This window comes from Xenopus laevis, chromosome 5L, assembly GCF_017654675.1.
Source record: "Xenopus laevis strain J_2021 chromosome 5L, Xenopus_laevis_v10.1, whole genome shotgun sequence".
Lineage (NCBI taxonomy): Eukaryota > Metazoa > Chordata > Amphibia > Anura > Pipidae > Xenopus > Xenopus laevis.
This window is the reverse complement of record NC_054379.1, coordinates 100725432-101013789: the sequence shown is the minus strand read 5'-3', so window position 1 is coordinate 101013789 and position 288358 is coordinate 100725432. Positions and strand designations below refer to the sequence as shown.

The 288358-nt window shown below is 36.7% G+C and overlaps 1 protein-coding gene across 1 annotated transcript; it reads left to right on the top strand.

The window, feature by feature from the left end:
* The first annotated feature begins 69231 nt into the window (after positions 1–69231).
* mlip.L (muscular LMNA-interacting protein L homeolog) lies at positions 69232–191336 on the top strand. The gene is made up of 13 exons (XM_041563191.1): positions 69232–69391; positions 116378–116461; positions 126949–127095; positions 131865–132245; positions 137459–138853; positions 147046–147117; positions 149897–149965; positions 150040–150123; positions 150342–150407; positions 152484–152528; positions 159207–159251; positions 161417–161539; positions 189980–191336. Exons 1-13 carry the CDS (start codon positions 69389–69391, stop codon positions 190019–190021), a joined length of 2556 nt encoding a protein of 851 aa, XP_041419125.1. The 5' UTR covers positions 69232–69388; the 3' UTR covers positions 190022–191336.
* The last annotated feature ends 97022 nt before the right edge of the window (positions 191337–288358 follow it).

Below are 288358 nucleotides of genomic sequence, written 5' to 3'. Positions count from 1 at the left end.
AATAAATCTGTTTAATGGTTAAGTTATAAGAACCACTCGCGCCCCATTTATTTGCACCCTGAATACAGTTACAGTTGCACTACACCCCGCCTCCACACTGCTGCGAGGGCTTACTCCCTAAGATTTTAAGGTCTCATCCGGAGCACATTTATTGGGAGTGGAGCTTATAGTAGAGTAAGGTGCACTCAATTTACTATTCTGTTTGCATAAACAAAGTCTGTTTATTGTGGTGCAATACTAATCATAACAGAGTATTCCTGCATTGTGAAGTACATTTACCGGTATACAGTGCTTGCAGTTTCTTAGTTTATATTGGGGAAGGTGCCTACAGAGTGCTCCATAAACCTCATTTATAGTTGCACATGCACTGTGCATAGAGCATAATTGGATGCAAAACTTAGTTAAAGTTAATTTTATCACATTAGTCAAACAATATAAACTTTAACTACAGTATATAAATTATTTGAATCTTGTTTCCTTTGGTCTGGGAATTCATAATTATAGCAAGGAGGATGGAGCCATTTTGTAGACACTGTTATTAAGGCAAGCCTTTCATCTTATGAAAACCATGTTTGTGCACCAGAATGGGGGAGCTGATGTCCATCTTCATGCACTGGTTACACAATTAAATGGTAAAGAGAGAGGGGGCTGTGGGGAGAGCAGTGACATCTAGTAAGTGCTGAATGGAAAGTGAAAGTAATTGCCTGCTCCGCCTGGCATAGATTGGATTTTGATTGACAGATTGGATTTTTAAATGAGTTTACAACTATGAATGCTTTAATAAAAAAGGAATTTGGATTTCATGTTAAATTTGAAAAGGGCAATTATTATGCAGCTTTTTATGTCTGGGTGACAGGTCGGGCCACTGTCTGATGTACTACTGGATAATTACAAAAAGGCATGTTCCTCCATGTGAGCAGGTAGCCAGCTGTTACAGAACAAGAACTGCATACAAGCTTGTCTGAAGCTAATTCTTTTTCTATTACAGCTGGAGCACAATCTAGTTACATCAGAAGGTGACTCTCCAGTTAATTACAAATTTGCTTAATGTAAGGTTACAGGCAGGCCCAGATTTGTGGCGAGGCCACAAAGGTCCAGGCCTAGGGCGGCAGAATAGTAGGGACAGCATGCCGTCCAGCCAATTGCTGAGGAGCACTTGGGACACGCAGCCCCCCAGTGCTCCACATGTGCTCTTGCCGGGAGAGGTGTGTGGGCGGCGGGCGCTAGGACCGTGCGGCCATGGTCAGGTGCTAGAACTGCGTGGCCTAGGGGCGCCCACGCTGCAAATCCGGCCCTGGTTACAGGTAGTTCTTGCTGGCAGTAGGTGGGCCACACCTAAGCTACTGCTTTAATAAAGACTTATATGTAAATAAAAGTGATGGGATAAATTGTAATTTCTGATAATGGAAGACAGCTGAACTTTAGGTTCAGAGTTAACCTGCAGCTTCTCTATCTGAAATAAGTGGAGAGACTGCGACACAGATTCATCAAGAAAAGCAGAGGTACCATTAAGTTAGGGTGAGAAGGGTGAAAAGGATGGTGTCGAGGGTGTGGCTGGTTTGTTATCTGCCTGGAAGGTGACTATTTTATTCCACTGTCTACATCAAACACTTTCACTATAGGGAGGCAGGGAGCAGAGTTTCATAGGGGAACACTTAGTCAGCCTGGGAGCAGACAGACACAGGGCAGGACTGGTAGTCGAGAGACATAGGTGAGGGATTCTGCTTGTCACACATTTTCAGGAGAGGTGAGCAGAAGCAAAAGGGGCAGTGCAGAGATAACTTTTTCCCTTCAAGGATGTGTTCTGTTAAAGGAACTGCATATCCTTTTTTGTATAACACTAAGGGGCACATTTACTTAGCTCGAGTGAAGGATTAGAATGAAAAATACTTAGAATTTTGAAGTATTTTTTTGGCTATTTCGACCATCGAATTTGTCCTTTGTCCTTTGTCCTTCGACTATGATTTCGAATCGAACGATTCGAACTAAAAATCGTTCGACTATGCGACCATTTGATAGTCGAAGTACTGTCTCTTTAAATAAAACTTTGACCACCTACTTCGCCACCTAAAACCTACCGAGCACCAATATTAGCCTATGGGGAAGGTCCCCATATGGGGGTCCCCAGGGCCCTCCGGGAAGGTCTCGGAGGGCCCTGGATCAATGGCTCTTTTGCCCCATTAGTTAAGTTACCCTGAGAATCAGCTGAGTTTAAAAGTGACAGAAAAATATACAACAAATAAACAATTAATAACACAACTGTTAAATGTTAATTGTGTATGGAGATTCATCATATCCGGTGACTTGCAAACGCTAAACACTGTATCTGGATCAGAGAGAACACTCCAAGTGCCAATGGAGGATGTTACACTCTGCAGTCAAAATGGTGTAGTGACCAGCTGATTGTAGCTAAAACTTTTCATGGGGCAGATTTATCAAAATGTGAGGTAAGAGTTTACCACAGAAAAACTAACTTTCTAATCATTCCTATGGGATTTTAGAAGTGTAGTTATCAAACAGTTCACCCTCTGATAAGTCAATTTCTAAAAATCCCATTGGAATGAATAGAAAGTGGGTGAGTTTTTCTAATTTCACATTCTGATAAATCTTCCGCTGAGTAGGGTTGCCACCTTTTCTGGCAAAAAATATCAGCCTTCCTATATATTTATCTTTTTTCCCTATTAATAACATTGGGATCAAGCATCATTTTTACTGGCCAGGCCAGTAAAATCCCGGCAAGGTGGCAACCCTACCCCTGAGTGTATCAGGAGGACATCTTTGTTGCTGGGGATGAAATATAGCATAATTTAAAAGATTTACAAAATGACGTTAGCTATAAACTAAGCATAAGACACTAAACTAAGGAAAGACAAGTTTGGTCTTAAGGGAAATTATTTTTGTTAAAACTATTTTTAAAGGAAAAACAGCCAGAGTTACTTAAAAGGACGTTGTTTGATAAAAGCTTATCACTCTCACCAAAACTAACTGAAACTACATACAGTATGTGAGTAATAAATAATACCATGGATTTATCTTGTGTCTGTGCAGGACTTGACAAACAGGAATTATCTGAAGTGACTACTGAAAACGCATACATTTTGATTGAATTCATGAACTATAAAAGTGGAACCTGGAGACTCCAATACATTTGACAAGATGTGCCTTATTTATTTGTCTCCAGCTTTTATCCGCTCCACATAATATTTCATTGTACAAAGCACCTTTCCTCAGCCTTTTATTATGTCTGACATGGGGTGTTAGGAATATATGATGAGATATTCTATTTGCTTAACGTGGGATCCATGCCAGGCATGCTGGATACAAATTTAAATGTGCAATATTACAAATAAATTGCATATTTTGACCACATAAAAATGTGAAGGAATAAAAAGAATAGATTCCATTATAAAAAAAAGTGCATGGAAAATACTCGTTTATTCCTTATCTAACTAAACTGCTTTAGGTAAAAGTATTTTCAAGGATATATAATATTATGAACCAATTGTTCGATATTTTTTTATATATCTGGGAAAACTAACCAGGTTGCTGTTAGTTATACAGCTACGGGATCCGTTATCCAGAAAGCTGTTAACCAGAAAGCTCAGAATTACGGGAAGGCCATCTCCCATAGACTCCATTTTATTCAAATAATCCAGATTAGACTGAAATGTTAGTTTAATTAAACGGTAACTCCGGCTTCCAAACCAAAATTTGATAAAGAGACCCACATAACACAGAAACCCCTAATATATTCATCACAGTTACCTGTTTCTTCAAAAAGTATGAATAAATGCCATTTTCTATGCTGAAATCCAGCTGTTTAACAGTTCATCTCTTTCTGCGTCATTTGAAATCCTTGCAGGGAAGGAGGGACTAAACACTGATGTTACAAATTGTAACAACTTCTCCACAGCTTACAGACAGTATGCAGGAACTACATAACCCACAATGCATTGCACTATGGTGTTCTGTTTCTTATTGAAATCACGTGTGCAGGGAATTGTGGGGTTTGGAGGATGCAGGATGAGGACAGCTGGATGTTGATATAAAGTAACAGTAGACAGACAGCTCAGCAAAGTAGTCAGAGTTACATTAGAGGAATTTTCATCTGAACATATCATATTTATTTCACTGATGTAATGTAATTTGTAAAATAAGCTATGGAAATATTATATTATTATATATAAGTATTATAATATATAAAGGATGACATTAGAAAAATGTTAGTTTACTGTACTTTGTATGCCTTTGGAATAAAATATTATCAATTACATGTTAGTCAATGAATGCAGAGTGAAAACACTCCCATGTCCCTTCTTCTTTTAGGACCCGCACTCCCGGTCTGTGAGACTTCTTTATAGTGTATTATTTTATCTTTATTCTAGGATCAAACATACTTTAAAACATTTCTGTAATGAAAACCACAGTCCTTTGAAAGCATTATATTTCGCTTATTAGACTTCAAAAAATCCTCCACTTCCTCTTCTCTTCCTCTATCAGATCATTGTAATACTTGCATTCCATAGTCTAATAGCAATGTCAAATTTTTGTCCTTCTCCAGTTTTGTCCTTCTTTTTGACTATACGAATATTTAAAGACTTTATAGTTTCTGTACTTTAAACTGTCTACTTCTTCAGTGTCCTGGGATTACACTAGTAAGAGTTGGTTTTTGCAAAATGATGTTCAGTAAGTCTCACATCATATTGTTCTGCTGCTTATGAAATAACTAACCTCAAACACTCGTGCCAATACTCTTGAATTGAATGGCCAACTCTTTATTTATTTTTCTTATTTTACTTAGAAGCCCAATTATATACTATGGGTTTAAATACATTCCTTATGTTCCAAATCGTTATATGCCTCACTGGTACTTAGCTAATGGTCATTCTAATTGCCAAATAACCTAGAACAAACATGCCAAAAGCTGATGAAGGTAGGAAAGATACATTTTTGATTACATGTGAACGAATGGTGAAATAGAAGTATACAGCTCTGCTATCATTTATGCCCTTGTCCTTTTTCCTCCATCAACTTTCTTTGTCTTTATAAAGAGTTATAATGGGTCTCTATCTGCGGAGTCAGGCATGGCAAAGCCCTGATTACAGGTATTAGTTGTGCTTCTGGGAAAATCTCTAGGGTTCATTAACTAGAAATTAGATTTTAACAAAAAAAAAAAAGGAAAAACCTGATTGATTGCTTTAAATCAGTCTTACAATTTAGAATCTAACCACAAGGGAGTGCCCTGTATAGTATAGGAACAGTATTTACAGTAACTTTATTTGAAGTTATGTTACAGTTGGTATTCAATGAGAAGTAGACCTCTTCTCTATTAATCAATTACACAATTTTGGAGCACACAATTACAACTCCTGGGTATCTGCTACACTAACTACAATTTTATGTTGCAAGGGTTTAAGCTTGAGTGTCCACAATTATTAATGGTTACATATCTTACACTACACACTTTCACCCACTACACACTTAATAAGATTTGTGGTGCATTTTTCAGAGTTTAAATAAACTTCTTTATATGATTCCACTGACTGAAAGACATAATCAAGGTGAAATCAATATTATACATCAAAGCTGAGCTTGACATGGAAAGTGTACTTTTCTCTGAAACAGATCTTCTGCCTCAATGACTTTAATATTATTTTTGTTCCACTGGCACTCCAAGACCAGTAATTGATTTATTGATTATTGAACAACCTGCTCTGTTTGGAGTTTAAATTAATAGGTAAAATTAAGCCTTAAATATGATTTGCTGAGTAATATTTTATAGTGATAATATAGGATTTTACCAAAATTATATTTGGTAGCTGTCACCATGGTTTAATTCATTGGGCACTTGCTCTTTTCTCTAGATTTATACAATTCATATAAGAAATTTTTTTTCGTACCTTAGCCTTGTAAAGGCAAAATATACAATATACAGTTCATTGTTGCAATGCGGTTTCAGTGCCATAAAAAACAAAACATAATTACACAAATAAAAAATAAAAGACTATCCATTGGTGTTTAAAAAATTAGGCACACAAATGGGCAAAACCAGTGGTGTAACTAGATGTTACTTGGCCCCACAGCAAGTTAATTAATTTAAGGGCCCCCAACATATCCAGAGATTGCCCTGGGTCCCCCTGCAGCCGCAGGGTCTGCTTCCTCTATAGTTACATCCCTGGGCAAAACCAGATATTTTGTACTTCTGTCACATATTGAATGGACACCTTGACTTTTTAAAGACTGCATTTTTAAATAATACATACAGTTTATCCATCATAGTCAATGTGATATTAATGGATAGGGTCTGTCAGACTAACTTCTAACCTTAAACTTGTACCTTATAAATTAAACAGTTTTGCCAACTGTTGATTTGTGTTGCTTAAGTGGATTCACTTTTAAAGGGATCCTGTCATGATTTTTATGGTGTAGTTTTTATTACTAAATTACACTTGTACATTGCATGTAATTCAGTCTACCATTTAGAATTGTATTCTTGAACCAAAAATGTATTAGTAGTTGTAATATTGGTATGTAGGCAGTTATCTCAGGTCATTTTTACTGATGCTGTGCTTACATAAAGAGCCTGTACTTCACAATGGAACTGTTTTCAGATGAGCTATTGTTTCCCCTACTCAATGTAACGTAAGGAGTCAAGACTTGGTGAGCTGGACTTGGATTTTTACTATTGAGTGCTGCTCTCATATCTACCACTAGGTGGGGCATGGGAGCATCTTTAGTAATGCAGGTGTCAGGGAGCTGTTATCTGGTTACCTTCCCATTGTTCTGCTGATGGGCTGCTGTAGCAGTAAAGAGTGACTGAAGCACAAGTCACATGACTGAGGGCACCTGGGAAACTGAAAACAAGTCTAGCCCCATGCCAGGAGTGCTATTAGCTGATTCATTCTGTAAAAATTCCCTTGACTGAATCCCTTTAAACAAACCCTTTCCCTAGACAATGAAACAGCGCTTAACCATGAAATACAGATTAAATACAGTTAAAAAAAAAGTTACCCTTAATAACCTCATTCATACCTACTATAACCTCATGTTCTGCATCATGAAAGTCACATTTCTCTAATGATTATTGTTGTGCAGCCTGTAATCCTCCCAATTTTTAGTTTTGATATCATCATATCATACTGTAACTGCAATTCTGTATTAAAATATTTCTTCTGAGGCTACACTAGAGGAACATAAGATAACCTGCGCTAACCTGAAAATTATATTATGTGAATAAAACTATAGCCCAATAACTTTCAAACCCCTGGTTTGCAAGAGTAATCTGCAATTCAGATTTGGCTGTTGACTGGAATTTGATGACATGTACAAATAAATATAATAAATTGAGCTATATTTAATTTACACAGTACATTCTGACTTCTCTCTTCTATTTAATATTTAACTGCTACTTCTACCTGGATAAATTCCTTCCCAAAATAATATTGTTATGGACTGTTCTGGTTTTGAAACAAGCACAATCTGAGACTTATGCACTAATAAACATGCCATGTTTCATTTGTGTTCCAATCCAACCAATCTCAAAGCCATTCCTACTACAAGTTTCTTTAGCACCAGGGACAGGTAGATGCTTGTGCAATGAATTCTAGCATGTCTGGAGCATTTTAGATTTATAGCATTGTAGAAATGTACCCTTTATAACCCTCTTATAATTTTGTGTTGTTACTGATTTACAATAGCTAAAGGTGTAGGAGTTAAGCCACTCTTGACCAGAAGACAGTGTGCCCATAAGTGATGTGTGGTTTGACCCAAAACCTGTGGTGCCCTGCAGTTTGACCACCAGTTGGGCAGGTTCGGGTTGAAATTTGGCAAACTATTGTGGGTAAGGGTTGGGTGTGGGTCAGACTGGGGAAGTACAATCCTCTGCTGATCATAAAGATACCCTGTCTTGGAACCAGAGGCATACACAGAAGTAGTGTAGAGAGTGAGAAGATATGGGTACGGGTTGGGTGGGGGTCCTACAATGGCAACATTTTACCAGTTAGGGTTGGTTGCTAGTTGCCATGTATAGACAAAATGTTGCCCTCCCCATTTGATATATATCTTGTTATATAATATATATGTAATAATCAGCTGAAGCCTACACTGGATCACTGATGCGGCCCATGATACAATGAACAATGTTCAGATCACCCTGAAATAGCCCAACACTTGAGTGGCCATAATGGGCAAAGCTTCTTTCATTTGGCAGCCTATCTGCTGGATATAAAAGGATTCCCCATGCAGAATAAGTTATGCCAATAGTCCATGTAAATAAGGGGACCAACACTGGCAGCCTTTGCCCTTTTTTAAATTGTCTGCTTTTGTTCCGTTGATAGTTTTAGAAAATGAAAAGGCTTAGGGGAAACGAAAATAAACGTAATAGTCAATACAAGGGTCAATGGTTCCTTTTATCAGCATCACGGGCAACCTTTAGTCTATATACACCACCACCCTCATATGAAATGTTCAGCTGGTGCTTGTTAATCTCATTTCCACATTTAGTATTCAGAGAGCACAGCATAAACAGATGTTTTCTTACCTAGACATTGCTGTTAATGGAACTGTTCAGAATATTAATTTTTTTTGCCTGTGAAAATTGTTTGTATGTTATTTGTATTGGACCATTTTATCTGAAACCTTTTTTCATGCTCAACCAGTAGCACATTTTATGTCAAGTGTTGCTGAGCAACTGCAAATTGTTTTTCTGCCAGAGCTGCACAACAGTGGCAGCCACTCCAAATCTCGCTGCAACCTTTAACATTTGCTTTAGCTGCCACTTCAGGTCAAGCAACAAATGTTATGATCCCATTTTGTTCATGCTATTAAATAATTCACAATACAATTCTTTTCTGAACTGTTAAATAGCTAAATGTTCAGTAGACATGTTTGTAGCTAAAGGGAGGCTGATACAAAATAGCAAAATAAGTATAGGAAAAGTGTGTGGGGGGGGGGCGGAAAAAGAGGGATGATGAGATCTTTCCAAAATAGGATTTTGGAGGGGTTCAAAACTTGCAAGTGGTAAGGTAAAGCGTCTATTTGCCAGTCTGAGAGTACATGTTCCAGAGTTTTCAGCAATTCATAATATTTCTTCACCATGTTGCCTGCAATGCATTCCTATGTGACATTGTCAATGTAAACCTACTTCTTTATTATTGATGAGCCTCTAGTCCTTCATACTCTAACCTTGGATGTTTGAGCTGTTAATAAGGTGTATATTTACAGTATCATTCCTGGCAGATTGTTGGTTGTGTGCAGTACAGAAAACAAAAAAATAATTTAGGCCTTTCCATTCAGCGGGGAAATGCCTGAAACTATCATAGTCTTAAACAGAAATATGTAAGTGTTGGATTTGCTGTTGGCTTTTCCCTGTAGGATATTGGTTGAAGCATCCATTTGTATATATATTACAGAAGAAATACATAATGCTAATAAATTCCATTGAGTGTTAAATTGCATCCTATTATATCCCATTATAATAGACCAAGCGTCGGTTCGGTAGTTCCTTTATTCTAGTCTAATTTAATTTAACCTGTTGCTTCAGATGTTTAATTAATTGCTGATTTCATACTTAAGGATCTGAGCGGCAAGGAGACCTATTTTGCAGTGAAGGGAATAATTTGATTATTCATCTCAATGTGTTCAGTTTTCTGAACAGTAATTCTCTGTTGTTTTATTAAAATTCTCTGTGCTTGGGTACAGCACAAACCCACTCCCATAGATACAGACTCGTTGAAGTGGCTGCTTTGAGCAATCTTATTTTGATATATTATTTTCTTCATAGTTATACCCATCAAGAGTATAGGGAAACTGAATTTAGCAATAAATGCACTGTGTCGGACTAAAGTTCATACACAACGGCATAATTCTTTTTTTTCAAAAACCATGTATCATGAAAGATCCATTCAGTTTTTTTTCAAGTACAAATGCGTGTTGCTAATATAAATTTCTCAATTTTCTTCCTGGCAAAAAATACTTGTCTTCTCATTTTTTATTCTGTGCTCAGAATCTGTGTGACCGTCTCCTGGCAAGATCAACAATCATTTATCTGAAAAACGAACGCTTCCTATTATTTAGTGTGTTTTGCTATTGTTGATGCGTACATTTTTTTTAGTACTGGTTGGAGAAGGCTAAATGTATTTCAGGAGCATCATTGGAAAGAAAATGACTATTAGATAACTATTGAACTTTTTAAATACACACATAAATATAAATAATGTCTGACAGCATATAAAAGAGAAGGCATTGATCAGTGCACATTCCCTGGTCCCTTTTTTCACTAATAAGTTACTATTTGCGCAAGTGCATATCATGTCAAGAAATAGGGGTTTTAATTACAAAATTATGGTCATAAAATTGACAAACCTCATACCATGTCAGTAAACTTCTTGGGGCAGATTTGCTAAAGGGTGAATTGTCGCCAACAGAAGTCCAGGGAACCTTAACAAAGACAATACAGTTATTCTAATGCCCTACACATGAGCCCACTGTAAAATTAATGTTCCATATGTTTGCAAATGTATGGGGAAAACCGGTTCCCCAAAAAATGTTTAAGTCAGGTCTTTTGCAGGCAATCAGGCTGAAAAAAGGAAAAGACGCCAGCGTTTTTTGGACTTCTCTTTCGCTAGCGAATTGGCACCTACACCCGTTAGCAAATCGGTGATGTCCCTGCGGGCGGTAACGCTAGAGAATTGTCGCTAGCAATAGCCACTTTGCCTTTTAGTAAATCTGCCCCCATATGTTTGTCGCTAACTTTTTATTCATTGTTATTTTTCATAGGCTGCCTCTATGCAGTTTATTGGGATGTAAACTGACATGGGTATTAGGCTGATCCTCCCCCACTGCAGTGGAGTGGGATACAGAGGAGGGATCTCCAAGATCAACACCCATTTTTAAAAAGGCAATCGGCCATTAGTTTTCATTTTTTTATTTTTTGTGGTCTTTGAGTTATTTAGTTTTTTATTTAGCTTGTGACTTCACAAGCTTGTCTAATATTTATTATATCGTTTTCATTTCTATCCGCTTCTTCCATTTGCATCACCCTTGTAAACACAGTCAAGGGCCTGAACAATAATTACAATTTCAAAATAACTAAATTTGACCAATTTGAATTAGAATTATTTTAAGGCATGAAAATAGAATTATGGGCTTTTGTTATAATAGTAGTATTTTAGTTTCATTTTTATTCTTATGTATAACTATTTAGTCTTCTATTGGTATTTAAATTTTCTTAAAGCCTTAAAGGCAATTCTATTTCCTCACAAACCATTGCAATGCTCTTGAACGAAAACTTCAATGGCAAGTCATATATAAAAGTTGTTTACCACTGCTAAAAGTCAATACTACAGTTATTATGGAAAGCACCCCTCTCACACACTCCTAACTATCTAAAAGATGAATAAGCAAATCCAAGGAATGAGTACACCCAGGTGAAAGAACTACACTTAGGGGCAGATGTATTAAGGGTCGAATATCGAGGGTTAATTAACCCTCGATATTCGACTGGCGAATTAAAATCCTTCGATTTAGAATATCGAAGTCGAAGGATTTTGCACAATTCGTTCGATCAAACGATTAAATCTTTCGAATCGAACGATTCGAAGGATTTTAATCCATCGATCAAAGGATTATCCTTCGACCAAAAAAAGATAGCCAAGCCTATGGGGACCTTCCCCATAGGCTAACATTGACTTCGGTAGCTTTTAGGAGGCGAACTAGGGGGTCGAAGTTTTTTTTAAAGAGACAGTACTTCAACTATCGAATAGTCGAACGATTTTTAGTTCGAATCGTTCGTATCGAAGTTGTAGTCGAAGGTCGAAGTAGCCCATTCGATGGTCGAAGTAGCCAAAAAAACACTTCGAAGTATATTTTCTTCTATTCCTTCACTCGAACTTAGTGAATGGGCCCCTTATTCTGCATATTAGCTTGTTAGACTCAAATTGTTTTTGACCACAAATAAATACCATTTTGCAATTAAAATTGCAATTAAAATGCCTTTTCTTTACTGAAGAACCTTGCTTTTATAATATTTTTATTTCTCTTGTTGCAAGAAAAAAAGGCCTAGTGTTTTTTTTCGTGTACTGCAGTAAAATGTTACATAATCTTTAAACTTCCTCTATTGTCCCTTACATACTGTAGTAGAAATCATAGGACGTGACAAGAATCCAGCGAGGATAGAATGTAAGTGCTTAAAGTTGCCGATGTACAAGACAGCAGATGCTGCAGTGCTTATCATTCAAACTCTTCTGGCTACACAAGCAACTGAAAAGGGAGACATATTCCATTTTCAATAGATATATATTGTGTATTGTGTTGATTTTAAATTCAGTCATTTCAGCATCTTTGTACAGATCATTTATTTTATATAGCTGTCCTCAAAAGAAGATGAAATAAAGACAATTTATTGATAGCAGTGACACTCATACTGTATATCAAACTAGTAGGAAAAAATGTGTTAATGATACAGACAGGAAACATATTTGAAGTTAGCATTTCCTGGAAGTAAGTCATTATCACTTCCTGGCACTTGATTAACTATGGAAATCAAATAAGCCATTTCAATGATTCTGAAAATATGAAAAAAACATTTATTGAACAGGGTACAGTACAGGCACGGAACAAAAAAGCCACAATCGCTGTAAGTGCTTACTAAATATGTGGTGGACTGAAGCAGATCTGGGCGACATTACATAATTCTATTTCCTAGTAATATATATGTCCTCTAATGTACTTGTAAAGAGTAATCATGTCCCCTGGCAAAGGGAACACAATCCCAACATTGCTTGGGAGTGCATGCAGACAAAATCCACTTGAGGGCTGGGTGATAGCTCTATCCAAAACATCCAAACAGCCCACTCTGGTCACGTTGGTAAAGCAAATACTGAAACTGGAGGCGCATAAGTTCCAAATGAGCAGAGCAGGGGAGTACATGGCTCAGCGCGTTTCGTGACTACAACGGTCACCGTTGTAGTCACGAAATGCGTTGAGCCATGTACTCCCCTGCTCTGCTCATTTGGATTTTTGTGTGCTTTTAAAGAAGATTTAATAAAAAAAAATTTTTATTATACAATTGTTCCATATAAACTTTTCTAACCAAACTAGCACCAAACTTATGCGCCTACAATCCCAACATTGACAGTCAACCCTCGTAGTTTAAAATTGTATCCCTTTTTTCAAGTTTAGGTGAATGTCTCTGCACTCTCCCCATCTTATTAATATCCTTCTTAGGGCAGGGACAAACATGTATTTTTACGCCGTGGTAACGGCACAGCATTTAAAAAACTGACTGCCGCGTAAATACAGTAGCCTAGTGTGCCATTGCCCAAGCTTGTAACCGCCTAGTGAATCACACTGTAAAAACACATGTGTGTTCATGCCCTCATGGTCTGGAACCCAGAAGTACACTGCATACTCCAGGTGAAGCCTGACTAGGGACCTATAAGAAGACAAAATTATGTTTTCATCCCTTGAGTTATTAATACACTTAACACTGAAAAAGATGCTGCAACTTTTTGATCCCATTTTCCCTTCTTCACTACTACTGTTATTGCTCTTTTTTATGAAAAACAGTATGGGATCCGTTATCCAGAAATCTCCGAATTACAAAAAGGTCTTCTCCCATAGACTCCATTATAATCAAATAATTTACATTTTTAAAAACAATATAAGATATATTTATTGGAAGCAAAACCAGGCTATTGGGTTTATTTAATGTTTACATGATTTTCTAGTAGACTTAAAGGAATTGTTCAGTATAAAAATAAAAACTAGGTAAATAGATAGGCTGTGCAAAATAAAAATGTTTCTAATATAGTTAGGCAAAAATTGAAAAATCTGTTTGCTCTTTTGAGAAATGGATTTCAATGCAGAATTCTGCTGGAGCAGCACTAATAAAAGATGCATTTAAAAAAAAAAAAAAAAAAGTTTTCCCATGACAGTATCCCTTTTACTTATGAAGATCCAAATTACGGAAAGATCCATTATCTGGGAAAACCCCAGGTCGTGAGCAGTCTGGATAACAGGTTCTATAACTGTATTAAGTAAGTCTATACTTCCAGCTTGGCAGGGTTAATACACAGAACAGAGGCTGCAAGTAGAATTTATCAGCACAGCAAGGTGCAATGCTGTGGTTATGGAAGTGATTGGTTTCTCACACAGAGGTCAGATAAAAGTCTGTCTGCCTGATAGAAAAAAAAACCTGTCTAGCACATTATACCGACAGAGACTGCTCTGATGCCAAAAGAGAATATTTTAAATTTTATTTTGTTTACCTTCCATTAAAGGGACAATTTAACCTCTAATGAAAAGTGCATAAAAGGGAAATCCTTCTGGATGCTATTTCAGTTCAGTCACTAAATAGAAACTGGCCTGCGCACTTAGAGTGTCTATCATTAGTTGCCTTTAAAAGAAGCAGATTTTAGGCTAGGATAGATTTATCAGAAGAAATATAGCTGTCGAAATATTGCAAAGTTGCCAAAGGTCCAACTAAACAATCCTTTTTAATGCTGAGTGAAACTCATTGCTAAATGAAGTTCTACACAATTTCATGTAAGTAAACATTAGACAATAAGCAATCCTAGGCACAGTAGTTATGTGGTGCAGAATTAAAATATTTTTAGTATCTGGCACAAATGAGCTAGAATTATCATAAAGAATGTTGCATTGTTGATAAAAATCTAGCAAACGATGGCAAATGTTATACTATGTACCTAGCCAGGTTCTTAAAGATGTGGTTCACCTTTAAGTAAACTTTTAGTATGTTACAGAATTGCCAATTCTAAGCAACTTTTCAATTTGTCTTCGTTATTTCTTTTCTTTTTTTTAATTAGTTATCTTCTTCTCATTCTGGCTCTTTCCAGCTTTCAAATAGAGGTCACTGACCACATCTAAAAATCAAATGCTTTGTAAGGCTTCACATATATTGTTATTATAATTTTATTACTTCTCTTTCTATTCAGGTCCCCTACTATTAATATTCCAGTCTCTTATTTAAATAAATGCATGGTTGCTAGGGTCATTTGGATCCAGCACAAAGCTGTTCTTTCTATCTTTCCTCTCTATCATACTCTCCTAGAGAGCCTATAACAAAGATTATCCTGTCTCTAGCTGGCCTTGTTCACTGGGTTCCTACTCCCTGACTCATACACTAGAGGTACTGGTCCCTATAGGGCTTAAGGGCTTTACTGGGCCTTGGTGTACCCAGGCTCAGTGGGAACATCCAGTTGGTAAGGACACCAGAAGCCAAAGAGGAAGATCCACCCCTTTCCATACACTATATTAAAGTGTGTCAGGAAGTGGTCATTATACCTCTTGGCCAATAACTAAGATAGGTGAAAGTAAACTAGATACATGGGGGCAAATTCACAATGCGCCGAAGCGCCTAACGCTAGCATCAATTCGCTAGCGTTGGTCATTTTCGTTACTTCGCAAATTCACTAACGGACGCTGGCGTAACTTCACTAGCGTAACTTCGCACTCTTACGCCTGACGAATTTGCGCAACGGACGTAACTACGCAAATTCACTAACGCGCGCATTGTTCTGAACGCTACCTTTTACACTAGACTTCCTTCGCCACCTCAGACCAGGCGAAGGGCAATAGAGTAGATAGGGATTTCTTCAAAAAAAGCTAAATTTTTTCCCAAAAAACGCTGGCGTTTTTTCTATATTATGGGTTATAGGCTGAAAAAGATCGAAGTTTTTTTTGGGGCTCCCCTCCTTCCCCCCTACATTTCCTAACTAATGGCAACTTAGCTATACAGTGGGCACATGTGTAGGGCAAAATAAAAAATTTATTTGATGTTTTGAAGGTTTCCCAGGCATTTGTAGTGATTGTACGTATTCCTCCATTGAAATTTGAATTTGGTGCCGTATGCAAATTAACCATCGCTAGCGTAACTTCGCTTCGCTTAGCCAATCAGCGCTAGCGCAACTTCGCAACCTTACGCTACCCGTGAGTGCAACTTCGGATTTTAGTGAATTTGCGAAGCGCTGGCGAAACTACGCCTGGTGAAGTGCGGCGAAGTTACGCTTGGCGCAACTTCGAATCTTAGTGAATTTGCCCCATGGGCTTTTGCCCAGCAACTAGGGAAAAGGAGGAAGGGTTAAAGCCATAGGGGTATATTAACCCTATGGGTCCCTACACCTGTAGGAATATTCCAATTGGCTTCTTTACAATTATGTGCTACAAAATGACACAGAATTGTGCCCCCTTAGATTTACATCCATTACAGTGCTTGCCCCTATAGAAGTGCCTCTATGCTCTTGCGTTTATTTACCAGTTTGAGGCATAAGGGCACACAGTGCAATTTCTGTGCATCCAAAGCATGTTTGTGATACAAGTTTAAGCTTGTAAATCAACAACAAACAGATAGGACAATGATAAAGGAAAATCAGAACCATTCATTAACAGACATTCATAAGAGATTCTGATAATATTGAAAGCTATGATGACGTGCAATCATAATATTACTTCAATCCATATAAACTTATCTGAGGCCTTCAAGAGCCTTAAACTGAATGTGATATGGTCTCCCCCTCTATGTCTTTTCCCACTGTCTTTTCTTTTTTTCCCCCTATCTTTTAGAACTATCAAGGCAGTATCTATATTATGCACTTTCTCATTAATGCTCTTGATTAGTCTTTAGTATCTTTAGTCTATTTAAAATTGCATAATAACTGCAATAAAGTTTGGGAAAAATAATGTTTATAACAGCTGTCTTTAAATGACATCTGCAAGAAAATCCAGGTGCTGTAAGTTGCATTGTAATGTGGAAAAAACTTTACCATGTACCTTAAAGGATTTATTCATCCAAAAATGAACTTTTAGAATGTGTAGATACTTGTATGCATGTTATGTAAGGGTTTAAACTGTAATTTCCAATTGATACCAACACCCAATGAAACAGTGTTCAATCAGCCCCTTTTATTTATAAAACACTTACTACTTACGTTGTAATGTGATTTTTCTTGGAGGGTGCAATAGTCCCATTAGCTCTCCAATCATGAAGGTCCCTGGGTGGGCCCCACAGCAAATAATTTTTCAGCCCCCCAAAATGTCTATAGGTTTATCTGTTTTACCAATATTTAGTGAAATTATATATGAATCAGGACCTCCTTGGCCACAGGGTCGGCTTTATCTGTAGTTACACTCATGGTTGGAATATTGGCCATTAGGCTCCATGCAGCCTGCTCCATTGCAGCCCCGGGAAAACCATCCACAAAACTCAGGGGGAAGGGACCCTCCCTGTGTCCTAGCTGTGATGTGAAAAGGGTCTGAAGACCTTTGCCTCCACAGGTCTTCTGGCTGGTGCTTGGGGAGGAAGGGATTCTCCCTTACATATGGGTATCACTAGCAGGGGGCAGTGGAATGAGAGGAGGGTGAAATGTAACCTGTTATCCTGCAGCTCCACAAGGTTTAACCTAAATTGTAAGTGTCTATTTATATTTGTTTGCTAATATGCAGGTGGAATTCACTGTCTCTGTTGCATGGGATCTACACTGTATTTGTTATAAACTTATATTTAACTGCAACTGAGAACAGGTGAACCTGCTACATGTAGAAGTAATTTTAACCATTTTATAATAAAATAATCATTTAAATTATTACATTTTAATATTTAATGATTTACTTAATTGGGACACATTCTATAAAATGCAGCTTGTACACGGATTCTTCCTAGATTCAGTGCTATGTCTCTTATGACCTTTCTTTACAACTTTGCTAACTGGCATTTTTGGGCAAAATCCTCTCCACATGCCAACACAACCTTTAGCAGAAGCTCATGTGAGCTCATGTGAGCATGCTTGTGTCCTGGGCCCTGGTATGTTGGCAGAATCAAACCTAAATGTGAATATGTCAGGAGAGTAGTTTATAGCTATATTTTTGATGACTTCTTTAATCTCCAGATTTACAGTTTACAAACAAATTGGAAAGTATGCATATGGAGTTCTGTATATTTCTATCTAATTTTAACAATAACACTCAGGACTGTAAATGTAGCTTTAAATTTATATATAACAATTTGCTGTTTTTCAAAACATTAAGCACCTGGAAAATGTTAAGGTTAAGCTCTTTCCTAGGTTAAGAAAAGCTAAAAGGCTGTAATATTAAGGACCTGTAACTAAGTTACTGATATTGTTGCACCCCATTCATATATACTTCAGACATTGCTATCTGGAAGATTAAAGTAATTGCCGTGCTGTTTAGGAACAGGAAATGATTGTATGTGTTTCTATAAACATAAGTGACAATTTTATTCTGCTTAATTCCTCTTTTCCATGTTATAACAGGGAAAGAAAAAGCACTGATCCATTATATATTACCACAGGGATACCAAATATTCATCATGCAACAGCCCTTTGTCATACTGAGGCATAGAAGTTCAAAAGAAATGTTTTCGTACTATTATTCACGTGTGCATTGAGATTTGCACTAATCATTGCAGGAACATGCAAAGAAGGCAGCATTATCTGCTTTGTAGGATACTAAGTCTAGAAGCCACTAGGGGCCAGTGTGATCTAATTATTAGCTGAATATAAGGGATGATTCATAGTAACTGATATATAGATCCTATGGAGACCTAGACAACATGAATGAATTGAATAGTTGACAATAAGCAAGCAGGACATGTATAGCAAAGGCTACATTCCCTTAAAAAATGTTGCACTGGGGGTTAGTACTAATGAAATAAGGTTTGCAGACACCCCTTACAGTCAGGCGATCTGGTGGGGGGGGGTACCAACTCGAGGTGGCTTTTCCCATGCTGCCTCACATGTCCCCCACACATAACTTTTCAGTGTCAATAGTAACTAACATGCCCAATAGCGACCTTGGTGGTCATCCAAGAAAAACTTACATCTGGAGCCATGCTGTACTCTATAATTTCCTAACTTGTTCATTTGAATGAAGCACAAGTAAGGGGATGTGTAGGGGCACAGTGATGCTGAATACAAAGTGCAAAAAACAGGGCAGCTTGTGCCTGTTTTTTGCAGTCTGCACCCTGCCCCACTGTCAGTAAACAATACATAATGTATTCTGATCAAGAAACTCTTTTAGGGGCTGATTAGATACAGGTATATACTGAATGTGCAGAAGTTAATAGTAATCAATCAGGAAATCATTTGATCAACTATGAGTTAGAAAATAAAAGCAAATACCAGGGTCATGCAGAATTCAGTGCCCCCTTAAGCTAGCCATAGACTTGCAGATTTTACACTTATGTCCGACAGACGATCATGCAACTAACCATTCAGATTAAATAAAGTAGTAAAAGAACGAATCAGACAATTTTCTGGCTGTGACAGCAATCATACGAATTATGTCCAACAAATGGTAGTGACAGTCACCCATTGATATGGTCAGATAGGCAATACATGCAGACAAGTGTCCAAAAATTGTCCAAATCCATGACCATATAAAAATGCGAGGCCGAAGGCTGAGTGTTTTATACAGGTCATGGAACCCCCGAGGTGACTTCTAACAGGGGTACTTTATGTATTATAATACAGTGATTCATGTGACAGAAATGACATCACTAAGCTCCAATTATAACCAATGACATCATTAAAGTGGACCTGTCATCCAGACACAAAAATCTGTATAATAAAAGTCCTTTTCAAATTAAACATGAAATACAATTTCTATTTTTTTATTAAAGCATTCATAGCTGTTGTAAGCTCATTTAAAAATCTCAGCTGTCAATCAAATATTGTCTGCCCCTCCTCTATGCCAGTGGCATAGAGGCGGGGCAGATAATTACTTTCACTTTCCATTCAGCACTTCCTAGATATCACTGCTCTCCACACCTTCCCCCTTCTCTTTACCGTTTAATTGTGTAGCCAGGGCAAGGAAATGGACATCAAGTCCCCCATTCTGGTGCACGAACAAGATTCTGAGATGATGCAAGGCTTGCCTTAATGACAGTGTCCACAAAATGGCTGCTTCCTGCTTGTTATAATTATGAATTCCCAGACTGAAGGAAACAAGATTCAAATAATTTATATAGTGTAATTAAAGTTCATTTTGCTTGACTAATGTGATAAAATAGGATTTGGAATGTTTTTTTTTTTGGTGACGGGTCCCCTTTAAGCACTGTTTATAAGGATATAATTTACAGAATATTCAGGGCTCTTGTGTATTACATATATATATCTATATATATCTATATATATATATATATATATATATATATATATATATATATATATATATATATATATATATATATATATATATATATATATATCTATATATATATATATATACAGATATCAAAAAAGGTCCGCACACACAGGACTTAGGTGAAAAAGAAAAAATGTCGTTATTCAACGTTCCTGAGGACGGCTCAAGTGACTGGGCCGAAACGTTGAATAAACAACATTTTTTCTTTTTCACCTAAGTCCTGTGTGTGCGGACATTTTTTGATATCTGTATATGATTGTTTTCTATGTTCCAGCACCGAGGCATCCATTTTGTGCTCTGGGTGCACCGACCCCATGCTGTTTATATATATATATATATATATATATATATATATATATATATATATATATATATATAAGCATTCACAAAGTACCTGCACTCCTTCCTTGTTGTTCAAATGTGGGTGCTTGGTCAATCAGCGTATACAATGTTCAAAGTGGACCAGCACACCGAAGTTTTCAATCAAAAGAGTTTTATTTTAACATCACTCATGTGTCCAACGTTTCGGCCCACATTAGGGCCTTTATCAAGGATGATAAAGGCCCTAATGTGGGCCGAAACGTTGGACACATGAGTGATGTTAAAATAAAACTCTTTTGATTGAAAACTTCGGTGTGCTGGTCCACTTTGAACATTATATATATATATATATATATATATATATATATATATATATATATATATATATATATATACAGTGTCGGACTGGCCCACCTGGATACCAGGAAAATTCGCGATGGGCCCAGGTGTCAGTGGGCCTCTTGCTTCTAACCATTTGGTCTATTTCATTATCATTCCCTATTCCTTTATGGTAAAAAAGAGGCTTAATAATGGAAGTATAGTAAAGTAATAATAATAAAGTATAGTAAGTATATATAAAAGACTAGGAGAATAAAGAGGTTAACTACAGAGAGGGGGAATAAAGGAATAATCGTTTGTTCACCGTTTACCGATGGGCCCACCATCTAAAGTTTTCTGGCAGGCCCCTGGCATTCCAGTCCGACACTGTGTGTGTATGTACAGTATATATATATATATAATACACAAAAGCCATGAATATCTTGTAAATTATATCCTTATAAACGGTGAGTAGTGATGTCATCAGTTATAAACGGTGAGTAGTGATGTAATTTCTGTCACATGACTCACTAAAATTTGTGTATTATAATTAATAAAGTACCCCCAGTTGTAAAATATGAGGATATTATAAGTTACCTCGGAGTTCCATGACCTGTATAAAAACACTCGGCCTTCGGCCTCGTGTTTTTATATGGTCATGAAACTCCTCGGTAACTTATAATATCCTTATATTTTACAAGAGGGGGTACTTTATTCACTATATATATATATATATATAAAACCCTGTGAGTGCCGCAATCCTTTTTCACTATATATATATATATATATATATATATATATATATATATATATATAGCTGATTGTACTACATACATAATAATTGTTTCAGCTTTTACTGAACACTTAAAAGGAAATGTCCGAAAGAAAGAAAAATACTTTCACCATTTCAATATATGAAACAATTTTTGTACCTTGAAAAAAATTATTTAAAAATCAATGAACTATTTTAAGCAACTGGAGAAGCAATTGTTTATTGCACACCTCCACCTCGGAACGGTTCATCTGAAGTCCTGTCTTTGGCATTCCATCCATGCTTTCTCAGTAGGGAGCATGTGAGCAGAAACTGTTAGCAAAGCAGAATCCTCATGGAACTCATTTTATTATGCTTAAATAACTCATCTGAATGTGCTTTTATATCTTTCTTCATCTGCAATTTAAAAATGCACATATGGGACAGTGGTGTCAGATGTAATATTATAAGATGGACTGCTGAATATAAGAAATGATCAGCGAATATGTAAGTGTTATGGCTAACCTGGATGTGTCTGTATCTTTAAACCCTTTCTTATTGTGGAGGTATAGATACTCTAACAAGTCATTTAAAACACAGTAAGATAAAAGGCAGACTTGTCCTTAGGATTGCCACCTGCCCAAAACTGCCTACCCCCCCGTAACTTCACTCTACCACCAGTAAGTGTTCTCATCCGGCATCCGTTCCACCCCCAGCACCATCAGCACCACCCTGTCATTACTTCCTTGTCCTCCTTCTGGCCTTTCAACCACACCATGGTACCAACCCCATCTGTCCCTCCTAAATGGTTTAATAACCCTAATGCAGTTGCTTGAATATGATTTTGCACATTTTGCATTTATTTCACTTTTTAGAAATAGAGATAATGACATAAAAACATCCTCCATTTGTTATTAGCCCAACATAAATATGCTATGCGTAAATCCCCCCCACCCATTGCCTTCTAAGTGGATTGCCTGCATATGCTCTTTTAAAGTCAACTTTTAGAAAGGTTTTTGCATGGCTAATTCTAAGTAACTTTTCAATTGGCCTTCATTTTTTCTTTGTTATAGTTTTTCTGAATTATTTGCGTTCTTCTGCTGACACTTCCCTGCTTTCAAATGGGGGTCACTGACCCCATCTAAAAACAAATGCCCTGTAAAGCTACAAATGTATTGTTATTGCTACTTTTTATTACTCATCTTTCTATTTAGACCCTCTCCTATTCATATTCCTGTCTCTTATTCAAATCAATTCATGGTTGCTATGGAAACTAGGACCCTAGCAACCAGACTGCTAAAATGTTATGGTAAAGAGCTGCTGAATAAAAAGCTAAATAACTCAAACTTAAAAGTTAACTATAAGTCCCCTTTAAGTTCTTGTCAAGAAATTGTTGCCTGTAAATGCTCAGTGGTCTTGCAGGTAATGGGGCAGTGGGTGGTAATTTATTTTGCACAAGGTGTTACGGTATATAACTTGGCATATTTTATAATTAATTGCATTATATTTTATAACAACCAATATAATTTGTAAGAAGTTGAAATATGATTTAATTGTGAATAGTTATTTGTAGTTCTAACTGCCCCTTCATATAACGCTACTTATGTACAAAGCACTGTACAGTAAAACAATAAATTAACAAGGGTCTTACAATAATAAATGCAAATAAATCCAGGGGCTGATTTATCAATGGTTGAATATTAAAGTTTTTTTTAACCTCGATTGAACTGGAATGGTATCTTATTTAAGAAAAAACTCGAAAGGAAAAAACTTGATTCTGCGAGTTCGAGTCCCACAACCCACAACTGATTGCATTTTTGGCAGAAAAAAATTTAATCGGTTGATCAAGCAGGCTGTTAACCTCTTCTAGGGATGCACCGAATCCAGGATTTGGCTAGGATTCTGCCTTTTTCAGCAGGATTCAGATTAGGCCAAATCCTTTGGCCCGGCCAACCCGAATCCGAATCCTATTTTGCATATGCAAATTAGTGACAGGCGGAAATCACATGACTTTTTGGCAGAAAACAAGGAAGTAAAAATTTCTTTCCTCTTCCCACCCCTAATTTGCATATGCAAATTAGGATTCAGATTCGGTTCGGTATTCGGATTCGGGGGTTGGGCCGAATCCAAAATAGTGGATTCAGTGCATCCCTAACCTCTTCAAATGGTTTCAGGGACCTCTGCCATTGACTTCTACAGAACCTCGATAGATTTAAGGTGTATTTTCGGATTCAAGCTATTTCCAGGGCCGATGTATAATAAATCTGAAATATTCAAGTTTAAAAAAAAAACTCTATCGTTTGGAAGTTTTTTTAACCCGAAAATTAGTTTTGACCATAAAATAAAAAAATATTAAAATTTTTGTGGAGAAAACAACTCGAACCTTAATAATTCCGCCCCACAAATTACAATTGCATTAAAGGTTAGAAGGTAAGTGTTAATGATACAAGAGGAAGGAGGTCCTGCCCCATCGTGTGGGAGGGTACTCCCACTCGATGGGGCAGTGGGAGTTACTGTTCCTTTAAGTTGCTTCCTGAAACTTTGATGTAATCCATTTTAACTGGAAACAACCTAATTTGATTCTATGGTTCTTAGAAATAACATATGTGTCTGTATATAATTATGTGTCTGTATATAATGTGTGTGTAGTGCAACGGCTAGGCCATGTATTTCTTGTTTCAAGGTGCCTGTCATTGTCCTTTAAACTGAGGCATTTCCAGTGGCGGAACTACCGGGGGAGCAGGGGGTGCAATTGGGCCAGGGCCCGCACCCCCTCAGGGCCCCCCAGCAGCTTGCGCACTGCCGATTTCCGGCCGCATCGGCTGATTTCGGGTTAAAAAATCTGGTATGGAGGGGTACGGAGGGGTCCGGGGGCCCGGCGGCACGTCCCGCACCAGGGCCCGCCCCCCTCCAGTTACGTTACTGGGCATTTCTGAGTATTAAAATAATAAACCGAAGAGGCAATTTTTAAAACTAAGCATAGTTCAGTAAAAAATAGTAATTAGTCGTAAATTTGTCCCCAAGTGTGACATTTCAAACCCAACACAATAAATGTGCTATTTCATATCCATTTGACTTCAGTGCGGATGCAGAGTTTGTACAAGGATAGGAGTCAGTGCTTGGACGTGTGGAAGTGAAATGTGATGTGATTAAGACAAACATGTTTAGAGCAGAGATGCTTGGTTAGCAAAATATTGCAAATTAAACATGACCTTTAAATGCTCTGAATAAGCAGTCACTTTTCCAAATATTACATTTTCTTTGTAACTTCTCTGTGCTCATTTGAAGGGCTATCACCGCCGTCCCAATAGCAATTGCAATCTTGAAACTCCAGAGTCTACAGGGCTCTCAAGACTGAAAAAGAATTCTACCTTAATAAAGAAAAAGTGTGCAGGTAATACTTTGGAAAAGTGACTTTTTAAATTTCAAGTGCCGTGTAGTCTCTGGAGTTTCTAGTTCAACAATGTTCATAACATTCTACATTTTTATATTTTATTGGTTTAGATGGAGAACCTGCATGAATGTCACCTTTGAATCCCTTAATGATGAGCTTTAAGCGTGTTAGGAAGTTTAGATATTAACCCAAAATGGTGTGAAAAGAATATACAGTACTTCTGCTGCACCCTGTAACCACAGGAGATTTGCTAAAGATAAATCTGAGAGACATTTCACAAGTAACATATGACAATATCACTGTAGCAACTGAGTAGTACTTACTAGACAGCACTCACATAACACTTGGCTCAGTCCTGTTTATTATAATGCTGTGAAAACCACTGTAATATTCTCTTACAGTGTATTTTGTTTGTAAGTTATCCACCCACTTAGATTGTAAACTCTATGGGGCAGAGACCTCCTTCCACTTATCTCTTTAACATTTAGCACTTAATCTTATATTTATTATTGTATTAACCCTTTTCTGTTCTATTAATGTAATGTAGGGACCTATAGGTTCTGCTAGTCCCTATAGAGTTAATCCCCTACCTTTCCTTGTAGTTTCCTTTATCCTTTGTTATTGGGCAAAGCCCTTGCAAGTGTTAAGTGTAACAGCTACATCTATTGGTCAAAGGGTGCAATGACACTCCCCTGCCACACTGCTATGTAGTGTTGTGCAGGGAGTGGCCTCTTCCTCTTTGGCTCCTGGTGTCTGTGCTGCTAGGTGTTTCCCATTGAGCCTGGGATCACCAAGGCCCCAGTAAAGCCATTTACCCCAATGGGACCTGTACCTTTGGTGCTGAAGTCAGGAACCAGGCAATCCCGTGAATGAGGTTAGATATCATTAGGGCAGACCTGTAATAGTTTCTCTAGGAGAGAGAGAGAGAGATAGTCAGTGTTGTGTAGCATGAGCAGCTGTGTGCTCCATCAAGGATAATAGCAGGGAGTAGCTTCCCAAAGGCTTCTTGTTTGCCTTTAGAGCAGGGAACTCAGTTGATAGGCATCTAGGTTAGCAAAGGACTGCCTGTATCCTACCTGATTGATCCCGATCCCCTCACTGGTATATCGGCCTTTGGGACAGAGGTATTCTCCTTGACTATTTGACTATGGGAGTGGCAGTCTCTATCATGCTGCATCATCATCATGCTATCCTTCCTCCTCTGTGATATGCTATACCTGCTACAACTCCTGCGTGAGTAAACCTGTGGTCACTTGCATTTGCATATTTGTACAATAAATACAACTCTTTTGTTTCACTAAGAACCTCCTGGCGTCCAATTCATTTTGCACTAATTAGCCTGTGGGTTTTAGTTTTACAACATCTTAAAGGGGAAGCTTCCATTTGGCGAAGGTGTAGATTCACATATAACCCATGCTCACTCCACTAGCTGGACACCCTTAACTCCTCATTGGCAGGATAGCCCAAGAAAGTGTTACAGTAATGTTCTGCTGTAGCGCTCTCCATGCACAAGTACCACTAAATAAATAGAAATATACATACATACATTATTGGGGTTATTTACTAAAATCCAAATCTCATTGTCCCCATAAAAAAGTTTGACCAAACTCCCATGCCTGATTGGATTTATTAATAAATGAACTAGATTTTATCGGACAGGTAAAAAATTAAAAAAATTCCAGCAGAAACCCAAATCGTACAATCTTTTCGGGCTCTTCTCCTGTAAAGCTCGATTTTTTTTTTTAGTTTTTGTCTGAAAAACACAGAAAAAGTCAGATTTTCGAGCTAAACCCAGAGCAGACCACAATAACTTCAAAGTCTGGTTTTTGCAGCATCGGGCTATAATAAATGTTATGCTTTTTTTCCACAAAAAATATTTTTTTTTCCCCAAAAAGCCTGACCAGATAAATTTGAGGTTTAGTAAATAACCCCTATGTATCCAGATAATGGTGACCTACAGAAGATCAGTTTTGTCCATATCTTATTTCACAAGGTAAATTAATCAGTTCAGTGACTACAGATTGCTTGCTGGTGGAGTAACACAGTTCAGCATTTAAGAAGCTGTTTGTTAAAAATGTAGATATATAAAGAGAACACAACGAGTAAGCAATGTCAACTACCATTCTCTGCAGATTAGTAAGCAATGTAACCATTACAATTCACTGGTTTATAGGGAAATTAACAGTTTGACCTTGCCAGTGACTAATTGTAGCCGGCTATAAGAGCCTGGGCCTCATAAACTAATATATACATAAATGCTAGGTGCAGACCCAGGTTAAAGCACCCTTCTGTGTGTGATTGCACCCTAAGGGGGAAATGTAATAAAATTTGCAAAGAGCAAAACTGTACAAATAATAATTCGCCTGTCACAATGTAAAATTCTTCGTCAGGCTTTTATTGCACTGCGAATCTTAATTTCGCATTGCGAACCGTTAACACCTGGTCTGGAGTTTCGTTAACTATTTTGTCGCAAAAACGCTTTGCAAACGTTCGCAAAAGCAGTTTGGTCACAAACTGTGCAAGGAAGTCATTGAGGTCTTAATCAGTCAAAAATGGTGCAAACATGGTCACTAATGTTTTCCGCTAACAAAAGCATATTACATTCCACCTTAATTGTCTTGCATGTTTAGCACATATTTATGCAAATAATGTACAAGACCACTGACTAGGCATAATATATTGGGGTTCCCTTTGTGCCAATATGTGATATTACAGGTACAGGATCATTTAACCAAAAAGCCATTATCCTGAAAGCTCTGAATTACAGGAAAGCTGCATATATATACTGCATTTAATACAAATAATCAATTTTTTCCCTTTGCTCTGTAATAAAAAAAAACAGTACCTTGTACTTGATCCTAACTAAGATATAATTAATCCTTTTTGGAAGCAAAAACATCTAATTGGGTTTATTTAATGGGTACATGATTTTCTAGTAGACCTAAGGTATGAAGATCCAAAGTACTGAAAGATTTTGAGACCAAATTAATGCCAGTGGCCCTCTATCCACTGAAATGGACAGGGTCATGGCTGAGTCATATGAATAATTCTTAAAATGAATGTGATTGTCATACTCAACTTTTCATTTCATTTTCTTAAGATCCCAAGGATCATCTTGACACATCCCTCTACTTCTGATGATGATGTGGAACAGCTCACACAAGACCACGAGGACTTTGATCTTGAGGAAGCAGATTTGGCAGAAGATCAGCTGTTCCTGGATGGTGAAAACAATGGCCTTTAAAATTTCCGACACAAAACACAATGCTTTTTAAGAAAGAAAATGTTGTAAAATTTAAAGATCTTGTTCAAAAATGTCCATCTTTTCAAAAAGATGAGATGTGAGATGTTAGTTATGAGAAAATCTGACCTGGAAATTTGCAAAAATCAATGGCGTTTTTTTGGCAATGGACGTTGTTTAAGCAAAATGCATTGAAGTTAATGGAGGTTTTTTTCATGCAAAATACATTGAATTCTATTGTTTTTTTGGTGCAAAATACAATGACATCAAATGCATTTTTTTGCCTTTTTTTCTGCAGCAAATGTTGCCCTCAGTTTATCAGATGAATTTGCCTATGGCAGAATGCAGAAACTCTGCAAATCCATGCCTGACAAAATTTTTCTCGCTTCACTTATTGTCTTTAATTAAATTAAATGGTGTTGTAAAATTCTTGGTATTACATTTGTCCTGGGTTGGGAAACTTTTAGATCAGTCTGTCAGAGGTAAAGATTTCTCTTTTACACTGTCAGAAGGACAACAAGACATTAGGGGTTATTAGGAAGGCTGAGTGCAAAGTGAAAAATATGGCCCAATTGTTTTGCAGTTTGCACAGTGTTTTTTCACATTGCTGCAGGTCTTTGCACTCTGTTTCAGACCACCTAGACCTGCAGGTACTTCCTTGAATACAGAGATTACTGAGTAGATGTCCCCTACAAAATGTGCAGAGTGGTAAAGGAACACGTTAGAACGGAGCCTGGTCCTTACTGTCTGCTGATAGGGCTGCCGGCACATTCTCACACTGCACTATGGACCCTGTGCCAGAGAGGTGCAAAGTGCAGCCATGTCCCTGACAATAGAGCTCTGTGCATGACCACTAAGGGCCTGAGTCCTTGTTCAGTGCCCCTCTGTAAGTTGGACAGGGACCTCTGTCTCTATGTCTTTGTTCCACTGTTTCTAATTGTTTGTTCCTGCCATCTCCCAATTCAGTGTACAGCATTTTCGATGATGGTGCTTTATAAATAAACCATAATAATAATGCTGCTACCTGTCTGCCAGAGCAGAGTGCTGCTCACAATCATCTCTCCAGACAAAGCTCCACTCCAGACACAGGTGCAGGTAAATGTGGAGAATCAAATGCTTCTGTTGATTTTGACAAATCATCATCTTTTTAAGGTTTAAATCACAAAGAAAAGAAAAATTAGAGGCTATCTTTTCCATCTTCTTTATTATTATCTTCTGTCACTGCAAACTATCAAGTGACACACAAAGGGGACAGGCCACTTGAGGCTTTTCCTTGTCTCATACAGTTTTTGGGTGGAGACTCTTGATAGGTGCACAGAGCTCCCAATGACTACAGCCAGGTGCTGACTGGCGCACTTCTTCAGAAACCCTCATTTGTTGCTGTAAAATAGGAGCTGCCACAATATTATGCTGTCCACTGGCCATAACAATGCCATTTTCTAGAGTAATCTATAACACTGTATCCTGGTGATGGATAATTATTTTGTCTGGTCTGCCATCACATCCTCTAGCCAACATGCTCACCATGGGTGTCTGAAGGATTTTATTTCTGAATGAGGAAACAGTAATATTTTATTTGTATGATGCATTATCTGTGCCCTCCTTCCCTTCTCAGTCAAGGCAATATTTGAACTAAGGTAGGACTTCCAAGTGGCCTGATGTAACAGGGATACTTGACCATTTAATTCTAAATTATGTTTTTTGAGAAAAGTCTTGCTAGTTATACCCAGTTTCCAGAATATTGTACTCTGCTTTGATCCTCATTGCAGCAAATTACATTGCTCTGTTGGGTTGGTGATTGGGTTGTTGTGTGTCCAATTCAATATAAAAGAAAGAATGGTAAATTGCAGGACAAATGCAAGGCAGTAATCTTCAACTACAAATACAGGGTATTTAAGCATTCAATGACCTTTCATCTCTCTCAGTGGATTGTGGGTGAGTCTTAAAGTGATAACAAGTGAACTGGTTCTCAGTGATTGTTGATTGTTATTGAATTACATCAAAAAACACCCCTTGACCAACATTACTAAAATTCATTTAGTCCTTTTCTGGATAATACAGTATATCCATGTGTTAAAAATATCCATGTACAGGAAACCGTCAAGTTTTTGTCCATCATAAAGTCCATAATCTCCATCCAAATATAACATCAGGCCACTGCTTCCATTAGCCATAACTGCAATTAAGTCATTTCAATATACTCAAATAACTTAAACAAATTCATACCAATGTTTTAAGGCATGGTACAGCAATGATTTCCAAACAAGTGCAACAGATAATTTAGCTTTTGCTGAGCTGCACCTACCTCACTGCACAATCATTTCAAAACTGCACATTTAAGGACATTTTGCACTGAAATAACACTCCTGTCTGATTGGTCGGTATAATGTAACCTTTGGCAAGCTATAGTAAGTCAGCAAGTGGTAAGAAGATTATATTTGGGAGCCTCTGTTGGATCACACTGTATATTTTCTCTTCTCTTGGTAACTGACTCTGCAAATATATGTACATATTTCTGAATGCTACAACATGCTCCTATTTATAAATGAAGATGTTTTTTATGTCAGTGTTAAAATAAGAATCTGAATATAGAAGCTTAACATTTTGTTTTGTTTATTTCGTTTGTTCAGTACTTGAACCATATTGCCTTATTTCTAGATTGAGAGAAAACACTGTATAATCTGCATTGTGCGATCTCAGTATTGGCAATTTAAAATACATTTTTATAGTACAATAATGTACATATATCCCAAGCCAATAGTTGTAGAAATGTCTGCTTCTTCCATATAAATATTAAAAGTTATCCTTGGTCTGTGGTCTTATTTTCCATAAAAATGAATCAGCCAAGCAACACTGAAGTGCAAAAAATAGATGGGAACGGAAATGGATTAAATCAAGACTAATTCATTACGTATGCAGTATACAGCAACTGCTATGATTCATTTTGTATTGCTGAACAATAATCACAGGGTACTTGCAGTCAGTTGCAAGTGGTTCAATGGCATTTCCTGTTATCTGATCCCTTTAATTACAATGATGATTCTAATGTAGCTAAATGATCATAACTGATTATTTTCAAGTAAGGAATGGTGAGACACATTTGGGGTACATTTGATGTGTACTGTGTTCATGACATATGACTAAATACAAAGACATCTAGGGGCAGATGTATGAAGGGTCGAATATCGAGGGTTAATTAACCCTCGATATTCGACTAGGAACTAAAATCGTTCGACTTCGAATATCGAAGTCGAACGATTTAGCGCAAATCCTGCGATCGAACGATCGAAGGATTATTCCTTCGATCGAACGATTAAATCCTTCGAATCGACCGATTCGAAGGATTTTAATACAACGATCGAAGGAATATCCTTCGATCAAAAAATCTCAGGCAAGCCTATGGGGACCTTCCCCATAGGCTAACATTGACTTCGGTAGCTTTTAGCTGCCGAAGTAGGGGGTCGAAGTTTTTCTTAAAGAGACAGTACTTCGACTATCGAATGGTCGAATAGTCGAATAGTCGAATGATTTTTAGTTCGAATCGTTCGATTCGAAGTCGAAGTAGTAGTCGAAGGTCGAAGTAGCCCATTCGATGGTCGAAGTAGCCCAAAAAACAGTTCGAAATTCGAAGTTTTTTTAATTCGAATCCTTCACTCGAGCTTTGTAAATGTGCCCCATGGTATTCTCTAGAAATCTAAAGAAGGCTCAATAGAAAACTTTCCAACTGTTTTTATTGCCTTGTTGCAGGGCCAGCGTTCGTTTTTGGGTAAAAAAGGGTTTTTTTTTGGACAGCCACACGGGAAGCCTCATTTACTATTAGCAAAGTCCAAAAAGTATGTTGCTCACCAAAGATCTGCTCTATCCATGTCTCCCAAAGCTCCAGCAAACAACAAATACTGATAAACATTTGAGTTGTCTGGTTAACACTGCAGAGCCAACATCTTAGATTTTCTCAGGAAGCACTTCATTTTGACTAATGATATTCAAAGTAACTCAGGGAGGAAAAAGTACTGAAAAAGAAGCATGACCAATGCCTGTACAGCAGCGATGCTGAGCCTCCCATGTGACCTGCACACCTCTTGCAAAGCATACATGATCATTTGTGCACAAATTTCAATTATTTAACAAGAAATCCAGCTTTTTTGTGCAGCTGTGCTCTTTACATTAGCTATATTTTGTTGGGTGGACCGACTTATCTGCCATGCCTATTAATTGTCCATGCAGGCAGCAATTTCTTTCCTTTGAACATTGTGCATACATCAAATCCCATATATATATATATATACAGATGAAGCCACTTGGATTTGTGAGTTAAATGCGTCATGACTCAGGGTTAATTGAAGAAACTGGGTTATCTAAAGTCATCTTAACTCATTTAATGCATTTAACCTTTTCATTAGCATACCAAAGCACCATTGTTCACAATGGTGAATGCTTTAATTAGATGGGATGTTGTGACACAGTTTTCTGTGTTAAATGAGATAAATGGGATATCTGTGTTTAGTTATTCTGTGTCAAACAGACAAACCAAAGTGGCTGCATCTGTATATATATATATATATATATATATATATATACAGATGAAGCCACTTGGATTTGTGAGTTAAATGCGTCATGATTTGGGATTAACTGAAGAAACTGTGTTATCTAAAGTCATCTTAACTCATTTAATGCATTTAAACTTATCATTAGCATACCAAAGCACCATTGTTCACAACGGTGAATTCTTTAAATAGATGGGATGCTGTGACGCAATTTTCTGTGTTAAATGGGATAAGTGGGATATTTGGGTTTAGTTATTCTGTGTCAAACACACAAACCAAAGTGGCTTCATCTGTATATATATATATATATATATATATATATATATATATATATATATATATATATATATATATAGTGAATAAAGTACCCCCTCTTGTAAATTATAAGGATATTATAAGTTACCGAGGAGTTTCATGGAACCCCGAGGTAACTTCTAATATCTTCATATTTTGCAACTGGGGGTACTTTATTTATTATAATACACAAGTTTCAGTGAGTCATGTGACAGAAATGACATCAGAACTCACTGTTTATAACTGATTACATCAGAACTCACCGTTTATAAGGATATAATTTAAAAGATTTATGGCTTTTGTGTATTTTATATATATATAGAGAGAGAGAGAGAGAGAGAGAGAGAGAGAGAGAGAGACAGAGAGAGAGAGAGAGAGAGAGAGAGAGAGAGAGAGTGAGTGAGAGAGACAGAGTGAGAGAGAAATCTTCAGCACACCACTTACTACATGCAGGTGCATTCCACCTCTCAACTACTTCCAAACTAGCCAACATGTTCAATTTCCAACAGCGAGGAAGCATACCAATTTAGCAATGCCTTTAAAACATTGAACACATTGGCACATGAAATCCCATGTACTGGAAGGTTCTGTAATTATACATCCATGCGCCTGCTCTTGCGATGTGCATAATTGAAGGGTCATTTGACTAACATTTACAAAAAGCCACAATAAGTTTTGTACCCATGATACAGCAAGGTCTGTAGGAATAAAATGTGCCAATTTGGTGGGGGTGCAATTCGGCTGTAAAAAGTTGCATTGTGGGTAACCACAACAAATTGCAATGATTTATGTGCATGGCACTTTTGTTAAGAAAACAAACCCTCTGACCTCATGACGAGATAATGTTCTTAGATTGAACTGTATTGCAATAAATTTGAGATTTTCAGCCAAATCTGCAAATCAAATCTATAACACTGCAGTTGTTGTTAAACTACAACCTCAACCCAATGGGAACTGCTGGTTTCTGTAGTTCATGAATAGCTGGAAGACAGTTGCACTTGTTTTTCTTCTAGGAAAATTTCCATAGCCTTGGTATCTTAGCTCTGTCCCTGCATTTTTTTGTAGGAATTAAATTAAAAATGCACATCACAGAGCTCAAGTACCAAAATTCCGAATACAGCCTCGACAACATCACTTTATCAAGTGGACACTTGTAATTTAATCAGAACTTGCTTGTTTACTTAGACAGAGTTGTAAAAGTGCACTGTCATTTTGCCATGTGCTTGATTCATTATTTCAGGAGACACAGAAGGGCACAGGACAGCTATTCATTTTAAGTAGGATGCACTTCATTTCTGTCCCTCTGCGAAAATAAGCTTTGAACAGCTCTGTTTGTTTTACAATAATTTGGTGATTTGACTTCTTGTCAGAGGTTGATTGGGATTGAAATACAACAACTGAAATATGTATTTGCTTTTGGAGGATACTTTTCAATTATTAATTTTCATTATGCTAGTAAGTGGGACGAAAATGAGGATTTAGAAATTATTTTTATCTATGTCTTTCTATAATAGGGTTTTGATGTTACTGAATTACAACCTATAGATTAGTTAGGGGCTAAAATAATACAAATGGCTAATTTTGAATCATGTCTAATAACTCACAGCAACAAAATGTGTTTTTTAATTAGATGACCATTAAATGCTTTTTGCATAGCTTTATGTTAATAGATCAGATGAAAACTTTGCAGCTTTTTTTTTTTTATATTACCCTTAACAGTCCTCTGCTGTCAACTCCGTGTGGTTTTATGTATCTATAAAATGAGTTTAACTTGGCAATATTACAGCAGAAATAATTTGATTAGTGGATGGAAGTGGTGGCATTTCTTCTAAGTATTCATCAGGGATATATATTATACAAAATCTGGTTTTGAATTACTATACCTCATTAGTGTGCTGGATTGCAGCTGAAAACCAACCAAGCAACAAAGCATTTGGATTTATCCTACCGCATGACTTCTGTGAATTAAATACAGTAGCCAATGTGTATTAGAAAGTATAATTGCTGCGACTCTTTTATGAACATTCCTAAAATTGGTCAGTATGAGAGTAAAAAAAAGAAAATGTATAATTAGATTTTTAATGGGAATGTTCTTTATTATGGGATACTATGGATATTCCCACCCATGTATTTCTGTATACTGTATACCCTATAATGATAAAAGTTTGTGATATATATGTTTTTGCTTGTACCAGCAAACCTCAGGATGGAATCATCTAATAGCATAATTACAATTAGACGAATAAGACGGTGATTACTAAGGTATACAAGATTCATAAATCTTAAAATGCCCTGTAAAATGTGGCCTTGTCAGAAGAAGGTCATTACACTTCTGGAAATGAGGATTTGTATTCCTGACATTATGGGGGTTATTTACTTAACTCTGAATGCAAAAATCACGAAAAGTTTGTGATTTTTTTTTTAAAATAATATCAGACTTTTAAAAAATCACGAATTATTCAGAATTTATTAAACCCTGAGGATGGAAAAGTCTGAATCAGAAAATCCGGCATCTCCGACCTGTCAACGTTGCATATAAGTCATCAGAAGAAGTCACAATGATTTTTTTTATGTGCGCTGGGTTTTGTGCAATACCCCAAAGTTTTCAGGTGAAAATTCGGAGGAAAAATATCTGAAAAATCGTGAAAATCTGATTTTTTTCCGCATAGCACAAATTTTGGGAAAATGTAATAATAAATAAGCGTAAAAAACCAGAGCGGATTTGATCTGAGTTTGTAGCAGAAAATTTGGAGATAAATTCGGACTATATATATATTATGTTTATATTTTAATAAATTTATAATCTTAAATATTATATAGTTTCTGTTTTCTCTTATGAAATCCTGATACTGACGGACAAAACAAAGAAGTTTGATAATTCTATTCTTAAATCTATAACAGTGCGCTGCATATATTTTATCAATAAATTACAGTATTTGTAGGGAATTGTTCTATTATGTTCTATTGCAATTAAATGTATCTACGTATGTGAAACTCATTTTCACTATACACTTGTGTGTATATATATACAAAATTAAATATAATTTATAAGATATAATTTCTGACTACCATGGAGATCAAGTGTGTCAGATGGCTTAATCAGCTACTGACATACATATAACCAAGCATGTATTTACAGATTTTAAATTTTTTTTGTCTACGATTAGTACGGCATGCACAACAGAGTTATACATCTCCTACCTCCTGTTAAGTGTTAGTGGCTCTCCTTTTCTATGTTCAACACAATCTCATTTAATAATCCTAATATATTCAGGTTGAAAAAGCATTGACACTAGAGATTAATGGGTAAGTGATTTTTTCCTTTATTTTACATGGAAATTACATGGTATGTCCCTGGGTGGGCTATGTTGATTTGATATTTCTGTTGAATCCTAACCTGTTTCTGGCTACTCTCAGTGCTGTTTGGCATGACCTGTGGCTGAAATTTGATTATGGATTAGTTTACCTCTTTCAATGCCTAATATTCTGTGCTTGATTTGCCTATTCCCCATTGTCAACTTCCTCCTTGGTCCCTGAGTCTGATGGCCTTATGAGACTGAAGTACAATCTGGCCATGGACAGCCCAGAGGAAGCAATGTCTGAACTGGGGAAAATTCTGCAAGTGCTGGTAATACCGATCAATCCCAGCAAAACCATTTAGAACAGTTTGTGAAAAACCATGGCCTTACACTTGTCAGTTGCCACTTAGGAATTATTCAGTGTAAAAATAAAAACTGGGTAAATAAATAGGCTGTGCAAAATAAACAATGTTTCTAATATAGTTAGTTAGCCAAAAATGTAATATAAAGGCTGGAGTGACTGGATGTCTAACATAATAGCTAGAACAGCTAGATGTCTTGGTTTACACTGACTGGTTACCCTGGTTACCAGGCAGTAACCAATCCGAGACTTGAGGGGGGGGCACATGGGTCATATCTGTTGATTTGAATCTGAGCTGACGTGCAACGGTTTTGACACGGGCAACTTTTCTGACTCGCTGTTCAAAATATTTTGATGTCTGCAAATTTTCGTTGATTAATTTTCGCAAATTTATTCTCCGGTGGCAAATTTGCCAGGCGCAGAATTCACGCCTGGCAAATTTTTTCGCCTATCACTACTTACAAAAGCAGAAACGATCAATGTAAACTATATGTAACGTTTAATGTAGATTACTATTTTGAAAGAAAATTTTTAGTGTCAGTATCATTTTAATGTAGGTAATCACCTTTTTTCCACTTCTACCACCAGACCTGAGATCTCAAACCCCACCTGTCTCGCTCTAGCAATCTAACACTTTGTTCTAGAGTTTCTCTTTCTCAAGCCTCCTGTCAAGGTCACCCCACAGTGCCCCTTTGTTCTCGTAAAAGGAATTTTTCTTCTCTGTGGAAGTTGGCTTAAAGGCTTCACTATCCCTGCACTCTCTCCTTGTCCCTAACTGACAGGGTATCTGTCGGGAACTATTCCCTCTACGTTCGAGCAACAACGGCCTATTCTAGCTACCCTATCTGTCTTATACTCCTAGCACATGCTGGTACCTTTTTACCCTAGTCTGACTATTTCCATACCTGGAACCCAGACTGGATCCAACTCACCTCTTGCTGATAGATGTTGCTCCCGGCCATGCCCTCCAGTCTAGACCCTGGGAGCAAGTAGTGCAGACATTTTATACTCTGCTCTCACTTATACAAACACACAGGTACATCGATCGTTCACATTTCCAAGCCCCTTACAAGCTGCACTCCATAATATCACTCATTCTGACACACACACACCGATCTACCCATGTCTGTTGCTTCACTGTCATCTGTGCTACATCATACAACAGTTGAATGGTATTCCTTGTTCCAGAGGAAATACCCCAAAATATCAGTCATTTGAGCAATCATATGTATCCTTTAGAACAGTTGTCTGAAACCAGACTTCTGAATCACACTCCAAACAAGAATTAATCTCATTTTGTTAATATTTAGACATACTGTACCTGTACAATAGTAATTAAATTAAAGTCCTTTGATCTTTTCCCCTGAAGAGAGCTGTTTTGAAGAATCTCTATAAGCATAACAGATTTGCTCAAAGGGAAGTTTTAAACTATGGTGATTGGTGCTTAAGTGATCATCAGGTTTACATGCAGGTGTCAGACCCTAAAGATCCATTTGAGGCACACATTAAGGAATTAGTCAGGAAAGCCATTGTACAGCAATCACATCCTTATGTGCAGTCATCCTGCAGCTGTCAAATCAAATGACAAAGCGACTATTTGTCAGCAACTTTACTTTTGCTGTTTGTGTCAAAAGTAACTTCAAGTTTAAAGTGACTTAGGAGCATGTCATCTTATTTGTATAAGTTTTTATGATTAAAGGATATTCCTTCGATTGTTGGATTAAAATCCTTCGAATTGAACGATTCGAAGGATTTAATCGTTCGATCGAAGGAATAATCCTGCGATCGTTCGATCGTACTATCTGCGCTAAATCCTTCGACTTCGATATTCGAAGTCGAAGGATTTTAATTCCCAGTCGAATATCGAGGGTTAATTAACCCTCGATATTCGACCCTTTGTGAATCGGCCCCTTAATATTTATGAATTGGCTTGGGAATTAATTGATTTGGGAAGTGATTGGTTTTTATATAATATTGTTGATGAACTAAATGAGTATGCACGCACTGCACTTTAATTTAAGTTAATCACCTTTCTTATTGGGAGGGATTTAATCTATCACTAGATACTAATTAATTGTTACAGACGGGGTATCTTTCTATTCTTAATTTTTTTTGAGCACTGATCTTCTGATGGTCGTCAGCCCCCGTTTGTGACCTTTGAGATCTTGTTATTTGTTGTGTTCTTTTTATTTTTATTTTGTTCAAGTACATTTGGGTCTTGTCTTGTCATATGGTTTTTTATACACTGCTTTAGGGTTGTACAAATGAAGTTGTCCAAGTGCTGCCTTATAGGTGTTGGAGTAGGGGCAGTATACCCACTTGTTAAACATGTCTTCGATCAACTTACAAGATTTAAGAGGGGCTTGGATGATTTAATGATTTAATAATCTTAATAATCAAGGTTATTTGGTTCTTAAGATCTACAGCTATTAGTATAGGTATTAGCATATATGTGTTATATATATATACGAGGGCTTGTTCTCAATTTAAATCTTTTCTATTGTGTTAATGACAAAAATGCTATGGTTTTTGTTATTTCTTGGGCAAATGATGAAGTGTAAGCTATTCCATGTTTTTGATAAAACTCCTTCATCATTTGTTGTGACTGTTTTGTTTGCAAGAGTCCATTATTTATAATCAGTACTCTGGTAATCTAATTATCTACCATGCAAGGACCAAACATGAAGTGGCTTCAATTTTCATGTTTGCCCTGTTTAAAGGGGTAGTTCACCTTCCAAATACCTTTTTTCAGTTCAGTTGTTTTCAGATTGTTACCCAGAAATAAAGACTTTTTTCAATTACTTTCCATTATTTATTTTTGAATGTTGAATGTTCGTGTCTCTGGAGTTTGAGTGTGGCAGCTCAGTAATTCAGGTGCAGACTCTAAACTGTTACAATTTTGCATCAATTAGTTGATACATTTCTCAGCAGCATTTCTGGAAAATTAGAAATTATTGTATCAATTCTAACAGCCGCCTTTAATGAAACTCAGGGATTGTGCTCAGCAGGGACAAAGATAAGAAATGTATCAACTAAAAGTATCAATTTAGAACAGTTTACAGGGTCGGCGACCCCCCCTCCCTGTGCTGCTTTAGAAAAAAGACACTTTACACTACAATATTGGAAAAACAGTGACACCTAGAAAATAGAAAGTAATTGGAAAAAGTCGTTATTTCTGGTGATCTATCAGAAAACTAGTTGTTTGAAGCTGAATAACCCCCCCCTTTCACTAATGAAAAAAATACTTTCAAGGTTTCCCTTAGTATGGTAGAAGATGTGCTGTAAAGTTGCTTTCCAAAGCTTTATATTTTTATGACAAATTAAGATTTTATGATCTTGATACAGTCTGTATTTTCATCATCTGTTTTTATATCTATCCTCGGGGATACATTTCATTTTAATAAAGCTGTATTTTATATTTCAGTGAATTTCCATACTACTCTTTTAGAGAGCAGCGAAAACATATTGTTAATCATGATTGCAAATGAATGAAAACCAAATTATTGCAACTTCAGACAATCAAGGAATGTAAATGTGCTCATTTCCCCAAAATATGCACCGTGAATATAATTATATTGGAACAGTGAATGTTTTCTAAAGAAAGAATGCCTCCTTCCAAAGTCAACAGAGCATGAAGCAAGCCTCACATCCTCATCTCAATTCACTGAAATGCATTAAACTTTCATTTAGTGTGGATCAAAAACATTATAAAAAGTATTTCTGTATTTACTGAGAACAGCCATCAAAGCCTACAAACTATGCACATGAATGAGTTTTATAGGAAAATATATCCTGTTTATAAACAATCTTTATAACAACATTGTTTTCCATAAATGTTTAAATACACATATAGGTGTTGTCTTTTTCTGCACATAAACTTTATTTATTTGAATATTTGCCATTATTCGTGTTCATGGAAATTGTCATACTGTTTGTAGTAACCATGGGGCAAATTCACTAAGGCGCGAAGCACCGAACGCTAGCGTTAATTCGCTAGCGTTTGGCATTTTCGCTACTGCGCAAATTCACTAACGAACGCTGGCGTAGTTTCGCTAGTGTTACTTCGCAACCTTACGCCAGGCGAATCTTCGCTAGCGACGAAACTACACAAATTCACTAACTCGCGCAGTGTACTGAACGCTACCTTTTACGCTAGACTTCCTTCGCCACCTCAGACCTGGCGAAGCGCAATAGAGTAGATAGGGATTGTTTAAAAAAAAGTCAAAATTTTTTCTAAGTCCCAAAAAACGCTGGCGTGTTTTCTATATTATGGGTGATAGGCTGAAAAAGATTGAAAATTTTTTGGGGCTCCCCTTCCTCCCCCCTACATTTCCTGACTCATGGCAACTTACCTAGACATTGGGCACATGTGTAGGGCAAATAAAATTTGCAGATTTGAAGGTTTTCTAGGCATTTGTAGTGCAGATACGTGTTCCTCCATTGAAATTTGAATTTCGCGCCGTATGCAAATTAGCCTTCGCTAGCGCAACTTCGCTTTATATAGCGAATCAACGCTAGCGCAACTTCGCAACCTTACGCTACCCCTGTGCGCAACTTCGGATTTTAGTGAATTTACGGAGCCCTGGCTAAACTATGCCTGGCGAAGTGTGGCGAAGTGTGGCAAAGAGCGGCGAAGTTGCGCCTGGCGCAACTTCGCATCTTAGTGAATTTGCCCCATGTATCTAAGATATATGTCCCGTGACTTTTAATCAGTTAAAAATCCAAGATTTATTCAAATAGCATATTAAAAATAGTACATACTGACCACGTATGACCCACCTTATGCATTTTGTACCATTCGGTACCATAGTATATTTAATCCTGTTCTTCATAGCAACTAATGAAGATCTTTAAATCAGGGGCATATGATGTAACGCAGAGAAAGGGGTACATTTACTTAGTTCGAGTGAATGAATAGAATAAAAAATACTTCGAATTTCGAACGTTTTTTTTGGCTACTTCGACCATCGAATTGGCTACTTCGACTTCGAATCGAACGATTCGAACTAAAAATCGTTAGACTATTCGACCATTTGATAGTCGAAGTACTGTCTCTTTAAAAAAAACTTCGGCCCCCTACTTCGCCAACTAAAACCTACCGAACATCAATGTTACCTTATGAGGAAGGCTCATATAGGCTTTCCTGTCAATTTGGGATCGAAGGAAAATCGATCGATCAAACTAATGAAATGCGGTAAATCCTTCGACTTCGATATTCGAAGTCGAAGGATTTTACTTCGATGGTCGAATATCGAGGGTTAATTAACCCTCGATATTCGACCCATAGTAAATGTGCCCAAAAGTGTTAGTGAGAGTAGGTCAGTATAAGGGAAAACTATACACCCAAACAATGTAGGCATCGATAAATATATCACAAAAAAACCCTATGTAAAACCCTGCTTCATCTAAATAAACCATTTCCATAAAAATATACTTTTTTAGTAGTATGTGCCATTGGGTAATCCATTGGCAACTTGGTAAAGTCATAAGAGCTGCCCCCTGGGATTGTATTATTCACAGTGCAAACAAACAAACAAACCAAGGGCACACATATATGTTAGGTCACATGAGCCAATCAATGGACAAAGTTCTGTCTAATACTCTCACACTGCTTTCTGTTACTGTTAGAGCTGCAGTATTTCTGGTCAGGTGATCTCTGAGGGAGCACAGAGAATATCACAAAATAGGGGCTCACTGGAAAAGATGTAAAAGGTCAATATTTACTGATATCTATGTTCCAGTGTGTTCAGATTCTTTCATAGGACAGGGCCAGATTCATGGACAAGACAATTTGAGATGCATTTCAATTCAGAAAAACCTTTCTCACGGTTTATTGCATGAAAATTCTATTGAAGAATTCTTTTGAAGTCTATGGGAAAAAACTGGAACTGAATTAGAGTAAAAGGTTTTTTTCTCCTTGAATCTCGTCCATGACTTTTCACGTGATAAACTCTGAAATAACTTTTTCTCTCTGAATTGAATCTGGCCCCTAATATGATATAAACTATTTCTTGGTTGAGTATTCATTCTAGTATGGTTGTTAGAAAAAATAACCCTTTTCTAGTAGTTATTTTACAAAAGCCCTCAACCTAAATATACCCTATTAAATTATTGACCCTACTACAACAAAACGTGCTTGATTTATTTAGCACTTCACAGAAAAATTCATCCCATAAACCATATACTATGCAGCAATTAGTTGTGTCAACACACGACACGTTTGATTAACCTTTTAAATGCCACAGATCGTAGAATCTACGTTCTGTGGCAAAGGTACTTGAAATGCCACAGAACGTAGATTCTACGTTCTGCAGCATTTCCTGGTTCAGGAGCGGAGGAGCGGCTGTTAGAGCCGTTCGCTCCGTTCCTGCTCGATCCCCTGCCCCTAGGCAACGAGCAGAGCAGGGGATCGAGTGGCCCCTGGGGCGCGATCGCCCAGGGGCCCAAAAACAGCAGCAGGCACGTGTTACTTACGTGTCCTGCTGCTGCAGCCTGCACCGGATCGACGATCTCCGCCCCCACAGCACACAGACAGGAACCACGAGGCAGATGTCTTCCAGAGGCTCTTCCTGATCGCCTGCAACAGTCTCCAGCGACTTTTTCAGGTTAGTGCAACAATTACACACACAAACACACCAACACACACTTATTACAGTAATACACACTTAGATTCACACTTACACACACTTACACATACATTTTTGGGGATTGGGGGGGTCACTTACACTCACTGCACTTACACACACGTGCACACGCACACACGCGCACATAACATGTAATTTACCATTTGTACACACGCACACGCACATACATGGCATTGTGGCTTTTTTTTTTTTTTCTTATCGCATCGTTTCTTTTTTTGGCTGAAAAAAATGTTTTATTGCCATTACGCATAGCGTATTCGCTAACCGTACTGTGCAATACCTTTTGTATGTTATTTCGGTGATTATATTGCAATTTTGGGTATTTTGGTGCATTTTTAGCCATTTTATTGAATTTTTAGCCATTTTATTGCATTTTCAGCTCTGCATATGTTGTGTTCACTTGTTTCTAGCCGTAGAACCTGTTTGGCCCATCTAAAATATTCAAACTGTGATTCTGACGGCCGATAACACTAGTCTGGAAAAAAAACATTGATTTTTGTGGTTTTATTGGATTTTTTTGCATTTCACCCTTTACTGCCTTATTTTGTTTTGCCTTGTAAATTTTATCTACTATATATCCATTTGGGGGTCTCTGTGCGCCACATAGTTTGGTATATCTATGCATATTGGGCATCAAAGTGTTCAGTAGACCTCTGGCGTTCATATTTAGGATTTATGCTGATACGTTACGAAATGTGGGGCATATAATGGGGTAAAATTCAAGCTTTCTGACAATTTTCAGAAATTTGATAAAAACCGTTATGTTGAGCATTGCTTTGCAGTTTGGCAGTTTGCAGTCGAAACAGTTATTTACCCATATTGGATTCGTCAGAATGTGTACTTTCTGAAAATATATGGTTTTCTGGGGTCTCTGTACTGTTAGGGGGGTCTAATGTCGCATAATACACACACCAGGTGCTTATATTGCAGCAGCCAGCGCGTCAGCTGTGAAAATGTATATACACTATTGTCATTTGGGGGTCTCTGTGCGCCACATAGTTTGGTATATCTATGCATATTGGGCATCAAAGTGTTCAGTAGACCTCTGGCGTTCATATTTAGGATGTTTTATGCTGATACGTTACGAAATGTGGGGCATATAATGGGGTAAAATTCAATCTTTCTGACAATTTTCAGAAATTTGATAAAAACCGTTATGTTCAGCATTGCTTTGCAGTTTGGCAGTTTGCAGTAGAAACACATATTTACCCATATTGGATTCGTCAGAATGTGTACTTTCTGAAAATATATGGCTTTCTGGGGTCTCTGTACTGTTAGGTGGTCTAATGTCGCATATTACACACACCAGGTGCTTATATTGCAGCAGCCAGCGCGTCAGCCGTGAAAATGTATATACACTATTGTCATTTGGTGGTCTCTGTGCGCCGCATAGTTTGGTATATCTATGCATATTGGGCATCAAAGTGTTCAGTAGACCCCTGGCGTTCATATTTAGGATGTTTTATGCTGAAACGTTACGAAATGTGGGGCATATAATGGGGTAAAATTCAATCTTTCTGACGATTTTCAAAAATTTGATAAAAACCGTTATGTTCAGCATTGCTTTGCAGTTTGGCAGTTTGCAGTAGAAACACACATTTACCCATATTGGATTTGTCAGAATGTGTACTTTCTGAAAATATATGGTTTTCTGGGGTCTCTGTACTGTTAGGGGGGTCTAATGTCGCATAATACACACACCAGGTGCTTATATTGCAGCAGCCAGCGCGTCAGCCGTGAAAATGTATATACACTATTGTCATTTGGTGGTCTCTGTGCGCCGCATAGTTTGGTATATCTATGCATATTGGGCATCAAAGTGTTCAGTAGACCCCTGGCGTTCATATTTAGGATGTTTTATGCTGAAACGTTACGAAATGTGGGGCATATAATGGGGTAAAATTCAATCTTTCTGACGATTTTCAAAAATTTGATAAAAACCGTTATGTTCAGCATTGCTTTGCAGTTTGGCAGTTTGCAGTAGAAACACACATTTACCCATATTGGATTCGTCAGAATGTGTACTTTCTGAAAATATATGGTTTTCTGGGGTCTCTGTACTGTTAGGGGGGTCTAATGTCGCATAATACACACACCAGGTGCTTATATTGCAGCAGCCAGCGCGTCAGCCGTGAAAATGTATATACACTATTGTCATTTGGGGGTCTCTGTGCGCCACATAGTTTGGTATATCTATGCATATTGGGCATCAAAGTGTTCAGTAGACCCCTGGCGTTCATATTTAGGATGTTTTATGCTGATAAGTTACGAAATGTGGGGCATATAATGGGGTAAAATTCAAGCTTTGTGACGATTTTCAGAAATTTGATAAAAACGGTTACGTTCAGCATTGATTTGCAGTCTGGCAGTTTGCAGTAGAAACACTTATTTAACCATATTGGATTCGTCAGAATGTGTACTTTCTGAAAATATATGGTTTTCTGGGGTCTCTGTACTTTTAGGGGGGTCTAATGTCGCATAATACACACACCAGGTGCTTATATTGCAGCTGCCAGTGCGTCAGCCGTGAAAATGTATATACACTATTGTCATTTGGGGGTCTCTGTGCGCCACATAGTTTGGTATATCTATGCATACTGGGCATCAAAGTGTTCAGTAGACCCCTGGCGTTCATATTTAGGATGTTTTATGCTGATAAGTTACGAAATGTGGGGCATATAATGGGGTAAAATTCAAGCTTTGTGACGATTTTCAGAAATTTGATAAAAACCGTTACGTTCAGCATTGCTTTGCAGTTTGGCAGTTTGCAGTAGGAACACATATTTACCCATATTGGATTCTTCAGAATGTGTACTTTCTGAAAATATATGGTTTTCTGGGGTCTCTGTACTGTTAGGGGGGGTCTAATGTCGCATATTACACACACCAGGTGCTCATATTGCAGCAGCCAGCGCGCGTCAGCCGTGAAAATGTATATACACTATTGTCATTTGGGGGTCTCTGTGCGCCACATAGTTTGGTTTATCTATGCATATTGGGCATCAAAGTGTTTAGTAGACCCCTGGCGTTCATATTTAGGATGTTTTATGCTGATAAGTTACGAAATGTGGGGCATATAATGGGGTAAAATTCAAGCTTTGTGACAATTTTCAGAAATTTGATAAAAACCGTTATGTTCAGCATTGCTTTGCAGTTTGGCAGTTTGCAGTAGAAACACTTATTTACCCATATTGGATTCGTCAGAATGTGTACTTTCTGAAAATATATGGTTTTCTGGGGTCTCTGTACTGTTAGGTGGTCTAATGTCGCATAATACACACACCGAGTGGTTATATTGCAGCAGCCAGCGCGTCAGCCGTGAAAATGTCTATACATATTGTCATTTGGGGGTCTCTGTGCGCCACATAGTTTGGTATATCTATGCATATTGGGCATCAAACTGTTTAGTAGACCCCTATGTTTATATTTAGGATGCTTTATGCTGGTAATGATACATGGACAATACGATGCTGGAAAGTTGAAGCTTTGAGGCAATTTCCAGATATTTCACCAAAACCGCCAAATTTGGCAAAGCCTTGCGACTCAGTAGTTTGGAGCAGAAAGGCATGGGTACCCATTTTAGATTCCGTAGAATGTGTACTTTCCAAAAATATATGGGTTTGGGGGGTAAACATATATTTCTGTGTTTTTACCCCGCAAAAATGCAGTCAATGTGTTGATTTTTCATTAGCTGAAGTTACCCACGGGACTGTTTGTATGCGCTAACTTCATTTTGGGGCCTCTAAATGCCAGATACTTTGGTAAACTTATGAACAATGGCCACCAAAATGTTCAGAGGAACCCTGGCAATCATATTTAGGGTGCTTTTTCTTAGTACGTAATGACACATGGGTGATATGGTGCTGGGAAGTTGAAGCTTTGAGGCAATTTTCAGATATTTCACCAAAACCGGCAACTTTGGGAAAGCCTTGCGACTCGGTAGTTTGGAGCAATAAGGCATGGGTACCCATTTTAGATTCTGTAGAATGTGTACTTTCCAAAAATGTATGGGTTTGGGGGGTAAACATATATTTCTGTGTTTTTACCCCACAAAAATGCAGTCAATGTGTTGATCTTTCATTAGCTGAAGTTACCCACAGGACTATTTGTATGCGCTAACTTCATTTTGGGGCCTCTAAATGCCAGATACTTTGGTAAACCTATGAACAATGGCCACCAAACTGTTCGGAGGAACCCTGGCAATCATATTTAGGGTGCTTTTTCTTGGTGCATAACGATACATGGGTGATATGGTGCTGAGAAGTTGAAGCTTTGAGGCAATTTTCAGATATTTCACCAAAACCGACAATTGTGGGAAAGCCTTGCGACTCAGTAGTTTGGAGCAGAAAGGCATGGGTACCCATTTTAGATTCTGTAGAATGTGTACTTTCCAAAAATATACGGGTTTTGGGGGGTAAACATATATTTCTGTGTTTTTACCCCACAAAAATGCAGTCAATGTGTTGATTTTTCATTAGCTGAAGTTACCCACGGGACTGTTTGTATGCGCTAACTTCACTTTGGGGCCTCTAAATGCCAGATACTTTGGTAAACTTATGAACAATGGCCACCAAAATGTTCAGAGGAACCCTGGCAATCATATTTAGGGTGCTTTTTCTTAGTACGTAATGACACATGGGTGATATGGTACTGGGAAGTTGAAGCTTTGAGGCAATTTTCAGATATTTCACCAAAACCGACAACTTTGGGAAAGCCTGGCGACTCAGTAGTTTGGAGCAATAAGGCATGGGTACCCATTTTAGATTCTGTAGAATGTGTACTTTCCAAAAATGTATGGGTTTGGGGGGTAAACATATATTTCTGTGTTTTTACCCCACAAAAATGCAGTCAATGTGTTGATCTTTCATTAGCTGAAGTTACCCACAGGACTATTTGTATGCGCTAACTTCATTTTGGGGCCTCTAAATGCCAGATACTTTGGTAAACCTATGAACAATGGCCACCAAACTGTTCGGAGGAACCCTGGCAATCATATTTAGGGTGCTTTTTCTTGGTGCATAACGATACATGGGTGATATGGTGCTGAGAAGTTGAAGCTTTGAGGCAATTTTCAGATATTTCACCAAAACCGACAATTGTGGGAAAGCCTTGCGACTCAGTAGTTTGGAGCAGAAAGGCATGGGTACCCATTTTAGATTCAGTAGAATGTGTACTTTCCAAAAATATATGGGTTTGGGGGGTAAACATATATTTCTGTGTTTTTACCCCACAAAAATGCAGTCAATGTGTTGATTTTTCATTAGATGAAGTTACCCACGGGACTGTTTGTATGCGCTAACTTCATTTTGGGGCCTCTAAATGCCAGACACTTTGGTAAACTTATGAACAATGGCCACCAAAATGTTCAGAGGAACCCTGGCAATCATATTTAGGGTGCTTTTTCTTAGTACGTAATGACACATGGGTGATATGGTGCTGGGAATTTGAAGCTTTGAGGCAATTTTCAGATATTTCACCAAAACCGACAACTTTGGGAAAGCCTTGCGACTCAGTAGTTTGGAGCAGAAAGGCATGGGTACCCATTTTAGATTCAGTAGAATGTGTACTTTCCAAAAATATATGGGTTTGGGGGGTAAACATATATTTCTGTGTTTTTACCCCACAAAAATGCAGTCAATGTGTTGATTTTTCATTAGATGAAGTTACCCACAGGACTATTTGTATGCGCTAACTTCATTTTGAGGCCTCTAAATGCCAGATACTTTGGTAAACCTATGAACAATGGCCACCAAATTGTTTGGAGGAACCCTGGCAATCATATTTAGGGTGCTTTTTTTTGGTGCGTAACGATACATGGGTGATATGGTGCTGGGAAGATGAAGCTTTGAGGCAATTTTCAGATATTTCACCAAAACCGACAATTTTGGGAAAGCCTTGCGACTCAGTAGTTTGGAGCAGAAAGGCATGGGTACCCATTTTAGATTCGGTAGAATGTGTACTTTCCAAAAATATATGGGTTTTGGGGGGTAAACATATATTTCTGTGTTTTTACCCCACAAAAATGCAGTCAATGTGTTGATCTTTCATTAGCTGGTTACCCACGGGACTGTTTGTATGCGCTAACTTCATTTTGGGGCCTCTAAATGCCAGATACTTTGGTAAACTTATGAACAATGACCACCAAAATGTTCAGAGGAACCCTGGCAATCATATTTAGGGTGCTTTTTCTTAGTACGTAATGATACATGGGCAATATGGTGCTGGGAAGTTGAAGGTTTGAGGCAATTTTCAGATATTTCACCAAAACCGACAATTTTGGGAAAGCCTTGCGACTCAGTAGTTTGGAGCAGAAAGGCATGGGTACCCATTTTAGATTCAGTAGAATGTGTACTTTCCAAAAATATATGGGTTTGGGGGTAAACATATATTTCTGTGTTTTTACCCCACAAAAAATGCAGTCAATGTGTTGATTTCTCAGTAGCTGAAGTAAAGTCCTGATCAATTTGGATGTGCTAACTTCATATTGGTGTCTCTAAATGCCAGATACTTTGGTAAACCTATGCATAATGGGTATCAAACTGTTCAGTGGACCCCTGGCAATCATATTTCAGGTGCTTTTTCTTGGTACCTAATATAGTTTGGGATATGCGGAGCAGCAAAATAAAACCTTTGAAATGATTTTTCAGAATTTTGAATTTTTTTTTGAAAAACCGCTATTTTCAGACAAGCTTTTATGTTTGGTAGTTGGGAGTAGAGAGACATAGTTACCCATTTTGTAATCGGCAGAATGTGTACTTTTCAAAAATGTATGGTTTTCTGGGGTAAACCTACGGTTTCAGGATTTTTTGCCTTGGAATCTAAAGCATGCTGTTTTCTGCCTTAGTGCTTTCAAAATTCGGTTATATTCTGCCGGGAGTTTTTGCTGTACAGAAATCCTAAATCTCCCTAAAACTATACATATCTGGTATTGGCACGTTCGAGAGACATAAGGCTTTCTAAATCAGTTGGATTTTCATCCCTAAAATGAAATATTTTTCTGGTATAAATTGATATACGATGAAAAATGGTAATTTTTCATTTTTTTTTGGTATTTAGCACTATAAATTTTTTTGCACAGGTGGAAATACATGAAAACTCAGGCAGATTTAGAAAGCTCAGTTTCTACCGAAAAAAACAATGTATAGTTTTCCTAGGTAAACTATAGGTTTCCCCTCAGAAAATGCCCCTAAAGTGAGAGAGCACAAAATGTTTCAAAAACGGCTGGCATTTCGCGTAACCAAAATGTGAAATTCTGTTGGCACTTAAAGGGTTAATTCATGAATTATTTACAAAGGAGAAAAAAAATAAATTTCATGAATCTAATTCATGAATACCAATAAATAATTCAGTGATAACCCAATTAATTGAAGAGTGAAGTGACACGTGCTTACTCAGAAATTAAAGTGCAATAAATAAATACCCTTGGTTGCATATAGATCTGGGATAAATTATTTTCCTTTGGCTAAGCAATTTTTAAAAACCACCACCAGAGTCAGAGGATAGGATTGAAAATCGGAAATAAATAGCTGGTGGAGCTGTTCCCTTGAGACTTCAGTCTAATATTTTTTCTAGCTAATCCCTAGGAACACAAAGTAGGGGGAGAAGGCAGGAACCAAAGGGCTGTGGTCTCAATATTTATCTTCTCTAAGCTGTATGAGAGAGAACTACTTAAACTGAAGGTCCTTGAAGAGGAAGGAGCATAAAAAGAAAGAGAATCAAGGGAATTAGAACAATGTTAAACATTGAACCACCAGTTCACTGAGTTACACGTAGTGAGAAATTATCTAAAAGCAAGATTACCTATTTGGATTAACTATTCGGCTGCCCTGACAAACGTTTAGCACAGTTTTCAGTCAGTCAGTCAGCATTTGACAGCAAGTTGTTATTTACAGCAACAATAATTGTCGGATTCTGTATTTCCCCATTCTCCATTATGCCTTTCTGTGTGCTTTAAAGACATTGGAAAAATATACAATCCAATGCGGCTGTCGTTATTAGGATACTGTTGATTAAATCCACATGTCCGTTTTCATCCAATTTTGTTTTGTTTCTCAGTCTACCTGTTCAGCAGTTCTGCATTTTGCAAAATACAAATTACAGGTATATGTACACACACAATTCTTATAAAAATATGTTGCAATTCTGATTGAGGAGCAATTTTGTCATTAAATGGTGGTTGGGGGGTCAAAGCCACAAATGTTTTTATAGGAGAGGAGGAGAAGAGGACAGAGTAGAGAAAAGGGAGAAGGAAAGGGGGAAAATATACATTTTAAACTAGAGCTGGCATTCTTCTTAATAGAAATGATTGTCACTTTTATACAGTTGTTAGCAAATGCTTTACAATATAAACTCAAACTTTGCTACAAGATTTGGCCACCCTGTCATAATTATAACTGATTACAAGTACAAGTCAAAGAGAGTTTGTACCAAAATTCTAGAAAGGTCAGATAAGCTCTCTTCTTCAATTATATTTTGTCATAATGTAATAGCGAGGGCCCTGGAATAGTCAATGCTTAATGCTAGAGTTTTATACAGTGATGGCAAAGATGCTTCTTTATCATGATACTTCAAAGAAAACCTTTGAAAACCCAAACATATTTTTATCGGCATTTTCAACTTATAATAAAAGGCACAACGTTTTGCCCAAGTGCAGTGACCCTTAGCAACCAATAGGTTGTTTGGGGGATATTTTGGGAGGTTTTAAAACAGGTGATCAGGAAATGCTACCTACTGATTGGTTGCTATAGGTTACTGCACTTGGGAAAACAATATCTTTTATTACATAACCCATCTCTGTCTTAAGAAACAACTAACGTATTTACAAGATCTACGATATATTCTTTCCAGGGCTTCCAGGAAAAATGTTTGGAGGCTGTCAGGCTTATTTCCATCCAGGGAACAAGGTGCAAAGTGCAAAAAAAAAAACAAGTGTAAAGCTTTGGTGTAAAGTTTAGTAACTTTGGCAGAACAAATGAAGTGTGATGCAGAGACCACTGGTTCAGTCCCATCTCCTCTCGCAGAATCATGCATAGTGCATCTATTGATGCAGGAGCACAGGTGCAGTAGCTCCAGGATTCTCGCAGCAGCTGATGTAAATTAATCTGTCACAAGCAGATTCAGAATTTAAATCTTACAAATTGTGTTAGATATTAATTTTGGTGCTTGCCATACGCTTATCATTTACACCATTATATATTTTGTCCAAGTGTTATTTTTTATATAATTCATTCTGTAAGTAATGTTACACATCACTGGTTCTGTTACATGAATTGCATCCATCCATCCAAGAATTTACAAAATAGAGTTTGTGATATAAATATCCTTTTGTGCACAAACTTGCTTCTCCAGTGTCGGACTGATGGAGGCTAGGTCCACTGGAAAACCCAAGCAAAGTGTCCACCACTCCAGCCTCACACCACCCCCCTCCCCCAACTAAATGCCCAACCCCATGAATACTATTGGCAGAGCAGGTAATTATACAGGTAAATCTATTATGGCTCCCCTAGTGCTCCACCACTGCATCATGCACCATACACCATCATGGACCATACATTAAACTCTGTTTTTTATATTCACCAATAGGCCATTTAAACAGACACCATCCACTTAGAAAGAAGAAATGAAGTTCTCAATATCCTAATATGTGAAACATTTTTTGCAGTGATAGCTGGAGACATTTTTTCCCCACTCTAAAGGACATTTGATAGGCCTCAGATGGGGCTGTTTGCCTTCCTCTGGATAAACCAGCATTTACACAGATTTAATTTAGACAATTTGATGAATTCAATGGACTTGTGTCTTTTTTAAACCTAAATTTCTATGCAACCATGTCATATGAAGGGAGAGCTGAAACTTGCTTTTTAAACGAAAGGACCGTAAGTGGTTGAGAGGAGAGTTTGGCTCTTTCACCTAGTATTATAAGGGATCAACAAGAGACGTTCAGAACCTACATCAACCAATATCTAATACTGAAATTCATAGCAAGCAATGCCCTCATGCATAAAAGATTGGCTTTATGTGAAAATATGAATTTACAAATTAATCCAACCTACACAAAACTTATCCCACATAGAAACTAAGTAGCTTACTTCACCCTGAGGCAGGGGGTAAGGACAGGGCTGCCTGGTGCCGCCTCCACTGTGCCATGATTCTTACTGTTGCTTTATAATCATGTCTAGGTAGTTTTATCATTTTCTAAATGCATTTCTTTGTGCAACTTGTCCTTCAGTAAAGTGCTTTTGACTGTAATACACTGGGAATTTTTTTTCATGTGTAGGCATACTGTGTTTTTGCAGATAGATTTTATGTAACACAAAGGGGTATGAAACATTTCTTTTTAGTGCTTTTAGCAACCTCTTTTATTCTTACAGATGCACTTTTCTTTATTGTGCTATTATTTTTGAGAAATAGCCATTCACTAGCTTCAGAATGATAGCCTGGTCTCCTTATGGTCTGCCAAGGTCATTATATTCTTCTCCTAAAAGAGGAAGCTGCTTTTGATTATGGGTAATATGTGCAATGGTGTGTAAAATATTGTATGGCAAAATATGGAATAAAGCTTGGTGTAAAACGTATGGTGCGCCTCACTCAATACTTCATTTGCAGCACTTTTTCCTACTTTCTTGCTTTGCATGATAATCTCATATCTGAATAACATTACTGTGCTCTTTCAGACATTGCAGCATGACAACAGAACTGTTTTGGCCCTGCTAGCCAGCGCATATCAAACATTAACAGCATAGCAAGAAGAGGTATGCGTCCTTGTAACACGGTATTTAGAGCACAGAGGCTTGGGTTAGTGAGAGACAGAAACAGCTGCTCTGATAACTAAACACTAGGGAACACAAAAAACCTCTCTCTCCCTCTCTTAGCTTTGGTGTCAGTTAAGCAGCGAGTATTTTTAGTATTACTTTGGTGGTGAAAGTAGTAGTGAGCGAGTATATCAAGTTCATGTGACTGTGTTGTCAGCCTAAATCTATACCACAAAGAAATTCTATTCCATTTCTAAATCTGTCACGGGTTTCATAACAACTCTCGAAACTATCATAGAAACAGAGCAACAAAGCAACATATTGTAATCTAGAACCAAATCAACAAAGAATGCAGTTGCACCCTATTTGCTGAATTAATGCAAAACTATTTATTCCACTGGAAACACAAACTATTTTTACGGTACAGGTAGGGGATCAGTTATGCAGAAACCTATTATCCAAAAAGGTCAGCATTACGGGAAGGCCATCTCCCATAGACTCCAGTTTGTACAAATAATCCATATTTTTATAAATGATTTCTTTTTTCTCTGTAATAAAAACAGTACCTTGTGCTTGATCCAAACTAAAATATACTTATTCCTTATGGGAGGCAAAACCAGCCTATTGGGTTTATTTAATGTTTAAATGATTTTATAGTAGACTTTAAGTAGAAAGACCAAAATTAAGGAAAGATTCATTATCTGGAAAACCCCAGGTCCCGAGCATTCTGGATAACAGGTCCCATACCTGTATCATTCTAGCTATCACTTAAAAGGGCTCATTTCCAAATGCAATCTTAAAGTGCAAAGCACATGTTACTGGTAAAAATTGGGCAAAGTTAGTTGTGTCTATGCAGGTTCCTTGCAATCTATGCCAGTCAAGGCTGCTTTCATGAAGTTCAAACAAGGAGCAAATCACTGGGTGCACTGGTCCAAGAGATCAATACAAGTAATTTTACTTTCAAGTAATTGTTAATTGTTCTCACTGAATATTCTGCATATACAGTAGCTGACTTGTAATATCACTTGGAGCCATTTCAGTACATATTAAAGGGGTTTTTCACCTTTGAATTAACTAGTATGATGTGAGGGAGTGATATTCTGAGACAGTTTTTTGTGGTTTTTCAGTCATTAGGCTTTTTATTCAGCAGCTCTCCCATTTGCAATTTCAGCAATCTGGTTGCTAGGGTTCAAATTACCCTAGCAAATATGCACTGAGTTGAATAAGAGACTGGAAAATGAGGAGTAGTAAAAAGAAGCAATAACAATTCATTTGTAGTGATACAGAGCATATGTTTTTTAGATGGAGTCAGGGATCCCCATTTGAAAGCTGGAAGTAATCAGAAGAAAAAGACAAATAATTAAAAACTATAAAAAAAATGAAGAACAATTGAAAAGTTGCTTAGAATTGGATATTTTATAACAACTAAACATTAAAAGGAAAATGGTGCTGTAACGTGTGCATCGTTAACTCTACAGATCATGTTATCTAATGGGGGAATAATGTTCAAAATGTCAATATAATCTGTATGGGGCAAATTCACTAACCGGCGAAACTTCGCCAGCGCTGGCTTCGTGCACATCGCAACACTTCACCAGGCGTAAATTCGCCTGGACAACACTAATTCACGAAGATCCGGTTGCCGACACAGTACCGAACGCTGGCGAAATTACGCCAGCTAAATTACGCTAGCGTTGGCTAATTAGCATAAGGCGTGCAGTTAAAGTACAATGGCCGTATATGCGGCAGCAAATACATTACACTACACAAGGCCAGGGAACCTTAATACAATTATATAAAGTTGTTATAATGCCCTACACATGTGCCCACTGTATAGTTTAGGTGCCATATGTTAGCAAATGTAGGGGGGAAGGAGGGTACCCCAAAAAAGATTTACGATCTTTTTCAGTCTATCACCCTTTAAATAGGAAAAAACGCCAACTTTTTTTTGAGGAACTCCTATCTACTCTATTGCACTTCACCTGGTCTGAGGTGGTGAAGGCAAGTCTGGCGATAGAGGTAACGGTCAGTAAAATAAAAAACTTAGTGAATTTGCGTAGTAACGCTCTTTCGCCAGACCGAAAATTTGCCTGCCATTAGAGTGCGACGTTGCGCCAGAGTCTATCTCCTTGGTGAAATTACGCCAGCGAATTTACAGCAGCTCCCGTTAGTAAATCGGCGAAGTGCCGAAATGACGTCACGCGGGTAAATTTTCGCCAGCATTAGCCACTTTGCCCTTTAGTAAATTTCCCCTTATGTTTCTATGGTCATTCTGAAAAGTAATTCTGACATTCTTGGACATGAGTGCAGATTTTTAAAGGGGAACTCCGGCTTCCAAACCAAAATTTGATAAAGAGGCCTGCATGACACAGAAACCCCTAATATACCCATCACAGTTACCTGTTTCTTCAAAAAGTATGAATAAATGCCATTTTCTATGCTGAAATCCAGCTGTTTAACAGTTATTTTCTTTCTGCATCATTTGAAATTCTGGGGAGGGAAGGAGGTACTAAACACTAATGTTACAAATTGTAACAACTTCTCCACAGCTTACAGACAGCATGCAGGAACTACATAACCCACAATGCATTGAAATCACGTGTGCAGGGAATTGTGGGGTTCGGAGGATGCAGGCTGAGGACAGCTGGATGTTGATATAAAGTAAAAGTAGTCAGCCAGCTCAGCAAAGTAGTCAGCCAGCTCAGCAGGAGAGCAGGGGGCTAGGCTGTCAGAAACCATTAAAAATCATGAAAAGTCTGCATATTTTTAACTGATGTATATTGCAAAGTTGCTTGAAATGATGTTTCTTTTTCAAAAAGCTGAAATTATATTTTTGGGGAGTTCCCCTGTAAGTATACAGTGAAGCAATTCATTATCTGTGAAATGATCCAAAGTTCTACAGCCAGTTAACCAAAATAAGTTTCATTGTACCACTAATATAAGGTATTAGAAACAAAATGAAGTCAAAATCATAATGCAGAAACTCTTCTTATGGTTTAACTTTTCATTGTTCTTATGTCTGCTATTTGTTATCCTTATGTAGGCGTATACACAATACTTCTCTGTCGAACAGCAGTGTTACAAGCTGATTCTGCTTTCAATAGCAATTACACTTACAAATAAAACGTTGAAATGATTGAATGTGATATAAATATACTGTATGTTGTTATGCTTTGAATCACATTTTCTACCATCTCTATTTTTATAACTGGATTAAAGATGACAGGGTTGTGTTCAAATGAGACCTTCCTCTTACCTAACATACACATAACCTTGCTGTATTATTTAACTGTTCTAAGAACATGTTAAAACCTTGTCTGTGGCTACAAATTCTTTGTGTTAATCAACAAAAACTTCAAGAGGTCTTAAGCAGAAGACAAAATGAACGTCTTCAATAAATGGGTATTAAACATGTATATGCATGTTTCTCTTCTGACACTTATGTGTAAAATAATTGCATTTCATTCATTTAAATAATCCCCATCTCTCTGAAGGCTTTAATAAATGTGTATTAAACATTTACACGCATGTTTCTCTTTTGACACTTATCTGTAAAATAATTGCATTTCATTCTTTTAAATATTCACCATCTCTCTGAATTCTGGCCAGCGTTTTCCCATGTGACACCGCATGTGGTCTAAAATAAGTAGGAATAGGTAAAATTAGGTGAAGTTGGGTCTCTCTAAAGCAGTAAAAAATAACTTTCTTCCATTCTTTTTCATGTTTTATTTAAAATGTTACCCATAGAAATGTCTGAGCATGAAACTGACTGCAGAATACATTGGAATTAATAAAAGTCCATGTGAAAGAAAATGTGCATTATTTTACATCTCACAATGAAAGAACAGAATGGAGTTTAAAGGGATTCTTATTCTGTGTCTGGGAGGATTTGCACTGCACATAGTTGACCTCTTTTACTGTGGATGGGGGGTTAATCATTTATGGAGTCTCTTCCAATATATGGCTGTGGATTAATAAGATTAATTTCTTATACAATGGTTGGGGAGTTTGTCATGCAATGTTTTTTCTTACAAAATGTGTAGGGATTTTATTCAATTTCTAACCCTGCTAATAAATCCCGTTGCCCTTTTATGGTTTACCAGAATTCACATCACTGAATCTGAACGTGAGTGTAGCCGGTACTTGTTGATATCCTTGTCAAAAGAGGCAGATTTCATGAAAAAAAAATTGTTATGTTCTTAACAGTGCATGCAAGCAATCTAAAATGACATCTCAATTCAAATTTGAAGATATCATGAGGTCACGGCCAAGAATCCAAAAAAATCAGGGGGTTAAAGTGATATCATGAACAATTTGGAGCATTTCGGTAAAAAAACAGAAAAAATATTTTTTTTCAGCAAAAACCCAAATTTTTTCGTGTTTTTTTCCAAACCTTTTTTTTTTCAAGTTTTTACAATGATAAATAAGGTCAAATCGTGGATTCATGTTTGGTTGAGCAAGGCAGTTAGGAAGCCTGTCAGTAGAACTGTCAAATGTGCTTCTTTACTAGATGTTATCAATCCACAAACGGTGGAACACATTATTTCTACTACAGATATTTCTAACACTACTGCTAGCCAGACTTCTGCGTCTAATGTATTCAAGACTTACTACCAAGCTCAATATTTTTATTAAACTACTTTACTGAAACCAACGTTTCAAATAAATACAGGCACTTTATCCTTTATACATCTGTCTTCAGAAAGTATTTGCACTGTAATAAAAGATTGTACTAGACAATATAAAAAACTATGAACAGTAAGTATGGCATTAGAAGTTGCAATTTATTCCATACATTACTCTTTCGTGGATTTATTTGGCACTTCAGTATAATAAGTTGGCTGACACACACTTGTCATAAGATGTTACAGTATGCTTATAGTATTCAGTGGCTTAGTACAAAGCTCAGCAGTGATAATAAAGGAAGGATTCTTGACAAGATAGTTTGGAAAGAAACAGAGAAATTTCCATTCTTAAAGCACACTCATAAAGGGAGTATATTTACTTTAATATTGTGCTAAAGAATTGTAGAATAGTAGATAAAAAATGTATTTCATTTGAAATGACAAATTTTAATACATATATCTTGATTTTCTAGATAATATGTATATTAACTTATCTGTGCTCCAAAATATCCACATTAGATTGTAAGGGTGGTAAATCCTACAAGTTATTTTAGGGTGCAAGGACCCCACCTGCTACACCGTGCTCTGCCATTTTGAATTTGTTGGTGTTGTCTTTAATGTTTCATCTGCTAGTTGAGTGAGTGCAGTCTTCTAATCTTTATAATATTTCCTATCCATAACAACTATACCAGCCGCCAACACTCTGGATTGGATTGGGTAGAAAGGCAATACCTCAAATATATATATAACTTCAATCTGGAATGAATCATCCCTGGACCAGCACTTCCCTTTGTGAAATTAGTCATTTTTTTCATATACACATGTTACAGTGCTCTGTAACATGTGTATATGAATAAAAATCATGAATTTCACAAAGGTAAGTGCTGGTCCAGGGATGATTCATTCCAGATTGAAATTATATGTCTGAGAATTGACCGTGCACTTCAGGGATTGCCCAGGTAGAGTGCGGATGCTTAAAGATTTTTGATTTTCTTATTTTACTTTGTGAAAAGTTTTTTTCCCCAACAATCTAGTTAAGATTTATGACATATCATTAGAACAACAACATCCCAGGCTATATCAAAGCTATACTGGATATATGATGTAAATAGGATAATCATAATTAAAGGTTTGTATGCAGTGACCATTAAATAAGCCCAATAGCCTGGTTTTGCTTCCGATAATGATTAATGATATCTTAGTTTGGATCAAGACAAGGCACTATTTCATTATTAACAATGATCATTTTGAAAAATTTAGATTATTTTGATAAATGGAGTCTATGATAGATGGGTTTTCCTATAATTCAGAACTTTCTGGATAATGGATTTCCGGATAATGGATCCCATGCCTGTACTTGCTTTTAAACAGGTGATCAGGGTGATGTTGTGATGGCTGATTCAGTTAATGCTTTTAAGAGTGGCTTGGATGATTTCTTGGACAGACATAATATCAAAGGCTATTGTGATACTATTGTTATACTAAGCTCTATAGTTAGTATAGGTATGGGTTTATATAATTTATGTGAAAGTAGGGAGGGGTGTGTGTATGGATGCTGGGTTTTCATTTGGAGGGGTTGAACTTGATGGACTTTTTTTAAACTCGATTTAACTATGTAACTATATATCTCTTCATGTAGACAGAGGATCGCACTCACAGGACTTAAATGTAAAAAATCTCGTGTTTATTAATGCAAAAAAGCTCCATTTAGCTTTTTTGCTTTAATAGACATGAGATTTTTTGCATTTAAGTCCTGTGATCTTCTCTGTCAATCAGTACCAAGGGTGTCAAAAAATTTAAATAAATGGATGCACACCGGGATTTCTTAAAAAATTAAAACGTACTTTTATTTAATACATATTTAAAACATGGTCAGGTCAACGTTTCGGTCTCCATCTTAGACCTTTGCAGGGTCGGACTGGGGGGCCCGGGGCCCACCGGGACTACTGTCCAGGGCCCCTTCCGACCCGCCCCCAACCCCTACTGCGACGCGCTGAGCGCGCGCACACAAAGGCGCCGCTTGGCGCACCAGCGTGAAGGCGCCTGGCGCATGCGCAGAAGGCGCTGCGCTGATCGGCGCTGCGGGAGTTCGGGAGGGAAACTTTTTAAAAGATATCTGGAGAGGTGTCTGGCCCGGCGGGGGCCCATTAAGGGTCGGGGCCCACCGGGTATTTTCCCGGTGTCCCGCCGGGCCAGTCCGACACTGGACCTTTGTCAAGACAATATATATATATATATATATATATATATATATATATATATATATATATATATATATATATATATATATATATATATATATATATATATATACCAACTGTGGTGTACATGCACCAATAAGGTGTCATGGGGGAGAGGGGGCTTATTTAAATACCAAATATTTTGACCCTGAAAGCAACTTCTTAAACTGTTCTCTGCTTTCCACCAGAAATCTAAGAATATATTGAAGGAATTGGCTTTATATGTGTATTTGTGAAATAAATACTTGCAAACCTCTAACTACATTTTTTTACTTTTTGTTTATTTATATTTCCAGGTTATTTATTTATGCAAACCATTTGTTTTGCCTGACATGAGTTTAGTAGTATATTTTGATGACTTAAATCCAGTTTATTTCCCATATTATTCAAAGAATAATTCCCTAGTGGCGATATTAGAAAAAAAGTGGTACATGGAACTATACACTTTAGGTTCATCAGCTTTAATGCTCAACATAAGATATGCATCACAAGCTGCTGATTCTGTCAGAAATCCCAGCTTTACCCTGCAATAAAGAAAGAAAGATTATTCCTTCCACAAAAGATCTTAATGTTACAATATCTTAAGTTCCTTTTGTAGAGTGGTTGGAATATATATTTGGTACTGTAAATCCTTTCCCTACCAAGAACACAGGATTTGCGTACAGATAAATCCAGCACTCCTGCCTAAAGCATTCTATGAGAAAGAATACATTCTGCTTCCAGTTGATTGATGCTGAAGGTCACAAATGCTTGCATAATCATGGAAATACAACATTCGGTTATATATATATAGGAATTATACCTATTTTATTTGAGGTACAAAAGAATGAATTATTTCCTGTTAAGTCCTGGTCTCATCGAAACAACCCCTTCAGTTTCAGAATGGACTGAGCCAATTTCCAAGAATTTTAAATATCCTTTTTTTTTTTTACATGGAAGGTAATATAACATTCTGCTTTATACCATTATTCTACATTGAATCTATGACTAACAAAACATCACCCTTCAACTATAATTGGAAGCATGTATCAAGTTACTTCATTTGAACTTAATAAATTCATGAAAATGGTTAAAGGAACAGTAACACCAAAAAATGGAAGCGTTTTAAAGGAATGAAAATATCATGTAGAGTTGCCCTGCACTGGTAAAACTGATGTTTGCTTCCGAAACACTACTATAGTTCATATAAACAAACTGCTGTGTAGCAATGGCGAAAAAAAGGCTATATGGCACAGGTTAAATAGTGGATAAAAGATAACACCATTGTGTTCTACAGAGCTTATCTGCTATCTGTTGTGTAACCTGACCATTTTCTCCTTTGAATGGCTGCCCCCATTGCTACACAGCAGCTTATTTCTATAAACAATAGTAGTGTTTCTGAAGCAAACACAGCAGTTTTACCAATGCAGGGCAACACTGAATTATATTTGTATTACTTTAAAACACTTTCATTTTTTGATGTTGAACATGTTGAACAAAAAATCTATGCCAAAGCCATGCCATTGTTTTACTTTCCACAATAATGCCCTTCAACAAAAGTTTAGTACTTTTAACCAACCTTCTTTCAATAAATTTCCTTGTATAAACAGGAGTCAATAAATTAGCAATAAATGAGAGACAGAGACTAAAGCTTTCTGAGTGTTTTGTCATAATTAATGTACATCGATGCTCACTTCTGAAAGCTACACAAAACATTCATCTCCAGGGATGGGGACATAAAAAGGTCTTGTAAAAAAGGTTGTAAAGGGTTTTACTTTACTTTTTTTAGCAGATGACACTGTTGAATCACCCTAACATTTTCCTTCCAGGGGCTGCAAGGTGTGTGTTTGTTGTTTTTATGGCTGATAAATGTTTTTATAAATCTATAACCTTGTTATTGGCTGAGGGGAGTCTGAACCAAAGTAGCACCTAAAAAGTTGACTAAAATGTAAAGATATCTAAGAGGTTAGTCTTGATTTTAGGGGGAACAAGGGAGCAAGAGCACAATCCTTAGTGCTCATTCTAGGAGCACTTGCACCCCCTTGACACTGTGCTCTGCACCGAGTACTGAATACAAAATCCAGTTCTTAGTGAACAGTGCAGCATCCGGACATGCAACTCTGCCCTGTCCTTACCGCCTGCCTTTGGGAAGAATGATGTGTAAGATAGGGATGTGGGTGGGGGGATGTGACAGGACAGTAAGTGCTGTATTAGCGAAGGAAGATGCAAGTGTCTGCATTGGGCAAACTGCAAAAATATGGCAGTTATCAGTTTTTTATCACTTTGCACACTGTTTTGGTGATGGTAAATATGCCCTCTGATAGAGGAGTCCTCTAGATAGAGGACTACAAACCCCAGAATTGTCTTGCCTGAACCACTTACTTCCTCTGGCAGTACACTGACTGACAGCAAATGGAAGATCAGATGCAGCAGTTTATGGTAAGACACTACTTTATAAACCTCAACAAAATAATAGAAGCTCCAGTCAATTAACTTTCCAATATGAAAATACTAAATGTTCATAGCATTAGTGCCACCAAAAAATGATCTACTGCATGCTGACTGCATATACAGTTATTCCCATAAATGTCATATAATAAAATGTGCTAAAATTAAATCATTTCTCAGTTTAGCATCTGCATGTATTTACATGTTCATTGTGGGCTGCCCTGGTACAGGTATTTACAGTAATGATTCAATTAAATGAAGATTTATGATCCCATTTTGCAACGATTTAACTGTTCAGGTCCCTATAGGTGAGCACAGCCATCTGTAAATGAACTCACTCAAAATAATTTCATGACACTAAATGGAGAATTTATTTTTATTTAATTGTGTTCATTTAGGTAAAATATTGATCTGATAAAAACAGTATACACCTTTGGCACTTGATAGATTCCCTTTTATAAATAAATGAATAAATAAACATTCTAGATTAATAAATTGCCTTAATTTCTTATGGAATTGATTTTGAATGTAATAGTGTTGCAAGCAAGCATTGCCTTGTAGAAAACCTGCCTCATCTGATGCTGCCATATGATTTGGTTATATACAAACAATAGAAGCACACTAGCACACAAGACATGGAGATGTCTGTAGATTCAACATTTTTAATGCAGAAGTGCAGCGTTTCAGGGATCCGTCCCGTAACCTTGCACCTCCATATTAAAAATTTTGCAAGGGTTGCCCTGTATCTACATGTATTGTGTGCCAGTGTACATTTACACTTTTGTACATTTGGATGTTGCCGTATCCTCCATCACTGAGCACCAAGCATACTAATTTTATACAACAAGGGTGTGCAAGAGCCTTCTTGATATGAGTATTCTATTCTATATATGGTTTTCTACTAAGTCATCTCTCAACCTATCATCTTCTTTATTTATTGAATTTTTCTTCTTAAGTAAAAGAAGAATGAAGGCATAATTATTATAATGCTCTGCTATACAAATTGTTTAAGTGAAGTTGAAGTTTTAGTTGAAGATGGAAAAAGGTAAACTATCTTTATGTATTTGTTATGTCACATGACCTCATCCTATGGTATCAGCTATACTGACAGCGAAGAAACTTGGGACTGATAATGTGAAGGCAATTTGCTGCTGGGCAATTCTCCTTAAAATAATTTTACAAAATGAAAGCATAGGTCTACACAAAGTTTATTTAGAAGGTGAACATTTTAGTATCTAATAGTTTCAAATTAAGGCAAGTGAAGTACCTTTTGTATTGTATTAGGAATTTAAAGTAAGTAAAACTATTGCTCTAGAGACTTTTCTCAGTGAGCTGAAAAATCATTCTAAAGCAAAACGTGTGTATGTTACATGAACTGTGATTAGGCAACTTAATTGGTATGACCTTCTTGCAAACATGCTGCAATGCTTTCTCTGCATTGACACTCTCAGCTTCTCAGCATTCTGATGACATCTGTTGGGAATATATTATGTCTGTGCATCTTATTCTATACTTAAGAGGCATACATACACTACATTATTGGGGGAAACCAATTAATCACACTGCTGTCTTTAAGATTCTCCATGTAGAGGAATCATTGGATAGATTGTTATGGAAGGACTGGAAACAGTATTGGTTTTAATAAACATCTTAGGCCGAAGAGGATTGGGGATGTTGACTTGAAATTTGGGAAGTTTTGATCAAGCAATGGGATGCAGTAATAATAATAAAATGCAAAGAATCAAAGCAAATAAGGGGAACAATATTAGATGCATATAGCAACCAATAAAACCTATTCAAGATAGACCAGTTAACTAAGTTAATGATGGCAAAGGAACAGTTCATTAGGGGGTGAGGGAATGAAGCAGTCAGATGAGTCTGGGATGCAGTGCTGTATCGTTAGGCGGAATAGAAAGGTTGTGCAATTGTTGATTTTAGTGACCACAGAGAAACTTTAATAGATGCAGGCAATACAGACAAATGCAATAATGGCAGTCTGTGCTATGGTGAAACTAGAAAAAGATAATATTGGGCTAAGGTTTTAAACACGACTGCTAATAACAAGTTGGGCTTCTTAGGTTGATGATGTTTTGTATTGAACTTTAGCAATGAATGTGTTTGTTTGTAATAAATGTCTCTAATTAAAGTATTAAAGAATCACTAATGCTATTTAACCCTCTTTAGCCCTAATAACAATAATTATAGAAACAAAGTATGATGCTTTTGCATTATAGAGCACATTTTTGTAGTTATTAAGGTAACAGTAAGAAAGAGAGATTGTACTAAATGATAAGCTTGAAGAGAATTTTGAGGTTATATTAAAGGGTTTCAATAAGAACAGCAGGAGCTGTTTCCAACATTTTTATTTTTGTACCAACAGTTTTAAACCCACAGAGAACCTTCTTTCAAAAATTCTTAATCAAGTGTTTGAAACCTAGGCCACAATTTTCTACTTTTGCATGTTACATATGTTAATTTGGGAAGGTGTTTTATTAGCCTATCATTACAGTTAGGGCTTGATGCCTGGTTTGTACATGTGTTAAATATGGAGCAAGATCCTAACCAGTTAAGTTTAGACTAAAAAAAATTGAGAAACATGAGAAATACAAAATTCAGAAAGTTAAATTAAATTCACTTTAGTTTGAGGCAGATGTACTGTAAATAATCTAAGCAAGTGGTTCAACTGGCAGGTGGTCTCTTGAAGGATTGTTTGACATAATTATGGAGAGAATTTTGCAAAGCTTAAACACCGCTAAAGATTACTGCAACTTTCATAGAGGGTTTTAATCAAAGTAGATATGAATTATGGATATGACTTCTGAGTACATTTCTTTTTGCTAAAAACGCCTCTGTAAAAAGTACATTTTATCATTTTCTAGGCACTATGGCTTTCAGGATTTATTAGCTGGCAATAAACCAATTTCCAAAACATCACCTTATGTATACACTCTATATTGCTCTATATACTATGAGTAGAAATAATGTGTAGTATATGCTTTAAAAAGTAAATACTGTAGCAATAAGAGTAACATATAACTTCAGTTAGAGACGTACCACAGCAGACCAAAAGTCTATGGTTTTTGTTATTGTTTAAAATAAACATGGCAAACACGGAAAATGAATATGCTTTATATTTGGGGCGTGCTAGGTAGATAATTAGATTACCAGTGCAAAGATACCACCCCTCGCATAATGGATTTAGGAAGAGGTGAGGGATAGATACTGCTGATCTAATTGCCATGCAAACCCTATCCATTGAGCTTAAGTTAAACAAGGGGTATGCTGTCCTTTAAAAGAGAGCTATGTTGTCTACTGGATCTTCCTCCATCATACCTGTTTCAGGAAGGGTTGCTCCATTGTCTGCTTTGTTTTTATTAAAACTGGGTTTGCAAATATTGGGATTGCTTTCCTGCATCATAATGTATTCAAATTATACAGCTAAATAGCACGTCTGACACTGCTTTATATAAACCCTCAGTTACTCACAGGTTCCACTCACTGGTACCTCACTAGTTTTATGCCACTCCGCCTGTCACCTGTTTTAAGCCCACTAAGTCCCTCTCATTCCTGTCAATGGCTCAATGCCCACTTCGTGCGGTCACCTGTTCTAAACCTTTACCCTCCCTCCCCTTCCTGTCACTTGTTCTATGCTCAGTCCCTCTCCTTCTTGTTACCGGTTCTACACCTGCTCTGTTTTGCTCCTTCCTGTCACATGTTCTATGCCCACTCCATCCCTCTCCTTCCTGTCACCGTTTCTATGCCTGCGCTGTCCTGTTCCTTCTTGTCACTGGTTTTATACCCACTCCATTCTGTCAGTTACCTCACCGGTTCCACTCACTGATACCTCACTGGTTGAATACCCACTCCATTCTGTCATCTGTTCTACACCCGCTTTGCTCCACTCCTTCCTATCACCTGTTCTATGCATGCTCTGTCCCTCTCCTTCTTCTCACTGGTTTTAGGCCTGCTCTTCCTGCTCCTTCCTGTCACTGATTCTATGCCAACTCCGTCCTGCCACCTGTTCTACGCTGCTCCATCCTGCTTCTTCCTGTACCCTGTTCTATACCTATTCTCCCCCTCTTCTTCCTGTAACCAGTTCTATTCCTGATCTGTCCTGCTCCTTCGTGTAAATGGTTCATCACCCACTCCATACTGTCACCTTTTCTACACATGCTCTGTCCTTCTCTTTCCTGTCCCCTGTTCTATACCTGCTCCGTCCATCTCCTTCCCATCACCGGTTCTTTGCCTGTGCTGTCCCGCTCCTTCTTGTCACTGGTTCTATACCCACTCCATCCTGTCAGTTACCTCACCAGTTCCACTCACTGGTACCTCAATGGTTCTATGCCCACTCCATCCTGTCACCTGTTCTAAGCCCACTCTGTCCCGCTCCTTTCTGTCACTGGTTCTATACCCACTCCAAATTGTCATCTGTTCTACATCTGTTCTGTCCCTCTCCTTCGTGTCACCTGTTCTATGCCTGTTCTGTCCCTCTACTTTCTGTCACTGGTTCTACGCCTGCTCTGGCCTGCTCCATCCTGTCACTGATTTTTTGTGCACTCCGTCCTGCCACTAGTTTAACACCTGCTCTGTCCCGCTCCTTCCTGTCACCGGTTCTACATCCATTCTTTCCGATTATCCCTTTTCTGTACCTGTTGCTACGATATCAGTCCTCACCTGAAGGACTCCATAGAAATACTTACATTACTTAAAGTGATACTGACACTAAAAAACTATTTTTTTAAATTTGAATGCACATTAAAAGTTACCTATGTAAGTAATTGTTAGTTAAAGTTCCTAAACCTGACTGTTTTTTCAACCTGACTGTGTCATCTCAGCCTGTCAGTTAAAGTTTCTAATGCTAACAGACTCCTGCTGCACAAATATGGCAGCCCCCTCATAGATCAACACAGGGAGTCAGACAGGTAATGGAAAAACATCAGGCCAATACTTTACAGCAAAATTATAAGTAGCATGCAAAGCCAAAATTATGATAGATGCAAAAAAGGTGTAATTTCTGGTGTCAGTATCTCTTTAATGAAATTATTTCACATTCTTTTCAGGCACTATAGTATCAATTTAATATAAAACAGATATAGCTAAAAAATACTCAGACATAAAATATGCTTTGTTTTTATTCTAGACAGAGGTTTTTAGGTTATATTCCTCATGTATTAAGCACTTTTTTATTATAATTTAAATTATATTTCTCACATGAAAGGCCAACCCTCGTTTGCTTAAACAAATTTCTCAACAATATTAAAAAAGACTAGGATTATAATGAAGGACACCTCTTTATTATACAAAACCAGATATTACAATTTCCTTATTTCAGAAATAGAAAACCACATGAACATTTAAAAAAATAATTGGTTGTAGATTCCAATTATTTTCTTTTCACAAAAGCATTTTTCTGTAAAAGTCTATGCTATTTTTTGATTTTAATTGTTTTAAACTCAGAGACATGCAAAGATGCAAAGATATTTTGCTGAGAATTACTGTATGTATACATTTACACTGTCAGGACTATAGATATAGGGTTAAAATACATTTCTTTTATAGCCATGTAACATTTTGCAATTTAAAAATGCACCCTATTTATGAAGACACATTTTCTCACATTGGTTTCCTACAAAATCATACAATAAGGTACAGTGGTATAGGTTACTGAATACATTGTATACAATAACATATTCCTTCCCTGCAAATGGAAATACAGCATTAATAGCCAGCCCAGAGCTACAGGAATTGTTATCTGAAGCCAGCTGCTTGCTTTCTCCGGGGAGGACTATTTGTAAGTTTAGTAGACCTATAAATGGAAAGTTGAGTTAACAAGAAGTTATCTGTAGGGCAGACTGGGAGTGCATTGCTGTAGCCTGGAAGGACTGTGATTTCCCGCTAGTCAGAAGATGGTATTATTTTACCAAGGATCTGTCTCTGGTATATGGATTTAGAAAGACATAAAACAGAAATCCCTCAAACAAGACTTTAAGAAAGAAGATTATGGTAAGAGAGACATCATTTTACATTATTCAGATACAAGTCTAGAGTCAAGCTTAACAGCTATTTAACTTCATGATACACGTTTTCTGTTTTGTGTCGTGACCTTGGCTTTATACATTCATCAACAAAGTGAGTTTGAACAGTGTGACTAAACCAGAATATTTGTACTGGAATAATGAAATATATATGTCATGCTGGAGTCATGCCATTATAATGCTTTGTATATTCGATTTTACTTACAGACATTGCTGTCAGTATATGTCTATGAAGGTATTGTTATATTAGGCTTGTCTTTTGGCATTTTAATGTTTTTATAAAGTAAGAGGCAAAGTGGATCCCAGAAAGAAGCATAATTAAAATGACAAGTTTTCTAGTTTTCATGCATGATAAAATGACTTTTACTAAGACTAGCATTTTTGAAGATAACTAGGATATTTTTGATGGGACAAAAAATGTAAATAAACTGTCAACATTAATTTCAATAAAAATATAATTAACTGTAAAATATTTACCAAAAATGTAAGATATATATATTCATAAATGCCAACATGATTTCAGCTTGTTTTTGAGAGGGCTGCTCAAAATTCTAGGCCCAACTCACACTGCAAGTTGGTTTGCTGTTTGTTTTTTCCTATGAAAGAGCTCAGCAGCCTTATTTACTAGGCACTCCTTAGTGAGTCGGGCCAGAAATTTTAGGTTGTTCTGCAGAAAATATGACATATTAAAAATAGCACCCTAACTAATTGAATAAAAATGATTATCCCCAGGAAATAGGGGTATATGGATAATACCCCAATATTTTTAAAAATATGTCAATAAAAGTACTATCATATCTATCTATCTATCTATCTATCTATCTATCTATCTATCTATCTATCTATCTATCTATCTATCTATCTATCTATCTGTCATCACTGGAATCATACCAGGTTTCACACATCAATATCCTTACATAGTTTACCTTTTGGGAATTTTATTTCCTATCAAAATGCATTTTGTCTAATTTTCAGTTTATGAAAAAAGTCCCATGTTTAATCTTTTATTTAATATTCAGTTGTGCTTATGTAGAAAATGTGCATAAGCAGCCTCTTCCAGATATATCATTTTTTTACACAGAGATATCAGTTTCCAAAGCCACTTGTAAGAACCATTTCTCAACCTCCCTAAGACTCACAAGGGCAAATGTACATGTGTAAGTGCAGTGAGCAAAGTGCAATGTGCAAGCACCATGTTTTTTTCCCCACAATGCAGCATTGTTTCCCAGAATTCTGGCATCATTGCATTGCAGATAAATGAATGCAACGGTGTGGGTTTTCAAAGTCTGCCTGGCATCATTTCTGGGACATGAAATCCCTCTGCTTTCTGAATAAATCTGTGCACCACCCAAGTTCAAGTGTCTATCCACCTTTTCTATATAACCCATCTGAATGATTTCATTTAAAAAATAGAGGGTATAATTTTGCTTTAATTCTTCAATCTGTATATTATTAGGTATTAGGAGATGTTCCAGTTCTCTTTTTACCAGATCCTACACAAACTGATTTTGTTTCATGCTCAATGGGCTATATAGCTAAAAGCTCCATTTGTTCTTATGCATCACTTATTGATCTGTTGAGTCATTCTATTGATTTCAGTCAGGTGCGATTTCAGTCCATATTTTCTCTTATCCATCCCTCTCTCTTGGAAATGATGGCGTGTAATTTTGAACTGAAGTGGCGATGTAACTGCATTTACTTAGCTAGGTCTGTAATTAGCTACAAATTCTACAGTGTCAGATTACCAGACCGCAAACTGATACCCATTTAGAAACTCATAGCTGAGGAATGAGTATCATTCTGTGTATTGTTTAGAGAAAAAAATAAATGTGGTAAACGTATCAGTGACTCATCATACATTTTAAAATAATTTTGATAGTGGTTTCTAAATTATTACAGTTTGCCCTTTCTTGTATTAATAGGTGATTTAGAGAATAAAGCACTTGTGTGTGACTCACATATCCATCTGTTTCACAATTAATAGAGTCCCTGAAATGGAAAAATGCACCATATATAGAAAAAATCATTTAAAATATAGATACAATTATAAATAAAGTGTTAGTTACATGAAAGCTTTGTATTAATTAAAAAAAAACAGGTTTAGTTGTTACATCTCTTTTATAAAAATTGATAAACGCCAATTTGTGTGCAATTAATTTGCAGAATGCTTAGACAAAATGACCGTCTAGACTGGTCTTTAGAGCCAAGCAAAATACTCAGTGCTTTATGCAATTAACCTGCAAGAAGACAGATGTGGTCCTTTCTACTTTGGATTTTTCCCATCATTGTTCTTCCATTCATTTACCAGCAATAAGAATGTGTGCAATAAATCTGTTTAAAGTATTTTTATTTTACATTAAATTACATTGACATTTTTCTTTTACAAAACCCTTATTGGTATTTGTGCATGTGTCACTTTGTATTCCCGTAAAGGGAAAATGGCAACTGTAAACAAAAACAAAAAGAAGTAAGCGCACGTCTAGAAGACGTCATTCTAACTGGTGGACACACCATACAGGGGCCCTGCTTTTCTGAAATAAAATTAGTTTGCATAATAGAAGTCAACTTACAGTTGTTTTCTTGATGTGTTAATGGTTCATAATTCTTGCTTTTGCACTTTTCTAATGGAATCTGTGGCTGGGGTAGTAACAGTGCAGATCCAGAATATGGGCCTTGATTTGTGGTATAATTAATTATTGTACAAAGTGAAACAGCGTCAAATTAAGCTTATGTTTTGTTAGAAAATATACATCTTCTGCATTTATCTTCTGGAAGCAGAAATCCTAGTCTGACACCGTATACCTTTTCATTTTAGTTATTAACCAAAGCCCTTAATCCTCTCGTCTTGCTAAGGGCTTGATGTAGGTCTCAGAACTCCATCAGATGATTTTGCAGTGATTTAAGTCCATTTTTTCCATCAAGTGCATGCTTGCACATACAGTCTTGCTCCATTCCAATATGAAACTGCGCACATTTATATTAAAACATTTCTCAAATTTCAGTTATTACTAGTATTCAATTTCTGACTAAAATAAGTTTTCCCAGCTAAATGAAAAAGTCCTATGAAACTCTAATGGAGTGCGGCAGGGGGTGGCTAAATTAGTGTTACACTGGAATGTTCAAGGTGACATACTCCATCTGCTTGCTTTATAAGGGTGGTGCCGGCACAACAAAGACCAGCATGCCATAAAGTTGAGTTGAGTTATAAGTTATATAAGTTATAAGTTGAGTTATACAGTTATATATATGACAAGTTATTGGCAAGGGCATATTTGTCATTTTTTAAAATGCATCAGAAGCTTTAAAGGTACTGTATTTTGCACATTCCATTCTGTATTTAATTACACTAGTAGGTATTGCTAACAGGGTTTGAGGTACCATCAGTTATGACATATATTGCTCTAAAAAATATAATTATGTAAGGAGAAATAAAATGTAAGTAAACATTATCTGAAATGACATATTTTAACATTGAAAGCACTGATAACAGTTTTAGCAATTTAGCAGTTTTTGGCTGGGCAAAAAAAAAAAAAAAACCAGGATACATACAGTAAAGGGCATGTTAATTGTCTGTGCTAAAATAAGCTGTCACTGAAAACCTCTGTTCTATCAGTTGACAATGGCATTCATCTTTTGACTTTAAACTCGTTTCTGTCTCCAATGTTTTTTCATGTGTTGCAAATCCTTCTAGCAGAAAAATTGCGCAGGAAAGAATTTAAATGCTAATATATTTTAGAACTTTAAAACCAAATCGTCCCAAACATTAACTTTATTGCTTGTTTCTAGATATACATTCCTTTCATTTTGTAGTATTATTAAGAATTTTTAAAATGCCAATAGATGGCACGAACAATACATATAAATACAGACCAATACAGAGGGTGTAGGCAGTCTGCTTAGGGTTGTGATTGGTTTGGTTTTTGTAATGTTAGTTAACAAGGAATTCTAGGGAGACCGCTAGAAAGTACCTTTTGGTGAACAAAATCACCCCTGATGATCCTGGTCTTTACCAACGCCCTTTTAGGGTCCTGGAATTTTTGCTGCAGAATCAACAGGGAACCTGAACACATCTAGGATACTCGCAGTACAGACAAGGAGAAAGCAGAATCGAAGTCAAGGCCAGGCAAGGTTCAGGACAGGCAGCAGGGATCGGAGTCGGTAACCAGGCAGGAGTCAAAACCAGAATAGTGAATACGAACAAGGCTTAAGCAGGATTGGAGTCAGAAGGCAGGTAGAAGTCAAAAAACGAACAAGGCTTAGGCAGGAACTGAATTCACAGAGGCAAGCTTGGGCAAGGAGGTGGAAGAGGAAGGAGCTATTTAAAGGGCAAAGGACCAATGGGAGAAGAGTAACCTTGATAGGCAAGGAAGGGGACCAATAAGCAGAAAAGATGCACAATTAGCATCTGTTAGCATTACTATATTGAACAATGTTCCAGGTGTGCATGCGCTTAACGTAAATGTGCTGGGCGCGTATCTGTCGCAGATGTGCCAGAACTAAACGCGCTGGGTGCTTATTCGCCAGGCACATAAGCGCAGGGAGAGAATGTGCCGGAAGCATCTTAACCCAAACCCGCCAGTCAGTGCGCCTAAAGGTGAGAGTGAACGGGTTTGACCTGGAAAGTCTGGTCTTCAGAAGGGCTGTCCAAGTCAAAAATTCCTGTCACCACGACATTGCCTATACCTCTGATTTCACACTCCCACCCTGTGACATCACAATTATACCTCCCATAACGTCAACACCTGCCCCCCCGCCCAGCTTTAATGAAGCCGAAATGTCTCAACCCTAGGCCTGCTTATTATAATAGAAAAGGAAAGGGTAAATGAGAAACACACCTCAGGCCACAGTGGCCATTTAGGAAAATATCATTTACAGAATTTAGTAGAAAAGTTTCCTTAGTGTGTGAAGTTTTTCATTATAAGAAGAAGAAGCATAGAGAGGCAGTAAGCTTGATGACATACTAAGTGAATATCCCCAATTAGAAAGCCGAAATACAAAGGAAAGTCTGGTAGAGAGGTCAAAGAACTCCTGGAAATATAAATGTGAGCAGATCATGATTGTGCCCAATAAAACAGCAATTTGTATGATTTAATTTAGCACTTTGGGCGAATTATTGTTAAAATGACAAATATAAAAAATACAATTGCAACAAAGAAAAATGTAACCATTGTGTGCTGCGACTGGTTTGACTGCACATCCACAAGCAACATTTTGTTTAGTTTTCTCTACTGAAGCGCATCTGGGAATTTGTAAAAGTTTCCAAATGACATGTTCTTCAAAACATTCACTGTACGTAACATAATGGCAACTGTGCATTATCTATAATTCATGCTTTCTGGGTATTTTTCTTCAGAGAATAAACAAGATGATATGAGATATGTGAGTTGTTTAAGATCAAGCAAAAAGTTCCCACAGCTCAAAAGATGTTCATTCTCATGTTACTACTGTCTGCCATTGCTGCCCTAAGCCATTTGCTTGTCTGATTATTTTTCCCAAGACATGATAAGATACAAAAGGTCCCCAGGATGTACCTTTATTCATAGCAGTTCTAGAGAAAAAGAGCATATTATTGGAGGCTGGCTTATTTACCATTCTTGTTATCACTGAGAATGAATAAGGGGATTTAGAATGAACTGAACGCATTTTAATCTTTCCAGTATTTGAGAATATTATATGTTAACCATTAATCTTTCTTATACATTTCTTAAACGTTTCATTATTTAATCCTAATATGTAATGAACTATACAATTTCATGAAATACTGTTGGTAGAATAACAAATATTACTTGTACTTATAATATATTAAGTTCAAGTCCACTATTGCCCTTAGTAGCTTTTAATCACTTCTCTAAGGCTGGGACTCACTTGTGCTCATATCTTGGCATACAGTATAATCTAAATAAATGCACTTACATTAAATAGATTGAGCCAAAGACTAGGCTGCAAATTTTCTTTATTGTGTGTTTAGGTTCTCTGCCATTTCTCACGCTTCTTATTGAGAACAGTCTGTTGTCCCAACAAGGAATCAGATTGGGGTAGAGCCCCTGAGGCCATTGCACTCCAGCTAGGGAATTGAGCTTTTAAGAGTAGGTTATAGGGGAAGCTACAGCAGAAGCTTGGGCCCTGTGTGTGAGGTCACCGCAGAGAATTGGGGTGGAGGTTTGCAGTTAGAGGAGGCCCCTGGGCAGAAAACGGCACTCTGTCTGTGCACCCCCTACATGACTGTGGTCCTGGAAGCCTCAGAAAAGAAACACTGGGAATCTGTGTGCGAGAAGCATAGATAGAAAGAGAGAGAATCTGCATTAGTATTTTGTATTGTGTAACTATACCCTTGAGTCAGCAACCAGTGCCCAAGTCTGTAACTTGCCTCCTTGCAAGAAGCTGCCAATAAAGTGTGTCTTTATTTATTGCAACACTGTGAATATACTTCCTTCCTTCAGAAAAGGCCAAGCATTTACATCATACAGTAATGGATACCCACCAGCCACGGACGGCCACTTTATACACCTACAGTATAATGTTTACATTTAGGTACATATACAGTGTATTTTGATTGACTGAAAAGCACCCATAAACCAGAATTCACGCTGAAAATTGCTCATAACACTCAATAGGAACCACAGAGGCCACTGTGGCTACTTATCAGCAAGCTGGAATGTGCCAAGTGAGAAACACAACTTATGTTTTTACCCAATAGCTCTTTAAATAGTTAAAGCTGTAATTAAATGAATAAATAATTTATATAGATGCATTGCTTTTGATCCAAGAAATACTAAAACATTGCCATTTGTTAGATTTGTAAACAATATGTGGACTCTTCTGTTAACTACTTGGGACAAAGCATCTCAAATAGAAAGACACAGATAAATAGCTCTGTGCATTTGCATTCATAACACCAGCATAATTAAATAACCCTGATACTTTCCAGAACACTCTCAGTTTAGAAGACAAAAAAACCTGTTTAATTTAATGAGCATGTCTCCAGTGCTCCTGTGGAAGGAGATTCATCGAAAAAAGTTTATAAAACAAAATGCTAGTTATCGTAAGGTCAACAAAAAAAAAAAAATAACCTATTTCCTCTCTTTAAGAATACTTCAGCAACTCTCTGACTTATCCATTAATGAGTACACCCTTGTTTACAAAAAGATAAAAGCTTCTGTCCATGAAATAATCAATACAGTGTTTTTTGTTATTCTAGTTGACAAAGCTAATTAATTCAAAGTCAGAATCCTGTTACAAGAAACTGGCTGTGTAACAATCATTATTTGAGAATTGTTTGTAACTGCTGAGTTTTACTTGGAAAGGAGCATACTAATACCTGAGATATTTTCAGCTGAATAATAAATAGGATGAACAAGTTAAATGAACAGTGCCATAAATTATACAATGTATTTACCTGTTCCTTGGATTCCTGATTTATGTTTTGTAGACACACAAACACTGTATATGAATCAACTTTAAAGTGCCAGAATGCTTATAAAATGAAGGGAACTTACAATTTTTATCAGATTCTATGCAACAGAGGGATAAATAGAAATGGATAGAAAAAATAAGAACCAGTGCAACAAGAAGACATATCCTTTGGACTGTTACTCTATTTCTCAAAGATTCTTCTCCCATGGTTAAGAAAACCAGGGGAGAAGAAATCCCGCCAAAAAAGGAAACATAACACTGTGGTTAAGGTGTTTTTAAGTGGTTGCCTTACTCTGTTAGAAGTGATAAATAGTTGAATTAACTAAATGAAATAAGTCCTAGGATACTGTAAAGGCTCCTATACTTAGAATACTACAGGGCAGTGTACTTAGTAAAAATACTTTGCATGCAGAGAAGCTAACCCCATCTTTGTGCACCGAGTACAGTGGAGGCCATGGCCATGAACAGAGACTCCACCAGTAGGAAACACCTTTCTATGTTAGATAGTAAAAGTTTGAGACTCTGCGGAGAATGCCAGATTAAATGGTATTATCCAGGAAGGAAAGTGGGTAGAACGATTTTGACATTTTGGAATTAAACCATACTGTGGTGCACTGTCTATAAATAACCTAGATCAAAGGCATTATGGAGTCATAGATAGTGGAAATGACAGGGGAGAGTTATGCTAGCCATGTAAACTATTTTGTTGCTTGTTCTGTTACATGAGCTAGATGGCATCAGATATTTATTGTTTTGATTTATGCCTAGTGCTTGTGCGTATTTACACATTTCACATATTCTGAATGTTTGCACCTAAATGTTGGAAGGATCTTAATAAAGTATAAAATACAGCGCCTATAAAAAGTATTCACCCCATTGGAGAGTTTCATGTTGTATTGTGATTGAGTTATTGGGAACATGAAATGATAGTGGTTTCATTTTTTTACACTAACTAACAGAAATAGACTTTTTCATGTCAAAGTTAAATACATATCTGCAAAGTGGTGTAAATTAATTACAATTACAAAAAAAAACTCAAAAGAATTGATTTTATAAGCATTTACCCCTTTTAAGCCAGTATTTAGTATCTACAAATACTTTGGATAAAGATCTGTACTTTTGGTCTTATCAGACAATATAACCTTCTTACAGCAAACTTCAGTGCCCACAATGTGCCAATGTGCTATCAAACGACTTTTAGTTAACAGTGGCTTTCTTTTTGTCATTATCAAGCTGCAACTAGTAATGGGCCAAACTTACCCATAGACCCCAATGTATTATGTGCTGAAAAAGAAAAAAACGCCCATTAACTTCACTTCAGCAATGTGAAATGGGACAGACTCCTCACTACTTGCAACTGGTGAAGCATCAAGGTAAAAGTTGTACACAATGACTCACTAATCTAATGCTCTGAGGCTTGTAACTCCTTCAGAGTTCTTATAGTCCTCTTTGTGGCCTCCCTCAGTAAACTTTTTCCTGCACAATCACTCTCTGTAGTGTTTAGCAACAGCCCTTTTCATGTCATTGCTGACATTCTGACATTAGAGGGCACTCTCTATAGCAGGTCAGATAGTATCCAAAGCACTGAGACACAGCCATGCGGAGCAGAGCTTTAGATCTTGTTAAACTCTACAACCAAATCCCTCTGTTTGGTGCTTCAAGACTTTACACTCACTTAATTTCCTTCTTTTGTCTCTTTATGTTCAGCTACAATACATACTCAATACAAGCTGGACCTTCCAGATACATTTAAATCACTTTGCAGAGTTTTGACATTTAAAAAAAAAAAAAAAAAAATATATATATAAAGAATTTATGGACTATGTGAAATATTATTGTGTCAAAAAATTAATGGACGGGGAAAGAACACAAAAAAAAACCTTTTTGCATATTTACTAAACTGTGTAATTCTATATATATATTTTAAGATACAGTATGCTGTATTTCCATTGTACTGATTTAGCAAAGTGTCCAAAAAGAACGTTGAGCTTGGTAAATCAATTTGTCATAACAGAACAATCCACAAAGATTTTCTTTCTTAAGGTAGAAATGAAATCTACTGTATCTCCCCATCAAAACACTGGTATTTAAACCACAGCATTAACAAATGCCAAATACATTTCGAATAATAGATGACACTTTGGGGCAAATTCACTAAACGACGATGCGCTTAACACTAGCGTGAATGCGCCAGCGTAGCGCATTTTCGTTAATTCGCCGATTCACTAATGGATGCTGGCGTAAATTCGCTAGTGTTACTTCGCACCCTTACACCTGGCGAATTTGTGCAAAAATTTAATGTATAAAGACTGGAGTGACTGGATGACTAGCATAATAGCCAAACACTACTTCCTGCTTTGCAGCTCTCTTATTGGTTACCTGTCAGTAACCAATCAATGAATTGAGGGGGGCCATTTTGAATTTGATCTGCATGCTAAGGATCAAAAGCAAACTCAATGAACAGTTATGTCCCATGTGGCCACCCTGAAAGGGGTTGTTCACCTTTGAGTTAACTTTTGGTATGAAAGAGTGATATTCTGAGACAATTTGCAATTGGTTTTCATTTTTTATTATTTGTGGTTTCTGATATATTTAGCTTTTTCTTCAGCAGTTCTCCAGTTTGCAGTTTCAGCAAGCTGGTTGCTAGGGTTCAAATTACCCTAGCAACCATGTACTGATTTGAATAAGAGACTGTAATGTGAATAGGAGAGTGACTGAATAAAAGGAGGAGTAATGCAAAGTAGCAATAACAATACATTTATAGCTTTAGAGAGCATTTGTTTTTAAATGGGACCCCCATATTGAAAGCTGGTAAGAGTCAGAGGAATAAGGTAAAAAACACAAGCACTATAAATAATGACGAAGATCAATTAAAAAGTTGCTTAGAATTGACCATGCTATAACATACTAAAATTTAACTAAAAGGTGAACCATCCTTTTAAAGATGCTGAGAGATGTAAAGCAGGCAGTTGATTTGTGGGTGTTATGTTAGACACTATGCCTTTATACATTACATTTTTGGCTAACTAACTATTTTATTTTGCACAGCCTATCTATTTACCCAGTTTTTATTTTTAAACTGAACTATTCCTTTAAGAAAGTTTGGAATAGTAATGCTAAAAGTACTTATTTTGAATAGCTAACAAACACATTAGATCCAATGTTTACTTTGGAAATAGGACTTGCAAACCTTGCTAAATGAATTCTATAATTGTATATATGTGGATGTTACTGCTCAACTACTGCTGGCAGCCAAACTGGGTCTGCTTGATATGAGGCAAAAAACAAGGGGCGACCAGGCACTGGTCCACAAGGACAGGAAAAAAAAATAATATAAAAAAGTTTTTATTACCTGTATGCCCCTTGTTTTTTGAAGTCAGCTCCTTGAGTTGAGGTGTCACGGTCGGCACCCAACACCAGAACAAACACCAGGCACCCTGGTCTTGGCTCGTGCTTCACCAGTAGTGTGACCGCCTTTGGGCCTCGGGAGGAGCCCTCGGCTTACTTGGATGCCAACTGGTCTTAAACGAGAGGTGCAAGATGAGGGTTCTGGATAGGCAGAGGGGCACGACTGCGAGGCCCAAAGTCTTTGGACAGAAGAACGTAGTACAAGGCGTTAGGCAAAAGAGTAGTCAGATCAGGCCGGGTCGAGGCAGGCAGAGAATAAACGTAGTCAGGCAGGCAAGGGTCAAACCAGGAAGTCAATCAGAGGGTTAATCAGAAGAGGTAGTCGGTAATCAGGCAAGGGTCAGGATCCAGAAGTCAGAATAGTCAAAATAGCCAAGCAGGGGTCAAAACAGGAATCAAACAGGTTCAGGATATAGCAACGAATAGCACAAGGCTCAGAAGCACCAGGAAACACAATCCTATCATGGGCACTGAAAACAGACTGAAGTCCCTTTAAATACAGTTTGAATTTGCGCCACTGCGCAGAAAACCAGGAAGAGGTGCGCGCACCCTAACAGACCGGCGCCTGCAAGGAAGCAGTTTGGCGCGACGGGCGTCCCTGCCGTCCCCCCACTAGACCACCAGGGTAAGATTTTATTACATGAGGGGTCTGGGGCCAGTGCAACTGGACCACATTATATACATGATAAGTGTTTCAAACAGTGGTCTCCTCTGCCCCTGCTGCTTGACACAAGGCCATTAACCACTGGGCTGGCTCATACCGTCCTATACATTCAAAAGTTTTGATCTGGAAATTTCCTGAAAAACAGTCCACTAATATAGCCTGATAGCAGGTCTTCCAATCAATTCATAAAGATCACTAGAATTTATCAAAACAAAGACTGATTCAAAATGCAGAAAAGTGGATTCTTCCAATATTAACATTCTGTTAACTTTCAATATCAATATTAATCAAGTCTACTTGAGTGTATGATTTTCCGTAGCCTGTATAGCTTTTAAATTCAAATAACACTCCACATAGCTTTTATGGAATTTCTTTGCTAAAGTCACTGCATATTTTTCAGGTTTGAAAGTGATCACTGCCTATCTTAGTGGGCATACATTTTTACTTTCTATTCACTGTTATACTGTGTCATTTATTCATTGCCCTTCCTAAAATATTTCTTGTACAGTACACCAGCACATGTTGCAACTATCATTTGTACCATTTATTTTGGTTATATCCAATAAAATCCAGTCAGAATTGTACTGTTCATTTCATTAAGCTGAAAAAATTCATTTTGAAAAGACATGGCCTGTATAAATGCATCAAATATTAATAATTACCTTACTTGTTACCTTACTTGGTACTTACTTGTTTGAGTTGATGAGTAATAGGATAAAGATAATTTGCTGGTACTTTGTAGTATTGGAGCAATATGATATACAAAATACAACAGGAAGAGAGTTCTAATACTAATATAATATATCAGAAAAAGAGTTGTAATCATTTGTAAAACAAGAGGAGAGAGTTATATTGCTTATATAATAAAACAGAAAGCGAGTTATAATGTAAATACTAGAGAGGTACATTTCCTGAAGAAAATGTGAGTGGTGCTTGCCGTGGCAAAACTCAGGCCCCCCATATATGTTGGGTGTCTTGCCCAGTCGCCCCTGGTGCCTAGAGAGTACACAAAGTCGGTAGAATCCGGATTAAACCGGTGAAATTTAAAGCCAACCAAATTTTACCATTGAAATCAATCCAAACAAACTGGCTATTTTTGGCTCCGCCCACTTTTAAAAATTTGCAACCCAGTCACCAAATGGACCAAGTTTGAGCACTCTTACATTAACAGTGTAAGAATGACAGGAATTTAAATATTCCCATTGAATAGCGTTAGGTAAAATTTGATTGGCTGTCTTAAGCTCCGCCCATTTTTCTGAATTTTAACCCCAGTTACCTAGTCATGGTCAGTGCCAAGTTTGGGGCCTCCGGTTTTAAAACTGTGAGAACGGCGGTAATCAAAAATTTTACATTGAAGTCAATAGGTGAAAACGGATTGGCTGTTTATGGCTCCACCCACTTTTCCTAAATTTTGACCGCAGTCACCCAGTGAGTAATTGAGCCAAGTTTGGTACACCTAGCATTTAAACCGTGATAATAGCAGCAGTTTATCATTTTTCATTAAGGTCAAAGGCTGAAATCTGATTGGCTGTTGTTGCCCCGCCCCTTTTTTTCCTAATTGTGAACCACAGTCACTCAGTGACTAACATACCAAAGTTTGGGAATGCTGTCATTTAATGTGTAAAAATGGCAGCATTTCTATTTTTTTCTATTGAAAATCAATGAATGAAATTTGATTGGTTGTTGGTGGCTCCGCCCACTTTTTCTAAACTTGAAGTGGAAACCCCCAGTGACCACATTTGTGATATTCAAGGTCCCTGACATCAATACTGAGAGAATGGCAGCCTTCTTAATTTTTCCCATTAAAACCAATCAAAGAAATCTGATTGGTTGGTTTTGGCTCCACCCACTTTTCTTAATTTTAATCCCAGTCCCCCAGTGACCAACTGTGCCAACTTTGAGGAGGCTGCCATTAACCGTCTAAGAGCGGCAGCAGTTTAAAATTTTCCTATTTAATTGAATGGCTGAAATTTGATTGGCTGTTGTAGACTCCGCCCACTTTTTGTAAATTTTGGCCGCAGTCACCCAGTGACCCACGGTGCCAAGTTTGGGAGCTCTGGCTTTATTACTGTGAGAATTACAGCTGTTTACATTTTCTCATTGAAGTCAATAGGGAAAATCTGATTGGTTGTTTGCGGCTCCGCTCACTTTTTTGGGTCCCCAAAATAGGACAGAAAAGTCACAACACCCCATTCCCGAATAAGCTGAACGGTTTCACACCTCATTCATGGGTCTGCGACAAACTAATTATTCGATAAATTCCCCATTATAAGTCAATGGGGCAAATTTGGGGACCTCTCCTGCCCCGGGGGTAAAACTTATACCCTCGTGTGGGGTATCATCTGACACAGGTCGCAAACCTCTTCAAATGTGGTAAATTTAACGTTTCTACAAGATTCCCTCTCTGCGCTAGAATCCGTCAAAAGTTGGCCTCAATGTTAATCTATGGGACTTTTCGGGGTGGTTAATTGCCCCCGCAAGGGGCAATTAACCACCCACCCCTTAGAAAAGTCATACCACCCCATTCCCGATTAAGCCGCACGATTTGACACCTCATTCATGGGTCTAGGACAAACGGTGCGGGACTAGTTACGCGCCAAACTTTCATACGGAAGAAGAATAAAAATAAGTTTGCAAGATAACAGTAGTGATGCTTTGCTTCGCAAGCACCACTAATAATACATCACGGAAAGAGTTATAATTATTATATAATACAACAGGAACAGAGTTATAATGCTAATATAATACATCAGGGAAAACGTTATAATGATTATATAATACACAAAGCCATGAATATCTTGTAAATTATATCCTTATAAACGGTGAGTTCTGATGTCATCAGTTATAAATGGTGATAATATAATATAGCAGGAAAAGAGTTTAATGCTTATATAATACAACAGGAACACCTTTATAATGCTTATATAATACAAGAGGAAGGGGCAAATTCACTAACAATCGTAGTTTCGCCAGGCGCAACTTCGCCGCGCTTCGCCGCACTTCGCCGCACTTCGCCACACTGCGCCAGGCGTAGTTTCGCCAGCGCTTCGCAAATTCACTAAAATCCGAAGGGGTAGCGTAAGGTTGCGAAGTTTGATTCGCTAAGTAAAGCGAAGTTACGCTAGCGAAGGCTAATTTGCATAGGGCACCAAATTCAAATTTCAATGGAGGAATACGTATCAGCACTACAAATGCCTAGAAAACCTTCAATTCATCAAATAAAAATTTTATTTTGCCCTACACATGTGCCCACTGTCTAGGTAAGTTGCCATGAGTCAGGAAATGTAGGGGGGAAGGAGGGGAGCCCCAAAAATTTTTTCGATCTTTTTCAGCCTATCACCCATAATGTAGAAAACACGCCAGCGTGTTTTGGGACTTAGAAAAAATTTTGCCTTTTTTTGAAACAATCCCTATCTACTCTATTGCGCTTCGCCAGGTCTGAGGTGGCGAAGGAAGTCTAGCGTAAAAGGTAGCGTTCAGTACACTGCGCACGTTAGTGAATTTGCGTAGTTACGTCGCTAGCGAAACTTTGCCAGGCGTAAGGGTGCGAAGTAACACTAGCGAAACTACGCCAGCGTTCGTTAGTGAATTTGCGCAGTAACGAAAATGACAAACGCTAGCGAACTAACGCTAGCGTTCGGCGCTTCGGCGCTTAGTGAATTTGCCCCGAAGAGAGTTATAATGTAAATATAATACATCGGGAAAAGAGTTATAATTATTATTTAATACAACAGAAAGAAAGTTATAATGTAAATATAATACATCAGGAAAAGAGTTATAATGCTAATATAATTTAACAGGAAGAGAGTTATAATGCTTATATAATACATCAGGGAAAGAGTTATAATGCTAATATAATATAATAGGAAGAGAGTTATAATTTAAATATAATACAGCAGGGAAAGAGTTATAATGCTAATATAATACATCAGGGAAAGAGTTATAATGCTTATATAATACTAGCTATAAATAAATAAATAAAAGTTTGGTTTTATTCAGTCACTTGATAAAAATAAAGAGAAGAGAGTTATAATATAATACATTAGGGAAAGAGTTATAATGCTTATATAATACAACAACAGCTTTATAATGCTTATATAATACAAGAGGAAGAGAGTTATAATGTAAATATAATACATCGGGAAAAGAGTTATAATTATTATTTAATACAACAGAAAGAGAGTTATAATGTAAATATAATACATCAGGGAAAGAGTTATAATGATAATATAATATAACAGGAAGAGCGTTAAAATGCTAATATAATACTTCAGGGAAAGAGTTATAATGCTAATATAATCTACAGTCTGGTCATTTCCCTATGGGACCAGACTGTAAATTATATCCTTATAAACGGCGCGTTCTTCCGTCAGAACGCGCCGTTTATATGCTTAAAGAGACAGCACTTGCAGCTGCTGCTCTCTCCCCTACCCTTGTTTCCCACCATTTTGGCTATCAAGCGAAACATTTTTTTGCTTCCCCCGCATGACACGATCCACCTGTTTCAATCCCTCACATGTAAGTGCTTCTTTTTCCTTCCTGTCACGTCTCACGTCTTCCTCTCAGTTGCCTCCCTGCCGGTGTTGCTCCCTTTCTCACTCGATTCCTCTCCATGCTCGCTCCCTCCTCCCATCCATTATCTCAAATCTCGGCTCCCCCTCCTGTCCACGATCGCAAGTCTCGCTCCCCCCTCCCATTCAAAATCTCAAATTTCGTTCCCGCTCTGTGTCGCTCCCTCCTCCTTCCCTGGCCTCCTCCCCCCTCCCACATCTCTAATGCAGCTGAATGACCACACAGAGCAGGGTCCTGCAAAAGAATCTGAATAACATGCCAAAGAAATACAGGTACTAAAAGGGATACAGGGAAAGAAAAAAAACAACAAGGAGGGACAACAGCAAAAAAAGTATTGCATTTTGTAAAAAGCAAAGACTGGAAGTAAAAACTGAACTGAACTCAGAAACTGTAGATTATAATGAATAATGTGCCCCCTACTTAAAATTTATAGAGATATTATTAGCACCTCGGAGTTATGTGACCTGTATAAAAGCACTCGGCCTGCGGCCTCGTGCTTTTATATGGTCACATAACTCCTCGGTGACATAATATCTTTATAAATTACAGTAGGGGGTACATTATCCACTATATAATATAACAGGAATAGAGTTGTAATGCTTATATAATACAACAACAGCTTTATAATGCTTATATAATACAAGAGGAACAGAGTTATAATGTAAATATAATACATCAGGGAAAGAGTTATAATGATTATATAATACAACAGAATGGGAGTTATAATGCTAATATAATATATAAGGGATAAAGTTTTAATGATTACATAATACAACAGAAAGGGAGTTATAATGCTGATATAATATAACAGGAAGAGAGTTATAATGCTTATATAATACATCAGGGAAAGAGTTATAATGATTATATAATACAACAGAATGGGAGTTATAATGCTAATATAATATATAAGGGATAAAGTTTTAATGATTACATAATACAACAGAAAGGGAGTTATAATGCTAATATAATATAACAGGAAGAGAGTTATAATGCTTATATAATACATCAAGGAAAGAGTTATAATGCTAATATAATATAATAGAAAGAGAGTTATAATTAAATATAATACATCAGCGAAAGGGTTATAATGATTATTTAATACAACATAAAGGGAGTTATAATTCTAATATAATACAGCAGGGAAAGAGCTATAATGCTAATATAATACATCAGGGTAGAGTCCTGCAGCGGGTCGGGTACCCGCGGGTACCCGCGGGTTACCCGCAAAAACCTGCGGTACCTGGCGGGTTGTGCTGAGAAGTTCCAGGTGCGGGTATACCCGCGGGGTGGTGATTCTGAGGGTGTGCAGGTCCTGGGTCGGGCCGCGGATCTTCTCATTAACGATATTTGCACCTTTTTCTGGTCACGCCGTGTCCCGATGACGTCACTTCCGGTTTACAATGAATGTACTTCCTGTTTTACTTCTTTTTTCCTTATCATATCGACTTCTGATGATGTCACTTCCGGTTTCTAATGACAGCACTTCCTGATTCTTGATGGTCAGCGGGTCGCGGGTACGGGTTGCGGATAAGGTACTTGCGGGTCGGGTCGGGTAGCGGGTCCAAGCGGGTAAGAATGCGGGTTGCGGGTCCGGGTTGCGGGTGCGGGTTGCGGGTACGGGTCGGGTACGGGTCCCAAAAAATGGACCCGCGCAGGACTCTACATCAGGGAAAGAGTTATAATGCTTATATAATACTAGCTATAAAATAAATAAATAAAAGTTTGGTTTTATTCAGTCACTTGATAAAAATAAAGAGAAGAGAGTTATAATATAATACATTAGGGAAAGAGTTATAATGTTAATATAATATACCAGGAATAGAGTTATAATGCTTATATAATACAACAACAGCTTTATAATGCTTACTGTATATAATACAAGAGGAAGAGAGTTATAATGTAAATATAATACATCGGGAAAAGAGTTATAATTATTATTTAATACAACAGAAAGAGAGGTATAATGTAAATATAATACATCAGGGAAAGAGTTATAATGATAATATAATATAACAGGAAGAGCATTAAAATGCTAATATAATACTTCAGGGAAAGAGTTATAATGCTAATATAATACACAAAAGCCATGAATATCCTGTAAATTATATCCTTATAAACGGTGAGTAGTGATGTCATCAGTTATAAACGGTGAGTAGTGATGTCATTTCTGTCACATGACTCACAATAATTTGTGTATTATAATAAATAAAGTACCCCCAGTTGTAAAATATGAGGATATTAGAAGTTACCTCGGAGTTCCATGACCTGTATAAAAACACTCGGCCTTCGGCCTCTTGTTTTTATATGGTCATGAAACTCCTCGGTAACTAATAATATCCTTATATTTTACAAGAGGGGGTACTTTATTCACTATATAATATAACAGGAATAGAGTTATAATGCTTATATAATACAACAACAGCTTTATAATGCTTATATAATACAAGAGGAAGAGAGTTATAATGTAAATATAATACATCAGGGAAAGAGTTATAATGATTATATAATACAACAGAAAGGGAGTTATAATGCTAATCCTATATAATAAAGTTGAAGTTTCTCTGCATCCAGTCCCTGTGTCCGTGGGATTGCGCTACTGCGCATGTGCCCCACGGACCATCTCTGGCGAATGTTCTAGCGCCCGTTAATTTAACGGGCTAACGGGGGAATGTAATAAAAATCACTAACGGAAAAATTATTCGCAATGCGAAAAGTTATGCCTTTGCGCGAACAAATTTTGCTTTGTGCGAATTTAATATAGCTTTTGCGAGCCCGGAAACTGTTTAGCGACCACTTCCGACAGTGAAAGACCGTTTGCGAATTTTATAGTTTGCGCCAATGCGCAGTCAATGTAATAAAACTTCTTACTGAAAAAGTCGTTATGTTTGCTCCAAAAGATTACGACACCTTCAAGCACTTCTTATGAGTGCGCAATTAAAATTCGCAGTGCGCAATTAAAATTCGCAATGCAATAACAGTTTAAGGAACAATATTACATTGCGAGTTGTGGCTTTTTAGTCTTATTGGTGCGAATTATTTTGCTCTTTGCGACTTTTATTACATTCCCCCTTTAGTGTCTAGTATAATACATAAGGGATAAAGTTTTAATGATTACATAATACAACAGAAAGGGAGTTATAATGCTAATATAATATAACAGGAAGAGAGTTGTAATGCTTATATAATACATCAGGGAAAGAGTTATAATGCTAATATAATATAATAGAAAGAGAGTTATAATTTAAATATAATACATCAGGGAAAGGGTTATAATGATTATTTAATACAACATAAAGGGAGTTATAATTCTAATATAATACAGCAGGGAAAGAGTTATAATGCTAATTTAATACATCAGGGAAAGAGTTATAATGCTTATATAATACAGCAGGGAAAGAGTTATAATGCTAATATAATACATCAGGGAAAGAGTTATAATGCTTATATAATACTAGCTATAAAATAAATAAAAGTTTGGTTTTATTCAGTCACTTGATAAAAATAAAGAAAAATACATCTTTACAAAGAAGAGGTGACATAAAGGACAAGGATTTCTTTTAACATTACATAAAATCATTCTTCTATGGAAACTAAAGTTTTTAAACTATTGTGGTCTTTCTTTGTAAATTCATGTTAGTAACAGTAAGAAAACAGAATGTTGTGCAGACAGAACTTATTTTACTATTGACAAATGGTAAAAAAGAAACTAATGGCTATTGCCACTTCTGATTCTGCCAACAAGGGAAAGTTGTGCTTACCACTAATTTTAAAAAACAATTATCAGAGGTGCAATGAAGCTGTGACCACAAAATTCAAGAGGTCCTCTGCACTCAACCCATTATCAATATATAAAGAACATTGAAAACATTTTGTGCATACTGCTACTAAAAATGCCTTACCCTTTAAACAAAACAGGGATTGATTGTCCATATATTGCAATATATTTAAGCGGGCCAACTACGTCAAAATCATCCCATATCTGGCCAGTCCTACACTCAACTTTCATCTCATCCATTAAGAATTCAGGGCAGCTAAGTTTGGGAGTTTTACTTTTGAAAGCAGCAAGTAAGTTGCAGGTAAAACTTAGTCCTGTGTAAAATGTATAATGAAGCAAATGAATTCTTAATAAATCAGATGAGTTGAATGTAGGGCTGGCCATATGACACAAAATGTCTCAATGCCCTTAATATATTGATAATGAGTTGAGTGCAGAGGACCTCTTGTATTTGTCAGCCGCTAATATGAACTGATGAAAGACACTGCCATAATACATTATTATTAGGCATTGTTAAGCCTCTTTCCTCCCTTGTTTATAAAATGGTGCTAAATAAATGACATACAGAAGTTGACAGTCATACATATAATTTACTAAGGAATTACATTTTACACATATTGTAATATGTGTAAAATGTATACTATTATTATGTCCTAGTATAATGGTACCTATAGAGGTTTAGTATGTGTTTTTTTTAACTAGCATCTCCTATTATCTGGCAGGGAAGGAACCACCAATTCTGTCACTATGATTGTTGCATTACAGTAGTAGTCTGAAAAAAATAAATGATTATGACAGAGAAAGGGATATTTTACAAAAAAAAAAAAAGAATGAACATGATTACTGAAGGAACCTTTAAGAGGGAATGTAAAAGTCTAGTTACTTTAGATATACTTTGGCCAGGTGGGGAGAAGGAAAAACCCAAAGGAATTTGCTCTGCTGTGATCTTTTTGAATGCTTTGATATCTTATTCTGCTTAGATCTAGAATGTTACCTGATTAATCTGTTTTATCTCTTAAATGCAACTCATTTGAAAGCTTAAACATAGAGATGACTGGCATTTGGATCAGTGAATGGTGATGCTGCATGTTTGACAGCTGACAATATTGTATGCTAAAATATTATAGCCTCAACCCAAAGTTAGACTTGTAAAAAATTATTCTAGTTTTTCAGATCTCACCTATACCGATACCCACAAGTGCCACCTTGACCTGCCGGCTTGCGACTTCCGGCTTCCTTTTTCATAGATGCGCGCCTGATTTCCCCGCCACTTTTGTGACGGCATCGGCAGTGTGGGTCTGCACTGGTCTATAAACGGAAGCCGAAAGTCGGGCTTGGGCAGGTGCGGGTGGAGGGAGGGCAGGTTAGGGTCTGGTGTGGATCCGGTTTTACCGGACCCACTACCCGACCACATCACTATCTCCTACTATTTTGTATTGATGGACAGGTATAGTGGGTGATTTTAGGAAATCATGTATATGAAACTACAATAAAGAACTATGAAACTTCATACTGCTATAGATATATAAAATAATCCAGCTCTCAGAAGACTGATTAAGAATAGCGCCTGGAAAACTGGGCCAGTGAAAAAGTGAAAAAGAAGGCAGACGGACCTTTACTTATAAGGAAGCAACAAGAATGTATTTAAATAATAATTACTTAATCCTAACTAAGGATATAAATCCATACTGGTGTCAAAACAATCCTACTGGGTTTATTGAATATTTAAATACTTAAGGTTAGGTGATTCAAATAAACACTTTGCTCTGTTTTGGTTCATGTTGCAAACTATTGACATGATGCATCCTTAAAGGATTTTTCATCTATAATTGTGGCCTCATTCACTGAAACGCCATTGTAGGCTCTTTTCATTGGGATTATTTGTCAATGGTGCAAAATATAAAATTCGACTTTTACTCAGAGTAGACTCAAGAGACTAACTTCTTCTCAAATAAATCTACAAACAGAGGACATTGACCATTAATGTCCCATGTGACGTGAACTAGTTGTACCGCCATCCCCCCATATTATACATGTGATGTCATCAATTAGACCATCTATGATTTCACCTGTCAAGTGGCTTTAATAATGTTTAACCTAATTCTTTTGTGGGGGGTGGGGTGCTCGTTAAGGTTGTGTGTGACATTAACATTCAAGTTTTCAGTCTTTTGTAGGTTTTTAGAGAGCCTTATCTGTGCATTAATTTGTTTCAGTGATTTTACAGTGTATTTTTTATATAAAGGGCAAAAAATAAATATATCAAATCAACAAGTTTTTGAATGGGTAGTGACTCATTTCTTGCTAAGAGTAAAGCACAATTGTAAAATTAAGTTCATACTACAGTTGGTAAACAAACCGTTTGCATAACAAGAGTCACTTTCATTTTTATACTTTAATTTAACTATTTACTCCAGCAATCATCAAAACACATTTTAGATGCTTCTTTCTACACCCAAGTACATATTGCTTTGTTTAGATAACAGAATTCTCTAATACATGAAAAACCAGCTCTTACAAGTATGGAATGTAGAGATCTATACAGTAATGTCATTTCACATTGACAGATTGCTGGCAAGCAACACTTCTGCTGCACAAAGCATAATCAGCAGTGCATAATATTCATGTAACTACTAAATGAGCATCTTAAGTTTGTTTCTTTGATTTGCATCATTTATTGATAATGATAAACCAGTAATTATTTATACACATCAGAAATGTTTGGCATATTTAAATAAGATTTTTTAAACCCTAATATCTGATACAATGATACTCTTTACAGTATCACTCTTTAAAGCCCTCCATTTTAACCTATGAATAAAAGTGGGGTCCATGTTGCATTGCCTTTTGCAGACCATAGTTTCTCAAGCAGTGATATACATACCCCTGGGGCTTTATTATTTTTCAAAAATTTGTCTTGCTCCATACCCATAAAAACAAACAGAAATATTATCAATGATTTTAATTAAGGATCTCTAGCTAGAATTGCTGTCACGTTAATATTAAATTAAATGATGTTTAATACAGGTATGCAACCTGTTATCCGGAATGTTCAGGACCTGGGGTTTTCCTGATAATGGATCTTTCTGTAATTTGGATCTTCATATCTTACGTCTATTAGAAAATCATGTAAACATTAAATAAACCCAATAGGCTGGTTCTGCTTCCAATAAGGATTAATTGTATGTTAGATTTTTATAAAGTACAAGGTACAGTTTTATTATTACAGCGAACAAGGAAATCATTTTTAAAAATTTGGACAAAATGGAGTCTATGGGTGACAGCCTTTCTGTAATTTTGAGCTTTCAGGATAACAGACCCATACTGGCCCCACTACATGCATTTGTGCTTTATTTATAATTAACTTGCAGCTGAACTGTCAACATTTTAACAGCTCTGTGAATCAATATTTGCTATATTTGCAATATTATATGTAAATGTGTTTAGTACTTTCCTACATTTTTGGCATTGTACAGTATGTGTGTGTATCTATCTCCATTTTATACAGCTGAACTTTGAGGATGGAGGGACACAGCATCTCGGTTGAGTACCCACAAAATGTGATGCAGGGAAAAATTAAACACTTTGATGTGTTTATAATACTGTGTTAACTTTGATAGTGTGAAAACCAACGCCTTAGTAAAATACGTCCTAATAAAGGCAGGCAGGAGCCGGACTGAGAATTAAAATAGACCCTGGCATTTCAGGTACACAGAGGCCCAATCAGCCCACACAGCGGCCCACTAAATAGTGGCTTTCTATGGCACCTTATAGCAGCCCCTCTTGCATTTGCCAGAAAAACCCACAGATTGGCAGTCTGGGCCTGAGGCACAGTACTCATTCCTTCCGTTTTAGCTTTTTTTACTCCTTTCTCCTGTGCTCTGTTCATCATACCGAATAAAAACAAACACAAGGCCTGCCTTTATTGCCAGACATAGAGCAGGTAGTAAGTGCAGAGTTCCTTTGGTCCTCTAGTCTCTTTTCTTATGAATCTGTCTTACAAAACTATCCATCTATCCAGGTTGTAACAACAACTATAGTTTTAAAAATGCACTGAAATTGCAATAATTTCTCACACATGTACCTAACATTTGGCATCACTTCCTACATGTAGCAAACTCTCAATGTATAAGATTTTGTGTTAAAATTATATGCAGCTTCTTTAGTGAAATTGCAGCTATAAAATTTAGAAGTGAGCACATTGAATGTTAAAATACAAATTGGTTTTATATATCCTATAAATCCAGCTGCCCCTTTATTCCTGGGTGTGATGGCTCAAATTAAGATCAAAATATATATATAACTACTCTGGGATGTTAGGATATGCTAAGGAAAGGTTTAAATAGTTTGTCTGCAATGCTCTGCAGACAAACAACAAAACAAACAAGAGTTCAATATATATAATAAAAAAACAAATGATTAAGTTGAAGTTAGAAGGCAGGGAGGAATAAAAGAATGATACTGCGCTAAAGCAGAGTGTCAAGAGGTGAAAAAAACCTGTTGTTTTTCAAACATAAATAGTTGGGCAATGTTGTAGTTCAGGCAGCAGGTGGTATCAACCCCTATGGTTGGCCTGGAGGAAAATTCCGCTGCAGGAGTTGTGCACTTCCTCTTTGACCTAGGAAGATCTAGAGGCAGCATTAAGACTCATTCAGGGCTAGCTAGTGGTAGGAGGTGGTGTGAGTTCACTTTAGAAGTGAAAGTTAATCAGGCTAGTGAGAAAGCACAGTCTGTTGTCCTGATGAGGAGTGATTAGATTGGGGTAGAGCCCCTGAGGCAGTTGTGTGCCAGGTAGGGAATTAAGCATTTAGATGTTGGTTACAGAACCTATGGGAGAAGCTTGGGCACTGTATGAGAGGTCATCACAGAGAATCAAGGGTAGAGGTTTAAAGTGTGAGGAGGCCACTGTTAGGCTAATATCACTCTGCCTGTGCACCCCCTTCATGACAGGGGTCCTGAAGAAGTATTGTGCTTGAGTAACTATACCCTTGAGTCACCAACCAGTGCCCTGATCTTGTACTTTGCCTCCCTGCAGGAAGCTGCCAATAAATTGTGCCTTTGTTCATTGCAACTTTGTGAGTGTGTCTACTTTCTACAGCAAAGTCCCTCCACGTACTTGTCTGTACTAGTTGTCCACCAGTCATGGGTAACCCTTTTAGGGCTAGTCCACATGAGGAGATTCGGGGAGATTTTGTCGCCTCAGTGAGGCAACTTCGGGCGACTATAGAAAACGCATCGCCGCGTGTGAATTAGCGCAGGCGACTTTGCGTTGTAGCCTATGGGGAAAAACGCTGAGGCAGTTCGGGGAGATAGTCACGCAAAAGACGAGGCGATTAGTCGCCAGGCGACTAATCTCCCCGAATCTCCTCGTGTGGCCTTACCCTTACAAAGGGTTCTTTTGATACTGAAATTGGGTTAATGAACCGAAGAGGCCTGCAGAATTGAGACAACAATGTGTTCTTATTTTATTTAGTCAATACATGGAGACACTCACATACCGTATATACTCGAGTATAAGCCGAGTTTTTCAGCATCCAAAATGTGCTGAAAAAGTCTACCTCGGCTTATACTCGGGTCAGCGGGCAGTAGCTGAGATTGCAGTCACTTTTACCTCACTATACCAACAGTTCGCTTGGGGAGAGACTGCAATATCACACAGCGCCCTCTGTTGGTTATACGAAAGATTAACAGTGATGGCAATATCACACAGCGCCCTCTGCACATGGTAGTGGGACAGTGGGACAATGCACACAGTAATCCGTTTAGCAATTCTCTGTCACCATCAACTTTGCAAAGAAGTCCGGTTGATCGCTGGGGGGTCGCTTTGGCAGAATATGCGCTGCTGGGAGACAGGGCTGTAGTTGTGTCTAGGCTTATACTAGAGTCAATATGTTTTTCCAGTTTTCGTAGGTGAAATTAGGTACCTCGTCTTATACTCGGATCGGCTTATACTCGAGTATATATGGTAAGCAGGTATGGAATCCGTTATATGCAAACTTTTTATCCAGTCCCATGTACTGAAGAAAGCTTGCTTGAGTGTAGTTTGTAGAAATAAAAAGATCCCAAGGATACTGCATTCGGGACTTTTGGGGGTAGATTTATCAAAGCGTGAAGTTAGAGATCTCCACAATCCACAGAGTGAAATACTGCCTCTCTCCATTAATTTCTATGGGATTTCTAAGGATTTCTAAGGCATATCTATCAAATGGTGAACTTTCACAATAACCCTTTGATAATACACCCTTAAAAATCCGGTAGAAATGAATGGAGAGAGGCGGTATTTTACTCTGCGGACTGTGGAGATCTCTAACTTCATGCTTTGATAAATCTACCCCATGGTGTCAGTTAGTTAAGAGACTGATGTTCCAGCTTCGTCCCCAGCCTTTATCCAAGTGAAAAAAGTATGAGAGTTAAACTTTTAAAAAAACTGCTTGGCAGGAATACTATTGAAGTTACAAGTAAGTGATGCCAAAATTCTGAGATCCACAGAGAAAAACAACAGATAATCCAAGAACGTAAAAAGGTTTAGAACAGTGCAATAAATTTATAAGCATAGCCAAGTGAGGTGAGCTAGAGGTAATAATATCATATAATAAGAAAATCTGAAACAATGTAAAGACAGCGATGCTTAAAAAAGAAACACAAATACAAATAGTGTATGCATGTTATTAACCCCCATTCAAAAATGTATAATTAAAAAATACAGCAGTACAGCGAATTAAGCGAAATGAAGCATAGTTACTTGAAGTTATGAGAATGCACAGAACTTCAATTTAAGGAGTAATGTTAACATAATAACATAGTGATGTTATATTATGTAGTTAACCATTTCTAGCATCCCTATTAGTTTGTGTTAATAAAGAAAGAACCAGAACAGAACACGATGAACCGCTATTAACAGCGAAACATAGGAGGCCAGTGATAAACCTTCCTTGATTCATTTCAATTCAAAAATTGGTTAGAAAAAATGGCTAATGGAAGGACACACAGCCCTGATTACATGTAACCTTTACAGTTGAAGAGGTGTAGTGATAAGACCTCATAAGCACAGTACAAGTTTTTTTATTAACACACACATAAGAGATCTTGAAAAAAAATCAGTTCAAACAAAATGGCAAATAAGATCCCTTGATAAATGTAAGGTCATACACCTGGGATGTAAAAATATCCAAGCCACTTATACCCTTAATGGGACTGCACTAGGCTAATCCATTATGGAAAAGGACCTTGGAGTCCTTGTAGATGATAAACTTGGCTGTGGCAAGCAATGCCAGTCAGCAGTATCAAGGGCAAATAAGGTCTTGAGCTGTATTAAAAGGGAATTGATTCACTGGAAGAGGGGGTCATTCTTCCACTGTATAGAGCACTTGTAAGGCCCCATCTAGAATATGCCGTACAGTTTTGGTCTCCATCACTCAAACAGGACATTATTGTATTAGAGAGGGTACAGAGAAGGGCAACTAAGCTGGTAAAAGGTATTGAAAATCTTAGCTATGAGGAAAGACTGGCCAAATTGGGGATGAAGAGTCGCTTAAGGGGTGATATGATGAATATGTATAAATATATAAGGGGATCATATAATAATCTCTCTAATGCTTTATTTACCAGTAGGTCTTTCCAGCTGACACAAGGTCACCCATTCCGATTAGAAGAAAAGAGGTTCCGCCTAAATATTCGGAAGGGATTTTTTATAGTGAGAGCTGTGAAGATGTGGAATTTTTTTGGATCAACTGGCAGATAGGTAGTTAATAAAAAAAAAAAAAAGGTTGAACTCGATGGATATGTGTCCTTTTTCAACCTTACTTACTATGTTACTATGTTACTATGTTCTCTTTTCTAAAGGGTAAAAAAAAACCTTTCAATTTGCTCTTTCTGTTTTGGCCAGAAGGGAACAGGCAAAATCCAGTCCAACATATGTTGAGTATTAGTGGTTTATGGTTACCTTATGGTATAGCTTCCCATTCCATTCAATGCCCTTATATACTGGGGAGAGAAAATGCCTCAATGATAGTTAGGGGGGAGGAAGGTCACGAATGGGGAAAATATTCGGCTTTATGCAACAGGACAATTGGAAGGTTCAACAAGAATATATACAGATTCAAGTATGTATACATAGGGGCAGATTTACTTAGGGTCGACTATCGAGGGTTAATTAACCCTCGATATTCGACTGTCGAAGTTAAATCCTTCGACTTTGAATATCGATTTAGTGCTATTCGTTCGATTGTTCGATCGAAGGAATAACAATTCAAAGGATTTTAATCCATCGATCGAAATAAATTCCTTCAATCAAAAAAAGCTTAGAAAGCCTATGGGGACCTTCTCCATAGGCTAACATTGAAGTTTGGTAGGTTTTACTTGGCAAAGTAGGCTACTTCGATGGTCGAAGTAGCCAAAAAAATCATTCGAAATTCGAAGTTTTTTTTTATTCTATTCCTTCACTTGAACTAAGTAAATGTGCCCCATATTGTACATTGACTAGAACGCAAGATGCTTCTGATTCAGGTCACTGTTGCTGTATTCTTTGTGGCTGTGGATTCAGGTGTCTGTGTTACACCCTTGGTAATCGATAAAGCATAAAGGTGAATCAATCACAGCTCCAAGCAGTAGTTTTAAACTGCAAAATATTTATTAGCAGTGTTTGCGCACTACATGTTTCGGGCAGAGCCCTTTTTCAAGTGTAACAATAGTGAGGCATTGTGGGATATAAATACCTTCATGGAACATAACACCTCCCCCAACTTAAAGTGACAGTGTTATAGTGAAGACCTTTCTAATCCATATGGTCCTATTAATCAGTCCATAATATCACAGAAATATCAAAAATATCAAAAAATATCAAAAAGTGTCAAAAATATATATAATGTCCATCTCAGTGTCCAGTTTGTAAGGATATTGCTTCTTCCAGCCTATCCTTGCAATTTTAAAACCAGGAAAAACAAGTAACAAGAAATGGTACTGCCACTGGTAATGGCCTACCCCAGGGATGCTTCAAGCATGTAGCAATTCCGTATTACAATGTATTTAAGACATTGATTCAAACATTTTAGAAACATTTTTAGAAACATTTATATTTGTTCAATATTGCCAGCAATTACATATAGCTCCTGTAACATTTCTGCAACATTTATGTTACCTTATCACGGCAGGAGTTCCGTAATGTGTATTTTCTAGCTGGCCAATTAATTCCTGAGAAAAAAGAAAGAAAGGTCAATAACAATACAAAATTTCGCATACATTGTTCATAGAAAACATTTCAGGCTAGTGTAGTCGTTCATACCCTTAGGTTTGCTGCAATCTAACTTGCTTATCCAAAAGGCTTCTCTCTGGAGCAGCAATCTATCCCAATCTCCACCTCTCTGTGGTCTCTTTACTACCTCCAAGACTTTCCACCTTAGTTGGGTTACATTGTGTTTGGCTTCAAAAAAATGTCTTGAAACGGTGGTTTCCCTGTGGCAAATTATATGTGGGTAAAACAATCAGGTCTGTTAATGTAAGAATCAAGGAACACAAAGGTTCTATTAGGAACTACAAGGCAGATACATATACTGATACCACCGTTTCAAGACATTTTTTTGAAGCCAAACACAATGTAACCCAACTAAGGTGGAAAGTCTTGGAGGTAGTAAAGAGACCACAGAGAGGTGGAGATTGGGATAGATTGCTGCTCCAGAGAGAAGCCTTTTGGATAAGCAAGTTAGATTGCAGCAAACCTAAGGGTATGAACGACTACACTAGCCTGAAATGTTTTCTATGAACAATGTATGCGAAATTTTGTATTGTTATTGACCTTTCTTTCTTTTTTCTCAGGAATTAATTGGCCAGCTAGAAAATACACATTACGGAACTCCTGCCGTGATAAGGTAACATAAATGTTGCAGAAATGTTACAGGAGCTATATGTAATTGCTGGCAATATTGAACAAATATAAATGTTTCTAAAAATGTTTCTAAAATGTTTGAATCAATGTCTTAAATACATTGTAATACGGAATTGCTACATGCTTGAAGCATCCCTGGGGTAGGCCATTACCAGTGGCAGTACCATTTCTTGTTACTTGTTTTTCCTGGTTTTAAAATTGCAAGGATAGGCTGGAAGAAGCAATATCCTTACAAACTGGACACTGAGATGGACATTATATATATTTTTGACACTTTTTTGATATTTTTTGATATTTTTGATATTTCTGTGATATTATGGACTGATTAATAGGACCATATGGATTAGAAAGGTCTTCACTATAACACTGTCACTTTAAGTTGGGGGAGGTGTTATGTTCCATGAAGGTATTTATATCCCACAATGCCTCACTGTTGTTACACTTGAAAAAGGGCTCTGCCCGAAACATGTAGTGCGCAAACACTGCTAATAAATATTTTGCAGTTTAAAACTACTGCTTGGAGCTGTGATTGATTCACATTGACTAGAACTTCAGAATAGACATTGTAATAGTCTGCGAAGGCATACCATAAAACTATATGTTTATAAAGTTTTTCATTCATCCAGGTATAGCTAGTGGAAGTACAGTAGAGCAACTGCTCAGTAATCCTCATCACTGTACAACTGAAGTAGCTGCTCGGATAAGTAGTAAAACGTCTTCAATGAATAGTCCAGTCGCTCTAGATTTACTTCTACTAGACATAAAACTGTATGATAGTAATTCCCTATTTACTAAGAATAATAAAGAGCAGATGCAGATTTATATATATATATATATATATATATATATATATATATATATATATATATATATATATATATCTACGTATATATACAGAGTAAGTATATAGATACATATATTCCCTATATATTAAGAATAATAAAGCAGATGCAGATTTATACATATAAACGTATATATACAGTAAATATATAGATACATATACAGTATATCCCTCCTCTTACCTGATCTAAACATAAAATCAACATTTCAGACAGGTTGCAATTCTGTACAGATGGGCAGGTTCTTAAACAGACCCTGAATAATCATATCCTTAATAATCTGCTGTGTAGCGACAGAACCCCTATACCTGCTTTGCCAGTTACAATGCTATATGGTGCAGCTGTAGATGTAGCTTAACACATTCCTGCAGTTTGTGGGAAACCTCCTCTACTTCAGAAATGGCTGATATTTTCTTTACAGTTTCAGGGAGACTGGAACATTGTATGATCCTGGGATATATAGAGATTTGCTTGACATGATTTTAATATGCTCAAAGGCAAATTAAGGGTGCATATCTCCTTAATATTTTTTCCAATATATTTAAATATTAGCAGTTATGCTCATGTCTGTTTCCTAAATGCTGCATATACTGTGGCACCCAGTGATACTACATATTCATCACTTAATACACACAGATTGGGATGGATGGTTAATGGGTCTGTTCTAAATCTCAAATCAAGTGTACTATAGTACTGACAAAACAAAGTCTTTGAAACAATTTAAAATCCACTTTGCAGAATGTTCTTTAGAGTGGCACTTCAGCTGCTCCAAATAAAACACCAATTAACGGAAACACATTTGGACTACATTAGGTTTAGGAAAATCCGCCCTTCCGACTCATAAACTGGAATCATCTGAATTAATTTTAGAACGCTCAAAGCTCTGTATGTCAAGCAAACAAAACTACTTGCAGAAATTCTATATGAAACGAAATTTGGCACCTGATTATTATTCATTTTAACAGTTCTAATGCGCTCAAGCATGCAAGACTGCGTCAGATGACGTACACTGTAGTTGCTAGGATTTTATGAGAAAATTTAATAGAATATGTAACCATGTATAATATTGGAAAATAACCCCCATCTGTAATAAAAGTCATACAGTTTGATCATCTGCAATAAGCCATGACAACCAAGGGTGTGTTTGCTTTTAAACATGTAACCAGTAAATGCTATCTGCTGATTTGTTACTATATGTGATTGGAAATCACCTATTTGACACTGGCGAATGTTCATGGTGATTTCATGCATTTATTTGCTGCCGGCGGAACACGAAAATTCACCTCAAATTCGCGCCTGACAAATAAATTTGCCCATCAGTATACATAACTCCCCTGTGTTAAAGGAGAAGGAAAGCTACGGAGGCATTTTATTGCCAATAGATTAGCTGCAATAGTGCAAGCTAGAATGCTATATTTATTCTGTAGAATGTTTTACCATACCTGAGTAAAAAGCTCTAGAAACTCTCTGTTTGTTTAGGATAGGAGCTGCAGTATTATTGTGGTGTGACATCACTTCCTGCCTGAGTCTCTCCCTGCTCTGGGCTCAGATTACAGTAGAGAAGGGAGGGGGGAGGAAGAGGAGAAAACTGAGCATGCTCTTGCCCAGGGCAATGAGGTTTAAACTGAAGGCAGGAAGTCTGATACAGAAGCGCATGTGTACACAATAGAAGGAAAGAAATGCAGTGTTTCTTTTGACAGGAGACTCAGAGCAGCACTACTTTGGGGGTTTACTGGTATATTTACATGGACCTTTCTGATAAGGCTTACTTAGTTTTTACCTTTCCTTCTCCTTTAAGAGATTTTATTGGAATAATATTTCTCCACATTGATTGGTCTTTCCCTCATGATGTCACAGGGATTTACCTAGGTTATCATCAGCATAGGAAAATAATATGCTTAACAACAGAAAGATTCTAGCATTGTACTACAGCCTTACACAATAACAATCACACATCAAGAAGTATCTGGAGTCAAAATGTCATATACTTGTATAAACTGTAAGTCCTTTCTGGTAGGTTTGAAAAAATGTAATCATGCACAGGAAAGTAATTATGTCTTAAAAATATTTATGTGCTTTAATCAAAACAGGAAACTGATACTATAGAATAGATTCTCAAAATATTAATTCAGGTTTATTACATTTTCAGGAAGTACTAGAGCATCAATCATATTATGTTTGACAGTAGAACAATTTTGAAAATATATCATTTACCTCTATACTTGAGAAGAATTCAAGATGTTTACAAGCAGTCCCTAGAAATAATCTGAAGGATTTAAGGCAGTGTTAGCTAAATAAAGCAAATGAGTAGTGATGGGCGAATTTATTCGCCAGGCGTGAATTCGCGGCGAAAACGCCTGAAAAAATTCGCCGGTGTCATAAAATGTCTTCGCCGGCGTCGAAAAAAAACCGGATGCCGGCGTCAAAAACGAGACGCCGGAGCCGTTTCGCTAATTTTTCGCAAATGAGCACTTGATACAACATTTATTATGAATGCAGCATCTGAAAAACGATGTTTACCTTTAATGTAATGACATTGCCTATGTACTTGAGATTCACTCTTAGATTAAGCATACTATAAAGAAATCCCAAGACATGATAGAAAATGTAGAAAATTGGCCACAATGAATTATATTCAATGTAGTATCTATTAATGATCATACTTCAAAAGCCCTTGGAATCCAACAATGTGTGTCAGATTTGCAGGCGCTGTTGGCATGCTTTCCATAGAGAATTTTGGTTGCAGATGTCACTGCATCTTATTTACTGATAACCTTTCAACCATGAATGCATATTTCCTTACCCTATTTGCCTGAAAACATTTCTTCTACCTGACCACAATCTCACAATCACAACCAACCTACCTCTAGCCTTCTCCCTAGTGTAATTCCTCTTTACTATAATATATACAGTGTGGCACATCTTGCCTCTTCTCTTCTTATACCCCAGAGAACCATAAATACATATTTAATGGGGACCCAAGCCCTCCTGGAAAAATCTAATATTTTCAATACTAATCTTTAGACATTATTTTGTGTGATTGGCCTGCACTCTTTTCCATTAATTAAATTCTATGTGCAATTGAAATAGGGGATCTCTGCATACCCCGTTTTTAGCTACTAAGCAAATACAATTTTTTTGAGTTCATTAAACCATTTTTAGATAATATTTTATTTTTTGCACAGTAGCTATCCAAGAGGGCTGCTTTGCTGGTGGCCAGTGTGATTACTGAATATGCAAGTGGCTTCTCTAATGAGATGTTCCATTGCACATACAAGCACCTCTGTGCCTGATTCACCTTAACACCTAAAGTGTTAAGAACATATTCCCCTGGCAGCAGAAAAAAAATCAGCTGGCATCAACACTCATTTTGAGTACTTAACTGCAACTCAGGGAGAACCAGTACATATCAATAAAAAATGGTGGCACTCTAAGAGGTTACTTGTAAAGATCTCTTGTTATTGGCTGCATATCTATATAAATATCAATCACCTTGAAGAACCTTGGGAGTAATGAACTGCAGATTAGCATACAAGTTGATGGGGAGCCAAAAAACCTCTTACTAGGGAGGAATTAAATATGTTCAATTATTAGTTGCAATGTCAAGATTTTGCTGAAAAAAAGACAGGGCAGAAAAAATAAGTTGAGTTTCAACATATTTATTGCTTTTGGTGATATATGGGGTGTTATGGAAGAGCAAAAAGGAATAGATCTAGTTGGAATATGTATAACTTATTATAAAATAGAAGCCCTTTCATACATTTTGTTGGCATTCCAGCTGTAGTTAGCAGATGAATCTGCTAACAATGGCAGCGTGACCATTAAATTGTGCTTTTTGTAACCTCAGGGAAGAGGAATAAGTAAACTTGAAAAATGAGACATGCTTTGAGTTAGGTTGATTGTGATTAAGTTGTGGAAGGGAAAAATAAATGCTTTCAAACAAATTGAGTGAGGAGAATGCCCTCACAGTGGCAGGGTAATTTAAAATAAGTGGGGTGAAGCAAATGTCCATCCAAGTGGAAGGCAGAGATAAGGAATAGACGTAAAACAAAGAAGAGAAATAACATATCTACTGTAGGTAAAATGTCACAGGATGTAGGAATAATCCAAGTAGCAAAATATGTTGCCAAATGTAATATTGGGAAGGTGTGGAAGAATTTCCCTGCGGGGAAAATAAAATATCCATAAAGAAAGAAATGCAGTAATGCATATTAAGTAGTTCGGAGTCATTCAAATTGGTTCTGTCTATGGTTGGAACCCATTTGAATTCAGGAATATTCAGTAGTTTTCTGCCCATTTAACTCAAGTAACATCTCAAAACTATTAATAGTTCTTTTGCTGTATACTGTGTTGCTCCAGCTCTGAGAGGAATTTTAAGGGTACTAGATTTACAGCTTTGTTGGTGCTGGAGAAGACTTCACCCTGGCCTTGCACTGCAGACAGCAATGTCACTGTCTCCGCAAGTTCTAGAGAAGAGCTAGTCTATACACAGCAGATAATATGAGTACAGATGTACAGTGAAGAAGGACATTACAGCTGACTTTCTTAAATATGTATTTCTTGCAGGCTTGTCCAACAGTGCCTATGCACATTCCATGCAAATGCAAAAGTGTATGACTGAAACCTGTTCACATCTGTGCAATTTAGAACTAGTTGGTGGCAGTGCTTGAATTTCTATTTTTCTCTTTTCTGTTTGAATTTCAGTCATACAAAACAAAATATGGTATTGCCAATTTAATCTCACTGTGTGATACTTTATTTTTAGCTCATATCTGTAACAAATGCAATTATATCTACTATTACCTTAGTAGGAAACGTAAACGCTCAACTGTATCCTGCTCAACGGAGACCACGTTAGCATTATAACAAAGTTATTAGTAATTTCTTGATTGAAACACTTGGGAGTTCATTAATCTGACAAATGCTACTTTGTACCAAGCATGCAGAGAAAGAACACATTATCTCATTAGTACACATGCCAGCCGCAGAAACAGGTTTTTCATCAATATCATCAGCAAGGTGTGCTTCAGGGAAAGAGCAATATTCTCTCGTGGTGTTATGGGCTGCTTGGGAAAGATAAAATATCACATGCTGTTTAATATTAATACAGCAGAAGCAATCAAATTGACTTCAATTAAAACTAGCACATTGCAGGTTTGTACAGGAAGGCGTCAGTGTAACTACATAAGTCTATAAAATAATATCTTATTGTATAATAAAATCACTATCCCTGTGTCTTAGCTTTGATAGCATTTAAGATCAACCTGGGATATTCAGATCTCATTAATGGCAAAGGATGTACAGGTATGGGACTGTTATTCAGAATGATCAGGACCTGGGGTTTTCTGGATAAAATATATTTCTGTAATTTGGATATTAATTAAACCCATTTAGATAGCTCTCCCGCCAATAAGGATTAATTATATCTTAGTTTGGATCAAGTACAAGGCACTGTTTTAATATTACAGAGAAAAAGGAAATAATTTTTAAACATATTAATTATTTTATTAAAATGGATTCTAGGGGCGATGGCCTTCCCATAATTCAGAGCTTTCTGGATAATAATTTTCTGATAATGGATCTCATACCTGTATTAAAAGAGTTCCTGTTGCTCTTTAAACTAAGTTTTGATCAATATTGTCATGTGGTGCAATGGCTAATCTTCAACCAAGATGGCAAATTATGGCAATATAATTCTGTGTATGAATTGTTGCAAAAATCTTTGTTTACAATATAACAACTGCTTGATATTGCTAAAGTGAATGCAATAGGTTATTGCACTTGTGAATAGGTTGCAAATGCTTACAATTTTATTCTTGTATAGATTCAAGTTTGCTGTTAATGTTCCCTTTTACATCATTGTGAAACAGAGGAGAGCTATATCAAGATGATTACTGTAGTCATGAGTTTCGAAATTAGCCATTAAGTACAACGTATTCCCAGCACCTCAATTTTACCTTTTATATGAGCTAGCTTATACAATGATATGAGGAAAACAAACTACCAAAAGTAGCTAAAGCCAATGTAAAGTATTTATTATATCATTGTAAAAGCAATGTTTAATATTCCTTGGTACATAAGTACTACTAGAATGGTATGCACAAGAAAAGAAAAGCATTATATTTGATAAATAAAAGTAAAAAATAAAAATAGCTGGAAAAAAAAATCAAAAAATGGAAAACGAAATACATTTTACAAAAGTGCCATCTCTTGATGAATAATGAATTTATATTATGCCACCACTTGAATGCTAATGGATACACACAATGGATACAGTCCAGATTGTGTAGGAGACATTAAGATGACACTTTTCCACTAATTGAGGCAAACATCAGGCTTCAATTTAATAAACAGAGCATTTAACACAGGCAAGTCACTGCATAGTCAGTATACAGTGATGAAAAGAAATCCCATTACTAAAAATGATCTCTGGCACAAACAGAAATTCTTAAGTATGAATTTGACAGATTTCAGAGCCTAAAAACTGTACTGAAAATTCTGCAACCTCTGCCACCTCATACTGTAGCAGGAATACCTAAAGCACAATAGTACTATTGCGTTAGTGCTGTATGCAACACCTCCCCAAAAGTATCAGTTATGCTGCCTTTGAAAATCATGGGAGATGACTGGGGTGATTTAAGGCACTTTGAAGCAAAAGGACTCATTTACTAAACAAGGAACAGGGTGCAAAGTGAAAAATGGCCACAAAGCTGCCCCTTGCATTTTGTCTTGTGATTTGCACCCTAAGGCATTGAGCTTTTAGAATGAAGTGCAAAGAGCTGTTCCTCTTGTACCTGCATTCAGCAGAGCTGTATTTAGCAGGGGTGTGAGGACTCACCCAGGTGATCTAGTGGGGGTGCGACGTGCCCGCTGCATCTGTCTTCGTTGGTGCCAGTTCCTTGAATGCGCTACGAACATTCTAATATTTAATGGGGTTTCTATGTAGTTATTGTTGCACAATGTAAAGGTCTATTTATTAGTTCCTGGTGCGATTCTTTGTGTGTTTACTAGTGTTTTGGCCCTGCCTGTTTTGACCAAGACCTTTCTGTGACCCCTGCCTGTCTTTGACCCCTGCCTGAATTCTGACTATTCGCTTGGTATTTTGACCCGGCCTGTGACCTGATTACTCTCCTGACGCCTGTTTGTACTGCGCTGCCCGTTTGGTAAACTGACCCGGCCTGTGACCCAGATTACGCTACCGTCTACTGGTGTATTGACTCTGCCTGTGACCCCGGCTATGTTCCTGATTCTCCCAGTCAGTCTAACATGTGGTACCCTTGCTTGCCTAGAGATGAGAGGACCCTGGGTCCTCTCATATTAAGACCCTCCCAAAGCAAAAGGTGGCTGCTACAGGCAGAAGACTGAGCCATGACCAGGACCTAGGGGGTTGTTCTAGGTTCTGGATACCAATCGTAACAAGGGGTAGGTAGTGATGGGAAAGGGCAATCCCTTGGAACAGTCCAAAGTTCTGTGTCATTCAAACTGAAGCGCAGATTGTAGCCATTGCCCCAGGAGCAATTTAGCAGCCTTTATTGCTCTTGCACTTGTGTTCAGGGCAGTAATAAATCAGACCTTGTGTTTTTAGAAATGAAAAAAAAAAACTAGTAAAAAACCCAGAAATGCCCTATTTGCCATAGACATCAAATAAAGTTGGTGTAATAAATTATAGAAAAACAACAGAAAGTTTAACATTTTCCGTTATTTGTGGGTATCCCCAATGATTGTCCATTGATGGCATGTTAGAATCCTATGAATCTACAAATATAAAACAAAGATTTCACCTAAGAACCTCATCTTACTCTTTTAGATTTGCTTGATGCTTCAACCCTGAAGTTAAACTCAAAACAAATGAATACTAAAATAGTTTTTAGTTACTTAAATTTGGTCATGACTGCAATCAGGAAGTCTATTTACTTTCATTGGATAAAAGAAGAAACCCCTTCATTAGAAGACATTTTAATTCTGCTAAAGAATTTTTGCTTACAGAAACCTATCAGATATAAGACTGGTAACCAACTAAAAGGCAAGTTTGAACAAAAGTGGTCTTTATTTAATTCTCTAAAAAGTCAGATAAAAATGCATTCCATAGAATTATGGGGAAACCACCATTCAATTTCTTTATTTGACAATGGTAATAATAATCCTCCTAATTTTATTTTATTTACTTTACTGTAGTTTATCAGATAAGATTCATACTGTAAACTATGGGGTGTTTACTTTGTTAGAGATCCAATTTGTAGAAGTCTTTAAATATACTCTGCTTTCATCATCTAGTTGTTTATGTGAAACTAATAAAAATATTTGAAAAGGAAAAAAATACAATGGCAGATTCAGTTAGATACCAAAACATTTTCTAAAACTATCTATATATTTTCCAGTTAAACTACTCTTAACTTTTTATTAATTCGTGTCATTGAATCAGGTTCAGTGTACCCTCTGCTGAAAATAATAAAGGATATTGGTTGCACAGCCTGCCTAAAGTCACACAGCTGAGACATTTCTGTGGGACTTATTATGCCTAGGATATATCAGAGAAGGTGTATTAAGCCATACTGTATACCATTTCCTATACAGATGATAAAGACATATGCTTTTGTGAAGGGCATGTGTGTTTCTAATCTAATTGGTTCCATGTAATAGCAACTTGGACAAAAGAAAATCTGTGAAAGCAATTCCATTAGACTTTTCCAAAGCATTTTCTATTTCCCCATTATAGGTTATTTACTCCTGTAGAGGAATGCAGTCTCGGACACAGTAATATGACATTCTGTAGAAAAGACTGGCAGTGGTGTCTGACAAGTTCTGTGATATTTAAGGGAAAATATCATTAAATACCATATTTTAAAGTAGAGGTTACATTTACTTTATTTCATACATCTTCCAAACAAATATATGGGTGTGAAAGTTATGTTGTAGGTGTATCTGTCAAAGATATGTGAACTGCAGCTCAAATGACCTGAGACATTTCCAACACCTCTGAGTCTGCCTTCAGTTTTTGTTAATGATAACTGCTGGGATTTAACTGCTGATCTGTGCAATGGGCAGAGAATACATTTGTATTCCACAGAGCACACTCACCATACAGCACTTCATCTTTATTGGGATATCCACAACTAAAATGTATGCTGCTATTCATATAAGGTGCTATATTGCAAGTGTACATCGAGCCTAGCCTTTGACAACTCATTTTGGGTAAAGCGTAGTAAAATGTCACAGTGTTTGATATTAAAGGTAATTTCTTTCTGTTTTGGTATAACTGTAATAGACTTTGATTGTTTGTTCCTTGTACGTTGAGTGATATGTGTTTATCAGACTTTCCTGTGCAATGCAGCCATTGCTACTTTAAGTGGTTTATGATTATAGAGCTGCCTGCTCATCTTTTCCTGGCTTCAGACTAATGTATGTATTCTGCTGTACTGTGCTTGATTTGCCATTACATCTGTATTTACCTTTATATTGTGAAAACAAAATACGGTGCAAAATTTACCCAGGTGAGGGATTTTTGGTGCATAATTACATGTACATGTTATAAAGGTAATTAGTCTTTATTATGATGTTATTCACCTGTGACATTTGCATATGTAGCACTAGCATTTACTGAGTTGTATAAATTGCCTCAAATGACAAAAATAACACTTTTTTCAAGGCTATATAAAAATAACACTTTTTTCAAGGCTATATAAATACTCATTTATTTTGTCTTTACTTTTTTCTTGAACCCTGTGCATTGTTGCAGTTGTATATCATCTCTAGCCTTTCAGCGACCATTTTGTCTTTCCATAACCATCTGGCCAGCCACCTTGTACCCTACTTGCACCACTTGTGCACTGGTGACATGGTGGCGGCAATGACCAGCAATCCATTGGGGCCAAGAGCTTACTCTAAGGGTAGACAACATAAATGGTAAATGTCTAGCACCCCCTCACTGTTGTACCCTGAGCATGTCCCCTTCTGCCTATCTCTAGTTCCAGCCCTGATTATTGGGCTGTTTTTAACATGCTGATACCTCTCTGATGGGGGTCCTCTTTTTCAACCATGAGTCACATTCAAATGTTAAAAGAGTTGGGGAGCAGCACAAGCATGAAAAAAGCCCCATAGGATGCAAAATAAGGGCTGCAATTGGCTATTTGGTAGCCCCTATGTGGTTTGGCAGATACAGGAGGCTCTGTTTGGCAGTACACATCGTTTTTATGCAACCAAAACTTGCCTCCAAGCCAGGAATTCAAAAATAAGTATACTTAGCAGCAACTGGGAGCAACATCCAAGGGGTTGGTGAGCAACATGTTGCTCAAGAGCCGCTGGTTGGGGATCACAGCTCTATCAGATGACTGTTCTCAACGCTACTCAGCAACAGCAACTGCATCTTTCTCTACACTTTCCTTATCTTTTTTTCCATAATTTCTTTATATTTTTCATATTGTTATATTCTTCAATACCTATTTTATATTTGCATCTCTCCTTCGCCCCTTTTTCTTCAGAATGCAAGATAAGAACTACAGGTGCTCATGCAGTCCAATCCTCTCACACATCGCGGGAGGGCTAGCTTAATTTAGCACTTGTCTTCCCTGTGCTCTGCTACTCTGTTGTCACTTGCAAACCTCCTTGCAGTTTTGCCTGTGATGAGATGTTGTTGCATCTCCGGTGGGCTTCAGGGGGGTGCGACCATGCAGGTAGTGTGGCCATGGATTTTTACTATTGAGTGCTGTTCTTAGGTCTACCAGGGATCTGTTATCTGGATACCTTCCCATTATTCTGCTGATGGGCTGTGGGTGGGGAAGGAAGGCGGTGATATCACTCCATCTTGCAGTGCAGCAGTAAAGAGTGACTGAAGTTTACCAGAGCACAAGTCACATGACCCGGGGCACCTGGGAAACTCACAATATGTCTAGCCCCATGTCAGATTTCAAAATTCAATTTTAAAAAAATCAGTTTGCTCTTTTTAAAAACAGATTTCAATGCAGAAGTCTGCTGGAGCAGCATTATTAACTTATGTGTTTTTAAAAATAAATGTTTTCCCATGACATTTTAAGTTAAAAATATATATTGTCTGTTGTTATCAATGCTGGAGCTTTGTAGCTTATGTTGGTTAATTGCACAGAAGGTGCTACAACATTTTTTCTTAGTCAATATGCAGATGTTTCTAACATTTGGGAGGTACCAGCCATTGCCTTAATCTGCAGTTTATTTTGGGCAAGTCAGTTGCCTGAGTAGACTTAACACACAAAGGAAACCCAGAAAGTAACTTCTCTTCAAGGTGCTAATTTCAGGTCTCCCTTGTGCTGTTCACCATATTCTTTGCACCTTGTGTGAAATTCATCAAAGCAGGTGGAACCAACATGGAAATTGTATAAATGCAAGTGAATATTATTTAAAAGTAAAATATAACCCCTTTTTTGGATATGAATTCATCTGGTTGGGCTATATTTAGAAAAGGGACATCAACACTATATCAGTACCTGATTCAACAGACTGAAAGGAAAGCATGTTACTAGAAAGAACCATTTCTCTGCTCTTGTTTAGGCAGACAGTGTAATGCAACCGTACCCTCACCGTGTTACATTGTCAAGTGGATGGATGGATTCTTGGACTTGAAGGCCCACTGCTTTCTAAAGAGGGTCGTTGACAGATTTTCTGGAAAGTTCAAGTCCCACTATCCATCACTTTACAATAGAACAAGATAAGGAAGGTATCTGTGAGCCTAAGGATGTGGGAAATGGTCCCAGCAGCACAAGCAAGCTATCACATGAGTCTCTATAAAAATACATTTATATTTATTTATAAATAAAGTTTACACAGTGCTTATGCACGTTATATGGGCTTTATATTTGCCCAACTGTATGAGTTCATATCAAAAAGGTGTATTGTCCCTTTAAATGTGCGCAACATTGTGTGTGCTTTTGTGATTAGTATATATTGCTAAAAGGAGAAAGGAGTGACCATATATATATATTTGTTTTCTAAAAGGTGACCGGTGAATACAGCCTGCTGCTGGGAAATTTGACATATATATTTTATCGGCTAGATTTTTACCATTATAAAGAAACACTGAAACGATTGGAAGTCTGAAGAACATTGCCTAAAATGTAAAAAAAAAAATTGCAGTCATTCTTTGCTTTTAGCAACTAGACTGAACTTGAGGAGTCAAGTATCAACTGTAGCCTCAAAGCTCATAATTATGTTGAAGGCAGCTAACAATTCATCAAAAGGTTGACTGAAAGAAGTGATCAAAAGTGGTCAAAGTACATCAAAGATGTCCAACATGGATACAGGCAACAAAACACGTATTACCAGCGTCTGACTGAATTAGCCCTCTACACATTGCACTAAAGGTTTTTTTTCCCTAAAATAAGTGGCTCAGCTGCAGAAACACACTCAAATTAATTTGCTCTTAAAGTTGCAAACACCTGAATCCTTAAGAAATTCCAAACACTTAAATTATAACCCACACTTTCAAACAAAAACCAGAAGCAGACAGTACAAACAACAGCACTGCTCACTTCTATTATAAAATGCTCATCTGGTGCATTATCTTGGGTACAGTTTTCTTACCTAAATGAACAATGAACAAATAGACAATGGGCATTAATAATATAAATACAGAGCATTAATGAATTGATACATAAAGCTTGGCAATAGTCAGTTATGTATCTTGTAATGCGACAGTCATTTGGATTAATAGCCCAGTGATTGGGCCTTATAAAAAATATACATATGTTATTAAATGAGTAATCTTAAAAAAAAATGGCAAATTGGTTTCTTAAAACAATGTATTAAATGATTTATATACATTTTGAAACAATTTTATACCATAGTTATCATTTAACAATTTTTGTGCCCTACATGGGGGCAGATTTACTAAAGGGTGAAGTGGCTAACGCTAGCAACTTTTCATCAGCGTTGCCACCCGCAGGGACATCGCCAATTTACTAACGGGCACAGGTGCCAATTCACTAGTGAAAGAGACTGGCACTAGCGGTAATTTGCACTCTATCGCCAGGTGAGTTTTCGAATAAAACTGGACCTTTAAGATACAGGCAAAAAATGGCACTCGTTAAGGCATATCAATTAAAGAGGTAAGGAAAACGTGGCAGATTTAGCACTAGCTGGAGTTTTATTACTCCTTGGTAGAGAGGACAGTTCCTTTCCCCTTCCTAAACTTACTTACAACTCCCAAGAAGCCATGCATTACCGGGGATGCTTTCTCTTAGGTGGGTCCTTGTGGTAGGATGGAGCAAAAGTTTTCCCCACACACTTACATTGCACACAGATTCAGCATAAACTCAATGTTTTGGTGTTATTCTTACACCTTTTTCAAGACATAGTGCCAGTAACAATACTCACTAATAACTACACAATGTAAATAACAATACTTACTAACAAATAAATATGATATATGTATGGTGGCATTATCCTAAAAGCCTCATTCAGTGGATGATATCATAGGAATAATTGAACAGGCTTGTGACTACACAAAGCATTTAATTTGGGAATGCTTGTTTAAGAAATGCAGAATGGTTGAAGTGGGTAACTAGTTAATTCCTTCAAGAATTATACATAATTACAGCACTTTCACACAATCAGAATGCTATGTACCCCATGTACTCACACTGCTTTTATTCATCGCTTGCAGATCTGCACAGAATTCTATTTCTTTTACAAAGAGGCAATTTATTCCACATTCCACAGCTGTACGATGGTAAATGCTACTGATAATATCAACACAATTAATAAATGCCAGACTCTGTCATTACAGACACGCCTTCCCAAACATAACTATTACAATGAAAATCTTTGCTGTAGCTCCAAATAATTTACTCTAAATTAGTTTTCTGTAAAAGGATAAACTCATCCATTACAACCCCTGCAAAAAATAAAATGAAATAAAACCCCACTGCTTTGTTTCCCTTTGAAGTAAAGGCAATAATTTAGCTTCTGAGTGTCCATACATACACACTGCGTGTCCTTACTGCTACTCAAGTCACTGGAAAGAAAAATGTTTAAATGTCTTATTATTCTGTATAAGAATTATACTGTAGACCAGTAAATGCTATCCGCTCATTGGTTGCAATAAGTTACTAGACTTGTCTATGGACAAGCTTTTGAGGGTTTGTTTGGCTTCCTACTGGACGATTCATTCTTCCTGCAGCTTTAGCTACACACCTGCACCGGAAGAGGTTTGTCATGACCTACACTGACTTATATATAAAGGTATGGGGTGTTTTATCCAAAATGCTTGGGACCTGGGGGTTTTTCATAATTTTTATCACTATAGCTTAAGTCTAGTAAAAACATTTAAACATTAAATAAATCCGTATGTTCCAACCCGGATGCAACTTTGCAATCTGTCTAAATTATTGACAGAATGAGGTTCAATGTTGATAAATACAAGGTTATACACTTTGGTAGAAATAATATAAATGTGAGTTATACACTAAATGGCAGTGTTTAGGGGGTTTCAGTCATTGAAAAGGATCTGGGGATTTCTGTACATAGCAAGTTGTCTTATTCCCGGCAGTGTCATTCTGTGGCTACTAAAGCAAATTAATCTTGCACAAAAAGGGGGCACGAAAACATAATTGTGCCTCTTCATAGAACCCTGGTAAGACCTCATCTTGAGCATGCAGTGCAGTGTTGGGCTCCAGGTCTTAAGAAGGATATAAATGTGCTGAAGAGAGTTCAGAGACATAAAAATAAACTAATAAAAGGAATGGAAGTTTTATACTATGAAGGAAGACTGTCAAGGATGGGGTTGATTTTTGTGGAGTTAAGGTGCCTACAGGGGGACATGATTTCTCTTTACAGTTACATTATAAGACATTATAGACAGATAGCAGGGGTTCTTTTCTCTCTTTGAAAAGATCAAAGAACGAGATGCCACCACTTTAGACTTGAGGAGATAAAGTATTGTTTGAAGAAGTGTAGGTGGTTCTTCAGTGGTGAAGGCAGTAAGGTTGTGATGGCAGATTCTATTAATACTTGGATGATTTCTTAAACAAGCATACTATCCAAGGCACTAGTGATCTTACGATCTACAGTTAGTATATTATAGGTATATGTATATATTTGGGCTGCATGGTGGTTCAGTGGGTAGCACTGTGGCTTCTAAGTTTAATTCAAGTTTGAATGTTCTCCGCCTGTCTATTAGTTTACTCTACACTCCAAATACATAGCGGACAGTTAATTGGCCCTTAATAAAAATAGCCATATTATGTGTCAATGTGATCTTAGATTGTAAGGGTGGGACAGGGACAGATGTGAATGATGTATAATCTTTGTAAAGCTCTTTGGAAATGTGTCAGTGTATAGGTAGGTCTTTTTATGTGAGAAATTTTCAGCCTCAAATAACTATGTAACTATGTACATCTCACCTTGGAACAGCCAGTGAAATGCTGGCTCCGGAATACTCCATGTCAGTTCTTTTTATAAGAAACCAAATTAATTTGCTTTATGTGAGCACATTTCAGTTGGTTTTTGCAATTATTTTCGAAATTTATTAAACCCTGAGGATGCAAAAGTCCGAATCAGAAAATCCGGCATCTCAGACCTGTCGAGGTTGGAGAAGTCCCAGTGATTTTTTGATATGCACTGGGTTTCGTGCAATACCCCGAAGTTTTCAGAGTTCTCGGGTAAAAAATCCAAAAAAATCATGAAAATTGTATGAAAAATCCGAAAAAAATGTGAAAATCTGTTTTTTTTTTCTACAAAGCAAATTTTCGGGAAAATGTAATAATAAATAAGCGTAAAAAACCTGAGTGGATTTGATCAGAGTTTGTAGCAGAAAATATTGAGATAAATTTGGATTTTGATAAATAACCTCCCTAAATGTCCATTAGGAGTTGTGCGAACACCTGATAAGAAATCCACTACAAGGTGCACAGAGGGTGTAGACCAGCCCTGTCCTGCCCCTTGCCATAGGGCAGACAGTGCACACTGCCTAGACGCTTGTAAAGGAGACCTTAAGTAGCTAAACAGAACAGCACATTTAGACATTGTGTTTAACTGTTTATAATAATCTTTACTTGGCAATAATTAGCAAGATATTGCATAATCAAGAAATATGAACTGTAAGATGAAAATATATACAAAGATGTGCACAAACACCATGACCCACATGCACAAAGACTAGCATGTAAAGAGGTAACAACTCAAAGAGCGAAATATGCAATATCATACAAAGCAATGCCAGGTGACTACCACTCTTAACTTAAAAAGGCTGAGTATTGGTACAAAGGTTTAATCTCTACAGTTTCACGTTAAATCTTGCTGTTAACAAAGAACACATGAAACTATGATTCCAAGCAACATTCCATACATTTGTTGAAACCCACTCAAACCTACTCACTGAGGAGAGGGCCAAAGGCAGTCCGATTCTAAGAAATGCTTCATGTTTCATGTTTGCTTTCCAGGTACTCAGCAAAAACTCTGAGAAGAAAGAAGTTTGGACTGATGGAACCAAACACACTGACTCTCTAAACATTCAAAGAAAACAGGTGAGTGGTATTAATAATGCTTAAAGTTGATGTACATCTGTTGGCAAGATTTTTTTTATGAGGATTGGATCATTTCATATGGTCAGTTTGTGCTTCATTGGTTTTATTAAGGCTTCTACCAGTTGCTTTATTATTTCTGGCCACATTTTAATACACAGCAAAGTAAATACATATTTTCCTGATGCTTAAAGTCCTCTATTGTATTGTCTCTTATGATTTTATATATTCTTAATTAAGAAAAACAAAAAGGTTTTGCATATGCAGTTAAATAGTACAGGCTCATTCTGGTTCAGTATACAAATGAAAGATGCCGTAGATGCTGCATTTATTATGACCCCAGTTAGAAGTGCAAGACCTCCAAGGGACAAAAGTGTTCACCATGTCATTTACATTACCCAAATAAACCATAGTTGAAAGCTTGTATGTTGTTCAGTCCAACTATGCACATGATCCCAATCACTGGTTCTAAATAAAAGTAAGAGGCAACTATAAGAAATGTATTTTAGCAGACTTAAGGCATGGTGATCCACATTATGGAAATATTTCGTATCTGCAAACACCCAGGTCTCGAGCATTCTGGATAATAGATCCCATACCTGTATAATGTAATACAATTATTTGGATATAATATAAGTCCAAAATTACACCATTAAAAAGTACCTCCATCATCCTATGTGTTTACTGTAAATTTTAAAAAAAAAATTGATTGCACTGGAAAGTTGACTAAAATGTAAATATTTTATTACAACAGTTGATGCATTTGGTGAACATTACTCCAGTAGTATTAGGTAACATAACTTAAAGTTATTAGGGACCATGTCATTGTATTGCACAATGCATTAGTACTGATATGGGACCTGTTGTCCAGAATACTCGGGACCTGGGGTTTTCCAGATAATGGATCTTTCCGTAATTTGGATCTTCATACCTTAAGGCTGCTAGAAAATAATGGAAACATGAAATAAACCCAATAGGCTGGTTTTGCTTCCAGTAAGGATTAATTATATCTCAGTTGGAATCAAGTACAAGGTACAGTTTTATTACTACAGAGAAAAAGGCAATCATTTTAAAAAATTTGGATTATTTGGATAAAATAAAGTCTATGAGATGTGGCCTTTCTGTAATTCGGAACTTTCAGGATAATGGGTGTCCGGATAATGGATTCTATACCTGTAAAGGTTTTATTCTAAAGAGGCAGAAACCTGTTAATAACGTCATTGTTAATAATGTCAAAAAGAAAGATTACCAAGAACTAATGGATGATAAATGAAAAGATAACTTTTGTGGCTAAAATAATTTAAGGCCCAGGCCCAAGTCCAGTTATAGGGTTGTCGTTGCTCTGCGTACCTACAGTATACATAAGATTCATTGGTTTTAGTATTCTGCACCTTTTGTAGCACTTTTATTTCTCAGAACAAAGAAACATCTAACACAAACCCTTTGTGGTAATTCTTTAATTGAACAAACTCCTTAGCCTATCATTAACAACATCTGCATTTTTTATATTCTAAATAAGGTCGCCGCTGTACAACTTGTAATCTTTGAAACAATGAAAGATTAATGGAGCTTTAGAGTTCCAACTGGTTGTGTACAATAATTACATTTTAATACAGTATCTCTAAACATAATCCAGTAAAAGCAAAAATGTAATATATTCATACGTTTTGTGTGGGACGTCAGGGCTCGGCTCTATCCCACTGACTTTCTTTCATTTTCATTTTCATTTTATAATCTTTTTTTTGGTGTGTGCAAAACTCTGTGTGCTTGGGGTGTAATCAATAACCACAGCTAACCTCCATTCTTCATTCACTGAAGTGGTATCCTTTTGTGTTTTGTACCTAGAGAAAATGATTTCAAAAAGGTAACATATCAAAGTGAATCTTAGCTTTTTGTTATAGTAAATCTCTTTGAAGATGATATGTCAAGAGATATGCCTTTGAAGATTTAATAAATAAAGGTTGTTTGAAATTGAGCACAGACCAAAAAAATTATAAATGTGCAAGGAGACTCTATTTGTCACATGCAGCTTTAGACCAATAAATGAAGTTTCATGCATGCAACTACATTACATTAATAGCGCCTTTTATGATGATTTCTGTGTTAAATGGAAACTATGTATTGAAAAAAATTCTTTCTATTTTCATCTATTTTTTTTAATTAATAACAATTGAATGTATAATTATTTTCCTATTGTAGAGATTGTTCTTACTTTTATAAAGATGTTAGAGGGGCTTTCATGTAGAGATTAATATTCTGAGACAATTTGCAGATGGTCTTCATATTCTGTTTTCAGTGTTTCTTTTAATTATTTATCTTTTGGTTCAGCAGCTCTCCAGGAGTTTTAGCAGGTATCTGATTACTCGGGTCCAAATTACCCTAGCGACCATAGCAAATAGGAGAGGGGCCGAAGAGAACAATATGTAATAAAAAGTAGCAATAACAATACCATTGCAGCCTCACATAGCAATAATTTTTAACTGCTGGGGTCAGTGACCCCCTGGAAAGCTGGAAAGAGGAAGAAGAGGAAGAACAAATCATTAAAACTGTGAAAAATAAAAAATGAAGACCAATTGAAAAGTTTCTAAGAATTTGTAATTCTATATCACATTAAGGGGTCTATTAATTATGCTGCGTAAATGAAATTGCTGAAAAAACAGTGTAAAAAGCTGTGTAAAATAAATGACGAATTTATCAAGGTGTGTTTTATTTCACGTCATGTGAACCCCAGATATTCTAGCGTTATTTTACATTGCTTCAGACTTTTGTAAGCAAGTTCTGGTGGAAGTCGCTCAAAGAAAAAGCAGGTGAAAAAATTATGCAATTTTTGCGATGTCTGGCGATGTGTGGGGACTTAATTCACCATTTTTTTACACAACATAATAAATATTCCCCTAAATGTTAACTTTATAGAGAACTAAACCCCCCCAATATGAAAAGCCCCTACCTTCTTCTCGAGATAGTCCCCCCACCCTGCTTCTCCCCCGCATTGTTCATTACCACTGAAAGTGTGCTCACATATCGGTCAGAGTAAAAGCAGCAGAGCTCATGGGCACCATCTTCCATATCTTCATCTGTAAGAAGCACCGTATTGGCAGATGCGCAGTTGACACAGTATTCCTGCTTGTAGCAACTGTGCATGCACCAAAAGTGCTGTGAATTGCCTACAGCAAAGGAAGAGGACCTTAAGAAGATCCAGAAGATGGCGCCCATGAGCTCCGCTGCACTTACTCTGCACCGATATGTGGTATTCAGAGCAAATGCGTATGGGGTTCAAAATCACATTTAGTAAACACTTGCATCTAGGGCCTTGTTGCATTTTGCAGATGAAAGGCATTAAAAAAATAACAGCAGTTGGAGAGTACAGCTCTGCTGTTGCTCCCTAACTTGTGATACTGCCTGCCCCTTATAAACACACTCTGCTAAGACCTACAACCATGTTGCAAAGTGCAGTACTTAGTACCTAGCAGCACACTTTGTAAATTAGGCTTCTGGTGTCCCCATTGCCCTATCCAAGTTTCACATTATTTAACATTCCTTTTGCCTGGCATTATCAAGGACATCTGAAATTCCTGAATATTTATTTGGTCTTTATGATCTAGAGGTTTGACCTGTGTTGTGATTTGTGTTTTGTGGGGAGACTCTGTGTAAAGATGTAAAGTTGGAAGGAAAGAGTGTAAATTGGAAAAGCCAACGCCATAACCTGATTTATTAGATTTATTTCAATAAAGTGAACTGTGCAGGTTCATTTGTATTTACCACACTCCTCCTACCTAGAATGCAACCTTTAATGGAGAACCTTCAATCCCCCTTGTCTAAGTTCCCATATGACAATATGTTATAATTGCTCTGATCTGACTAGGAAAAACCTTCAAAATGCCATCACCACTGGCAGCCCTTCTCAGAATCAGAATGCTTAGGAAACTCTTACATCTGTAGCAACATTCTTCACCGATACTGCACTTATTTCACATTTACATCTGATGTGCCAATAACATTTCATATACAATAGGCTGATACTTTTGGCCCTTTGATGGCAGCAGATCAAATAATCGAGTGCCTTTTGTGTAATTATATCAATGATAAAAAATAATGATATGCATAGGTCATTTCCTGCATCAAATGTATAAGCTGCTATGAAATACAAATGTTAAAATCGTTAGCTTAGAAGAGATCTTCCAGCTTGTAGCACTTTGATCAATAATTTTGTAAAAGCATACAGTTGCAATTATTTGAATAACTTATAAAACACTCTAGAAAAAGTGAGGAAAAAATGATATACTGAACCTTGCTGCAGTTCATATTTTCATGTTTCTAGGCAATTTAAAATCAACTTCTCTACTTCATAGGCAATTAACTTGTTGCTGGCTTATTGACCCTGAATAACATGCCCTACATTACTTATGTGCTCAAGAACCTATTTTGATGGCATTGGCACCTTGGCTTACTCAAAGTCTGCTTGTATATTAGATATTATATTATTGTGTTTTGGAAGTATAATAGCCTATTAATCATTAATGATCATCCAGCCCAATGTTTTGTGGGAAGGATTCTATGGGAGCTCATAGGAAACCCTTCCTCTCCAGCTGTTCACAGAGGGATTTTTACTACCATGGTTAATAATGATTTTCTTTGGTTTTTATCTCTAAGTGGTCTCAGATTATTTATTTTACATGGTATTATTCACATATGCTATTCAAAACAAGCACCTTAATTTAGATGGAATGAAATCTATTTATGAAAATTACCCACAAAATGCAATAAAATGCATTAATGGAAGCAAAAGGTAGAATAAGAATAAACGTTTGCATTTCACAATGCAATAATGTTCATTGCATAGATTATTACATTGCAAAATTTCTGTGTTACTCACTCTTAGGGGCCCATTCACTAAGTTCGAGTGAAGGAATAGAGGAAAAATAGTTTGATTTTCTAATGGTTTTTTTGACTACTTCGACCATCGAATTGGCTACTTCGACCTTTGACTACGACCTTTGACTACGACCTTTGACTAAAAATCGTTCGACTTTTCGACCATTCGATAGTCTAAGTACTTTCTCTTTAAGAAAAAACTTTGACCCCCTAGTTCGCCACCTAAAAGCTACCGAAGTCAATGTTAGCCTATGGGGAAGGTCCCCATAGGCTTTCCAATTTTTTTCTGATCGAAGGATAATCCTTCGATTGATGGATTAAAATCCTTCGAAACGTTCGATTCGAAAGGATTTAATTGTTCGAATTGTGCAAAATCGTTCGAATTGTGCAAAATCCTTCGACTTCGATATTCGAAGTCGAAGTATTTTAATTCACCAGACGAATATCGAGGATTAATTAACCCTCGATATTCGACCCTAAATACATCTGCCCCTTAAGATTGAAAGGGGTGTATGAACTGATTTCTCATTAAGACATTTTATTACATTCCCTACGCACTGTTGCAAATCTCACAATATTTTTATGGCTGATGATTGGGCCACAAGGTGGTTGCAAAATATATTTTAAAGGGATTCTGTCACAGGAAAGCATGCTTATTACAAAATGCATTACCATATATACTCGAGTATAAGCCGGGTTTTTCAGCATCCAAAATGTGCTGAAAAAGTCTACCTCAGCTTATACGTGGGTCAGCGGGCAGTAGCTGAGTTTGCAGTCACTTTTAATCATTCCTATACCAACAGAGAGACTGCGATATCACACAGTGCCCTCTGTTGGTTATATGAAAGAATAACAGTGCGCCCTCTGTTGGTTATATGAAAGAATAACAGTGACTGCAATATCACACAGCGCCATCTGTTGGTTATATGAAAGAATAAGTGACTGCAATATCACACAGCGCCATCTGTTGGTTATATGAAAGATTAACAGTGACTGCAATATCACACATCGCCCTCTGTTGGTTATACGAAAGATTAACAGTGATGGCAATATCACACAGCACCCTCTGCACATGGTAGTGGGACAGTGGGACAATGCACACAGTAATCCGTTTGGCAATTCTCTGGCACCATCAACTTTGCAAAGAAGTCCGGTTGATCGCTGGGGGGGTCTCTTTGGCGGAATGTGAGTGGCTGGGAGACAGGGCTGTAGTTGTGTCTAGGCTTATACTAGAGTCAATACGTTTTCCCAGTTTTCGTAGGTAAAATTAGGTCCCTCGGCATATACTCGGATCAGTTTATACGCGAGTATATACGGTTGTTAACAGTGCTCTTCCAGCAGAATCCTGCATTCAAATATGTTTTTTCAAAAGAGTAAAAAGATTGCTTCATATTTAAACTTGACATGGGGCTAGAAATGTTCTTAGTTTCTCAGGTGCCCTCAGTCATGCGAGTTATGCACTGATAAACTACACTCGCTCTTTATTATTGCGCTGCAAGTTGGAGTGATATCACTACCTCCCTTTCCCCCATAGCAACCTTTGAACAGAACAACATGTAGGTAAACAGATAATAGATCCCGACATCTGCATTGCTAAAATTCTCCCATGCCCTAGTGGTAGATATGAGAATAGCATTCAATAGTAAAACACCCCATCCCAACAAGTTACATTGAGAAGGAGAAACAGCTTATCTGAGAGCAGTTCCATTTTTAAGTGTTAGCTGTTTCTGAAAGCACAGGATCTTTTATAATAAAGTGATTTCACCTTTTACAGTTACACAGAGTGTGCGGGTGGTGTGGTTCTTAATTCTATATCAATGTACTACACTATGCTGTATACACTTTTTATGTCATGCGCTTCCTTGTAGTTTAATTAACATTTCCATGCTTTCTGGGACTTCTGTACAGAGTGGAAGATAAAGGAAGCTGCATTTTACCGAGTTTCAAAACTTAAACACAGAGGATCACATAAATCTCTGAATCTTCTCTGATTGATATTTAGAAATAAGGTGTGACATAGCCAAACCTAGCAGCCTCTGACCCTACTGCACTACTCTGCTGGTCAGGGCCGGAACTAGGGGTAGGCAGAGTAGGCACGTGCCTAGGGCGCAAAGCTGAGGGGGTGCCAGGCACGTACCTGCTCTGTCGCCTACCCCGTGTCCGGTCCCGTCTCTCCTCGTCTGGCACTGGCGTAAATGCGCTTCTGCGCATTTCGCGCATGCGCACTGGAGCGCACTTTTGCTCATGCGCAGTCCAGCGCGCACAGAGCCGGCGCCTTGGCCCGCCAGGCTTCCTAGGGTGCCTGGCCGGGTTGGCCCGGCTCTGCTGCTGGTACAGGGGGGCCAGGTGACTTTTAGTTGTAGGTACCAATGTGTTTGGGGTTGGGGGCCTCTGCAGGGAGCCTTTTGGTTTAAAATACACAATGTGGGTTTTATTCACCTTTGAACCCTGGCAGCCAGACAGCAGTTGAAATTCCAAGCCAGTAAATTGTAGAATAATAAAATGTAAATATTAATAAAATAAACACAAAAACAAAAATGAAGAGGGATTGAAAACTGTTTAATACACTGCTGTCTATTTATAGGAATATTTGGGACCTTGGGTCCTAAGCGATCCTTGAGTAATTTACATCCCCATACTTAATGTCTGCTAAAAATCACTTAAACATTAAATAAACCCAATTGGATTGTTAAACCTCCAATAAGAATTAATTATATTTTAGTTGGGATTAAGTACAATGTATTGTTTTATTATTACAGAGATAAAGGAAATCATTTTTAAAAATTTGGATACTTTTAAATTGGAGTCTTTGGGAGATAGCCTTTCTGTAATACAGAACTTTACAGATAATGGATCCCATACCTGTAAAAATTCATTTAAAGTGAGCTACCCCTTTAACAAAACAGTGTGGTAAACAAACTGGAGCCTCAGATGGGTCCTTCTATTAATTGTAATAGGACAAGCCAGAAAAAAAGTCAAATCAGTGTATACTTTATACAGTATGTCTTTGTAAACCTGTGTAGGTGTTATCTGTAATAATGCCTCTGACAGTAACTGCAGTTATTATAATAGAATAAAAGAATAAAAGAATAAGTAAAATCCGGTTTGACTTGTTGTTTTGCATATTTTTCTCTCTGATTTAACAAGAAGGTAAATTGTAAGAGACAGCAAAGGATGAGAAAAACAAAACTACTATGGGTTATTATTGGTGCTGGCAATCACTAACAAACACCCCTCGGATTTTATAGCTAATATCAGTAAATATGATGATTAGAAAGTCCTCTATCCCTTTTGCAATTTATTCCTTTGCTACTTTGTCATATGAATGAGAGGTTACCAACAGAACACCTGCACTGAGATGCTAGCATGTTATAATTAGATGTTTACTCAATCCTATTGTCAAAAGAGCAAACAAAATGCTAAATGGCTATCCATAGCTTAATATATGTATATTACTATATATGTTGTGTGACATTTGTAAGCAATTAACTGAGCATTAGTCAGCTAAGAGAGGAAAGAGAGTAGACACTAGAATAAAAAGGTGACACATTGCCAGCTTGTTAACTGTGTTTCCAACTGGCACTGTAACAGCTATTGAAAGGAAGAATGACAGGAAAAAAACTAAATAAACTGTCCCCATTTTGTGTAAAACATTCAGTATGGATCATTACTTTAGTTTATATGCGTGATGGAAATGTAACATTTTTTGTTTGACGTTTTAGGTAACAAAGTATGTGCTGCTTCTGTTCTTACTAGTGCTGAATTTCTTACACAATGCTGTAATTACGTGATCATAGTGCCAGTGTCAACCCCTATGTAATCATGTAGAAAAGTGAAGCGAACAGCTCAATGGATAACTTAATGGGCAGCAAAACTGTAAAGTTGAATGTTAAGGGGGTGGAATGACTCTAGCCACTTTTAGTTCTGCCAATGACCTCCTTTAGACATCAGCGGCCAATGATTAGGCAGATTGTCAGTTCTGAGGTGCCAGCTGGGATAAAATGGATATGCCATTGGCCACTCAGAAACCTAGGAACCATTAAATAAATGGTGAGTTCAGTAAAGAAGAAAAATCTATAGGATGTGCGTATACAGTAGCTCAACTTCTGCCAATTTCCATAGTACTGTTCCATTTCTATAGATTTCTACCAAATCTCTACAACAGTGGCAGGGCATCAGCTTTTATTTTTTACTAACACAATGTCAGTTTTGAATCCATTACTTTATAATCATGAATGCTACTGAGACAGCGTGGAAGAAAAATTTGTATTTTGCAATTAATTCCTTTGAATATTAAGCTTTTATGCTTCAGACAAGTGATTAGGTAGGAAGATGGTGGAGCTCATCGAACAGAAGCACTGGAAACTGAATACTTAAAGTTTTCCTCTGAATAAAAGGAGATCCAGGGATGGAAAGTGATTATAGCTCAACTGTAGCAATAACGCACCAGCTGATCCATGGTCACACTGAAGAGGTCTATTAAGAATCATATACTGTATGTGAGCTCTCCATAAAAATGTAGAGGTCATTAAAAGAGAACTTAAGCTTAAAGGGATTCTGTCATGATTTTTATGATGTTGTCTTTATTTCTAAATTACACTGTTTACGCTGCAAACCATTCCCTCTACAATATAAAATTTCATTCCTGAACCAGCAAGTGTATATTTTTTAGTTGTAATATTGGTGTGTAGGCAGCCATCTAATTTTGCCTGGTCATGTGCTTTCAGAAAGAGCCAGCACTTGGATGGAACTGCTTTCTGGCCGGCTGTTGTTTCTCCTACTCAATGTAACTGAATGTGTCGCAGTTGGACCTGGATTTTACTACAGAGTTAGATCTACCAGGCAGCTGTTATCTTTTGTCAGGGAGCTGCTATCTGTTTACCTTCCCATTGTTAGGCTGCGTGGGTGAGGAAGGAAGGGGGTGATATCACTCCAATTTGCAGTACAGCAGTAAAGAGTGACTGAAGTTTATCAGAGCAATATGTCTAGCTCCATGTCAGATTTCAAAATTAAATAAAATTAAATCTATTTGCTCTTTTGAGAAACTGATTTCGGTGCAGAAGTCTGCCGGAGCAGCACTATTAACTGATGTGTTTTTTCTAAAAAAAAAAATTTTTCACATGACAGTATCCCTTTAACTAAATAAGGGTGAATGGTTGTACTTTACGTTTTAAGCTACTTTACCAGCCGAAGTCAACCACATCCTATAAGCAGTAAAGATATGTGCCTCCCCAAATGCTGATTCACTGCACATGCTCTGTTATTGCTCTTAGGGGGCATCTCACAATAAACTGTATATATAATATAAATGTTACACTACAAGGCTGATTAGTAACCGATTCAGATTATTGTTACATGGCATTAAATGTTGGCATTTCTAGCCATATTCATTGTTAGGGTTTAGTTCTCCTTTAAGAACAATTTGTATAACAATTCTTATTGCCAATCTTTAACATTTAACAGATGATCTCCATTTTTAGGAATTATGCGCTGCATCACATTATTGCCTTCCTGCAAAAACCAAGATAAAAACTTTACTTAAGATTGGCAAAATGAATAACCTTTATATAATTATGATACTGGAACATAACCCACTATTCCTTTTTATTCTCTTCAAGATTTCATCGAATGCACCTGGAACACAGATTCTGAATTTTACCTTTATCCCAACCCTCGGCACACTTCCCTCCCAAGTACTAGTTGGAAAGGACCATAATTACAAGCTGAAAGTTGTCAGCTGTAGAAGAGAGGAAATGTCAGCAAAGGTAACCTAAAAATAATGGTTTAATCCAAAAAAATGAAAGAAATTAGCATTTACTGCTTAGCCTTTTATGATAGTGTCATTACAGTCCATTTAATGCTGCATACTAATACTATAAATATAGTGTACGGTACAACATGACTATATTAAGAAACATTTCTTATTTTTCCAGAAATCTAAAGTTTATTCATGGTATATACTTAAGTTATGTAACATATTTCTATAAAAATATTTTCAGAATATTGGGGAAATGTAAATGTGAGTTCCTTTAATATGTATTTCTGGCATTTATACTGACATTTTACAGTAGTCCTTATCATAACTATGTGCACTAATACACTATAAATGTGGAAACTTCATACATTTTTACTTGTATTGTCATAAAAAATATTTAATTGCATTAAAATATTAATTATGGTACTGTATCTATATTATAAAGGCAAGTTAAATTGAAATGAGCAATTAAACAACAACAGTTCTCAGAAGTAGAAACCTTTAAAGAATGAATAGATTTATAAATGGTTTACTAAGATGGCATGCAATTTTCTCTGATATCATTTTCAAAGTAATATACAAACTAAAGTGCTAGATTCAGCTATCAGTACAAGTACAGGATCTGTTATTTGGAGCATATATCTCTAATTGTTTTTAATCATCCCCTTTTTATCTAATAAAACAATACCTTGGATGTGATGGTAACTAAGCCATGCAAATTCATATTGATGGTAAAATAAATATATTGGGTTTAATAATGTTTATATTTTTCAAGTAGTAGTTAGTTTAGTAATGGTGATCCAAATTTTCCAAGCAAAAAAATTCTCTAATTTCTTATTTCCATTTTTTCTGTAATAATGAGATTGCTACCTTGTACTTGATAACTAAGATACACAAATTCATACTGTTTGCAATAAAATCCTGCAGGGTTTATTTAACGTTTAAATGTTTTTTCGGCATACTTAAGGTACTGTGATCTACATCACAGGAAATTGGGGGATACCTCTGCAAGGGTTTTTGGTTAAATGCTATTGTTTGGTGATAAAGTATTTTAACGATTTTCACGCTGATTTGCAGTGCTTGAATTGGGAACAAAAAGGTGAAGGGGTGGCATGGATGGTGTGTGTGTAGCCCCGCCCACAGATCGAAAGCCACGGCAGCGGAAACTTTTCTAGAGGCCACGCCCACTTTTTTGGATACGCCCCCCACTAAACCAGGATGGAACAGTGCCAATTTGATGTATAAATACCACCAGAACCCATAGCAGGATGGCAATTTCATGTATAAATGGATGCAGCCTGTCGGGAATTATACTCACACATCGTAAAAATCTGTAGTCACTCCTCCCTCCTGACCGTATATCATCATGTCTGTCCTTGTCACAAATCAAGTTGTGATCTCAGCTCCTTCGCAAAAGTTCTGTGCTCGCACTTCATTCATTGTACTTTTCCTTCTCCTCCCTCCAACTTCTGTTCTCTGTCCTCCTTCTTTACCCCTCCACAGTGAGGTACCTATGCACCTGCAGGCCCGGGTGCAGGATGTGTCCCCACCAGACCCCCTCTCCAAATGTGTGCACAGTGCATCGCGGGCTTGCACGTCAAAAAATCTCCCTGCCCAAGGGCGTTTCTAGACCTAAAGCTGTCTGATTCGGACTTCTCTATGCCGCCCCACATTTACCTTTATGGGTGGTGCATCGCTAGCGCCGAGTGAAAGTCCATCGCTGTAGTAGCCTGAGCGGATAACATGCAGCACAGCATTACACAGCCACACACCTGCATGCTGAATTGGTACCCAATTGGCGGAATCTGGGGCCATGCAGGGTTCACCCCCTTGGGGCACACCAGAGCCACAATAAGCATGTATATACGTAAGGGCCAGTAAGGGCCAGTAAGAGCCAGCCCATCAATCACTTGTGAGCAGGACAGCCAGCTGCTGCTGAACTTTGAAGGAGGTCGCAAATAAGAAAGAGAAGAGAAAACGGTAGACAGTTACATGTATCTCAAAGCACCTACAACATTTTAAACAGACATACATTACAAAAGTGTTTTAGTGCTAGGGACCTATTTATGCATTTTAAAAATTGGCTTTAGATCCCCTTTAACAAAGAATACTGTTTTACTGTGGCTGCTGCCCTGCTCCCTTGTCAGGTCAGGCACTTACTGTTTTCTAGTATGTACGAGAATAAGGCCGATCTGGTGCCAATTCAGCATGCAGGTGTGTGGCTGCATAATGCTGCGTTGCTGATGTTATCCACTCAGGCTACTACAGGGCTAGGTTTTGATGAGCTTTCACTCTGCACTAGCGATGTACCCCCCATAAAGGTAAGTGCGGGGTGGCATCGAGAACGATGCCATCCCGCCACATCCCGCCCCAATTCCAGCACTGCTGATTTGTCAAATCGGGATACGGTTTCACAGGAGTCTGGGAAATCAATTTTACTTTACCAAAGAAAGATATTCCCAAATTAAAGTGCACATGTGGTGATAAAAATAATTCAGTGTGTAGAATAAACCATGCTCATATGCTGATCTAAACATACAGCGAAAAATAAGGTGAATGCAAAAGCTGCTTGTATACTGTATAATTAATCTTTCATTTTAATAGAGACTTACTTGAAAAGGAGGCTGTAAATGCTGAAATTGAACAGGCTTGTGTGCATTTAGCACATATCCCTTGATAAGGCCTTAATCTTTGTTAATTTAAGAGTAAATCTGTTAACCCTCTTAAATGAACTCACAAAATGAGAATGTTCTTATTCTGTCAGGCAGTTAAATCTCAAAGAAAATGGACTGGAACAATATACAGTAAATAATGTTTGATAGCAAAGAAAATATTTTATAGCTGTGTAGGACACGGTATTGAGGTTACAGAGGGGATTTACATAAAAGGGGCAAGGATAAAAAAGGTCAAGCTTTGCAGCTTACATTGCTTGAGGGCATATGTAGAAAATGCAAGTCCAACTTCTTGCCAATTGAATTGGATATGCTGTTAGCGTACTCAGATATGAATTGTAGTAAGTCAGAGCTGTGAGACTTCTCGCTTTGGATCATTGAGTGCTAAGTGTTGGCATTGGCAGATTACATTTTCACTTTGGATAATCAGATGGTGTTGCAGGAAAGTCTCTTGAAAATGCCCATTCACACAGGTTGTAAGGTTGACATAGCACTACAGATGAGCGAGTAACTAATTAAAAATACCACTATAGGAAAATTGGCACAGCTTCTACAAATCTCTGTATTCTATACATAAAATCTGCAGAGTTGAGATGCAGCCAAGGCAATTGTAGCAACTTTATATTGAGCAGCTCTAAAATGGATGATCTGAATCAGATTTGCACATAAAATTACATATCAGACATCATTTTAATAAACACCTGCAAATTTGCACCTGGCCGTACACCAAAGCAATCAATTGGTGACTAGCTTTTTTCATCCACCTGCAGGTTAAAAAATAAAGCAAACTTTTGATTGGTTGCCATGGGTTACTGCTCAGGTGCAAATTTGTCCAGTGTTTATATATGAGCCCCAATTGTGTAGGTCATGGACAAATACATAAACTGGAGTACTATATTATTAAACTGACTTACTATCCCCACATTATCATATTGCAATATCAATAGTGTCAACAACAAAAATCAGCTAAAAGCATAATTCATGTCCTATTCATATCCAATATGTAAAATTCATCCCCAAACCATAACAACAACTAGGTGCTGTAAATGGCACAAAATCATGCATGATATTGAAATGCTGTATACTGTAAGCCAGATCTCCTAATGCTAAAAGGAGCTGTTATTGTTGTAACATTCATTTTCTAAAAAAAATATATATTGTTAAATAGTATATACAGGTATAGAATCCATTATCCAGAAACCCGTTATCCGAAAGCTCCGAATGGCAGTCTCCCACAGACTTAATCATAATCAAACAATTCATATTTTTAAAAATGATTTCCTTTCTCTGTAATAATAAAACGGTACCTTGTACTTGATCCAATCTAAGATATAATTAATCCTTATTGGAAGCAAAACCCGCTTATTGAGTTTATTTAATGTTTACATGATTTTTTAGTAGCTTTAAGGTATGGAGATCCAAATTACGGAAATACCCCTTATTCGGAAAACCCCAGGTACCGAGTATTCTGGATAACAGGTCCCATACCTGTCTGTGTGACTCTGTCCAGCAGCTCCTGGTGATTAATGAGACACATAGCACTCCAATCACTAGAGGTAATATGTCTAATTAATTACCAGGATTAATTTTTTAACAAAAATACTTTTTAACCTGGTATCTTGGATATGAATAATGCAGTTATGTCTTTAGCTAATTGTTGGTGTTGATGCTATTGATATTCCTATATGATAATGTGGGGATAGTAAGTACAGTTAATAATATAGTAATTTACCATTAGAAGGTAACACTGACATTACCCACAGATGTTGGTGAGGTTTTTAAATTGAGTTTATCCTGCTATCCAATTATATACACTGCACATTCCTAACTCTCTAATCTTATGGCAGTTCAATTTCAGTCAGTCAGAGCCTAATATTGATTTGAGGGAAAAATATAAACCCAATATAAAAATAAAGAGGTTATGGAGAAAGTAGTAAAGCCTTCATGCATCTGAAACCATTAAGGACACCATGGGGCTCATTCATAAACACTTGACAAATTGATACATGAATTTTGATCATAATGGTTTCCAAATATACAGCAGCGATCAAACTGTGAGACTGTACAATATTCTTCAGTGTTTATTAAATTACCACTTTCTCTGCAGCCTGAAGGAGCTTCTGTAAAAGAGAAAAACAAAAATGCAACCAGTGGCAGTATCCCAGATTCTTATCACACATCCAGCGTTGAACAGAATTTTACAGGACACGAGGTATCCGCAGGTCAGGCACAAGATATTCAGCAAAATGATCTATTCATAGCAGAATTTGTCCTTGTTATGGACTCTGATGAAGGTGAAGATGAAGGAATGAATAAAAGCAACGAAGCCTTGACTTTTGAAGAAGAAAGTTATAAAATCAGTGGAGCACAACTGCAAGAAAAGCCTATAGCATCTCTATCAGAAGTAACTGTTAATGAGATATGCATCCCTGAAGCAAAACAAAATGAACTATCACAAGATGTAAACTGTGAAGAAAAAGAACTGGAGGTATGGTATCAATAAACCACAACTTTTCTGCATAGTAGAGGGACTGGATTTTAAGCTATAATTTATTTTCTCATTTATTTGACATAACTTGCATCTATCTGCCCATTTCTCTACATGCTCTTGATCTTCTAAAAAAATATAAATATATACATTTACTTTTTATTTGAACAGTAACTCAATGAAACGATTTCACAGGAATTTCCCAGCTGAGGCCAAATATGTGCCCATGACTGTTTTTAACAGATATCAGCAAAAAGTGTATTATGTTGGCACTACTCATGTATGCTCCCAAAAACATGGGCTTTCTGCTCAATATTACTATACAAGTATGGGGTCTATTATACAGAAATGCAATATCCAGAAAACAACAAATTTTACAGAAAAAACCTTATTCAAGAAACCACAGGTCAAGCATTCTGGTTAATAGATCCCTGACGTGTATTAATATTGGATAGCAGCATATATTTATATGCTGGGCTAAAAATCTAGTCATCTGAGAACAGCATCAGACCATGAATAGGCCCAATATGATCTCAGTACTGGCCTTGGGGTGGAAAGTCCAGATCAGTCCAGTATGGTTTAAAAAGAAAAATCCAAAAATGTAGCTTTTTGTGAAAAAGGTCGAGTATATCTTATAAGAGGTATTAAGAAAGAACTCTTGGGGGATGGTAGAATATTGAAAGGCTGTTAATGATACTTCAGACATAAATAGTATTAGACTTGAACCTTCTTCCTTTAAAGTCAATAACATCTCTTGAAAAATACTGTGACATAGTGAAATGTTATCATATTATTGCATCTTCAGAATACTCAATAGCACCAGCAACAAGATCTATGCTCAAACCTGTATTAAGAAACCTCAACAGGTATTTTTATCACTGCAGTAGATCTTGTGATATTAATTCCCCATATCCAGAATGCTTATGACCTGGGGTTTTCTGGATAATGGATCTTTCTGTAATTTGGATCTTCATACCTTAAGTCTACTAGAAAATAATGTAAACATTAAACCCAAAAGGCCGGTTTTGCTTCCAATAAGGATTAATCATATTGAAGTTTAGTAAAAGTAAAAGGTACTGTTTTTTTTTATTACAGAGAAAAGTGTTGATTTTTTGAATAAAATTGAATCTATGGGAGATGGCCATTTTGTAATTCGGAGCTTTTTGGATAACAGGTTTCTGAATAACGGATTCCCATACCTGTATTTGCTCTTTCTGTAAATGACACAGTGAGTGCACAGACACACAGTGCCTTACTTTGAAATTGTTTTCTAGCATTCTGGAATTAGCTTCTTAACTATAATTTGAAAACAGTTATAACAATCACCTGGCACCTATTTCATAAGCAGTGAAAACATTAGATTTTGCATGGTTATTCCCTATTTCCTTTGGCCCCCCACTACATTAACTTGGGATTGCTATGGAAACTGACTACCAAGTGCTAGTGGAACCATTGCTCTGGGCCTAAATCTTGTGGCTTAATTCAGCTCACTTCCCTATAAAAATTGAACCATTGCTCTTGGCCTAAATATTGTGATTTAAAGTGATACTAACACTAAAAAACAACACATTGATAATTTTTCGCAGATAGGTCTACTTTTGTAAGCAATTATTTCTTGAAGTTCCTAAACTTGACTGCTTTGTCAACCTACCTGTCCCCTCTCAATCTGTCAGTTAGAATTTATGATGCTACAGATTACTGCTGCACAAATATGGCAGCTGACTCCTAGAGGATCAAACATGTAAAGTAAAATCTTCAGGCAAATACTTTTATGGAAAGTTACAAATACAGTAGCAGTTAGTGCCAACGTCTCTTTAATGGCGCTGTACAAAAAACCAATGCACGTGTTATACTGTGCATGATACCATAGAAGCAAAGAAGCCCGTAAATCTAAATCTTTGTTATGAAAAAAGCACCAAAAATATTTAATGGTGCTGCACAAGTGTGTGGGGAATAAAAATGCTAAAGCATACATTTAAAATATTCCATTCTGTTTATTTGTCTACGTATGTAATTCATGTGATTTAGTTGTATAAATACATTTACTTTACAGTGCTGCCAAATATGTTGGGCTGTATAAATACAATAATTGTCAGGCTTTGCTTTTCTTTGATATAAGCAAAAGATCGATAAACCAATCTTGTCTAAAAGAAAAAAACGATTCACACATTATGTACAATGTCTTCTGAAAAAAGCATTCTGTAACTATAGGGTAAAGGCCACTTACAGTATATCAGTAATTCAAATTGCTTAAGAATGCAGGGATTCTTCCCATGCTCATTACAGTTGTTAACTTTCCTTCTATGCCATTTGCCTTTATACCTTGGTGAGTGACAGGGGATTTGCCTGCCAGTGTGAAAAATGATTTCCATGGACAGAGTGACAAAATGAGGGCTGGATAAGGGACACAAAGTTAAAGTAGTGTAATGGATACTGTGGCTACACTTTTTCATTTAGGTTATATATAATTTCTCTGCTGTTGTGCTGTTATATATATATATTTTTTATTAGTATAATTTCAGTTCATCTCTCTGTCTTTCCCCTTTTTATACACAAAAATATATATATACTATATACTGTATTCTGTATATATATATATATATATATATATATATATATATATATTTTTCCGGAAACCTGTTATCCAGAAAGCTCTGACTTACGGAAAGGTTGCCTCCCATAGACTCCATTCCATCCAAATAATCCAGATTTTTAAATTTGATTTCCTTTTTCTCTGTTAAAACAGAGCTTGTACTTGATCCCAACTAAGATATAATTAATCCTTATTGGAAACAAAACCAGTCTATTGGGTTTATTTAATGTTTACATGATTTTCTAGTAGACTTAAGGTATGAAGATCCAATGATATCCCATCATGATATGACATGAGTTCACGCTGTGGAATATTTATCTTATATATCTTACCTGCTAAATGTAAATTGAGATGTGATTAATACGTCATGTTTGCAAGAAAAATTAAGCAAAAAGTAAACAATAAAACTGCACTGTACATTTGTAAACTGAGTTTATACACACTTCTTTAACCTTTTACATTTTGGAAAACAGGTCTTAAGTCACCATTAATGGTTTTACATTTCACCTATATATTATGACAAGTAAAATGTGCTTCAAGTAAAATGTACTAATAAAGTTAATTGAACTGAATGCATAATAAGGCAAAATAAATACTGTCAACACAAACAAGGAAGCTTGATCTCAATTCTCATTTACCCATTTCTCAGTGGAATTTATTCAGCAGCTTATGTTACAAATACCTTGGACAGTATTTACTTTTTTTTTTGAGATGTGACCTGAGCAGAAGGCTAAAACAAAACACATGAAATCATGTTATCAAGGTAAAGTGTGCTTATGACTTAATCCATAACCACAAAGCATTCCTTAAGTATGTGTAAAACGAATGTAGCTAAACGTATTTATTCATAAAATAAAACAGATATGCAAGGATAAAATATATTAAAGGTGTTTTCCTACATGCATTCACAAGTTGGTGGTCTGATGGTATACAATATATATAATTGTACATTACTTAACTACTTAAATGAATTTTACCTATGGCAGCACCGGGTATTGCCTACATTACCTAAGCTGATCCATGTTCAAATACAACACTCATGACACAGGATAAAAAATATATTAAAAAAAAAAAAAATTATATTAAAAAAGTTTTTGTGACAAAAAAACAACTCATATATTCATAAAACATGGAATGTATCCCAATTACATCCAGTTAGATAGGTTGATCTTCATTTAATTGAAATGTGTTGAGCACAAGCTTAAATAAATGTAAATGTGTAAATCCCCACACTTCCTTATTTCCCTAGTTGCTTGGCAAATGCCCATGTATCTAGTTTTGCTTTTTATTTATGTATGTCATTGGGTATGTCATTGGCCCATAGGTTTATGACCACTTCCTGCCATACTTTAATATAGTGTTTGGTAAGAGATGGTCCTTCATCTTTGGCCTTCAGAGACTGGGATCAACAAGGCTCATTAAAACTGTTCTGTCCTAAAGGGACAACCAGGGGTGCTTTGCCAATGAGGCGAGTTGAGGCTGTTGCCTCAGGCGGCAGCACCCCACTAGGTACCAGGGGCAGCAAAAATTCTGCTCCTGGTACTTTAAGAGCAAATTTCTGGGGGAGGGGGGCAGCAGCAACTGCTGCTGCCTCAGGAGGCGGAGGGGCCAGGATCGCCCCTGGGGACAACCCCTTTAGTGAAGATAGGGAACAGGGACCCTGTGAATGAGTCTTTATTTCACAGGTTATTGTAATAGAGTTAGCTAGAAAGATCAGCCTATACTCCAACAAGGATTGATAGAAGAGAGTAGCTCTCCCCTAGGTTCTGCTTACCTAAGTGAAGGTACTCCCTTCTATCGCCCTGATCCATTTCTGTTGTATTGGATCCAGACCACATGTGGCATTGACAACCTAGAAGGTGAACCTTAATCTTCCCTAAACTGTCTCCATATGGTGTAACATCTAGTGATGGGCGAATTTATTCGCCAGGCGCGAATTCGGAGTGCGACCAAAAAAATTTGATGCATGACAGTTCTGCAAATTCTTCGCCGTTTCGCAAATTTCTTATCACTAGCACAAGGCCAAGCATAGATAGGGTTACATATATATATTAATAATCAAATCACTTTCCATAGACCATAGTGCTCTCTATTATTACAAGGCATGGTGTATCAAGAAAACATTCTGTTTTCTCATTTATTTACTTAATATCAAGTAGAATTGCCTCAGATGTACAATATTTGCCTTATCTCCGATGACTATTACACAATGTGTAAAAAGGAAAGCATTTTCTCCAATCTGCTAAAAATCTTTTTTGTTAATCTATATTTCTATATGGAACATGCCCACAATAACACAAGTTATAGAAGCTTTAATTGTGTCTTCATATGTTTAAAGACTATTTATATTTTGAATTAATTGTTTAACCAAAATATAATTTGTCTGTAATCCTAATCCGCTACAAAAAAAGATTAATTATTTTTAATGATTCAACACAATTAAAATGCGTTTATTTTATTCTTAAAAGAAAAAATATATCAGTAGCGGTATTTTTATTCAAATGATCACTGAGCTATTTTATAATTCATATTTATGAGTTCTTGGTTATAAATTAAACCTTTTGTTGCAATTTTCAATTTCTGTAATTATATATTAATTCTGTCTTTCTTCTTCTTTTAGCTTCACTCTGTTGTTTCTTCTATTGGCTCTTTTTCATATAAACCTCAACTTGCAAACTCATATTCAACTAATCCAAGATTAAATCATAAAAAGCCACTCATACACTGTATTTCTGAAAGCCGAGAGTTTCTGTTTAGCTCCGCTCCATACAGTATTTATGATGAACAGACTTTAACACATTCACCTACTCCTAATAAACTTGTTTCACCAACTTTATCTAAATTAAGTACTTCTCCAGTAAATATGCAGCATACATTAATACATGGAACAGATGAAACCATTATGAAGGTTTCACAATTTCCAAATGAACTAGAAATGCAAGACACAGTTGTTAAAGATTCGTCTAGTACTTCTTGTGAAATGAGACACAGCCCATCTCCTTTCCAGTTAAATATCATTAGATATCCTCTTTGTGCTAGTCCTAGTCCACTCCATTCACCGTTTCATGGCTCATCTTCAACAATATGTAGCATGGGTGAATCTGGCAATCCAATCTCACCTGCTTCTAGTTGTGAAGCAATTTCTCCAGTTCCATCACGTCTTTCTTTTTTAACATCTGTACTGAGATCCAAAAAGACAAGTGATGGAAGACCCCATTCTCTTAATTTGAGCCAGTTTAATCTAACTTCTCGACCTACAAATTCAGGTTCTTTTTTACAGAAGCCTGTAATGCCCTCAACTGTTACTAGAAAGTCAGTTTCCTGTTTCTCTCTTGATAGCCCACAAGAATCCAAAAGAAAAGACTTTCATGGGCAAACTGATGGTTCTTTCCATCAAAGGTCCATTAGGACTCTTTCTCCTGATTCTGAATATTATACAAGTGTTCTAAATTCTCCCAGAACACAAACACCCACAATTCCACCTTATTTCTTCAAAGAAAATATTCCACCAACTAATGTGAAACCGCCTTTAAATAAACCCTTAAAAAAGTATCCTCTTCCTGCAAAATATAGAAAAGTTGCATCATTACCTTTGAATTTGTCACATTCTAGTCCCCATCTCACCAGTCAAAAACGAGCAACATCACCACATTTACAAAGTTCTATAAGCTCTTTTGGTTACAATAGACCAACAAACTATACACCAGCCAAGTACTCAGATGCACATTCTATGCACCTCTCTTCCAACACAGAATTACAGAACACTTCTCAGTTGAATACCAGTGGTATTCAGACATCCCCAAATGAAAACAAATATATAGTCCCGTCCATTTCTTTATCATTGCAACCAAATGAGAAACATCAGCCCAACACATTCGGCCTTGAGGAATTATCAAGGGAACACGAGCCAATAACTACATCACTTGATAGAAATCTGTCATCTACAAGGTCATCTTTGTCAAGATCAAGCGAATTGCTATCATTATCACAGTGTTCTGACCACGAAAATAAAAAGGTATCTATTTGGCGTGCATGTAGATATGTCATAGCATAATTTCCAGTTTAATGGAAAATGACTAATGCATGTATTTATTTAATCTATATCTTGTAGAGAACTGTTAGGATATAGCAGGCAGTCCATTAAATGTTTTGTTCGCTGGACTAATGTTAAATTTTGTTCTCTTTTACACAAGGTTGATTAGCTATAGAGATGTGCTAATACTTTTATATTACTGGGTGTCAGAGCATAATATTGTGTGGTGCCCTGCATGATAAGCTAGCTACAATAAGTGAACATTAATAGTAACTTGAGTCACATGGAATCTTTGGTTGTGTGGCGCTAATGACACAATTTGCTAAAATTCCTGCTATTATAAACATTTTGCAAGTCACAATGAGACATGACAAACGTTGTACTACATCACAAGGCCTAGGATTTCAATATTTACTCCATCCCCTCAACACAACATTTCAGTGCATGCTACTAAATACAGAATCCTGAATCCAGACACCAGGACTATTTACAAACCATCCTAATTACTTGTATTATCTCTACAAGTTATCTCTGTCTATCTGTAACTTTCTAATTTATTGCCCATAAACCCTCTTTCAGTGATCTAACAGTATATATAATGTGCATTTTCTGCTTTCATTTGTATTTGGCCTGATGAAGGGGTCTGTGTGCTCTGAAAGCTTGCAATTGTTACTTATTCTGTTAGCCAATAAAAGGTATCACCAAACTTTACTTTTTCTGCATTTTTTTCAATGGCTAACACAGTACAACATCTTAAAACTAAATACAGGGAAAGAACCATGAAATACAACATCAGAAAAGTCTTAACAAAGACAAAGTATAACAAAGAAGTAGGCTAGGAATTAAGGCTCATTCTTGTACCCTAACACAGTGAGCGAAGTGCACTGCATCAGGCGCAAGTGGATTTGATTCTTAGATAGATGCAACTGACCATATGCTTCATTGAAAATCAGGTGCAGATGAACCAGATATTTTAGAGGTTTTCCTTTTGCCATTTGGTGTTTTGGCATGAGAGCAACATCTGTGCCCAATACGGCAATTAAAGTGGGGTGCTGGGGGAACCCTGGAGCTACCACCTGGTCAAGAGATGATGGTAGCTCCAGGGTTTGCACAATGAATGTGCATCAGAAGCTGCAGCCACGCCCAATTCAGATGGAAGACAGGAGGCACAACATTTGAACACAAGTACCTTCACAAGTAATAAAAGTGGTCTCTGAGCTTAGAGACCAACTTACAGTATACTGGATGTATAAAATATATAAGTAAAGATACAAGGCTGATTAGTAATTATTCAGATTCTCAGAACAAGGTAGCTCAGAAACCAGTGCAATTAGCATCAGCAATTAATAATCAGCCCTTTAGCATCAGCTTTTTTTTGACATGTTCTAATAAATACTTTTTAAATTTTACAAATTGTTTTACTACTGTATTTATTATTAGAAGGTCTCTATACTTCAGTGATTTTTCCAGTTTTTGGCAACCCTTGGACTGGGATTTATGTAGTGAGACAGCATGGTGTTATTTTTTGCAATTTCGCATTCATACTTATTTTTTGGAGCAGATACACATGCCATTTCTTTTTGTTGCACCTCGTTTTATGCTTGATGATTTGTGATGGCCCCTAAGCCCAGCTGCCCAGAGAACACTGAGTATGTGAGTGTCACTGGCACTGCTCCTGGTGAGCTCCTGTGTGCAATGTAGGCTGGTACAATAATAAATACAGCAAAAAACACAGCATTTCTAGCCATAATTGTTTTTAGGGTTTAGTTAACCTTTAAGGCAAACATTCAGTTGAATAATTTGCACTGTTACCTTTATTTACTTACCATATAAAAAGAAGGCAGTTGTTGCAGAGTACTTCTGAACGCTGTCAAATCAGAATGTTAATAAGCCCCCTATAATGGAATAAAAATAGGAATTCTTCAGCCTTGGACAGGAAAATTGTGGAAAATTGATATTTATTATTAAAGAACAATCATTTCCAGTTGATCCATAATGCTTAGTTGTATTTGGATTTATATTGGATACAATCACAATTATTGATAGCTGACCAACCTTATTGGAGTGGAGCAAATTCAATCAATGTCTACATTTTATTAATGCTATTCAAATCCACTTGAAAAGAAACTTTTACGACGAAAAACAAAATATTACATTTCCCATAGCCTGCTATGGGATTCCATAGGTATTGATTTTTTGGAAGGCTTGGATAATGTTAAATAATCATTTTGACCTAACTGAATGAAAATTCATAAAAATCTAATGGTAAGGACTTGTGCAGGATTCATTGGCAACCTTGCCTTTGGCACATTGTGTCTATACAATACATTACTGCTCAGAGGTCAGTGACTGCATATACATTATTTTCTGGAATCAAATTGCATTAAAAAAAAAGTTTCATTTCATGCTTACTTACGAATCTGCTTTCTTTGCATACTAAATCTACGTATTGCTAAAATGTAATTAATGGGTTCTTGAGAATTATTTACTGCTCTGTTTTCCTTTCTATTCACTGATATAGAATTTAATTTAATTTACTGGTCTCATTAATGATTTGCAGTTAAAATGAATCTTTACGGTTATGGTAAAAATAAAACACTTTATTTTGTTAACATTAGCCTGTGTCCTTGTTATAGACTTAAATGTTTTATGTTTCACAGGACATCACTCTGGTCGACAGAATTTGATTTAAAAAAAGACAAAAGCTTTCATCAGAATTATACAAAAACTACTAAACATTACAGGAAGATTTCATCCATAAATTACACTCAAAATATGCGAATAAATTTACTTGCATCATTTTGTATATTATATAGCACTCAATTTTTTTTTTTTTCAAAATAAAATTTTTTATTGGTTACACACACTCCACAGTACAGATTAAAAGACATAATGCAAGCAACAGGTCACAGCAGTACATAAGAGAACATAGTAGCATGTCTACAGTCAAACCAGTTTCCGAGCTACCACAATGACGTGACAACAGCTAGAGCAAATGGAGAATGAGCTCGGAGTGGTCGACACAATGCTATCTAAGACAATCCTAAATTCAACAATCGACTCTCCAAACGAGAAACGTCTGGGTAATATCAAATGAGTACATATGTGACAGTGTAGACAGAAGTCAGTGGGGTGGAAACCAATATGTATTTTTGTATATCAAAAGCTATTGTAGCAAAAAAAAACAAACAAGTAAAACGGAAAGGATAGAAGAAGTCAAGAAAAGAGAAAAAGATCAGAAGGGAAAGAATGGGAAAGGGGAAAAGAGAAAGAGAATTGTCCAGGATTATTCACGGAAAAATCAGTAAATGTCCCTTAGCAACAACAAGACCATTACCTGAGAGCACTCAATTTTTAATTGGTTGCAGTTTTACAGCCTACTGTAGCGCAAGTAGCATATTTCTTTTCATTGTCCAAAAACTACTGTAGGACTGCTATACGTTGTTATGTACAGTAGCCTTATTCTGCTATAAACACTATTCATTCTGAGTTTGATTAGAAGGGGGCTATATGATTAAATTAAATCACCATAAATCACAAGTGAAGTGGAAATATGTTTAATGTTCAGCAATAAGATAAGAATTTTGTAGCATGTGTACAATTGGAATAAAGTAAATGTTCATAACTAAAATTATTGGAGTGCAACGCAGTTCTCATTTTCTATTAATAAACTATCGCAGCAATCAGTAAATATATGGTACACAAGGCAAAATATCTCAGCTAATTGCTTCCTTTAGTCGGTAATGGAATGTGCTTCTAGTAGAGCTGGGGCTTTTATTATCTTCTAAATATGTGCTGGTATGAACTTGTAGTGGAGCTCAAATGCCTTGTGTGCGATAGGACCTGTGGTTTGATAAACTATAAGGAGCCAACAAGCTTGTAGAGGAAAAACTTCCCTAAAGTGGAAGCTGCTTACATGCAGTTAATTAAAAAATACTTTTTTTTTAGTTGTGGACAGGCATTCTGTATACAAAATGTTTCTAGTTTAGTGAAACCATATTTTCCAGGTACAGGTATGGGACATATCAAAAATCCTTGGGACCTGGGGCTTTCTGGAAAATGGGTCTTTCTGTAATTTGAATCTTCACACCTTAAGACTACTAGAAAATCATGTAAACATTAAATAAACCCAATAGACTTGTTTAGCTCCCAATAAGGATTAATTATATCTAAGTTTGTAACAAGTACAAGCTACTGTTTTATTATTACAGAGAAAGAGGAAATCATTTTAAAACATTTGGATTATTTGATTATAATGGAGTCTATGGGAAACGGTCTTTTCGTAGTTCTGAATTTTCTGAATAACAGGTTTCTGTATAAAGGATCCCATACCTGTACTAAATGTCACCGTCTCTGTGATCAACTTAACATGAGGTTTGATGGAATATATTTAACTCAGCTTAAAGCTTGAAGAATCACTTGAATACAAATATTGTGTATTAAAAGCAACATTTGAAACACTTGAATTATATATGAGTTAATGTAATCTTGTATAGCTTAAGTAGCATTTAGATATGTCTCAGAATTTATTTTTAAAATACATAAGCTAATTTAAAAGTAGTGATGGGCGAATTTATTCGCCAGGCGCGAATTCGCGGCGAATTTGCGCGATTCGCCGCCAGCGAATAAATTTCGTGAAACGCCCGCGAAAATTCGCGGCAAAAAATTAGCCGGCGTCGGAAAAAACGGACGCCGGCATCAAAAACGAGACGCCGACGCCGTTTCGCGCAAATTCGCCCATCACTATTTAAAAGCTAAAATAGATCAGAGACCAGCCCCCATTTGCTACCAAACCACCCCAATAGTTCATCTGCTTCTGGTAAGAAAAGCAGCCGATTCATAGCTTAGCCTAGTGAACAATGAAGTGCAGAGCAAACTGTGAAAAGACTGGGGAATCAGTTTATCCTGACATAGATGAATTCTATTATTTTTCCTTTGTTTGATCAGAAAGGTCAGACAGTTACGGGGTTATTTACTAAACTCGGAATGCAAAAATCACGAAAAAATCTTGATTTTTTTTTATAAAATCCGATTTTTTAAAAATTATGAATTTTTTAGAATTTATTAATCCCGAGTATAAAAAAATCAGAATCTGAAAATCCGGCATCTCAGACCTGTCGAGGTTGCATATAAGTCAATAGGAAAAGTTACAATGATTTTTTGATGTGCAATACCCCAAAGTTTTCGGGTGAAAAATCCAAAAAAAACGTGAAAATCGAATGAAAAATCAGAAAAAAACAGATTTTACCCGAAAAAGCAACATTTCGGAAAAATATTATAATAAATAATCATAAAAAAACCTGACTGGATTTGATCGGAGTATGTAGCAGAAAATATTGAGATAAATTCTGACTTTGATAAATAACCCTTAGTATTCTTTGATGTGAAGACTCAGGTTGTATCTACATTTAACTTTTTAGGACCACAATCTCAAGGGGGTGGTTTTTCAATGTTCGAATTTGAATTTTCTCAACAATTAGAATTTTTGTGCTGAAACTCCTGAATTCGAATTATGTTTTCAAAAACTCAGGTTATGATATTTATTAAGCCTCAAAAATCTGAAAAATTTGAATGTAAAAAAATTTGCCGAGTTCATGTAAAAGGCAATGGGAGCTGTCTATGTCAAATTTAAAGTGGTTTTTTTTTTTCATTGCAAATTTTTTTTAAAAATTCACCATTTGAAAATAAAAGAGTACAATTATGAGGTATTTATTTTTCATGATTGTATTCAATTGAATGTTTCATATTCAGATTTTTTTTAAATCAGAAGTAGAAAAAAACTCTAACATTACACAAATTTTAAATCTGATAAATAATCCTTCCAATATACACCCCTGCCTGTCCTGTACCCAGAACGAGTATGGACAAGACTGAACTTGTGGTTTGGAGGCATTTCCATACCTTAGAAAGGGTGGGGCACATAGTAAATTCTAGAAAATATAAGGTCATTCGGATACAGCAACATGCTTCATTAGCTCCCCATGGCCTTCTATGTGATATCCTGCACCAATTTTGCTTGCTGGTGCTACAGGAATCCTGTGCTTCTGTAATATGTGATATCAGGTATTATAATAAAAAAGTGTGCCTTCACCCATGTCAGGATAAATTATGCTACAACACCGCTCCTATTCTGTACCACAATCACAATATTTGCCCAGAAGTTATAAATGTTTGCATATATAATCATACTTTACAACCTTTATCAAATGGGGACAAATTAGACAATGCCCAGTAATGTCCAGTTACACATGAAACACCTCCAATTGGTCAAACTCCACCTACTTTCCCACAAAGCCCACCTCTTTTCAGGCATGTGAAGTGTGACTTTTCAGTAAAAAAAATAGACAACTAGAAGGTATGGGGTCTGCAGGACAGGAGTGACTGTCATAGAATTTTTTATTGATGATCTGCAGGGGGACACCCACTGAGGTGGCAGTCTCTTTAGTGTCTTGAAAAGAACTCTCTTTGGCATACCTCCCAATTTGTCCCTATTTTTGCTGGACAGTCCCAATTTGGACAGCTCAACCCATAGGGGCAAATTCACTAAGCGCCGAAGCGCTGAACGCTAGCGTTAATTCGCTAGAGTTTGGCATTTTCGTTACTGCGCAAATTCACTAACGAACGCTGGCGTAGTTTCACTAGTGTTACTTCGCACCCTTACGCCAGGCGAATTTTCGCTAGCGACGTAACTACGCAAATTCACTAACTTGCGCAGTGTACTGAACGCTACCTTTTACGCTAGACTTCCTTCGCCACCTCAGACCTGGCGAAGCGCAATAGAGTAGATAGGGATTGTTTGAAAAAAAGTCAAAATTTTTTCTAAGTCCCAAAAAACGCTGGCGTGTTTTCTACATTATGGGTGATAGGCTGAAAATGATCGAAAATTTTTTTGGGGCTCCTCTCCTTCCCCCCTACATTTCCTGACTCATGGCAACTTACCTAGACAGTGGGCACATGTGTAGGGCAAAATAAAATTTTTATTTACTGATTTGAAGGTTTTCTAGGCATTTGTAGTGCTGATACGTATTCCTCCATTGAAATTTGAATTTCGCGCCGTATGCAAATTAGCCTTCGCTAGCGTAACTTCGCTTTACATAGCGAATCAACGCTAGTGCAACTTCGCAACCTTACGCTACCCCTGAGCGCAACTTCGGATTTTAGTGAATTTGCGGAGCGCTGGCGAAACTACGCCTGGCGAAGTGCGGCGAAGCGCGGCGAAGTTGCGCCTGGCGAAACTACGAATGTTAGTGAATTTGCCCCATAGACTCAGATTCTTATTACAATGTCCCACATTTCTCTTTGACCTCCTGCACTGAATGGCAGAAAAAGGTATAACGTTTCTCAAACATATTTAAATAAGGAGGCTTTTGGCAGAGAGAACAGAATACCCTATACCTGCATTTAGATACAATTGTAACTAATAAGATATCTCTTGGGGGAACTGAGAGTTGCAGCTTAAAGAGCAATTTCACCTTCCAGAAATGTGTTCAAACTTTCCATAACCTGCCAAAGTTTGTAAAATGGGCATGGGGGTGTGGGCCCAAAATGAATGTGGCCAAAGAATTTTGCCCCACTTTGTGTGGCAGAACTTTTTTTTGTCCCTCTTTACATTTTTCATATGTTATTGTTTTTTTAAAGTTAGGGGCTCCATTTCCTTCTACACCCTGAAAAGAGTGCACTTTCCAGCCACTGGGGTTCCCTATTTACCATCCACATGCACTGATCTGAAGCATCTTGCTGAAACACTCCTCTCTTTTCAGTACCTCTTTTCTGAAGGCCTTTCTTCCTGCATAGTTCACATGGGTCAGGCACTCCCATCCATTCCTGCACAGAAGACAGAGTTACACCTATACAGAATGAATAGCACAGAGGATAGGAAAGATATCCCCAATATGAAGCATGCTTATTAAGATGCACAAATACAATCTACTGCATGATTTTTTGTTGATTACCAATGAGTCACACAGCACAAGGATCTCATATGCCTCTGGTCATAGGGATGAAGCTGTAATGTGACATACCTCAACTTTAATACATAATCCTTGCATGTTCTGGGAATCCTGTAATCCTACCCTTCATTTTATACTTTTACATATACAGTATTTAGTGCATTAGTAAAAATTCTTAAATATACCTTTGTCTATTAAGAAGTATAATGATGTTTTATATTTCAGTTATATAGGATCAAGCCAAACTATAAAGTTTTTGCTGCGATTCCTACAAATAAATTGCTTTTGGATCAAAAGGTAAGATGTTCCCTTTGCTTCTAAAGTAAATATGTATATAATAGTGTAGCACCTTGGAATATAATGGGCAAATTAAATCCTGTGACTCTAAATGCAGAGCACTGCTACTTGTGACTCCCTTTCTTAAAGGAAAACTATAACCCCTGTACAATGTAGGTCTCCATAAAAAGATCTTGCATAAAACAGCTCATATGTAAAACTGTGCTTCATGTAAATAAACCATTTTCATAATAATGTACCATTTAATTAGGATCCCCTGGGATCCTAAGATTCACGGTGCACACAAACAAACTAAACAAACCATACATTTTAGGTCACATGAGCCAATTAAAAGACAGTTCTGTATTTTGCTTCCACATTTCTTCCTGTTACAGTTGGAGTTGAAGTATTTCTGGTCAGGTGATCTCTGAGGCAGCACACAGACCATCACAAAATGGTGGTTCAAGGCAAGAGATGTAAAAGGGCAATAATTACTTAAAGGGGTTGTTCACTTTTGAGATAACTTTTAGTATGATATAGAGAGTGATATTCTGAGATCATTTGCAATTGTTTTTCATTTTTTATTATTTGTGTTTTTTGAGTTATTTAGCTTTTTATTCAGCAGCTCTCCAATTTGCATTTAAGCAATCTGGTAGCTAGGGTCCAAATTACCCTAGCAACCATGCAATGGTTTGAATAAGAGACTGGAATATGAATAGGAGAGGGCCTGAATAGAAAGAAGAGTAATACAAAGTAACAATAACTATACATTTGTAGCCTTACAGAGCATTTGCTTTTTAGATGGGGGTCAGCAACGCACATTTGAAAGCTGCAAAGAGTCAGCAGAAAAGGACAAATAGCTATAAAACTATATAAAATAAATAATGAAAACCAATTGAAAAGTTGCTTAGAATTGACCATACTATAACATAATAAAAGGTACCTTAAAGGTGAACAACCCCTTTAAATATATATTCTAGTTTGATAAGATTCTTTAATATGCCACTTAATTTGATATAATTATAATTATAATTGTTCAAGTATTCATTTTGGGGTTAAAGATTTCCTTTAATTTGGATCTTGGACAACAATAGAGGTACAGGGAATTCAAGCTGTTCTACCACCCTCACACCCACTTTCATAAGAAAAACAAGTTAATTTAGTACACTACTGTAGCTTCAATACTTAAAAAGGCATATCACTCAGATAGCTTTGTTCTACTCATCAATACACAGTGGAGGTATATGTTGTGGTATAACAGTTCTATTGTTTGTTCAGCATCACTGAACTCCCTACCTATGCATAATACTGCTTTTTGTAGCTGGTTTATCTCACATTCCTAGAGGATACTATAGCATTGCCCTCATTCATATGGGGCATTCTCTTTACCTTAGAAACCTGGCTTTTCCTTGACTGAGGTCTCCCATCTCAGGCTTTCCTACAGCATCCACCCCAGAATGGAGTAAGATGAGGATAAATTATGGGATTCCTTACCATCTAAAGGCTATGACATGCCCATGACACCAGTGGGCCAATATGAACACATCCCTCCTTAAGGCATATATTATTCTACACAACAAAAGGGCAAGTCAGTACTTTACATCCCTTACAGTAGCTAAAGAAACGTAACTGATATGTCTTATCTACATCTATAACATATACCATCTATATCTAACGTCAGACATCAAATTCACAAAACAATAAACTCAATTTTCAGATTTTATTTTTCCACAAGCTCAGTAGAGCAACAAATTAGCTCCATTTTTACTACGAAATACCGGTTTAATAAGATGGCTTGGATTAGGGTTTAGAATTTAGTTTGTTGTTTGTTTTATAGAGATTCCCAAACTGGCAAAAAAAATCAATTGAAAACAAAAATGCACTAAAAGATGTATACATTTTGTAAAGTTGTAAAGATACATGCATATTTTAGTTTTAGCCAAAGTCATCCATTAAATATGACTTAACTGAATAGTATCTCTACAGCATTCTAGTTAAAGTTTATGATTTAAAATGCATTAACCTTTTAACGAGTGTGAATGTCATAGCAGCTGTATACCCTGGATGACATTGACCCTTATGTGGGTTTTATGTGGGCTGTGTGAATATGATAGAGAGCTTAGTTTTTAAGAATCATTGACTCAGAGGCTGTCGTGAATGTGAACTGTATATAAAATTGCTTGTGCCATATAATTAAAGATGAGAAAATATGAGAAAGAAGGAACATCCCATGTTTATTTATGCCTTTAGTTGCTATTTGTCTAGAACAGAACGGAAACAAAAAATACAGTATTTTGAACAATCCTATTAGTAATGCTAGATATAACAATATCATATCACTAAACCTGTTTCAAGAAAAATAGATTTCTTGCATTTCAAGCAAGGGCATTCGAAGTCGAGTCATACTTAATGATGAGTTGCTGGAATTGACACAATAAGCTTGATTGAGGGTAGCAAACTAGCACAATATCCCTTGATTAACTCTGGCTGTGGACCAAACGTATCTGTTAATGTATAAAGCTGGCAAACACAAACTGTACACCTCAGAAAGCAAATTCATGGCTCAATATTATGCACTGACCAACTTTATCCTATTGGAACAGTCATTCTGTAGGGATTGATTATTACTCTTTGAAACAAAGATTTTAGCAAGTACTGGATGTCAAATATTTGATGCAGATTTGATCTGAGAGTTGCAGTTCATAAATAAGTTACAATTTATTCAGATGTATGTGTTCAACTGTAAATATTGCAATTGATCCAACAGGAAATGTTCAGTTAATCAAATTGTTTTGCTCAGGCGCTTGATGAACCTGAAATGAGTGAAGAAACTCCTAGGTTTGATGAAACAACGGAAACACGTCCGGAGGTAACAATGCAGTCTTTACTTTTCTTCTCCTGAAATACTTGCAGAGCAAAATATCCATTTGTTTTTCCCTTCAGGTTTATTCTCCGGCTCTGCTAAGGCAACAGACAGAAGAAGTTTGTGCGGTGATTGATGAAGTCTTACATGACCCTCTTCCTTTGGTAATGCATGAAACTGCTTAAGGGCAGTGTAAGAAAATACATTTTTTAGTGCTCTTTTTATTGACCTGTCATTTCATTCAAAAGCTACCCCTTTTCAATCATCATTTGTTGTCAAAAATGTCAAATCCTGTCCCTTTAAGGCAGTTTAGAATTGTCAGTCTTGTTCTTGTCTATTTTTGTGTCTAATATTTTTCCTTTGTTCTGTAATATTTTGTTAGCACTGTGACTCTTCAAGGCCTTCCAAAACAAGATGGGATTCCAAGCGTTTCAATCAAAGTTCTCAGGTTTGTAAAATAAATCATGCAATGAATGTTATTATTGAAAAAAACCATACATAAAACCACTAGGGGTCAGAATGCAGTGTGCAAAGTGTAAAGGCAGCATTCATTTTTTTTTAGTTTGCACACTGCATTTTGATCTTTAGGAATTGCTGCAGGTCTTTAGGCTGTACAGATGCTGTATTGGGGTACCCGCCGCCCCCTTAACTTGCACGGCATTTAGATTAAGGACTTACAGAGGGCTCTGGCCATAATTTAGCCCTTCTTCTTACTGATCTTGCGCCCCTAGTTCTCTACATGCACCACAGGGGTAAATAAATGACCCTTACTGTGCCTCTAATGGAAAGTTTGCTTTGGAATATATAAACTGGAGACTTAAAATGGAAAAACCTTGCAAATTGACTTAAATACTATAAACTGATTATATATTTAATACAGTTAAGGGATCTATTAAAATGCTTTAAGGGCTTATCTACAATGCTATAAAGTGTATAAATAAGCCGCAATCGCTGCATGGGGAATAGTGCAATAATAGGCACTAACTGTAAACTCTTGTTTAAAGGGGTCCTTTCATATTTTCTGTAATTGCTCCAATATAATCACATTTTAGGTAGAAGTGGTGAACTTTATGGATCAGTGTCTATTCATGCCAAATCTTAAATCTTCAGAGAGGTAACTCTGCTGTGGTTACTTCATGCCTCACAACGGTCCCGTTTTTCACGGGACAGCCCCGATTTTGACAGCTCAACCCGCAGTCCCGGATTGTTACTGAAACGCCCCGACTTTCTCTTTGATCGCCTGCACTGAACAGCCAGAAAAAGATACAAAGTTTCTAACTTAATTGACTTTTGGCAGATAGCCCAGAATACATGGCAGGTGGACTTCAATACTTTTGTAACAATTTAAGATAAGCAAAGATACATTTGTAAAAATTTAAGATAAGCAGGTCTCTTGGGGAAACTGTGACTTGCACCTTCATTAGCAAAACTGTAATAACACAGAAAAACAACAGAAATGTGTTCAAACTTTCATAACCTGCCTAATTTTGTAAAATGAACATGGTAATTGGGGGGGGGATCACAACAATGGGCGTGGTCAAAACAATTCAAATCTTTTTGCCCCTCTTTCTGTTTCAAAAATGTTGGTTACTTGAGAACATAATCCTGGGAAAGTAACAATGAATTCTCCTGAAGATTTTACTCTTTTATGCTGGGAAGACAATAGTACTTCATTGTAGATTACCTAGACATACTGTACCTCCCCTACTTAGCAGCCTCTGCTAGGATAAATTTATTTAAAAAAAGTAGTAGGCCTTTGCACAGCTAATGCCACCAAAACCAAATTATGGCTAATCTGAGTAATCTCCACTATGGCATGCTCCTTCTCTATTTTTTTTCTCTCTTTGCTAATCTTTCATCTTTCCTCTCTGTTATTAATTTCAAAGGGTGACTACATGTTATCACTGTAACATGCATTCATGCTATGTTAACCTGATCATGTTATAAAAAAATATATAAATAAGATGAAAACATTAAATAAACACAGTAGGGTTGTTTTGCCACTAATATGGATTCATACAGCTGATTTATATATAAGGAACTTTATTATTATTACAGAGGAAAAATAATAATTAAGAAAATTTAAATTAGCACTGTATTCTTCAGGGGTGGGAGAGAAAGACATGTTGATGTTGTCCCTCTTGCTCCCTATCATTCTCCCCAACTTGCACATCATTCCGACGTGCAAGTTAGGGAGAGGATGCTGGGACAAATGGCCTATGACAAGAGGTAAGGACAGGGCTGGTCTGCCCCTTCTGATGCTGCTCTGTTAATCCAGGAGCACAGTGCATCATTGCCTGGGGTGGAAAGTGTTCAAAGGGAAAAGAAAATTATGCATTTATTATGGGAGTCCGTAATGTTCAACTAGTATATACTGCACTAAAGGTAGGCAAGAATAATTTTCTTTTCCAGTGTTTTCTACACTTGGCAAACAATAAACTCATATTCTGAGTGAGAAATACAGTATCTCTGACAGGATCTTGTTAACACACAGTATTGACAATGTTTAACTTTTGTGTTCTAGATGCCAAAGTCTTCATCGGGATCTGCGGGAAGAGAAACAAAATATGTAGGTTTTCTAAACCTCTACAGTAAATGATATTTGTATAAAATATTGAGTTACTTTATTATAACAGTTATTATAACAGTTACACTGTTGAAAGTCGTTACACTTATAAGTGGTTCTCCTCTTCACATTTTCCCAAATAATTTTAAACATGAACATTTTATGGATGAAATAATATGCAACATTTTACAATCACTGGTAAACCTTAAAAATCCAATGGCATATAGACAGGTAGAAATAAACTGTGAGCTTCTTCAGCATGGATGAGGGTTTTTTTGTTTTTAGTAGGGATTCATATTTTGTAAGTTATCCCTTATTAAAGAAAATTAAGGTTTTTCTTTAACTCACCACAGACCATTATTGTAGTATATTAAGAGGTTGAACCTTTGTCTGTTGCTCAGAGTGTGTTCTATTCTCAGCTACAACTTGCATATCAATTCCTCGTATCCAGTGGCATAACTTTAGAGCAGGGGTACCCAGAATTTGTTACCCTGGGATCTACTCTCAACACCTGGGCTGGCTCCCATCAGGAGATCTACCTTTATAAAAATAGTGGGCTGTCTACCGTACAGCACAAGAACAAGTATCCCAAGCCTATGAAATGGTTATAATACTACTGAAGAGAGTAATATTCTGAGACAATTTGCATTTGTGGTTTTTGAGTTATTTAGCTTTTTATTCAGCAGCTCTCCAGTTTGAAATTTCAGCAATCTGGTTGCTAGGGCCCACATTACCCTAGTAACCATGTACTGATTTGAATAAATGACTGGAATATGAATAGGAGAGGCCTGAATAGAAAGAGGAGTAATAAAAAGTAGCAATAATAATACATTTGTAGCCTTACAGAGCATTTGTTTTTTAGATGCGGTAAGTGACCCCCATTTTAAAGCTGGAAAAAGCTATAATGCCACCCACTGCCACTGACTGTAACCACCTACCTGGCAATGTCACCCATCACAAACTCAGTGGACAGGACCCTGCGGTCCACCGTGATTTCTCAGGGTATCCAGTTGGGCCAGCCTGACATGATCCCACCCAAACTTTATTATGATTAAATCAAGTCTATGAAGTATTCAGGAGAATAGTATAGTAGGGAAGTGAAATTAGATGTAGAAAGTGATAAGGCAAAGGATAGGGCAGAAGCTGAGAATAGAGAATATTTTGGCACAGAACAGGTGGGAAGTGATAGGACGAGGAAGGAGAGGCCAAATCCAAGTGTAATTTTACATTAAGGACAGTTGTATTTTTTAATCAATAAAAAAACTTTTGTTTACAAATTTTCTCACCTATTACAGTGCCTCCGCAGAAAGGCACTTTTGTACTATTTCAGCTCCAAGCTGACCGGTGTGATAAAGCCTTGCTTTATCCAACACCTCAGAGAAGATAAGACACGCTTTCTTCAAGCAAGGAGAGAACATATCGGAAGGTTACCCTCTTGCTATTGTGTTATCCAGGCATGAGCTTTGCTATTAGGAAAGGCAAGGGAACCAGAGACACCATTTAAGGGGAATCAGAAGGGAAACAAGGGGAATCACAATGTTTATTTGCTCAGGAGGGGTGCGGAGCAACACAGGGGAAATCCAGAGAGATAATCAATTATTTGCTACTCTCTCTGTACATGAAAAGAAACGATGGCGGGGCCCTTTCAGACTCTTCCACATCCCCTCCTCTCTGGTCCTGGCAGGTCACGGTCGATCAATGTCCTGCGCACCCCTGCTGGGCACCAGGGGTCCTGGTAGGGGTTGCAGTACACTCAAGACCCCTTCGAAGTTTTTCTTTATGTGGGCCTCATGCAGTGTAGTTATCTATTAAAGTCCACTTTTTGCAACCAAGGAAGATCTTCTCACTCACAAGAACAGAAAACACATATTGTTCTCATCTGTGATGAACTTGAAAATGTAAATTGGGGAATATATGGCAATAACCCAAAATTACTCAAGTTAGTTTAAAAAATTTAGAAATAAAAGGAGAACTTTAGGTTTATTAAAGTTATTATTACTATTAAGATTTTGTGAGCACCTGGATGTGTGGAGCACAAAAAAAACCCTTACATATTCTGAGAAATTGCAATGAAGTAACGGAAACCCAAAAAATGAACTTGAATTTGCTGATGACCACTGTCATTTGAAATAGTAAAATGTTCCAGTTTCAGTTTAGCAATGCAAAGGTGAACATTATAAATGATCAAATCGGGTACTAGTTTGTCTCTATATATCAAATAGTTGCATACATTACGACATTGCAACAGGAATACATTTGCTGTGTAAGTATATGGCTGGACAAATAACACAAATATTTTGAATAATGGATGATACCAGTAACAGTTAACAGTTATGAATTATAAATATACTTTTGGAATCCTTTCATAAGCCTAGGTAATTAGAATATGTAACTGTTTACTGAACAATAAGGTTCTATAAGGATATTACAAGGAAAAGGTAATAAGCAGCAGAAAAACAGCAAAAGAAAAAATGATTATTCTATTAATGTTCCCCAGTGTGCTGTATGTATAAGGTGTTGTTTCTGTGTTCCTATTACGGAACGGTACAAACTTTTCTAATAACATATTCAAATATGCACTCCTAATACTAAAATTTGAAAGTAACTAGACAAACAAACCATCTGCTACTTAATAAAAAATAAAGAAATCTGGAACTGATTTATAAACGTAGGAGGTAAATTGCACCAGCTATGTTTCTGATCTTAACAAATTAGAAACTAGATCTGATCAGTCTACTAAACAGTTATGGGATCCGCTATCTGGAAACCCATTATGCAGAAACTCAGAATTACGAAGACTGTCTCCTATAGACTCCATTATAATGAAATAATCCAAATTTTTAAAAATGACTTCCCTTTTCTCTGTAATAAAAAAACCCAGTACCTTGTACTGCTAGGCCATTTAATATACTTAAATGACAAGGAAAGTGTATTAAACATTTTAACTTATTGGACTGACATATCTCCAGTCGCTTCTGCAGTGCTCCAAAGGCTCCTCTATTTGCAACCATTTAGCTGTGCAAGCAGCACACTTTTTAAAATAGTGGGTGAGTACATATAAAAATCCCACAATCCATCAGTCCTGTGATCAGACCTGCGCAGCAGCTTGTGTGGGGAAGCGACGCATGCGCATTGCTTATTATCAGGAGCGAGATTTTTACTAATTCTTAAGCAGCACACAGTGATTTGCAGGTGGGCGGATATGCAGGGAAATTACATTAGCCATCTTGATAACATCTCGTAGCTGTATATAATAGACTTTGCATAGGGAAATGCAGGGAAAGAACAGTATCTGTTAAAAGTAAACTAGCATTCAGGTCCAGCAAGAGGGGCTTTATAAAATATTGAACGATTGGGAGAAAGGGTTTCCTTGTCCTTTATGAAAATGTCATAATATCAATTTTCTAATCATTAACAAACTCATACTCAGGAGATGCAACAGTAATTGTCTAGTATCCATACCTGATATGTGGCAATTTAAATTTTGGTAGGAAGGAGTGAAGGATTATATGGGAGTGTTTGGGAAATGCTTCATATTAAAATCCAACTTCCTGGTATATTTAGGTTATCTGTAGAACCCAATCAACAAAGTCCAGGAAATGAAAAAATCCATTGTGAATCCAAGGGGCACTAAGCCTAGTTACCAAACTACCCTTTACTCAGTACAAAGAAAGTCGTAGGGTCAATGTTATATGCAAAGTATTCCCGTCAATTTTCATTATAAAATTCAGATTGATTTCAGGATGAAAATCAGATTGGGTCAGTAAAATAAATCTTACAATTTGGTTTTTAAGGACAAAAGCAAGGTTTATTTACACTGTTTCATTCATCTCTAAGGAGTATTCTAGTAGCTAGAATAAACCTGGCAAAAATATTTGGAAACTTGTAGCTGCAGTGCTTTCCATAGCTATAAACTATAAATTTGGATCCCGCCCTCATAAACACTCCTATGTCTGTTGTTGATTAATGTCACATCGTATTTGGCACAGACTTTGTGACATTGAGTCTCCTAAGAAATACGATAATAGAACCAGCTCTGATCTGACTCCTCTGTGCGGTCATGAAAAATTAAAATAAAGTTTTCCATGTTGCCTAGACCTGAAATAGAAACTTTTATTTGGGCAAAAAGGAATGTCCTCTTGGGTCCTAGAAAATACTTACAACCACCTAATTAAAATGGACCTTCTGCTCAAATAATATTCCTTGTTAAATGCTTTAGTGCAGCATTTGTGCACTCCTGTCTATGTGCTGTATTTTAATGTGGTTGCATCTATCTGCTATTATATTTGGGGGTGTAGTGGAATGTTCTATACTTAAATATATTTATTCACCCCCTTACTGTTCTCTGAAATTTAAATGTCTAACTGCCCCCTAGTTATCTACTTGGATCTATCAAAGCTATCTTAAATTAACACAAAAATTAAAAACCTGGCCCTTCTCTCCACTTACTAATACTACTGATAGCGTGGTAATTAACCAGTTGACTCAGCATGTTGTCTGTGGGTATTATTTGGCTTTTTATGACAATGGTCCAAAAGATTAGTCTACTTTTGTATCTTTACATTCCCAGCCAGAACCTCCCTCAGTCTCTCAAATATAGATTTCAGAGCAGTGGCATAACATCTGATTCAGTCTCACATATACAAATGCCTCAACCGCAGAAATATTCATCCCTATGATCCACTTAAAGTGCAACCTCTAAGGTTAAGGGCACACTGAGCAGATCATCCACTTTTCTCAGCCGGCATTTTGTATGCAGGTGGAGGAAAGTGGATCCACTGTGATTTACTGCTTGCTGTAGCCCCATTAACAGGTATGGTATTGCCTTAGTGAAGGTACACTGAGCAGATTTTAGCACAAAAACATTTGCATTTCTATACCAAAGTCCATTCAGTGTAGCTTCATACATGCTGACACTGTGCCTGTCAATGGGGCTGTATATAGGAACAGATGATAGTGGATCCACTTTCCTTCACCTGCGTAGGCTGAGGAAAGCAGATGATCCACTCAGAGTGCCCTTGCTACAATCCTGCCTCTTCATATGTCTCTTAACATATTGTCCTGAACTTTATTGTATATAGTTATTTATTTTCTATTATTAAAACATTTTCCTTGCCCATTCTATTAATGGCATGATATAAGTGTATAGCTCTGTCCATACAAGAAGTAACACACACAAAGAAATTATAACTATACAAGTGAGTTTAAAAGAATTGTGAGAGGGGTATTATGGTCCAGAAAGTCTTAGGTGGGATGACAGTAAAAAATATAGGCAATGAAGAGGAATGGAATTCTCTGTAGAACAACATTACATGAAAATGTGGGAGAAGGAAGAAATGCAAAGTTTAACAAGAAAATTAAAGCCCTTTTTCTGTCATATACTTGTTAGAATAAATGCTAATTTCAAGCTTGCCTTATTCCGCTCTTCCTTCTGAGACCAGTGAACAGGAAGATTTGCTTACTGTGAAAATTATTTTTATAGTCAAAGATGTTGCTTACCTGTAGTTTTTTTTTAACATTTACAATTTGACTGACAAAAATAATTAGATTTAATTACTTTCCTGTGTCTCAATGTGCCATAAATCTACAGATGTTTCAGAAAAATGGAAAATTGTAATAGGCTCAAGCAAGGCTCAAGCCTGCCTCTAAGATTCATATCATTCATCTCTCTTCAACAAAATTGCGGGGGGATACCTTTCCTACATGCAACCCCTACCACAAGATATTTATTATGCGCAATATTTACTGCTGTCCAATCAATATTTAAAGGTATAAAGTATGACCTGACACTCAGTAAAATGGAAAATCTATTTTGCTTTTTTTGCTCTTCATTTTTTTGTTAAATATAACCTGTCCGTTTATATCAAAATCATACCTGATTTCTCAGGCTTACAATCACTGACAGGTTTTTGAATGGAAAACTTGGTACTCTGTTCATGTATGGCCTTACAAAAGGCTCCAAATAGAGGTCTCAAGTACAGTTATGATGGACAGTTTGGTATATATTCACATATGTGTATATGTAAAGATATAGTAATCAATACGGTTTAAACTTAAGAAAAGTGATCTATGCATTTTATGCAATTCAGAGAGTAAATGTAGTGAAACTGTTCTCCAGAATGAAAATCCTTGGATTCATCTACACTGATAGTAATCTCAGGGGTGAATTTAGTCTCTCAACATGTATAACATTTGACCTGTGGAACATCTCTTGGGTGGTATTTCAGAGTTCTGTGACTGAGCCGCTAAGCATTAGATCCTACTAGATTATTAACCAGAGATTTTCTGCCTAATTCCACCCCCCAAAAAACTTTATTTAGGGTGGGTGAAGTTGGGTCATAGTACGACATCCTGCTAGATGTGAGTGGGTGAAAAACCATGACTCTTTACATGCAAAAAATTCATTTATATTTAAAGTTGCTGTACACTTGAATTGCAAATGTATTTACATATGAAGTGTTTAAGCATAGCTGGCATGGCAACTATTTAAAGATCATTTATTTATTTAAGTGCTTGTTGCCTAGTTAGGGGTACCTGTTTGTATACTGATATCTAGGACAACACTTCTCTTGCAAGATGGAACGTCATACCCCAGACTGTTGTATGTTCTAAAATAAACAACAGTAAAAATAGAAGTGGCATACCCTTACGTGCTCATGCTGTTCCTTTTTTTTTATACAGGCTTCCCTTCAGTCACGGAAGAATGCAGTGATTGACTGTCAACAAGTGAGTGCATAATTCTTTCTTTCTTCCTTCCAACGAAGGTACATTTGCTCTAATGATACTGTTTAGATATTAAGTGAAATGTAAATAATATCTTGTAGATAGTAAGCAGAGTGTTAGCATATCAAAAGTTATAATAATCTTTGATGACTGAACTAGTAATTGCAAATTTAAGGAAATATAAATATTCCATAAAGATCCATTGCACTTCCTAGTAGGATACCTAAACATAATTTAAAAATATCATTTAGGTGCACTGGAAAATAGAATTAATTTAATGCACTGGAAAAGAGGAGGCAAAGTGCATAGAAATGACACAGTCAATTTCTTGCAGTTTATAAGTCTTAAGGAATTACTGAAGGTCATTTGACTCCATTTCCATTTGACTCCATTCCCTCTCACCTCTCTACCTGTCCCCTTAGTGCAGACTACAACAGGGCCCTGTACTTACCACCTATTCTATGGCAAGGGGCAAGGATAGGTCTGGCCTGAGTCTTTTGATGCAGCGCTCTGCACCGCATACCAACTTTTTTGAGATGCAGATGACAGACCCAGGGCAAAAGTGTGCTGCATTCTTGTGTCCCCTAATGCTCTTGCACATCTGCCTAGAGTTTTAGCAAAAACCCCTGTTTAATGCCACCAGGGACATTAAGTTGGTTATGAAACAATGGATAGGGACATAGGACTCCTTTTCTAGCGCACTCACCAGGTAGATCACGTGGTCTGCATGCACCGGCCCCAGACCCTTAGTTTAGGGTGTGGATAAACCAATGGCAGGAAATAGGGGCATCCAGGCACTCAAGTAACTCTACAAGGATCACCAAAAAAAAGATCAGTATCTCCATTGGCCCTGGCCAGTGAAAAACCTTTCTATGGTTGGCATCTAATCAGGAAATGCCCTGACTGTGCACTGAGTAGGTAATACTTATGGGGTCTTTGATGAAAATGCTTATTTGAGGATCAAAACATTTCCTTTAATAGCATTTGTCACCCAAATCAGCATCAGGGTTTTGTCACCTGCAAGTGGAATCAATATGTAAATTAAAGCAGATCAGTGATACTTGTAACTCTGGAAACACAGTGTACGGTTTACTATGTATGGGCCCAAATGAACCCTCCTCGCTGCTTTAATTCAATGCCCCATGTACACATTATTCAACAAAGCACAGTTGAACCGCATTCTGGCCCAAGCTGTAAGTATAGAGCAGCATATATCTTCACAAGTAATGTTGGGAATAGTGTTTGTGAATTGCGGGGGCTCACACTTTTGCCCTTACATTTTATATTTTATATATTGTATAATATATTATATATATATTTTAATATTGGTGTGTAGGCAGCCATCTCGGGTCATTTTGCCTGGCCATGTGCTTTCAGAAAGAGCCAGTGCTGCACTATGGAACTGCTTTCTGACAGGCTACTGTTTCTTCTACGGAGTATAACTGAATTGCAGTGGGACATGGCTTTTTACCATTGAGTGCTGTGGTTTGTGAAGATTCTCATTCATCCAAGTCATGGTATATCTGTAGAAATAAGTCAAATCAACTGGACTTGCTGAGATAGTCAGTTTGATGACTGGTGAAACGTCTTCAAAAAAAAAACTCACAGCAAGTCCAGTTCTTCTATCTACCAGGGAGCTGATATCTGGTTACCTTCCCATTGTTCTGCTGATGTGCAGCTGGGGGGGGAGGGAGGTGGGTGATATCACCCCAACTTGCAGTGCAGCAGTAAAGAGTGACTGACGTTTATCAGAGCACAAGTGAGATGACTGGGGCACCTAGGAATCTGTCAGTATGTCTAGTCCCATGTCAGATTTCAAACTTAGATATAAAGAAAAAGTTTGCTCTTTTGAAAAACTGATTTCAGTGCAGCACTATTAACTGAGGCATTTTAAATAAAACATGTTTTCCCATGATAGTATCCCTTTAACTCCTGAAAATTGAGTTCAGAATGAATTATCACCATGCCTCTTGTACTAGTATTTATGGGTATGATCTAAACATTAGTTGCAGTGATCTTTATTTCAAATATTCCATTTGTACATTGTGTCTTTCAGAAGGTGAAGTCCATTAATAACTGACTGTTTCCTTATAACTTCCTAATCTCTGCTAGAGCAATGATGTTACACCTATTTTAATGTGTAGTATTGTTTTTCTGTGCTTGTCCAGACCAAACCTGGGGTGATCAAGCCACTTGCATCAAAAGTGACTTATATGGAGAAGAAAGATGATGATGATTGCAGCTCTAATCCATTCTCACATTGCACTTCCTCCAGAAAAGAACTTGATGATGTAAGTCACTGTTACATAATTTTTTTTTATATACAGACAATGCACCAATAGCAGTATTTGGACATTTCATTATCAGATTATTATAATGATAGTGACATCAAAAGATATATTCTGTTACCGCTATAGTAAATTTTTATAGCAATAAATTACAGGTATGGAATCCGTTATCCGGAAACCCGTTATTCAGAAAGTGGATAGGCTGTATAGGCTGTCTCCCATAGACTCCATTATAATCAAATAATCCAATATTTCCAAAATGATTTCTTTTTTCACTGTAATAATAAAACTGTAACTTGTACATGATCCCAACTAAGATATAATTAAAGGAACAATTCAGTGTAAAAATAAAAAACGAGAAAATACGCTGTTCAAAATAAAAAATGTTTCTGATATAGTTAGAGTCAAAAATGTAACGTATAAAGGCTGGAGTGACTGGATATATAAGAGAACAGAACCCAACTTTCTGTTTTGCAGCTCTCTAACTCTGAGTTAGTCAGCAACTTTAAGTGGGGCCATGTGGGATATACTGTTACTGTTCAGTGAGTTTGCAATTGTTCCTTAGCTTGCAGCTCAGATTCAAAAGAAAACAGTTCTGACCCATGTGCCCCCCCTCAAGTCACTGATTGGTTGCTGCCTGGTAACAAATCACTGGTAACCAATCAGTGGAAACCAAGAGAGCTTTAAAGCAGGAAGTAGTGTTCTGGCTTTTATGTTACACATCCTATCACTCCAACCTTCATACATTACACTTTTGTCTAACTAACTATATTACAGACATTTTTTATTTTGCATCTATTTACCCAGTTTTTATTTTTACACTGAACAATTCCTTGAAAGCAAAACCAGCCTATTGGGTTTATTTAATGTTTACATGATTTTTTAGTAGACTTAAGACATGAAGATCCAAATTACGAAAAAAGACCCCTTATCTGGAAACCCTCAGGTCCCGAGAATTCTGGATACCTGTACTTCCTTCCAGTAAAGAAATTCTTAATTTGCCTTTTTATTTTTTCATTTGCATAATGTCAAATAACATTTATAAAAGATGTAACTTCCAGTTATTTCTGTTATGCTAGTCTTCTCATAAATCATTTTATAGCAGTCATCTGGCACTAATTTCTTGGTTAATCTACATGTTGGATTTATGAATTAATAAAATTAAGATGCAATTTATTTCTTGTTTAGAAACAGTACTTGTATGTGTTGAACATAGCATTTCAGATACCACTCTAATCAAAGAGAGACAGGAGGGGGAAACCGTTTCTACTTTTTTTTAAGAGAAACCATTGTTTGTTGAAATATGAGTTTTGTATACGTTTATTACATTTCTAACTATTCACGCTATTATACACTTGCATATATAGTATAGGGTTAACATACCATATTTATTAATTGACAGTATAGAACAACCTGAAACAGAATGTATTATTTGTAATCAATAACATGTAGGTATCCCATTTATATTCATTAGCATAAATCCTTTTAAACTAAAATTCTAATAGGAATTCATCTAGAATGTAAAGCTTTTGGAGGGATTGAAGGGTTGAACCAGTTAATTAAATCTAGCAAAGCTAGAGGGACTGCAGATTCCTGTATGTAAGAGTTAGCAAGTTCATAGAAAATGCAATTATCGTGGCGCAGCATGATATTAGGAGGTGTCTTCAGCCAGCTTGGGTTAGACATCTAGTAAACAACATAGCTCATCAAGCTTTTCTAAATCAATTCAATTGTTGTACTAGTAGTTAACCTAATCTGTCTTTAAACTTTCTCAGTAGGATAAAAACTATCAAAGCATTTCTTAATCATATTACTGACATTCAGAAAAGGAACATAATACCAAGCTGTTTTTAAGGCTACATCGAAACATTCTTGGCTTTACTGCGGGGGTGCAATGAGGCTGTGACCACAAAATACATATAGTCAAATACAAAAGTCCTCTGACTATATGTATTTTGTGGTCACAGCCTCATTGCACCCCCGCTTAATGGTTTTAAAAAATAGTGGTGAGCACAACTTTCCCTTGTTTGTTATAGTTTATACAGGAGCAGTGACCAGCTCCATGTTGTAGCTCCCACCCTTCCCAGCTATAGTCAGGTGATCCCACTGGTGTTTAATAAAAGGGCAGCCAAGTTTGGGAGTTTTACTTTGAAAGCAGCTAGTAAGTTGCAGGTAAAACCTAGTCCCTTTGTAAAATGTGTAATGAAGCAATAGAATTCTTAATGAATCAGATAAAATTGAGCATAGGACTGGCCAGATATGGGATGACTTTGACGTAGTTTGCCAGCTTAAATATATTGCAATATATGGACAAACAATCAAACAAATATATATATATTTTATAACCATTGGAAAGTCACCAACCCTGAAATGTAAAGCAGAACTCACTAAATAGTGACTAATAATATGGTAACTCAACAACTAACAACCTCTCAACAATGGTCATTTGTCTTTGGGAGGATGCAAGATCAATATGCATGTCTGCTCATAGACCACCAAAGTAAATTGTCAGTTATTGGCTACTATAATATTTAAATGCAGTTGTAGCTCCAATGGATCCATACGGTATGTAAGCAGTGATATATGGGTGATCATAGCCAGTTTATATTTGAAAACGTCCTTTATCTTTCCCACTACTTATTTGTGGCAGTGCATTGTATTTAATGTGGATCATAAAACAGCAGTTTTGCCACTCCCAAAGTTCATAAAATGGTCCTTAAAAGTATCCACCAGAGAGCCTTGCAGGCACGCAGAACGTATTTGTTTTATTACAGCACAACATGTTTAGGAACAACTTGGTCCTTGCTCAGGTGAAATTCCTTGATACACTGATAGATTAATAGCTTTCTTTAAGGGATCAAGGTATTTGACCTATATTTCACCTATAGTGGCAAAATAAATTATTTAAATTCTTATCTTTATTGTGATTATATTCTCAGCACTACAGTAAATAGCAAAAATGACTTCATTTGAAGTGATGTAAGGCTGAAAAAAGCTAAAATGTTACCGAGTCTGTTTTGCTTCCTAATCAATGTGTTCTGTAAATGAGATAAACTGAATAATAAGGTCTAACAGTGAAACAGAGAAACTAAGGTAAGAGCAGTTTATTGTCATTATAGTTTGCCATCTGTGCACACTATTGGTGTTTGTTCTGAAACCACTAATAGATTGTCATTTCTTTTAATAATACAATTACACTCTATTAAAGAGCCTCATTTGAAGTATTACTGCAAAATTTTGGTTTAGCAGTATTTAGCTTAGAAGCAAAAATAGAATAAAACAAGTCAACGTAATGCTCCAAAACTTGACTAATTGAAGAGAGCAGAGGTTCTGACAACAGCCACAGGCAAAGTCTAGTACATTTCAAGTAATTGAAGTGATCAGAATTCAGAAACCAACTTTGAAGTCAATTTTGAAAAAATGGATACTATAAAAAGCCTTGTAATTGCTTGTCGCTTCAGCTAACTGAAGTGTTCTGGGTGTTAATCTAGACAGTTTTTCACCAAGGTCAAACTAGTAATAATTCTTCCCAGTCACTGCTGTGTTATAGACTCAAACCTATAGTTTGCGCTCAACTAAACAACCGTTTGCATTCAGAAGTGTGAATGTGGATTTCTACCATGGTGTTTGTGTAGAAGCATGGATTGCACCAGGCTTTCCTTGAAATAGGTTTCTTATGGTAACAATGACTGTACCATATTGCAGTGCCTGAGTCGGCCCTTTATATCTGCCTCCAAGACTGATCTGACTGTAAATCACTGTAATACTGCTTATTTAAAATTATTTTCAAAGCACTTGGACTGTTCTCTGTTTAGATTTTTGTCATTGAATGACCTTTGACTAAATCTGGTATCTATTTCTTCTAACCTTTTGAAGCATTGCTACACCTTTTGCTTCCTATTTGTTTCACAAGAAGAAAAAACTAGAGCCTCAATAAATAGGGAATAAACCTTATATTTATTCTGTACAGACATTACTTTCAACTAATGGGGATGATATAGTTATCAATAACTTTTCCTACTCGTTTCCATTCCTACTCATTTCTCATGCAGTAGCTATAGTTTTAAACCAGCACTATAAAAAATCTGGATGCTCTCTCAGGTCTGTGCTAGAACTGACACATCCACTGCAAAATAATTATGAGCTATATATTCACAGTGCTCTGAATTTTGCAAGACTGGGACAGAAATAGAGTGTGTATCATTGTACTGTATGTCTTTATAGATTTTAGATATATGCATATGATAATGTAAAGCTCACTTACTGTAGTTTTTCACTGATTCAATTGTTGGCCTTAGTGCCAAGGATTGGTTTATCCAGTAGGGCCTACAGATACCTGTTGGATGAGTACCACATCAACACACCAATGGCTCCATGGCTAATGAAAATTTTGAACCTTCCTGATTGACATCTTGCTGATATTCATCCAGATATCATTCGGGCGTAGGGTTGCTACTAACTCTGGTGGGGGCGATGATCTAGTGGGGGCGGGTCATGACGTTGGAGGCCAGAGCTATGACATGGCAATTGGCTGTTGGCATATCTCTGCTTCAATCTCAGGGAATCCTGGCCAAAAGTTGACAGGCAGCAACACTGTTCAGGTACGCCTGCCAATAGGCATCATACATGAGTCAAACTACCCATTTCATGTTATATAAACCTTATTATAAAATTTATGTTTGGATATGTACCGAATTGTCTTTTTTAGTGAAATATGATATATGATAGGATGGTAATTGTAACAGTACTGTTGTATTTTTCTCTAGATATATGTTGTATTGGGAACTATTCCCCTCAGAATGTTGGTGAAGGTTCTCATTCATCCAGGTCATATCGGGATGATCTGATCGTGGGCCCTAGGACCCAATGATTGGACCACAAGGCCAGGAATGCAGCAGTGGGATTGAGTACCGAATCAATGAACCGATGCAGTCCCTGATCCGATGGGCCTTTTAAGCCTGCTTGATCGACATCTGGCTGATTTTTGGCTGGATATCGATTGAGGAAGCCCATCGGAGGGCCCCCCCTATACTCTCCAATAAGCTGCTGACTTTGTGTGTCGGTAGCTTTTCTTGTGCCATGTATGGCCACCTTACGTGGACTTATTAAGTATTTTCACAATGTCTCTATCTGTGTAATTGTGCCTGTTACATCTGATTTATTCTGTTGTGCTTTCTCATGTTTTACAAAAGAGAATGACATTCTATTATAATTATCCCCTGTGTTCTAGGGGATTCTTTATTAAATTGGGACCATGTTTACACTACGAGGCCTTCTGGGCTGTTATACACAGAGCTGCTGTTGTTTTTTTTTTTTTTACAATACCACATGGAGACAATTAACATGACACTGCCACTGAAGCTCTATTCTGGGGCATTATATATCAGGTTGGCACTGGATTGTACATACATGGATTCTTGTTCCATTTGACTATGAAACAAATAATTGAGAGCTACTGCCACACATTTCTTAACCTCAACCCACTTGCTTATGTATCTGCACTGAGAGGGCACTGTGTCTGCTGTGTGCACCCAGACTGACACAAAAAGCAAGTAGATTTCAACAGATTGGCTATTGCTCACTAGTCTAAGACTGTAAGTTTAAGTGTGTGAGTTGATGCATGTGTGTAAGTAAGACAAACTAAGGTTATTGACCATTGCATCTGATGCACTGACTCACTTGCTAATAGGTGTGTGTCCAAGGCATGGATTTGCTTTCAAAGTGGTAAAGATGGATACATTGGCTCAGAGTTATGTCAGTGTAGCCAGGGTTGGATTGGACAATTGGGGGCCCCTCAGGTTCCAAACATGGCACACATGGCGCGCTGCACATCATTGTTTTTTTTTTATGGGCCGGAAGATCAAGGGAGCGGGCACCCATGATTACCACAGATATTCCCTTCAGTACAAGGTATTCAAAATTAAAACTGACTTTGCATTTGCAGTGGTAAAGGACATCTGAAGCTATTTTACACAGGTCAGGGAATTCCCAGGTGATTTTAGACCCTAAAAATGCAGTGACAGAATTCTATGTGTAGATTAAAGCATATGAATGTCTTCAGAAGTGCTTCTGGCTCGTTTAAGGGCTCCTCTTAGCTTCCTTTGTTATATTCCTAAATTAATCTCTTATATTGGGTAAACAGGACTATGTTTCTTTTCAATTATCTTGCCCCACCAAATGAGGAGTCTTGTTGGATTAAATGTCTTATTCACTGATATGTAAACTTCTGCGTGATGTGCCCTGCAATGTTCTGAGCACCGCAATCCATGAATCTTTCACTAAGCACAGTTGCTCAATATTTAAACATCTGTACATTACAGCAATTGCTGTAATTCTACAAATTCATGACTGGAATATGCTAGAAAGTTTAGAAGTTCTGCTTTAATATATCATTAAGTGAAACAGAAAAAGAAATGTTGCTTGCTTTTTTTAGAATACAGTACAGCCCCCATTTTATGTTTTTCAGGGGATCAGAAAAAAATAGTGTAACATTTGGGAAAATGTAAAATCAATACATTGTGCATTATTTATTGCTGGGACTACAAAAAATGTTGTAAAATGCAGGAAAACGGATAACAATGGTGTGTAGAATTGAGGTTACATATCTATTGGTTTTTATAGCAAAGTTTTATTTTACTTTAGTACTCAACCCATTCGTTGTTTTCATTTATTTAAATCAGGTTTCACAGTCACTTTTCACAGTAAAACAATAAAATACCACAAAACCTCTTGCTGTGTATTTCGATAAATATCTTTTTTGAAAAAAATATTACCGAGAGTTTCATCTATGTAATTGTAGCTATATATACATTATTATGAATAGTGACTCATGCCAAAAGAACTTAAATCACCTATTGCCACCAAAGTGAATTGCTTGAAAATACCATACAGGTGATTTTCAAATGATTTGCATAGGAAAAAATTTTGGAAATTGGATTTAGTTTCAGGCATTTTACTGGCACAATTTCAGCATGATAAAACATGGAAACCTTAACACCTACAATTGTCTGTGTGTCTTTAGCCTTGCAGAGGTTCCCAAACTGAGTTTTGGCCCAAATATCGAATCGAATCTGTAGATTAATAGACACAGTCTAAAGACTAATTAGGGTGAGTTATGGGTAAAATCTTAAAGGGCACTTTTCATAGGAAAATTATTCTTCCCACTGGAGTTGCTGGCTAACAGACCTCACACTACTAATGGGAAAAACAATACTATTTTGCCTAAAAATTGCTCACTATGCCGCATACACCAAGGGGAAGTTCCTGGTGCTGTGGGCTGGCAATGACAACATATTTTGTTGCTTGACTTTTTTGCTTGCACCATTATATTCAAGTTCTCTTGCTTGAGGGCAATCTTGCTGCAAGGGCCTACCAATTAGATTTTTGCCCTTGGTCCACCAGTATCTTAAAGCAGCCCTGGCAGTGGTTATCCATAATCTTCCCACATGTGTACCTTTTACACCTAGGCACTCTTACAGACAATATCAAGCTTCGACTGCCCTCATCTGTTCTGTCTGGTCTTTGCAGTTGTTTACATGAAGAGTCATTCATTATGTGATAAGTATTTACATGTACAATGCTGAAATACATTTATAAGGTAATACATGTCAATCACTTTAGCAACTAGATGTTCTTAGATCAATAACAACAACTCATATTACTCTTGTAGTGTTTTTGTTGTCACTGAGTAATGTAGAAGATATATTTTAATATATCTGACATATTTTTTTTAATTAGGTGTCTGCTGCACATTACAGGAATTACAGTCTGTATTTGCATTAAGAATAATTATAAATGTCCCCTTACAATATGTACACTGGTCATTTCTGAATGGAAAGTTACTGTGTAAGGCTTCCTAATACCATATTACCACCTACATACTATTGCAGATTGTGATGCATTGCATGAGAGGTGATAGATCTTCAGGCAATGGCAGATTAACTAAAGTGTTGTGAGAGTGATGCTCTATTAAATCATTTTTTAGGTGATAACTTCATTTAGCAAAACTATAAATCTGATCTGAAAGCTAAAAGTTGTTCAAGGTTACTGAGTAAAGGTGGCCATATATGACAAAACAGTCAGGTTCAAGAACTTAACAATTACAGAACAAAAGCAGAAAAATGATCAACACGACCTAAAGGTAACTTTTAATGTCGATTAATATTTTCAAAAGAAAATTGTTAGCGTCAGTATCACTTTAAGAGGGTTATTTATTAAGGTTCAAGTTGTGTTTTCCATTTATACATTTTCAAAAAGTCAAAATGGTCAAAAATGTTTAAAAAAAAAAAAAAATCTAATTTTCAGGATTGATTATACCCCAACCCTTGAAATAGCTCGAATCCGAAAAGAAACCATCTAAAACCTGTGGAGGTCATCTAGGAGTCAATGGCAGAGGTCCCTTGCACCATTCGAAGATGTTAATAGCCTCCATTGTGTTTGAGGTTTTTTTTGCCTGAAAATTTAAATAATTCGCGCGATTAGAAAACTTGTGGATTTTCAAGTTAAATACTATATACCAACATACGATTAATAAAAGTACTTTAGTTTTGATATATAGAATTTCTAGAATTCTATTTCTCTCCTGGATGATTTGCTTTCGTAGGGGCTTGTTGCCCCCCCCCCCTTTGGAATTGAGATCTTTGTGGATTCATACGGTATCAGTGATATACAATCCAATTAGATTTATCAGTATTACAGAATACATTTTAAATAATAGATATGTTAAATGTGTTAATCAGCGTAACCAAAAAGAGGGTTGTTTATTTCTTTCAGATCTTATAGTTGAAATACACCCTCATTGGTTACACAAATTTGGGGAATTATGAAATAAAGTAGGAAAGGTATGATTCCCATTTTTCCCATCCTGTAGTTAATTTGTTTGCTAGTACAGAGCAAATCAAGCCATTTAAACAAGAAATCAGTTGCTGCTGTAATTTTTAATAGGAACAGCAACAAGCCATATGTCTGATGCACACTTGGGGGTCGATTCACTAACTTTGAGTGAAGGATTCGAAGTAAAAAAACTTTGAATTTCGAAGTGTTTTTTGGGCTACTTCGACCATCGAATGGGCTACTTCGACCTTCGACTACGACTTCGACTATTTGACTGATTGAGCAACAATCAGCATGGCTTTATGAAGGATAGGTCATGTCAGACGAATTTGATTGCATTTTATGATGTCCTAAGTAAGATTCTGGATAGTGGGGGGCAGTAGATGTGATCTATTTGGATTTTGCCAAAGCGTTTGATACTGTGCCCCACAAACGACTGCTTTCTAAACTAAGGTCTGTTGTGCTTAATGAAGTCATTTGCACGTGGATAGGAAACTGGCTACAGGATCGGGTACAGAGGGTGGTTGTTAATGGGACATTCTCTACTTGGAGTAAGGTTCTTAGTGGGGTCCCTCAGGGCTCAGTATTGGGTCCACTTTTATTTAACTTGTTCATTAATGACTTAGGGGAGGGTGTTGTAAGTAATGTATCAGTGTTTGCAGATGACACAAAATTATCCGGCCCAATTAATTCCATCCAGGATGTGGCATCCTTGCAACAGGATCTTGACAAACTGGTAATCTGGGCAGCTAAGTGGCAAATGAGATTCAATGTTGATAAATGTAAAGTCATGCACCTGGGATGTAAAAATATCCAAGCCACTTATACCCTTAATGGGACTGCACTAGGCAAATCCATTATGGAAAAGGACCTTGGAGTCCTTGTAGATGATAAACTTGGCTGTAGCAAGCAATGCCAGTCGGCAGCATCAAGGGCAAATAAGGTCTTGAGCTGTATTAAAAGGGGCATAGAGTCAAGGGAGGAGGGGGTCATTCTTCCACTGTATAGAGCACTTGTAAGGCCCCATCTAGAATATGCCATACAGTTTTGGTCTCCATCACTCAAACAGGACACTATTGAATTAGAGAGGGTACAGAGAAGGGCAACTAAGCTGGTAAAAGGTATTGAAAATCTTAGCTATGAGGAAAGACTGGCCAAATTGGGGATGTTCACGCTGGAGAAGAGGTGCTTAAGGGGAGATATGATGACTATGTATAAATATATAAGGGGATCATATAATAATCTCTCTAATGCTTTATTTACCAGTAGGTCTTTCCAGCTGACACAAGGTCACCCATTCCGATTAGAAGAAAAGAGGTTCCGCCTAAATATTCGGAAGGGGTTTTTTACAATGAGAGCTGTGAAGATGTGGAATTCTCTCCCTGAATCAGTTGTAGAGGCTGATACATTAGATAGCTTTAAGAAGGGGTTGGATGGCTTTTTAGCAAGTAAGGGAATACAGGGTTATGGGAAATAGCTCATAGTCCAAGTTGATCCAGGGACTAGTTCGATTGCCATTTTGGAGTCAGGAAGGAATTTTTCCCCCTCTAAGGCAAATTGGAGAGGCTTCAGATGGGTTTTTTTTGCCTTCCTCTGGATCAACTGGCAGATAGGTAGTTAATAAAAAAAAAAAAAGGTTGAACTCGATGGACATGTGTCTTTTTTCAACCTTACTTACTATGTTACTATGTTACTATGACTATTCGATAGTCTAAGTACTGTCTCTTTAAGAAAAAACTTAGACCCCCTAGTTTGCCATCTAAAAGCTACCGAAGTCAATGTTAGCCTATGGGGAAGGTCCCCATAGACTTTCCTAAGTTTTTTTGGTCGAAGGATAATCCTTTGATCGTTGGATTAAAATCCTTTGATTTAATCGTTCGATCGAAGGATTATTCCTTCGATCGAACGTTCAAACTATTTGCGCTAAAATCCTTCGACTTCGATATTCGAAGTCGAAGGATTTTAATTCCCAGTCGAATATTGAGGGTTAATTAACCCTCGATATTCGACCCTTGGTGAATCGGCCCCTTAGATATTCATATAGCTAGCTTGCTAGGCTATATAGAGAATGAGTAAGGAACAGACACTCAGTATGAAAATGCTATCTCGTGACACGTGAATGAACATTTAGGCTCTTTCATTATATTGTATGTTTATTCTGCTTGCTATGGATTTTGGACTGATACAGATTTGGAGAGTTGCCTGTTAAGAACTAGTCATCCAGAATTTGGCATCTTTCTCTTTCCATCCCACTGATTTTATAACTACTGTAACATGAACTGTAAAATATCTAGATTAAGTATGCAAATGATAAGATTTCAAAGATTTTTACTGTTAACTATAATTGCTTTGATGTTTTTTTTTGCAAGTCCAATTAAATCTCCAGCAAACAAGGTTTCCTTTTACACAATTTGAGCAAGGTAATTGATTTAGATATTATACAAAAAGTAAAACATTCTCAACTACTTTTTATTTTCTCAGAGATGTTTCTAAATAACAAGTTATTTTTATCAATATTATAAACATAACAAATTCAGTCTAAAGGGATCTCCGCAAATCTTGATCAATAATAAGGTACTGCTTTGGCAACTTTATTTATGTTTCATGTATTTATTAAAGGGGACCTGTCTTACAGACTTAGGAGTTGTATAATAATAGTCCTTTTCAGATTAAACATGAAACTGAAATTTCTCTTTTTATTAAAACACCCATACCTTTTATACATAGATTTAAATATTTCAGCTGTCACTCATATATTACCTTCCCCACAACTATGTTTGAGGCACAGCAATTACTTTGATTTCTGCAATTGCTTGTTGTCACTGACATCTTCATAGGACCACTTCCTCTTCCTCTTCCCCTTCTGATGCCAATGCCCACGTAGCCGGGGCATGGGCATTTGAATTAAGTCCTCCTTTCTGGTGCATGCATGAGATTTTGAAATAATGTAAAGGTTGCCAGTTCCCATTAAATGGCATTGAACTGTATGCTTTAATTGTACACCCCAAAACAATGAAGGAAACAAAATTCAAATCATTTATATAGTATAAGAATTGATCTAATTCAAATTGTTCTTCTAGGAAAAAGCATCCATGATTCATCTTATGTTGGACTATCAGTATCAATGATCATAGAAAAAGAGGAAAACAAAAACAATCAAAATTTTTTTTCTCATAATTTGGATTGTAGTAAACTGCAACCACATCAATTGAATTGGCATTAACAGGCCAATGTGATCAAAATATCAGGCATGACAAGCTGGCTGCCTGTACATGTAGTTTTTAGGGGAAATTAGCTATGGTTAGCAGTTTAGTGTAGGAACAGAAGCAAAAAGACAGGGACACCATATATTCAGGCAAAAACACAGGTTTATTTGGGCAAACTTTTCCCAACATAAAGATGACATGAACCCACTTCATTAGTGTTGTCAACAGCATGCATTCAATAGTTTTCCCCACTCTGGAGTTCACACTAAGCGGTGCTTACTCTCCCCTCCAGGGATACCAGCTCAATAGCCTCTGGTCTGTCTCACCTTCTGGCTTTCCTCGATCACTTTAGAATCACCTGGTCACATCTCCCTCTGCTCTTTGCAGTGACAGGCAGCACCCCCAGCCACTCTGGGAGTTCCTAACACAGACAGGTAACCTTCTTGCTCAGAGAGAACTTCCTAACAGTTTTACTATTGTAGCCCACCCTGAGGTGTGCCTTAGAATTTGTGCTAATGGATATGCTCCTGCAATGCACCTTGGTGACACCCCTAGAATCCAATAATCAGGCACACAGGAATGGCAGTGCAACAGCTGAGGCTGTAAGAAAGAAATGATTAGATAGTGACAACAATCACAGATCAATTTCTAGTCAATAGCTTAATATTGTTATAACAATTCACTAAGAATAGCCAAAGCATAAGCCTGGTCTGTATACCTAAATCCCCCAACACGCTGGATATAATGTGTACTGCTGGGGGCAACTTGTGAAAAATGCAATGCTTTTCTGAGTGCTGCAACTTGGGCGCACCTCTGTGCATAGAAACCACACAGTCTCACAGATACAATAAAGGCTGACTAGTAATCTCACAAACTGGCGAGGCAGTTAAGGGTGACTTATAGTTCAGAAGAACTCTGCTTCTTCTTTCATAGTCGTTTTCTCCTGATCAAAATGGCTGGTAGACTGCAACCATCACACTGCCTGCTGGGACCTTGCACACTTTCCCTCCAAAGAACAACAGGAAATAACTCTGCAGATTAGTAGCAGTCTCTCTCTCTCTCTCTCTCTGTCTGGTCACTAAACTGGCTGCAACTAAAAACTCCTAGTCTCTTCCAGCACAGCACACCACTGCTAGCTGGGTCCTCCCTTTCTCTTCCTTTCTGGTTCTCTCTGGCGGGGCTGCTATTGGCCTTCTCAATGCACTTCCTGTAGGAAATATAGTTCTTAACTCCAATCAACGATGCTACCTCAAGAAATATCAAATGCTTGCAGTCTCTGTTTATCAAATCAGATAAGCAGCTTAGTAATAAATTGTCCAGTTATACTAATAATTGCCCCACAATATAATGTTCACACAAAGCCTTCCTGTGGAAAGTGAGCTCCAATATGAGATCTGGACCACTGGAATTGGTTTTCTGGCTTGCCTGTTCCTTCCAGAACACTATAGGGCAATTTCACTAAGCAAAGAAAATGCGCTAGCGACGCCTTCGCCGCACTTCGCCAGGGCGCCGCTAATTCACTAAAATCTGAAGTTGCGCTCAGGGAGTCGAAAGGTAGCACTAGTGTTAATTCGTCAAGCAAAGCGAAGTTACGCTAGCGATGCCTAATTTGCATACAGCGCCAAGTTAAAGTACAATGGACGTATATGTAGCATCAAATACATTACACCACACAAGCTGGGAAAGCTTCATAAAATAAAATAGAGTTGATATTTTGCCCTACACATGTGCCCACTGTATAGTTTAGGTGCCATATGTTAGGCAATGTAGGGGGGAAGGAGGATACCCCCAAAAAATGTACAATCTTTTTCCCCCTTAAAAAAGTAAAAGACGCCAGCATTTTTTGGGACTTTTTTTGAAGCAAGAGAATCTACTCTATTGCACTTCGCCTGGTCTGAGGTGGCGAAGGCAAGTCTGGCACACAGAGGTAATGTTCAGTAAAATGAGCACTTTAGTGAATTAGCGTAGTTCGTCCCTTCACCATAGTGCAACTTCGCCTGGCGTAAGGGTGTGAAGTAGCGCTAGAGTCGGTCCACAATGACGTCTTGCTGGCAAATTTTCGGTAGCGTTAGCCACTTTGCCTTTTAGTAAATTTGCCCCTATAGCTTCCAGGACCAGACGGCAAAATCCATTACAGGGGAACTCCCGCTTTCACACCAAAATTTGATAAAGAGGCTCACATAACACAGAAACCCCTAATATACCCATCACGGTTACCTGTTTCTTCAAAAAGTATGAATAAATGCCATTTTCTATGCTGAAATTTAGCTGTTGACAGTTCTTCTCTCTTTGCATCATTTGAAATCCTGGCAGGGAAGGAGGGACTAAACACTGATGTTACAAATTGTAGCAACTTCTCCACAGTTTACAGACAGCATGCAGCAAGTACATAACCCACAATGCATTGCACTGTGATGTTTTGTTCCTTATTGAAATCATGTGTGCAGGGAATTATTGGATTTGGAGGATGCAGGCTAAGGACAGCTGGCTGCTGATACAAAGTAAAAGTAGTCAGCCAGCTCAGCAAAGTAGTCAGACAGATCAGCAGAAGAGTAGGGGGCTAGGATTAGGGATTTTTTTAATTGATGTATATTGCAAAGTTGTTTGAAATTATGTTTATTTTTCAAAAAGAAGTACATTTATGTGGATTTTTCCTTTAAGCAGAGCCATTTTTTGTTTAGTAACATTTCCCTTGCAACTTACATGTCCTATGGGGGAGAAATTGCCAAAATGTACCTTTTGACACATTTCTGTGATCATTCTACCACACAGGGACCATTGTTAATGTACATTATAACTTGGTTATGTTTCACTTAACACACACAGTGCAATATCTACTGATTTATATGTCATAAACACTGCACATGGCATGCCATTAATTTCATTGAGAAAAGTGTTGGGCTACTATATGGGCTATATGCTGCAGTAATGTCCTATTGGAACATTAATGATTTACAAGGTAAAAATACCAATTCTTACTTGTTACAAAATCAGTGTTACTGTATTTATATTGTCTTATTGTTCATTGACCTTGTTTTTGTCCCATTGATATATTGTGTTCACCAATAGATTTCTATCGAGATCTCCAGGTTTGGGAGGCCATGTTGGCGCACATGCTTGAGTGTGAGCATGTGCCCTAGCTCGCTTTTTATGCACGTGTGTGACGTATGGTTGGGGGCACATTAACAAATCCTACATCACACACCCTACACCCTACATCTGATGCACATAATGAACAAGCCTGGCACTCCCTTATTTTGCATATATTTGTGCCCAAACTTGGTCACCTACATCACAAATTCTCTCCTATTGTAGAGGGCACTCACTAGGATGCTTTTCTTAAACATGCATTAATATTTCTCCCATCTGGAAGGATCCAAGAAATTCACTGGCACACAGGTAATGCTAGCAGGATAAACCTTGCTAAAAATTTTTGAAGCAAGCTTTATCCTGCTAGCATTACCTGTGTGCCAGTGAATTTCTTGGATCCATTAGGAAGTGAGGTAGCCGATTCCTCCATTGCTGTGCACCAGGGAGTCGTTTCCTGTGAAGGACAGAGTGTGCGAGTACACTTAGACTACTTTCCATAAGGCTCTTTTAAAGGAACAGTAACACCAAAAAATCTGAATATTACCCAGTACCAGAAATTGAATTCTTATCTTCTTTTTCTGGGCTCAGATCTGCATTATTGGTCACTGGAGGGCATAATGTACTAATAGTATTAAATAGTTTAGTTAATTGAAGGTGCAATAAGCCCAAAGCATGCCCCCATATAAGGCAAAACAAACTCAGGAGCAGCATTTTGTAAGAGAAACTTATTACCGACGCCATTCCTCGATCCAAGATGGCAGCACCCAGTCTGTCCACGAGGTTCTTCCTGGTCGCAGCTCTGTGACTACTGCCTAACCCTCTTGTACCTTGAACTTCGTTTGCCTCCTCCTTGGTCCTCACTCCATAATGAGCCTTCGGGCCCTTACACATTTACCTCAAAAAGTTTCTGATCCTATTAATAGTTCAATATATTATATATAAATGTTAGGCATGCACCGAAACCAGGATCTGGCCAAGATTCAGCCTTTTTCAGCAGGATTCGGCCGAATCCAAGTGCCTGGCTGAACCGACTCTGAATCCAAATAATCTTGTGACTTTTCATCACACAAACAATTAATTCAAAAATGTTTTACTCCTTTCCCCCTCATTTCCTTAATTTACATATGCAAATTAGGGTTCGGATTGGTTCAGTATTCAGCTGAATCTTTCACAAAGGATTTGGGATTTGCCCAAATCCTAAAATAGTGGATTCAGTGCATCCCTAATAAATGTATGTATTACAATGTAAATCATAAAAACAACTGAAATGCAATAAGCAATTTGCAACTTATCCAGATCCAGACTGTATTTTCAATATAGGCAATATAGAGTTTGTGGCTTGGGTGGCAGTGTGACAGGGGCAGTACTCAGGTACCAATAAAGAAAGACAAAAATGCTTTAAAAAAACAAAAACCCCAAGCTTCACTTGTTGCTAAATCTGGGGGCAGAATTGAGAGGGAGTGGAGGGACAAAAGGTTCTTCAAGAGGATTAAGCAGCTTGAGCAACTGCTGTTGCAAATAAAAAGCAATGTGCATTAGGTTTTAAAGGAAACAGCATGAAGTTTAAGAATAGCATCAGATTCTCTAAAAAACTACATGAGATTGTACAGCTGTCTGAACTCAAAGTGCATTTAATATATTCTTAAATTATTTGAAAGCAATATAATAACAGCATTGACAGTGAAAAAAGGTTTTGATAGTTTTAAATATTAATCACCAGCCAGTCAATGTAATTTTGTGCATATTTTCTTCTACAAAGATAATACCATGTACAAAAGCTTTCCCTAAATAAAAGGTTAAAAAAATGCACATAAATTAAAAAGATTCCATTTCCAAATGTTCGTCAAGTTGAAATGTATTTGAAGCTATTTAATTAAACTGCCAATCACTTGTTCAAACACAATCATCATGAAAAATGGATCCTGAATGAACAATGCTTCAAAACTAGTTTATCTAATCTGGAAATCAGTGAAGAATAGAGTTAAGCAATAGTGCTAGGACTAGAAAAGCCACCATAACATGTGCAATCTATGTTGATGAAGAAGAAGTAACTTGGTTGTCAGTCCCAATATCAAACTAATATCTAGACAATCAGTGGAGCTGATTTATCACAGCTTCAACTGGATCAACAACTGTTTAGGATTTAAGAATCCTTCCCAGACTGTCAGGAACATTTTATTGAAAGTAATGTGCGTTTGATACGGTCAAATCTTGAACATTTCTTATCTGTCTCTGTCCTAACTCCTCAATTTACAATCTTAGATTTAAACAATTTTCTTGAACCAAAAAAGATTAAGACAATCCCAAAAAAGTTAAAGAGGTTAGATAATTATTTATTTCTAGTAATGGCTGCAGCTCGCAAATCCCTCTTTCAATACTGAATTGGAAATATTCTATCTTTAGAATATATTTTGCATCATTTACACAATCTATGACTACAAGAAGCTATTAGGTATAGCTCCGGAACCCAAATAATCAGACACAACTACATTAATAATTCGATGTTTTATTTAAATCATGTTAATGGCAAAAAAAACTTCATTTTTTGAGATTTATTATATGCATGGAAAAAGTCAGAATGGACAGAAAAGAATGGAAAAAGTCAGATTCCAAAAATCTCAGACCTGCATATAAGTCAGTGGGAGACGTCCCACGAGTTTTCGAGCAAAAATCTGAAAAATTCTGGCTTTTTGGGAAAAAGTGCGAAAAAAGTGATTCCAGTAATACTGGAAAAAACTATTTGTACGATTCACTAGATTTGATCAAGTTTGTCAGAGATCCGATGAAATCATGTTTTTTATAAATAAATAAGGTCAAATTATGGATCTAGTTTGCGAAAAAAAAATTTTTTTCGGATTTTGATAAATAAGACCCTAGGTGTCACTACATTGTTTTATATTCTAGCAGTTATTCAAACCAAAAAACCCAGATGCAAATTGGAGGAAGGATCTTAATCATAATATATTATTAATTCTTTGAAGGCAAAGAGTTAAGGATAGTTAAGGATCTTCCCAAATATGTTTTAATACTTTTAGAATTCTTACTGGTTCAGAAGTAATATACTTATTGTCTATCAAGGGCTCTAAAAATGGGGTTATCTTGCAATCTAGAGCAGTGCTATCTCTGTGTGTTGCACCAGGTACACATATAAATTGCATCGAGGCAAGGGTAAAGGCAGTTAAATCAGGGGAGCGAGTGAAATGTCTATGGTGAACTAATGGCCCATTAGCACACCAGCGCTTAAACTTACCTCTTTATAAAGCACACATACATCTTTTAAATGAGAAATAAAGCTTAACAAAGACAGACTAGAAATACTGTACATTTTGTTTTGAGGTTCTCTTTTCTTTTCTGCTATTTCACATCACATAAGCTCTATACAATATGTATGTTTTTTTTACATGTCTACCCTTTACTTCATAGAGGCCATAATTTGCTTGGTTTGTCTTTGTAGTTTTAATCATATTCTAGCACATTACAGGACTGTGATTGTTAGCTTTATTTTTCATGGGGAATATGTGCTTTTCACCAATCCTGCAAAGATATTTTTGTTATGCATATACTATTTCTATTTTAAGAATGCCAAAAAAATAAAGAAGCTGATTAACGTCTAAATACCAAATAAAAAATACAGTTGCTATAACACTCCTTTCTGTGTTTGTTAAACGCATACTGTCATGGGAAAAATCTTTTTTTTTTCCAACAGCAGAATTCTGCACTGAATTCATTTCTCAAAAGAGCAAACAGATGTTTTTTTATTTGATTTTGAAATCTGACATGGGACTAGACATATCATCAGTTACCCAGCTGCCCCCAGTCATGTGACTTGTGCTTTGATGAACTTCAGTCACTCTTTACTGCTGTACTGCAAGTTAGAGTGAAATCTCCCCCCTCCCTATTCACCCCAGCAGCCCATCAGCAGAACAATGGGAAGGTAACCAGATAACAATTCCCTAACACAAGATATCAGCTCCCTGGAAGATCTAAGAACAACACTCAATAGCAAAATTCAGGTCCCACTGTGACACATTCCGTTACATTGAGCAGGAGAAACAACAGCCTGCCAGAAAGCAGTTCCATCCTAAAGTGCTGGCTCTTTCTGAAAGCACAAGAACAGGCAAAATGACCAGAGATTGCTGCCTACACACCAATATTACAACTTAAAAAATACACTTGCTGGTTCAGGAATTACATTTTATATTGTAGAGTTAATTATTTGCAATGTAAACTGTGTAATGCAGAAATAAAAACTGCATCATAAAATCATGACAGAATTCCTTTTTGCAGAGATTTAATCGATGGACAAACTGTGAAAACACAAATACTCTGAACAATGTGAACCAAATGCTGAGTAACTTCTAAATCTGTTGATGCCTACAGTCTTTTCCAACATTTTCAGTTGTTGAATCAAAACATTTTCATGGCTAGTGTAGGCACTAGTTAGAGAGCTTGCTTATAAAAACAATTTAAAAACATGTTTATAAAAAGTACTTTCTTGCGTTCAGTGGAATCTTTTGTTATGCCCCTACATATCTACAACATACTTTACTAAAAAATGTAAATATAGTTTTGTAGTATTGGGGGTACTAGAGTGACCACATTCCCTAAACCCTTGTTATTCTAGTGCATACATACTGTAAGTTATTAGGTGTGAGGGCTTTGGATGAAGTCCTATGTATGTTTAGGTCACTGGGTATACAAGATCTGGAATAAATGGGCCTTCATGTCTTGAAGTTGCAGACCATCAATAAAGAGTGTCCCTATAACCATTTGAAAGTCCACAGGATGCCAAACACAAATGTGTTTTAAACAAAATGTCAGCGAAAGAATTAGTCCAGCACCCACTGTTTGAAATAAAACGGCCTTTATTGGACCAAGGGCATTACAGCAACGTTTCAGACCAACTGGTCTTTTATCAAGCTTTTATCAGCTTGATAAAAGACCAGTTGGTCTGAAACGTTGCTGTAATGCCCTTGGTCCAATAAAGGCCGTTTTATTTCAAACAGTGGGTGCTGGACTAATTCTTTCGCCAGTATTGCCAGTGGAAAGTGGCCATTGGAGGACGTGCACCCAGCCAAAGAAGGGAGTTGAAGCTGTGCTGACTACTAGCTATTAAACAAAATGTCATACAATTGTTTTACTCATACAGGTGGACTTGATCTGATCAGGTGATCTGAGAAAATCAGTTTGTTGGATGTATTTATGGCATACCATAGTACGATACTAAAACATATAATAAAGACATATATTTACCATAGTCAGTCCTTATTTATTAAGTACAGGTATGGGACTTGTTATCCAGAATGCTGATAATGGCATACTATTTTTACCCATGTTGTTGCACTGCTGCAATTATATCATTACTGGTATAGCAACATTTATTGACTTTGTTAGGTTGTGATTTATGATATATTAACTAAGAGTTAATAGTCAGCACTCTACTGTTATTTATTCATGGGGTGCACAGTGGTCACCATACAACATTCCAACATGTTTGCAGCAATATGGACCTGATTCTATAAGATTTAAATTATTAATCAGCCTTTATTAACAATATATTATCACAGTCCACAATCCACAAAAATGTAGGCACTGTTCCCTGAATGAGAGCCAAAAGGTGCAGGGTCTTGAACTCACAAGACCTGTGTATTCTCTGCAAATATCAGCTTTATAAGGGTGGTCCTTGTCAATTCCCTAAGCTTGTCCAGACAACTCCATCCCTCTCACATTTACATTTTCTACAGTTAGCATGAAAGTTTTAACTGAGAACAAATTATTCATTGGGCCTGAATCAGCAGTTTAGAGCTAACAGTTTTAACATGCAGTAGAAAGATTAATAACATTTTACTTGGCAGGTGGCACTTTGCTATCTGAATATAAAATCGGAAACCATACAGTTTCCAATTTTTGAAAGTGCCCAACCAACCTTTAATGAAATAGGCATAATACTGCTTGTTAATAATAATAGTTTTTTTCAAACCTTGTTTTTTCCTCCAGAATTCAGTTCAGCATATTTATTGTTTGTGAAACTATTTAAATAATTAAAGGGGTACAAAATGAACAAAGCTGCCAACAGGGGTGCTTTATGTGTGTATTAAAATGGGGCCAACACAAGATCCACATGTTTAAAATATGATTTTACATGTTTTACTTTTTTTACCGTTGTTTAAATATTTAAAGATGTATTCATGAGTTCCTTAATTTATTACCTTGCTGCAACACAGTCATGCTGTGTGACTGGCTGATTGCAGCTCAAGTCAATAATTAGCAAGACACAACTGACAAAAAGCAGTTTTTTTGCAGTAGGTGAAATGGTAGGTAAAGAAATATTCAGATACAACATTTAAATCTCAAATGTTCTATATGACGTCCGGAGCATGTTTTTGTTGGTTTTTTTTTCTGAAAAATTTAAGAAAATGTAATTCTGTTACCAAAATTATTTATAAATAATTGCGATGAAAAGCAGTGGTTGGCCATTGTGCCATTAACATTATCATGAAATAAAAAATAGGGATTAGTAAAAAAGCTTGTCACTGGCGAATTAGCAGCAATAGCTAAGAGTTTACCCATGGCAAAATTTACGAATTTGTAGTGAAAAAGTGCAGCAACTATTCTCCAAGGTAGCACAATTAGGAGATGTGATCAAGATTGTATCTCCTGTCTGTGCTGTCATTACTGTATGCAATGCTTGTGTGAACCAAAGAAATTACAGCCAGGGAGAGCAGGAGATTCAACAGACAAATGCTGCTTTGAAAGGAAATGATAACCCCCCACAGAAATGCCTTCAATACCTTCCACTCTGTAAGTGCCAAACGCAGGTTGGGACGCAGCATGTTGCATTTCACCTGCGTTCGGCGCATACATGCATCTGTGTGAGTACAGCCCCCTTCAAAATAATTGACTGCGTCTATGGCCATGTTTAAGAGCCCTAAAGCATACATTTGATTACTTTAGTAGTTCTAGAGTCTAGTACACATGGAGACTAAACAGGCTGGTCTCTTCGGGAATCCCACAGGTGAATAACAATGCAGAAAAGTCCCCACCTTTCTGTCAGACCCAAACACTCTGGTCTCAGTAAATTCAGCAGGTGATTTGCAAAGCAGCTCAGACGTATAGCTCCTATTCTCACACACATTCACCTGCTGCTTTTCCTTAAAACACCCATTGGATGTCCAGTTCACACCTCTGCCTGCTTAACCCTGTGGTGTCTCTTTAAGGGATGACTCTTAAAGGGATGTCTCAAAACCTAAAGAATGGGGCTATGTATATATCTGCCATCCATGATATATCCCTTCCAACTTGCACAATGTCCTTTAATAGCAATTACATTTATATTATTCCAGTTATTGGAAAGAGGCTTAGAATGTCAGTTTTTCTCATTGTGCAAAAAATATTTTTTGGTTGGACTTCCTTTATAAGTATCATTTGATGACTGCCTTTGCTCACATTCGATCTCCGTTTACCTATTTACCTCTATTTACCTGGTCCATTTCAAACTTTAAACACGGGAAAATTTGTTAGCACATATTAAATGGCTAATATGCACTTGAATGGTATTACTTTGTAAGCATCAGGTACAGTAATGGCAGGTGCAACCAAAAAACACTTGAATTCTTGGAAATAATGCTACATTGTGACAATTTGCACCCTTTGCCCTTTCCACACTGCATCTTGTAAATAATTGCCCCATAGTGTGTCTATCTTGCAGGTTCGGACTGGAGCACTGGGGGCCCACTGGGCTCCAAACTTCCCAGGGCCTCCCCTGCACTCATGCATCAAATGCCGGCATGTGCCGTGCATGCACAAACACTGTTTAGCGCCGCACACCGTTTAGTTTTGGGGCCGGTAGATTAGGCCCCAGTCCAACCCTGCTAGCTTGTTGCCACCATAAATAGAGTTTGATTCTTTACATAGAGAGTAATTCTGTATGGAATTTTTATTAAATTGCTTAGAAATGTAGTTCTCGTGTATAAAATATAGTAATAAATAACAAGTAGTAAAATGAAATGTACTGACACTAGTGTACAGTCACATCTCTCACAACAGGTGCCAGGAGATAAAACTGGGAATCAGAGTGATATTATTACATGCCTCCTACAATGTAATATTTCATATAAATATGACAGTGTTTCCAGAAGTAAGTATAGGCTGAGAGATGAATACTTCAGATAATGTTTCTCAAACTGTATGCGTGAAATGCACTGAAATATTTGATATTATTTTATTTTACACTTTTTCAATCACTGAAAAAGAACGATGAAGTGAACCACACCTCCTAAACACAGCACAAACAACTAATACATAAACGAATATATTTACAGCACAAAAAAAATTGAATAAAGCAGTAGGATGTCATGGTTGGTGCATATATATATATATTTATTCATTTTTATATTTTTTTTTTCGTGTACGTGTATTTTTTCCCCTCATTCACTAAGGCGGTTATTTATCAAAAATCAGGTTTGCATTTTTGTTTGATTCAAGAAAAAACACAGTGAAAAAAAAAAACTGTGAATAAACCTTGAATTCTTAAATAAAATGGGAAAAGTTGCCAGAATGGGAGATTGTCTCTTACAAATGTATTTATTTCTTTATTCCCCTAGTTTATTAAATCATTTGTGTTTTTCAGCCTCATTGAAATTAATAGAACAATGTGATTTCTGGAAAAAAACACAACTGCAAATATTCATTCACGTTTTTCTGTAAATAATGTAGAGGAAAAAAAACCAGATGATGCCAAAATGTTCTCATCTTTTGCTGCTGTTTTTTTTTTTTTCACACCCCTCCCCTCAAGAACCTTCAACCAAACAAAATATGCAGTATACTCAAAGCTCATCTCAAGTGATGGGTGAATTTGTTTTCCAAGCATGTATTCTCGGCAAATTTCCACGTTTCGCTGCCCGCAAATGGTTTTGCAAACTGTGGCAAAATATCAATTAGTCACGCGTATAAAAATTGTCGTGCATCAAAATTATTCTGACGCCCATTGACTTTAATGCATTTCGGCAAAATAGTCTCGCGTATAAAAATTAATGCTTGCGTCAAAATTATTTTGACACCCATTGACATCAATGCATTTCGGCGTTTTGCTAATTTTTCAGCGAATCAGAACGGGACAGATTCACCCATCACTACTCATTTAGTATGTAATTTTGAATTGAAGGAAAACTGATGTAATTTCAAAATGTAAAAAGAGTTTATGAATTTCAGCGCATTGTTGTTCTCTAGTTCTTCAATGAGACATTTGTTCAGACAGGGAAATCCTTTAAATGAATGGCAAAGGGCATGGATCTCAGTTACAAATAAGATGGTCAAAATAGGATTGTTTACACCGGAGAAAAAGCATTTCATTAGCATTAAGGTTCACAATTGTGTTTTTCTTCATAAGGGACATTTCCTGGGTATCTAGGTAAAATATAATTTTTACGGCTGACATTTCAGCTAATGCAAGAGTAAGTTAACTGCAATAAACATTCTCTGAATGGATAAATATGTCTTTCTACTCCAAAATATCAAACTCAAAAGTTTTCTAAATGGATTGTTGTTTATGAAATTTTTCAAACCCTCATATAACAGCATCCTATTCCCTACATGTCCCCAATGTACTAATGTAACACATCCTAAATATATGGTCTTGTGACCATGAAACATTGTGATGCCAATTCTACACAGGATTAACAAAGTATGTGGCATGAACTGAATGTGAACCATTCATATGAATTTAACACACTCTCTGTTTATGTGTGGTAAGAAGTCACACTAAATATTTTTACCCCAGAAAACCATATATATATATATATATATATATATATATATATATATATATATATATATATATATATATATATATATATATATATATATACCATAAGTACACATTGTGAAAAATGTAAAATGGGTAAATATGTCTTTATAGTTAGTGATGGGCGAATTTATTCGCAAGGCGCAAATTTGCGGCAAATTCCCACGATTTGCCGCAGACGAATACATTTGCGAAACTGCCGCGAAAATTCGCCTTGCCTACTGCAAAACTAACACGCAGCCTTCGTTTTTATGTTTGAAAAGGGTGTCTAAAAGTGGAAGTAGAAGTAGATGACTAATCTAATCATGCTTTTCAGTTACCAAACTCCAAAACAATGATGAATTTAGCATTGCTCAGAGCGTACATTTTACAGCATCCTTTATCCCATAAGTCATTAGATAATGTGGGAAACAAAATTATGAACACAAAGGGTCTTCTGAACATTTTGATACCCAATATACTTTTTATGACAAAAGCAATAATTAAGAACAATGCAGAATACAATAAAGCTAAAAGACAATAAAAAAAATCACAATTAAACTATTAAACTATTGTACAGTGAGGTTAGTGGTCAAAATTCTAGTCTTGCTGTGCAATAAATATTTTATGGCATAAAAAAGCAACAAGTAGAGTGCAAAATTCCTCACCCCATTAAACATATAGAAGTGTGTGTACAAAAAATGTGTGTATTTGTGCGTGTGTTTACCACTCACCAGTGTGCATGCAGGCAGGGGATACTGGACAACCACCAAAGATCATGGGGGGGGGGAGTGCAGCATTGGTGGCTGACCAGCAAATTAAGACAATACCCAGGCAGTGGTTTCCTTACATCCCGGGTTCAAGATCCCTTTTTCTGGCCCAACACTTGTACAGGTCATTGCTAAAGATTTTCTACCAAATAACAATTCTTCTTCAATTGTACTCGAACTGGTTTTAAGGATGGGAACACATTTTCTTGTTTCCTCCCCTGGTCTGTGGCATAAATGGTCCATAATTATACCCTTGAGATAATTTGAAATGTTCAAAGTGGATACTAAATAAAATTGACTGTGATTCACAAGAATTCAGAATTTCAAAAAAAAAGGTTCATTCATTCATTTTATACTATGCAAAATATATTTGGTAAAAATGCAGAATAGGACTGCTAGCAATGGTGAACTTGGAAAGTGGAAAATTGTCCTGCTATCATTGGCAGGCAACATCTAATGCTACAGTACATACATTCATATGCAATTCAAGATTATTCTGACACCGTGATTAATCATAATCTGATGCTACAAAGAGAAAAATATATCACGGTCAACGGAGGAGCTGGATCTGTAGGAATATGGACATTTTTAGCAGTAGAAAATCCTCTGCTCAGGATATGTACCTAAATATCTACAGTGGATTTTGATGCTATACTATACATGTATTATGTTTGGTCTTTTGTTCTGAATAAAAAGCCAGAATGCATTTTCAAAATGACAAGTGGCTTGTACTTGTGTTCAGCTCTTGAAAAAAAGAACTTTTATGATTTTATGTTACAGTTTTAGCTGACAGAATATGGAATCTTTTTGAAAATCAGATCACTCATTTCTCTTGCTTTAATGCTAAATAAAACTGCTTGTATCAAAAACCTTATATATGGGAACAAAGGAAGCCTCTTGTGAGAAAAAGAACCATCACAGAACACAATTCACTAGATGGATGATATTCATTAAATTCGAAATGTGATTGTAATATACCCATTGCTCCCCATCATTACTACTGTACACCTCCTCGCCTAATCTCTACAACAATCTGGCAAAATTGCTCTTAGTGAAAAAAATGCCCAACACGGCTTATGTTATGGGGTGAGTTCAATAACTTTCTTGTCACTTGTTAATTGCTAATGAACACAGTAACGGCAATGGCACATGGGATGTTTTGTTTATCTCCTCCAGCTTGGGCAACAGTTGTGATGGCTGATTCTGTTAATGCTTTTAAAAGTGGCTTGGATAATTTTTTGGCATAATATCAAAGGCTATTGTAATACTAAACTCTATAGTTAGTATAGATATGGATATATATATATATATATATAGAGATGCAGATGTTCCGCACACCATAAGTGGCAAAAGACCTGGGTGCTGATCCAAAAGATAAATGGATACAGGTGCAGGGTGGGACAGCACTCCAAGGATTTGAAGACAAGGATATAATGTCAAGAAAGTGAGCAGGTTTATTCAATCCAATTTGGATTGAATAAACCTGCTCACTTTCTTGACATTATATCCTTGTCTTCAAATCCTTGGAGTGCTGTCCCACCCTGCACCTATATATATATATATATATAATTTATGTGAGGGTATGAAGGAGTGTGTATGGATGCTGGGTTTCATTTGGAGGAGTTGAAATTGATAGACTTTGTCTTTTTTCAACCCAATTTAACTATGTATTTATAATGGGCATGACTTGGGCATGCTCATAACCTGTACAGCGAAGAACCAAAACATGATGGTATTAAAGGTATAAACATACACTAAGAACAATTCAGCAGGAAAAGATTTCAGTGGCTCAGAGAAGATACAAATGCATATTTTGGTGATGTCAAATTAATTACCCTAAGGGCAGGGGTACACTGGCACCGGGACGATTTAGTAGCCTGGCAACTAATCGCCTCTTCTGCAGGGCGACAATCTCCCAGAACCACCTTTCCCCTGCCATCTGCCTGCTAAAATGAAAAATCGCCTGCGCCAATGCACTTGTGGCACTTTGACTCATAATTGGGCAGCTGCTTCTATCTTTAACTTGATCTACTGTATTCCAGAGGCCATTAACACATAGGGGACATTTACTTAGCTCGAGTGAATGATTAGAAGGAAAAATACTTTGAATTTCGAAGTATTTTTTTGGCTACTTCGACCATCAAATTGGCTACTTCGAGTACGACTTCAAATCGAGCTAAAAAACGTTCGACTATTCGACCATTCGATAGTCGAAGTACTGTCTCTTTAAAGAAAACTTCAACCACCTACTTCGCCACCTAAAACCTACCGAGCACCAATGTTAGCCTATGGGGAAGGTCCCCATAGGCTTTCCTAGCAATTTGTGATTGAAGGAAAATCGTTCGATCGATGAATTAAAATCGTTCGATCGAATGATTTTTCCTTCGATCGTTCCATCAAACGAGTTGCCGTAAATCCTTCGACTTCGATATTCGAAGTCGAAGGATTTAACCTCGATGGTCGAATATCGAGGGTTAATTAACCCTCGATATTCGACCCATAGTAAATGTGCCCCATAGTATCTATTTAACTAGCATATGATTTCTTTCTTTATTGTTCTGAATTCTCAAGGATTGTAAAGTTTGCAGACCATTCCATCTTTCAGCCCTTCTTTATTGTACAATACTACAATACAAGCATTGCTACATCATATCATTATTAGATTATTTAGGTGTGACACTGTTATCCTAATCCATTTAATTACAAAGATACAAGCATATCCTGTATTCACGCTAATTTGAATTTACATTCTCATTTTTTTCAGGTGAGAATCAAGAAGAGGACACATCAAAATACAGATTTATAATTTTCCAAATACATTTGTTTCCATTAAGCATGTTTTCCTATTACAGGATATGCAATGTATTACAGGATATGCAATGTATTAAAGATATCCTAAGCTATATTATCATTGTTATGTTGCCATGAAATGTATATACTATCTAAATTATATTACCTGTCATAAATGTATTCTAAGAAGGAGTTTAGACCCTTTGTATTGTTAAGGTATGATGGATAGTGTCTGTCACACATATTGGAACACTGTTTTAATGGCAATGTTTAAATCATTGTAAATTATCGCTGCAGTCATGCTCACAACCATAAGACTGATGTCACTCTACTGTTCTAAAATTTGTAATATCTCTAGAACTTCAGATAATCCCATAAAATACCATCAGTGTTCTAATATAGTAATGAATTATGTATAAATGATCTTTAAATGGTAGGATGTCTTGCTATCTTTATTATTAGATTTTCAATACAATTTTGCATGTCCTGTTCTAGTACATTTTATTGTGAATTAATAGCTCTATATTTTCTACTATTTCAGCAAAGGGTAGAAGGTTAATTAACCTGAGAACGAGTAGGAACTGAAGTGTGCTTAACTGATGGTGATCAGTCTTCAAGATAAGCTACTAAATGTAGCCCTCATAGTTACAACACAGTTCATTATGAGATGTTTTAACATATCACCTAATGTGCTGCAACAGAAATGCCCAACATATGGCTACCAGCCCTTGAAATATAAATTCCAGCAAGACTGTTAGACAAATATGATGGTTGGATGTCAATGATGGGAATTATAGCTGAACAACAAGTAGGGGTTATTTTAATTTAGGAAACACTGCCATATTTTACATTTTCTTCATTTGTATAAACTGTATTATATAACTGATTCTTACTTGGGCATCTGTATTTGCCATAAAAGAATTTGTTTTAGCATTGAATAGTATTTTGGTGCAATGCAGAACATTATATGCAGTGTGTGAGTTTCAGAACTATTTCTAATTAAATGGACATTCACAATACCAGCTCTTGACATGCAGAATATTGTTTGTAATCTAAAAAAGAACATGATTAATTTCGCTCACAGCATTAATAGAGATGCAAATCAAATTAATATGTTGACAGCAAATACTAAACAAGAACATCTGTACTCTTTAAATTATTCATTATGGAGAGTCTCCTTAAGCTCTAAAAATGAGACTGTCACCAAAAGAAATAAATCTAGCACAACTCTAGGTCTATATTTTTGTATGACCCAACAAAAGAGCAAATGTAATTTTTTGAAAACAGATTTGATTGTATTGTGCTGTGTAATGAATTTGTTGTGAAACTTTTCTGCGGATTGTGATTTTTTTTTGGATATATTTAAACATATCTGCTTTATACAGTTGTTTTTCTCAGTGTCCTACCAGGCATATAGAGTAACTGAAACAAGGAAGAGGTTATATATTAACAAATATACCAAAGAATGTACTGTATTTATTAAACCAGTATTCAGTGGGATCATGGTTATCCGACCTAAAACGATACAGACCCTACCTATAGAGTAACAATCTCTGTATTAGGCAGTTCAGTTCCTTCCTGCATTATTTATCCACAGTATATTTTTATATATTAAAGATATAATTAACTATGTAAGCTTGGTAATGGTGGGTAGAGTGTTGGTGAGCCTAGGAATGCCTAGAGACACTACAAATTTATAGAATTCCCTCCCTGGGAGTGTAAATTATTGGGGTGTAGGTTCAGATGAATTAGTGGCGGAACTACCAGGGGGAGCAGGGGGTGCGAGCTGACCAGGGCCCACACCCCCTCAGGGCCCCCCGGCAGTCCACTCGCCACTGGAATCCGCCGTGTATGGAGGGGGGCGGGGGCCCGGCTGTGCATCACACACCAGGGCCCGCCCCCCTCTAGTTACGGCACTGAGATGAATTCTTAAATCCACCATTATGTGTGTAGAGTAAATCCTTCCCAGCATACTTGGGTATTACATCCCCATCATTTTGTAAAGTTAAACATTTCCCCTCAAAGACAGCACATGATAAGAATGAAGGGTTTTATATATCCCCTAATCTACTGGCCCTTCCAATAGCTTTCCCCTGCCCCTCTATACATGGTGGGTCTGCCGAAATAAGTATCCCCCACCACAAAATATTAATAATAAAAGGCACCAGCATATACAGTGTACTTGTCAAAATGATTCTTGACAGCTTAATAAATGAAAGTCAGAAAAAATGAGTATTTTTAGCCAATTAAAAGATGTATTGCCAGTTTGCCCTTTAATATATATGTACTGTATACCCTGTAGATTTTTATAAAAGTGCACAATATGAAAATGTACCAGGTTTGATGAGCCAGTTCATCAAAGTAAAATGAAACGGAAGAACTCATTTAGACACAGTAAATACAGTTAATTGGAAGTAACTTTATGAATACAAATGGTATCAGTTATGCAATTAATATATTAATATCTGTAATGTAATGTGTCAATGATAAACTGTATTAGTCAGTGTTATGACTTGTCCTGGACTAAACCAACATAGGTGATAAAACCTTCCATTTGCTGTATATTGGTAAATTAAAACTAGAGAAACGTACCTGTTATTGATGCACATGTACAGAACCCCAGGCTCATTTACTAACACAAATTTGAACGTGGGCAGTAACCCATAGCAGCTACTTATTAGATTTGCTCAGCCAGCTGCTTGAAGAATGATGAAAGTAAAAATTTGGTTGTCATGGGTTACTGCCCAGGAGCAAATGTGTCCTGTTTTAGTAAAAGCCTCAGGAAAATAACATGACTGAGCATAATATATACATGTTTATATTACCATTCAGTACCCTGCAAGATTTCAATACATATTGAAGAGTAGTGCTTTAAGAAGAACAAGAAAAAAGTAAAACAACCTAATACTGTGACAGATATGCATCCCTTGCAAAATAACTGTTGCTAGAGGGGTAAAGAGCTCTCTTCAGGAGAGAAAGGCAGTATCACAGTGGGATCAACATTGTAAGCACTTGAAACAGTTGTAGTGTATTTGTTAGTGTACTGTGATTTGCCTGAAAACTGATGTTTCTTTAGAACTCTCCCTGCAAGCGATGCAATGACAGTGCCATCCTAAATTTGTGTCTCTGACTGCAGGTTAGGTTTGATGGTGACATATAAAAGAGTTTAAACCAACAGTGCTGAGACCATTATACATTACTTAAAAAATCTCTTTACTGGTAAAAAGCAAGAAAGAAAAAATTATCTTGATAAAGCAGTCTTGCTTTGAATTGTATCTAGTAATAGATTCCACTGCCCATGTACTTAAACACAAGCATGCCTTGCATACACTGCAGCTTGCTACAGGCCATTGCTTCCAGCAGTTTTTCACGTCAACACCTGATCTTTTCCTTTCTCATGTATGCTACTTGTCTAGTCACCCATAACAAACTATCAGCAAGTAGTATTTACTGGTCAGCTACTTCGAAACAAATATTTGATTGGTTGCTAGGATTATTAGATGTAGTCAAAGACATTTTATTATATTAACCTTAAAGGTGTTAAATTGCTCAAACGGAGTTGCCAATATCAGCCAATCAGTCATCAGTTGTTAATGGTCTACTACAAGTTTAAAAATGAAAACCAAGACCTGATTGGTTGATTGCAAACAGTAATGATGAACAAAACCTTTTGGCATTTTTGATTTGCTGTGAACTTCCATGTTTCACAGGTGGCAAAACCTTTTGCGAAACTGTGTAAAAAATTCTCCCCACTACTCATATTGCTTTGCACTACAAAACAAAAATGACATGCAACAAAAAAAAGCCATGCGACAAACACATACATCACTTTATCCTTCTCCTCTCCTTCCACATCAAATGGAGGGATCTGAACCATCCCACTGCCTATACAAGGACATACACATAAGTATATAGTTTATTCATGCTAATGTGGGATACAAAGCTCCAAGATATTATCTATCAGTCATCAGATAAATTACTAGTTGTTAATATAGTGTAGTAGTAGATACCATTATTGACCAGAGGTAATGTAAAAAATCACAGGCATGTTTTTAAGAAATTGGCAACACGGGAACCTTTTTTCAATTGAAAAAGCAGTTGTAGCATAGTGGATAGGAGGTCCTCTAACAATGTAAGGTATGTGTGTAGCAGTAAACTGAGCGAAAAATGCATGTGATTTTGCCCTCCTAAAGCAGAAACAAACTGTCACGAAAAAAACTCCATAGACTCTAATGTAGTTCACGACAAAAAAGATGAGAGCAACAAGAAAAAAAAAGATGCACAAATTTAATGGTGAAGCAAAACAGGACGGATTCACCCATCACTAGCTAACAGTCTTTAAGCAATTAAGCACCTATGTTAGTCGTTCAGCCCTCTAGTTTGTATATATTAACAAGTAGCCAATACTTAAGTAGTAGAGTTAACCTTTAACAATATAAGAGGAGAACAATTTCTGTTTAAATGAAAGTTTAAATATAGAATGACTCTGTCCATAGACATATGTAGACAACATTGACCATCTACATTTTGCAGTAGCACCTCAGTGTAAGTGTTTGATCCAGGATATGCATTTATAAGCAACCATACAGATTATATATCCTATCAGGACTGGCTGTTGAAATGAAACCTACCTTGAGGGTTGTTTCTTAGGCCTGGTTACTGTCATGGGCAACTACAGCATATTAATATCACCTAAGTCAATATTTAAACAGCTGGTTAGAGTCAATATATTATTACACAACTACTGAGTAGGCTTGGGCAAATTTGAGCCATTTAGTTTCGCCAAAAATTTGCCACCGGCGAAATGACGCCGACGCCCATTAAAGACTATGGGCGTCAACATTTTTTTGACGTACAACGCCATACAAGTGTTGGTTTTGACATGGATGGTGCACAATTTGCTGCTTTCTAAATAAAGAATAATAAATACATAAAGCAAATCATAAACCTTAGTTATAATATATATATTATACATTAAATATGTGCTTGTCTTGAGGGTAGACTATCTTGAGTCATAGAGATTTATGGTTAATTTGAAAAGGCCAGCTATTGGAGCCAGGCTTTACATTAATAAAGACTTCTTATGTCTAATTTTGGATGGAGCACCTACATTATCAAATACCACTATGCTTTTTAGAAGCTGTCATCCTCCTAGTACTACTAATATTGATCTGGTTATTGATCCATGAAAATGGATGTTGCGTGGCTTTGCTCCAGCATTGATTAATCAGCAACTATAAGGGCCTCAGAGGTATTTGACTTGATGGATATTGACAAATTAGTGTTTGATTTTAATTTGAGATCTAAAAATATACATAATCCATTTCCTTTTCTGTGACCTCCAGTATAACTAGTTTAGGGAATGCATGAGAGGATACTACTGGCCAATAATAATTGGTCGTGTGTTGTACCCTCATATGAACCACTATCCACAAGAGTGGAAGTCTAAGCATAGTGTAGCACAGCACAACATAGCTTTATTAACCAACTATCTAAATACATTGTGCTCCCTGTCTGTGTTCAGTTACATGCAAATTAGACACCTCTATCACAGTATACAGTATATAGAGTTTCAGAAAGGTACCCATCTCTCATACAATACACAGGAGTGGAGACCATAATTTCTGCCCCAGATAAGCTGAAAATTCTCTCCAAAACATATGCAGCACTCACAACCCAAAGTATGATACTTGAATCAGAGTTAAACTTAAGTGGGAAGCAAGTGGTCTCCACCTGGATCCAGATGACTGGGAGGAGGTGGAGGAAAATCTCTATGCCACCTTGATAAGCACGAGAGATAGACTAATACAATTTAAAATTATACACCAAACCTATTTAACACCTAAGTAACTGTATCTAATGGGTCGCTCGAAACACTCCAGATGCCTTCGCTGCAACGAAACTGAAGCTGAATTCATCCACCTACTTTAGAACTGCCCAGATATCCAGAGATTTTGGCAACAAGTCATGAGATTCTTATCAGATGAACTTTCATGACCCCAATTTCTAAACCCAATCACATGCCTTTTGGGCCTGGTGAACTCCTTACTACCCAAGACAGCATCCAGATCACTTATGAGAGCTCGGTTGTTTTACGCAAAGAAGACTGTGCACCTACAGTACATTGAATGGGGCCTTCACCCCTACTCTCAGCAAATGGATAAAGCTAATAAACTCTCAACTGGAACTTTACAAACTAACATACTTGGCCAGAGAAAATATGGAACCCTAGAATCTCCAGCAACAAGAAAACCTAGAAAACTTCCATGCAATCTCCACCCCTACTCCCCCCTCCTTCGCCTTCTTCCAATTCAGGCTTTTTCCGCAGGAATCGTCCAAAAGTGGATTCTGTGCATCCCTACTTAGAGATTAAAATCTTTAAATGGCTAAGCTCGAGGAAGAAAGACACATACACAGCCGTAGGAACTTCTGCAGTATTAATGTCAAAACAGAAACCTTGACAATAATAGGATTTATCAGTATCACTAACAAAAGAGATCATGAAGCTTAAATTTTTTTAAACAGTTTGCTTACAAAACCCAACAATATTTTCTGAACATGACTTTCTATGGTTCAATTGCTGGACTTTCACATCCATATGTTACCCTAAGAAAAAATATCTTCAGAAACACATGCTGTTCGCTGCTGTTTCAGAAGGGACTGGGTAACACTGAAGTGGTTCAAGAACAACAAAAGTCACCATCCTAAAATAGCACAGTCATTTCTCAATCAAGAATTTGTGACTCTTTTAAAAATGGAAGTGTACAATCATTATCCAGATACCTGAATAACCTAGAGGAAATGCCCCTGAAATAATGGACAGACAAAATCAAACAGGACACTCCAAGAAGTAACATTCCATTGTAGCATTTATTATTGCACAAATTGGAAAATTGGTCAAGGGCTGAATAATTTGGAAAGCAATGAATAGCACAATGTCTGATCTTTGAATATTAGAGGAAGTAACAAAGCACTTGTATTTATACTAACACAAGCCAATTTGGATGGATAATATCCTTTTGATGTACTACTAAATACATTTAATAACAAACAACAAATTACCTGACATTTGTGTCAATTAACTTAAATGTAAATTTAAGGGGAACTCCAGCTTCCAAACCAAAATGTGATAAAGGGGCCCACATAACACAGAAACCCCTAATATACCCATCGCAGTTACCGGTTTCTTCAAAAAGTATGAATAAATGCCATTTTCTATGCTGCAACCAAGCTGTTTAACAGTTCTTCTCTTTCTGCATCATTTGAAATCCTGGCAGGGAAGGAGGGACTAAAACACTGATGTTACAAATTGTAACAACTTCTCCACAGCTTACAGACAGCATGCAGCAACTACATAACCCACAATGCATTGCACTGGGATGTTCTGTTCCTTATTGAAATCACATGAGCAGGGAATTGTGGGGTTTGGAGGACAGCTGGCTGTTATTATAAAGTAACAGTAGTCAGACAGCTCAGCAAAGTAGAAAGATAAGCAGAAGAGCAGGAGGCTAGGCTTAGGGAACTGTCAGAAACCATTAAAAATCATGAAAAGTCTGCATATTATTTAGTTGATGAATACTGCAAAGTTGCTTGAAATTATGTTTACTTTTTAGTGTAACTTATGTTTTTGTGGAGTTCCCCTTTAACAAAACATCACAGCTACAAACTGCATGCATCCAACTGTTGGATGAAGATGCAGCATGCAGCGTTCGCATCAGACAGTCGGATGCATGTATTTTGTAGCTACGATGTTTAATTAACTTACATTATATTCAACCTCTCCTACTGGTCGCCTGCGTTTCCTCGCACCGCATCGGACCGTGGAGTTCTGCCTGTAAAGAAGGAACGATTATTGGGACTGTTGCAATTCATTTGTAATTAAATCTAAAGATTTAATGATTTTCGACAAGAAATGTTTTCCTGCCTTCTACCTCTGCATCTTGCTTAGTATTTGCAAATGGCTAGTTTTAACTCTATAGTTCTTTTTTACTTGCATTGGCATTGGCTTTATGCCAGAGTATTTAAATGAAATTAAAACATATCCAGCTTTTTCCAGAAAAAAATGCCTTTATAAATAGGCAAATTATGCAAATATTTCCCTAGTTTGTTTCTGACTCATTTTGCTTTCACATTTTATAAATAGGCTGTAAATATGCAACCTACAATTTACATCTCTGATTTACCCACGAGATAGTTCTTCAGAAGATTCTTCTGTCCCATTGGAGTGCGTGGAATACAGCGTAAGTAATGAACTTGAGGCTGCCGCTCTAGCAGCAAAAAAAAACATTATTTATTTTTTAAGGTAACCAGCGTGTACAATGTTTAGAAGGTGTCCACTTCCTTGGTTAAATTGCAGCTGCTAGACTGTGGAAGTGAACAACACCCATACAGACAATAAAAGGATACTGTGACTCTGCAAGAAATATCTATGGGTATGTTACCAAAAATTTGAAAAAAAGGGATGGAAACAGATATTTATTATAGGTGAAATTACGAAAATTATAAGTAAGCAGTATAAAGTTTAGTATACTCCTGATAAAAGTGCAGGTAGAGATTACATTAGAAACTATACAATATATTGTCAGCTTGCAGTAATGCTAGACACCCTGAAGTTTCCACTAATATGAATAACTGACACAGTAAATACTGAACTTCCAGGTTCATTCTTGGGCTAAGCAATATTTATTTATGCTCTGGAAATTTGCCTTATAAGAACTTTCCCAGTTTTAGCTGGTGGCAATATTATACTTTATAATAAACTCAAGGGAAGATGTTTTGTCTATTAGGAAGGATCAATAGAAATGGAATCTAGCACTTGCTTTGTGCTCGTCTCAGCTATTTCAAACAAACTTCAGTTTTAGAAAATGCAAGCAGTTGTATATAAGAGATAGAGTCTGGGTGCATTCCAGTAAGCATAATTCCATGCTAGAATTATGTTGCAATGTTTAAAAGATTCTTGACAAAGGCAGGGACAGAAAGTCTGAAATCAACTGAACTGAAAAAAAGAGTGTTTGGAAAGTGAACAACTCATTTTACATTTTTTACAGATTTCTCTTTTGGGTCAGAGCTGAGACATTTTTGGTCAGTAGCCAGATGAGACCTATTAGCACTCATACAGAAAAGCAAGCTGTCATAAGAAGACAACTAGATAGTTAGGAACTGATTCCAGTTACAGTATGAGCAGGGTGTTTATAGAGCAGGGTAACACGCTTGTTTTGCTTGATAAATTTAAATCTAAAGACTGGTTGGTCAGATTCTATTACACAGACTATTTTGTTGCATATAGAGTAATGGGATCTGTTATCCAGAAACTAGTTATCCAGAAAGCTCTGAATCACAGGAAGGTCATCTCCCATAGACACAAGTTTAAAGGGATACCGTCATGGGAATTTTTTTTTTCCAAAATGAATCATAGTGCTGCACCAGCAGAGCAGAGCAAACAGTTTTTTTTATATTCAATTTTGAAATCTGACATGGGGCCAAGTTAAGGTGGCCATACACGGGCCGATAAAAGCTGCCGACAGACCGAGTCGGCAGCTTATTGGCCCGTGTATGGGGCCCCCGACGGGCTTCCCCGATCGAGATCTGTCCGAAAGTCGTCCAGATCTCGATCGGATGGGATTAAAAATCCCGTCAGATCGCGGCCGCTTCTGTTCGTTGATGCGGTCCCGCTATCCGACCGCCTGTTTACGAACGATAGGATCCGATCGTTGGGCGCTAGGGCCCACGATCGGATCAGCCCGATATTGCCCACCTCAAGGTGGGCATATTGGAGGGAGATCGGCTCGTTTAGTGGCGACATCGCCAAACGAGCGGATCTATCCATGTATGACCACCTTTAGAGTGATATCACCCCCTCCCTTTCCCCCCCCCACAGCCAAACAAAAGAACAATGATAACGGCTGCCTGGTAGATCTAAGAACAGCACTAAATAGTAAAAACCCATGTCCCACTGAGACACATTCAGTTACATTGAGAAGGGAAAAACAGCAGCCTGCCAGAAAGCATTTCTCTCCTAAAGTTCAGGCACAAGTCACATGACTGGGGGTTGCTGGGAAATTGACAAAATGTCTAGCCCCATGTCAGATTTCAAAATTGAATATAAAAAAATCAGTTTGCTCTTTTGAGAAATGTATTTCAGTGCAGAATTCTGCTGAAGTAGCACTATTAACTGATGCATTTTGAAAAAAACATGTTTTCCGATGACAGGATCCCTTTAAGCAAATTCTAATTTTTTAAATGATGTCCTTTTTCTAATTTTTAAAATGATGTCCTTTTTCTCTGTAATAGTAAAACAGAGCATTGTACTTGATTAGTGATGTTGAATCTGTGCCGTTATCGCAATTTATGAAATGGCGAAAAATCAGTGAAATGCATTAGTGAAATGCAAGTCAGCGGGTGGCAAAATAATTTTGAAGCAAGCGTAATTTTTTATATGCGCGACTATTTGGTTCAAATGCATTAAAGTCAATGGGTGTCTGAATAATTTTGACGCGCAACAATTTTTATGCGCGCCCCATTTTTGATGCGCAACTAATTTTTTTGATGCAGTGGATTTTTCACGTGCGAATTGTCGCCACAGTTTCAAATTAATTTGCTTGCGGCGAAAAGTGTAAATTTATAGCAAATTTGTGTCTGCCGAATTTGTTTGCCCGTCACTATACTTGATCCCAACTAAGATATAATTAATCCTTATTGGAAGCAAATCAGCCCTATTAGGATATTTAATGTTTCAATATCTTAGCAAACTTAGAAGCCCATTTATTAAACCTCAAATTAATCTGGTCGAGGGAAAAAAAAACTTGAATTTTTAGAAATTTATTATATACTTTTTTTTTTTTTTTAACTAAAGTTTCACACACTAGGCCCGATTCAATTGTAACGTACTTGTCTGTACACTCAGATGCACAGGGCACCCCTGTGGATTCCAGTGTTCACCAACTCCCTTTTGGGGCCCAGGCTTTCTGCTGCGGAACCTACGAGTAGTGCGTATATTAGCAACAAGTCCAAAACGAGGTACCGGCAAGGATTAGGCAAAACATAGTCGAAGATCAGGAGAAAAGGTCAAGGCAGGCGGCAGGAATCAAAGTCAATAAACAGGCAGGAGTCCAAAACCAGGAATTAAAACACAGAATAAACGCTTTGGCAGAACCTGTAAACAGAAGCCAGCTTGGGCACTATCAAAATGGAGGATTGGCCTTTTAAAGGGTATTTGGCACAACAAATGTAAATTCCACTCCAAATGATGATTGTCATGCCGCTCGACGATGACTCAGGACGTCAGGTCAGCGCTGGACGTGCCTACGCCCCCCTCATGCTAGAAGAGACGCACCGGGAGGTAAGGATGTCAGAAGATCTCCCGGCGAGTCTTGCAACAATTCAGTGAGATAAAGTTATCTCATGGTTTATTACATGAAAACTCATGAACGAGATTCAATTAGAGGAGAAAAAACTTCTACAAATTCAGCTCCAGTTTTTTCCCATAGACTTCAATACAGTTTTCACATGATAAAAAGTAAGATAATTTTTTCTAAATTTAATTGCAACCCAAATTGAATCTTGCCCATGAGTTTTCATTTAAACCCTTTTCTCACTGAACTGAATCTCGCCCACTGTTTTCTGCCCCATCTCTGCTTTTTTTAGATCATAGTGCTCTTTTAAATATGCAAGGGAAAAGCACTTTCAGCTTTAATGAAATAGATGGAGACTTTTGTTGACTGGGACTTAATTAGCTATGTATTAATCAACCAGAAATAGTTTAGATGTTTTTAGGTAACATTGTCACATTAGGGCACATTTTTCATTCAAATGTTATTATATTTAGGTAAAAATATTAAGAAATGTTTTTTATATGTTTTTTAACCATTCTTGCTTCAACAAGAGATGTTTTATTTAAATAATCTGTTGCTGGTTTTATCTCTGTTCATTCATTTTTTATCAGAAAGTAAGAACGAGTTCAAGAACTCACTTGTCTGCTTTTGTTTGCCACACTTCTTGAGGAAAGATAAAAATGCCCATGTTTAGTCCTTTCAACCCCAAACATTCTTAGCAAATGGATAATGGGTAATTGTGACTAATAAGCCACAATAAAGAGCATTAGTGCCTGCAGTAGAACCGCATACTGTTGCACTGACTTTGGCTTACTTGTAGAATGGATATACCTATGGCTCCAACAAAGGTGGTTTTCTCACTTAAGACGAGTAGTTCTTTCTTTTGTATGCAGCTTTTCATCAGTGATTTTTTTTTAAATCTTTTTTGCATTCAGAGAACACTGAATTGTGTAGTGTAAAACCATGGTGTTTTTATGTCTGTAATCAAAATCCTGCAGGCTCACAGCAGATGTACTTTATACTCTGCTCTACAGTACATTTACAATTATCCTGATGTACTAGTTAGCTTCCAGGCTAAATATATCTATTTCCAGAACAATAAATTCAACCATGTGCAACTATATTATACAATAATGTATGTATGGTGGCAAATTTCCTTTAAATGGCCAATTTATCTTTATTTTGAATGTTCTATTTGTGTAAGTCCACTGGCAATATTAGTAATAAAGTGTGTAATTATTGTCATTTTGCTTTTATGAAGATGTTGATGAACATGTTGCAGAATTGTAATACAATAATATAATACAATAAGGGTAACATAATTTCCTTTGTAACGAGACAGCTTTAAATAACACCCATGAAATAAGTAAAAATTCTAGCCTTTTGTCCCAGGCTAATGTGAAGATACAAAGGGGCTAAAGAAAAATGGCAATGCTGATGGGTAAGTGCTGATTGTTTTTTAATAGAACACGGGCACCAGCCCGAAGAAAAATTGTGTTATTTATGCTCATTTGGGGGGACCTAACATTTATACCCTTTGTGGTTAAATCCTCAAACAAGTTCCCAAAAAAAATTAAACTCATACCATATTTACTTACTCACCCCAGGAATTTAAGTTAATTATAAGATGACTATTGGCTAATGAGGCCTGTTACAGTATGTACTAGGCACCAATTCTGGACATAAACACTTTGTCCAGTACTGTAGACTGTCAATTTATTGGGTGCAATGCAATGTTTTGGTTGTACCATTGCCTTATTTTTTCCCTGGATATAATGATTAGCCATCTATCAAATCTCCCCTGACACACGATTGTAATGGAACACTTGAATTCTTTCTATACTTACCCCTTTATTTGCTGGGATAGTTTGACTTCTTAGCCAAGCAGATGTTATAAAGTTCAAATCCACAACTCTCAGTCAGTGAAGAATATGGAATGTAATTATAATGTGAAGAAGCTCTACTAGAAAATAATAATTTTGCATTTTTCTCAGTTATATTCTTTTTGTTCCACGTAGTTACTAAATAAAAGGCATTCTGAATCATTACTGTACCTGTAATTTGAAGAATCTGTGCTAAACTGTATAATTTAGCAAGTTTCAGGCCAGCAATTTGCTCTTTATGACTTGTTAAAGAAACATTTGGACAGTAGCTACTCTTTTCTGGAAAAAAAGTACAGTGCAGCAATGTTTTACATCTGATTTAATGTAAATGTCTAAATGCAAGGATGGGAAATCAGCTGGCTGGCATGGGTTGTTGAACACCAATTTGAACACCAATTTTAAAATTATATGTAATTTTAATATCTCTTTTCATCCAGTGGTTAATACATTTTACAACCAACATGATTTTCCTCTGTTGCAAAGTTATTATTCAATTATCCCTTTCTTGTCCCATATTAATTGGGTGTGATTAAAAATATTCACTTACATTGAATAAAATATTCTTTATGTAATTGTGAATATACTGCAGAATCCCAAATAAAACTTCCTTAAGTAACATGACAAATGGTCAAAACAGGAAGCAAACTGCAGCCTTGTATCTGACACAACACGATGCACCCAAACACCATGCACTGTTAGAGTATGTTGACCAGAAAATGTCCTGCAATATAAATATCATGCATGATAAGTGATATAAATAGTTTTCTATCACCCTAGGTTCAGGCTGTGGTGATACATCCATTTGCATGACAGAGGCAACTTCGGTAACTATCCCAGCCCTTACTCAATAACCAACAGCCCCCCTTCCTCCAAGCCCTTTAAGAAAATATAACAATCATGCCTTTTGTTTCCCGCTGCTGCAACAAAATGGAGTGGGGGTGGCAACCTAGTCCCTTACCTTTTAACCCTACCACGTCACCCTGATCCCCTCATCTAGCTGCCCGATCACATAACAACTAGGAGGGGCTTCTGTATCTCGGGCTCTGTCATGCCCTGCTTCCCTAGGCTGTGTCCTGTGTCATTGGGTTACTTTCAGTTTCTGAGTCACACTAATCCTTCAGACTTGACCTGTGGGATTGTTGTTCTCCCCTTTATACTTATTTTTTTCTCTTTGAAGGATAAGATCATGCTTTTGACAGATAGCAGAACTTTGTATATTATCCAGTCCCTTAATCTTTGTGTAGTTATTCTTCTAGTGTTTTGCTATGTCAGGTTGTGTCACACTTACGGGTGCTTTAAATACTAAACATACAAATGGCATCTAACATTTCGTCTAATAACCCTTTACTTCCCCCTTTGTGTGGCTGTTTTGAAAGCAGGAGTCCATTATCGCAAGGGGATTATATGTGCATTGGTAATCAAATTATCTACCTCACACAAGGACCAAACATGGAGCAGCTTCATTTTTCCTGTAAGGAGCATACTCTTTATGGAGGAGTCTTATGAGTATCTTTAATTATATCTTAGTATAGGCATAGGTATAGGATCAGTTATACAGAAAGCTCAGAATTACAAAGCTCAGAATTACAGGAACCCCCCCCCCATTATAATCAAATAATCCACATTTAAAATTAAAAATGTAAATGATTTCCTTTTTTTCTGTACTAATAAAACAGTAGTTTGTACTTGATTCTAACTAAGATATAATTGATCCTTATTGTGGGCAGAACAATTCTGTTGGGTTTATTTCATGTTTAAATGATCTTTAGTAGACTTAAATGGAGATCTAAATTGCAGAAATACACCTGATCCAGATACCCCCATGTCACAAGCATTCTGGATAACAGGTCCACAGTGTTCCCTTTAATTACTTCTTGGCTATGTGCCCAAAAATTATTTTGTGGGCACATTTTAAAGTTATGGGCACATTTTTAAAAACTATATCCTCAGGTTAGAATAAATATAAAATGTGTAATTACAGAAAGTGCACACCATAATTTGATGTGTGTGCTGGCCTCAATGTTTGCACTGGCGTACATCTTAGAGGGAAAATTGCAGGTCCCCTACCTGTACAATAGTAATGATTAGAGCACCAACTGTAGCTAAAGTTATTTCTTATCCAAAGGTATGAGTAGCAAAGGTAGCTTACTGTCATGAGAATGAAAGTGAAAAAATACTAATACTTTAAAGTGATGGGTGTTTTAGGTTAGATCCTTACCAAAAACACACAGCTCTACATTGTAACTAGGAGCAGAAAGCAAGAATTCTGTCCTGTGAACTATTCACTACAAGTAAATTTTAAAAAAAGGACACGCATATGCCCATTTCATAATTCCAATTGCTCCCATTGTTCCCATTGCTGACCCTTTCTGCCCTGCCTATAGATGTGCATGCAAGTTCATGGAATGCAGAAATAGGAAATAACGGCAATGACAAAGCTGCCTTCTAATTGGAATGAAAGAGCGCTGTTATTAAAAAAAGGCCAAATCTTTCAGAAGAGGGGATGAAGTACAACAAATAAGCACTTAATTGTAATATTTACTTTCATTAAGTAAGTATATAGATAGAGGTACACTTAAGATGGATTAGACATTACTGGTACACATCATGTATCTCAGTGGGAAAAGGGTGTGTATTTTAGTCTTTGAATTAATGCTGATTAATCCAAGCTATTATTTCTAACATGACTAGATTTCTTAACAGAGTGAGTACATGTTGGCACTATATAAATACATGTTAATAATAATAATAATCATTTTTGCCGAAAATGTCTATATTATAGAAGGCATTTAAACAAAATGTATACAGTATATATAAAAGGTTGAAGGAAACATTTTGAATGCATGCGTGTTTCTTTATTAAATTGTCAATGTCCCCATTCTAAATAGCAGATTCAGAAATACCACATACTTTATGTATGAATTAACAGTGAGTACATCCTTCATGCGGCACATTTTTATATTCCAGAAGACTTTTTAAAATGAAATAAAAATTCCTAAATCCAAGTATAAAGAAAATATATAAAACGTTGAATGAAATAGTTTGAATGTATGTATATTTCTTTATTTGTCAATGTTCTCATCCTAAATAGCAGATTCAGAAATACCACATACTTTATGTATGAATTATTTTTTAATACACAAAAGGCAGTAAGTTAGAGAAAGGAATGGAATAATTCCTGAACTGGAGCCTAATAAATTCTAGAAAGATGAAAGGTTATGTCTCTACTAGAGAATGTACTATCTTGAAATGTACGGTTTATCGGAAGACAGGTCAGATTGGGTTGAAATGTGAATTTCAGTGTCTGATGTGCCTTTTTGCCTGCAAAACTGGTTGAAGAAATACATTTTATGAATCAGTTGACCGAGTCTGATCCATGATAGCAATTATAAGTGTTTGAGTTACCATGTCTAGCAACAAAGGATGTGAATATAAAATGACTTGTCACAGAGTGAGAGGTCCACATTTTCTTGACAGCTTGCTGCAGATTCCTGGAATTGAAACATTCCACAAATATGCATCTTATCCCTACCTCAGCCCCATACCAACCCAAATTTGTGCAATTGCTCAGGTCCATTCAGCAGCAAGCCATAACCATAATAATAAGCTGTGCAATGTAGAAAGGAAGTGGAGTATCCTGATTTGGAAAACACTTTGTAATTTTATTGGGAAGGAGGTAAATTGAAATATACAGTATACTGCCTTTACAAAACAACCAGGAAACAAGCACTTCCTAATAGAACCGATTTGTGAATTAAAAACAAAACTTTTGATTGAGAAAATATATAGCAGACAGTTTGCTCATGTTTATTAGTAATGAACAGAGTATATCAAATGAAAATTCATCTTCATTTTCCTTTATTTTAATATACTGTATCTATATATTTATTGGCTGTTGTCTTCAATTGTGCCGTTACCTTCCATGCTATCTGCATTGTTTCATAAGTTTTGCTTAATCTTTCTCCATCTGTGATTTCCCACAGTTTACTCAATTTAATTAGCAAGCAGCATGCTTATTAGTGCTGTCTGGGTGCATCATTTTACTTTTATCTGTTGAGTTTCATCTTCCATTTTGCTGATGAAATTGGCTCAGTGCCCTAATATTTACTAGCAGGAAAATGTCCTGTTCTAATTAAACAACTCTGCATAATTAATCTTTCAGAATTGTCTTTACAGACTCACAGATAGGCCATTAAATATCCAATATATACTTGTGTTCACCATTAGAAAATAGGGATTTGTTGAAAATGTATCCTCTCTAGTGGTTTAATAGAATGCTTTAGGGGTCTTATTTATTATTGCGAGCAATTGGTTATAAAAACTGTTCCTAATGTTATTTGTGTTTTCTATAATCAATCACTTTGGCTTGCTGATGACCAGATTTCAAATGAAACAACCATGATTTATTTTTTTAACAAGAGGCTTTAGCAATAATAACTATGGTCCTAAGGGTACCATAAGATCCATGGATATGGAAGTCATGAACCACCCACAAGCATGCCATATAGTGTGTACAGTTTGTTTAGGGATTAAAAGATGCTATTGCATTGACTAGAGGAAAATGTAATATTGCCTCTTTATGCATCCCCCTAAGGCTTCACATTGAGTATTCAGTGGTTTGGTTCTCAGCCCTAAATATTGATATTATTGAGCTGGAAATCGTGCAGAGACATGCAACAAAACTGGTAAAAGGAATGCTAAAAGGAATAGATCAATGAAACTTTGACAAAAGACTTTTAATGTTGGGGTTGTTATCTTGGAAAGGCTCTTGTGAGTGGACCTACAGTAATTACTCTTTACAAATACATTGCAGGATATTATAGACACATTATTATAGATATAGGGAGCCAGAAGGACAAGTGTACACATGGAATGTCACCTAAAGCAATGCCAACGGTTATTCCATGTTAAGGCAGTGAGGCTGTAGAATGACTTGTAGGGTGATGCTGTGATGTGACGGCAGACTCCCTTAATTCCTTTTAGAAAGGCTGGTTTATGAATTGCACTTCAGTTTCACAAAACATGAAACCACACAATTACTGGTATTTTTTAGACCAGAACTGACTTTAAGGAATATACTGAATTTATAAAGGTGCTTAAAAAAAGGGAATTTTAAATTTTCCAAGCATGGCAACTTTAACACCATGGCTTAATGAATTTTGGGATATGTGTAGCTGAGTGTAAAATTCTGTTGTAAAAAATAATGTTAGCTTGATTAGAAAAATGATAAAGTACAGCATTTAGCACCAACACTTTTTACACCAACATTTGTTGTGGCAGATCTGAGGAGTCACAAAATAATTGAAATATTTTCGATTACTTTATCAGGCAAATTCTGCTGTCTTATTCTCAATGGATACAAAAAAATGTAATTAAAAAGAAGAACAAACTGACATTTGAATAGAACAGAAATATCATAGAAATGAGTGAACAAGCCACCGTTATTAAAAATTAAAAAATAATTAAATTCAGTTGCTGGATGCTCAGCACTTTGTTCATTGGGACTGTTCACAACTTTGAAGGCTATTAATAGCACAATAAATGTCAGCATATTAAAAAAGGTCAATTTGGACAGGAAATCATACAAATTAGTTATTCCTTTTCATGCTGTGTATCACTGCAGAGTAAGTTTAATCAAAGTCCCTTTGTAGACTCAAATCAGCACATTTAAAAATTTAATTAATTTGGTTAAAATTTGCATTGTCTTGTCAGGTATGCCTGTAGTGGAATAGAGACCCACAGTGACAAAAGCCCGCTCCTAATATTTATTTTGTGCTAATTCCATAATTTTATATTTTAGGCCCTGAAACATTTCAATTGCTGCAAAATATATCAAATGGTTTTATGAAGTTATGTTAAAAGCTCCTTACTGGAACTGCCCCATGAATAATAAGTATAAGTTAAAATGCTTTAAATGCAAAAGTTTCAGGCCACATAGCCTGTCCTACACTTGTGTACCAGTGAAGAATGGCCATTGGAGAATGTGGTGCACTGCTGAGAAAAATAAACATATTGCATTGCTATCTACTTGCTATCCATGACGTAGTGTGCCCCTAATTATACATATGTCTCCGCTGTGTTACAGCCACCATAGTATGGCAATGGAATTAAATCTTGGTAGGAGGGTTTGAAGTAGTATCCTTGTATTCAACAACAGTTGCACCCACTTCACATCCTATATTCTTTCTAAAACCCATAAAGCTCCATGAAACCAGCACTGAAACATGATGGAGTAATGTAATAAACATCCTTTGTGCTATAAGCCTGGTAACCCTCTTCATTGATTAATTTGAAACTAGAGTCTATATTAATCAAATATACATGCACCATGCTGGACGTGAACACTATCCAATTAGGGGACCGGGCAGCAAACAAACTGGCACTCTATTGGTAAGAATTACAGTATAAGTAGGCCCAGATTTGTGCGAAGGCCATAAAGGCCCGGGCTACAAAGTTTCAGGGGCAACATGCCGCCCACTAGCTGCATTTATAGGGGGACTCTGCCAACTATTACACCTGCTTTCAAATCTCCTTTCCCCAGTGTGACCCCTGTTTCTCCTATGCAGCGATGTGCGGGTTAAGAGGAGAAGGGCAAGGCTCCCTAGCAGTTCTCGCACACATACAATGGGGGTGGGGGATAAGTTAGAATGGGACCACAGGCCACCAATGGGCACATACATTTAAAATCCAGCCCTGGGTATTTGGGGTGCATAGGAATGTTGTCTGTGGTTATTAGAATGGTACTTTTATAGACTAATACTTACTAATATAGGGGTCAGTCACATGATTTTCACAGCAAAATTATATAGTTGTATTCCATTGATATTTCCAGATTTCTTATACTGTACATGGAAAATAACACGAATAAGCTACAAGTATTCAATTTATCTTACAATTCATTTCACAAAATAGTAGCGTGTACTTGATGGTAACTAAGCTATGAATCCATATTAGTGGCAAAATATAATTGTTGGGTTTATTTAATGTTTAAATGATTTTTAGCAGACTTAAGGTATGGTGATCCAAATTCAGGAAAAACACAAAAACCCCATGTCCCAAGCATTGCGGATAATAGTTTATATCTTTGTATAGGGGTCATACCTTAGGCTACATGCATTGTAACCAAGCCCAAATTTTCTACTACATTATAAAATCCGGCAGATATTTAGTTAATTTCTGATAAAATTATAAAGATCCAGCATGTTACTTGTGTTATATTAATTAGCTGTATGCAACTGCACACGGGGAGGCAGATTTATCAAGGGTCGAATTTCAAATTCATGTTTTTTTTTAAACTCTAATGAACTAGATTTTACTCGAAATTGGATTGGGGGGTTACTTATTCAAAAAATCAAATATCTAAAAACTTGGACTAATTTACCGTCCCGAAAACTCGAATCGAGTTTTTTCAAACAAGAAGTCTACTAAAATCTTTTTAGGAGGCAAATTCGAATTCTTAAAGGGCCAGAGTTTGATAAATCTCAAAATTTTTTAAAAAAATTTGAAGTTTGGATAATTCACTAGTCAAATTTGACAGTTTAGACCATAAAAAAATTAGAAAATTTGACCCTTGATAAATCTGCCCCTTAATAATAAAAAAATAAAGTATTATTCTGTTAATTTTAAACTTCATTCACATTTACAGTATGAGCCAATAAGCTCAGCAACTAAACAAATGAGACGCTGTTTAAATCACTAAACTTTCCTATGCACAATATGTGTTCTTCAATGGATTTAATCAGCCTCATTCAATACTGCCTTTCAAACCACTATGTGCTTCAGTGTAAGCAAACATGAGATATACAAGCTTTGTTCAGCTGTAGGCATAAATGATTTTATGCAATGCAAATACAAGGAGCCTGGTTCAGTGTTGTTTATAATTGGCTTGGAAATTTTGTGGGATTATTAAAAACATTTTATGAACTTTCACTGCTTACTGTTATTATTGTTAAAATGTCAATCTGGGCAGCACCAACAGAACGTAAGTAAACCCCTAAACGTAATTGCTAAAACTCTTGAATTCTGAATTTCTATAATTGTTATATTCTATTTGAATACCACACACACATACACACATACAGTATCACTCGCTGGTGTTTACTGCTCTCAGTAACCCATTTCAGTATAGGATCCGTTATCCAGAAACTCAATATCCAGAAAGCTCTGAATTACAAAAAGGCCATCTCCATAGACTCCATTATAATGAAATAATTCACATTTTCAAAAATGATTTCCTTTTTCTTTATAATGATAAAACAGTACCTTGTACTTGATCCAAACTAATATATAATGAATCCATATTGTGCTTTATTGCTCACATAAATGCAACCTTTTAAGTTCAAGGAAAAAATTATTTCAAATACAAATGGGGTAAACGTCATTGCAGTAAATCAAGGGAAAACATTGATCGCGAACACTGTTCCTTTCATTTTCAATGAGGTTGTATAATCTCCAGTGTTCTTATGAACTTTAAAATAAAATCAATCATCAACTTTCTTGAACGTTTCAGATATACTTCCCATTGACTTATTTATAAACTCAGCAGCTTACAGTTACTGATGTTTTTCATTTTAACTTTTGAAAATCTTTTATTTGATAAATCTTAAAAACATTGCATTTTTGGCTGCAGTTTAATGGAATGATAGAAAAATGTAGTTTCACATTGTGCTATATCTGCCCTATATCGTTGACATAGGATTTACCACAAATGATACAGTATATTTTGTTTTAAATTAGCTCTGAAGGCCAGAATGTGATTTAAATAGACAATAGATAGAGTTCTAGGAATCCTGAAAAGGCACATCTAGGGCCAAATTTACTTAAGGTCGAATATCGAGGGTTAATTAACCCTCGATATTCGACTGCCGAATTGAAATCCTTCGACTTCGAATACTGAAGTCGACTTCGAATATTGAAGTAGAAGGATTTACCGCAATTCGTTCGATCGAATGAAAAATTGAAGAAGTTTGATTCGAAGGAATTTAATCCATCTATAGAAAGATTTTTCTTCGACCAAAAAATACTTAGAAAGCCTATGGGGACCTTCCCCACTAATAACAATGATTACTCAATAAAGTCATCAGTGAGTGTTGACAACTACTCTGTAGCATCTTAAACCTTGCAGATATCCGTTTAAAAGGATTTTTAAAAAAAACACTGTTCAAGGTGGTAAAGGTCAGTTCTGTTGATTTAGATACAGTATACAGCTTAAGATGTCAAATTAAATTTAGTGAAAGGCAAATAGAAGTCTCTGGCTTTTCCATGGGGTTAAGGTTTATTTGGCTTCTTTGCAATTACAGGAAATATTTGTTTTATCTGATCTATATTGCACACTGTGTAGGCTAGTGTGTGTATTTTCTAAAAACAAAAAAGTACATTTTATGAATTGTGTTTTCCATGCCTTTATTGAGATCTGCACATTATACAGGCATAATTGTAATAAATGCATTTGACACCGGAGACTGGAGCACAGATTATTTTTTGCTTAATAAATATCCACCAGTTTTGTAAACCATCATTTAAATTTGGGAGTTTCTGTGCAAAAAAAAAATTGAATAACTGAAAAAATTTGAACATTTATAAGTCACTCCCAAAGTTGCACTTTACACCTGACCTTGTGTAAATAAATGAGCTTTATATAATATGGGTTAGGTTTAGTGCCAATATAACCCTTATAGCCACTTCACAGTAAAACAATGGTTACATGAAGACAATAGTACTCATTTCTGGCCCATACAGTAGATTTAACAACAATGGTTAGCCATATAACTAAAACATTAAACCAGTGGTCCCCAAACTTTTTTACCCATGAGCCACATTGAAATGTATAAAAAAAAGTGAATGAGCAACATAAACATGCAAAAAGTTCCAGGGGGTGCCAAACATGGGCTGTGATTGGCTATTGGTAGCTTGTATGTGGACTGGCAGCCTACAAGATGTTCTGTTTGACAGTACATCTGGTGTTTATGCAACTAAAACTTGTCTCCAAGTTTGAAATTCAAAAATAAGCACCTGCTTTAAGACCACTGTGGAACACATCCAAGGGGTCAGTGAGCAACATTATGCTCACAAGCCACTGAGGACCACTACTTTTAATAAAGAAGTACTGAACAGATTGGACAACTTCAAGGGTCTGAGCAGAATAAAATAATATAGTTATTGTTACAAAGTACATTTTAGATTATAACTACTACCTCTTCTCACTAAAGCTTTAGGCTGACAACTGAATGGCTCATTCATTAAAAGTCACAGGTGCTAGGTGCGAAAAGACTTGTTTCCAAATGACCATACATCTGTGCACTTGAAATCAGTGAACCTGTTATATCTGTTACAGCCTATTGTACCTGCATGTCCTATTTTTGCTCCTTTTAAATGTCAGGCAATAGAAGACTATGTAGGTGGCCACAATGTAATACCTATAACAGAAGCCAGCGCTAAAGGCACAGGACAAAACAAACAAGCATAGTGCAATATTGTTTGGAATAAGTGAACCCTTTTCTTTTGTGCTCGAAGGATGTTAATTATAATCACCACACGAGGGGGCACATTTACTATGGGTCGAATATCGAGGGTTAATTAACCCTTGATATTCGACCGTCGAAGTAAAATCCTTCGACTTCAAATATCAAAGTAGAAGGATTTACCGCATTTCATTCGATCGATCAAAGGAAAAATCATTCGATCGAACCATTAAATCCTTCAAATCGAACGATTTGACGGATTTTAATCCATCAATCTAACGATTTTCCTTCGATCCCAAATTGACAGGAAAGCCCATGTGGACCTTCCCCATAGGCTAACATTGATGTTCGGTAGGTTTTAGTTGGCAAAGTAGGGGGTCAAAGTTTTTTTTTAAGAGACAGTACTTCGCCTATCGAATGGTTGAATAGTCCAACAATTTTTAGTTCGAATCGTTCGTTTCGAAGTCGTAGTTGAAGGTCGAAGTAGCCAATTCGATGGTCGAAGTAGCCAAAAAAATACTTCGAAATTCGAAGTATTTTTTATTCTATTCATTCACTCGAGCTAAGTAAATCTGCCCTTAAGTGGATATAACAAGGATTTGTTTAAAAACTCTCCTTATATTAAACTGTCTAGATGGGTACGCACAAACAGATTTTGTTCAAATGCATGTATATAAATCTCTTCAAACTCGAAGCGCGTCTCCCAATGCGGGCTGTAGGATAGATGCAGCAGCAATAGTGTAAAATTACCTTATTTTAAAAAACATTTTTAAAATGCACTCAATTTGAATGCATATCTATGTGTTGTCCTGTTGAGAACCGTCCCCCAATGTAATGTCCTCACAGAGTTTTTTGGCCAGAGCGCTCGAAATGGCTTTTAGAACTCCTAGCAGCGTTCTTTTCCTTGTGTTGATCGATGGGGTGCCCTCCAGTGATGTCACCCTTACGTCACCAGCCTCTGAGGAAGTCACAGACGAAACGCGTAAGGCTGGTGACGTCACTGGAACAATAGAATTGTTTGGGTTATAGTGTAACATGCATTCATTAGACAAAATCACTTTATTCAGAGGGTGAATTTATACAAAAACAATACACATAATTTGAAATACTGTCATGCCTGAAATCAGAATACACACAGTGGGGGAAGCGATAAGAATAGTCAAGGCTTCTTGGAATAGAGTGAGTAAACACACTGGAAGTAAAGATAAAGATTTCTTTATATTCAGTTGTCTCATTTAACAACACAAGCTATATAATCACATTTCCAAGCCTTAATTCTTTATGGAAGTCACACTCCATTGAAATGTTTATGACTGAACGGATAAACTGAGATATTGTTCTACAGTAATGTTTCTGTTCGATAAGCTAAAAGATTCATAATTTGTAGCTTGAATGTGTTAGTGAATTCATTATATGTTTGCTGATGTATTTTATTAATCTCAACAAGCAATACAAAACTATTTCATTGCAAATATATTAAAGAATGCTCTGTGGGACAAAATGTGATGCGTTCAATAATAGCTCCAAATTTAGTCAACTATTTTGATTCCTGCTGTGATGATACAAGGCAATATTAGTTTGTCCTTAAAGGACCCCTCTACCCTAATAATTGAGATTGTGCACAGTAAGTGATAATGTTTAAATTGGTTCATTTGTCTGGCATATAGCTGCATAGGCTATTACAAATGTAGGGTGTCATTCCTGCTGTGGAGGATCCAATTTATTGTACAGTTTTGCTGACCATTCCCCCATATTTTGTACCCATAAATATGCCCTCTGCAAGTGAATAATTATTAAGTATTTAATATTTAGCCATCTATATGTAAAAGCTTGGTATATAGAAACAATTCATACAAGCGCATGCAGAGACGGAGATGAGGCTGAAATATAAATAGTAAGATGAAATATTAATAGCAAAAGAATAATAACATAAGATAAGACCTTGCTGAGACAGGATAATTAATAAAGGTACACTCACCAAGGTGTGGCTTAATAAAACAAGAATTCAAATGTTAGTGTCATTTTATTAATGGGCTGAAGGTATGGTATAAAGTATGTTCATATTGTGGGCCATTCGGAATGAATGTCGTCTGAAGTTATGTTTTTGTCTGCAAAGCATCCACTGTATATGTGTTTTTGTTATTGAGCATATATACTTGCACTCTTAATTATATGTAAAACATTAACTGTATTCCTTACAAAATTAAGAAAAACAATAAAAGAAATTATGAAATAAATAGACCAATTCAAGGTAAGCATTGCCAGTCAGGTTAAAACTTACTGTTCATATGTGAAACCCAGTAAATGTATGGGACCTGTCATCCAGAATGCTCGGGACCTGGGGTTTTCCCAATAACAGATCTTTTATTTGGATGTTCATACCTTAAGTCTACTAGAAAATCACATTAACATCAAGGGACACATTTACTTAGGGTCAAATATCGAAGGTTAATTAACCCTCGATATTCGACCGTCGAAGTAAAATCCTTCGGCTTCGAATGTCGTAGTCGAAGGATTTACCGCAAATACTTTTGATCGAACGATTAAATCCTTGAATCGAATGAAATTCCTTCGATCAGAAAATTGCTAGAAAGCCTATGGGGACCTTGGTAGGTTTTAGTTGGCGAAGTAGGGGGTCGAAGTTTTTTTTAAAGAGAGACAGTACTTTGACTATTGAATGGTCGAATAGTCAAGCAATTTTTAGTTCGAAGTCGTAGTCGAAGGTTGAAGTAGCCAATTCGATGGTCGAGTAGCCAAAAAAAAAAAAAACATTCGAAATTCAAAGTATTTTTTTCTTCTATTCCTTAATATACCCAATAGGCTAGATTTGCTTCCAATAAGGATTAATAGTATAATGTATCTTACGTGCAAGCTACTGTTTTATTATTACATAAAAAAAGGAAATAATTTTTATAAATTTGGATAAAATGAAGTCTGTGGGAGATGGCCTTTCTGTAATTCGGGGCTTTCTGGATAACAGGTTTACAGATTACAGGTCCCATACCTTTATGATGGCTGCAATTGCTATTTGTCTATTCAAATGTATTTTAACACACAAGGGCTTCATTTGTATGTCCTAATTTGCTGATATTCAAATAATGCCCATTTTTCTATTTTAATTGTGTTATAACGTACATCTTCCTAATTTATATACTGTATCTGACATTTCTACTTGCCTGTACCCTGTATAATTGCATATAATCATAAGCTAAATTTAAAGCATAATGAGGAGACTGTACAAAACTATAATTACTCACAATCCTGAATTCAGTGCGACTTAATGGGAATTCATCACGGTACAGCTTTTGCTAAATACAGATAAATTTTATGAGCTGGACTGTAAATACCTTTCTAGTTAATGGTTGCTTTTTAAGCAGTCCTGAAATCTATTACATAGATTATTATATCAATTAACACAGAAGGCATGTACTTTTGACAGATACCAGTATTATTTCAATCACACTTTCATGTGCTCCTATGATATCATCAAGAGAATGCCATGTTTTATATACTGAACTTATTGCACCAGCCTAAAGTTTCAGCTTGTCAATAGCAGCAATGATCCAGGACTTCAAACTTCTCACAGGGGGTCACCATCTTGGAAAGTGTCTGTGACATTCACATGCTCAGTGGGCTCTGAGCAGCTGAGTTTAGGGGTTGTCACAAATTATCAAGCAGAAAATTAGATTGGCCTGTAATTTAAACTGACTCTACAAAGCTGATTATTAAACTCTGGTGCTAATTGTACTGGTTTCTGCGCTGCCATGTAGTAATTATCTGTATTAATTACTAATCAGTCTTATATTGTGACATTTATATGCTATGTGTACTGTATATTGTGAGTGGGACCTTAGGTCAGTAAGTGACAGCAGCACAGAAGTGAATCAGTAGAAAAGAAGAAAGAGAGCTACTACTGGGGCATATAACTAAAGGGCTGTGTTTGCCTTGGGCTGGCATAGAAGCCCAAAATATAATGTACAATATTTCTAGCCTACTTCTTTAGTAAGGCTTTAGTTCTCCTTTAAAGGGCAACTAAATCAAACAAAGGTATATCTAAACATTTATACAAATAAGGAAGTCCTGTATCACCTAGAAAGGGCTCTTACTGACGAGCGTTTTTAACTGCACTCCCCTGCGTTCCGTTTTTCTGCGTTCAGCCGCAGGGGAGCGCAGGAATAGACGCATTACATTTTTTCCAATGGGGCTGTACTCACACAGGCGCGTGTAGGCGCCGAACGCAGGAAAAATGCAGCATGTTGCGTCTCAACCCGTGTTCGGCGCCTACACGCACCTGTGTGAGTACAGCCCCATTGGAAAAAATGTAATGCGTCTATTCCTGTGCTCCCCCGCAGGCAGCAGATATAAGTAAATATATTTATCATGCCTCATTTTCTGGAAAAAAAACACCAGCCTTCCTATATATTTATCGTTTTCCCCTATTAATAACATTGGGATCAACCATCATTTTTACCGGCCAGGCCAGTAAAATACCATCCAGCTAGCAACCCTAATTATGTCACATGTATAGCCTTACGCATTTCATCATAGGCTATGACTAAGTGTTTGTAACATGAAACGCATAAGGCTATACATGTGACATAATAAATATTTTTACTTATATCTACTGCCTGGTGGAAAGTTGCCTTTGTTCGAGTGCCTGCTCTACACAATTCTGGTTATTATATCAAAGAGCTCATGTGCTGCTTTTTATAGGCAGCAGCTTTGCACAGTTATAGATAAAGCATGCCCTGTATGAAGGTAAAAAGCCAATGGAATGTGCTAATTGGTTTCATACAACTTACACCTTTTATCACATTCGTATATAACCCATATCAATTGCCTATTAGTATGTAGGGGATATGGCTATCTTAGATACAAATTATAACTTGAAGCACCTGTACCTAATTGGGAGAATTAAAAACATTGGGTATGGTTACCTAACTATTCACCAACTGCTGTCCCCTGCAGAAGAGTAAGCATTTGTTGCAATAGAATATCCACCCTTTCATTTACTTAAAGGAACTTTTCAGTGTATATATGAAACTGGGTAAATACCTTTGGACTGGTTTTATATTTGAAACAACAAGGAGCATCCAGTTTGCATTATCACATAGTATTATAAAGTAATGGAATTTAGCATTTCACACATGTAGCACATGATTGAACCTTAAAAAAAAATAATTAAATAAAGAAAATGGTAGCTTTATCCTACAGGCAGCTTTTATGAAATACTGACAAGCTAAACATGGCCAGTCAGGGAAACTGAAAGAAAATGGCCCGCTTTCTAATTATCTGCATTGCGATAAGAGTTTTCCACTGTAGTAATGTTCCAGTCCTCGGTTCGTAAGAAACCAATATAGGTTAAATACGAATGGTGCAGGATAATAATGAGGATTGGTATTTGCTATGCTTCTCCACTAGGTAAATGTATTCAAAGAACAGTATTCAAGTATAAGGATTATTACAGTGGAAAACAATGTTTAAATACCAATTATTTTCAGTTTTCTTCTGTTTTAGTTAATTATCCATGGTAGCAGTCATACATGAATATTGATGTTCCTGCTCCATCAGATGGTTGCTTGCAAGTGATACACTAGGCAGTAAGAAGTAATCTATGATATCATCTCAAATCCTCCCAAAAATGAAGCCCTAAACTGATTAGGTTTTAGGTTTTTGGTTCTTTTAAACTGGCCATTATTTGTATGCCAAGGTTGGTCTCCTTCCTATTCTACTAAATGTTTTAATAAAATATACCAACACTGCAATAAACAACAATAAAAATACAAACAATCATTAAAGGACCAAATATCTACCGTATATACTCGAGTATAAGCCGACCTGAGTATAAGCCGAGGTACCTAATTTTACCTACGAAAACTGGGAAAACTTATTGACTCAAATATAAGCCTAGACACAACTACAGCCCTGTCTCCCAGCAGCGCACATTCCGCCAAAGCGACCCCCCCAGCGATCAACTGGACTTCTTTGCAAAGTTGATGGTGACAGAGAATTGCCAAACGGATTACTGTGTGCATTGTCCCACTGTCCCACTACCATGTGCAGAGGGTGCTGTGTGATATTGTCATCACTGTTAATCTTTCATATAATCAACAGAGGGCGCACTGTTAATCTTTCATATAACCAACAGAGGGTGCTGTGTGATATTGCCATTACTGTTAATCTTTTATATAACCAACAGATGGCACTGTGTGATATTGCCATCACTGTTATTCTTTCATATAACCAACAGAGAGCGTTGTGTGATATTGCAGTCACTGTTATTCTTTCATATAACCAACAGAGGGCACTGTGTGATATTGCCATCACTGTTAATCTTTCATATAACCAACAGAGGGCACACTGTTAATCTTTCATATAACCAACAGAGGGCTCTGTGTGATATTGCCATCACTGTTAATCTTTCATATAACCAACAGAGGGCACTGTGTGATATTGCAGTCAGTGTTAATCTTAGACATTTTGGTGCTGAAAAACTCTGCTTATACTCGAGTATATATGGTAATCAGTGTGTTGTTTTCCAGGGTTATTTTAAAACAATACCTCTTCTATATTTTATAATGAATATATGTACCAAAATACTTTCTTATATATTGCACTTCATAATATTATTATTTGGGATGTGTAATTGTTTTCCCCTATTAATATTTGTGAAGATTCTCATTCATCCAGGTCATGGTATATCTATAGAAATAAAGCTGGCCATAGATGCAAAGATTTAAACCTTCTAGTAGTGTCCTGAAGCGGGTCGGGTACCCGCAAAACCTGGGATACCTTGCGGGTTGATGGGAGAAGTTCTGGGTGCGGGTAAAGACGCAGGTCGCGAGTCTTCTCAATAGCGATATTTACTACTTTTTTCTTGTCACGGCTACTTCCGATTACATCACTTCCAGTTTACAATGACAGCACTTCCTATTTTACTCCTTTTTTTCTGATCACGTCTACTTACGATGATGTCACTTTCGGTTTACAATGACAGCACTTCCTGATTCTTGATGGTCAGCGGGCCGCTGGTCCGGGTTGCGGATACGGTACTTGCGTGTAGGGTCGGGTGGCGGTTCCAAACGGGTAAGGATGCGGGTTGCGGGTCTGGGTTGTGGATTGCAGGTTGCGTGTATGGGTCGGGTACGGGTCCCAAAAAATGGACCCGCACAGGACTCTACCTTCCAGGGAGAGGTGCCAAAAAAGCATTGTATGTTGCAGACAATAGATGTTGAGCACCCCCCACCTCTATTCAGACTTGGTTTTTCAGTTTTTACAAATATGGCTTCTTTAACAATTCTTTTAAACCAGTCGCTCTCCTGGTCTAGAATCTGGATTTGGCAGTCTTCAAACGTGTGTCCGTGTGTCAGATTATGCTGATTGGAGCAACATTCCAGAGAATATATATTCTTGAAGGAAGATTTAGAAGTTATTTTGAATTGAGTAAGCCAGTTGGATGACTGGTGAAATATCTTCAAGGAAAAAAAAAACTATAGCTATTCCTATTACTAAGTCCCAGCATTGCAGCCCATGCTCTGTGGAAAAAGGTTAATTTACCATAAAGGCATCTGGGGCCGCCCCCTAAAGCTGTTGCCCTAGGCAGGGGCTCTAGAGTGCTAAATATATGTTTACTTTTAAAAAAGTGACCAGTAAATGCTACTTGTTGATTGGTTGCTATGGGTTGGTGAACCTGGGAAAACATAGGGACATATTGAATTATGATGTGTAAAAAAAACAGCAGTATAATACACCACACATCAGCAGGCTTTGCCGTGTAAAAAAATGGGGTAAAGGTTATGCCTTTTTTCTTAGAGTGACTTCTGCTGGAAGCAATGCAAAATAACAGCTGCAAATCTGGTGTTCGCATGGCGTAAAATTATACACACCTTGATAAATTCACCATTTAGGTTACTCAGTTTTTTCGTTTTACACAGCATAATAAATATGACCTTAATGTGTTTATTATTAACCACATAAACCCCTAAGGAAACCATCACCTCAGTGTACTCTGGGATGCAGGGCCCCCCTAAATGAGGCGTAGCAAGTGAAAGACTAGGTCCTGTGGCAGAACACTCTAGATTGTTAGACTGACAGAGCCAGTTATCAAGAGTTCTGTGGTCCACCAAGGAGAAAGAGTGTGGGGTTAGTAACCACAAGATAACACACCTAGGAGATTATTTATCAAATCTGAATTTATCTCATTATTTTCTGAAATATACTCTGACCAAATCAGCAAGGGTTATTTCCCCTCATTTATCAATACATTTCCTCGAAAAATTCCAGTTCTGGAAAAAACTTGAAAAAATTGTGAAAACGGTCCAAAAACTTGAATCGCACATAAATTTTCAGATTTTCCACCCAAAAAATCAGATTTTCTTTGGATTTTTACCTGAAAACCATGAAATCTTTGGATTATTGCATGAAACCCAGCACAGATCAGGATATCTTTGGGACATCTCCCATTGATTTATCTACAACCTTGGCAGGTCTGAGATGCCGGATTTTCGAATTCAGACTTTTGACATCCTCGGGTAGGATGAATTCTGATTTTACAGTAAAAAAACTCAAATTTTCTTGATAAATTACCCACTTAGTGAAGGGGCCGAGTCTATCGTTTATCCCTGAGATGCTTCCACTGGAGGGGATACAGAATCACTTAAGTGTCAACCCTGTTTACACCTTCTATCTATTTTTTCAAGTTCTTTGTGATTTTTGTGTGTGATGTGAAGAGAATCTGAAAATTCTGATGTATGAAAATATAAATGATAGGAGATTATCAGACAATAACTTTCCAAATGTCCAACTTCTTGGCACATTGTAATATGCTTATTATTTTACAATAGGCACATTATTCCCTATAACACAGTTTATAAGAAGACTATCCTTACAATAATATTTTGTGACTTATGTAACATTTTATAACATTTCAAAATAGATTCCTCTATTATTTTTACAGTGTTTCCTCTAAAACTTACATTTGACAAGCAAGTTACTGTGATTTTGCTTTCATAAGCAAAATTATATTGTTACAAGCAAATTCTACTTGTCAATCAAATGTAAATTAAGTGACTTAAAGCAAATAAGGTCACCTCTATTTATATATATATATATATATATATATATATATATATATATATATATATATATATATATATATATATATATATATAATTCATTTAGAAAACTGCAAAGGTTTGCAGCAAGTTGGCAAACAGAACCACATTGTACCTGAACAAATTAACTTTGCACTTGTTATTGGCAAATGCCAAAATACATTGTAATACATTGAAAAGAAATCTGGCAAGTAATATGTTTTGAACTAGTTTTCATTTCCTGAAGCACCGCCAAATTGAAAATACAGGAAAGATACAAACATATGCGACATAAAGGGACCAGTTATCTCTTTAACTTTCAGTGACGATCATGCTATCATGCGATTTCCTCATTGTCAATTCAAAACTTACTGGTATTGGGTTTCAGACACTCATTTACTAAATTATAGAAAATGTTAAAGGGTGACTCAATCTGTTATTTTGTAATATAAATCCAGCAGATGTGGATTTATTATACTGAAAATGAAGGGAATCAATGATTCAGTGGACCTGAAAAAGCAACATAGAAATGTAGGATGGTACTCTTAGAAAATTGAGCTTTTTCTCTGCAGGTAGATTTCAATAGGCCCAAAAGTGCCTGAAACCACAACTCCTTCTGCCCATTGACTTCAATAGGAAATACCTGATTCCTTTACTTTAGTACTGCTTTTTGGCATGATAATGTTTTTATTTTCAGGCTAAAAATTACCTCCTGGTATTAGCTGTGTCATGCAGTTCCCATTGAAGTATGCCCGCAGAGAAAATGTGTTGTGGGTCTTTAGAAGACACACAGGCAGCTCAGATTTGGCAAAGAATAATTGGTTGGGATGATTCCGCAAGTGGTAAAAGTTAGCTTCTTTTCATGAAACATGATTCCTTTTTTAAATTGTCATAGAAACGCAATCTTGTTTTATATAATACAGTGAATCCTTAATTTTACATCCCCTGATTTTAAGTTTTCCCTCATTTTACATTGTTGTTATGCATAATATATTTCCCTGATTTTACATATTCCTGGATTTTACACTATTTTTTTCTGGTCCCCTGTATAATCTAATGTCTCCTGTAATGTAATCACCTTTTTTTATAGGGGTCCCTTTAAAACAAGTAATATTCTAAACTGCAGTTTTTTAATTTCACAATCAAACTACCAAAAATACAGTATAAATACAGGGTTCAGTAAAACTGTATATGTATATATGTATATATTACTATTAATATTTTAAAAAGCATTAATGTTTTAAATATTCATTAATATTTTAAAGCTTGAAAACTAGTAAAAGCATTGATAAAAAGAGTAAGCTGTAACTTTCAATTTTCAATTTTTAGCTTCAGTAGTTAACTTCCAACTAGCTAATTTGAACTTTAATATACACAGCTGATGATTGACTTGATACGTGCACATCAATCTGCATAAGTTCTGCTTTATAGTTAGTCCCGCTGGCATGAGATTGGCAAGCCAACCAGTGAGCTGAGCCAGGTTACTCGCATCTGTGCGGTGTGGCAGAGTGGAAATAGCATTAAAGACTGTGATTAGGAACAAAAATATATAAAAGACAGAGTATTGCCACTTTAGAGCAATATTGTATTCCTTTATACAATATTTATCATTCTGCTATTTGCTTTATAATGATGATGTTGAAATAGCTGGATCAGTCTAAAATATTGAAATTAACAAATCTATTTTTTCATTCTTGCAAACATAAGTACGTCTGCTTCCCATAATAGCAAAATTCTAAACACCATGGGGCAGATTTACATATGTTCGAATATCGAGGGTTAATTAACACTCGATAATCAACTGCCGAATGTAAATCCTTCGACTACGAATATCAAAATCAAAGGATTTACCTCAAATAGTTTGATCGAACGATTTTTCTTCGACCAAAAAAAAGCTTGCTAAGCCAATGGGGACCTTCCCCATGGGCTATCATTGAGGTTCGGTAGGTTTTAGATGGCGAAGTAGGGGGTTGAAGTTTTTTTTAAAGAGACAGTACTTCGACTATTGAATGGTCGAATAGTCAAACGATTTTTAGTTCGAATCAAAGTTGAAGTCGTAGTCGAAGGTCGAAGTAGCCAATTCGATGGACGAAGTAGCCAAAAAAAAACATTTGAAATTCGAAGTTTTTCTATTCCTTCACTCGAACTGAGTAAATGTGCCCCCATGTGTAAAAAAAAAAGCCATTGAAACACTCCATAAACTGCCACATTATGACTTCAGTGCCATGTGTAATACCCTAAGTATTTATAAATCTGTATGATGATTTTATGCGTACATGCAGCAGAGTGTAAAGATCAGAGGTGTTTACTTGAAAAAGTCTCAGAAGAACAGGTCTTAAACACCACCTTCTTTGCCATTTTTTAGTCACTTAATTCACAGCTTTATAAGCAATTTATTTTACATTACACAAACTTGTTTATAAACATGCCTCATAGATTCAGACTTAGTAACTGCAATATTCTGATTGCTCTGTCATTTATAATGTAAGTCTTAGTATATGGGGTCCTTTTTTTCCAGATAATGAATAGCAAGTATTTCGTCTTAAATTACGCCCTGCCAAGTAAGAGGTTGCATGAGGGTGGGAAATGGGCTTCCCCAGCATGCTCCTTACAATGCTCTACATGAGCCATATATTTAATGCCTGCCTAAGGTGCATTTATGGTAGATGTCCTCTTGTACAGTGTACAGTCTTCACCTCTCTTGGCATTTTCTATGTTTTGTTGCCTCACAACCTGGAATTAAAATGAATTGTTTGCAACAATTACAGCTACAAGTTGCTTTTTATAAGTCTCTATGAGCTTGCCATATCTTGCCACTGGGATATTTGCCTATTTCTCAAGGCAAAACTGCTCCAGCTCCTTCATGTTGGATAGTTTTTGCTTGTGAACAGCAATTTTCAAGTCTGACCACAGATTCTCAGTTGGATAGAGGTCTGGACTTAGACTAGACCATTCCAACACATTTAAATGTTTCCCCTGAAACCACTCAAGTGTTGCTTTAGCAGTATACTTCGGCTCATTGTCCTGCTGGAAGGTGAACCTCCGTCCCAGTCTCAAATCATAGGCAGACTGACACAGGTTTTACTCAAGAATATCCCTGTATTTAGCACCACCCATCTTTCCCTCAACTCAGACCAGTTTTCCAGTCTCTTCTGCTGAAAAACATCCCCACAGCATGATGCTGCCACCACCATGTTTCACTGTGGCAAAGGTGTTCTTGGGGTGATGGGATGTGATGACATAGCATTTTCCTTGGTGGCCGAAAAGTAAAATTTTGGTCTCATCTGACCAGAGCTCCTTCCTCCATGCATTTGGGGAGTCGTCCACATGCTTTTTGGCAAACTCAAAACGTGCCTTCTTATTTTTAACTTTAAAGAGATACTGACACCATAAAATAAACTCTTTTTTTATATATATCATAATATTGCCTTTGAAAGTTACTTATAACTCTACATAAAGTATTTGCCAGATGCTTTTACATTACCTGTCTGATGATGCCCCATGTTCCTGTATGAGGGGGCTGCCATATTTGTGCAGCAGGAGTCCGTTAGTATTAGAAACTTTAACTGACAGACTGAGATGGGACAGTCAGGTTGGCAAAACATTCAGGTTTAGAAACGTCAACTAACAATTTCTTACAAAAACTAACCTTTCAGTAAAAAAACGATCGACGTGACCTATAGGTAACTTTTAATGTACATTCATATTTTAAAAACTAGTTTCTTAGTGTCAGTATCGCTTTAAGTAATGGCTTTTTTCTGGCCACTCTTCCATAAAGCCCAGCTCTATGGAATGTACAGCTTATTGTGGTCCTATGGACAGATACTCCTGTCTCTGTTGTGGAACTCTGCAACTCCTTCAGGGTTACCTTTGTCACTGTGCTGCCTCTCTGACTTATGCCGTCCTTGCCCAGTCTGTGAGTTTTGGTGGGCGGCCCTCTCTTGGCAGGTTTGTTGTGGTACCATTGATGTGGAAAAGGTGTGTTTATACTGACAGATCATGTGACACTTAAATTGCACACAGGAGGACTTCATTTCACTAATTATGTGACTTTTGAAGGTAATTGGTTGCACCAGGATTTTTTAGGGGCTTCATGGCAAAGGGGGTGAATACATCTGCACATGCCGATTTTCATATTTTTTTTTTTTTAATTCTTTTTTAAATATATTTTTCTCATTTCACTTCACCAACTTAGAATATTTTGTGCAGATCCATCACATAAACTAAGATTACAGGTTGGAATGTAACAAAATATGTAAAAGGCCAAGTGGGTGAATACTTTGCAAGGCAGTGTATATTTTGCATTCATACTCAGACCTGGAATTATGGGAAGGCCAAAAGGGTATGGGCCTAGAGGTGCTTGTACCCAGGCCAGGCACTGGGGTCCACTAGGAGCAGGTTGAGAGTGGGTGGGTGTGGTTACGAGTGTACTAGCGGGGTGTATGCGTGGGGGCACCCTGGCCTATGGGTGCACAACAGGGAAATCTGCAGTTTCCATACTAGAGTAGCTCATGCCAATATAACTTTTGGGCAATTGGGTGATTATAAAATGATTCCAAATTGCGGAAACCATAGCTCAGTTTAATGTTCTTGACATATAGAGCTTGTTGTTAGTCTTAACAGTGATTAATTTGTTTTTTTTCACATCCCTATAATTTATACTCAAGCATGGGCTATAAAATTTAAAAGTTAAAAAAAGCCACTGCGCAACTGTGATAAGGCAATGCTATTAATAGGCACAAAAAGGTCCTAATTGTTTCTCCCAGTTACATGATCAAGCCTCTTACTTCTGGCAAATTTAAATCTCAGATTAATTCCTGACATAAACAAATGACATGCATACAAAAATGGTAATGGCATATGTAGACCTTTTTGTTTTATACGTGTATTTTTTGCTGTAAAAGCCAAATGGGTTAACATTTCATATAGGTGTATAAGCTGCTGAGCCAAATGATTTAGAATGCCCTGACATTACTCTGTTGTGTAAACTACCATCATACGTTCTGAAGTAAACAAAGTAAATAAGGCAGGATAAAAACCAATCCGTTAAGTGAAAAGATGAATGAATCCATTTATTTACAAGCCAGCACCAATGAGAACTTCATTTTCAGGAGGTCTATTAATTTAACCTATTGCCTTTTATTTGTATACACACATGTAAATTGTTCTATAAAATGTCATTTATGTATTGCTGAGAACATTTTTAGATACTATGCATTGCATTGCATACTACTTGTTGCTCTGATGTGAAGTTTAGAAGTACCGTATTGCTATTGCTTTAATACACTCACAATTTTACATATTTAGCCACCAGCAGTGCCGTTAGTCACACTGTATAGTTGTGTTCAACAATCATTTCAGCTAACATTTGCTACCATAGCCGTACAAAAAGATACTATACCTAATAGCCAATATATACCTATATATAACTTAAAATAACCACAAAAAACGCTAAGCATACTAAAGAAGAAAACTACCGCTACAGGAAATGTTTCAGCAAAAGATAACTTTTAAACTATATAGATTAAAAGTACAGTATTATGTGAAGAGCTAAAGCTGGAGCAGAACTGAAGCTTTATCAATATAACACAGAAGAAACTAACCCTGTAATTGCTTCCGCTGCTAATAAAGAAAGACTTTTCAATATAACATTTTAAGCCCTTAAAAATTCTAAAGAATTGGGTAAATACTTTATGTTTATACTTTGTACTAAACAAAAAATTCTAAGTTGTCTCAACCAAATACAGAACATACAGCTCTTAATCATATTTGGTTGCTGTTAGGATTCAGTTTCAGCAAGTATCGGGTTAAATCACCTGCTGGTTTTCTCCAATCAGCTGTGGAAGGAGGCTTTTTATAGATCTTACCCCCTGTTAGCTCATTGCTTGAACAAACTGGTTCTGTAGTTTAGAGCAAGGGTGTTCATGTTGCTCTAATGATGCTTTAAAGGATGGATTCATTTTAAACCTGGTTCTGAGAAATGCCTTTAATTGAGCAGAGACGCCCTTTATTAAATGATTCTATAGAATGTCTGGCTGCTATGTTCTATTTGATTATTCTAATTGCTGTGTAACAGCGGAAACTACTCTTTTAAACCTTGTGCAAAGTAAAATGGTTGCGGTGGAACGTTACCTTATTTAGAAGGCGGGTGGCTGATACTGCCTGGAATGAGGCTGCTCAGAAATCAATTTTTTAGGATGAGCTTGGCTAAGAATATTACAGATTAATTGGCCAAAGTAGATAACCAGAGAGTTTTGATGATTTTATTAAAGTCTGTATTAAAATTGATTGCTTTCTAGAAAGACAGAAGGAGTAGTTGGGAGCACCAGACAACTTATTAAATCTCTGTTCCCTGGAGGAATGCCGCTTATCAGTCTGCATCATCAGAGAAACCAATGCTGCTAGGGTTCATCAGGGGACCAATTTCCTTGGCTGTCTGTATTGTGGCAGAGAGGGTCATTTTGAAGCTACCTGTCCAACAAAATGCAAAGTAACCATGGTTTCAGAAAAAAACAGTCCCTTTCTTTTCATGTTGTGCAGGGGAGGACCAAGTCAGTGTATTGCCAGCGTAACTCCATAAGACCATACCTGCTTTTCTCTTTATTTAGAGGGTTATATATTGAGAGTGCTGGGGCTAACTTGTTTAGTATGTAAATTAAGCCTTGCCCACGTGCACCCAATAAGAAAGGTGAGGAGCGGCATTTGAGCTTGTTTAGTTTTAAAAAATTATATATATATATATATATATATATATATATATATATATATATATATATATATATATATATATATATATATGTATATATATATATACTTACTTACAAAAGGAGTAACATATATATATACATAATATATATATGTTACTCCTTTTGTAAGTAACTAAGAAGCATAACCACATTTTCTTTATAAAAAGAAGAACCTTGCATTGCATAAAATCCAGAGACTTGTGAATATCTTATTTAAAATGTGGACGTGAAAACGGCATACCTGTTCAGACATTATTAATAATAATAGTAATTATAATAATTAGTGCCATTAAAACCTTTGCAGAGCTCCTAAAGAACCACAGGATCCAGTACTATGGCTTATTTAAATATCTAAAAGCAATACACCTGCTCTCTTCATATTTATTTGCACATAACAGAGGACGTACAGCTCTTTCTTTGAAGTTATATGTCGATGAACCCTTCAAATACATTTTTGTTGTATGAAGTCATCCAGCTATATTCTATGGATGTAACCTCTTGGACTGATACAATACGAGTCACAAAACAGAGAGCAATCAAAGACTGCCCATTACATACTTCAGAATGTAACAAAATGCATTAGACAAATCAATAGCAGCAGAAAAATATATTTCTCTTGGTGTATAACAAGACACAGACTTTGTTATATCCTGTAGGGTTTGTAGTCATAATGAAATATGTTTTCATATCCTCTGGCACTGACCAGTAATCCAGGCAATCTGCATGTCAGCATCTTGGATATGATGCAGAATGATGGACCACGTTCTTATCTTTAAAGAACGTGCTATGTATTTGATGAGGTAAGGAAGAGAATGTCAGACAAAAAGTACTTAATTTATTGGCCTGTGTGATTGCTCTATGCTGTAAGCATTAGGGTAGGACTCCATGAGCAATTTTGTCGCGATCCGACGCGCTGCGACAAAACGGATGCGAATTGTTATATGCAACAAAAATAAGGCAAGAGATAGAATTGTCGCATAGTGTCGCAGCATTGATCCAACGCGATCCGACTGTCGGATGCAGACGCTGCATGCTGTGTGCCATTCCATAATTCGGAGCTTTCTGGATAATGGGTTTCCAGATAACGGATCTCATAACGGTATGTATTTTCAAGGGATAATCTCTCGACCCAATATTGAACTAGCATAGTAACCACAGTTACCAAAATAGTCAACAGAGAGGTACTTTTGAGTGTTCTCCCACTAGCTTGCAAGCTAGCAATCATGCAAGTAGCAAAATGCACAATGTACAGGAATGGTTCCTGCTGCTTGCAAAAGGGTGATGCAAAGAGGCTTTATTGCAAACGTTAATTAATGGTGGCTTTATTTGCCCTTGTTGGTACATATTAGTGATATGCGGGCCAGCTTGAAACCCACTGACTCCTGCACAAAATCTTCGGGTCGCGGGCGGGTCCATGTAGAGGTCTTCTTCTGCTCTCCCCGCCCATGACTTAGCACTTCTGGCTTCCGGCACCGAAATTTATAGACTTGCACCCACCCCTTTTGTGATGAGGCACGGGTCTATAAATAGATGGGCAGCAGCAGGCTGGGCCGGGTGAGTATTGGGATTGGCCGGGTTAGGGTCGGTGCAGGTCGAGAAATTCTCGACCCACACATCACTAGTACATATACATATATTCTCCCATTCCCCTCTGTGTTTCATGGTGTGGAAAAAAAACATTTTCTTCAAGCAAGATAAATAAAAATTAATACATAGACTACAATATATTACACAGATATAATGGTTGCCAGGCCAGGAATGAATAAAAAGAGGTACATTGGTGTTGAGGGCACTTCAGCTCCAACATGATATTACATAGTTTATAGTACAATTTAACTATGCAGCTCTCAGCTCTGAGGGACCATAAGGGCATCTCTGGCTGTAAGAGAGTTAAATTCTTTATATGAGCCAATTAGTATAACATTTATGAGGGAAATGTACTTTGGACTGAATGCACTTTGTTGCTTCCCATATTTACAGCCATATGTCAGATTGTTTAGGAGCTAAGGTGAAAATTGCCAGATGCATTGAATTTTCTTATTATTATCATGACGACAATATGACATACAAATACATATCTTGTTTACTGCTCGATCACTTCTTTATATACTTTCAACAAAGTCTACTAGAAAAATTATTTAAATTATTTAAACATGAATTTAACCCAATAGGATTGTTTTTTCTCCAATAAGGATTAATTATATCTTAGCTGGGATCAAGTTCAAGTTGCTGTTATATTACTACAGAGAAAAAGGAAATATGTTTTAAAATACTGAATTATTTGATTAAAATGGAGTCTATGGCAGATGACCTTCCTGTACCATAACTTTGATTCTCCAACAACAGGGGAAATATACAAAGCTAGTCTCCATGATGATCTACCAGCCCCTCTTGATATTTATGAAATGGCAACCAATTTGGTCATCACTTGAGTAGGAGAATGTGTGACAGTTACCAATAACCTCTATCATTTATTCAGCTCCTCAAACCATTTAGTTAATAGTAATTAATCATATTTATGGATTACTTGGCAAAATGGGAGGTTACAATGATCCCTGATTTTCAGAATTGTCATTTTCTCATGCCTCCTTTAGTTTGGATATGGCCAAGTATTTGCTTTTTTTAAAGACACAATTAGGTATTAAGTTATTTTGCAGCTCCTAGTTTATGGACTTGAGGCCTAATGAAAATGAAATGCAGAGAACAGCTCAAATGAGGACCAAGAAACCTTTTACTTAATAAATACCACAAACAGACAGTAATATCTGGTCTCCCTAGCACCTACCTTCCCCTGGTGCTCCCCTGCTTTAATGATGAGTAATGTCAAATAATGAATTCCAATAAAAACACTAAATTTAGCTACAGTAAATATTAGATAGGTTGACTTTTAATGGTAGAAAGTATGGGATTTACAGAGATATGAAGATGGAAAAATCCAGATTCTAGACAATTCTCATGTTTTTCTGCTTCTTATAAAACTATGTCTAGACGTGATTTAGCGCTCGCTTCCTCTGACTTTCTTCCACTTGTTGAATTGGTGGAATATTTGCCTTGGATTTTTTTAGATCATGCCCCCTTGCTAGTAAAAGTAAATTCTGTTATACAATCTGGGAAGATGTGGAGACTAACTCCGGCATGGCTTTTAGATGATAGTTTCATTACAAAGTTATTGGAATGAAAATGTGGACACCATCTAAATTAGGATGCGTCAAAAGCTATAATAATATGTATACTGCAATTTGCTATAAGCTCTGCAAAGAAATTTGCTGAGACAGAGATAGAAAATACGGAATTGACCTACTTTGAAATTTGTTAATATTTCTACAGAAGTAAATTTGTTAGCAATGATTAAGGCCAAGAGGGGTTAGAATTTGTTAAAATTAAAGTGGCTAATACATCAATTTTTAAGTACTCAGAGCAAAATTTTGAATTAGGTGAAACCAGTTGGAAATTCATATATGTCTAACTCTGAATCTCCAAAAATGGAAAAATGTTATCTCTAGTATAACCAATAGTGCGGGAATAATGTTGTATAAACTTGAAAAGATCAAGGAGGAATTTGTTAGTTATTATGCAAGGTTATAAACATTATACCTTACTAAAACTGATCAGCAGGTGGATGAATACCTGGTTAAGATTGGTTTACCAAGACTAACCCCAGAAAGGATGAGTGACCTTGAGAGCCCTATTAGAGTGGAAGACATATGACAGGCTTTATCTAGTTTGCCTTCTGGGAAATCTCCTGGACTGGATGGTTTTCCGGTGCAATGGTATAGATCAGTAGAAAATATAATTCCAATTCTTTTGAAAGTTTTTGAATAATCATTTAACTATGGGTAGCCTTCCATTGACAATTAATCCTTAAAGAAGGTAAGGTATCAGCCTATTTTTCTTTTAAATGTGGATACTAAAATATTAGGTAAAATTTTGGCAACAAGGCTGGCTAAAGTAATTACTGGAATTGTTATTCCAGATCAAACAGCAAATCAGCAACATCTTATCTCAAAAGACTGCATGTTAATATGCAAGAAAAACCTGGTAGGAGGGTTGTTGCCTTCTCTGGACTCTGAAAGCTTTCAACATGATTGAATACTTCAGCATTTGGCTTTGGACTGAGATTTATTACTTGAATCCAGTTACTTTATAAGTCCATGGTTGTGCAGGTTAGGGTTAATGATGAAAGTGGCCTGGGTCCCCCAGATATGAGTATATTTTATATTGCTTCCCAACTTTCCTTTGTGCACTCCTGGTTTCATGCTGAGGCTAAAGATCCACTAATTCAGGTCCTAAGCAAGTTGATGGGTTCCAGAGATGCACTGAAAACAATTCTTTATAGGAAACTACCACAAGTATGGTCTTTGCCATTAACAGTACAGACTATGCTTTGGGCCTGGCAATAGTCTGTTAAGATATCTAAACTTGTTAGTCCATATATTTATCTTAATTCTACAGTATATTGGACTGCCAGGGGGGTGGTGACAGTTGAACATCTGTCAAGATTACCATCTGTCGATCAAACTCCCCTGCAATGAAGATTTCAAGCATGCAATTAGTGTCCAGTTTGGGATGGATATACACTCCCATGTGTAAGATGCTTATTTTGAAAGAATGCTATCTCTTCATAGCATAAATAAGGTGGTATCTCATTTATATAAATTCCTGATTAAATGTCAAGACTCGTTGTTTAGGAGACTATTAACTAAGTGGCAGGCCTATGTATCATTGTTAGATAAAGGGACTTGGGAGGCGAATACAAAATCAATGTATAAGGGAATGATTTCTGTCAGAGACCCCATAGGCCCCCGAGGTTTGTCTATTGGGAATAGATGATAAGGAGACTCATTCCTGATGTAAAAAAACTTTTCTTAAGCTTATTTTGTTTTTTGCTCATACAAAAATTTATTAGATTGATTGTATGAGACAGTCTCCTCTCACTGTTTTACAATGGGTAAATTTAGTTGAAGGAGTACTCATTGTATAAATCTACTTATGAAATGAGAGGACCATTACAACAATTTTTTGAAGAATGGAGCTATTCGTTGAATAATTAAGAAGGGGTGCATAACAATAGGGTATAATTTTCTGAATGGTGTAGAAATTATTAGTAGGAATTTTCTTTTTTCTTCTTTTTTTTTGAGCATAAGCTTGACTGTTTTTTATTTTTATGTGCTTATGTCATTTTTGGAATTCTTGGATTTTTCGTAATTGATCTTTTGCTAATTTGTTTTTTGTGTAATGAAACAGTTAAAAAAAAATACAGCTAAATACAGTATGTATATGTCATAATAGCACTGATGGCACTCAATATAAATTCATTAAACACTTCATTAAAAGCACTAACAGGTACAGAACAGTCATTTTAAAATATTTTCTCGTTCATTTGATTTGTTCTCATTAACAAGATTAGATGTATTCGTTTTGATCGTTCACTTGTGATTTTAATTTGTGTACAGTGTGACAGCTACATTTGGGATACTTCACTTATTAGTTCATAGAATATCCACCCCCTAAACCCCTAGTAAGTCCATGTTGAATTCCTGTGAATTCAGGCATGCAAATTCTTGACACTAATGGCCTTTGTCATAAATGCAATAGTGACATTAAAACATTAATTTGGCAGGCAATGGGAAGTTGCTTTTATTTAATGGAATGAAATGGCTTTGAAATGGCAAAGATTTTGAAATCTAACTTTGCATTATTTTATATAGCAACATGCCGTTATAATCTTTATTCAGGAGAAAATACATAATGTTTTAATAAACATCTATATACCTATATATATTTCGTGAAACATATCAATAAAGGTTACTCTTGGTTTTCTGCATATTTGATTCTATTGATACAGTATGTGCAAAAATGATGAGATAATGGCACTGAGAAGCCAAACAAAACAGAAAACTGTGTTGGCCATCTTATTATGAGAATAGCACAATACAGTACTTACTGTAAATTTGGATTATTATATTTTAATAGGGGCCTATTTATCAAGCCTCACATTTTTCTGGTCGAGTTTTTATGGGTTAAAATATGAATTTTTAGATTTAAAAAAAAAAACCTTGAATTTTTCGAGATTTATTATGCTCCAAAGCTGCTGAAATCTAAAAATACTCCAGCTAAAACCCGTCAAAGTCATGTAAAAGTCAATGGCAGATGTCCCTTTTGCAATTGGAAGATGTTTTCGCCTTTGATTTTCGAGGGTTTTCGACTGTTTGCCTCTGGTTTTCGTTCAAATACGAAATACAAGAAAGTTGTTGTTTTCGGGGGAGAATTCAAAAAAGTTATATGATTCGAATTGCTGCATGATTTTATGAGACTTTTCCTGCACACACAATTTTATAGTACATTAAGCCAAATCATAGTTGGGAATTAGGTCGAATTTTTATTTCTAAAATAATGAGAAAAATTTAAGTTTTAATAAATACCCCCCCTTAGTAACCACTGCTTTACTATACTATACTATAAAGAAAAGCTCTGAAAAAGTTATATTGTTTTTAAATGCATACTCATAGCATCTTTTTAATCACAGCCTGTGAATTTAGCAAACTGTACTCCCTTCTATGACATCAGTCATCTCTAACCACCTCCTAAACTACCTGTCATCCATAAAACCTCAGTCTCACACCCGAAAATGACCAACCACACCAATCACATTTTATCTCTTAAAAATTTATTTTCTTTTAAAAAAAAATTCTCTAAAACTCTAAATATTCACAAATTTTAGTGTAAAAACCATGAAAAACTCTAATATAAAACTTCTGCAAGTAAAAGCAGTCACTGTCCAATAGAAGTCAATGGGAGCTGAGTTGATTCTAGTGACCTTTTGTTTCCAGACTTTTCAGAGGTTTTTGGATTTTTTTTTCAATATTTTTGTCTGAACTCTACTGAGCAGGGGGTGGGATACCCCATCTTTGCTAAAGTGTCTTTAGGGAGCACTTCAATAAGTTGTTGTTTTAGCAATCTTTGCAACCAGGGACACTTTATCATGGATAGCTATTGTAAACTGAGAAGCAGGTATAGATATCAGTTATTTAAATAGAAAAACGGAGTACAAAAAAAAATATATATATGTGTGTGTGTGTGTGTGTTTGTGTGTGTGTATCATGAAATCTGCATTTTATTAAGATAAACACCACTTTCTCCAAAGCAAATAGTAAAAATCATATTCCATTCTGCAAAACTGTCTTGAACATCCTGAATAATGGACAGAACTTTTAGTATACCCAGAAAGGGACACCATAAAGCACACACTTTATCATGTGGTCGGATTGCTTTTTTGAGTCTTTTTAAATTTTATTGCCCTTTTGTGACAATAACACCCTGCTGAGAGAGTCAATTCAATTCAAAGTATGGTTTGTCTGCAGGTTAGAGTTCATTGAAGAACGTGTAACATCATTTCCAATTAAAGTACAGTCCGCTGGGCCAGACAAGGAAGCCTTAAAGGGATACTGTCATGGGAAAAAATTTTTTTTTCAAAATGAATCAGTTAATAGTGCTGCTCCAGCAGAATTCTGCACTGAAATCCATTTCTCAAAAGAGCAAACAGATTTTTTTATATTCAATTTTGAAATCTGACATGGGGCTAGACATTTTGTCAATTTCCCAGCTGCCCCATGTCATGTGACTTGTGCTCTGATAAACTTCAATCACTCTTTACTGCTGTACTGCAAGTTGGAGGGATATCACCCCCTCCCTTTTCCCCCCCAGCAGCTTAATAACAGAACAATGGGAAGGTAACCAGATAACAGCTCCCTAACATAAGATAACAGCTGCCTGGTAGATCTAAGAACATCACTCAATAGTAAAAACCCATGTCCCACTGGGACACATTCAGTTACATTGAGAAGGAAAAACAGCAGCCTGCCAAAAACCATTTCTCTCCTGAAGTGCAGGCACAAGTCACATGACATGGGGCAGCTGGGAAATTGACAAAATGTCTAGCCCCATGTCAGATTTCAAAATTGAATATAAAAAAATCTGTTTGCTCTTTTGAGAAATGGATTTCAGTGCAGAATTCTGCTGGAGCAGAACTATTAACTGATTCATTTGGAAAAAATGTTTTTTTCCCATGACAGTATCCCTTTAAAAGCCCTGTTGACTGAAAGCTAACCAGTTCAGACACTCTTAACAAAAGTGACTGGCTAAAACATAACTTTTAATAAATATTTTAAAACCATAACACACACCACCAACGTGCTGAGTAAAAACAACAAGACTCCATGGTGTTAGTAATGAAGTCTGGGTAAAGTGTCCCTAAAAACACATTAAAACCAGGCTATAGATAGAACGGTGCAAAGCACAAATCCAACTGTCTCAATTGACAGTGTGCTGGTTATAAGCAGTATGGAGTGATGGATGCCAGTCGCAATCCCAGAACCCTCCCTTCCACAAGTTCCCCAGGCCAAAATTTTCTACCTAGCTACGTAGGGAGCAAGTGGGAGCTAGTCGCCCACCGTCCACCTATGCCAAAGCCCGACGCGTTTCGCCGTTTGCGCGGCTTCCTCAGGGGCATAAGTGCCGGGTGTGTGTCAAAATTCGGTTTAAATAGCCGTCTCTAGCCGTCCGTCTGAAAGGGCGCATTTAGAATGACGTCATTTCCGGTCGCGCATGCAGAGAAAGCGCTTAGGCGCTTCAATATGCCTAATGCGCATGCGCTGCCCACACGAACTCCTCCTATGATGTCATCCTCACCTATCGCGTGTATGTTATGTCCCTTCAGGCGCTTTGCAGTATATTTTTTGCGCATGCGCTGTTCCAATCTGACAAAAAATAAATAATTAAATAACTAAAGGTTCGTGCACACTTCAAGTTTGGCACGCAATAAATGAGTGTGGACGCCTTATTAGTCTAAAGGGCATGCGCTATCTCAATTGTAATGACATGCGCTTCATGCATTCGTATCTTGCGCATGCGTACCCTATGGAACACTCGTTGCTACGAAGTATATGGCTAGTAACCTATTCCAGGTGCAGCAAGATTATATGCAAAAAACAAAGTAACAGGCCCCAAGTTTTAAGATACTAGTGCTTGGGATAGTGGCGAGCTAGAGATCGCTACAAGTCATTCAAAAGGAACAGTACCAATACTATTCTTTTTAAAGAAAAACTTTACATATAGATAGCTTCCTCAGTTAATTATTAGTCTATTATTGTATCAAGAAAAATTATTACGATTTACAAAAATGGAGAGAAAGTAAAGCCCTCATTTAGGCCATATGGCACTTTGGTGTTTAACCAGTAAATCCATTGTGCCTCGCGCTGCAATAATTTCCTGTCAATATCGCCAACCCGCATTGTAGGTTTAATGTGATCTACTGCTGTAAATTTTAACATCTCAATATTGCCATTGTGTATTTCATTGATGTGTCTCGCTACCGATGTGTTTCTCCTGTGCCTCACATCTCCAACATGCTCAAGGATCCTTCTCCTAAATTCCCGTTTTGTTTTGCCCACATAGCGTTTCCCACACCCACAATTCATCAGGTATATTACTCCTGATGTTTTGCAATTCATAAAAAACTTTAAGGTGTAATCAGGGATGTCCAATCTACCATGGCATGTCGACGCTTTCTCTATGAAGGGACAGGCTTGACAGCTACCACATTTATAGCAGCCTTTAGTTTTATTTTCTAACCATGTTGGTTTAGCCTCATTGCTAAGGTGGCTATGTACCAACTGGTCACGTAGATTTCTACTGCGTCTAAAAGTGATTGTGGGATTACTCCCAATGACTCCTGATATATCTTTGTCCTGCTCAAGAATGTGCCAGTGTTTACTTAGAATTTGGCGAATTTCCTTGTGTTCAGAACTATAGTTCCCAATGAACCTTATCACTTTCTGATCCTCACTCGGACTAGCTGGTCCACTATTTGCTGTTTTTCTAGGAACCAAAAGGTGACTTCTGTCTGCCGTGAGCGCTCTCTTGTACGCTTTCTTGAGGGAGTTGTGGCTATACCCCCTCAATTTGAATCTTTGGTACAATTTATCAGCTTCAGTCTTAAATTCGGACAAAGTGCTACAGAGCCTTCTGACCCTCAAATACTGTCCTTTTGTGACAATGTATGATTGTTGCCTAGAGCATACTACGTTTTACAGTGCATTGCTTGTCATTGGTAACTACAAATTCGTTCCATTTTTGCAATAACTGAAAGCAGCTTTCTTAAAATCAACTTACCTGTAGGTGTTTGGTTGAAATTGAGCTTAATGATTATACAGAATTTATTCTTTCTGGGAGTACCAGAAAAACAGCATACTATTGCAAACCATTGTCAATATGAAACATGGGAGAATAAAAACTGTTTCAAGTTTGGAGTTCATACTGCCAAAGATTCAGTATGAATCCTATGCCTCAAGCATACACGTTAGACATCTTAACATTTTTTTGTCTTGACAACTTTTTGGCCAACAATGCCTATTATTGAAAACGTGAATAAATATGGCACCTCATTATGTATGAATTAATATTGCTGTATTTGTTTACACGGATCCATATAATTAAATCTAATAGCCATATAGCAAGAGGTTTCAATATTTAGCCAGCCTTTAGAAGTTTAAATGGCAAACCTAAACATAGGAAGATTTAATGAAAACAGGATTGAGAGCAGGCCTATTGCACTAGCCAGTTTGTCAGAGCTACTGTATATTACACATCAGAGTGCTTTAATTCAGGGAGAGGAAGGCGAGAAATTTAATATGCAAAATTATTAATGATTTTTATTATGAACATCCTATATTTATCAGGGAATGTGAAATACCAGTTTGCTCATACATTAACGCCTCTAACTCTAGGGGGTTATTAATAAAAGTCTGAATTTATCTCATTATTTCTATTAAAAAAGTCCTAGCAACTCCGAATTGCCGATTGGACATTATTTATCTTTGAAATAGCTTGCTAAAATCAGTTTTGGCCAAAACATCTAGGAAATTTTTTTTTTCGCTCCAAAAGTCTGATTTCCTGCTAAAAAGTCAGATTTTCCTGCCAAAATGTAAAAAAATTGTCTTTTTGGCCGAAATGCAGCGCGAACCATGAGATTGAAATGGAACCTTTGCCATTGATTTCTACATGACCCGACAGCTTGGAGATGGTGGATTTTCGGATTCTGACTTTTTTCAGCCTCAGGGTATAATAAATTCCGAAAAAAACAGATTTTTTTGTCAAACAAAAAATCTTGATTTTTAGTGATTTTTATATTCGGAGTTTGATAAATAACAAACCTTCTACAAGCAGAAGGACTCCAAAAGCACAGATTTAATTGCAATATACAGTATTACTATAACCTTCATGATGCTCAAGTTTTTTTGGTGGGTTTCGAAAATTCAATCAATTCGAGCAATTCAAATCTTCTTTCACAGTAAACTTGATCAATTCGAATATTCAAGTTTTTCACCCCAGCTACACTTAGGGGCAAATTCACTAACCTCCGTAAATTTGCCAGCGACGGCTTCACTCACATCGCCACATACAGGGGCGTTTCTGCCATGAGGCAAGGTGAGTACCTTGCCTCAGGCGGCATCTCCCCAGCAGTTACAAGGGGCGGCAAAAAGCCGCTCCTTGTAACTTTAAGATCTGAATTTCCGGTTTCTAAACCGGAAATTCGGCTTTTCTAGCGCAGAGAGCGCAATATCGCTCTCTGCGCTGGCAATGCGGCCCCCCTGGACACGTGTTGGCGATTTTAAGGTAAGTACGACGGGCAGGGGGGGCGGCATTTTAAACGCTGCCTCAGGCGGCAAAACAACCTGGAGCGCGCCTGGCCACATATTGCCAGGCAAAAATTTGCCAGGACAACGCTTATTCACTAAAATGCAAAATTGCGTCCAGGGAGCCGACCGATGGCGAAGTTTTGCTAGTGTTAATTCGGCAAGCAAAGCAAAATTGCGCTAGTGTTGGCTAATTTGCATACGATGGGAAGTTAAATTTCAATGGACATATATGTTGCACCAATGCATTATACTGCACAAGCCCAGGAAACCTTGATAAAAGAAAATAGAGTTGTTATAATACCCTACACATGTGCCCAGTGTATAGTTTATGTGCCATATGTTAGGAAATGTAGGGGGGAAGCCGAGTACCCTAAAAAAATGTACGATCTTTTGCAGCCTATCACCCTGAAAATTGAAAAGTCGCCGGTGTTTTTTGGGACTTATAAAAATTGTAAATTTCTTTTTTGAGGAATTCCTATCTACTCTATTTCACTTCGCCTGCTCTGAGGTGGCGAAGGCAAGTATGGTGCAAGAGGTCACGTTCATTAAAATCCACAACTTAGTGACTTTGCGCAGTTACGTCCATTCGCCAGAGCGAAAATTCGCCTGGCATTAGAGTTTGAAGTAGCGTCACAGACTATCTCCTTCGCTAGTGAATTTACGCCAGCGCCCGTTAGTAAATTGGCGAAGTCCCGGAATTACGTCATGCTGGTGAATTTTCACCAACGTTAGTCATTTCACCCTTTAGTAAATTTGCCCCTTAGAGTTTTTTACATTTGAGTTTTTTCTTAAATTGGAAACCATTTGAGTTGTCAGTTCATTTGAGTTAATCTGATGTCTAAAAAAGCTCATGACATCTAGTGGGATGCTGCAGCCTGAGGTGAGTTTCTCAATTCGCGTCATTGGTGCAGCGCCCCTGCCTATTCCTCTTGACTTTGGTGTATAACATAAAACTTCTGCTTTTTATGGATTACCAGCATCTATCACTTAACTTGGTGATCGGGTTAGAAAAGGTAGCGGAGACACTCTTCATTGAACTCTTGTATCACAGACCCTTTACATTTTGGGTGTCATTCATAATGGTCTACCCAGAATGTTAGGGGGATAACTATTGTATTTGGAAGAATTAAAGATAACTGTTACGTATAGCAATTTATGCAGCATAAATTCCACAGGCTAACATGATCAAGTCTTAAATTACCAAAAAAACTTGCAAAGGTAGTTTTTACAGTTGATACTATAGAACCAAAAGATCTGTAAAAGTACAAGTACAAGACACTTTGAAATATGGTGTCTCCAGTAGGGATTGGCGAATTTGACCCATTTAGTTTCGCCAAAAATTCGCTGATGGCAAAATGTCGCTGACAGCCATTAAAGTCTATTAAAAAATTTTTTTACGCAATTCTTCTTTTCTTCACTTGTGCTTTTCTTTTAACAGTTGACAATAGTTTACAATGTCAATTAAATTAAAATTGTAAAAGAGTTCAAGTATAAGAGATTGTAAGGCAGTGGTTATCTATTTTTGTTCAAGCCTTCCTCAGAGGTCTAACTTTGGTCAGGGCCCCCTTAATTCAAAACAAGCTTATACATAGGACACTTTTTCTCCTACTTTGACCAGACTAAATTCCTGGCACTGCCATGAACCTCTAATTTGTCTGATTTCCATTTTCTCCTCTTGGCAAGTCCTTCTATATTTTGCTTTGAGTCCTGGTATTGCCCTTTTTATCTCCATTTGGATTGTCATACTGAAGTATAGACTCTTTCTTCCAGCCCGTACCTTCATCCACCCTACTTACTGATGTTGTGTAAACCTTGCAAAGGAAACCAAGCCCATTCACTGCCACAATGCCATGTTTTGCAGATACTTACCTTGCTGTTCCTTGCTGCTGACACTCTGGCTGCTGATCAGCTATAGTGGATACCTATAGAGGAAGATACATATTTTACAATTGTTTCTTGGAATTATGCTTACATTCATGCTTAACATTACATTACTGTTGTTTCCTGAAAATGAAAGTCCTGCAGGAACTTGATTCTGATGTGATATCTATAAATAAAGTTGACCCTACTGTTCTGTAGTAGAACATTACCCAAGTTCTTCTAGTTTTCAGCTTCTTTCACTTTGAATCTGCTTCTTTCTCACTTAGTATCTAAAATGAGTAGTGTGTTTATATAAAATTAAAGTGCAGAGGCATTAGTCATATAAAATTCGGAAAATATTATTTTCAATCACTGAGGGTTGGCGTTATAAAAAGCATGCATATACCTTAAAAAGTAAAAGTAAAAAAAAATGACATGAAGGAGACTGCAATGTTACTTCTTTTTGTCCAGCTAATTGTGATTGCATCCTCATTATATGCACCATACAAATATATAAACCTTTTGGACATTCTGTAAGGCTGATTGTGCATATGAGTGTGAATGGCCATTTGTTTTTGCTTAAAAAGCTATTTATTTTAATTTACTTTGATATATGTGATTGATGAATGTAAATAAAAATTGCACTTACATAATCTCTTTAAGCTTTAACTAATTAGTAAGGATCGTCCTTGTAAAAACGCAGACAATAATGATAGCAAAACGATTAAGTGAGCTAAATATTTATTATAGTGGATATACAGGAACACAAGAGATGCATAAAAATGAATTTACAATGTACACTGTATGCTTTCATTACAGGAATAAAATTTGTTATGCAGTTAGCTAAACACCCAAAGAAACTGAATGAAAAAGTGTGCTCATCTGAGTACTTTTGCAATTTATATTATTTTTATAGTCTTTTCAGTTTTCATGATACAGTATTAGCAGTGGCTCATTTCAATTTAGTCCTTGTGCCTCCTTGTGTATTGGTCCTTTGCCATTGAGTTTGGCTGCATCGGGTGTCCTGCATGGTGGGTCACCTTGAGTTTCTTGGCAGTGATGTGGTTATCTTTACTATTTGATTATAAATAGTTAATTTTCGACAAGGACTGATTTACAAATTGTGGGGAAGGGAGCAATGTGTAAAAAACAGAAGCCAACATCCATGTTTTTTAATTCTCCACCCGACCTTTGCTTCATGTTCAAAGCACAGGTCTCCAATGAATACAACACTGCAGGGTCTGCTGGGGATGGTAGGTGAGCATCAACACCCTCTAGCTTGTTCATTATTAGGAAGTGGCAATGGGCTCAAGGTTCTATGGAGCTCTTTACTTATAGGAACAGTTCAGTGTGAAAATAAAAACTGTGTAAATAGATAGGCTGTGCAAAATAAAAAATGTTTCTAATATAGTTAGTTAGCCAAAAATGTAATGTATAAAGGCTGGAGTGAACAGATGTCTAATAAAACAGCCAGAATCCAACTTTATTCCTTTAAACTAACAGGGCTTACATTATCAGGCTGAGAACAGAATCCCATTTTGAATAATGGCACCGCAGTAGTAATTTGCTAATCTCTTGGTACCAGACCAGACATCAAAGAATCATGAAAGATAAAGTAAACTAGTTTGGCAACCATAGAGTTCAGATTTTTTGGTACCCTGGGGTGAATACAAGGACATCCTGGACCTTTATTTAATTTCATGTTCTATTCTCTTCCTCCCAAGTCAACCATTCACCTATACTTAGATTTATTAAACTGGGTCTATTAAAAGGGAAGCCTTCATTAACTGTTTCAGTGTTTCATGTAAATAGAAACAAGCAATTTAACAGCTCTGTTTATATCAACCACATTAACTAGCTCCGATACCAATGAACTTTCTCATCGGATTAGGCCCTGCTTGATTTTTATAATATTTATACATTTCAGTGTTAATTTATGCTTTATTTTACACGCCTCAGTAAAAATAATAGCTTAATTTTCTTTCTTGTACTTCATAAAAGTCTCAGATGGATCAGCACCTATTATTCTTACCAGTCTCAATTCTAACCTTGCTTTTAATTGGCTTGTTGGGGCAGGAATGGAGATGTATACTGTATACTTATTTTTAAAGGTAAATTATGTTAGGTTTTTAATAAACAAGACATAACATTATGTCAAGATCATCATTAAAGGGCACCAATCATAATTATATCATTTACTAAGCAAATACACTATGTGAAAGTTCAAGAAATCTGATTTTTAAAACAATTAGAATTGTTTGTATAATGTAAATTATCAGCTCACTATACCTTCTGCAAAATCTCCCCTATCTCCACTGCAGTTCTAGTTGAGGCAGGTATCTTGGATTTCACTGCCTCCTCCTACCTATATCTTCACAGCCAACTGCAGCTCTGAAATCTCGCACATGCTCAGTTGAAATTCCTTGGTTCCTTAGAAAACCTTCTAATCTATTTTCAAATCAGCCAAACTTCTGTGTTGGCTGCTGTTCAGTAGTGCTGCCTCCTGTCTGGAAGGCAGCACTGCATAATGACATCACCAGCAGGGAACAAGATAGAGAAATCTCATTATACTTCTAGTGGAGGAGTTTACTAAAGCTAGGAATTCTTGGTAGAATACTCAGGGCAGCCCTACAATCTGAGCATGCTCATGATGCACATTTGCATGTTATAGTCACAGTATGGACTCCCTCAGTGAAAGAACACATTTGACAAAGTAAGGGATTTTTTCAAAATACTGTATATGTAGTTTGATTAAACTTGTTTAGGTTGTACTGGTCATATTGTTAATATGTGTTTGATTTTGGCAGTGATAGGTGCCCTTTAAAACAATAAAGATTAAAGCATTAGTGCATGGCACAGTTTTAGTCAATGTTATGCAATATGCAGTAAACTATTCTAATCTTACTTCACACCACAAAGTCTAGATTTTGTTTTGTTTCAAATGCATCCCTTTTTGATTAATGGAATTGTTTTAATGACTAGTTGTTATAATACTATAGGTTGGTGATTACCCATCCAGTTCGTGGGAATGCTTTCCTTTCAGAGAACAGTACAGTGAATAGAATCTGTTCCTAGTATATTTGGACATTGTACAGGTATCTAAGGCTCCCAGGAGACAAATAAATAGAGAAATAAAATTGGGAAAGTTATTTGTCAGTATGGTAATAAGCTTGGACCAATATCTGGTTATGGCAGATCTAAACCACATCAAATGATATAAAATTGTTGAGGGGTGTTACTCAGAGGACAGGAGCGTTCAGGTTCTCTCTCCATATCATGGAGCCTTATTGGTGCATTATTTTCTATTGCACAACTCGAGCCCCAGTTGATATCATGATGATATGATTGTAGTAGTTTTCCATAACTTCCTCCCAGTCCTCTTGGATAATTTGAGGAATACCAGCAAGTCAATGGGCTGTAGCCATTTCTGATGTTTTAGGGCCCATGTAGAGAACTATACGGTATATTGAGAGACTAACTTAGTGGTGTTTGGTTATGTTATATGGTATATGTTCTATAGTGAAAGAAGTTAGGTTTGATGTCAGAGGAGAACTGAGCAATGTCATTTATGTCAGAGCTGTATAGTATCTGTATAGTTGTAGTAGGTTTTTTTTATGTTTGTACATACAACTGGCCTGAGTTACTGATAATTGTAATGCCAAGGTGCTTAAAGAAGAAAACCTACTTGAGGGGGTATTTGGCAGCAGAGGGGGTAGTTATCCATAGAGTAAAGTAGAGATTTGTCCAGGTTACTTTGTAACCTTGAAAAGTGGCCAAATTGGTTTATCTTTTGTAAGAGGACAGACAGTGTGTTATCAGCATCAGCCAGGTAAGTAAGGAGATTGGAAAAGATAACAAACACATTTTGTTTGCAAATTGCAAATGAGTATAGCTAGTGGTTCAAATGCTATGGCAAAAAGAAGGAGTGAAAGTAGACACCTGTCTGGTATCTCATGTCAAGGGAGATGGGGTGATATTATTGCCTCTAGTTCATGCAGTTGGGGTATTATAGAGTTAAGTTTAACCCAGGTGATAAATCTCTGTCCAAGGCCAAATCTTCTCTGTCCGAGGCCAAATATCTGAAGGATCTCCCCTACTTATGGATATTTGAATGAAGGCCTTGGCAATAACCCTGTTATTCCTGTTCTGTGTGTGCTATCTGTAGGTTGGTGTATAAGCACTGGATATTGACATTTGCAGATCTTGCTGGCATTTTCCTTGCAGTATGAAGTCTCTACCCATAAAGTCTTCATATAGTCCCCAGTGTTGTCATAATGAATTTATTAGTTTCATTCTGTTTTACATAAACATATCTACACCATGGGATATATTTATCAAAGAGTGAAGTTAGAGATCACCACAGTCCTCAACAGTGAAATTCCACCACTACAGTGAAATTCCACCACTCTCCGTTCATTTCTATGGGATTTTGAAAGACGTATTTATCAAAGGATGAACTTTCACTTTCCCCCATTGATAAATGCTCTTTTAAAAATCCCATAGAAATGAATGAGAGAGTGGTTGAATTTCACTCTAGAGGACTGTGGTGACCTCTAACTTCACTCTTTGATAAATATACACCCATGACTTCATAACACATTTATCTACCTAAGGTCCCTTTGTTGTGTAAAGCTGGCCATAGACGCAAAGATCTGATTGTACGAATCAAGGCTTTTCGGAACGTGTGTGGAGAGTCCAGACATTTTTCGTCCGGCGGAGATTGGTCGTTTGGTCGATGGACAGGTTAAAAGATTTCTGTCGGCTGCCGATAATGTCTCTGCATGTATTGGCGATCGTATGATTTTCAGTGGGAGACTAGCTTTTGTCGGACTTAACTTTCGTACGATTGCCTTCAGGTGCAGAACATTGGCTGATCTTTTCTTTTCTACTTTATTTGATCGGAATGGTTAGTCGCAGGTCAGGAGATGGGGAAGTCCGATCGTACAATGATTCGTATGATCAGACCTTTGCGTCTATGGCCAGCTTAAGTAAAATTTGAGAAGTAATGACCTTTCCTTAATCTTAGGTTTATTAAAGGGTCAATTGAGGAATCCCATTGTCAAGTCCTTCCAAATAATTTATTAACATGGGAAGACTAAACAATATTTGGTTGTAGTGTTCATGGTGTCATAGAACAAAACAGGATAATGTTTGTCCTATGTAATCACAATCTGTCTAGGCCTAGACCTGGTACAGCATTTCCCAACTGTTCTCCCAGCTGTGTGAGTCTAGAGCTGCATTTCACACTCCCATCAAGGAATAACAAATAAATATAAGAAAGCATTAACATTTTCTTTATAGCCTAAGTTACTTTTGCATCAAACCAAGAAAAGGTTAGGAATGATTTATTCGATTGATGTTCTTTATGAACTGCAACAACATTAAAACACAAGCAATTTGTTTATTCTGTGCAATAACACTAAAGGGAAACCTCTATAATAAATATAGCAGACCAGCATTAAGCACGAGTGACCTTACCTTTCTGAACCATGATGGCTGAGATCCTGCATTGTTTAAAATAAAAGGATTATTTCACACTCTGTTCAAGCTATGTGTCTTTTTTAAACGCATTATTATCTTGTTCAGAGTACAGTAGTTTCAGTTGCATTTTAAAGCTGTAAAATAAATCACCAAAATGTATAAATCCTTAAACTTAAATTGGAATTTGTGCCTCAGTAAATTAGCCCCACTGGGTATTAATTCAAGCATTAATACAGGGAAAAGAAAATCATACGTACTGTATAGAGTACAATCACTGCTGTATTTTACAGCAAAAAACTAGAAGCAAACATGTCAGGAACAGGTTTAGCATTTGTTACAATGTTTTTTTCTTCACAGAACTACTGTTATTTTAAAACAAAAGTGTTTTTGTACACTAACACTTTCATATATGTCATCTAAATCTTCAAATGAATTCCACATCTCACAGCATCCCGTCTATTTTAAAATATCTGCACAAAGGAGGACCCATTTAGTAATAGTACAGACAAAAATATTCGAACTCTAAAGAGTGCAGAATTTAGCACTTTGGATTGCACTACTGAGAGATGAAAGGTGTGCTCTGCACCGTTCACAGATACTTGGTAGCCCTGTGCTTATCACTTGCCTTTGGTTGGCATTAAACACAGTGCTCTGTTACCTCTGCTCCTGTCTTGCTCCAAAGGCACAAAAGTACAAGGCTACTTTTCCCCATTGACACTGCTAACTTCACCTTGGGCAGTATTTGTAATCCAACACTAGGTGCAGGGTGGCAGTCATTGCCCGGGATACACTGGCCCTGTGAATGGACCCTTATTGGCACAGTATTTCACACTTGCACTTACCCTTGCACTTGCATCTGGGGCAATAGTATGAAGTCCTCTGTTTGGTAATAAAGCTATCTGGGTAGTAGTAGTATAGTATATACTGATTTCAAAACTAAAGTTTCCTGTACTAACAATCTTTTATTTCAATTGCCTAAACAATAGATTTAAATGCATTACATTCTCTGTACTAAATTGACCTGGGTGGAAACTAAAATGCATTCTATACAAAAGAAGAGTTTTTACATTAAATTAAACAAACTATTCAATGTATCTTCTTATGTATTCAAATGTAGCTGATTTGTCCCTGCATTTATCTCTGAATACGAAAAAGATTGCTATATAGTTTATGTACTATAAAAGAGTTTTCCATATACTCTCACAGCACTGTGCTAATATATTCAGGTATTTCATCAGTCTCTGTTAGTTCAGCTAGAATTTGCATACAGCCCCTCTCAATAAGGTGCTATTTCTTACTTTTCTTTTTATTCCAAAGCTTCAGCTCTGAGCTTTGGAGAAAGGTCGACTAGCATCTGAAATATATTCCCATCCTAAACATTTTTGAGCTTTTACCTGCATTTGGATGTTTCTTGCATATTTGCCTTCTACTTATTGCATATACTGACCGCCAGGGAAGAACCACTAAATATGCATATCAATGAAGAAAGAAAATAAACTTGTAAAAGCATTTCAATTCTTTTCAGTGTTTTTAGATCCTTCTGAAAATGTTGTCTCGCTAACCACAGACAATTGTGAAAAGGGCCGATTAATCCTATAGAAGAGGAGCACAAAATCTTTGCTATGGTTTACTTGGAAAACAAAGTGAAGGTGATTTGACAGGCATCAAAGAGGTAAGGGAAGGTATCTTTTTTATTTTTGGGAATTTGGATAAGCTAGCTGGGCATGAGGAGCACCATAATGTCAGAAACTAGTAGTGTGAAGGATTCTAGGCCTTATATACAAATGATTTGGTTATCTCCTTTTTGAACTTATCTTAATAAATGCTTATTGGGTTTGTTCTGTAAAGTTAAATTAAACATTATATTCATGTCTTTCGGTAGATCACTGTTATGTCTTTTCTTGTTATGGTTAAAGAATATGAAGTAAAAAAAGTGTGCTGTTCCTGTTATAAAGAAACTCTTATACCCCTGCCAAGACAAAAACACGTTTTTCACACTGCGATTGTGTTCTATATGTGATTGTTGGTGAATGTACGTTAGCTCGGACATGTATGGTTAACTAAATGTATTGTTTGATTTCAGTTAAATTTGGTTAAGATCTTTAACCAATGTGGTAACACATATGTTCTGTTTTCTTGAGGTCTAGACTAAGCTTGTGGTTTTGTCAAGCTAAATACAGTATTTTAACTTTCTAAATTTCAAATGTATTTTTAAATATTAGATTTAGGACATGAAGGGAGTGAAGGGAGTGCAACCATTTACATGACATCTAAAGACTGAGAAAATATTTGACAAGAACTGTACATTGTGTACATAGGACCTTCTATATAAACATTTGGTGCATGGTGCGATTTCACAAGCTGGAAAGTAGCAAAGGCTTATAAAAGGTACAAACAGCTGACCAGTTACACTAGTGCTGGGTTCACTGGATTCTATTCATTTTTGCAAATCTTTGTGTCCTCAACAAACTGGCAATGACTATGAATATTCTTGTTACATTGCTTGAGGTTTCCGTTGTTATAGTATGCACTATGCAGCACTACAGATATGCATTACAACAGATACTCTGAAAGGTTTTTTAATAAAAAGTAAGCTTGGGGTATCACTTGCAAAGATGCCCCAGAATGAAGTCAATAATTTATAGTCAGTGTGACGGTTCTATTTATAATAATGAGCAGACTGCTGAGCTAGCTCAGATTAATAGCTGATCCAACTGCAATACATTGGATTCCTGATAAACATTTCAAACATGTTATTCCAGTTGCTGGAAAGTTTAGTTTTTCTTCTCCACTATGTTTCACGTTTAAAGTAAAGTCTTTTTAATAATAAGAAAGAAAAGCCATGGGTATCAAAAATCTCAAGTGGGAGACAAACTGCTATTACCAAGAGTCTGCAGGGACAAAGTAAGTATCTCAATGTAATTGAAAGTCACAGGCTGGCAGTGTTGCACTCTCTAAGTGCCAGAGACTGCATTTCACAGACACTAAAAAACTGACAGGCCGGCAAATCTAGATCTTTTTTCAACCATAAGAAGGTAGAGCAGTTAAGCTCAGAAACAAGTTGACATGACAAGTACTGAACAATGCCAAATGTATTGTAAACAACCCAAGAAAAAAAATAGTGTTGCCCTTACGAATCCAAATCATTTAAAGGTGCATTGTGTTGAGCTTTGGTAGTACCCCTAGAAAAATTGGATAATTGCTTCTGTGCTGTTTCTACTTGAATCTGCTTTTTTCGAGTAGATCATTCTGTTTTTGTATGTGGAAGGTTTTATAACTGCTCATTATGCATTTCACACTAAAAGGACTAATTTAAATTTTGCTATTTCTCAAGATTTATTATATCCGGAATGCTTGGGACCTGGAGTTCTCTGGATAATAGCTCTTTATGTAATTCGGATTACCATACCAGACCATTCTAACACCTGATTAACACACTTATCTCAGGAACCTTTTCTCATTCATTAATCCAGAATTGCCTCTGGAAGCATCGAAATGGATGGGGTCCATAGAGCCCTAGGGACTAACACCTCTAATTTACCCAAAGATATTGTGGTGAGACTGCATACTTTAAGAGTAAAGACTCCATCATACAAAAACTGCATACGAAACAGCAACTCTTCCACCAAAGAGCTACAATACAGATCTCTCATTAGCAACTCTTGCTTAAAGAAGACTGCTACGGCTGATTACACACAGAAGGTCAGAGAACACCACCTACCATATAGGTGGGGCTTTCCATTTCAGTTAACAGTGACCAAAGATGAATGGCAATGCCCCTCAACTATTATTGCAGTTCAGGCTGGATGAAAAAAAAGTCTCCTCCAAAAGTTCCACTATCACCATGTCCTAGGTCTTCTCCACCGTATCACCAAAGCCTCAATACTCTCAAGGCTCTCCTAACTTTGGGTCCTTCTCCACAATGATGATCCCAACTTAAGCAACTTCAGGACTCTTTGATGTAAGATACATCATTGTTACCCTAGACACTGTTATTCTTTTTGCTCCAAACCCCCCCTTAATGTCTACTTCTGAGGACACAGGTTGGACTCATTACATCTTAATTTTTACGTCTTTATTTTTTTTATATTGTATATTCAATACTTTTAATACACATAAGCGTTTTTACTGTACTCAATCTTGTTGATTATCGATAAACCACTGCTTAATATAGGGTACTCGACTACTCTGTGTCATAATATGATACATATTATAACTTTGTATGATACCTGATGTAAAACTTAGAGAAATTGTATACCAAAAAATATGTTTAATAAAAATAGTTAAAGAATAAAAAAAAAAATAACCCATAAAGCAAAGTCACTTCTAAGCATTCTGAAAGCAACATAGCTTTAGCATTGGACCTCAAAAGAGCCATCTAGGGGTTAGGTCACTTGGTTGTGTTGACTTCATGCAACCTAGTTGGAAGTAAGTGCAAGCAACTGTTTAATTATTACAGAGAAAAATAATTTTTAAAAATTAGAATGGACTCTATGGCAGATGGTCTTCCTGAAATTTGGAGCTTTCTGGATAAGGGATACCATACAATTTAGTTGCTCATCAAACACCACAGCACTATTTGCTCCTCAGCACAAATGCTCTAGATGCCTAGATTTTGTTTTTGGTTAAATGGACCCTTTATAGTGTGGGATAAACAATAGATTTGCTCATCTCTAAAATTGCCTGTACTAGTAAATTGTCTCCTAAATGTACATGTTATTTGTTCATAGCATTTTTTAAAGCCAGGATGTATATTTTTACAACCTATAAATTGATCTGTTTCATAGATGTCCTTGCAACCTGACTAAGCCCACAGATATATGTTACATTAGTAATCAGAAATATAATGAATTCAAGTATTTATGAACTTCTCTCCGAGAAACCAGAAAGGTTGTGTTGTGGAATATAGAGTTTATCTTCATAGTTCAGCACTAACTTTAAAAGGTAACCCCATCAAGTATATTGGGGTGTCTCTGGATTTTGTAATTTTAGACCTAATGACCAGTGGGCCCAAAATTCAGCTTGTATTAAATTTTAGTTCTTGTCTCAGTGACTTATTTGTGTGTCATTTAGTTCCTCCGTGTTTGGTAATTTTGAAACTATGTCATCTATGTACATTGCAGGTCTGTCTGTGTGCTCCCCTGAGTCTAAGATGTCTCTGTATCTTTGACTTTTGTAGAGATCACTGAAGATATTGCAAAATAGCAACTGTCAGTCTATTTTTGCATTTGAAAAACATACTCAGCAGTTTCTTGTGTGGTTACTGGAGAGTAGGTATGTTTCCTTGATGTGCACTGCATGAGCCACCACCTCCTTGGATTCCGCTTGATGCTCTGATGGGGACATTGTAGAACACTGGTCATGGTTTTGTTGTTTAGCTAAAGCTGCTCCTTTGTTTTCTAAACCTGTCTTGTGAAATAAAACAGAAGGTTTGCTAGGGGCATTGGTAAATAGGATATATTAGAACTAAGTCTTAACTCCATCATTGCTGGCCACTTTCATCACATTTCTGAAGTTCAGTTCTAAATTCTACCACATAAAAATGGATACAGCTTGGGCATTTCCCCCTCCCTTATTTCTTAATTGATGAGCAGTAAAAGACAGCTGAGTCCAGGTGAGGTCGTAATACTTTCTCTGTGATCAATATGAAAAACAGGTCCTTCTAAGTGACCATTTTAGATTAGTTTCCTTTCACCATAAAGATAGAGCTTATTTTAGCTGAATAAAACTAAATTAGTGTAATATTTTTCCCAAACAAGGATGTTTATATTAAATAAGAAGCTGACTGTTAATAACAGACTTAAGAATAGTACTATATATTTGTTAAGAAGGTTGAATTAGAGATTCCTATCACTTGCCTGGCATTTAGGCAGAAATTAAAATCTGAATAATTTACTAAACTTTTGCTGACATTCTGGAAAATTATTAATTTGCTCATATATCAAAGCATTTTCCCTTTCTACACTGGTTTGCAGCAGAAAGTATTCTGCAGTTTTATCAGTCAAATTTCTTTGTCTCTAATTGGCTAAAACTGTGCTATTTTTTCTCAAATTCGATCACTAAACCAATTCCTAAATTCAAGGAAAGTTTTCCTAACCAAAACTTTTAATAAGACTGAGACTAAACATGCATGGGATGTAAAACACATTTTTCCCATTCTTATTTGTTTATAATTGTCTAAATAATTGCATCATTGTCAGGATACTGCTGCTAGAAGAAGCCAGTGTAGTTAATGCAGTATGAAGTATACTGATATCAACAATGGTACTGTCCAATGTCCAATGGAGAGGACATGGTACTTGTGTAGGCCAACAACTATTTTGAAAAACTTTTTATAGTGTATTTTCCCTTTTGTGCCATGTGACATTAGGTCCTCTCCATCATTTCCCATCAAATATTCAAATATATATACTGTACTGCCTGGTTTATGAAAAATAAACACACACAATAAAAAACACACATAATTAACTGACCTACAAAATCATCAAGACAGCCTTGAGTTACCCACTGCTATACAAAAACAACTAATATTTGTATTGACAGTAGCATAACAGTAGGCCTTCTGTTCTTTGTGAGATAACTGTGATCATTGCTCCTCCTCCATGTAATATATGCACATACACCACATAAGTGTAAATTGCCAGTGATTAAATTCTCACTCACATTTACAGTTCACATTTACATGTGTATCAAATAGGAGTATTTTTGTGAGGTTCATGATGCATGAACTGCTGTGCTCATGTTTTTGCTTTAGTTGTTTAATGAGATTTGTTTTTTTTAGTAAAGTAAATCAATCACATACAGGGGATACAACTGAACACATATAAAATGGGGTTTATTTATCAAAGGTCGAGTGTTAGAGTTTTTGTATACCTCAAATAAACTTGAATAAACTAGAATGAATTCACAACTCGAATGGTATCTAATTTTAGAAAAAACTTTAATGGGAAAAAACAGATTCTGCAAATTCAAGTCCCGAAACTTGAAAACTCGAATTAATCCAGTTTTCCGTGGGAAAAACTCGAATTATTTGAGTTTTTGAGCAAAACCCTCTGAAAAAAACTTAAACATCATGCAGACTGTTAACATCTTCAAATACTTCAAGGGACCTCTGCCACTAACTCCAACCTGACTGTCGAGGTCAGTGCCAGGTACAAAATGGATTGTCGACTACAGGAAGAGAAGCAATATATTGCTGAGACCAGAAAGCAAGACACGGGTCTATCTATTTGTTCTGTTCTACCATATTGGTGGACAGACCATTTATTTATAGGTCGAGTACATACAGAATTAGTTAATGATAATGCTTTAAGGTGGGTTAGGGTGGTTTCCCACCATAACCAAGTAGAGAAGACTATTTAGTTTAAGAAAAAACAAGTATTGAATGACCGCTCACCTAGTTCTGTCTAATGGTTTTAAAGCTTGAATTGGGATATCATTAACTAGGGGATGCTTACTAATGATAAGCATGATGGAAGTTTGGGAACTTTCTACTCATGTCATGCTGACCTAGAATATTATAGAATATGATTTAAGAAAGAGACTTAGCTTAAAGTGGTATACAGTTATAAATAAGATATAGCATATATGTGATTACAATAAAGGCTACCTTAACATGACCTAGACAGGTTTTAGGTTTAGTGTTTTCAATTTGAGCTATTTCTAGGGCCTGGGTATAATAAATCTCAAAAAAATGTATTTTAAAAAAAATCTAAAAATGTAAGTTTTTTTTAACCCAACAATAAAACTTGAAAACTCGAACCTTAATAAATCTGTCCCAATGTGTTTATCATTAGCAATCGCATTAAGGTTAATGTTTTTTTATAACATTAAACTGAATCCAGAGCAAATTGTATATTCTCACACAAATTTCATCTTTTACTTTACTCTAATGGTTTTCAAATCTTTCGGCACATTTTTTTCCCCTTCTACTAAATTGACCTGAAATGCAAGGATACTGATTATGTGGTTATAAAAAGGTGAATGTGAATGAAAAGAGGAAGTATCTAAGTAAGTGTGAGTAAAGGGGAATAAAAGGTAAAATTACTGGGAGATACCAAGTTGCTAGATACCCCCCCCCACTGTTTCTAATAGCTCATTTCTTTCCATGGTCCAATGCTCCCATTCTTGTAAAAATGTTATGGTTCCTAGGAACTTTTCTGGGGATTCTACCTTTTAGTCTCCTTTAAAGAATATATTTATCAAGTAGATTAAAAAGAATCTTCTTAATTTTTCTCTCCACATTACACAGCTCAAGTGTCAAATTATGCCAAATGGTTTGAATGAAGACTAGATTTTTTATAATAAATTCTTCAGTGAGATGACATTTTGGGAATTAGTCAGTGTAGATGATTGTGAGAAATTGTGAACATACGTATGTGTGTGTGCATAAGTAATTTGTATTCCAAAAGTGACTAAAATTAATGCTTGTAGAGTTCAACTGTTATTATATTAATATAAGGTTTTGTCCCTGTAGTCTATCAGATCTGATAATTTCTTCTATTTTCTATAAATACATTTTGTTCAGTTATCTGTGTATATAACATAACTATTTGTGAATCAAATTTATTAAACATTTTTTAATGTTAAGTGGATTTTATAATGGAAATATTACTCATTCATTATGGGTTTTTTTTTATCAAAGGTCAAATTTTATAGTTTTTTTTATAACTCAAATTAACTCAAATAAACTCATTACTTGAACAGTTTCTAATTCATGAAAAACCTCAAATGGAAAAAACTCGATTCAGCAAGTTTGGGGTTAACTTGAACATTGCATAGGCTATTAGCATCTTCAAATAATTGAAGGGGCATCTAACATTGACTTCTACATAACCTCAACTGGTTTTAGATGTTGTATTTTTGGATTCAAGCTATTTCCAGGGTCAGGATTTAATAAAGCTCAAAAAAATTGGGTTTTAATTAAAAAACTCAAAAAATGTAAGTTTTATTTAAAAAACTTTAAAAATTTTAGGTTTTTTTAACTCAAATTTTTTTTTGACCAAAACAAAATTTCCAAAACGCAAATTTTCTTGCAAAACACAACCTGAGCCTTAATAAATAACCCTTAAATATTAAACATGCCCATTAGTGTATAGGGAATATAAAGCCTCTCTGTCTCTAGAAAGAATGCATAGTCAAAATCTGCCACTTTATGATAACCAGGTGGCGAAGCTTTGTTAATTGTGGGATTCAAATAAAATGTAACATTTCATAATCATAACAAAATATACATTAATAAGACTACTAATGATCCATCTAAATCTGAACTGAGCACAAAATATGAGAGACAAATATTTTTAGCTCCCTTTAAATAACTCTAGATTAGAGTATATTTCCTGGACTGAAACTTTCCTGTGCGGGTTCAATGCAATTAAAAATATGCAACTAAAAATGCACAAATGCCCCACAAATACTTTTACAAATGGATTCACATTATCTCGCTTTATATTTTTTGGGCATAGTTATCGAAGTCTGCAAACAAAAGTGGATTTTTTTTTCATACTATATATTTAGTGACAAAAAATTGCTCTGAAATTAAAGAGAACAGTTCCAGTACAGTACAAATGTAGCTTTTAGTAGAGGTTTAACAAACCTGAGGCTTAACCAATCTTTCTTCATAGTATTTTTCTTTTTCTTACAGTGCAAATTTTCTATAGATCACTAGAAACTTTCTACAGCATATAATGGTTAGCATCAACTGCAGGCATTTTAAGGCAAATAAAATTGTGAAACATTTATTAAATATCGAACTGGGTAATGCAGAATGATTCCAATTAGTTTGATATTTTCCCCATTTTTAGGCAGAAAAGTTTTTAAAAACTGAAAGAAAAAATAGGAGGAATCCTGTTCTTATGCATATAGGGTCAGCCTAGATCAGCCCCTAAGATTCTTATATTAATTAATAGATCTGGAAAGAAGGGAAAAAGCACAATTGGGTCCATTTAGTAAAGGAGACTGTGACCACCTCTGGAATTATGTATGAATGGAATGAAAGTAGACACTACTTATGCCTGCCATGTAAGGGCAGCATATGGGCATCTGCATGCGCAATTTTGCTCAATTCTAACATATACTCTATGAAGACCTGCTTATGAGATCTGCTTTAAGAAAAAAAAATATAGGAGCACATAAGGACGCACTCTGAAAGTATAATTAGGCTTCGTGTATAATTTGATAATTTCATGTATAAGCATGCTTCTTAATGAAAACATCAATTTTCCACTCTGTTAACTAAAATTAATTCAGTCTAACATAAAGAGCACAACTAATGAAGAGGTCATGGTCAGTGATAATTACAAAGATATGGATATTGGCTTTTTGCATTGTACAGCAGTGAAACAATTCTACAATCAATCTACTTTTTAATGGGGGATAAAAGATCAACATTTAAGCATTTGTATACAAATGAGTGACTTGGTTTGCTCATAGAGTCATAATAGTAGGTATCAATCATGGTGATGGAACTTAACTTGTTTGAGCTTTGATGATTCGGGCCTATCCATCAGCTTTACCAGAGCAGACGTTTTAAACTTTTGTGAGATTTTAATGCACTTAAAGAGTCCATTATCTTGTTAGAGAAGAGAGGTGAACTTCAGCACAATTCCAAATTTTCTGGCTTTCAACAATGCTGGACTTCTAAATCATTTATATCAAAATGACGAACTGAAAACTGGTTTATTTTCGCATTTTCTTTAGGGGTGTCATTAAAGATATACCTTTGTCAGTCCTACAAGGCTTTTAGGTCCAGGTAGTAGGGACTAAGGAGCCATCTAGAACAGAGGAACAGGGAAGGTATCAGGAGGGTTTAGCAGAACCCCATTCACAGTGCAGGCACAAGGGCCAGAACTAACCAGAAAACAGGCCAGAATTTGATAACCATATGGTCAGCTTTTAAATACACCCAGAATCTAGCAGAGCCCTGGCATGGTATGTCTCATAAGTAATTCAGTATAAATGCAAGTGCATGTGTTTACAAAACAGGGGTTTTTAGTTACAAAGTTATGATGATAAAGTTGAAAAGCCACCATACCACGTCAAGGTAAACCCCATATGGCGGTCCCTAACTAGCTTTTAAATATGGGCGTTGGTTTTGGCAATCCCTCTCTCTTAAAAGCCCTTACTGGCAGGGGAGGATTCAACCTTCAGACTGAAACCAATGTTCAACACACACTGAATACAGGTAATGCTATTATGCAGAGAACTAAGTCTTTTTATAATATGACCTTAGATAAATAAGTTAGGGACCGCCATATGGGGTTTACCTTGATGTGGAATGGTGGCTTTTCAACATTATGATCATAACTTTGTAACTAAAAAACCCCTGCTTTGTAAAACACATGCACTTGCATTTATACTGAACTACTTATGAGACAGGGGACCAGGGAAGTTCATTGTAAGTAGCACTTCCATTATACTTAAATATACTTTAATTTAGCCTTAAGAGTGCTTCCACAACCCCCCGAATTTTGTATATTGTATCAGTCTGGTGCAGTGATTACAATGGTAAATCCTTACACTAGTGCTGGGTATATTAAAGTTCACATTTTTGGATCCAGTTTCTATGGTGAAGTTGAGAGGATCATGATCAAGGCATTGTGCCTGAACTGATCTGGTGGTCATCATAAAAGGCCAGGGCAATGGTTTCATTTTTTCAGTTTTGTAAATTGAACTTTTGCAGGGGCAATCAAAACACAGCTGAAAAACAGGCAGAGAGTCAGAGCAGGCAGTAAACAATCCATATAAGAGGCCAAGGGTCAAAACTGGGGAGTCAGACAACGCAGAATCAAGATGCAGAATCAAGGACAGGGCGGAAACTCAATGCAGATTGAGTTGACAAGGCAGGATTAATAGCCTCTTAATTGGGCTATTGCTTGCATCTAGTCAAGATTTCCATGTTTTTCTAAAAAAATTACTAGTTTTTTTTAACTCTTACACATAAATAAGTATCTAGAAGTTTTGAACACAAAGCCTTTATTTAGAATGCATATTGTTTAGATCTAAGAAAACTTACATTGCAATTTTGAGCAAATGATTACATTTAAAATTTTGACTGAAAATATATTTAATCCACCATTAGTGATGGGTGAATTTGTGAAACTCGAAAATGGATGCCCGTGTCAAATTTGAAAAATATTTTGATGTTGCGAATTTTCGCTGGTGACAAAACACTGAAATTCACCGCAAATTCATGCCTGGTGAATTTATTCTCCCCATTACTATCTACCATCATCCACCATGCATATATGAGTCATAATTGCAAGACTGCTATATTTAAAAGGAACAGTGAAACAGGAATCTGTGAAAGTTGTGTAAATTAGTCTGGGTCAATATTATCTCGTCCTTCAGGCTCCGTATCTAAGTTTAAATGTCTCTGTCAACTAAATACATGATTATGCATGTTGCCAAACAGAGGTCAGTGTAAATTGTACATACAAGAATACACATGAAGGTTTAATTGCATAATAAAAGCAACATCAATGACATGCATACTTTGTATAGTGGTAAAATAATTCTGGACATTTTTTCATAGCTAGCACTACCAGTATTTGTTTTCATTCAGGCTGTTTTTGGAGAAGTTATAACCTGTTCGCTACAGTGATTCCAGACATCAATGCAACCTGCCCTTATATATATATTTTATGCTCCTTTCTAGATAAACTGCATTACCCTGGAGCATATATTTTAATATTTTATAAATTTATTTACAACACTTCTCAAATTCTAAATCAGACCTAAAGGAGAATGCAGGTAAGAGAAACTTATCGGTGGTTTACTTTTTATGTTAATTTGGTGTTTACATTTAAAATGTACCACAATCTTTGCAGTTATTTCTTCAAAGAATACACTTGCAAGTCTGTCTGTCTATCTGGTTCTTGTGTCCCACGTCAGCGGTTAATGATAACTGTACCAGAGTGGTTTGCATGATTACAAGTGAATAGGATGGATTTACTCCTTGGGGTCAACAAGTAATTTTAAGCTTTTGTGGAAATGAATATTTAGAGGGATTGGTACAATTGTCACATATGCAGTCTTTATTTGAATCCCATCTTGTGTCCCAGTCATCCTGCTTTCCTGATACTACATATAGTGATTGAACTTTACACTCTATGGATGAATTTGACCCGTTTCATTTCGCCAAAAATTCACCGCTGACGAAATGTCGCCGACGCCCATTAAAGTCTTTTTGCGTCAAAAAAAGTTTGTAGCGCGGCGAATTTTTTTTTTGACGCACAACGCCATACAAGTCTATGTATGCCCATCCCTATCTATAGGGCAGTGATCCCCAACCAGTAGCTCGCGAGCAACATGTTGCTCTCCAACCCATTGGATGTTGCTCTCGGTGTCCTCAAAGCAGGTGCTTATTTTTGGATTTTAAGCTTGAAAGCTAATTTTAATTGCATAAAAACTAAGTATGGTGCCAGGGAGAGCCTCTTGTAGGCTGCCAGTCCACATAGGGGCTACCAAATAGCCAATCACAGCACTTATTTGGCACCCCTGGGGACTTTTTCATGCTTGTGTTGCTCCCCAACTCGGTTTACATTTGAATGTGGCTCACGGGTTAAAAAGGTTGGGGACCTCTGCTATAGGGGGTAATGTAGCAAAAACACAATTTGATGTAGCGGTATTCATTGATTCTTGTGTTTACACACAATTTGTGGTTTGCACTGGACTCATAATTAGAGGCTTAGTGAAGCATATAAGAAACATTGCTTGCACCTTCACTCTGTCCATACTTTGTCTTTCCACTTCCTTTCCAGTCCTGTTTAATGTACTCAGTGTATCCTATTTCATTATAATTATTTTCAAGATCATCAAGTTTGCTACTTTTTCTAATTACTTTCTGCAATCCTTTCCATACATGTGACTAGTTCTCACCAAAAGCAAAAAAAAAAAAAAAATATCTCTGTTGGAACTTAAAGCATTGCCTCTAGTGACTTAACCCACTTGACATTTGAGAACTGATACAGGAGACTGTTGACGGATGTAGACCAGAGATGAGCGAATATTTGGAATTTGTTTCACATAAATATTTTGTTTGACATTAAAAACTATTCTAGTTTTAAAACGTCTTTCAAAAATTCAGAATACTTATAGTGTAATTTTCGCCACTAAAAGCTATTATTAATTCTTGTTACTTTAAACTTGAAAGCAATACTTTAAGTCTCTCCCCTATATGTAAAGGAAATGTAAAACAAGTGCTACCAGTGTCTGTTCTTATTGTAAAGTTGGCATACTATTTGTTTGTTTTTGAGTTTTTGAGGAAGCCCTCCCAGAATGGGTGCACTCGCAGGTGGCACGTTTGATTCCTTTTAGAAATTGAAATATTTTACATTATTTTCTAAATGCGAACATAACTAACACTACTGCTGTAAGATTTCAGAAATGCAGTCACATTGCTTGCAATTAATATATGCAATGAATATGCTTTTAAAATGTCTTTGAATGCAAAATATTGAATCAAAGATTAGCCTGCATAGACTCCTTGAATTGAAACATATTTTAAATATATCGATTAAGCAAATTAGAGGATGAACTACAAAGAAAACAAACTGTAAGCCGCAGTATTTAATGTTATGCATATTTAAAACAAGCTTCCTCTCTGAGATTTTATGATGAAATACCCTACCTCAGTGAGAAGCAGTATTAGTAAAACAGTACAGTTTTTTTAGGGAAATGAAATAAAAAGTGTAATATCTGCTACTGGTCTAATTACATATAGCAGCCAAAGAGCATGTAACATTTCCAGTCACCTTTTAAAAAGCAAATTATTGGTTTGTATGGGTTATAGCTCCTGGGCAAACATAATGACTTTTATTACATATGAGGGTAAAGAATTCTGCAAATTATCTGATCAGTCCACTGCAACTGCCTAAATGGTCTTCATGTATTGTGGCTAGCATGCTCTAACATAGTCAGACACCACCATTATGCAACCCCTGCTATAATGACAGAAGCATTGTCAGGACTTGTCCAGCCCATGTCAACTAGCAGGAAACAGGAAAATTCCATGCACTCCTTATATACGTATCTAATGTCACTGCCCCAACAATCTGGGGCTAGGAGGGACTTAAAGGAACAGTAACATAAAAAATGAAGGCGTTTTAAAGTAAAAAAAAAAATGCAGTCCTGCCCTGCACTGGTAAAACTGCTGTGTTTGCTTCAGAAACACTACTAGTATTGATATAAATAAGCTACTCAGAGGTATCCTCAAGCCAAGGCTTTGATAAGGAATCTGTAAGTAGCATGCATCAACCTGGTGTAAACTCCATTTTATTTCAGTTGCAGTAACAATCATTGCATCCATAGAGGAGAGGAATTTTTCACAGTTTTGTGTGAAAGGAATTTGGAATTGCACTTTGCTAACTGCACTGGCAGATGTAAATGAGCCCTACAGTATCTTCAGAGAAACAAAAGCTCACTTGGGAAACTTGCTATGGACAGGGAGAGAGCAGGCAGCTAGACACAGATGCTGCAGGGATGCGCTGCCACATGTTAGACTTAGAGTTGAAGCGACCCAAGAGAAGCAGCAGTCATTGAGCAGTTACACAGAGGGGCAAAGCAGTCGAAACCAAAAGCCGGGTCCTACACTGAACAGAGGCAGAATTGAACCAGAGATTTCACATAAGAGAATATTCAAAGAACAGGCTGGGTCATACACAAAATAATTAATTAACTAATTTTAACAAATTTTACTTGATTTTAGGAGCACATGGTTAGACAAGCCAATTTCATATGCCAATCACAGGTACCTTAACTAAGCAGGAGCAACCTAGCTCTAGATAGAACCTGTTTGCTTCGGCAAATAATGCTGGGGGCAAGGAAGCCTCCTCTTCTGTCATTAGAGGAGGTCAACAGGTCAACTTTTTTTCAGGCCACTTCAGCACTCTTTACTAACAAGCTGCTCAAGTATGCAGTCCTGTCTGCCACATTGAAGATAAACTCATTTAGGTAGTTTAATAACCCCATAAATCTCTGCAATTCCTTTTTATCATTGTGCCTGACCATTTTCATAATTACTATACCTGTAACTGGATCCAATTTCAGCCACATCATTGTGAGAAATGTACAAACGTACACAATTTCTGTTTTCTTTGACTGATGTTTATCAGAATTCTGTTTTCTTTTATTATTAGTACGTGCTTTTTAATCTTTTGTTATGCTCTGTTTCTATGGCAACTCAATTTCAATTCTGTAGGTTTTATCTCCTTCCGAAAATTGCAAGACTGTCAGATGCAAGATCTTTGCCACTGAACTAAATCCAACAGAATGGCACTTAAAACAATAACTTCCCCAAGGTGTATCAAATAGGCACTGTTTTCAACTTATGTTAGACAAATCTGCCAAAATCCATATTCAGATATTAAAATTGAGAACAAATTTGCACTTGCCGTTTCATCAAGGGTTGTATTTCTAGAAGGAATATGGCTATGTTCTCCCCATGCATTCAGATTTAACTTATTGATAGCCAAACACAATATCAAAGACAGTGTTCTCTACCAAAGTATCTAATTGTCTAGTTAAAGGGTCTTGGTACACAAGACAGGTGCAAGTAGGGGTAAGCCCTTGCAAAGTTTATTGTGGAAGTGCAACATTTTGGGGTAACACCCCCTTCGCCAAGCAAGGGGTTTACCCTGAAGCATTGCACTTCTGCAATAATACGTTTTCAGAATGGAAAGTGGCTGAGGAGGGAGATTTCTACAGAGTAGAACCCACTGTTTAGACCCCCCCCCCGCGTTTACTGGGTCTGCTTCCTCTATAGTTACACCAGGACCTTTATATAGTTCTTAGTTTCATATATGAAAATTGACTGGTACTTCTCCCACCGAAATAGATTGTCGCTCACAACTTGTCACTTGTGCATACACCCTATATTGAATTTCCAGGTATAATTTAACTTTCGCCAGTCTACTGTCTTTATTAGAGATGTTGGTGCAAATGCTTGAAGTGGCCACTTTTTATTACAAATGTCCAAGGAACCTGAATAAAGACAAAAGAGATCCTCTAAGGCCCTACACATGAGCCCACCCTAAAACAAATTTTCCATGCCCCTCAAAAGTCTGGGAAAAAATATTAACACAAAAAAGTTCAATAGTTAGGACTTTTGCAGGCAATCCTGCTTACAAAAAGGACAAGTCACCAGCGTTTTCACAACTTTAATGCATTTCCGGCAGACAGGATGTGATTTAACTGACATAAGATTGAGGAAGATCTAGCTTCATTTTAGCAGTTTGCCTGGTCTGAGGTGGCGAAGGAGCTCTAGTGAAAGAGGTAACGTTCAGTAAAATTCACATCTTAATGAATTTACGGAGTTACGCCCGTTCGCTAGTACGAAAAGTCGCCTGGTGATAGACTGTGAACGAAGGCCAGGGATGGTCCTGTTTGCTAACTAATTGTCCTTTACTCCTGTTAGTAAATTGCCAATGTCCATGCGGATGGAATTTCTGACGAAATGCCGCTAGCGTTAGCCCTATTAGTGAATCTGCCCCATAATGTCTAGTTTGTAACAACCCTGCTCCTATATATTTTGCAGTTTCCAATATTTTTAATTGATTAACCATCCCATTAAAAGCTTTGAATAGAGAAGGTGGTATTAAGACCTCAATAGGTACTATATTTATTGAACCAAACAGTGAATGCTGTGATAATTACTATTCAACGAGACAGAAAGCCTTTTAAATGTCAATTACCTGTATTGAAAGCTGACTCCAGGTGGCACTCTAATAATTAATGTAAAGTATCAACATGCAATAACAAATCTGAAATGTGGTTCGATCAAATATGTTCCCTGATTTATCTTCATTATGCAATACATAGTACTGTATATATATCTCTTACAGGCTATTTGCAACTCTATCCTTGTGTTAAGATATACATACTGTAGGACAAACGAACTGACAGTTATTTTGACTGGTTGCCATAGTGTTATGATCAGGCACAGATTTGACTAGTGTAAATAAATGAGCAGTGGTGATATACCTACACAATTATGAGGTTTCATTCTGTGTCATTTTTTCAAAAAAACAGTGTTCTACCGAATGATTTTGGTTGCCACATCAATATGCTCCTAGTGAAAGCTTCTCTCTGAGCTTATTGATTTTGTGAAGTGTAATTACTCTGAAACACCTGCTGGTTTTCTACTGTGGGTAATTAAATTGCTGAAGAGAGGTAACTGGGTATGAGTATACAGCAATCAGTTCTGAATATTGACTGCATTTGTGGGAGTTCTTATTCTGAAATTGTCTTGGACCTAAATTTTCCTATAATAATTGATACTCTAGGAGGCAGATTTATAAAATTTTGAATTTGAGGGGGAAAAAAGCAACCTTTTAATATCTGCAGTCTATCTGTTTTTGCGCAAGAAACATACTGTTCCATTAATTTTCAACTAGACTGAAAATCTTGAATCTTTTAATAAACTGAGGAATAAGGGGGTTATTTACTAAAACTTGAATAAATCTAAATCTTTTTATGAGAACAAAGTTGACCAAACTACCTTCCATGAATTGAACTCTTTTATAAATAATTTTTCTCAGAAACGTCAGAGTGAAAAAACATTGAGACAAATTGAGTGTCAATTAGTATCAAATGACTGACACCTGAAAACTCAATTTTATCGAATTCTCGCTGGCACTTGCTGTGAAAGCTTGACTTTATCGGATTATTAGATGAAAACCTTGACTTTATCGGATTATTGGATGAAAACCTTGACTTTATCGGATTATCCAGTGCATTTCCCAGCTGTGACAAATATAAGGATGACCTGTCACCTACTGCAATTTGCCTGGCCTTCCCACTAACTAACTATTCCCCCCCAGCCCTCCAATGCCACATAAGTGACAACTATGAAAACATCAAATTAAAACAACAAAGACCACCCCCAACTAGGGAGGGCAGGTGGGGAACCTTACTTTCAGCTGCCTAACTGAACATGGTGGCCAATTACTCCTAACCTAGCTCTAAGATGGCCTTCTACTCCCTTCCACAGACTTAACTCCCCCCTTTCACTTAAATGCACCCATAGGGCTCCTGCGTGGACTAAGCCTGGGTCATGTCACCTCTCCTCTAAGCTTTGCTTATATCTGTGGCATTTCTAGTCTCTGGCATCAGTAATGCAAATTGTTGTGGAACAAATCCAGGGCAGCAAACTCGACTGCAATATTCTTTATTGGGAAGCAGAGTTACACAACATGTTTCGGGCTATACCCTTTTGTCCCTTATTTGCTCTAGTCTCTGGCAGCATGTCTGGACTCCTACAAAATGGCAACAGTTCAAACCTCCAACATCCTTTGTCTCTTTGGTCAGTGTATGCTGTGCAATGTTACTTTGGTCTTGTTTTTGAATTATTTTATACTTTGTTAACTAAGGTGCTTATGGAACTCATCTGCCCATATGTTGGCATTAGGTTTACTGTAAATACCTGAGCACATTTGACACAGCTGTCAAAAATCAGTAGAAAGCTCAATAAGTATGGTGTTTTTTAGGCGTCAATGCCTGGCAATCTGTGGCACATTTTGTATTTGTTTTTTTTTACATGCCTTAAACAGACCCCTTGGTGTCCTTGTCACAGCAGGTGTTTTATTTTGTCCTTGCCATTTAATACATGTTAACTGGATTCACGTTACACACCCACAGTGGATGTGGTGGCTGGCATTGGGCATCTTATGTCTTGTTATGGCAGGGCAACAATGGTTTTTCCTGTTTAACAAACACTAAAGCTGTGACCGACCTCCAACCACCAAATCAGTCTTGGTGTCTATTTCTAATATTACCTATACTCACTGAAAGGTGAATTCACATCTTACACAAACCTTTACTTGACTTGTCATGGTTTTTATTTAATAAATCTATTTAATAACAATTTGAGATTTCATAAAATATGCCCACAGAAATTCTCCATGCCATTTTTTTATAAATCTGCCCCTGAGTGTGTATGATGTGAGTGCAGGGGTAGAGGGTTTTGCCATTATGTTTAGGTAGAGGAGGTATGTTGTCATTTTTGTTTCTTGAGGGTGCCTCATTTTTGGTAATAAATACAAGCTTCCTATCTTTCTTTGGTATCAAATATTATTTTTACCAGTCAGGTTGGGGAAATACTGGATGGGTGACATCCATAGTGCCTGGGTATGTGTGACTTTGGGGAAAGGGTGCAGTGTTTCAACATCCAAATTTGAAGCTGTACTGTGTTTGCAGTTTTTTAAAATTACCAATATTTTATATTTAATTTAACTATCACCACTTTTCTTCGTAAAGGGGTCATTCTATAACATATGTTTAGTATATTGTAGAATGACTAATTCTAAGTCACTTATCAACTGAATGCTCTGTAAATCTACAATTTATTGTTATTGCTACTCCCCCCCTTTTATTCATATAAATCTTTCATAAAATGTCCTCTCCTTATTCAAATCAATGTATGGTTGCTAGGGTAATTTGGACACTATCAACCAGACTGCTGAAATTGCAAACTGGAGAGCTGCTGAATTAAAAGCTAAATAACTCATAAACCACAAATAATAAAACAAACTGTATTAGAATATCACTCACTACATCATAATGGTATAGAATCTGTAATATGGAAACCTATCATCCAGAAATCTCCAAATTATGGGAAGGCCATCTTCCATAAATTCAAATTTAATCAAGTAATTCAGATTATTAAAATGTATTTCCTTTTTCTCGGTAATAAAACAGTATGTTGTACCTGATTCCATCTAAGATATAGTTTATCCTTATTGGAGACAAAACATTCCTGTTGGGTTTTATTAATGATTATATGATATTTTAGTTGACTTAAATTATGGAGATCCAATTTATGGAAAGACCCCTAATCTGGAAAACCCTAGGTCCTGAGCATTTTGGATAACAGGTCTCATGCCTGTACTAAAAGTTAATTTAAAGATAAACCCCCAACTTTTTCTTATGTGAAACTGATCTTGCTGTTACACTAACAGGAATCTGGGAACAAGAATCACCTGCAAAAATTTCCTGTGCTTGTCTGGCTGCTTCTCAGCAGTATACACCTTTTCTTGCAAAGGAAAAAAATTGAGTGATGTTTGAGACTGGCCGGTGCTTGAGGCTATAAGAACATTACAGAGCACTTTGAGCATCTGGTAGGAAACACTGAGGGGCACATTTACTTAGCTCGAGTGAAGGATTAGAATGAAAAATACTTCGAATTTCGAAGTATTTTTTTGGATACTTCGACCATCGAATTGGCTACTTCGACCTTCGACTACGACTTCGACTTTGAATCGAACGTTTCGAACTAAAAATCGTTCGACTATTCGACCATTCGATAGTCGAAGTACTGTCTCTTTAAAAAAAACTTCGACCACATACTTCGCCACCTAAAACCTACCGAGCACCAATGTTAGCCTATGGGGAAGGTCCCCATAGGCTGTCTAAGTAATTTCTGATTGAAGGAAAATTGTTCGATCGATGGATTAAAATCCTTTGAATCGTTCGATTCGAAGGATTTAATCGTTCGAACTAACGATTTTTCCTTCGATCGAACGAATTGCAGTAAATCCTTCGACTTCGATATTCGAAATTGAAGAATTTAACTTCGATGGTCGAATATCGAGGGTTAATTAACCCTCGATATTCGACCCATAGTAAATGTGCCCCTGAATGTTTCTACTTTCTTTTTTCTTTTTTGTCAGGCACAATAGTTGCAATGTGGTCTATTAGAGTATTGCACAACTTCAGCATCAGCACAGTGTTAGCCCAGCTATGTAATGTAAGTAGCCTTAGGTAGGGATGTCGCGGACTGTTCGCCCGCGAACTAATTCGCGCGAACATCGGGTGTTCGCGTCCGCCGAATGTTCGCGAACGTCACGCAACGTTCGCCAATTTGGGTTCGCCTTAGCTGGCGCTTATTTTTGCCCTCTCACCCCAGACCAGCAGATACATGGCAGCCAATCAGGAAGCTCTCCCTCCTGGACCACCCCCACACCCCCTGGACCACTCCCCTTCCATATATAAACTGAAGCCCTGCAGCGTTTTTTCATTCTGCCTGTGTGTGCTTGGAAGAGCTAGTGTAGGGAGAGAGCTGTTAGTGATTTGAGGGACAGTTGATAGTAACTTTGCTGGCTAGTAATCTACTTGATACTGCTCTGTATTGTAGGGACAGAACTCTGCAGGGATTTGAGGGACATTTTAGGTTAGGTAGCTTTGCTGGCTAGTAATCTACCTTCTACTGCAGTGCTCTGTATGTAGCTGCTGTGGGCACTGCTGCTGATCTCTCATCTGCTGACTGCTGCCTGTAACCCAATAGTCCTTGTAAGGACTGCTTTTATTTTCTTTTTTGTTTTTTTACTTTGCTACTATAAGAGCCCAGTGCTATTAGTCTAGCTGTGTTGGGGAGTGGGACTGGTGTGCTGCTCCTAGTAGTTCAGCACCAACCAGATTAATTTTTTTTTTTTAATATACATATACATATTTTTTTATTTTACTTATCTTACTGTTCTTTAACGTGTCCAGTGCTGTTTGCTGTTCTTCATAGTAGTGCACCAATAGTAGTGCACTTGCAGGCATTATTTGCCCAGTGTGTTTTTCAAACAACTGCCACCTAGCTGTGTGAGCTTGTTCACATTCTGTCTAAATATCAATAATAATACCGTCTCCAGAAACACCACCTGAGTGACGTTTTTCAAGCAGCAATAATATATTCCGTATCCACTGCTGTAGTGTATACGTTGACCTTGCAGGCATTGTTTCAATTTGTTTGCCCAGTGTGTTCTTCATTTTCAACTGCCAGCTAGCTGTGTGAGCTTTTTCACATTCTGTCTAAATAATAACAATAATAATTCCGTGTCCGTAAACATCACCTGAGTGATGTTTTTACAGCAGCAATAATATATTCCGTATCCACTACTGTATACTTTGCCCTTGATGGCATTGTTTGCCCAGTCTTAAACCAAGTGCCACCTAGCTGTGTGAGCTTTTTCACATTCCGTGTCCAGAAACATCACCTGAGTGACGTAGTGTGATTTCTGCCCTTTACAGCACAAAATGCAGCGCTGTGTCAACAATGTATTTTTCAGAAACATTTTTGCCCTTGATCCCCCTCTGGCATGCCACTGTCCAGGTCGTTGCACCCTTTAAACAACTTTAAAATCATTTTTCTGGCCAGAAATGTCTTTTCTAGCTTTTAAAATTCGCCTTCCCATTGAAGTCTATGGGGTTCGCGACGTTCGCGAACATTTTTTCCGACGTTCGCTACATCCCTAGCCTTAGGTCTTCTCATGTACCTCTCCTTATAAGTGGGGCCACAAAGGCATTGCAGCCTGTAAATAGAAATACATTCTTGATGGTAGTTGTCATAACATTTAACCCCACTGCTGAAATGTAAAAGTTGCATTTGCATTTTAGTGCTTGAGACAGTGACCTGTGTACATGTGAAAAGTTCTACAGTTACTACCTGCCCTGATTCAGGCATTAATTGCAGATCTCTATAACTGTCTGAACCTCAATACATACTTTGCTTCTGTTTTTTAGAAGCATAATGTATATGAATTTCAGCTTCAAACTGCCTTCAGGCAAATGTATTTTTATAATTTTTTTTATAAATGAACACCAGTAATTCTTGGTAAGAACATTTATACCTATGTTATACCTATGTAATTATGTGGCTAGATCTCAAACAGAATTCAAACAGAGCAAAGCCTCCACCTCTTAGTCATATAACAGGGTGTTCTGGAATTTCAGCATGGATAGAGCAGCTATCCATTCTGGCACAGCAAAAAAAATCGTCACTAAAATTTAGAGTGAGAAAAAATTGCTGTGTGCATGAAAAACTGTACTTTTGGAGAAGTGAAACGGGACACATTTGCTCATCACTAATAATGACCATGTCAACCAAATATCATGTAATATTTATTGATAACACATTTAAAATCATATAACCAACTGACAGGTAGGGATGGGCGAATTTTTTCGACCTCATTTTGGCAAAAAAATTACGCCCATAGACTTGTATGGCGGCGTGCGTCAAAAAAAAGACACGCGTCCAAAATATTTCGCCGCACGACAATTTTTTTTTGACGTCCATAGACTTTAATGATCGTCTGCGACATTTCGCCGGTGGCAAATTTTTTGTGAAACGAAACGGGTCAAATTCGCCCATCCCTACTGGGAGGCCAAACACCATTTATTATATTACCTCTAACTGTTTTTCTCTTTGTCGTCTTTGTGGATATGTTTAATATGGGTATTTAACACTGGTGAACACCAACTGCATGATTCAAATGTTGCTCAGTAGTAGTAGTAAAGCTGCCGTTTGATTTGGATTGTTTTCCTTAAACAAGTGTTTTACAAACCACTTCCTTAAGGTGTATGATTCTTGTGTGCCATCCACAATACAAATATCAATGCAACAGATAGCAATTACCTTTTCTTTCATCCCTATCTAACAATCTTGCACACACAGATAGAATACTATAACCTAAAATGATTGTAAAAATAACAGCCACCATCTGCCATTACCTACTGCTTAAATTACGGAGCTGATAAAAAAGTGTGCAGGTGTCTTGACTTTATATTTTCTACATTTAACTATTAACTATATTCAGTCAGCCAGCTTATATTAGAATAAAAAATGTTTTCATAAATTCTTTCTTGTGCTTTTTAACTTTTCTGCTGTACATTTTTAGCCACAATCTTACCACTTGTATTGGTAAAGTCATAAGCAATGCATGCTACCTAACATTAGTATTCCCTAAAAATCTGAAAATTTATATTTGTTTAAATTTCTACTAAAACTTCAGACAGACACAGTGAAACTGTAATATATACACAGTGAAATTACAATTTTCAGAAAACACTTACTATTTCAGTACATAAAGCCTCCTTGATTGAACACACTAAACAGCGCTATAAGATGACCAGCTGCTGAACATAAGATTGCTTTTATCATTGCATGATGAATGATGAAAAAAAGAGACTTTATTGAGACAAATATCAATTTGAGTAGAAAAAGTAATGCAAGCAAAAAAATCCTTCCATCGCCATCAGTTCTCAGCAGTACAGTTTTCTTTAACTCAATAGCAAACATGAGGAAATGTAATAGAAGTTGTAAAAGAGAAAACTATATGAAAAACAAATATTATTGTATTGTGTGATCATTTTTATAGTGCATATTAATATTATATATAAGTGTTTAGCAGCCCATTTGCCAGATTGAGCACTAGTTGAGAACACTATAAAACGTCCAGTGTATACAGTAAACATTCTTATGGAAAAAGTCTTAAAAGTGGGCTATGCGCAATTAAAAATTGTATCCTGAAGAGCATTACACTGCAAAATGCATTTTTTACTATTATAGCTATCATTATATTCACCCAATAGTTGTACAGACAGCAAAAATTAAATTTTCTTTTAAACTTCTTAACATCTATCTTCTTTTTAACAATACAGGTATGGGACCTGTTATCCAGAATGCTTGGGACCTGGGGTTTTCCGGATAACAGATCTTTCCATAATTTGGATCTTCCTACCTTAAGTTTATTAGAAGTTCATGTAAACATTAAATAAACCCAATAGGCTGTGTTTGCTTGAATAAGGAATAATTATATCTTAGTTTGGATGAAGTACAAGGTATTGTTTTATTATTACAGGGGAAAAGGAAATAATTTTTAAAAATTTGGATTATTTGATTATAATGGAGTCTATGGAAGAATGCCTTTTCCGTTATTCGGAGCTTTCTGCATAAAAAGTTTCTGGATAACATATCCCATATATGTAATACTAAATAAATTTAATACAGGTATGGAACCTGTTATCCAGAATGCTCGGGACTTGGTGTTTTCTGTATAAGGGATCTTTCAGTAATTTGGATCACCATACCTTAAGTCAGCTAAAAAATAATTGAAACATTAAATTAACCCAAAAGGATTGTTTAACCTTCAATAAAGATTAATTATAGCTTAGAAGGGTTCAAGTACAATGTACTTCTTTATTATTACAGAAAAAAATTAAATAATTAAAAAAAAATTTAACCATCACACATCACCATCTCAAATGCTTAAAATGATAATAAGGTGCACTAAATCAAGTTAGATGTTAGCGAGGATAGTGGAGGAACTTCTCTGCTCTCCCTCACGTTTTGCTTGGTTTGCTTTGTTGATAAAGTGTGTGGTATTACCATGCATAGATTGAACAAGCTCTTGAAGACCTTTAGAAAGAAGGTTATAAAAACTTGGAAAGGGACCTACAGGTAGCTCTCATAAATAGGGATTCCACCATTAGAAATAGGCTGCACAAATGTCAGGGCAAGACTAAAGGGGCACATTATTCATGGCCTACAAATGCCCTTGACAAATGAGGCAAATATAGAGTTGTTTGAGAAGACAAGTATGAGAAGACTAGTTTGTCAAAAACTAAAGACAACATTACTCCAGAAGAACCTACAGTAATAGCAACTGCGAAACATGGTGGTGTAAACGCTGATGCTGCTTTGTTATATTATGGCCTGTGCAGCTTACTATTATACAAACCACTATCATTTTTTATTGTATCAGATGGTACTTGAGAAGATTAAAGTTTAACCAAAACTGGACCTTGCAACATAATACTGAATCCACCAATGAAAAAAAGGAATGTAGGGTTCTGGAATATACAAGGAAGCTTGGATATAAATCCTACTGAGATACTTTGGATGGTATTTGAAACAGACTACCGAAACATACACATCTGAAAAAATTGTGGTTGAAGGAGTGGGAAAAAATTATCCAAATGGGTGTTAGAAATGCCTTCTTAGCATTGCTGTTTCTGCCCAAAGCTGCAATACCAGGTATTTTTTCCACAGAAAGAAATGGCACTTCAGTTAATTTTTCTTTTATTGAATAAATGAAGGAAAGTAAATTTTTTCTTGTTTTGTTCAATTACATCACTTTTATTTGTAAATACTGTTTGGATGAAGATCAAATATTGCTATGTCTACATATGTTAAAAAAGAGAAAACTTTACTTACTTTTTCACAAGATTGTTTATGCAACTTGCTTATCCCTAGGGCACTGGCTTCACAACTGAATTGAGCTAATTTATAAATCAATTTTATCGTACGATTGACACTCAACTTTATCGTATTTTCGCTGCGAAAACCTAACTTTTTCGAATTATTGGACAAAACACAGACCTTTTCAGATTATTCAGCACAGATCACGATGTCAAGAAACAACTTCAGGGACATCTGCCATTGACTTCTATATGACCTCGATAGTATTTTTGGATTTGGATTTGGGGTATAATAAATCTCTAAAATTTGTCTAAAAATCTCGACCGGAAAAAATCAAGGTTTAGGGCCCCTACATATTATAGTTCGTCACAATTTCTGTTTACAGTAGTGGTAAAATGTTTAAAGTTTGTTCCGTTACAGTAATACATAGGAACTAAAAAGTAGTGAACCTTTACTGATAGATAGCATTACTTGTAAATAGTAGATTTATATGGGCCACTGAGCTGGCACATTGGTTCCCATGTTACTACACAACAAAAATGTATTTTTGTTGGCATTGGAGAGTGTTTGTTAGTGTTTGCATAGCTGAGTACAATCATTTCTATGTATACAACCATTATTTGCACACAGAAAAAGACTAGTGCTTGAGCAATATTTCAGTCTGTGTATATTCATATAATGAATGTAGCATCAAATAAGTTGTTAGTGCCACACTTGAAAAACCAAAATACATAAACTCATATTCCAAGTCCATGGCCCTTAATCTATGCAAGGCTTTTTTGCTTATTAGTGAAGTAGTCCTAATGGTACATTTAAAACCATTAAGTAGTATGCACTAATGGGAAACAGAGAAGCTGAACTATGTCGCTCTTACCCTTTAATACAAACAAATGCAGGTAAGCTTTAAAGCCCCAGCTAATTAAGGTATATCCGTGACAGAATACTTCTAAAGCTAAAAACAATATTAAACTACAATCTGTACACAAAAGAAAACAATTGTGAGCTAATATTGCCTCTAGCTAGCATTCAGCATTTACTGTATAATAAATGTTCTCTCATAGGTGTAATTTAATGTAGAGGTGTTTCATTGCAAGCATGATGGTGTATGGGGTGGGATGTGGGACATTTATTAAATGAAAAAACATAGTCAGATCCTTTTTTCTTTTAATTACTGTTGTCTGGAGCATATAAATCGTGTTGTGTAACATTTTTATGCACTGAGCATTACTGCCTACAGTATATCCTAGTAATCAGCACATAAACAAGGATAACTAAAACAACATTGACAGTGCAGAACATATATTAAGGTCTAGGAGCAAAATACTGTAAGTGTGTCATACAACTTGCACTTTCACCTGTCATTGTGCCAGTTACATCATAGGTGGCATATCAATGACAGCCCTCTAGAGTTAAATGGAATCTTTTGGTGCCACCACCAGTAGCAGTTCCCTATGCATACCCAAATCTGTACCCATTTGCCCTTCAGAGAGGGGATAAAACTTTGCCTCCTCAACTTTGCTGCAGGATTTTGGCATGGCAGCCAGAGAACTGTTATATATATATATATATATATATATATATATATATATATATATACTGTATATATATATATATTATTATACATAATTGTTAATATATAAGCACCAGAAGGTACAGTTAGGCCTATAAATCTTTGGACAGAGGCAACTTTTTTTCTAATTTTGGCTCTGTACATAACTACAATGAATTTTAAATGAAACAATTGAACTGCAGACTTTCAGCTTTAATTCAGTGGGTTATACAAAAAGATTGAACAAAAATTCATTCATTCACTGAGACACATTAGTGTCTCAGTGCCACTGGCAGCCATGCACGCCCAAGCCATCACACTGCCTCCTCCATGTTTTATAGAGATGTGGTTTGCTTTGGATCATGAGCTGTTCCACGCCTTCTCCATACTTTTTTCTGGCCATCATTCTGGTAGAGGTTGATCTTGGTTACATCTGTCCAAAGAAGGTTTTTCCAAACCTGTGCTGTCTTTTTAGATGTTTTTTAGCAAATCCAATCTAGCCTTTCTATTCTTCTCACAGTGCACCCTCTATATTTACTTTCATGCAGTCTTCTCTTTATGGTAGATTTGGATATCGATATGATTACCTTCTGGAGAGTGTTGTTCACTTGTTTGGCTGTTGTGATCATCCACCACTGCTGTCTTCCGTGGACGTCCAGGGCTTTTTGCGTTGCCGAGTTCACCAGTGCTTGCTTTCTTTCTTTCTTTCTTTCTTTCTTTCTTTCTTTCTTTCTTTCTTTCTTTCTTTCTTTCTTTCTTTCTTTCTCAGATTTTGTCACTTTCCTAATACTGTAACAAATTCTCGGATGGGTTTTTTTTTCTGTTTTTGCAGCTTAATGATGGCTTGTTTCACCTGCATGGAGAGCTCCTTTGACTGCATGTTGTCTGTTCACAGCAAAACCTTCCACATACAAGTACCCCCCTCAAATCAACTCCAGAGCTTTTATCTGCTTCATTGATAATGACAAAAAAAAGGAATTGCCCACACCTGCCCATGAAATAGCCTTTGAGTCAATTGTCCAATTGCTTTCGAGTCCCTGAAATGAAGTGATTGTGTTAAAAAAAGGCTTAATTTCTCACATTTTTATGCTGAATTTAAGCTTTCATTTTAAATTCATTGTGGTAATGTACAGAACCAAAATGAGAAAAAAGTTGTCTCTGTCCAAAGATTTATGGTCCTAACTGTATATATAATCACAAGAAGGTGACCACAGAAACTTCCAAATAAGACAGGGACCTCTCCTATTGACTTATATACAACCTTGGCAGGTCTGAGATTCAGATTTTATAGCTATAAAAACTTGAGTTTTTCGAGATTTTAGGTTTCCGACTTTAATAAATAACCCCCACAGTTACAACTATGTTTACAAATAATTTGAAAACCACTGAACCATTTTATTGAATCTATATGAGAAAGTCATTTGGAATTACATTGTCTTTCATTACCCCAAGAAAAAACAGTTTTTAGGTGGATGCCACTAAAAAAAGGTATAATTTTTCCAGAGTTACATACATTTATGTGAGACAAGCTACGTTAATAACTGGCTGGGTTTTAGAGATCATAATTTTTCTTCTTTTCATTTCTGAGCAACTAAATATTGTAAGGGCAAGGCAGAGACTCTTTGCCTTGGGGGTTATATAGGAAGAAAATCTAGTATGGGCAGCTACTTATACCATACCTTTTTTGAATGTTTTCATTTTTGTGGATGCCGCTGATGCAAATGTCAAATTCATAAACTACTAAAAGAAAGGTTAATCATCATCAAAAATTTCCAGCAAACTATTTAGCAGCTACGTATTTGTTTAATTTTTGTAATACAACATTAAAGTTATCCTTTGTATAGCTGAAACTACTGCTGGTCTCGTTGAAATCATATGCTGAAGACTGGTATGCTAATAGGTTATTGTACAGTTATGTTAATAGGTTAATATGATTTGTTATTCCACAGTAATATTTTAAAAATAAAAGTGCAATATATAATTTGAATGAATATTTACACTTAAACAATATCAAAAACATGATTATATAAATGTTGAGCTGCATTTGTAAATGTTACTTTTTCCTTCCATCTATGTTAAGCTATATAGGTGTGTCCTCATCTGGGGAAAATTGTTCTCCCTACCAGAGGTGCAGGCTAATGCATTATACCATCTGCACCGGGAGGGAGCTCCCAGTGTGGACGGCCTTGTTTGCAAAAGCATACACTTAATTAAAGAGCCTTCCAGCTTGCTCATTTGGCTTAATTTACACAGAATGACTGCCCACACCAAGAGCACGTCTGGTCACTGTGGTGAGAGAAACAATTGCCCTTAAAGGTGCCCTTAAATAATAATAAATAAATAATAGTAAATTAAAAACTGTTATGGTTGAATATAATTTGATAGGACAAACATTTTGTCTGTGTTTTTAGCTGAGAAAGTATTTTCAGACATACACTGTATGCATGGAAGTACAGTAAGGGGCACATTTACTTAGGGTCCAATATAGAGGGTTAATTAATTAATCGTCAAAGTAAAATCCTTCGACTTCGAATATCAAAGTCGAAGGATTTACCGCAATTCGTTTGAAAAGGAAACATAGAAAATGGTCCGCACTCACTGGTCTTAAAAATTCAACACTATTTATTTTTTAAAAGGTAAGGACTGATGTTTCAGCCTGACGAAAGTCAGTCCTTACCTTTTAAAAAATAAATAATGTTAATTTTTAAGACCTGTGAGTGCGGATCATTTTCTATGGACATATATGCAATTTTATTATTAATTATTATTAGTTTGTACATTGTTTACATAGACCAATGTCAAATTCAAAATCTGATTTTTTGATGTCTTATAATCTGTGTGCAATGAATGGCTCTTTATATTTTTTATTCTGCTTTCTACCTATAATTTTACTTTAATTTGTAATTAGTTTTATTCAATTTGTAAAAAAGTGTTAGGGATTAATTATGCACACAAGTTAATGATTTATATGCCATATTCCCAGAAGATTTATATAAATAACACTTTCAGTTAAGTATTATTATAAGTATTAACTATTTATTTTCGAACAAATCCTCTTCAATATAGGGAAGACTTAAAATATCTTATTCTGGCGGTGCTGTTATTTTATGATTTTAATTAACTAAAGGGACCATTTTTATGCTAAGTTTTATGTTATGTTGTGAATCAGTGCTCTTGCACTTTTGACCAAGGTATTTGTAAATGATCACTTTAGTGACCATAAAATTCTTATATGGGTGAGTTCTGAGGGTTTCTTTTTCTGTCTGCATGAGTTATGTGGTCACATGCTCATTGCATCCCCAGTTTATAATTTATAAGGACAAGTAAATATATATCTCTATTTTACTCAATGTTGTCCCCATGGCTAATTTTCTTTCAATATTTTTCATGTTGCATTGCAAAAGCATCTAGATTATCTCAAGTCTTTTACATGACCATCATTCCTTAATCTCCTTGGCATCAGTCTGAGCATCATTGGTAACTCTCCAATATGCACTTGTATTAGCCAGAGCTCCAATAGTAATAGGTAATGCTATGTTATAAGGCATGGGGAATAAATGTATAGCAGTTTAGGAGATCAATCTATGTACATTTAACCAGATGCCTTCCTTTCATTCTTCTTTGAATATGGCAGTACAACTCCTACTTTGCTATTAAAATACTAGTTCACTCAGTAACCAGTTGTCATGCAATATTTACAATGTAGACAGTAAATCTACAATCTGCCAAAGGCTGTCATCATGGAACTTACCCTAAATGTGTTTCCATAATCTTATAGTGACCATGTGTTTCCACCTCTCAAATATTTTCATATCTAGACTTTTTGGGAAGGTATTTTTTTGTAGTTATTTATACTCTGTAGCCATATTATTTGTATTCATTTTTGCGTGGGATATTGTGTGATTTTAAATAAGATCTACTTTTAAAAATGTAACGCATTTGTTTTTGTTTTCTTTAATATCTACCCTCATTTTTCTTATTCTGCCTCACTCACTCATCCTGTTTTATATTTAGTAACATATGTCATTCATACCAAATTTCAATATTATTTGTGTGCCTATTCCCTGCACAATAACTTGGGGCTTCTTTGTTTTTTTACTCATTCATTCTGCTTCTGTACAATTTAAAACTATTCCTACTGCCTCCTTGCAACCACTGCAGTTTCTTCTGTAGTTTGAACCTAAAACAGATCTTGTAACAGAAAGAAACTGGCCAAGTATTCAATTAACCTTCAATCTTCCTTTAATTCATTATTCTTCGTCCTGTATTGCCCTCTACATGTCTCTGAACTATGATCCAGCACTACCAGTATTTCCATTTCTCATACTTTTCCTCTATATTTTGTAGTTTATCAGTACTCAAACCCAATCACTCATCTCTAGTCTAATGCAATCACTTTGCATAACCTGAAACGTTTATACAGTATATGAGTAAAATAAATATAAAGTCATGTGATAAATGAAATATACCCCATGCAAGGACAGTCAATTTTAAACCCCCCCACAGTATCTCAATGGGATTTAGAATTGGGATTTGATTTGACCCTTCCTGGATCCTCTATTTTTTTTAAACCATTCATTCTACATTCCAATTTCAGTTGAGCTTCAATCTTCTTATATGGTATTATAATATCCTCAAACACCCTCAGGTACAGTGAAGAATTCATAATGGATTCTATGATGGTGAGCAGCCCATGCCATGATGCAACAAAGCAACCCAAACAATAGCATATCTACCATATACTTTACAGTTGAGATCAAGTTCTTCTGGAGAAATCTTGTCTTCTGGTATCTTTGCCTCATTTTCCCAGAACACATTGCCCCAAAAGACCTTTTTTTCCTAAGTGTGCATGGGCAAGCTTGTTCTTGCCCTGATTTGCTTACTGGACAACAAAGGTTTCTTCCTGGCTCACCTCCCATGTACATCTAATTACCGTATATACATATATAAGCCGACCCGAGTATAAGCCGAGGTACCTAATTTTACCTACGAAAACTGGGAAAACTTATTGACTAGAGTATAAGCCTAGACACAACTACAGCCCTGTCTCCCAGCAGCACTCATTCCGTCAAAGCGACCCCCCCCAGCGATCAACCATCAAAGGTGACAGAGAATTGCCAAACGGATTACTGTGTGCATTGTCCCACTGTCCCACTACCATGTGCAGAGGGTGCTGTGTGATATTGCCATCACTGTTAATCTTTCATATAACCAACAGAGGGCGCTGTGTGGTATTGCCATCACTGTTAATCCTTCATATAACAAACAGAGGGCGCTGTGTGATATTGCAGTCACTGTTATTCTTTCATATAACCAACAGAGGGCGCTGTGTGATATTGCAGTCACTGTTAATCGTTCATATAAACAACAGAGGGCGCACTGTTATTCTTTCATATAACTAACAGAGGGCGCTGTGTGATATTGCAGTCACTGTTATTCTTTCATATAACCAACAGAGGGCGCCGTGTGATATTGCAGTCACTGTTAATCTTTCATATAACCAACAGAGGGCGCACTGTTATTCTTTCATATAAATAACAGATGGCGCTGTGTGATATTGCAGTCACTGTTATTCTTTCATATAACCAATAGAGGGCACACTGTTATTCTTTAATATAACCAACAGAGGGCGCACTGTTATTCTTTCATATAACCAACAGAGGGCGCTGTGTGATATTGCAGTCTCTCCCCAAGCGAACTGTTGGTATAGGAATGATTAAAAGTGACTGCAATCTCAGCTACTGCCCACTGACTCGAGTATAAGCCAAGGTAGACTTTTTCAGCACATTTTGGATGCTGAAAAACTCAGCTTATACTCGAGTATATATGGTAGCAACTATTAATGGAAGCTGCAATTCATACCATGGTATTGCTGCCTTAAAATTGATTATGAATAGATTCTTATATTTGTTTACAGGGGAACTGTCACAAAACTATAGCTGTCTGATAGGACACACATTACAATAATGCTAGGTACCTTCATTTCCTCAGTCTTCTTAAAAACTTACGTTTGCAGCCCCACTCAATAATTTGCATCTGTCTTTGCAATCTATAGCTGACTGCTTATTGTCACAGGCTTTAAAACATTCTTTTGGGGTTATGTGATAAAAGGTACTAAGTTTGCTCAGGGGCAATAACCCGAAGCAACCAATCAGCAGGTAGAATTTACTTGTCACCTGTTTAAATGCAGGCATCTTATTGGTTGCCATGGGTAACTGCTCCTGGGCAATTTTAGTGCCTTATATTACATATGGGGGTTTGAGTTTCTACCAAATCACCTACAACTCTTTCCTCCCCAATAAACAGTAACATTGAAAAGTTCTCATTGCAAATCCTGGTAAGTGTGTTGGTACAGCCCAAAGGTTTTCCTTCCTATTATTCCTTTAACCATATTTCCCAACTGTCCCATTTTTAGAGGGACAGTCCCTCTTTCGACAGCTCAACCCGCAGCCCCTCGTTTGTACTAGAAAGTCCAGTTTTTCTCTGCACTGAACAGCGAGAAAAAGAAACAAAGTTTCTAACTTAGTTGACTTTTGGCATAGAGCCCAGCCACAGCAGCAGATAAGATACTTGTGTAACAATTTTCGAGATAAGCAAATACGTAATTGTAACAATATAAAATAAAAGGTCCCTGGGGAGAAGTTAGACTCACAGCTTAAAGGGCAATTCACCTACATTAGCAAAACTGTAATAACTGGAAAAAAAACACAGAAATATGTTCAAACTTTTATAAACTGCCAAATTATGTAAAATGAACATGGTAATTAGGGGTTGTGGCAGCAAAATGGGCGTGGTCACAAATGTCACCATGCTACGCTCGCCAAATTTTTTGTCCCTCTTTTTATTTCCAAAATGTTGGGAGGTATGCTTTAACCTCTAGCAAACCAGAAATATTTGGTGAAAATTTACATGCATAAATTCACTGCGTTACACAAACACACAGTAGATGCCATTGTGTAGTCTCTAAGGATAAACCCCAGATAACTCTAATGGATGATTGAGCTGACCAGATGGCATATTTCCAACCACTTGTTTTATTGATCCTGTGGTTATGACTCTTTTTCATCCTTCTCAGATAAAGTTTGTTTTTTCAGATGTTGGCAATAATTGATTTAACACATATTTTGTCAAACCATGGAAACCACAGCATTCAGATCAGTACTGAATTTTCAAGCTACCTGACATACTTATTTATTTAGTAGCTTTTTATTTTCTGACACATATCCTGTTGATACTTCATTCTCTTTCAGTTGGCTTAGTTTTTCCCATAGTGAATTCTATGAAAACCTTAGATGTAGTTCCACTTTATTTTACACTTTATTCTACCAAATCTTAGATATTTAGGCAAATATATAAACAGAATTCTATAAACTAATGTTGTTGCAAAATGAGTGTGTACTTTTTCCTAAAATGTAATTTCTCCTACCGCACATCTGTAGTTCACCAATCCTGCATCTGGTGGTGCACCCTTCATCAGGATGATGAAGGGTGGGTGTTCGTTCCCCCCCAAAACGTTGAATGTTTGGTGGCTGAATAGAAGGGGATACTCCCCGACTGCATTAACCAGTGTGTGTGGATCTGTTTTCTATACACATACTTTTTCCTAAAGGCATTCACCTGTGTTAGGAAATGTTTATGCATGATATGTAATTATTGAGATTCTCACAAGGTGAATGCTAAGATTTATTAATGATTTACTCTTGTGACTCCAACTGCATGTCATGAGAATAAATTTTGCTTTGGTGATTGAAACTTTGCCCCATACATATATTTAATCATGCTATACCAACATTTGTAGTAGGCATATCCCTAAACTTGAATGATTTTACTTCAAATGATAAGGGTCCTAAGATTTAAAATCTCTTGTTATTTAAATCAGGAGTCTTTAAGTTAAGGAGTCTAACATTGGCTTTACATACAGATACATAAGTGAAGTGTCATGTGATCTCAAACACGAATTAGCAAAATAAACAAGTGAAAAAGTTTGGGACATACAGTAAATAGGCTTACTGAATTTAAACAGTGTCAACATTTTCTTGGCTTCAGTGCTTCCAGAAACATGAAGTGCCTAATTTAATAAAGAATGAAGTGGAACAAGAGTAGTATATAATGCCTATAAGAAAGCCATATAATTCCAGTGATCAATAATATTCTGTTTCTAACTATTCACTGTGCTTAGTAAATTATAGTCTCTTATTCAAATCAATGCATGGTTGCTAGGGTAATTTACACTGTAGCAAACATATTGATAAAATTGGAGAGCTGCTGAATAAGAAACAAAATTTCTAAAAAAACCCCCCACAAATAATAAAAAATGAAAACCAATAGTGAATTTCCTCAGAATTTCACTGTCTACATCAGTGGTCCCCAACCAATAGCTCACTCACCAACCCCTTGGATGTTGCTCCCAGTGGCCTCAAAGCAGATGCTTATTTTTGAATTGCTGGCTTAGAGGCAAGTTTTGGTTGCATAAAAATGAGATGTACTGACAAACAGAGCCTCTTGTACCAGTCCATATAGGGGCTACCAAACAACCAATCACAGCCCTTATTTGACATCCCATGGACATTTTCATGCTTCTGTTGCTCTCCAACGCTTTTTTACATTTAAATGTGACTCACAAGTAGAAAAGGTTGGGGACCCCTGCTCTACATCATACTAAAAGTTAGTTTTAAAGTGAACAACCCCATGAACCTTAAAGGAATTGTTCAGTGTAAAAATAAAAACTGGGTGAATAGATAGGCTGTGCCAAATAAAAAATCTTTCTAATATAGTTAGTTAGCCAAAAATGTAATGTATAAAGGCTGGAGTGATTTGATGTATAACATGTCAGTCAGAACACTACTACTTTCAGCTCTCTTGGTTTACACTGACTGGTTACCCTGGCTATCTGAGCCTTGAGGGGGGGCACATGGGTCATATCTGTTGCTTTTGAATCTGAGCTGAATGCTGAGGATCAATTGCAAACTCACTGAACAGAAATTTACCATGTGGCCCCCCCTTCAAGTCGCTGACTAGCTCAGAGTTATAGAGCTGAAAAGCAGGAAGTAGTGTTCTGGCTATTATGTTACACATCCAGTTACTCCATCCTTTATACATTACATTTTTGGCTAACTAACTCTATACATGTTTTATTTTGCACAGCCTATTTGCACAGTTTTTATTTTCACACTGAACTATTCCTTTAAGGGATTCAGTGCCTTTAAATGGCCAGAGAATCCCTCAGTAGTGATGGGCAAATCTGTAAAATTTGCAAAAAGGCGAAAATTTGCGAAACACATTGAAGTCAATGGGCGTCAAAAAAAGCCTCAATTTTTATTTGTCCAAATGCATTAAAGTCATTTGGCTAATTTTGACGCACGTCAATTTTATGCACGCGTCAATTTTCACCGGTGAATTTTTGTCGCAGTTTCGCAAATGTATTCGCCGGTGTGGAATCGTGGAAATTCACTGTGAATCTATGCCTGGTGAATTTATTCGCCCATCACTATCCCTCAGTAATATCTAATATTTTTATATATAATGACAGAGAGTACACCATTATACTGACTGAAAATGCTCCTTAATATGTTTCTATTTCACAGTAATATCAATCTAAAACTATAGAAGTCTGTAGTATATACAGAGCAAATATACTGTATGTGCTGTGCTTCACATCTACTGTACGTAAGAACCGCATTTGCTGATTTTGAAGATGTTGACACAAAAGGCAACATATCCTGTACTGTACCTGAACTGTGCTTCTTCTGAGAACTCACGGACAGATACTTGTTAGTGATCACATTCGTTGCTTTGTGCCTGTGGCAAAACACACCTAATATCAGGTATAACAACAGGTGATTCATAATATGTCACAGGTTGGATGAGATGAGAAAAATGTACAAAGAAAACAGTAAGAAAAGTAAATTGACACTCCCTGGTACAAGAATAGAATATATGTATTTGTTTCTGGATATATTTAGTTCTGTCAAGATGTGGAAGACATTCATCTTTGTAGCAGGCAACATTATAAACTTTTAAATATGAGCAAACTGAATTTGTATCAGACTTCTCATGGAGTTGATAGGTAAATCTGTAATTCAGAAATCAGTCCACTATTTCATAACTTGCATATGATGAGATTTAAACGCACATAGAGGGGAATTCAGTCACGTGAAAAGGCTACATAGATTGTATCGCATAGTAGAAATAGCAGCAAAATATGAGCAACTTGGCCTGGATTTTTAAACTTTATTGCTTCATAAATGCTACTGTGGTGTGAAACAACACTATGGGGCAACAACACTATGGGGCAGATTTATCAAGGGTCGAATTGAAAATTCAAATGGAAAATTCAAATTCGAATGTTCAAGTATTTTTATGGTCAAAACTGTCAAATTTTATTCGGGAGTTATTCAAATTCATTCGATTTTCACCATTTTTTCTTACTTTGTCACTTTAAGAACTCAAATTAGACTATTTGCCACCTAAAACCTGTCAAATTGCTTTTAAAGTCAATAGTAGATCCAGGGATCAATTTTGGAGTTGTTTGCAGTCTTCCTGACTTTCGAGTTTTTTCGGAGAAAAAAACTTAAATCTAGTTTTTTTAAATTCAAATCAAATTCGATTTGAATTTTCAGGTCGATTCTATTCATCAGACTTTTAAAAAATTACATATTATTAAGACATTTTGATTGGTCGAATTTCAAGTTTAGATGGGTTTATGGGAGTTTTAAAAAATTCATATGAATTCAAAATTCGACCCTTGATAAATGTGCCTCTATATGTACCGTTGACAACAAACCATCAGATCCTTGGATAACCATTGGTTTTAAATCCAGTAGAAGTACAAAAGTATGATATTAACACTACTGTTACTTGTTCTTGACTCATTAGACAAAGACAAGAAATCCTCTGCATTCACCCACATCATTATATTATGAACATGACAAGGATCATTTATAAACACAAATGCAATGTGAAAAGTGCAATGTTGGGCCTAAATGTAATAAATAAAGCTCACCCTGGTGGTCCAGTGGTGCGGCGGGGACGCCCGCCTTGCCGCTCCATGTCTGGCGCCATCTTTGCCTCCTAAGGGCGCACGCGCCTCCATGTCTTTTAAAGACGCAGTGGCGCCAAATTTGAAAAGTATAAAAGCCAAATTAAAGCCAAAGGACCTTGCCCATGATAGGAGTTCATTCCTGGTGCTTCCTGAGCTTTGCTTATCCTGTTTTGAACCTGTTTGATTCCTGTTGTGACCCCTGCCTTGCTTTTGACTATTCTGACCTCTGGATTCTGGCCCTTGCCTGATTACCGAC

Coding starts and splice junctions, on each gene's coding strand:
- mlip.L (XM_041563191.1), top strand. Junction 150,408..152,483: donor GTTTCAATCAAAGTTCTCAG/GTTTGTAAAATA, acceptor TTTGTGTTCTAG/ATGCCAAAGTCTTCATCGGG. Junction 161,540..189,979: donor CCAGAAAAGAACTTGATGAT/GTAAGTCACTGT, acceptor CATTTTTTTCAG/GTGAGAATCAAGAAGAGGAC.